The 243,793-nt window shown below is 44.0% G+C and overlaps 4 protein-coding genes across 7 annotated transcripts; all 4 read left to right on the top strand.

Annotated features, from left to right (window-relative positions):
* The first annotated feature begins 12,843 nt into the window (after positions 1–12,843).
* On the top strand, positions 12,844–176,989 carry TMEM131L (transmembrane 131 like). Of its 4 annotated transcripts, none has more exons than XM_074993152.1 (35): positions 12,844–13,155; positions 13,862–13,932; positions 29,425–29,468; positions 83,134–83,202; positions 84,470–84,593; positions 85,711–85,827; positions 87,970–88,080; positions 97,988–98,065; positions 99,580–99,733; positions 102,518–102,576; positions 102,936–103,044; positions 104,615–104,720; positions 111,381–111,534; positions 112,074–112,244; positions 112,775–112,844; positions 114,283–114,400; positions 115,178–115,316; positions 117,024–117,133; positions 118,829–118,901; positions 127,486–127,628; positions 128,869–129,011; positions 129,498–129,684; positions 137,124–137,309; positions 140,513–140,662; positions 141,934–142,556; positions 150,155–150,309; positions 151,720–151,844; positions 153,843–154,000; positions 155,157–155,342; positions 165,748–165,826; positions 167,886–167,971; positions 169,721–169,841; positions 172,384–172,472; positions 174,108–174,250; positions 176,581–176,989. In XM_074993152.1, exons 1-35 carry the CDS (start codon positions 13,032–13,034, stop codon positions 176,857–176,859), a joined length of 4,854 nt encoding a protein of 1,617 aa, XP_074849253.1. In that variant the 5' UTR covers positions 12,844–13,031; the 3' UTR covers positions 176,860–176,989. The 4 variants fall into 4 exon arrangements, with proteins under 4 accessions (XP_074849253.1, XP_074849252.1, XP_074849254.1 ...); XM_074993151.1 differs by having other exon boundaries at positions 127,483–127,628; XM_074993153.1 differs by lacking the exon at positions 85,711–85,827 and having other exon boundaries at positions 127,483–127,628.
* On the top strand, positions 23,096–25,218 carry LOC142012606 (uncharacterized). Its single transcript, XM_074993165.1, has 3 exons — positions 23,096–23,286; positions 24,366–24,475; positions 24,645–25,218. The coding sequence occupies exons 1-3, from the start codon at positions 23,126–23,128 to the stop codon at positions 25,031–25,033; spliced, it is 660 nt and encodes a 219-aa protein (XP_074849266.1). The 5' UTR covers positions 23,096–23,125; the 3' UTR covers positions 25,034–25,218.
* A 32,497-nt stretch (positions 176,990–209,486) lies between the features above and the next one.
* Positions 209,487–213,381, top strand: LOC142012089 (toll-like receptor 2 type-2). The gene has a single exon (XM_074991895.1). The coding sequence runs from the start codon at positions 209,682–209,684 to the stop codon at positions 212,034–212,036; it is 2,355 nt and encodes a 784-aa protein (XP_074847996.1). The 5' UTR covers positions 209,487–209,681; the 3' UTR covers positions 212,037–213,381.
* Positions 213,382–220,868: 7,487 nt separating this feature from the next.
* Positions 220,869–224,322, top strand: LOC142012088 (toll-like receptor 2 type-2). Its single transcript, XM_074991894.1, has one exon. The coding sequence runs from the start codon at positions 220,869–220,871 to the stop codon at positions 223,215–223,217; it is 2,349 nt and encodes a 782-aa protein (XP_074847995.1). The 3' UTR covers positions 223,218–224,322.
* Positions 224,323–243,793: the final 19,471 nt, after the last annotated feature.

The raw sequence follows: 243,793 nt of genomic DNA, 5'->3' as shown, positions 1-243,793 counted from the left end.
CTGAAGTCAATAGGAGCTGCATGTCTAATTTCTCCAAGCATTGTGCTGAAAATGTACCTCATTTTGTCCAGCTGTTCTTACTGTATTATTGAAAATAATACTGGTGAACAAACTGCTACAGTGCCCGAGCTGTTGGTATGGCAAAGCAGTGAGCGGGGGAAGGGCAGAGGAGCAATGAAGTAAAATAAAATGCATCAAAAATTATTTCTCATGAATTTGGGTGTCGTTAGCTGTTTTTAACAAAGCTATAGCAATGAAAATGTCATTTTAAAGGGATTTTTTATTACATTGATTTCCACAAAATTTCTAAAAAAAGGAGTACATTTCTGGGCAGTCAGGCCTTCAAAATACCATAATCATCAAAGTTCTGCTTAAGATCTACACATACTAGCCATGTCTACACATGTCCCTCCCTTTTGGAAGAGGCATGTTAATGAGGCACTTCAGAACAGGTTAGTGAGGCGCTGACATATATATTCAGTGCCTCATTAACATGATAGCAGCCAGTCACGCTTTGAAAGTGCTGCTTTTGAAACGCAGACTGGTTGTACATACGCGGGCACTTCGAAATAAGCGCCACACTTTGAAAATCCCTTATTCCCAAACCAAATTGGGAATAGGGGAATTTTGAAGTGTTGGGTTTACTTCAAAGCGCCTGCGTCTATACAGTCAGTCTGCGTTTTGAAAGCAGCACTTGCGAAGCGTGACTGGCTGCCAGTGTGTTAAAGAAGCACTGAATATACATGTCAGTGCCTCACTAACCTGTTCTGATCAGCCTCATTAACATGCCCCTTCTGAAAGGTAGGGACATGTGTAGACACGGCCACTGTGTGTACTATACATGTGTCTTTGGGAGGAGGTTAAAATGTCTCATTTTTCTATATTGATTCCCAGCTAGAGAGAATTGAGGATATCTGTGTTTCCTCAAGCATACACATTCTGAATGGCCATGACATAACTTTGGGTGTGCTATCCAATAAAAAGCAGAAGAAATTCATTAATGCCCATTAATGGTGCTCCATAATTAGATAGAGGCAACCTGTATTGAATAAAATTATACCATTTCACCACAGAAACTGAATTTGATGCTTTCACAGCTCTCTCACACCAGGGCATTAAAGGTAGATGTTTGTCTGTCTGTGTCCCCAACATTGCACTGGAGAGAGAATGAATTTCTTGCGTTGGAAATGGAAATTGCTAAAAGTTATGCACCGTTGGATACAAATATCTTACAAGGCATATTATCCATTGCATCTCCAGTACTTTGAAAATATGTGTGCCTCTCCTAACACTACTTTGGTGGTTTTTGGTCTTTTTAAAGAGCTAAAATATTTTCAGTGGATTACTACTGAGCTTTATAAGAGACTCTTTAGAAACAAGAAATTTAAAAATAACCAATTTTGTTGAAATCTAAAAATTATACTTAGCTTCACATTGGAGTCCACAAACAGAGCATCTTTGTCAAAAATTGTTGATATTGCTAAGAAGGGAGTACATATATTTAATTATTTTTTATACACTGAGTCCATTGCACCACCCATTAAGTTTAATATTAAATTCATTAATTTCAGTAAGAGTGGTACTGAACCCATTAAGGAGAATTTCAAAACTCGGTATTACACTGACTGCCATTAAATTGTCAACATTCACCAAGGATAATACTGTGGGATTTTGCATTCTAGACACGGAAAATATTACAGTAGAGAGAGATGCCGGTCCTGTGGGATGGGAAATGATGAATACGCAATAGTGGTCCATATACCTGTCAACAAAATTATCTCCAACTGATCATCTTAGTATTCATTTTTGTATTCTGGTTTTCCTACATATGAAAATCTTCCTGATGTCCCTTGAAGTTCAGAGCATGTGGAGAAAATATTTTAGACACATCTTACTCTAAGAATCCACAAGGAGAATCTTTCCCTGTGTCCGCTCCATCTTTGACTATGATCTTTTTAGGGCTCTCAAAGAAAGCAGGGTTGAATAGGTTCAGTACCAAAAGGGACAAGTCCAAGAAAAGTTGTAAGTGCTGGAAGTAGTTATGCTCATTTGGTAGATGGTACTTTCCATGTTGAGTGTATACATTACATAACCCACACCCCCAGTGTGGTGTGAGGGAGCACTTCACTGCTGAAAGTGCTGTTTTTAGATGGCATTAATGCAAGAGCCAGACCACCTTTAAAAATCCCGTGGTACTTTTCGTTATTGTCAGCCTATGGTTTTCTAAATTCCCTCTGCAGTTTCAGATGGATATGAAACTTCACTTTTTGTTCTCTCTGTATATTACAATGTTAAATGCTTGCCATGTTTTTTTCTAGAGGTGGCCATATTCAGCTGATTGGGAATAATTCCTGGGGTAGTCTTCTAGTCCATTTAAATTATTGCTATGTCAAGTTCAAATTCCAGTTTTCGGAGCTGTTCCTGTAACTGCTTACTAAATTAAACCACAAAAGAAATAAACATACTCAGCTTATATTGGGTATACTGAAACAAATGACAGCCAATAACCGCAAGTCCTGTTTTATGTTTTTGTTTTTTTAAAATTACTGTGATTCCAGTCCTGAATTGTTACTCAGGTATGAGTTACCTCAGAGCTTTGTGGTGGTGGTGTTATTATTAATGATCATCATGATTTTTCTCTGTTTCTATTGCTTGATTACTAAACAGAATTCAAGCCCCCTTGAATCGTGCAGGCTGCATAAGTAACATTAACACTGGCGTTTCCAATTTTCTGTTTATTTTGCGATCTCAGTTTTCTTTTAATATTGAGAGTTGCGAAGGAATGGGTTTGTATACTTACATTTGGAGCTGGTAGCACTGCCTATAGTTAGGGTTTCCTAACACTTTCATAAGTCTTTCTCTTTTCAGTGGCTTGTAACTTTGTCCAGCTTTAATCATTTGGGTCACAGTTTCCCAAGTCTGCTTCAGGATATTTTAGTTTTCTGAAAAAATCGTCCAGCTGTTTTCAAAAATGAGATGAGGGAAAATATATCTTGCTTATGCCATTGGTTTTTTTTTAACAACCATTTTAGCTGAGAACTAAAAACTGATAAATCCTAGTTTCTTTCATTGAGATAGGTGAGGTGTTCTCTCCTCTGTCCTGCTGTCTAAGCTTTTTAACCTGAAGCAGACTCCAAATGAAACATGGGTGTTGATGGGGGATGGGATGTCATCCATAAGAGATGACCAACTGTGGCTTGTACTTCCTCAATCAAAAACCCCAATGTTGATCAATATGATTTTTAATCTGGGCTTTTCAGCTCCTTGTCTGCATCTAAATTCCCTGAGAGCAGTGCAGCCAGAATTTTTTTTTTTTACCTTTCCTCGGCAATGAATTTGCAGTATTTCATCATAGATGCAGGCCTTGGCAGAGTTGGGCAGAGCTTTGTTTCTTTCAAGTGGGAATACTCCAATGTGTTCAGCATGTTGACTCAGCAACATAAGTGGTGCTTCTCACAGTGACAGTATTACACCAGTTCTCTCGAGATTGCGCTGCCTTCTGATTTGTTTCTGGGTACAGTTCAAGGAGTTGATTTTGTTTTATAAAGCGCTACCTGAATTGGGCCCTTGGCTATCCTAGCAATAGCCTTTTTCTTGATCTTCCGTCCTGGCAGCTGAATTCGGCTGGGACGACACTGCCCACATTTCAATAAACAGGGCCTGAAGCAGAGACTTTTATGAGCAGAGTGACGAAATTCAGCTCCTTGGTTGGTCCAACAGAATTAAACTGTGTTGATCTTCATAGCCTGAGTGGCAAAGCCTGCCTATTAACACAGTCTTGAAGGCAGTGGCTTTAGTAGGTGTTTTCTTCTTGTCTTGAAATGTTACCAGTTTGTGTTTAATTTATTTGCTTACATAAAAGGTGTGTACATGCCTAGAAGGTGTAGCAAATACATGTGTGAATTTAAAAAAAATAATTTTAAAGAAAATATAACATTTAGCAACCCCTCTATCAAGGTTATGGGTTGATTTCTTCAATTTAGAAGACTGTACAGTTGTTTGGCAAGTGGGAGGGTTAACAATGAATGAATTAGTTTTGGACATGCTCATGAAGTAATGTGTCCAAACAACAACAACAAAAATAGAGCAACAGAAATTTATTAGTAACAAGACTCCTAAACTCAAACACCATTTTCAGATGTTCTAGACCGGGGTGGCCAACCGGCGGCTCTCGAACTACATGCGGCTCTTTGAGCAATGGCATGTGGCTCCTGCTTGGACCCACACACCGGGAGTGCTGTCCACCACTCTGTGCATGCACCCCGCCCCAATGTTTGGAGGGAGAAGAGCGTAGCAGTGGCAGCTCCAGTGGGTCACCTTGACTGGGTTAAAGCTGGAGGGAGGAGGCTGAGCGGTGTGGGGGCGGGTGCCTAGCTCTGGAGAAGGGGAGGGAGATTGGGTTAAAGCAGGGGCTGGAGATGTCTGGCTCTGGGGGAGGGGGGAGGGATTGTGTTAGAGCAGGGGGCTGGGGGTGTCTGGTTGGTGGGGGGAGGGCATTGAGCCATGTATTATATATTTAATCTCTCTTTGTGTATAGATAGATATATAGCTATATAGAAGGGATGCTGACTGGGGCTGCTGAGGTGCAGGTAGAGCATACTGGCATGAAAAAAGCACTGGATAGATACATAGTTATATAAAAATAAATATACCGTGCATGGCTCTTTGCACTCTATCTACAGCTATTTTGGCTCTTAGTCTCAAAGGCTGTGTCTACACTTGCATTCCTCTTTTGAAAGAGTCACACAAATGAGGGAAACTGAAAATGCAAATGAGGTGAATATTTACGTAGCTGGCACCTCATTTGCATATTCTTTTGAAAGAGCTTCTTTCGAAAGAAGAAAAGCAGTGTAGATGTGGCTCTTTCGAAAGTGAACCCCATCTTCAAAAGAACCCTTCTTCCCATAAAAAAAGGGGAAGAAGGATTCTTTCGAAGACGGGGTTTACTTTTGAAAGAGCCACATCTACACTGCTTTCCTTCTTTTGAAAGAACATGCAAATGAGGTGCTAGATATGTAAATCTGTGCCTCATTTGCATTTTTGATTTCCCTCATTCATATGCCTCTTTTGAATGAGGAATGCAAGTGTAGACACAGCCAAACTAGTTGGCCACCCCTTTTCTAGATCCACAGCCCAGAGTGTAATTTTTTACATCCTTTGGTGTTTTTAAAACAGGGTAATTTTTTCTTCATATTAGGCTTTAAAATGACACATAATAATAAGTGTCCTAATAATCTGTTCAACAAGAGAGAATAAATATGTGAACAAGATCCGGTAGAGGGGAAAATTCCAATTTAAGTATGCTTTCCTCTGTGCACGTGCAGGATTCAGAAATATAAAATCAAAGTCAGTAACTGTGCCTAATCTGCTGTTAATTCTCCCTTTTGTGTCCATGTATTGCAGGGTTCTGAGATCAGCAAGTAACGTTTTCTACATGGTGCCATCACTTCAACAGCTGACGAGGAACTCATGGGTTTAGGTCCAGCGTCGCTGGCTCTGAAACTTTGATAGCTTCACATTAGTTTTAAATGCCTCTTTAAGCACAGACAATGCTCCAAGAGGCTTTCTGAAACTCAATGAAGCTTGTAAAGCTTTGAACGCTATCGCAACATGGTGTGTCCTGCAGAATTCTGCACCGTGCTATCCAGAGGAAGCATTGTACATACTACAGAATGAGGGGAAAGGAGGAAGAGAAAAGGGGCCTGTCCATATGTTAACTCTTGAGTTTTGTGGTATATGATTTATAACTTTTAAAATTAAATACTTTAAAACCACTTTAAAAATATAGAGGTTGTACCTCTCTAGTCCAGCTCTCCCTTGTCTGGTAACATCCATCATCTGGCAAGATTTTAGTTAGTCGGATGACCACTTATCATGGGTGTGTCCAAGTTCCCATGGTCCCATAAAGTTTGTTTACAGCCACGAGTCCTAGCTGTCAGTGTTCTGTGTTGTTATTTAGCTAAATGTCTTCTAAGAATCTAGTAAGCAGTGGAAGTATTGGTAATGCTGCTAGACAATATTGACCTCCTGTCATTGGGCAAATTCTCTTATTCAGCACCAGTCAGTTCCCAAAGGTACTGAACAAGGGAGGTTCAAACTGTATTTAAAAATAGGCAGAGAATTTAGGCTATATATTTTTTTCTTAATGGGAATTTCAAAAATTAATACTTGCTTATGTTTTGTTTAATGACAAGAATAATAGTCATTTTCTTAATACTATGCGAGCTATTGCATCTGAGTAGTTCAAACTTGTCTTATATTCTTCAAATCTTCAATGTGACCACATAAATAGATACTGGGCAAGAGGTTTGTTTCACCATGCGAAAAAAACATGAGAGAAGGCAAAAGGTAGGCCAGGTGACTATGCTGCATAAATTTAACAGAAGTGTTGTTGGGGGAAAAAAAGGTCCAAGGGAATTGGCAAAAGACAATCTGCATATAAAAGTGCAGTATTTGTCATTTGCAGTAATGAGCCACAGCATCATTAATAGTTTATTCGTGTAGCACAGATTTGCTTGTTTACTTTCCCTTTCTTAAACAGATGATTGGTTGCTGACCCATTTAGCATTTGTAAGATAAGAGCAATTTCTCTCATGCAAGCCCCAACAATGACAACTGTTCATTAATTGTAAAAATTCTGCCAGCATGAGGCTTTAGAAACAATTTGTACTTCTCTAATTACACTGCAAGAGCTGGGTTTGTCTCATGCTGTCTTATCAGTCTGAATTAGTGCTCAAAAGAATTAGCACCAGCCCATCACAAATGACATTTCCCAAGTTGTCTAAGAAATTATCCTTTTTTTTTTTTTTATTAACTTGTTTTTTGGCGTGTGGGGCAGATGGCAAGGAGGAACAATGATCATGTTGGGGCGGGAAGCGCACAGGGAAGAGAGACCTTTCCTTTTGTATTATTTTATTGTTACAGTAATGTAGAGAGACCCAAGGGAGCTCAGGAATCCCCTTGTACAAACATATTGTAAGAGAGCACCTCTGACCCAAAAAGCTTAGTCTGCATAGACAAGATTGGAAAGGGAATGTTACAGCCATTAACACACGGGGAACCGAGCCCAGAGAATTTTATGGCTTGGGTCCTAGTCCATCAAAGCCCTACAGCACATGCTTCACTTCAAGCATGGGATTAGTCTCACTGACGTCAGTGACAAATAAGTGTAATGGAATGATGAGGCACATAATTAAAATTAAGCTTTGCTAGATCAGGGCTGGTGTGCTCAGAACCTTGCAGAATCAAGCCCTCAGTGATTTGTTCAAGGTTCCACAGAAAGTCTGAGAAAGTGCTAGTAAGTGAACTAGGTCTTCCAACTCCTACTGAAGTGCTTTAACCACAAGCCCATCCTTCCTTCTTAGATGGAAGACCAGAAATCGTATACAACCGCTTTTTTGCAAAAATGTCATTTTTTACTGAATATGGGTTAGATTGGGGTATGATCAAATAATGGCTCTTTTCGCCTATGTTTTTTTTTGCTTTCCATTTTGGATACTACACTTGCATTCTGTACTTAGGAAAAGCTCCCACTGAAGTGCGTTGGCCTGTGTTTTTAGGGACATATATTATGTTCCACAACTAGCTTCTAGCAGGACTTACTAAGAAGTGGATCAGTGTATTTTCAACCAATAATCATGCCAGGTGTAATACACTTATACAAATGAATGATTTCTCTGCTTCCTATAAACCATAGTGTGGAGAAGTCTTTTAATATCTAGGTTTCTCCAATATTTTTAATATAGCTCTCATTTATCTTGTTGAAATGTAGGTGGTCATCCTACGTTCAAGCTCATGGGAATTTGACTTGAACAAGAATTGCAGGAGTGGGTTCATTGCTATGTTTTATAAATGGCAATATTTTACAAAAGAATCTTCAGAATAGCCTAAGTAAAATGCAGCATAGTTTCAATGTAGTTCATGGAGAAGAGAAGCAACAATATAAACTAGTATCTCTACAGTGCATTGTATTGTGATGAAAAATCATTGTAGATGGTCTTAAATTATGCCATCTGGGAATTTACTTCAGATAAACAATAAATACAGGCCTAGTCTCAAAATACATTCTTCCTTGTAGACAGTGTAAGATTGTGAATAGATCTCTGAATACAGGAGCTCTGACTGCAAGTTAACACAGTTAATACCCTGGAGAAGTTCCGTGGACCCCTTCATATTGTAATTTTCTTCGAAAATTTTTCTATCGCTTAACCAGTTCCACATCTTAATGTTCAATAGTATTTGTTTTTTCTCAAGATGAGTAAAGTGAATCTATTTGCTGCAGTTTAGGAACTAATTTCTCTGACTCAGAACCACTTTCTTAGTGAGATGGCCCATTGAAAAAGGCTACTAGGGTCAGGCCAACGGCTTTTCTTTTCCATCTTTCTGCACTCAGCACACTCTCCAGCCACCTCTGACTCATCAAAGGCAATTGTGTGCTTTTAACATTTGCCATGCTGTAGCTATAGGGAGCGACTTGGAAGCAGCAGAAACTGTGATCATTTTTTTGCAAGCAGCTGACAAGACAATATTTACAAGGGAGACAAGCATACTGAGTTGTGTAACTGGCTGCAACTAGGCCACTGGACTGAGTGTGTTCAAAATAAAATAATGCAACTTGAGGGAGAGAGGGAGCTTAAGTAGGTCAGATTTAGCAGGAGAGCTGGCTGTGAAATTGCTGCAGATGTAGCCAGAACACTGCAGTATAACACGTACATATGAATGTTAAACTAATGGATAATTGCATTCTATTTTATACACTTGCCCTTGAAATTTCGTGCCACTTCCAAAACCTAACTCTTGAGGAAGACTTCTAAATGCACTAGGAAAACCCTGAAAATGGAGAACAATGGGCAGTGACCCACATAGCTCAACAGGGTGAGGAGTGAGACTGGGAGATGCCAGATATGTTGCCAGGAGTTGTGATGAAGGGAGGGTTAGGGTGGGCAAACAAGATGGAAGAAGTGGATCCAGGGCTGAACTGTTTCAGGAGGGAGGAGGAGAGGAGGAACCTGGGACAAAGAGCTTCTTGGGTAGTGGTGTACATTTTTTTGGATTGGCCAATAGGAGCTAGTCTGGGGTGTTACTGGATTTCCAACATTTTATGATGCTGCTACTAGTGTAAGACTGATACAGACGCACATGCAAGAATAACTGATAACATCCACTCTCACCCAGCCCTGGTCCCCTTGCTGTCATTCTTTCACCATCCCTCTGTTTCCACAGCAGAGGTGGCTGTGTCATGCTCCTCCCGAGATTGCCTGATTTGGTTGTCCCATTATTCTTCAGGATCAGCATCCCCTTTTAGCCTACGTAAACTGCTGCTCCCTCTTGCTGCAGAAGTGCCTGGCTCAGAAGGCACAGTGGCTGGCAGTACCATGCTACCAAAAATGGACTCTGAATGGCAGACAGTTGGACAGGGGTTGGAATCAGTAACATTGCTGTCAGAACTAGAAAATAAAAGCTTAGTGTTGCAGTAAGTTACAGATTGGGCACTATAGCTAAAACCTTGTACTGATTGGCTCACATGCTGGACCATAGCATTTAATTAGTATATTGCTCTTATTTAGCTGCAATCACACTTCATTCTATTTTACTGTTAGTGCATGAAAAGCAGTCCTCAATATTTTTACTGGCAATGTGATGCACAGATGACACAGGCAGGAGAGAAGAAGAAAATAAGTACATTGCCTATTTGCTGTTGCTATCTGTGTGTCGTGCAATATAGTTCTCGACATCCAGAAATGGTATCTACTTATCTTACCCCTTACTTCTTTCTCTCTGGTCCTCCTCAGTCACATTTAAGGCTTGGAACAAGACGTAACCTTTATGGCTGCAGCAGATGTTCATATAACCACTCCATCGACAGACTGGGTTCATGAAAACAGTCTTACACTCCACTTGCCACTTCTTCCCTTCACTCTCTTAGGAATTATTTTTGATAGTCATGAACAATGTTCCAATTTTTTCCATCCCCTCAGTGCTTGCCTACCAGAGCCGCCAGCCTCCAAATCGGTCCTTGTAAATGCAAAGAAATGCCTTGTAAGCTGAAGTAGGGGTATTAAATTAAACTCCTTGTAAAGTCGAATTCTCATAACTCGAATGGGTGTATCTCGGGGTATGACTGTGTAAGTTGCTTGCCACCTTGTACTGGAATAAACGTTGTCAGCTCTAGCCCTCCCTTTTTCTGGGACCCCACGCTTTAAACACCCCTCTGAAACCGTCACCCGCACTCATGCATCTGATAAAGCGGGTCTTTGCCCACTAAAGCTTGTGCTCCAAAATATCTGTTAGTCTATAAGGTGCCACAACATTTCTTGTTGTTCTCGAAGCTACGGACTAACAGGGCTACCTCTCTGCTCCATTGAACAGTTGTTCTTGTACAGCCCCTATTGTGTACGTAGTTACACTATTACAGGAGACCAGCACAGTCTTCCCCCGCCTTATGAGGGTAATTCGTTCCTGAAAAACCCCTCTTAGCATGAATTCTCATAAGTCGAAAATGTAATTACCATTAATTTCAATGGGAAAAAATGTTATATGTTCCTGAGCCCCAAAATTTACACCCATTTATGCTAAAACACCAAATCCCATTAAATCTGGTGCGAGGGGGCGGGCAGGGCACAGGGAAGCAGCCTGGCCGGAGAGCAGCTTAGGTTAAGCGGGGAGGGGGCGCTGCCAGGGGCTGGCTGCGCAGGGAGCTAGGCAGGCACAGGGGGCCCCTGGCTGGCGAGGGGTGATGCCTCTCTCATGTGGGGCTGTGCGGTGGAGAGGCCCCACCGGCGGCAGCTGAGGCAGCAGTGGCAGGTGAGCCAGGCGCTAAATGGGAGGGAGTGCCGCAGACGGCGAGCGGCGCCCTAGGCACAGTTGCACAGGGTGGGCAGCGGTGGCCCCCTAGCCACCCAGGGGGTGAGCAGCAGCAGCAGGGCCGGGGTGGGCTGCGCGCCTAGCATCCACGTCTCGCAGAGTGGCATAATCTACTGCCAGGACTCGGACAAGTCTACCTTCCCACACCAGACTGCCGCCCTCTCGCAGGGCACCGCCGCCCCCCCTGCACGGCCTCTTCGTCAAGACCAAAGCTGTATTCTGCAGAACACTGGTGTTCCATGAACAACTCCGTGTGCCACAAGCTTTTGAAAAAATACACCAAGGGTATATATTGTTATAAAAACCCAATACAGTGTTACTACTTCACTGCTGTGATACCTGATTAAATCACTTCATTTTGTTTTTGCTGTGTATGTTGCTGTGTCTTTTTTTTTATCTGACAAATTGCTGAAGAAAACTTTCATAGGTATTCCACATTAAAAATATTTTAGTGTGGTGTTCTGTGGACTCAAAAAGTTTAAGCAGGGGGCTAAACCACACTTTCCCTGCTTCTCCTCAGAGCTCTGTTCTCCCTCTACAGGCTCTCCCTGTGGTTTTAGCTCTGTCAGATCCACTTTTTTAGCTCTGATCCATTTTTCAAACATTAGTTCAGATTTTGATCCTCCAAAATCTTCAAGAGGGTAATAAAGCTGAAGTGCTCACCTTCTACCCTAGTTTTAAAAATTAATGTTGCTTGACAGGTGTGCAGTTGCATCACTCCTGTCTTCTGACTTTCAAACATCCTCCATGTCTGACAGCACCAGGATCAGAAGTTTAGGTATTGAGAAGTAGTTCTAGACCACATAAACAAACTGTAGAGCAGGCCAGAATTTATTATATAGTTAAGAAATGGTTGGCTTCCATATAAAAATACCACCAGGATTTGTTTTCTCTGAATTATTTAACAGGAAATGAGGTAAGTTAATGTAGTTTGACTTTGAAGGAAGGTGTTTCCCATGGCTTGTGGATGGGACAGTGAAGTTGTCCACATTCCACAGGAGCTCTGCATTAGTCTATTTTTGTCAACAGCTGTTATAAGCTGAAGCCTTACCCTGAGGTCTCCTCCTTTTAATATTACATTGAGGTCAGACTGCTGTGCTCTCTAAAAGCAGTCAGTGTCTTGTCATGCCCAATGACAGCTTGTCAAATTCACCGGATATCCTCACTGCAACAATTGGCAGGAGGCCATGCAGAAATATTTCCTTTTCCCTTTCTAAATCCGTGTTTTAGCCACCATTCTATTAGCTCTTTTTATGCAGCCTGTGCTTTTTGTGGGCCATAAATATTTGCTGTTGCAGGGGTATGCATGCACACCCACACAGGCACGCAAAATTAAACACTCCTCTGCTCTCAGCTACTTCCTGGGGACTGGACTTGGGAGGAACGTGTGCTGCATAATTCAGTGCTGAACGGCTGGCAGCAGCTCTCGGCATGGAACAGGCAGCACTGCAGCGCACCAGGCCAGGGCAAGGCTGCTTGCCTTGCAGGTGGCCTACTGACCCGGAGGACAAATTACCCAGTGCGTGGCACAGCCCCACGCGTGCACTCATTTGCTCATCTAGGCCACTCGCCGCAATGCCAGTGCGGTAGGGATGTGCTGAGCTTCAGCGGCCGAGCTGGGGGAGGCTGCAGCTTTGTTGAAAACAAGCAGTCCTGTGGCACCTTACAGAGAACCACACGTCTTTCATGGGCAATGAGCTTTGGGGTAAGACCCACTTCTTCACCTACCCTATACACACACACGCCTCCCTACAGCAGCACCCTGCCCACCCCCCCCCGCCAGCCTATGCAGCGGTGTAGTGACTAACCCCCCACGCGCGAAGCGGGGGGACTGGATGTCTCTCAGGCGGAGACAATAGGCCGCACGCCGCTCTCCGGCGCGGCTCCGCCCGAGTTCAGCGAGCCGAGGGAACGCTGGCTTCGGTCTGCTCAGCGCTGGCTGAAGATTTACCGCCCCCCACCCCCCCTGCGACTGGCCTCCCGGCCACGTGCGCGGCCAGAGCGGCGGCCGGGCGGGGCCCGCGTGCAGGCTGCCTTCGCATTGTCCCTGTTCCGCCCAGCCGCGCCGCGCCCTCCCTATCTCTGTGCACACAGGCGCAGAGCCGAGCCAGGCGGCGGCGGCGGCGGCAGCCCACACGCTCTTCGAGAAGCCGCGGCAGCGCACCAGCATGGCGGGGCTGCGCTACCCGCAGCAAGGCGGCTACTGCCGCGCCGCCACGGCCATGAATCTCTTACTGGGCGTCTTCCAGGTCCTCCTGCCCTGCTTTCGGCCGGCGGGAGCGCAGGGCCAAGGTAAGCGCCAGAGAGCGGGGGCTGGCGGCGGAAGGGGGCGGCTTGCAACTGAGGGCAGAGCACGCTCGGAAGCCCCGCCGGAGCAGCCCGGGCATGCTGGGGTCCGGCCTCCCCCGCCGTCCCTTTGTGCCTGCGATCCGAGCACAGCCCCGCGTCGCGCTGCTGCAATGGTGCCCGGCCCCGCGCCCGGGGGAGAAGAATGGGGGGGGGACTCCGCTTCCTGCAGCATTGTTCCCGGGGCTGCAGCCCTCGGGGTTGGCCCGTCTCCTCGTGCTGGGGGGCAGTTGCGACCTTGTAACAAACCGCCCTCTAACCTTCGAGTCCAATCAACCGGGCTTCCCCTGCCTCCCCCCGCAGCCGCGTGGGCTGCGCCCCCGTTATTCCACGCTGACATTGCAGCGGAACGCGACCCTCCTTTCTTGTCGGCAAAGGGGCCTCAGAGGAGGCACTGGCCTCCCCTGGGGTTTGAGGGAGGCACATGCTTATCTTTTCCCGCTGCTGCAAACTGGCTCGGGAAGCACCTTGCTGGGCCAGGTTGGCCTACCCGCATTAGTGTCCCCACCAGCCTGTGCTGGTTTTGATACGGAGGGCTTTTTCCAGCGGGGGGTGGGGGAAGAGAAACCTGAAATGCTGCTGGAAGCGCTTTCTGGGGCATGTGAAATGGGATCGGTTGTCTAGCCTGTCTTGTTTTGTTTGGCTTGTTTAGCTATTGACCCAGTCCCCAGCGTGGTGGAGCTGTGGCAAGCTGAAGAGGGGGAGCTGCTGATGCCTGCTCAGGTGAGGAGATCTGGTGACAGCGCTGAGAGGTCTCCAGAGGGAGGAGGAGAAACAGCTTGGATAGTCAGGCCCTAGCATCAGTGACCACCACTTGTGTCAATTTTCCTTTCAAACAAACTGTGTGGCCAGCACACCTGGCAACACAAGTCCCCCGTGTGTTACCATGAGTCACAGTGGCTTGGCATTCAGGGAAAGGGTGTGTTTATGGGGTTGGGATTGCACCTTGCCAGGGTTGCAAATTACACTGTAATATCAAGCAGCTTGTGATCATTTGGGGAAAGGAGAGTCAAATTCAGTGTTGTTCTGCTCTGTCTGACTTTCTCAACAAAGACTGAGCTCAGATACTGCAGTGTTGCGGTACCCATGGAAGATAAGCAGTAGAAGGCCAGGGTTTTATGTATTTGTTTATTACTATAAGCAGTTTGTATTGCTACCATGATTTAGAAGTACTAAGCTGGAGATGTAATTTAACTGTTTTGTTTATTGTTCCTGTCACACTTACTCCCCAGTTTCTCTGCGCCTCTCAATGTCTTCAGCATGATAGATGTGATTTTTCAAGGAAATATACTTGTGTGTGCTTGTTGCTATACATTTGTATGCATGTATGTATTTAATACCTGTGTAATGCATGCATGTATGTATGTATATAATAGCCAAAAGCTTGATTTTTTTTTTGTCTTTTTTTTTTTTAATGATTTTTGTGATGTTACCATTTTGGTGTGCTATTTTTAGTTTTAAATTAAATTTAAAATGTATCTGTTGTGAATAAGTTTTTTTCATGAGGAGAAGAAATGTATAGTGTAAAATATGGTTGGTATAGTTAAAGTGGAAGAGTGCTAAAGACAAGGATGTAGACTTTATGGCATTTGAGGCTTTTTATTTAATGTCTATTGATGGATTACGTGCATAGTGTTGAGTTGTGCTTTTCTAGACTTCAAGGCACCAGACCTACAAATGGGAAGGATCAGTCTTTGGGGATGTTGCCTTCTTGTCTAGAACGATGATGGAATAACTTTGCTCTCTTAAGGCCATTATGCCATAATTTATTGTTGAATATTGAGGGCAGGAAAACAAACAGGAGCATTGTTTTTCTCATAGGTTTGCTAGTAGTAGCTAGTAGGTTTGCTGTGGCCACTGGCTTAGAAGAGAACAGATGTCAGGGCTCTCTCTTTTGCATGTTAGGATTATAACAGTATTATCTGTATGTATTTGCAAGTAATTAATTGTTGTCTCATGCTTTGCAATACTTGTCTTGAGTAATGTGCAGAAGTTAGATATGATACTAATTACCAGAAGACAGAAAATCTGTATGGCCGAAGATATTTAAGCGGAAAAGATCATGGCTTTATTTTCAAAGCCCTAGGCTGAATTTGCAGGGCAGACCGCTAAACTAAGTAGTCTTGTTCTGGTCACGCTTTTAGAGATGAAACCCTAGTAAGTCTTTTATAGTTCATCTTTCGTAGTAAAGCTGCATGATGCTGTAAGGTTCAATTGGAAGGAGTAGGGCCACTGGAAAAAAAGACCGTTTGAAGTTGATTTGTTTGGAGAGTCCTCTTAAAAATGTTTTCAGTCTTGGACGGATCTTCTCTTTAAAAGAATGTAAGTTAAAATCATTCAGGGATGTCACTTGACATTGAGCATTAGTCAGCTTGTTCCTGCTGAATTCATGGAGCAGAGAAGTTTAAGGTCAGGCCAATGTTTTTATTTTCAACGTATTCTGCGTTACATGTGGAAAATAAAAACAGCCTTCAAATTTGAGCTATGCTGGTACAACAAGTGTAGTCTTCATAGAAGCATGAAAATAACCAATAGCACTAATTTGGGAAACACTTTTTGCATTAACTCCCCTTCAGAGGTTTAAAATACTGGATACCTAGCTCTTGGGCACACCTGCGGATGTTAGGGTACTACTAGTTAAAAGCCTAATCTTGTTCCTCAGCTTGATTTCCCGCCATGGTGAAGAACCCAGACCTTGCTTGAGTACCTTTTGTTTCAGGTTCCTTTGGCTGGCAGGAGTCTGATCCCTTTGCAGCCAGGAAGTGGGGAATAGATCTTTCTCTGTTGTATTCTTTCACATCACAAAGCCTCATGGAAGCTATCAGGGATGCAGGGCTTCTTTTCTGCTCACTTTGTTTGTTGGTTCCTTTTTCACTGCCAGTAGCTCCATTGCCATGGCAGACTGGTGCTGCACAAAGCTCTTCCAAGAAAGATCAGAATGAACATGACATGATTTGTGACAGTTTTGCAGCTAATTTACAGGCCTCGGAAATGGCAGCCACGAAACAGACCAGTCTTTTGACGGTGTCATAGAATCACAGGGTTGGAAGGGACCTCAAGAGGTAATAGAGTCCAGCCCCCTGCTTCAAGCAGGATGAGCCCCAACTAAATCATCCCAGCTGTGACTATGTCAATCCAGGACATAAAAGCCTCTAGGGATGAAGATTCCACCACCTCTCTACGTAAAGCAGTCGGGTGCTTCACCACCCTCCTGGTGAAGTAGTTTTTCCTAATATCCACCTTACTCCTCTCCTTCTGTAACTTCAGACCCGTTAATCCTTGTTCTGCCATTTGTCACCACTGAGAACAGTTTCTCTCCATTGTCTTTAGAGCACCCCTTCATCTACATCATTAATAAAGATGTTGAACAACACTGGCCCCAGAGCCAAGCCTTGGGGCACTCGAAATCAGCCACCATACAGATATTGAGCCATTGACCACTACTCGTTGGGCCCAACCATTAAGCCAGCTTTCTATCCACCTTACAGTCCATGTATCCAATCCATACTTCCGTAACTTATGGGCAAGAATGTTGTGGGAGACTGTTTTCAGAAGCTTTGCTGAAGTCAAGGTATATCACATCCACTGACTTCCCCATGTCCACAGAGCCTGCTACCTCATCATAGAAGATAATCAGATTGGTCAGGCATGACTTGCCCTTGGTGAATCCATGTTGACTACTTTTGATCACTCTCCCCTCTTCCAAGTGCTCCAAAATGTATTCTTTGAGGATCCTTTCTTAGGGTTACGTAATCCGCAGTGCTCTCATCAGGGTTGCTCTTGGCTGTATCATTACTCCTACGTGGAGAAGTAGGAAGGAGTAATAGTCTGCGGGTTTGATGATTTTTGAAAGAGATTCTGTAACATCCCAGATTGTGTAACTTGCTGGGATTCTAAGTCCTGATGGCAGATGGATGACTCCGTCCCTCTTAGGAGGGAGTCCTTGACCACCACGACCCATCTTTTTCTCTGAGGAGTGGTAGTTATAGAACTCCCCCCTCCCTAGGACTGGGCATACTATGCCTTACATTCCGTAGGGTCGTCTTCTGATTTATTCCCTGTGAGGTATCTGCCCCATCTATCTCCATCGTATCACCAGTGCAGAGAGGCTGAAAGTGGTTACTTATCTGCACTGGAGTTGGAGAGACCCTGAATTGGTTTTCTTCTCCTGGAGGTAACACGCTTCCAGTTCACTTCCTTATTTTGAACAGCCTGCTGTTTCTACAGTACTAAATGGTGCCTTCTGTCCAGAAACTGTCCTCCTCTGGTGGACCTGAGGGTTGATACTGCGCCTCAGGTCTTCTAACCGTCTCTTCCAAAATGGCAACCAGCTTGCACTTGGGACATACAAAATTCTACCTCTCGTCCAGGAGAAAGACAAACATGGCACATGCCATACAGCTCACAACAGTGGACTTCTCATTAGCCGTGTCATCATCCATTATCCCCCTTTCTTCAGAGAGTTCCCCTGGATGTTTCTAGTGCTGCCTTGAAGGGCACAAAAGAAATAAACGTATAAGACAGGGACAGCTGGTATGGGGCTCCCCCTCAAGGTGAACTCCCAGGCAAACTCCCCGTTAGTTGCTGCTATTTGCTGCTCACAGTGTTCGCTCTGGCTACCTTCTTACAAGGCTGATGGCTGGCTAGGCCCTGCTCAGAATCTTGCCTCCAGTCTAATCAGCCCCTGAAGGCATACCTGGAACAAAGCACTCCCAATTCACACCTTCCAAACTTGTTAAATGTTCTTCATGAAACAGGAAAGGAAGAACTTATCAAACATGCTTTCAAACTGCCCCTCTCTTTCACACTGTTTTGGCTTCGGAGAAGTAGGAACAGCAACAGAGGCACTGATGCTAGCTGTCTGTAGGTTCAGAAGAGCGATGACATATCAGTTCACGTTTGTATATGGATTCTTTTTTCGAAGGAAGCCTAAATTCCACAGAACTATATTGTTCAAAGATCCCCTTGTTCACCAGGGAAAGTTATACTTGTCAGTGGATTTTTCATGTGCTTTCCTTATTCAAGGATTCTTTTGACAGGCATGGGTTATTTTTGAAGAAGTCGCAAGCCTGAACAATGCCAACATGCCGTTGAGAAGCCAGTGCCCCCTGCTTAGTGCTTCTTCCCCATTTTTGTTGTTAGATATAATTGTCATTAGTAATGAACTATTCAAATATTGTCTTTATTATGTAATACAAAACTTGGTGCATTTAAAAGAAAAATCTAATGAAGACTTTAAAGAGAGGAAACATCCTGGCCCTTATATCCTTTGCTCCTTTTTTGGTAGTTTTCATGCAGTCTATGTCATGCTCCCCATAAGCACCTGCCCCAGGCCGAGGAAGCTAATGATTCAAGCAGGGAACCTGATTTGGTGAGAAATCCTGGTCAAACACAATGTTCCCTCTAATCTTTTTCCATCTATGTGCAGAATAAATTTGTTTGTGTGCACTGAGACACACAAATGTGCACCACCAGTAGAAACAGAACAGCTAGCTATGGGTACTCTGCTAATCAACTGAGGGGCATTTGGATTTCTCCTGAGCAGCCTCACAAGTGCACAGCTGACAAGGAACGGTGGTGATGTGCCATGTGAGGCACGTTTCACTTTCAGTAGCCCCGTTTGCGATAGAGAAATGATGGAACCCAAGACAAAGCAGTGGAGGTTCTCCTCCCAAACTGCCTCTGTTCTGTTTTGGTGTGACCAGCTCTAAGAGTGAGGGAAGAGGTTAGTCTACCATGTGTATTCAGTCCTTTGATTTTTTTTTTTTTTTTTTTTTTCCTGAGATATTCAAACAGTGTTGCTGATTATGGTGGTGGTTTCCTGATGTGGATTGTGGCTTGGCACAATCATCATATTTTACATATTCCCCCAAACATCCATCAAGTGTCAGCTTTAAACATCTGCTGAAGTGAGAAGGATTTGAGTTGGAGTATTAAAGGTTAAAAAGCTCAGTATCCCAGTTAGTAATTAAGGCCTGCCTTGACTTAGGCCAGGTCTGTACTAGACCTGAAAGTAGATCCAAATATGCACTTCCAGCTACAACAATTGTGTAGCTGGAATCGATGTATCTATGATTGACTTATCTGGCCATCTTCACAGAGGGAGATCCGTGGAAGGAACTTTCCCGTTGACCTCCTTTACTCCTCACAATAATGGGGAGTGCTGGGGTTGACTATTGAGCCCTGATAGTTCAATTTTGCACGTCTCCACAGGCGGTGAAATTAACACCCAGAAGATTGACCTTGACCAGATTGATCTTCCAGTAAGTATAGACCTACCCCAGAGCCATGAGACTCAACAGAAGGAAATCAGATGTTCTCATCTTAGCATCATCTTAGCCTACCTGAGCTGTATCAATTTAAAAATTCCAAGCGTTTCCTCCTGCTTTTCCCTCCCCTTGTTGTTGCTCCTGGTGATCTCCCAATTTTCCCCACCTTTTTTTCTATGCTGCCTCCTATACTTGTACTCTCTTCTTTCCATTCAACTTTTAAAAACATTTCACCCACTAAACCCATCACTGGTGAGCCCTCCTCATGCACAGTGTACACAGGATTTGAGACTGGACCATACTTTGTGTGTGAAGCATAATGTCTGCCTGCTTCATGTTGGTTCAGTATCCAGCGTGCTGATAGCCCTCTGTAAATAACAACTTGTATCAGTCTTCAATACTGACATCTCACCTTTGATTTGTTTTTTGTTTTGAAATAATTTACTTTCTGAATGTGGCTTGGGCGGCACTGCTCTGTTGGTTTCTTTAGTTACTTTCTATTGTTGGTGACCTGAGAGTGTACAGAAGGAACGGGATGGGAGAACTGGACTCATGCTCTTGCTTTCGGGTGTTCTTTATACACCACAATAGAACAAGGTGGCTTTTTGTTTTTGTTTGTTTGTTTTGTTTTTAATGATACTTGTTTATAACATTACAAATGTAGGTCCTGTTTATCCTGAAAGACTATCGATGAATGGAATACTAGAGGGATGTTTACGCCGCTGGTATAGTAAACTTGATTAGAGTAGATGTGGCTTTTATTTAGACTTTTTATAATTCTGTGGTTGGTTTGTTTGTTTGTAGTTTGTTAATGTGTATTTACAGAATCACAGGGCTGGAAGGGACCTCAGGAGGTCATCTAGTCCAGCCCCCTGCCTAAACCAGGATTAACCCCTACTAAGTCATCCCAGCCAGGACCTTGTCCAGCCGGGACTTAAAAACCTCAAGGGATGGATAATCCACCACCTCTCTAGGCAATGCATTCCAATGCTTCACCACCCACCTGGTGAAGAAGTTTTTCCTAATATCTAACCTACACCTTTCCCTCTTCAACTTCTGACCATTACTCCTTGTTCTGCCATCTGACACCACTGAGAACAATTTCTCACCCTCCTCTTTAGAGCTCCCCTTCAGGAAGTTGAAGGCTGCTATTAAATCACCTCTAAGTCTTCTCTTCTATAAACTAAACAAGCCCAAATTCCTCAGCCTATCCTCATAGGTCTTGTGCTCCAGACCCTTAATCATTTTTGTTGCACTTCGCTGAACCTGCTCTAGCAAATTCACAACTCAAACACTTGAGAGAAAAGATTCTTGTGTAAAGGACTCACCGCTCACGTCCCTTCAGTTGAGGACTGCAAAAGTTCCAGATATGCACACAGGCTCTTGAGTCCTTCAAAGAAAAAAAAAATATGGTTCTGATTTTTTTTCCAAAGTAAAAAACAAGCACGTGGGTTTTTTTGGGGCTGGAGAGGAGCAACCTGACTTTCTTTATGTCTCTATGCAAAAAAATGGGTCAGAGATGCTAACATGACTTGTTTTTGTTGACACATCCCCTTTGAAAAAGTGTCAGCACATCACTGTTGTAGTGGCGTTTAAGGTCAAAGTATATATGGCTCATTACGGCCAGAATCCAAAAAGCAATGGCAAGGTAATTATCAATTTGCGCTCTATAAGGCAGAGTCAGTACATTGTTACTAAAGGGAATATTGTGATGGGAAAAGTGAGTTGGAAATTCCCGGCTCAGGAATGACTCTCTTAGCCACCACAGATTCAGGGAAGGAGTTAATGGTGATTTTTTTTGTCTAATTTTAAAAAATAAATCCTGGATAGAAACATTGAAGATGCCAATAATTAAGTCATCCAACACAGTTAGTTTGTTCTGAATTTTTCTTTTGTGATGTCTGTGGAATGTATATCTGAAATTACTTGAAAATTGTGGGGCAGTTAAAATTCTGTCACATTTGTGGACATAAGTATAATAAGCCAGCGGCTGTTCTATAAAAGATGTTCCTAGTGTGGATTTGGTTCTCGTCACTCCCATTAGCTGTGAATGGCAATCTGTGGCCAATGTGTGCTGTGATCCTGATACCAGTGGAGGAACATATGAATACAGAGGTGATGGCCTGCCACGGATTAACTCTGGTGAATGGGATCTGGCCCATCGGCTGCTATTTGCCCATTCGCTGGTGGAAGGTCTCCCTTCTTTAAAGTTGGATTCAACTTGGATTACGTCTACATTGTTAACAATCAAAATTGCAGCAGCAGCTCTGGCCCCGGGTCAACTCATGCTGGTTTACAGGACTTGGAGCGATGTTAGAGGTTCCCACCTGAGCGGGAACTGGCTTTGAGACCCTAGCCAGGATTCAAAGCCAAAGCTCGTACCTGAGTGAGAGAATCTACACTGCTATTTTTAACCCTGTACAGTGAGTCTGAGTGAGCTGACCCTGGCTCTGAGATGCGCTGCTGTGGGATTTTATTTTTTTTAATTTGCAGTGTAGGTACACCCGAAGAGAGCTCAGTATGAGTCAGAGTCTGAGACAGAGGGGTTGTTTGCACGCACCAGCTACTGTTGAAGTCTTGGGTTGCATTACGGTGGAACTCTAGAATTACAAACACCTTAAGACTGGGGTAGTTGTAATTCTGAACAAAATCTTATCACTGTTGTTTTAAAAGTTTATAAGCGAACATTGACTTAATACAGCTTTGACACTTTACTATGCAGAAGACAAAATGCTGCTTTTAACTTAATCTTAACTTTTAATCTTAATTTAAGGCTGCATCTATGCTACGAGATAAAATTGAATTTCAAGGCAGTAGCTTGATACTAAAACATGCCTCTCTTTACCCGTAACACTGTTAAATCGATTTATTGATCCGTAATACCGATTACAAAAATGGATATTACCAGACAGGTATAAAGGTTTAAAATCTCAAATCAAGGCAAGTGTGGGAGCACCATATCCTTAATTCGAATTTGTTAGCCTCCGGAAGTGTCCCGTAAGTATCCCACAAAGCTACGCGGTGACCCTCCAAGTATGGCTGCTTCATTGTATGCTGCTCTCCAGGTGTGCAGGAGGAAGGTCAAAGTAATCTGTGAAGTTTTGATTGAATTTGAATGGGAATTTAGCAGCCCAGCCCTGCAAATAAAAAGGGCATCCATTATGGAAAAAATCCTTTGCCCGTCGTGTCACTTCACATTGGTAGCCATCACACAGCACAGGGAGCAATTTTTGGTAGCCCTGTACAACAACCATGAGCACTCAGGATAGTGATCTGCCTAGCATGTCTCAGGCTTGCAAGAAAGCCCCAACTTGGGCCCACCACGAGATTCTGGATCTCATTTCCATTTGGGGTGACCAATCGGTGGCCAAGAGAAACATGACAGTCTATGATCAGGTGTTGCCTGAGATGACCGCCTGAGGTTACTCCTGGGACTCCATGCAATTCTGAGTGAAGGTTAAAGAACTCCGGCAGGCCTATAAAACGTCCAGGAAGCCAACCAGCGGTCAGGGCAGCTCCGCAGACCTGCTGCTATTATCAACAGCTGCACGTGCTTATGGGGACCGACCCCACCAAGGAGCTCGTACTGAATCACAACACTTGTGGAGGCCCTGGTATGGAGTTTGGGGTGAGCCCAGAGGAGCAGGATGGCCATGGAGGAAGAGGACAACGGAGAGGAGCAACAAGCAGGGGACAGAGGAAGTTGTTCCAGACAGCCCAAAGCTCTTCAGCGTCCACTTGGAACTGTTCCCCTCCACGCTGGTCACTTCCACCCCAGTCCCCTAGCCCTCTGGAGCAAGTGGTTCATGTGAGTATTTATTCTGCATGCTAGAAGTGGGTTGGAGGTGGGTATAGCTGTTGGGTTGTGTATGGGTACAGGTTTGCTAGCTCTTCTTCTGTGCCCCTCAGAACAGGCTGTTAATGTTTCCTGGGATGGAGTACTTCTCCTTTTTGGAGATCTCCTTGAAGGCCTCATTCAGGCACTTTTATATTTTTTTCGTGAGGTTTTTGGGCAGGCCTGACTTGTTCCGGCTTACACCGTAGCACACCTTGTCACTCCTGACAACCAGATAGTGATCTAGTGTCATGGCACCACACAGCTGTTTAGCAAATTTTCCAGGCTTTTGGCCACACAGCAGGAGTAGCTGTTCTTTCTCCATATCTGTTGGTTTTAGGAGAGTAATTCTTCTTTGGCAACCTTCAGAAGCATGGGAATTTGCATCTGTTTTTTTTTTAAAACATGCTTCCTGCCCCTTTACATTGTCCTGCAGCAGCCAATGGGTGCTCCATTCCCCACCCCACAGTGTGATTTGCAGCCTTTGGGGGGGTGTTTCCTACCATGTCCCTTTCCAACCAGCATTTCTTTTCATTTTTATGACCCCCCCTGTGTTATGCTGATGCTGGGTTCTGCTGGGCTTTTCCCATCCCATGTCTCCTTCCCCCAGCATTTCTTTTTGTTTTTCAGGACTCCCCCACTGCTGGCCTCTGCTGTGCTTTTCCCATGCAATGTCTCCTTCCTTCAGCATTTCTTTGCATTTTCCTGGGCTCCCACGGTGCCCCACAGCTATCAGGCTCTGCTGGACATTTCCCCTCACAACCCCGTTTCCCCCAGCATTGCTTTTGACTTTTTTTTTTTTTTGCAGGACTCCCTGGTGCCAAATGGCTGCCAGGCTCTGCTGGGCATTTCCCCTACCATGTCCCTTTCCAAGCACCATTTGTTTTCAGTTCTCAGGAATACCCTGAGCCACATGGGGAGTTCCTCTGCTGTTTTTTTCCCGTCCCATGATCCTTTACATTCAGCCCACCTTTGGATATTTTTTTTTCCTTTACATTATTTTTATTGTGTATTGAAGCCGCATCCTAGCCATCTTTTTTTCATTGCTACAGGCCACCTGCCCATGACACCTGTCGGCGGCTCCTGCTTTGCAGACCTTCCCATTCCCACCCAAAGAGGACGATTGCTGATAACTTGCCATGTTCACAAAGCAATGTGCTGGGTAAGTGATGGCAAGTGAGGTATTGTGAAATGCACATTTACCGTCCCATCCTTAATAACCCGTGTGTCCTTCAAAAGTATACTTTCAGTGATAGTACACTGAAAGATGCATTCGTTGCACTTCAAAGCAGATTGTGAATTGTATCTTAATTTTGACCTTCATTTTCCAGGTACAGTGCCCAATGTTCCAGAGAAAACCAGGAGATGTGAGAAATGCAAACAAGATCTGATCCTGCAGCACATGGAAAACATTGAGGCAGAGCACAAAAACCTGACAAGGGACAGTGGTCAATGGCGTCCCAATACAGCTGAGTGGTGTCAGAGTCAAGTAAACTTCAGTGTGAGAATGCTTGACCTGCAGCAGCAGCAATTGTCAAATATGAATGAGGTTGTGGCAAAGTTCATAAAAGCCATTACTGAGCAGATGGAGGTCCTGCGCTCCCCGCTGCAGCTGCAGGGGGACTCCCAACCCAGCGGGGTATCAGCTGATACCTGCTGGTTGGGGTCCCCTGAGGAGAGGATGTCCACCCCCGTCGTCACAGTCCCCTCACATGAGTAGAGAGGGGAGGTCTACCCTGCTGCTCGAGCCCCAGTGGCCACTGCAAGAAGCTCTTCAAGAATACTTGAGAAGGCTTCTTTTCCCAGCCACTTAAATCTCCCCCGCCCCCCGGGCAAAATAAAATCATTCTTTTGAGCTGGGTGTGATTTCTTGTCCTGCAGGAGTGGAGGGGAATACAAATCCAGCCGAGTGGGTGGGGGAAGGGTGAGTGCTCCGAAGGCACGGCTGCCCAGCAGTACTTCCTTGTCTGCAGCAGACGCGCAGCTGAAGGAACCAAGTCGGTGAGGAGGAAGCGGGGACACTGAAGGCACAGCTGCCTGCCACATGCATTCTATTTACTGCAACTTAACCCCCTCCCATCAAGCAAGAGCATTCATTCATTATGGCACAGTGTGATTTATTGGCATTATGGCAGAGAAATATGTTGATAGCATGTGCACTACAAATCAATCATAAAGGTGTTTCTTAAAGCATCCCTTACTGCTGCAGCCTGAGCGTACCTACTGGTGGATGGCTGTGTAAGCGGCTGCGAGTAAGCCCTGCCTATTGCCTCCACTTCAGAATTCTAGACAGACGGGAAAGTCTCCCACCTGAATTCACATATGTTGTTCAAAATAGCGCACACTGTAATAACGGTGGGGACATCAGCTTCAGAAACGTCCAAATGGCTCAATAAACATTGGAACCTCTCTTTCAAATGTCTTTCCATGATCATTTTGCACCTGCTTGGTCTGTGATTAAAGTTTTCCTTGTTGGGGTCCGGGGCTCCTGTGTAGGGTTTCATCAGGCAGGGAAGCAGAGGGGTAAGCAGGGTTGCCCAATATAACAATCAGCACCTCCACGTCGCCAATCTTGATTTTCTGATCAGGGGAAGACATCCCACCCAGGAGCTTTTGGTACAGTCCCGAATTTCAGAATATGTGCATGTCGTGAACCCTCCTGGACCAGCCAGCGTTGATTTTGGTAAAACGACCGTTGAGCTTCCAACCCCTCCATGACCATGGAGAAGTACCCCTTTCGATTTATGTACTCTGAGGCCAAGTGGGCCGGGGCCATGATGGGGATGTGCATGCCATCTATTGCCCCACCGCAGTTAGGGAAGCCCTGGGCAGTAAAGCCATCCACTATGGCCTGTACACTTCCCAGGGTTACAGTCTTCAGGAGGAGAAACCAATACATTGCATGGGCCACCTCCATCGCTACAGGCCCCACTATAGAGCTACCCACCCGGAACTGATTTGCCACTGACCAATAAATGTCGGGTTGCAAACTTCCACAGTGCAGTTACCACTTGCTTCTGAACCATTAAAGCCTGCCTCATTTTGATGTTGTTGTGCTTTGGGGGGGCGCCAACACATGACAAAGTTCCATAAAGGTGGACTTGCACATGCAAAAGTTCTGCATCCACTGCTGGTCATCCTGGGACTCCAAAGGATGTGATCCCACCAGTGTGCGTTGGTCTCTTGAGTCCAACACCGCCGTTCCACTGTGGGCAGTGCAGTCATGGCAGCCACCAGCTCTGAGTTCTTGGACTGCAGTTGGGATAAGTGGTGTTCTAAACCACCATCCTCGTCGTCAGCAGCAGCAGCAGCACCAGTAGGTTAGCCAAACGTCATTGAGTTTTGGAATACAAGGACAAATTGTGTGACAGTCGCTTTGGTTGCTGAAACAATCTGTGCTGTGAGTTGGAGAGTTCGTGGATCCATGCTTCCGCTGGAATGCTGCAACAGGAAACAGCACTATCTCCAGTTCTTTTTTCGTGCGGTTAGTGATATAGTGAATTCTGGGACAGTGCTTGAAATTCTGGGATGCCAGCATGAAACATGAAATACCCTCAAGAAACCGGGGCTAAGGCACTGTGGGATAGGTACTCACAATGCAGTGCTCATGCTGTCAAACTTGCACAGGGCAATGGGGATGAGGAGATTCAACATGGGAAAAAGGTGAGTCGAATTTCAAGAAGCTTTGTGAACGCTTTATTCAAGTTCGTAGTATCGAGGTTAAGTATTCAAATTTATTATATATTGAATTTTTCTTGTCGTGTAGATGCAGCCTAAGTGAAGCAAGCACAGACACGGCTTCCTTACCTTGTCAAATCTCTTTTTAAACTTCCCCTTAGTAGTTGACGTATACCACAGCACTGTATTGCATTTGCTCTTTTTTAGTCTCTGCTGCTGCCTGATTGCATACTTCCTGTTTCAAATGAGATGTTTGCCTGATCCATCAGTTTGTAATTCTGGTGTTCCTAATGCTGAGGTTCTACTTTACTACATTTCTCCTAATGCAGTGTTGGGGTGATTGTGGTCCAGGGTACATACAGATAATACAGACAATTGTCCAGTGTTAGCTCGTGGCTGCCCTGCCAAATATGGGACTCCACCACATGCTTTCTAGCCCAATACACACAGCTGTCCACGTGCTGGATCTTGATTTTGAATAAGTTTTGGAGGGAAGAGGTTGGTTGTCATGGAAAACTTCATTGCCAGCTATGTTGTGAGGTCAGGACACTTTGGTCTACCTCCAGAACAGGTTAGATTTTGGATGGCTGAGGTTCAGGCTGGCAACTGCCTAGATAACATTGTTCTACTAAGCTGTCGTTCTATCCTGAAGAGTCAATGAAGTGATGCTTAATTACACTCGCTGCCTGCTTGTTCCTCACAGATAATGATGACAGATTGGTAGCCTTTGACAGCTAGAAGAAGGAAAATACTGCTAGAGTGAGAAGGCACGTTCTAAGTCAAGAATGCCTGAAGTGTTACATCACAGCTGTGTGACAGATACAGGGCATCTTTGCTATTATCACCTGAGAATGTGAAGTTCTGATCAGTAGAACCATTTAAGAATGGTGAAGAACCTGGTGATACAGAATAAGGCAAAACAGGATCAGATTTGAAGTTTCATGCTTGGAGAACATGAAAGGCTGTGGAGAGCATCACTCAGAATCAGAGTAGTCTTTGTGATCTAGCTGTTTTGGAGGGATTCAAATTTGAAGCCTCATAGAGGTTGTGAGTCATAGGGAACAATGGGAAACTGGATTTAGCTTGCTCCTAGGTGGCAAAGTCTAGTGAAGGAAGATGATTGCCAACTCCACCCTTCAGGTACTAACATCTGTAATTAAGCTGATGCTGAAGTGAGGTGAGTGAAGTGCGGGTAGATTTCTAACATCCATTTTTAAAAAAAGTTTATTAAAAAAAAAGTTTTTAAGTTCTCAGTTTTTTTTAATTCCTGGCAGTTACAAGCCTGGGTATGGAATGAAAATTGTGTTTGTCTCTTCGGTTGATGATCTGCTTCTGGCAATGGATAAAGATAAGCTTTTTGTGTCCTTTTATTTAAAAAAAAATCTATCAGATGCTTTTAATGCCATTAACCAATGATGTATTGATGTGTTTGCTGACCCTGGCAAAGGTAGACATAATTGTATCTGAGTGAACCTTGTGGGACTTTCAGCTTGTGCATCAGTAACTGACAAAATTTATTGTTTGTACTTGGCAAGGTGACTGACTGACCATTTCATAAAAATGCTAATCTGACTAAAGTTGTCCTTTACTTTGTCATCGCAAATTGGATTGGTGAACCCTAGTTCGTATTATATCTGAAGATCGCTGGTGGGTTTCAGCTAGTTCAGAACACAGCTATTTGCCTGTTTTTAAAGGGGTTTCCTGCAACAAGCATATTAAATCAAAGCTCTATTTCACTTTGGCATGCAATTCAAAAGGTTTTGAGCTACAAGTTGTCGTGCTTAGTGTCTTCTATATTTTGGAGACCTTTTGTTATTTCTGCAGTTGGGAGCAGCTGTGATGCTTGAACTCATAGGCCATAGAAATGTGTGTGATCTTCTGTGTTCATTGGAGTCCTACATTTAGGAGCTTGTCTGGCCACAGGAAGGGAAGCAAATGCCAGAGCTTAGACTTTCAAGGTGTTTTGGGATCTGTTTTCTCAGACTTTGGATAATGAATGCCTTGAATGAGCATATGTGCTTTTACAGGGGAACCGATTGATCTTTATGATTTGGGAGTGTTTAATGTTGGTATTAGTTTATCTTTAATTCTTGCTGTATGCTTTTAATTGTTTTAATTGTACAAGTGCATCAAATTCTGATTTGGTGCTTTTGTACAATTGGAAATAAATAAATTAGATCAAAGTTTGGAAAAAATAATGGATTAACCATATTAAGTGACAAAAAAATCCTAAATCTTGGCTAGATGATATCTGATTACTTAAGCGTGTAGAATTTCTTTGTACTGAATGGAGCTACATAATTATTATTACTGGCTTTTTACTAGTGAATTATGGTTATGTCAATTTCAGTGGGCTTAGAAGCACGGTGCATTTCCATTGTACACTGTTATGATATTTAAATCCTTACATATTACTTCTTTTCTGTTCGTTAGGCTGATTCTGAGGAGGATGTGGAAGAGCATCCACAAGAGCAAAGGTAAGCAAAACCCAAATTAAACCATGGAGATCAGCATTCATCTCAGCCTATAAAACCGCATTGTACGCTTAAAAACACATGCAGTTGTCACTGAACAGGGATTAGTTAGAACGAGAAGTATTCTCACATATCACATGTTATTTTATAATAAACTTGCAATAGCTATGACATTAAAGCTGGAGTGCTTATATCATTAGCCATTATTTGTAGTACTAACTGACTGTTGCTGTGAAGCTGGATTTAAGTATTGTTCTTTATTATGATCAGAAAATTGATCTTGCCTTTTTTCTTCCTAATTTTTAACTGTCGTATTTGATTTATATGGTTTTTGCATATAAAGATTTTAAAATTTGCAAATGGACTTTATATATCTTTCATAACATACATAGTTGTAGTGGATCTTAAATTCCATTTGTAAATTGTAATAGTCTTATACTGTTGCTGATGTGTTATCCTTTGGGTAGTACAATGATAAATGTAGTAGAATAACTGGGAGGGAGGGAGGATCATTTGCACTTCACTATTATAGGTTTCATGAGCTTTCAGTTTCTTGAAGTTAAACAATACAGATCTGAAGAAATGTAGCTCTTAACTGTTTCTGTTAAAGTTAGTCCTTTAATTTTGAAGGGTTGGGTAGTATGGAGGGCTGCAGATGTGTCATAGCATACTTTAAGTCACAGAAAAGGCATAGTAAATTAAGTTAGTCATGGGTTTAGGGAAGGTGGTATGTATGTAAAGCCCTCGGTATAAAAATTCAGCTGTCTCTGCCTCCAAGTGCAATACACACGAATACTTATGCATTTGTCAACAAACGCAGAAAAAAACCACCGAGGAAACAAACTCTAGGGAGGTGACCAGTATGCCAGTGTTCTTCTCCACTCCTGTTTTCTCCTCCCCCTGCTAGGGATATAAAATCCCATTTACTTAGTTAACCCGTTAAATTTTTAGCGGGTTAACTGATTAAGTGGGTGGTGGGGGTACCAGATTAGGCTGGAGAGGCCTCCCTGCCCTGCCGCAGATGGGCTACACTGGCCAGGCTGGCTGCCATGGACCAGAGCTGCTGCGGCTGGGCTGGAATGCCCCCCTGCCCACAGCAGGCCCCTCAGGACTGGAGTGGCCCACAACAGATGAGGTGCTGCTCCAGCCTGTACCAGTTAACCCTAACTGGTAGGCCTCATCCGTTTAGGGTGAAGCCTGCTGGTTAGCCATTAATATCCCTACTCCCTACCGATGGTACATCGACCACCTGCAGCAGCAATCTCTCCACCCTGGGCACTGGTACTCTGTTTCCAAGCTGATGAGGAGGTGGTTTCTGGGAAGTGGGGGATGAGGGGAATGAAAATAAGTCTACCCCAGCCCAGCGAATAGGGCAGGCCCTTGGTGGGGGCAGATGGAAATGTGAGCCCGTCTCGTACTCCAGCCCACAGTAACAGAAAGGTAGCTGTGTTGGTCTGTATTCTAACAAAACAAAACACCAGCCATGCAGCACTTTAAAGGCTAACAAAATGATTTATTAGGTGATGAGCAGATCAATAGCATTTGCAGCACAGACTGATATACATATGATACAGCGGTCGAAAAAAAAAAAAAAGCCCAAAAAAACCCCAACCTGCATTAAAAAGTGACAAGTCAAGTACATAAGACTGGAGGGGGATTGAAGGGTATGGGATATTAAGTGTCGTGCCTGAGATCATTATGGACATCAAAGGAAAGGAAGCAGTGCTTGTAATATCAGAACCAAAAAGCTGTCCAGTAGCACATTGAAGACTAACAAACTAACAGTACTTGTAATGTGTGAGGTAATTTCTGTCTTTCTTCATACCAAGTGTTCACAAATCTCCCTGTGCAATCTGTTTTTGAAGTCACTTTGTTGCAGGAAGGATATTTTCAGCTCTTTAACAGAATGGCCTACTTTATTGAAATGCTCACTGTTGAGATTCCTGATGTCTGCTCTGTGTCCATTTATTCTTTGATGAAGTGTTTGCCTGGCTTGTCCAATGTACATAGTAGAGGGATATTGCTGGCACATAATGGCACATATATAACATTGGTCGAGGTGCACAAGAATGAGCCCTTGATCTTGTAATGATTATGTCCAGTGATGTGAATAAATATGTGGACAACTTTGACAATGGGGTGTGTTGCAAGGAAAAGTTCCAGGATTAATATTACTGTTGTGTACCCTGTGATTGCTAGGGAGAATCTTTCTTAGGTTAGGAGGTTGTCTGAAGAAGAGAACAGGCCTGTTATCTAGGGCATTCTGGAGTGTAGTGTCATGATCTAGAGTAGGTTGTAGGTTTTTAATGATGTGTTGCAGGGGATTGAGGTGTGGGCTATAGGTGATGACAAGTGGTGTTTTGTTATTGATCTTCTTGGGCCTATCTTGAAGTAGCTGGTTTCTGAATATTGGTCTGGCCCTGTCAATCTGTTGTTTTTTGTTTTTTTTTTTACTTCTCCCAGTGGGTAATTAAGTTTCATGAATGATTGGAAGAGTTCTTGAAGATTTTGGTCTCTGTCGGTAGGATCAGAGCAGATGCGATTGTATCTAAGGGCTTGACTATAAATGATGGATCATGTGGTGTGTGCTGGGTGGAAGCTGGAGGCATGTAGGTAAATGTAGCAGTCAGTGGGCTTCTGGTAGAGAGTGGTGTTGATGTGGCCATCAGTGATTTGTACTGTCGTGTCCAGGAATGTGTATCTCATGTGGAATAGTCAAGGCCAGAGTCTCTTCACCATGTGTCCAAATGATAAAGATGTCATTGATGTAGCATAAGTAAAGGAGGGGTAATAGGAGGGGTTGGGATTCAGATGGTATGTTTGAGTGAATTTGGTGTTCCTTAAGTAGATGATGTAGTTTCCTCTGATGTTACTTTAGAATTCCAAAAGGAAGGGGTCTGTAAAATGTGGTGTTGGAGAGTTGTCTAGCTGCCTCCTGTTCATAGTCTGATTTATTTGTGATGACAACAGCACCCCCTTTGTCAGCTGGCTTGATTGTAATGTCTGAGTTATTTTTGAGACTGGACAGCATTAGAGTTCAGCACAGTTGAGACTGTTTTTCATTTGGTGGCATTTGCATATAATGTCAGTCATTTTGTTAGTCCTTAAAATGCACGACTGCTGTTTTGTTTCATCTCATAGTGGTGGTTCCTGTCCCGCAGGTTTGGGCTCAGCTCCCTGCTCCAGGTGCTCTGATGTCATTCACAGAGTCTTGGGCCCACTCAGATCTCGTTTAGCCATCCTCTCTGTCATTATGAAAACTTAAGTCAGTGGTACTGTGATCCCAGGCTCCACGACTGAGGAGCCAGGCCCAGCTGTGGAGGACAGGAGCCATTGCTAGGAGGTGAGGGCAGGGTGGACTCACTTTCCTGGACCTCACCCCCCATCACTCCTCTCCTCACTGGACTGGTGTGGAGTTGCTTTTCATAGGTACGGGTCCGCTGTTATCAGGGAAATGCTGCTTAAAGTAATGTAAACAAAAAAAAGTCAGGGTGTCCATGACAAACCCACAACCCTAGTAAATATCATCACACTCCCCCCCCCCCCACATATTTTGTTTTCTCTTAAGTGTCTGGATTAAAGTATTTGAAAAACTATTAATGAAACAGTTTAGTGTTTGGGACTTGTTAGTGTGGGCATGCCTTTCAGTGCCACGCAAGTCATACAGATCACAAGATTTAAAATACATAAATGCTTTAGATGTAATGCAACAATGTATTAATAACTGGGGTTATGGGGGAAAAAGCTTGTTTCAGTCAGCCAATTTCTTTGCTTTTAGCTAAAGTAATTAAATGTGTACAAACACAGGATTTCATTACCTTGTTAATTATTGGTAAAGGACAGCTGTTGGGTGATCTGGACCGCACTGCAGCCCTCCCCCAGCTAAACTTTCTTGCATCAGGAACCATGCTGAGGTCAGGGACATGCTTAGCCCAGGACAGAATCAAAGCTGTTACTTCTGTTGTCTCTAAAGTTCTACAGAATGGTAAAGATGGTATTAGAATGGAATAGCACAGTTGCTAGTACCTCAGTCAGTTTCTGGTTTACCGTTCCTGCCCATGTACTGCATGTGATTCCTGCCCAAGATATTTAGTGTACTAAATATTTAGATATTTAGGATTCTATGATGGTACTAGGTATAATTTGTTCCTTGTTTTTCCCTTCAAAGAAAGGTCAGATTCATTAGGCAGTGTTACTTGGGCAAAACTTACATTGCCTGAGTAAGGACTAGGTGTCTTGTCCTGCTGTTAGTGCCTGTGACCTGTAAGATTTTCCAGGCAAGGTTTTTAATGCATCTCTAAGCTTTGTTGAGATGAAGTCAAGACTAACTGAAGATGGTGTTTGTGCTTTTGATTATCTGCCAGAAACATGAGCCTTGAGTTGAAATATCCTTTGATGTTTGCTTTTCCCCATGTGACTGGCTCAAAGGGCAATACTAATAAGAATATTGGTAAAACATTAAAATAGTTCCTAAGATTGTGATAGGTCCTGTGACCAATTTTTAACTAATCAGATTGTTTTAAAATATACTTTAATGGCTAATATATCTCAAATATAGAACTTAGTTCTGAAAGTAAAGTTTCAGATGCACTGCACGCTTAAATTATTTTCATACTTGAGTGCTCTGGGAAATTTATCTATGTAGCTCACAATTTGCATGAAGCTGTTCTTTTTGTATTTCTAGTGTATGCACCAATTATTTGGACATTGAGACTAGGGACTAGAAGTGATAGCTGAGAAGAGCACTAATAAGAATAGGATTTCACTCTCTGTTTTTCTTTTCAGTTTCTGTTTCATTCACTTGGTTCATGTTGTGGGCTGAAATGCTGGAAACACATTTCTTTTTCCTAAAGCTGTGAAGAAGCTACTTGGTAGCATACCGTATCATGTAGTTGAGAATGTACGTATATCAGTCAGAGCTAGGAGACTCCCAAGGCATGGGAAGGAAATTAGTGCACACTGTTGATATTGCTAAAAGAAGCAGGTGTAAAAGGAGCCAATGGTGAAAGTGTATCAAAGTGGTCTCCAGTGCTGATGAAGGCAGACGGAGTTCTGGGTCTTGGGACTTACAGGGAAAAAAAAATTCTCAAAGCATTACACTGTCTGTGCTGTCTAATGCTAGGTTAACAAGTTCTTTTGGGAGCTTGTTAATCTAATTTTAGAGAAATGATCACTAAGGCAGTAAAAGTCTATGAACTGATTTCCTGTTCATGTGCATCTCAGAAACACCCTTTTGAGGTGTGCTTTGTATTGTGTTATTTTTGTACCCAAGTTTCTACATAGGCTTATGCTAAAGTGATTTTAAAAACAAAAATATGGAAAGGATTGCCAAAACCGTTTTGGTCATAAATTTTGGAAAGAAACTTTCACCAATAAGTCAGAAATGCTTTGTTTGGAGTTCTGTGGGTTGGCAGATGTCTGACGTGAGTGGGGGGAGGAAGGAGAGTTAGATGATGCTAGTTACCTAGCATGTGTGGGTGACTGCTTGGATTCTCCTGGGTAGCCTGCCTGTCTTCTGGCTATCTGGACCAAAATCAGTGTTGCATAGTCAGATGATTGGATGTACTTTTTTGAAATACATTCTTAAACCAAATTAAAAGCTTCACTTAGTTCGAATAACCTTTTAAATTATTTCGAGTTTGTTAAAAAGTACATCTTCTCCTGCAGAGGTGAGAGGAAAGGTCTCTTTTTAAAAAAAAAAAAAAAAAAAAAGTTTGGCAAAAGGCTGTTAGCAAAAGAAAATCAATGACGTGTGCTGACACTTACTTCTTCAAACTGTTGAAACTTCAGAGTTTGAACTGCTGAATGTGAAGATGCAAATACTGCTTTTCTGGACTGAGGGAAGATAATGTCTGTAATGCTGCCCAATTTGCAAAAAGGGGGAAAGAGAGAGTACGGTAAGCTACAACAGGTCTTGTGGCCAGAGTTAATTTAGCTGAGGGTAAAAATTAAAAACCAGAAAGTGAAGTTGAAACCATTGAAAGAGGGTACGTGATACACCAAGCTACGATAAAGACTTTCTATTCCAAATTCCTATTATTTGGAAGAGAAAGACTTCAGCTTCTAGGACCAGAGCCTTTTTAGAATGGTCTGCTTCTGAGGATTTAAATGCATTAATTTTTATCATCCAGTTCTTTCACATTAGAACATGTGCATAGAGTACCCAAAGATATTGTTAAGTCAAGTGATCAACAGAGGCCCTTACCACTGAAATTTCTAATTATCCTTTATAAAGTCTTTATCATGTCTATTGGGGAAAAATGAAATTTTTCATTTGATTTATTTCAAAAACAGATCCTTTGGAGAAGAGTCTTGTTACAGTTTTTCAGGGGGAATTTTATAGGAAAGCTTACCCTAAAACTGTTTCTCACGTTGATTAATGTATGTAGAAGGAATGTTGCTCTGCACTTCTATATCATAAAGGCACACACAATGGTACTTAATGAGAAAGGGAAGGACTGACGACAGCTTTTTACAGTGCCATCTCCTTCCTCCCCCCCCACCGCAGTATTGTAGTAATAACAAATAGGATAGATGGTATTCTACCCACTTCAACAGATTAGACTGTGTTGTGCATAGACAACATATCTCAGTCAAACAGTTTTGATATGTTTGAATTTTCCTCTTGGCTAATTGAGAGGGCATTTGACCTGGCAGAATGGGACTACTTACCGTACTTGTAGATATAGACATGGAGTTGTTTCCAAATTCCCAAAGACTCAGTGGCTCGAGTGAGAGTTGGTGGTTAGAATTCTCATTTCTTGTCAAGGAAAATTAGTCTTGTTCATACCGGTGTTTTCTTTATTTGTGTAATAACTACCTCAGACTTGGCAAAGGCAACGGGGATAAATATAGTAGAGAATAACAAAGTAGCATTGAGTATTGCATTTGGCTAATTTTTCTTAGAGTTGGTCATTGAGATTTAGTTGACATTAGTGAGTATAATGAGTGTGTTATTCTTGCAAGGTTTTAAATGAATTTTGAAAAAGAGATGATTTTTCAGTTGCCATCCTGAGGGACAGAAAGGTGCAGGTTAAATGCTCAATACTTCATATGGAGTGAGACTTCAGTGAAGAGTTTGTGGATTACTATAGTCACAAGTACTACTGCAATTAAGCTATAATTACGTACTGAAAAGATATGTAAAATTGGCACATTTCACATTACTTGATCTGGGTATTAATATGCTAGCCTATAAATGAATGTGTGTCCAAAGGCAAGTGATCTGTTCCATAATCACAAGTTTATAGTGCTAGAGAACGGTTCTGAGTATCTGCAGATAGATTCAGAAGGGTAATAAGCTTAGAGTAGCTAGTAATGTATTTTTTAAGAGAGAAGTACTCCTGACCTTGGTGTTTTAATTCCTAAATGCCAAGTTTTGGGTGGGAGATGGCATGACATCTGTGTGGTATACTGTTAAGCATTGGAGATATATTGAGCACGCTACAAATCTTCAAAACAGCCTGGTGGAACTAATTTTCTTTCTTTTATCAGTGGTGGGCAAACTGCAGCCCACAGGTCATGTGCAGCCCACTGGGGTGCCAGCTGTGGTCCACAGACCCCCAGGCTGCCCTTCTCCACGTGCGTGGTTTGTGCTCCATACCCCTCCTTCCCAGAGCTGGAATGCCACAAATCAGCCCTTCATGGAGCTCCAGCTCTTGGAAGGAAGGGGAGGAGCAGTGGTGGAGGGGAAATCAGGCAATTCACGTGCTCCAGAAGTTCTGAGAGGGAGCTGGAGGAGCAGGTAAGTGTAGGGTTCTGTTTCCCCAGTGTGTGAGAGGGGCATCAGGTGTGGGGGCCAACAGAGTCCTCAGGGCTGCAGATGGAACAGCTGCTGCGGCCCACTGAGGTGAAGGTGAGCCACTCATGCAGCCCACACGCCATTAGTGGTGGCCCATCCCTGCTTTATATGGAGTATTGAGAAAATAGACCTGCCTTTATGTTGTTAAAAATAATCAGCCATTCATTTCTTTTTTTTTTTTAAAGCTTAAGTGGTTTCTTACTTCAAATTAGCTGAAGTTGCAACAAATTGAAAATTGCCTCCAGCATATACTGACTGAATCTGGCTTTTGTAGCATAACATGGGAGCAGCAAAAAATGATCTCTTCAGTTACTTTTTTTTTTTCCTTTTTAAAGTAAGTAATATATCACTGCAATTGCATACTTTTTATGGCCTCACCAATCTGTCCAATAGTTGGTAATTTCAGTTCTACCGCCATCAGAGTGCGGGGGGCTGTTTCAGAGTTAAATTTTGTTTTACAAAAACAAGTAGTAGTCCTGTGGCACCTTGTTGACTAACAGATATTTTGGCGCATAAGCTTTCAGGGGCAAAGATCTTTGCCTCCGAAAGCTTATGCTCCAGAATATGTATTAGTCTTTAAGGTGCCACAGGACTTCTTGCTGTTTTTGAAGATACAGACTAACACGGCTACCTCTCTGATATTTTGTTTTATAGCATTTCTAAAAGAACTACAATGTGTGTGCTTGTTTTCTCTGAACAGAAAGATCTAAATAGGTGCCTGGAGGCAGTGTGGAGGAAAATGGGAGTTTATCTACATTTGGGGGAGTTGCTCAGCAAGAGTAAGCTAAACTGAAATGCTACTTTGGATATAACTTGTAAAATTACGCAAGAACTTCATCTGGAGGTGTCTTAATTTTGCTGTTTATTTCTTTGGGCTAGTAGAGCAGAAAAGCTCACTGGGCTTGATTGACAGAAAGATTGTCTTTTTCTGTTCCCAGGAGAAAGCTGCCAAAGTGGTTTGCAAAAGTATAGCATGCCTTAATAAGGGAAAAACAGATGGCTGTGAAGGGCAACTGCATTTCTAGAACACCCACATACCTTTCTGGCTTTCTAAATTGGGGGTAGTGATGATAAGACAGCTGGCTTCTCCTCAAGCCTTTCTTTTATAGGGCTTACTTGTCTTTCATATGTTTTAATTCAGTCACTGATGAACATTACCTTGGATTGTACTGCTCTGGTATCAAAACCAGTCCTGTTCTCTATTCAGTCCTTTCAAACTATTTATCCTATTGTAATCGTTTTAGAGAACCATATGGACAATAAACAAGCAGTGCTGTAGCACCTTAATTTTACTTATTAGTAAGTTAGTTTGTGATTATGGAATAGATAACTTGTCTTCGGATAAGACCCAAAGCTCATTACCGAATAAATAAATTAGTTAGTCTATAAGGTGCTACAGGGCGGCTTGTTTTTTTGTGAAGCTACAGACTAACACGGCTACCTCTCTGAGACTGTGTCTGGACTAGAGGGATTAATTAGATCACGGCCAGACTGCAGGGCGGATCGAAAGAGTCATCAGCTCTGTCGACAGAGTGCAGCTGGACTGCCTGACTGCTCTTTCGGCAAAACAGCCAAATGAAAGCACAGCAGACAGGGTTGCCTGGGGTCCTGGAAGGCCTGTCTGTTGACAGGAGGCCCCCCTCCTCCATCCCTACACCATCCAGACCGACTTTCTGTCAACAGATCTCTCTCGACAGCGGCATTCTTCTTCGTGGCGAGTGAGATACAGCTGTCAACAGAACAACCTTGGGAATCTGGATGCTCCTAAGGTTTTGTCAGAAAAATGGCTGTTTTGCCAACAAAATCCTCTAATTTAGACAACCTGAGATGATTTACCATATGGACAATGTGCTTCAGACTTTCACTGTTTTATTTGTGTTTGTATTAGCCACACAATAAACTGTTCTGTTTTGATTGTATGTTAAATGAATAAAAATCTCCTCTACTCCCCACCTCTGCTCCAAAATATCTTGGAGCTGTTATTCCTGCTAAGGCATATAGAGGGACCAAGGCTGCATCTGCACTACAAAATAAATGCGAATTATGGCAGTTAGCTCGGTTGTACCAAGCGACGGTCTTCACTGTAAATACAATTAGCTTGATTTAGGGAGCCCTAATGTCAGTATAATACCTATATTGCAATATCGTTGCAACTAGGTGGGTGTAGCGCCATGTTCAAATTTGCAATCTGAAATAAATGCCAGTGTGGAAGTGCCATATCGTTAAATTGAATTTATTAGCCTCCAGAAGTGTCCTGTGTGTATACCAAAAAGTAAGGTGCTTACCCGCCAAGTATGGCTGCTTCCTTCTCTGCTGCTCTCCATCCAGGTGTGCAGGAAGAAGGTCACAGGAAGTCTGCAAATTTTTTATTTAAATTTTAATTTGAATTCGTCGGCACCCAGGCGTGCAAATATAAAGAGCGCCCACAATGAAAAAAAATCTTTTACCCGTTTACATCACATCACACTAGTAGCAATCGCATTGTTGGCAGTCTTCTGCAATCATGAGCACTCAGGGTAGCGTTCTGCCTAGTAGTTCTCAGGCTCATAAGAGAGCTCCAGCATAGACCCATCAGGAGATTCTGGATCTTCTTGCGGTTGGGGGAAAGGAATCAGTGGTGAGGAGACTCTGGGTGGCTAAGAAAAATGTGGACCTCTATGATTACATGTCACATGAGATGACTGCCAGAGGTCATTCCTGGGATTCTACGCAAAGCCAGGTGAAGGTGAAAGAACTCGGGCAGGCCTATACTGAAGTCCAGGAAGCCCACCAGTGGTCAGGGTCATCTCCACAGACCTGCTGCTGTTATAAACAGCTGCATGTGCTTATTGGGGCTGGCCCCACCAAGGAGCCCAGTCTTAATTATGATACTTGCGGAGGCCCTGGTCTGGAATTAGAGGTGAGCCAAGAGGAGCTGGAGGCCCAGGAGGGAGAGGTCAATGGATGGGAGGAAGGAGGCAGTGAGTAGGGGCCCGAGGAAATTATTCCTGACAGCCTGGACCTCATTGCCCTAGATTTGGAACCGATCACCCTGTGCCAGTCCCCTCTACACTGGACCCCAAGCCCCCGGGACCAAGTTGTTTTGGTGAATATTTTTTCTGAATGCTATAAGTGGGTTGCTGGTGTGTATAGGAATAGGTCTGGGTACAGGTTTTCTCTGTGCTCCGCAGAACAGCGTGTTAATATTTTTGGGGATGGAGCGCTCCTCCTTGAAGGCCTCATCCAGTCACTGTTATTTTTTGCACAAGGTTTTTGGGCAGGCCTGACTTACTGCGGCTTCCACATTAGCACGCCCTGCCACGCCAGGGATCCAGATAGTGATGTGGTGTTATGGCACCACACAGCAGTTTGGCAAATTTTCCAGGCTTGTGGTCGCACAGGATGAAAAGCTGTTCTTTGTCAATTTCTGTTAGTTTTAGGATGGTGACATTGTCTTTGGCAACCTAAAGAAGCATGGCAATTTGGATCAGAATTTTTTCCCCCGTTTCCTGCCCTTTTACATTTCTCTTTGTGCTTTGTAATAGAAAGCAAAATTGTGACAGTTCGGGATATTGCCATGGTAGTGTGTGCAATGACTTGTAATAATTGGGGTCCATGCTTGTGCTAGCACTGTGCTGGAGAAAATGGCGTGGTCTCCAGTTTGTTTTCGCATGGTTACTGGGTGCTCCGAATTCTAGGACAGTGCTTTGCACTCTGGGATTCTGACATGAAACAAGCACAAGCAGCTGGTGCTAAGACACTGTGAGATAGGCACCGACAGTGCATTGCTCATGCAGTTGAACTTGAATAAGGCAATGGGGACATGGAAACTGGACACGGAGAAACAGTAACTCAAATTTCCAGAATGTTTGTAGACACTTAAATTCAAATGCATAAGAACAAGGTTAAAAATTCAAATTTAGTAAATGTTAAATTTATCTCGTAGTGTACACATAGCCCTATATGGTGTTTATGGAAGAAAAACAGTCTATTAATAATAGGTGTTTTAAATATTACACAACTTCCTTGGGGGAAAACTTGCTTGGGGTGACTTGATGGTTCTTTCATCCCTTGATACAAGCAGGTCCAGAGAGCTTGGTATCATTTTTATTCATTACGGCTACGTCTACACGTGAAGCCAACATCGAAATAGGCTATTTCGATGAATAACGTCTACACGTCCTCCAGGGCTGGCAACGTCGATGTTCAACTTCGACGTTGCGCGGCACCACATCGAAATAGGCGCTGCGAGGGAACATCTACACGCCAAAGTAGCACACATCGAAATAAGGGTGCCAGGCACAGCTGCAGACAGGGTCACAGGGCGGACTCAACAGCAAGCCACTCCCTTAAAGGGCCCCTCCCAGACACAGTTGCACTAACCAACACAAGATACACAGAGCCGACAACTGGTTGCAGACCCTGTGCCTGCAGCATGGATCCCCAGCTGCCGCAGCAGCAGCCAGAAGCCCTGGGCTAAGGGCTGCTGCCCACGGTGACCATAGAGCCCCGCAGGGGCTGGAGAGAGAGCATCTCTCAACCCCTCAGCTGATGGCCGCCATGGCGGACCCCGCTATTTCGAAGTTGCGGGATGCGCAACGACTACACGGTCCCTACTTCGACGTTGAACGTTGAAGTAGGGCGCTATTCCTATCCCCTCATGGGGTTAGCGACTTCGACGTCTTGCCGCCTAACGTCGAAGTTAACTTCGAAATAGCGCCCGGCGCGTGTAGCCGTGACGGGCGCTATTTCGAAGTTAGCGCTGCTATTTCGAAGTAGCGTGCACGTGTAGACACGGCTTACTTGTGCTCTGTGTGTGTACAGATGCACCTTTATAGACTTCTATGTAACTTATTTCCAAGAGAGGGCTCATCTGCTAAAAACAGGGTACATCTGCTGACTTGTATGTGTAACAAGAGACCTGAGGTTCTCCCATAGTGTATTGCCTGGCAGTGCTGTGTGCTAACAAATGAGTCATCTGGCCAAACCATTTTTAACAGACTTTTAATCAAAATCAGAAATTATAACTTTGGGGAAGGCCATTCGTATCATGTTGTATGCCAGATTGTACAGCTAAGTTCCATGCCTTTCTAGGAAGCTACTGTTAATGGAATGAGTTCATCCACCATAGTCTGAAAATATTTGTCTTCTGTTTGATATTTTGGCAGAACGTTTTGCAGGTGATGAGTCATCTAAATAAATCTCACTGATGCATTTTAGCTTTTGTAGTAGTGTAAGAAAAATGCAGAATCAGTACTTGAGTTGGAAAGAATGAATGTTAGTGCCTGTCTTGCCACAGTGAACTTTAATTAGCTGGAGGACGCAGGCTGTCATCTTCGGGGACTTGCTTTCTCATAAGCTTATAATGGACACCCTCAACCCCTGTCTCTAGGAGCAAACACATGGTCAGAAGTGTTACGCCCCTGAGCCCTAATCCTGCTTCTGTCAGGCATGGCTTTGAGCCAGTTCCCTCCTTCCTTGCCTCTGTTTTCCTGTTAGTAGCATGAAGATAGGACTCATCTGGGTAGGGGTGGTGTGGGGCTGTTGTTTGTATAATGCTTTGAATATGTCGAGAGCTATCCTGCTGTATAAGTGCTAAACAGCGTAACTCTACTCTCTTCTGGCAGTATGAAATAGGTTTTAAATGTATGCATAAATATTTGTTTTTTTACTTAATCTTGGTGTTCTTGCTTTTTGTTCAGTTCGTTGGTTGTCTCATCTTTCTCTCACTCATCCTATTTTCTGTTTTTTCTCTGATTTTTCCTTTCCTCTTTTTTCCCCCCGAGTTCTTTCATTCCTCTCCTCCTTGAGTCAATTTGTCGGTGTCTCTCTGGCCCTCATTATAAATCTCATTTCTCACTTCCTGTTTAGGTGGCCTGCCTTGTTGGGACCCTCACTTCCTCTCCTCTCCCTGGTTAGCAAAGGGAAAAATGCAGGTCTCCTTCCAAGAGAAGTGATTGGCTGGGGAGCTGGAAGCCTAAGGCTATGTCTGCACTACAAGATAAATTCAGATGTATTAATATCAATTTTGTAATGCTGAATTTTATAAATTCAAATTTGACTGTCCTCACCTCCCCACGTGTTCCTCACAAAGTCAACTTATTGCTGCCACACTCAATTGGCAAACATCGACTGTTGCAGTAGTGCATTGTGGGAACCTTTCTCACAGTTCCTTCATCCCTGTAGCTTTCTGGGTATTTTTGCTGGTATTTGATGATATCTTCCCACATTGCATTGCCCTCATTCCCCTCCAGTAGTAAGCAAACATCCATTTTTCCAGGTGGAAGGAAGGAAAACTAGTGGATCAACAAAGATCTCCAAATGCACAGAAATCTTTCTTCTACAACTGAATTGCTTTTTAAAACTGTAGCTGTAAGTGATTATGAAAGATATCATACAAATCATCAGGTGTGTGTCTTCTCGACTGGCCCTCCACTGACTGTCCTCCATCCTTCGATTACATGTGATCCCTGAAAATAATGCAGGGACAATGAAAAGCATGAAGGAAGAGTAGATAGCAAAATTTGGAAAAAAGTGAGTTGTTGAGGGGAGGGTGTTTGGCTTCCCAGTTCATTATACAGCTTCTGTGCACAGTGTATACTCTCAATTGTCCCTCCACCCACTCTTCCCTGTGTGAAGGTGTTCAAAGTGAGGAGGATAGAAAAGGCTAGGAAAAAAAATCCTGCTAATACCAGGATTGTGAGCTCAGCTCTTGAGAAGGCCATTTAGGGATCTGGGGCAAAATAGATTTAAAAAAAAAAATCTGTCAGGGATGGTGCTTGGTCCTGCCAAGAGGGCAGGGGACTGGATATGATGGCCTCCTGAGGTTCCTTCCAGTTCTGTGAGACGTGTATCTCCATATATTATATTACACAGGCATTGCCAAAATGAGGAATGGGGATGGATGGGGCTTACCAAATTCCATTGCCATTGTGGGACGGTTTGGTGTTTGGGAGGTTGAATAGCCAGTTGACATGGTCCCCAAAAATCTATTTTGGCTGTGGGGTATGGGATCCATGGCTCGAGGGCCACTTGTACTGTCCCTCTGCTCACCCACCCCCGCCAGTCGGCAGACAGGCCCTGAAAATCTTAGTCACCCGAGGGGATTTCAGTTGGGGGCCAGTTGAGGTAGTCTTCCTGGGTGGCTACAAACCCCTGCAGTTCGTAGCTGGTGGGGGAGACTCCCCCGCCTGGTTGCAGAAAGACCTCGAAAATTTTTGCCACTTGGGGAGACTTCCACCCCCCTCCCCAGTGTCATCTACCCCCCCCCCCGGGTCCTTGTTGGGTTGAGGGAGGTGGTGGTGGGGTTTAGTTGGGGGCCTGTTGAAGTAGTTCCCCCTGGCAGCTGCAAGCCCCTGAAGTTTTTTGTGCACGGTTAGGGGTCCAAGAGCAGGAATCTATGACGTGGTGCTGCCTGGCAACATGGTCAGCCCCAAATGGCAGGCACATCCTTTTATTAAGTGGGGGGCTGCTCAGGTGATGCGACAGAGTGTGGGAAATACCCTGACTGTGTGGTGCTTGCGGGGGCAGAGGAGCGCATCCAAATGTAAATTGCTGAGAAGAATTTTCACAGCCTCTTATGCAAGCATGACTCCCACAACGGCCTTGTTGCCACGTGGGGCGGCGGCTGGTGCTAGGCAGCACAGAAGAAAATAACAAGTATAGAGAGAGAACCACGAACTCCATGCTGTGTCTGTTTGTAAAGGGTAGGTGCGCTCACAGTGTTAATTGCAAAGAAAGACGTTTCTCAGGCTCTCTCTCAAACGAACCTGCCCCACAGCCGCAGGCTTCCTGGTCCTGCTTTGAAATGGCTGGATAGAGGCCTATTGATTTCTGTGCTGCAATTTCACTCAGTGATGCCTGCCCCCGGTCTCTGCCTCCCTGTAGCCAGTTGCCAGAGGGGGGCTTCTTGGGGCTAGCTGAGACGGTCTTTTTCTCTTCTCACTCCCTTCACTCGTTGCCCTGCTGTCTTGTCAGAGAGAGTTGAGGAGTCACCCTGGGGCAAGAGAGTGCTTAGCAAGGGGTTGGGGAAAAGGAACAGCACCCTTGCCAGCGCTTGCTGTTACTGTGAGAGTGGCTTAGCTGCAGGACTATGGGATGTGGTGGTGAGGAAGGACAACGTGATATGTGGAGAGATTGGGACGAGAGAACTGATGGAACAAGAGGATAGATGTTTTGTTTATAGAAAATTGCTATCGGGAAGGAGGGTGAATGTTTTTGGGTAAATGTAATTAGAGCATTTGGGAGAGGTTCAGTGCTGGGCCATGCAATTTGTTGTCATATGTAAATGTGTGTGTGTGTGTGTGTGTGTGTGTGTGTGTGTGTGTAGCTTTTGCTCAGACTTCTGAACCCACATAGATCCCTCTCAGCCGATTTTCATGGTCTTGTTAAATAAATATATGGAGATACACATCTCATAGAGCTGGAAGGGATCTCTGGAGATCGTCAAGTCCAGTCTCCTGCCCTCTTGGCAGGGCCAAACACCATCTTTTTTTTTTAAACTTAACCGATTTCCCCCAGATCTCTATAATGGCCCCCTCAAGGACTGAGCTCACAAGCCTGGGTTTAGCAGGCTAATGCTCAAACCACTGAGCTATCCGTCCCACTCCTCAGAGTCAGGAAAGTCCTCCTCGGTGCACACGGGACAGGGGCATCCTGGCTCTGTTTCTGAGTTGCATTTGGTCTGGCCCCAAAGCCAGGGCGTAGAGAGCCCTCTGGGTGTACAGGCACTTAGTGTCACTCTACGGCAGTATGGTAAGTCGACAGGTGTCTGTCAGGTGTACCATGTAACTGCATACTGTCCCACTTTGAACGCTCTGCAGGACCACCTCGTATGTGTTGAAATCTGTGATCCTTGAAACAAAAAAGTATCTTGTTCAATCATGCATGGAACAATAATGATGATAGAATTGGCATACAGTAAACTCTTTCATATCTGACTGCCTCAGGACTGGGAGGCTGCTGGATAATCAAATATTCTGGATAATAGAGAAATATACCTAGCAATGCATAACACTAAAGAAAAGCAAAATTAGGTATTAAGAAACAAACAAGTGTATGCAGAGTACTCGATTTGCCAACAACAGTCATATTGTACACTCTAAACTTATCCTATATTTACTGTATTTATTTGTGTTTACTTTCAGTATACTGTACTTATGGAAAACTTAGTTAAAGTGTACTTATGGTTAAGATGCCTGTTGTTTGAGAATTCTGGATGATAGGATGCCGGATATGAAATAGTTTATTATACTATTGTGTAGTACTAGTATTATTAAACAAAGGACGCATCATTGGTTGTGTAGAGTGATAGCAAGGGATAGATTATATTTGAAAACAAACATACAGAAGAACTGTTTCTAAATGGCAAGTCTATCATCTCTCTGATCATTTTTGGGTTATTATAAGAACTCTTTTACATACTTTAATGTTTTATCTAACTCTTAACTTCTCCACCCCACACTCACCATCCCTCTGCTCTTCTAATTTGCTAACATTGATAACAATTTTTCTGATTTGTCAACCTTGATAAGAATTTTTGGACCTCTTTGCTTTATATGTGGAGTCTGTTCTGGTAAGGTTATGATCTGAAAAAGTGGGTCTGTCCCACAAAAGCTCATCACCTAATAAATTATTTTGTTAGTCTTTAAAATGCTACATGACTGCTTTTTTTTGTTCTGATAAAATACAGGCAAACATGGCTAGCTATCTGTCACTAAAACCAGAATGTTAATTTGATTTTTTTTTTATTAGTTAAAATAAAATTATCTAAAAACTCTTGACTTACATAATAAAATTAGCATACAAGAGGAAGCTTGCATTTCCTGCTTTCCCCTTTCTCAGTTAGCTTATTGACTAACTTAATCTAAATGAAGAAAATACTATTCTTTACCTTCAGGAAACTAAAGCGAAAACTGAACCTACTTTCCCTTTTTCACAAAATGCTTCTAAGTGGCTATCAACGGCTTCTTCCAGCCAAATTATTCTTTCTTGTTTCCTTCTTTTATCGAACATGTACTTCTGGAAAACTGAGTTCCAGCCCTGTAATTGGTTATGGTTGATAGGAAATTAGAATGTGTGTTTATCTTATATATGCGGTCACCCCAGACTGATGTTTAGACTTTGTAGCCTGGAGGTGGTCTCTGTACCAAGAGTGGCTAAGTGTAGAAGGTGTATGTCATGAATAAATGCCTGTAAAGAGTTAACATGGGCCTCTGTGGAGGGCTGCCAGGTAAGCCAATGAGAGAGAGAGAAATTCTTTTGAACTGATAAAAGTTGCAGTCTGAGGGGTCTGTGTGGCTGATGCAAAGGAAACAGACAAAAGTGATCCTAAACAGCTTGAATGAATCCAGTAAATATCCTGACCATCTCATAATCACCGCAGAGATATGTAAATAGAAAGGAAATGTTTAGTTAGATGCAATCAGTTTACTTTTATTTTTGGAGTTGGTGAAGGACTTCTTGGGCAGGCTAACCATTTTTTCTTTCCACTGTACTCTGTAACTTCTAATATGAATCCCAGGGAAGTAATTCTCTGTGCTCTAATAGTAATAATCTGTAATTGCTTTAATTACATTCAGTAACTAAGTATGCATGTTTGCTTTCTTGGAATTTTTCCCTCTCTTTTTGTGAATATATTAGTTTTTGAAGGCAATGATTTTGATTTCTGTTTGCTAGAGAGTGCCCGTGTGAATGCCTGCCTAAAGGAAGGTCAGATATCAGATTACAGCTCTTTGTTTCCAAGATATCTCCTAAAGAAAGGGTGAAGCTTGGGCCCACAGGAAGATCTCCAAGTGTGTTTTCCTTGGTTTAAGGGGGACGTTTTCCACTTAGTGGTGGCAGCACTATTTATCAAGGCCAGGGAGCATAAAAAATCTCCCCCAATTTGACCTTGGGGAGCTTTTTTATGCAAAGCCTATAACATCAAGGTACTTCTACGATTTTTTGCGAGCCCCCACTTTCTGCACTTGCTGTGTCACACTGTTAGGGTTGCCTCCCTACTCTATCAACCTCAGCCGCTTCATAAATATGTATTCGCCTTGCTAGTCTGAGTATAGAATGTAATCAAAAAATGAAGTGAAGCTCTTGTTTCATCTGTTTGTTACTACTTTCAGTTTAGCCTTAACTATAATCAAGCCTGAGTTCTTTACATACCTAGTTAAACTGGGATAAAGTTCTTCTTCTGTGCCAGTAAATTGCCACCGAGTGGTCAGTTTATTATTCTGGTCAAGGCATTTCCATCTGACTTGGACAATGGCAAAAGGATATTAAGAAACACTGTGCTTGCTCTGTTTTCCTGTTTAATTCAGTGAAACCTTTAAACTTCACTGTCTTACCTTACCTACATTTTACTCTTACCATAGGAAGTTTGTTGCAGAATATAGAGCAGTCACTGTAGGGTATTTGAAGTTCTTGATTATACATATGCTATAAACGCAAGCAGAACTGCAGTCTTGTCAGAGTATTTTTTTAGGAAGTCTGATGGACGTATAATTGGGAGAGGGAGAAATTGGGGATTATTTTGTGTACAAAGTAACATTTTTTTCTCCATTTTTATGAGTAATTGGTGTGAACACCCTATGTTTTGAACACAGGAATTTCCAGACTAGAACCGGCCACTGTAAGCCCAGCCTTGCTCTCAAAAAAAAAAAAAAAAAAAAAAAAAAAGGTTGTGTGTGGGATAGGTAAAGAAGCTGTTTCATGGAGGAGTAGTACAGCATCCTAGACTTGTCTTCTATTTTGTGGAGTGTCTCCTTTGCAGTAGTCCCTTGTGTGGCCCAGGGGTTCTGCTGCAGTTCTTGATTAACATTTTTCAGTTGTTTACTGTTTCATCTGCCCCCACGGAAAAGTCAGGTCCACAGCTATAAAATTTCACAGCACACGTTGGGGAGTTCTAATGAATTGAAAGAAAGTTGGAGCAGTGATAATGTGACTTGTGCTGTTATAAGACCCTTGGAATATGTTGGATGCGGCCTGATTCACACTTTTCCTGTGATTTTATAATAGGAGATGTCATGAGATTTTTTTAACATGAAAAAAAGTTTTATTAAAATCCTGTACACAATATACTGTTTAAGGGAACATACAGAAAATAGCTTGACTTTTTTAAAGCCTAGAGTGACTGAGGAACTGATTATGACAGTTGTGATAATGTAGCCAAACCTCACATAAATGACTTCAGTAGATTTGCAGGTTTAAGGACTAAAAGTGGTCTAGTCTCTGGGAGTTAATAATTCAATGTAATGTTAATTTGATACATTTTAAAATGTCTGGGAAGACTTCCTGAAACATGATCAATTCCAGTGTAGGAGGAAATTCTAGTGTAAGGGACCCAAAGTATTAAAGAAGATCTTGGATGCAATTTTTTAGTATTTCTCCTAAGTTTAACTTTTCATTTGCAGTTCTTTATCATTCTTTTTCTTTTGTTTCCCTTGACTCGATTGTTTTCTATACAAGGCCAAGGGATAATAGTATGTCTGTACTGTATAACTATGCAATGCACCACTTCTGTTTCACCTCCAGCTTTGAATTATGGTTGTAGATAGCAGGGCTCAGCATTGTGAACTGTAAAATGCATGGCAATGAGCAATTAAGTCATTCTGCACCCCAATTATACTCTATTCATTAGTTCCTATTCTCCGTCTCACCTACCTTCCACCCTCACCCACGTGTTCTTCTCAGGAATATGCAGTGGGAATTTCCCAGGTATATGTTATGGCTGAATAGGAGTATTGACATTTAATCACACACATCACTAGCAATGCTGATATTTACTATAGTTGTCATCTTCCAAACTCCTGAGAGCTTCACTTCCTCTTCTGGTGTAAATGTCTTTATTTTGGGTTAAGTTGGGGAGAGTGTAATTTAACTGCCTTTTGAAATAATTTTCATGCATGAACCTCATGCTTTCAAAATCAACATCTCCTGGTGGACTTAGTTATTTTGGGCCTGTGAAGGCACTGAGGCCTTTCATCTGCTACATACTTCATAGTGAAGGATGCTCAGCGGATTGCAAGATTGAGCTCTAAAAGTTTTAACAGTGTGTGTATGTGGTTTTTTTTTTAAACGTTCATATTTGGCAAGTAATGCATAACACTGTTCCCTTAGGTAAACTGTGGTTGTAAAGCACCTTCCCTGAAAATAAAGGCACCTGACATTCTGCCGCTTACCCAACAGGCTGTGTCTCATTGGTATCGGTAAATTACTTTCTTGTTTAATTTGCTCATGTGTTTGCAGCGTTCCAGCAAACTCTGAGTTTTTCTGTCTCTTTGGTATTGTGTGAACTTTTAGATGCTCATTTCCTATAAGCATGACTAGAAACTGTTTCAAGACTCGTGAGTCAAGCTGAATGAAACCCCATGTACTACTGAATTGGCTGCAATATCTGTCATTTTGAATCCTGGGCCAGGGTAGCAGGTGTAATACGATGCATTCCTTTGCCACTGGGAAGACACCTGGCGTGAAGAGGGACTGTGGGATTCCTATAACCCTGAGCCAGCAGTGTCAGTTTGATGTGTTGGGCTCTGGGGAGAATGAAACAGATGGTTTGTGTTTGTTTTTCTTTTTTTCAGGAGAGCCCTGTTCATCCCTTTCTGTGTCTAAAGGCTACACAACGTTTTACAACACTTCACCTCTCCACTTTTGTAATTCTTAAGCAGAGCATGCAGGTTCCCTGGGAGGATGGACGCAAGCAGATGCAAAAGATACTTACTAACAGCACCTCTGATATCCTCTATGATGGTAGTTCTCAATCTTGGATTCAGGGCTACAAGCAGGTTCAGGGGGTTTTCAAGCAGGGTTGATGTTAGACTGACTAGGGCCCCAGTCAGATATCCACAACCCTGTCGCAAAGAGCCACAGCTCATGTACCTGAGCTCCCCACTCAGAGCTGAAACTGAAACCTGAGCAACTCAGATGTGTGGTACCCCCCAGGAAGTTTCCCTGCATGCTACTCCTGGCATGCGTCCTGGCTTTTATATGTAGAAAAACAATTGTGCTGCAGGTGGGCTATGGAGTTTTTATAGAATGGAGGGGAGGGGCTCAGAAAGAGATGTTGAGAAGCCCTGCTCTAAGGGAAACTTATGAATTTTCATAATGACCTCTGCCAGAAAGATCCGTGTTCAAATGTGGGACTTTACCTGTCTTCAGCATTCTGTAACGAAGCATGCATACTTTTCAAGATTCTTCTCAACAGTAACGTGGAAATTGTCACTCGCCCACTGCCTTCCAGGCTGAGTCTTTTCTGAGCAGTCAACTGTATTTGCCAGTCAACGTGCAAACCATCACTATGTATTTTGGCTTATCAACAGTTGTGTTTACGTTTATTGAAAATCCAGGGTTGATGCTGAGATAAAATCAGTGTTGCTGAGATCTGCACTCTTGAATTAAACTGTTGTGTTCTCTCACATAATTTGTTCAGGGTTAAATTTTGCATAGTCTGTCTGAAAGCCATTGATCTTATTCTCTAACTAATTGCTCACACTATTAGCTCACACGCATTTTTGCTGATTATTTTTAATACACTGCTATGAAAATGACAGCGTAATTTAAATTGAAAATATACAGAGGGTATTAAGGTGGGATGATGTTTTAAAAGATGTTCTCTAGCTCAGTCAGAAGTTTAGTCTAATGCAGGAATTATTGGGATAACATGGGCAATTTAAGTTATCAAGTAGATGAGACTATAATGGACACTTAGGTGGATATGGAATATAGGCTGTGTTTACACTATGAGATAAGATCAAATTTATTATCGATTTTGTAAATCTGGAATTTATAAATTTGATTTTGATTATCCTCACCTCCCTATATGCTCCTCATAAACTTGACTTATTGCTGCCACACTCACCTGGCAAACATCGACTGTTGCAGTAGTGTATTGGGGGGAACATATCCCAACAGTTCCCTCATCTCTGTAGCATTCTGAGTGTGCTTGCTGGTCTTCGACATCATCTTGCCACATTGCACTTTCCTCATTCCCCTCCTGTGTCCATTTTTCCCATCAGAAGGAAGGAAAAGTAGGGCATCCACACAGATGGCAAAGTTAACAGAAATGTCTTTCTTCTGTAACTGAATTTGTCAAGGGTTTCATAAAAATCAGCAAGTGTGTTTTCTCAGATGGCCATCTACTGCCTGTCCCCATGCCCATGATTTCATCCAGTCCCTGAAAATAACACAGGGACCTTGAAAAGCTGTGGTGAAGTTAGAAGAAAGAAGATAGAAAAGGCTAGGAAAAAAGATTCTTGTCTTCCCTCTTCACGACACAGATATTGCCAATAGAGGGGATGTCAGTGAAATCTCATAACACTGAACTTACAGTGCAAACAGGAATCTCAGCTGGCCCCTCCACCTGTGTTTTGGGGGTGGGGGTGGGGTCAAAGCATGAAGAAACAGGATAGGAAAGGTTAGGAAAAAGATTTCACAAATGAAATATCAAAGATTTTGCAAAAAGCAGCAGGTGTGTGTAATGGGCAGCAAGCTCTTGAAAATATTTTTTGCGGGGTGTGGGGGGTGTCTGTGGTCTGCAGCTGCAGAGAGCCAGTTGAAAAGTTCCACTGCCCCAAGACTTCCTCCCGGAAGCATGAAGACCCCCCCCCCCCCCCCCCCGGGTCCATTGCTAGGGCATGGGGGGGATTTCAGTAGGGGGCCAGTTGAAGTAATCCCACCAATATCTTAGCCTCTGGAGCAGACCCCTGCCCCTCCAGTGGCAGCAAGCCCACAAATATCTTAGCCTCTGGGAGTGACTCCCCCCCCGGTGGCAGAAAGGTCCTGAAAATATTTTTGGTGGGGACCAGTTGAAGTAGCCCCCCTCCGAATGTTCACTACCATGGGAGAGTACCCCCCAGTGGTTGCAAGCCCCCAACTATATTAGCAGCTGAGGGACACTTCCCCCACTGGCAGCACCAAGACTCGTGGTTCCTTGAGAGGGCCTGGGGGGGTTTCAGTGAGGAGCCAGTTGTTGTCCCCTGAATATCTTAGCTGCTGGAGGAAGGCTGCCTCCCTCAATGGCTGCAAGCCCTCAAATATGTTAACCACCAGGGGAGACATCCTTCCAGTGGCAGAAGGGCCCCAAAATTGTTTCTCGCCCTTGGAGCCCTAACCGTGCGCGAGTCAGGACATGGTGCTGCCCGGCAGCATGGTCAGCACCGAACGGCAGGCATGTGCTTTCTTGCATCGAGGGCTAGTCAGGTGATGTTACTGAGTGTGGGAAAGACCCCAATTGTGTGGTGCCTGTGGGGGAGGGAAGAGAGTTCACACACAAATGTATACGCCGAGAAGAAGTTTCTCGGCCTCTTATGCAAGCACGACCCCCCACAACAGCCTTGTTCCCACGTGGTGCAGTGGATGGCGCCAGGCAGTGCAATAAAAATACCAAGTGTAGAGAGAACCACAAGTTCTGAGCTGGGGCTATATGTCATGGGTAGATGTGCTCACTGTGTTAACTGCAAGGAAAGAGAGACATTTCTCAGGCTCTCATACAAACCTGACCCCACAGCCACAGGCTTCCTGGTCCCAATTTGAAATTCTCAGACTTCCTGTTACTTAATTCCTGCGTACCTGTGGAGCAGAGCGGAGCACTGAGGGGCCTTGTGGGTTAAATGCAGGACACCTCTCGAGGCTAAGAAATTTGATTTTAAGATGTGGTGCTTCCACCGTGGCCTTTAATTGAACTTCTGGATTTGAGCTTGATGCTATATCCAGCAGGTTCCGGTGATGATATGATATCAATATTAGTGCTCCCTAAATCAAGCTAATGGTGTTTACAGTGAAGACAGTCATGTGGTAATATTGAGCTAACTGCCTTACTTTTGAATTTATCTGGTAGTGTAGATGCTGCCATAGAAACAGGTTAGCGATCAGAAACGATTTCAGTGAAATCTTGATTCTGTTGAAGTTGATGGTAGAATTGCCGTCGACTTCTACAGAGCTGGGATTTCATCCCTTAAATTCAATCCAGGCATCATTTAGCAGCCTGTGCAGCTCAGAACAGCACAGGCGTTTTGTGGTGTCTGAAGGAAGTATTGCTTGATAAACTAGCCACCACATTCTGGCCTACCTACAAGTTCTGTATGGTTTGAAGGTACTGCTCACTTTAGTGATAAAACTGCCTTGACTGTGAGAAAACAACATATTTAAAAAAAAAAAAAGCAACAAAAGTAGAATGTAACTATCAGACAATATTTGTACATCTTAATATTTTACCTTATTGTTGTAAATGCTGTCTCTACTCTCCCAGTTTCATTTTTATTGTAATTGTAAGGTCTTTTAAGGTATTGTATCCTGTAAACTTACACTGTCTTTATTTGTGTTCACTTTCACAATACTGTACTTATGGAAAACATAGCTAGAATTTGCTTAGGGTTAAAATGCTGGTTATTTGAGAGATCCAGATGGTAGAATGCTGGATATGAAAGAGTTTATGCTGAAATCAAAAGTGTTCTGCAAAAATTGCACTGTCTTGTGTTAGGAAGTGTATATCATGGATTAGCAAAGTGAGGTTCTAGTGCATATGATAGGGAAGAGCTTTTATTAAATACATAAAGAGTTACTTTATATGAGCCCATTACACACATACAGTGATCTTACACTAACATTCACTATCATAATTATTCTTTTTGTCATAAAACACAAAATAAGCATTGCATCCAGAAAGCTTGAGAAGGAGGTTGCCTGTTAGGAAGGAATGTTATTGCTGCTTATACTAGAGTGAATCTACACTAAGTAAAGTTACTGTAAGGTTTTATTCAAGAAGAGAATGTGAGGGGTGGCATTCCTGGATGCCAGAAGCAGAACAAGCGGAAAGAAACAACTCTCTAGTTTATAGTTGATGAGAGTTTCGTTGACCCACAGTATTTCTTGGGAGGGTAGCCAACTGTCAAGGTAGACTATCTTTTCTTCTGTGTGTCGTGTTACTAATGTATGTGTATTTTTAATATTTTTGCTGGTCAGATTTGTTCAGGGAACGTGCATTCAACAGCTGATCAGCAAAACCATTAACAACGAATACACATTAACAATGGAATAGCTACATACAGACTCTTTAGTCTTTCCTGGAGAGGAACAAAGCAGCTGTTTTGAGAAGGGAAGGAGGACGTGAAGCTGAGTCCTAAGTAGTATGTACTGTATATCTCTGTTTCTTTCTCCTCTCCCACAAAGCAGGAAAGTACAACATAAGCGTTATGTCAAACCGGACAACTTATTTCAAGGAAAAGAACGTCTCATGCCATTGACGCCTTTGAGCCCTTTCCTTGCACTTGACTCTACCTATGTCACTGGTTTCAAGAACTACATCAGGAACACTCCGCTTCAGGTCTGCCCATTCCTAGAATTCAACCAGGGCACAGTACCAAAAGGTGTCCAACAGACTTATCTTGCCCCATGGGATTTGGTGAAGCAGACAGCCTTTTCTCCATTTACAGCTTCCTATGCTACAACCTGTCACTTCAGCTATCATAGTTCGAAGTGGGAGAAACTCTCCAGGAAAACAGCAGAGCAGACATAAGAAAATGGGTGCCAGACACATTTTATCTATCTGCTACACTGGTATGGGACTGAGGAAGGTGGATACCTGAACTTCAGTTGATCCTGATGAATCAAGATTCATCAACAACAGCCTGTGACCTCATCAGTGCACATTCCTATATAGCTCACATCATAGACACTTTCTTGGATGACACCACGAACCTTGGCCTGGCCCACCCTATCCCCCTGATTACTTGAAGTATCACATATGCACATAGCTGCACTCATCTTCTCAAGTAGCAAATCTTAAAAGAGCTGGTTCAGGTACAATGAGTACATTCAGATTCGTTCATTTAACAGTAGAAGCTAGAGCCAAAGCTAATCTTGATTTTTATGCTCCTTTACAGAAAACAGAAGAAGAAAAAGGCTCTAAAAATAATTTGCTGATCTCTTGCCAGTGATGGTGGCGAAATGCTCAGATTGGAGATTGATGTTTAGGCTTCAGGTGCAAGCATCTTCCCTCCTTACACCCAAGACATTCTTTGTTGGATTCCCTAGGATGCTGGCTAGTCATCTGTGGCCCAGCCTTCCTATCCAGGCCATACCCTGGACCTGGTCTCAGATTGAATTGTGATGCTCAAAATAACATCTGGCCACTGTCTTGGCCAGACCACCATCTCTCATTAAGGCATTGGTCAGAGCTCCCCCAGTTCCCAGGCAGCAAGATGCATGAATCGTGGTTGGATCTGGAGGACACTTAGTCTCCGTAAAATTCTAAAGCATGCTGACAGCAGTACTCCACCAAGAGGAAAAGGAGTCAAGGACATGGTGAATCATTGCCATTATATGCTAGTCTCACACACTGACACCCTGGCCCCCAGTGGTCTCTTCTCCATATTGCCTATGCCGTCACCTGTCCAGCACATTATCAGTGATGTACAGCCCATCCTGGACAATGTTCCCTCACTCTCACAGACCTTGGGAAGCAGGCCAGACCTCACCTACAGACAGCCCTCCAATCTGAAATCAATTCTCACTATCCGTTATACACCACACCACAGTAACTCTTAATTCAGGAACCAGTCCCTTCAGCAAACCTCGGTGCCGACTCTGTCCACCAGTGACACCATCACAGGACCTAACCACATCGCCCACGCCATCAGGGGCTCATTCACTTGTACATCTACTAATGTAATATATGTCATCGTGTGCCAGCAATGTCCTTCTGCTATATACATTGGCCAAACTGGACAGTCTCCACGTAAAAGAATAAATGGACACAAATCCATTACCAGGAACGGTAACATACAAGAACTTATAAGTGAACACTTCAGTCTCACTGAACACTCAGCAGTAGATTTAAAAGTAGCCATCCTGCAACAAAAAGACTTCAAAAACAGACTCTAAAGAGAAACTGTGCAGTTACAATTCATTTGGACATTTGATGCGCTCAATCAAGGTTTGAAGAAAGACTGGGTGTAGCTGGCCAACTACAAAAACAGTTTCTTCTCTCTTGGTGTTCACACCTCCACAGCAGCTGCTGCAAGAGGGTCACATCTTCCCTGACTGAATTGACCTTGTCAACTCTGGCCTTCCTCTTGATTGGTATTCCCTTCTTTTTATGAGCCTGTATAATTAGACCTGCCTCTGGAATCTCCAGTCCAGTTCATCTGATGAAGAGGGTCTTTTGGCCACAGAAGCTTATGGTCCAAAAAATCTAGGCGTCTATAAGGTGCCACAGGACTTCTCATTGTTTTTGTCATCACCTTGATTTTCTAATGCTCTGCAGCAGGTGAAGAAAGAAGGTTGCAAATGCAAGAGCCAATGATGGAAAAAGAGATGCTCAAACAGGAGGGTTTATACATGAATACAACATTGGTGGCCCTGATTTTTGATCTCCTACTGTGAATGGATTGTAGACAGATATTGTCATCGTTTGGGACCTGTCTGGAGCATTCAGTGCTGTTGATGATGAGATACCACTGTTCTACCGGGGGGGGGGGGGGGGGGGGCGTGTAGAAAAGGTCCATGGGAATGTACTGAAGAATGTAAAGGTCTTCCTGGAGGGATGCCTCCAAAGGCACCACTAGATCATTTAGCTGTGGAGTTGCCAAAACAGATCACTTCTCTCTCTTGTTCTGTTCCATGTCTACATGAAGACATTAAGTGAACTGGTCAGATGACATGCAGTCAAGTCCCAAGCGATAATCCATATGACGTACCAAGGTCTACCTATTCCTCATAACGTTTGACCACACCACTACCAGCAAGAATGCCTGGCGTTTCAACCAGATTGGTTCATGGTTGAAAAACAGCTGATCGAAGCTAAATCCAAACAAGGTGGAGGTAATATTGGTGGGCACAGGAAACAGGTAGAGTGTGCCGTTGCAGTGGATGTATTTAGGGGTGCTTGTGGATTCCTTGTTGACACTAAGCTCCCACATGGAAGCCTCTGGAAGTAACTCTTTCTACCATCTGTATTCCTATGGCAGTGGATGATGATGGCTGTACTTGCCTTTGTAACCTCACAGCTGGACTATACCAATTCAGTATGTCTGGCCATGAAAGTCAACAGTCATTAGGAAACACCAGCTAACACAGAACTCTGCAGCACTTTTTCCTCAGCAGCATAGGTTGCCACAAGCACATCTAGACTGTCCTCCAACCACTATGTTGGTTTCCCTGAGAGTATCCAGTCAAGTTCAAGGTCTCAGCTCTTCTCTTCATGATACTCAAAAGCCTGGCTCAGGATATCCAGCAGGTTCCATACAGCATTTGGATGAAGACTGTGATTAATAGCTGTGCTCTCCAGGCACTTTATACAGGTAAAGTTTTTTTTTTGTGCAAGAGATGGAATTTTCCTGGAATTTAGTCTGAAATTGTGTACTAAGGTCCTTCATTCTCATGGCAACCTCACCATCTTCTGGTCTGAGCACATGGTACACTTCTTCAACATGTCTTCTTTCACATAAACACATAGTGGTATTTATGTTCTGAACAAAACTCCACCAAAATAAAACGTTATAGTTTTCCTGGGGGTGGGTGGAGGGGAAAATGCATCATGTGACAGATGATAGTGACACTGCTTACTAGCACAATTGAAGCTGCTGAAATACTGTATTGATAGAATTGATCTAAGAACCAGTCTGGAATGGAATGGAATTTTGAATGGGAAAAGGACATAAGGCAGAAGTTAATAGCCCAGAGAGGGAAAACAAGGAAGGAGTGAAGAGAACCAAACATAATTAAAATTATGGAAATACAGAAATAAGAAAGAAGAGGGAACAAAAACCTGAGAAAGGAAAGAGAAATGAAAGAAATAGGTCAGAAAAGAAATAGCATTTATGATTACTTAAAACACTGCAAAAATGAGTGTATGGAAAATACAGATTGTGGTGTAAAAATGAGGAAGAGGTGCCGAAGAGTAAAACAGTCAAAGAGAACATGGCAGTCTTGGGGTGGCTGATTCTTGACAGTTTTGCACTTTGTGTAGTTCTTTGTCTCTGTACTGGTGTGGGCAGAATCAACCCTGGTGGCTGGATCCGGCCCACCAAGTGTTTGCCTCCAGCCTACCCCACTGATTAGCGGAGCCCGCATGCTTAAAGCCAGCAGCATGTGTTCAGCTGTCCCTCCCCCACCCTGTTCCATCTGCAGCCCAGCTGCTTCTAGGATTCTCCTGCTGGCTGTGCAGCGGGGAAGGGGGTGGAGAGGAGAGGGCAGTGCTGAAGTCAGAGTGTTCCACTGCCCTTGCGCCTCATCTCTGCACACCAGGGCTTGGGGAGAGGGAGACACACAGCGGAGCTGCTCCAGTCTGCAGCATGGATGGCAAATGACTCCCACAGGCGTGCAGAGCAGGGAAGCTGGGAGACAAGAGAGCAGGACAGACTTCCCTTAAAGAGACAAGGGATATACCCAGTCTGTGCCACACCCATGTAGTCACTGTCACATATACACTGCAGCACCCAATCTGTGTCACAAAGTCCATCTCTCACCCAGTGTTCCTCTTTCACACTCATGCTCTTGGTCTCTCTCTATAGCCCCCGGCCCCACCCCTTCTGCCCAAGGCTCTGCCTCTTTTGGGAGTGCTCAGAGCTGGACCAGGACCAGTATCAAAATTGGTGAAGTGGCCCCCCTTTGCAAAAATTATTGCCCTCCCTGCTCTATACAACGGGGGTATAAAATGCTACAGACTAAAAAGTCTTCACTCGTACCTTTTGTAATATTTTACATCCACCTTGGAGTCATTTTACGCTGTTGTTAATTACTACACAAGATACAAGGCAGTGGAGAATATCACCTGGCAAGTTTAGTTCTGTTTTAGAACATTTCTTATGTAATTAAAAATATCTTTTCTTGTGTACATTTGATATATTGAGTCAGATTGGTAACATCATGAATTGTATTCTAGCATTTTATTGTGCGCTCTTTTTATATTGAATTTACAGTTCCTCTCGGTTTTTGTTTCATCACGATAATAAAGATTGTGTGGCACTTTGAAAGAAAATATTTTTGATATTTTGTGGTTCCTTGCATTAAATTTACAAAACATCTCTGTTTTATTTGCCTACTTTCTTGCTGCTGGAGAGACATGAATTGTGAGTCAGTTTGGCATCTATAAATGCTGATTCTTGGCAGCTGGAGGAGGAACAAGCCTATGCCTGACCAACTTCTTGACCCATGATTTACATTCTTTGTAATGTTAACGGCTTTTCCTCAACAGCTTTTGTTTGATTTCTGTTTTGGTGTGTGTGTCATTTGACTTTTGTGCTGCAAGTTTGTTGTGCGGAATGCAGGAGGCTGCTGCCCACAGTTATTTTTTTTTTCTGGCCTGTTACAGACCTCTTAATTTCTGCAGCATTTTAAACTGCCATTTGAAAAAAAGGCCTTTCTCCCTCTTGTGTCCGGGAATGTGACTTTCTGAAAGTGACCCAGATTGGTTGGATCTACACTATAGAGTTTTGCCAACAGAAATTACTGTTGGGACATATTTCCTGTCACAGACTCTGTCAACGGAATGTGTCCACTCCAGATACAGGTGCCCCCCATCGATGCCCTCTGTTGGCAGAGAGCGGCCAGACTGCCCAGCCCTCTGGCAACAGAACAGCCAAACGGAAGCTCTGCAGACATAGCAGCCCAGTGACCTGGAAGCCCTTTCTGTCGACAGAGGGCCCCCCAGAGTGTCCACACTATTTTTTCGTTGACAGAATCTGTTGACAGAGGTGCTATGCTTTGTATGGGAGTGACTTAATGCTCCCTAGAAAGCTGCTGTGTTCTGTCGACAGTTTCTTGACAGAGCTCATTTGTAGTGTGGACGCTCTGTGAGTTGAATTGTAGAACAGTAGAGCTGGAAGAGACCTAAAAAAGCCATTGAGTCCAGCCCCCTGCTCTAAGCAGGACCAAACCCATCAGATCAGTCCCGCCAGTGCTTTGTCGAGGCAAGACTTAAACACCTCCAGGGATGGAGACTCCACTACTTCCCTGGGTAGACCATTCCAATGCTTCACCACCCTCCTAGTGAAAAAGTTTTTCGTAATGTTCAACCTGGACCTTTCCAACCACAACTTGAGACCATTGTTCTGTGTTCTGCCATCCGTGACCACTGTGAACAGCCTATCTCCAGCCTCTTTGCAGCCTCCCTTCAGTAAGTTGAAGGCTGTTATCAAGTCCCTGGTCAGTCTTCTCTTCTGCAGACTAAACAGTCCCAATTCCCTCAACCTTTCTTCATAAGTCATGTGCTCCAGCTCCCTAATTATTTTGGTCACCCTCCACTGGACCCCCTCCAGTGCATCCACATCCTTCCTATAAATGGGGGCCCAGAACTGGACACTGTACTCCAGATGCGGCCTCACCAAAGCCGAATAAAGAGGAATAACCACTTCTCTGGATCTACTGGCAACGCTCCTTTTGGTATAACCTAATATGCCATTAACTTTCTTGGCTGCAACAGCACACTGTTGACTCATGTCCAGCTTCTCGTCCACTACAACTCACAGATCATTTTCTGCAAAACTACTACTGAGCCAGTCAGACCCCAGCCTGTAACAATGCTTGGGATTCTTCTGGCCCAAGTGCAGGACTCTGCACTTGCCCTTACTGAACCTCAGCAGATTTCTTGCAGCCCAGTCTTCCAATTTGTCTAAGTCAATCTGGACCCTATCCCTACCCTCCAGCATATCTACCTCTCCCCCTAGCTTAGTGTCATCCGCAAACTTGCTGAGGGTGCAATCCAGTCCCTCATCCAGGTCACTGATAAACATGTTGAACAGAACAGGACCCAGAACCGAACCTTGGGGCACTCCACTGGAAACCAGCTGCTGTCCCGACATCGAGCGTTGATCACTACCCACTGGGCCCAACCTTCTAGCCAGCTTTCTATCTATCTTACCCTCCATTTATCCAATACACATTCCTTTAACTTGCTTACAAGAATACTGTGGGAGACCGTATCAAAAGCTTTGCTAAAGTCCAGATAAATCACATCCATTGATTTTCCACTATCCACAGAGCCAGTTATCTCATCGTAGATACTAATCAGATTGGTCAGGCATGACTTGCCCTTCATGAATCCATGCTGACTATTCCTGATCACTCTCCCCTCCTCCAAGTGCCTCAAAATGACTTCCTTGAGGAGCCCCTCCATGATTTTTCCAGGGACTGATGTAAGACTGACCGGCCTATAGTTCCCTGGATCATCCTTCTTCCCTTTTTTAAAGATGGGCACTACATTTGCCTTTTTCCAATCATCTGGGATCTCTCCCAGTCTCCACAACTTTTCAAAGATAACATCCAAGGGCTCGTCAACAACATACACCAACTCCCTCCGAACCCTAGGATGAATTAGGTCCGGGCCCATCGATTTATGTACATTTAGCTTTTTTAGATAGCCCCAAACCTGTTCTTTCCCCACCAGAGGCTGTCCGCCTTCATCCCACTATGCATCACTTATCGCATTAGTCCGGGAGCTGTCTTTGTCCATGAAGACAGAGGCAAAGAAAGCATTAAGTACTTCAGCTTTCCCTACATCATCTGTCACTGGGTTACCTCCTTCATCCAGTAGGGGCCCCACGCCCTCTCTGATCACCTTCTTCATGTTAACATGCCTGTAGAAACTTTTCTTGTTATCCTTCACATTCCTCGCCAGTGGTAATTCCGGTTGTGCTTTCGCCTTCCGGATAACTGCCCTACATTCTCAAGCCATACTTTTATACCCCTCCCTAGACATCTGTCCCAGTTTCCACTTTTTGTGCCTGTTTTCCAAGGATTTCCCCATTAAGCCAGTCTGGTTTCCTACCATATTTACTTCTCTTGCTGCGCATCGGGACAGTTTCTTTCTGCGCCTTCAGTAGGGCTTCCTTAAAATACTGCCAGTTTTCCTGGACTCCTTTTCCCTTCATGGTAGCATCCCAGGGGATTCTGCCCATCAGGTTCCTGAAGGAGTCAAAGTCTGCTTTTCTGAAGTTCAGGTTATGTAATTTGCTGCTCTCTTTCCTTCCTTTGGTCAGAATCCTGAAGTCTACCACCTCATGATCACTGCTTCCCAGGTTGTCCCCCACCTCTACCTTCCCTGTTAGTTCCTCCCTGTTTGTAAGCAGCAGGTCGAGCTGCGCATGACCTCTGATCGGGTCCTTCAGCGCTTGTACCAAGAGGTGATCCCCAACATTCTCTAGAAATTTCCTGGACTGCTTGTGTACCGCTGAGTTGTGTCGACAAAACTGTAGTGCAGACACTGCCATTGTGTGGTTAATTTTGCAGATACATAGTTGTGATTAGCAAAGTTTTGTCCTTATTCAGCTGATCTGGTCTGTATAGATCTGTAGTCCGACTTGATTCTTTTTCCCCAGTTTTTGCCCATAACTGCTATGGTGCAGTAAATGTTCTGTTCCTAAATTTAGAGTAGAATATACTTCTGTATTGCAATTGTAATGCAGGGACAAATATCTCAGCTTACAAAACAGAAATCTGTACTGGGGCAGGAATACAGGAAAGTGGTGGTGTGGAGCCAGGGTGAAGAAGTGGCAGCAAACGACAAGGCGGGGTGTTCTGGGCCCAGGACTCTCCTAGGGTTGGCCCTGGTTGATTGCATTGCCAGTCTGCGGCAAACACAGGGCATGCATGTAGCAGTGCACAAAATGCACTCTTGTACATTTTAATAATGTTAATAATTTAGACTAGTGCTCAGCAACCTTTATCACCTCATGGAACACTTGAGCACTAATTATAATTTCACAGCACACCCAATATATAACCCAGTCTCCCTCCAGAATCCGGGACCTCAAGCTCCCCACTATAACCCAATCCTTCCACCCCTTCCTCGGAGCCAGGCATCCCTAGAATCCCCCCTCACCCCCCCCCCCCCCCCCCGTCCAGTTCTAACTCAATTCTGATGACTTCCCAAAGCTGCTGCCACCACAGCCACCACCCCTGAGCTGCTGCCACCACCACCCCCGCACATTTCTCCCACCAAGCAGCGGGGCACGTACGCAGAGTGGTAGATGGCACACCTGGCACGCAGCTCTGAGGCACACGGAGCACTGTTTTTCTGCACGCTAGTTGAGGATGCTGGTTTAGACTACAGTTAGGCTAGCATGGATTCCGATCTTTATCCAGGGTTCTGTTATTTCAATGAGATTTGCATGGTTAGAGGTAAATGCTCCTGGAGTCTGATGTAGGATCGTGGCCTCTCTGGGTTGATATTTAAAATATAAAATAAAATAAACGGTGTGGAAGAAAAAGGATGAAAGCCCAAATTTTGTATTTAGCTCTATGTTGCCCATGGGAAAATTCAGCTAATTTTGCTTTCTTTGTTTCGGAACAGAGTTGGAATTACTAGATTCTAAAGAAGGTGAGGTCTTGATGCATTACCCTCCTGTGGTATTTTCACTGAACTAACCTCAAGGTATCCAAAGCTGACTTCTGGGAGAAGCAGTAATTTTTATATATTAGCATGAAGTTATTCTATACAAGTATAAACTTATTAACTCTTCAGATCAGAATGTCTGAGTCTGGAAGCTAAACTCTGGGGGTTGGCATCTCAGCCACGGTATAGATGAGTTTTTGAAGCAAAAGTAATGGAAGACATTTTGTTCGCAAGTCTGTGGAAGAGAGTTTGTTTGATACGGCTCTGCTTTATTTCATAGCAGTGGATTGCAATATTCAGTGCCTTACAAGAATTGGTTCTGTGAACTATTACCCACAATGTATACTCTATGCTGATTTCAAAAGAACCCAGGTATATCTGTAAGGATTTGGTGAATTTCTGCACTGACCATTGTAACTTGACTAATCGTGATAATGTAATCACTTAATTTTTTGCCAAATATTTTTGATTTGTGCTGGTGTAAATTTTTTCATACTGTGTATTTGTATTTTTTAACAGTGGAATTTATAAATCGTAACAAATGCAGTGGCGCTTAGAGGAGGTCAAGAATATACTAGAAAAGGGCTTCTTCCTATTATGAACAGAAGTGCCGAGTGATGTGAAGCAGGCTTGTAAGCGACATATTAAAAAAGACGGATCTAGAAAAGTTCTCCCAGTCCCTTATCTCTGTAGTGCCCTGATATTAAAGTGGTTGACTTACTTTGGGTCAGGATGTGGAAATGATAATAGCATGCAGCATTCAGGATTTCCTCTTTCTGTGAATAGAAAAAAAAGGGGGTGTACTTGGGAGTATAATAGGGAGCGGTAAGCTGTATGTGTTACATATAAAGAATAAAAACTTGATTTAAAGGTAGCTATTACTTTTATATTGGAATATATACTAGATGTAAACACATACAGTCAGGAAACAGTTAATATGTATCAAGAAATAATATTGCATTTTGTAATGGATCAAAACAGTGTAATATTATTATGCTCCCTGGTGCACTATTTACTGTAAAATGCTATATATCAAGGCCTGTATGAGGAAAGCTCTTTGAATTTCTGTAGAAGATCACAACTGCAAAGAAAGTCTTAGTAGGATTACAGATATAAATTAATGTATTTGTAGTATGATAGTCCAATGGGTTATTGTACAAAAATAAAAATAAGCTTGATTAAGCCACTTTAAACTTTGCTAGAGGAGCAAAGATGACATAACTGCATTTGAAAAAATATGTCAATGAAGTGCTGGGTGTGGGGGAGAAGATTTTGGACCAGGGCTGCAGGGAGCATCGCTACTACTATTTTTTTTTCATATATATATTTGTGATTTTATCTCCTTTTTCGTCTTTCTGTCATTCCCCTTCCTCAGCACCCCCCCCACCCTTAAGATTCCACAGAGACTCTTGCAGAGAAAGAATATCACTGTGTTCATGCATAATAGCACTTTCTGCTGACTCCTGTTAAGACTAAATTTGAGCAGGGTTATGTAACCATAGTCAATTTCAACTCTGCAGCAGTGCTGCAGGTAAAGTAAAAATAGGCAAAAGTGTACTGCTATTCTTTCTCTGTAGATTTTTATTTTAAATTCTGCAATTACAGAAATACTATGTAATGATATGAAGGGTGGAGTGCTGTTAGAAACCTTATGTTTTTTACATGGAGTAGTCTGCACATACCTCCAAATTTTGTATATAGTTTCCTCTATTGGAGAAGAGAATTAGTTTTAATAATCAAAGAAAGCTATAGCAGCTATACATTTTTTCTAATAAAAATGCTGTTTCCGTAGCATTAAGAAAATTGGAATTGTGGTGGTCATTTTTTTCTCTAGCGTATATTTTTGTGAAATGAATTTTGGAAAAAGACAGCTGTATATTTGCTTAAGCTTTCACTAGAGACAATCTGTTCCCACTGTTCTTTAGGACTGTGAAATGCTTCTCTGCTTGGGTCTATCTGCATAACATATTGCAGTGTTTGCTTTCATGTAGTTTACATAACTTTAGACTCTGCTCATCCTGATATGATATAAATAGCTGTGTGTAGTTTTGCATACCTGTTTTCATTCTGTGTTTTCACGTTGTTCTTTAAAACAAAAACAGATGTAGAGATATACTTGGCATTCTTTATTAGCTAATGCATCAATGTAATTAAAACAGTGGTTTTTAAGGTCTGAGTGAAACACACAAAAAGGCAGGAAATGCAAAGTCCAGGCTGAAGCTCACCACTTCTGTGTCAAACAGCTGTGGCTGGGTGTTGCATCTCATATGACATGTGAAATCACCCAGTGTTCTGTGGGCCTGGACGGTATCCAGCTGTCTGAATACTGTATACCCTCGAGATACACAGAACCAGTTTGTGCATGTCTCAGGTTAACATGACTGCTGCCCCTGACAGGAGCTGGAAACCGCTTCTGTTAGTGGTGGCAGCCACGAGTCAGGCTGCTGTCCCTGACTGGAGTGAGGAAACCTGACTGTTGCCACCCCTGACAGGAGTGGTTTCCACTAGCTGGAGCCAGGAAACTGACCAATGCTGCTGCCCTGGTCAGTTTCCCCTCTCTGCAAGCACAAGGGAGCCCTGAGCCAGGCTGCTGCATGGTTCCCAGCTCCCTGCCACTTGGGAACCCAGGAAACTGACCAGCTGGTCAGTTTCCCAGGTCCCCCAAGAGGCAGGGAGAGGGGAAGCAGGCTGCCCACTGGTTCTCAGGTCCCTGCACTCTGGGAGCCAGGAAACTGACCAGCCCTGGTGGGCTGGACACTTTCCCAGCTTCTGCAACCCTGGGGGAGCAGGGAACCAGACTGCAGCCTGGTTCCCATCTCCCCTTGACTTGCATGAAAATTGAAGTTATGTGGTGGTTACAGAAATACAACCCCCATGTAACTCAAGTGTTTACTGTATAGTCTTGGGGGAATAAGCTAGTCAGTGTTTGAGTCTGTAAGTCTTGGCTCTAGATTTTCTGTCATTTGTTTAGTTTCCCTTTTTTAGCTAGTGTCCCTTTTTATGTTAATTTCAGAGAAGGAGGGAAAAGAGAGAGGGGAGTGAACTTTGTGAGGACTTTAATGTTTCCCAGATATATTTATAAAGTATTCTCATGATCCATTGAGGTGTATAATAAAGACCTGCACATGGGTGTTTTCCTGGGTCTGTACCCTTTCATGGTAAAAAAAAAAAGAAATTGAAAGGCCTGGATTATCATAAAGCAACAGCAAAAATCATCTGCAGGAAGATTATAAGTGTTAATAATTAAATAAGTTAGGCTTATCACCTGGTTATAGAACTTTTAAGTCCTTTTTTGCTGACTTGTTCTGAGTTAGCTTAGCATGACTTGTGTGAAGATGGAAATTTTGGTTGCAGCTGAAGAAAGAAAAAGGAAATGGTTGGGTGTAATGATAGTTAACAAGAATGTAACTTCCTATTACTGAGTTTAGCAGGCCCATTGTATTTCCTGTCAATAACCTCCCCCATTCTTTCAAGAGAGGAGCTTGTTTGCTATACTTAAGAAGAATATTAAAATGCACTTATACATGGAAGTGAAATGTTTGAAGTAGAGCTGCCCCAAAAGAGCTGTTCTATATTTTACGTGGAAAAAGTTTTACATAAACTGTGCTGGTGAAAGACAGCTGGTCAACCCTACTTATGTCTTTAGGAAAACTGTGGCAGAACTTTGTAATGTAATGACTAGATGTTTAAACTTTCCCTGTTTTTCCTGTACACTTGTGTTTGTTGTATTGTTCAAGAGAGCAGCATGAACAAAATCAGTGGTTATTTTGTCATTATTCTTTGGCTCTTTTTACACTAGAGGTCAAAGCATGTTGGCAGAACTGGGTTTAATAACAGCGGTTATCTGAAACAGAAAGATGGCTAAATAATGTTGAAATGTGTTAGATTTTGGTTTACAAAAACGTATGTAGACCCTGACTAAGTACAGTCTGGTCAGTGATTTGATTACTAATTCTGTTTCATTAAGAATATATTTTCCTGTGTATTTCACAAGGATGTTGTGCACTTTGGCTAATTTTTGTGAATTTTGGATAAAGAGGTAATACCAAAATTCAAAGTATTAAGATCCACAAGCAGAATGTCTTGCACAGATTTTTAACCTGAGAAGGGTGAATGCTAACACAGTAGAAGTATATTTTGTGAACAGTACGTACTTCACTGCAGAAGAGGCCCTCCACCAGTTGTCTGACATTTTCAGTTATCCTACTATTGGTTGGTCCCAATTATGTCAGACAATTGAGATTTTTCTGTGGTACGAAATTCTGCAGAACTGGGCCAGCATTTTCAAAGTTCATGAATAGACTGACTTGTCATGGCACGGAGCATTGGGAAGCTGTCAGTGGAACCCATGGGAGTAGGGAGTGCTCAGCATTTTTCAGAATTGGATCAAGTTAGTTGTTTGTTTTTACATGTACCCAGGTTTAAGTATTTTGATGTGAAACACTTTCTACGTGAATAACTATCCCGACTTAACTTTTCAGAATTAACATTGGTTTTGGGAGGCACAGCCTGAGTCACTAAGGTGTCAGAGTGCTGAAACCTCAGCTGTTCAAAACTCATGAATTGAACCCCTTTCACTCTCAAATCAGGCCAATTGTTTTAAAACACTTTTTTTTTTTTTTTTTTTGTCTTCTGGTTTCTGAGCCACAGCCACGAGGCCTGGAAACTTTTTAAAGTGAAAGTTAAGATTCTCCCAACAATCTCATTACTACTGCAGTAAGTGTAGGAGAAAATGCTAAATATTGCAAAACTCCTGATAAAATTACAAGTATTGGTTAAATTGAATGGATTTGTTTTACCCTGATAAGAAAATAAACATGCTTAAAAAAATAAGATGGCCAATACTTTAAATAATTAAATAAATAAAATTATTAAATTATTATTTATTAGTAGTATTAATTTTTTATTTTTCAATTTTTTAAAAAATAATAAAACGTTAAATAAATAAAAAGAAATTTAGAAAATATTCCAACTTTATCGCATGAAAGTTCCTATTTTATGAGCACTTGCTTTTTCCTCCTTAATGCTATAGATTAAGTTACAAAAACGACTTAACCCTGTGTAGACAAAAATGAAGTCAGGCTTCCAGCGTTGCATTTGCGTGAAGGCCTGCTGGCAGCGAGATGATGATGTTGCAGAGGAAATTGTTAGATGGGTGTTCTAAATTAATGGGTCCAATTTAAGCCCCAGAGATGACTAAGTATCCAATTTCCTAAAGTATTCTTTTATTTGAGTATCAAAACTGACCTTACTTTTGCCAACAATTATTTGTGTCCAATGAATAGTTCACGTTAAAAAATAGTAGGTTTTGAAAATCTACTAAACTATTTGAAGAACGATAAATAAACATTTTTTGGATGTTGGAAACTTTTTTAGAAACTCTATTTCTTTGCCTAAGTAGTCTGTCTATTCAAACCCTTAAATTACTTATTTTCATTCTAATTTGTTACAATTTTCTTATATTTTAGGGTCCAGTTGTTAGAAGCGAAGTTGACAAAAATCAGTGATTTAAAAACACATTTTTAAATTTGAAATTGACAATGTATTTTAAGGCACCTACACTTAGTATAATTTATCAGTATAATATTAGGGGGCTGTATCCCCTGTTCTCTATGCTCACCAATCTCCCTCTCTTCCTAGATGGTCAGGGAGCTGTGTGATAGACACATTTATGTGATGAGGTTATTCTGTTGCCTGGGAGGAAATTTAAAAAAAAATAGAGAGATAATTTAAATGTAAAACAAATATCCAAGCAATACATGTTTTCTGCCAAAGTTTTTGAGAGTGACAACAGTGTTTCTCAATCTTCCTTATAAAGTTCCCTTAAAAAAATTGTTCCCCCAGGACCCACAATTTTCAGACATCTATATAATATATAACTTATAAATTTGTTTTTATATATCTATATAGATATAAACTCAGATTAAAAATAAATATATAATATGTGGTTCAGTGTCCTCCCCTTCCCCCAGGAGCAGCCAGGTACCCCCAGCCCACTGCTCTAATCCAATCCCCTTCCCCTCCTCCAGAGCCAGACACCCTCAGCCCCCATCTTACCCCATCCTCCTCTCCCTCCTCCCCCAACCCACACTCACTTCCTTTTGCAGGAGGCAGCTAGTTCTATGTGGTTCTTTGCTGGCTACCTGTTTCTTCTAGTGGCTGCGCCAGGTTGCCCATGCAAAGTGGCGGGGCTGAGAGCTGGAAGCAAAGGGTGATTCTTTCTTGGAGTGGTGCGAATACTGGGAATGGGCGGGGGGCCACACACCCCTCAGTGTGGGAAACCATGGTGTAGGCACTTCTGACATCAGTGGAGGGTGTTTTTTTGTGAACATAATTAATCCACATCTCTGAGAAGCAGTAGCTAGTTTTCTGGGAGAATTTTTCGTTGACTTGGCTGTGTCTATGCTGTGGGTTGATTTGACCTGACCACAGCACTCGGGGCGTGAAGTTTCTCACAGCCTTGATCTATAAAGGTAGGTTGGTTTACACTTCCAAGTGCGATCGGACCTGAGAGCCCTTGTTCTGAAGACATTATAGCAGGAGCAGGCAAAATACTGCCCATGGGCCAGATCCGGCCTGTCCAATATTTCTGTCCAGCCCCCTGTGACTGACAGCAGTTTACAGGAGCTGTCAGTCTTTGGCTCTGGAGCTGCATATGGCTCTTTGGCTGCCCCCTTGTGATCTTCAGGCTGCTAAGAGTCCCACAGCACAGCTGGACTCTTCCTAGACTGCCTGCATGCCATTGCCCCACTCTGCTCACAAAAGTGGCTGGCTGCTGCTGGCACATCTCTTGTGTGTTCCCCTGGTTGAGGGAGGTGGCTTTCTCAGCACCATCCCCACTGCTCCCATTGGCTGAAAATCAGCTACTGGTAGCCCTGGGGGAGGGGTGTTTACATTTTCAGGCTGTGCACAGAGACCCGCTACCCTTGTCTCCCAAGAGGTGCACAGAGACATGCCGGGAACAGCCAGCTGTTTGTAGGAGCAGTGTGGGGCAGTGACGCATGCAGGCAGTCTTCCTGAGCCCTCCTGCACTGCTGGCTGGGAGCCACCTGTGGTAAGTGCCTCCCAGCCAGAGCCTGCACTTCTCACACCTCAACCTCTGCCCCAGGTCAGAACCCCCTCTGACCCAAACTTCCTCCCAGAGCCACCAGCCCACCCTATTCCTGCATCCCAGTACCCTGCTCCAGCTTGGAGTTCTTTCCTGCACCTGGACTCTGTGCACGTCCTCCCTTTGTGTGGTAGAAATGCGCAGCCTGGAATGACTTACCAGCATTTGTGGAGTGGACCTCCTGCAAAAATTACTGCCAATCCTGCATTGCAGTCTTGTGCAAAGTATAGAAGTGAGTTTGTGTTATAGTATTAACAATCCTAAGAATTCAGAAGTCAGGGGTTTACCCCCTCCCCCTCCAAAAAAGAATCATGAGATGTTAAGAGGGATGCTCTAACAAATTCTATGGTGGGGTGCTGAGAGCCATTGACCCACACTGTGCACCCTGTATGGAAACCACCTCAAGCCACCTATGGATGTTAAAAATAACTCAGACATTAGCTAAGTTCTTTTCATTTCCTTTCTTGCATTTGAGTTTTTAGAACTCACATTTTCAAGCTTGTCCTGTTTTTCTCTGCCCTCATATCTCCCAATGCCAGGGGCTCTGTGTGCCTCCCTGTAACCTATCAGTTACCCCGTCTACTGCATGTTGGGTCTCTGCAGGACTCCCTTCCCCATACTATTGTCCCACATTCATCACTTCTATGCAAGGGGCTTTGAGCATCCTGTATTCACCAAAATCAGCAGGGTTCTGCCCACTGATGCTCACACGTTCCCTGAAAAGCTGGAACTCATTGGATCCAAGGTGCAAAAGCTAGTGTGTTGCAGAAAGACCAAAAGAAAAAAACAAAAAACTTCAGGTTGAAAGTAAGGCCTCATTACATTCATCCACTTACTTAATGCATTGACACTCACCAATTTTATAAAACAACAAGAAGTCCTGTGGCACCTTATAGACTAAGAGATATTTTGGAGCATAAGCTTTCGTGGGCAAAGAAGGAATTTGAGATCTTAAAATAGCTGGAAACATGGTTTGTTTTTATTTTTAACAAGGCTTTATTCCCCCTTTGATGTTTCAGTGTTTCCAGTATTATTTTTCATGGAAGCCTCATGTGCTTTTTGAGGCATGTGATTTTTGTCCAGAAGAGAAATTGGCATAATTTGAGATGAATCCATTACTGAGGCTAAGTTCTTTTTAAAAAGAGGATAACATTAAAAAAAAAAGAGTTTTGTTAACAGTGTCATATTCCAAAAACTGCCAGAGGTGAAACTTATTGGAATCATAGAAATGCAGGACTGGAAGGGACCTTAATAGGCCACCTTGTCCAGTGTCCTGCGTATAGGCTGAACTAATTATTATGGACCATCCCTGTCATATGTTTTTAGAGGATTTTAAAAACAGATCAGACAGAAGTTATCACCCTAGATAATTTTGTCTAGCGCTTAACTACCCTTATGGTTTGGAAGTTTTTCTTAATGTCTAAGCTAAATCTCCCTTTCTGCACTGAAAGTCCATTTCTTCTTGTAGTGTTCTCAGGGGATAAGGAGAAAAATGTATTGTCCTCTTCTTTTATGTACTTGAAGACTGTTATCATGTCTTCCCTCAGGCTTTTCTTTTCCAGACTAAATAAACGCAATTGTGACAATCTTTTCATAGTAAGTCATGTAATATAGATCTTTACTTTTTTTGGTGCTGTCATCAACAATTCTGCAGTTTATCCACACCTTTGTGGAAGTGTGGTGCCCAGAATTGGACATAATACTCCAGTTGAGGTCCTGTGTGTGACTTACAATTCTCCCATAACAGAATGGTATTTGCTTTTGTTTCGCCTCAACCATATTACATTGTTGGCTCATATTCCTCGGCAGTCATGTCCCGTTTTGAATTGGTATTTCTCAATTGATTAGTTCTTCTTCAGTGTAGTACTTTGCATTTGTCCGTCTTGGATTTTTATCCTATTTATTTTCGATCATTTCTTCAGTGCGCCCAAGTCATTCTGAATTCTGATCCCATCCTCCAAAGCACTTGCAACCCTCCCAGCTTGATATCACCCACAACTGCAAGTGTACATTCTGTGCCACTATCCAAATAATTTAAAAAGCTATTGAGTAGAATAAGACACAGGGCAGATCCCTGTGAAACCCTACGTCGCGTGTCCTTTCAGCTTGATTTTGATAACTACTCTCTGTGTCCAGTTTTCCAACCAGTTCTGCACTCGCCTTGTAGTACATTCATTTGGCCACATTTCCTAATTTGGTTATGAGAAGGTCACATGAGACAGTATCAGAAGTCTTACTAACGTTGAAATATGTCATTTGCTATTTCTCTTCTATCCACAATGCTTGTTACCGTATCAGAGAAGGATATTAAGTTGGTTTGTCATGGTTTATTCTTGACAAATCCATGTTCACTTTTCATCACTACAGGTGGAACCTCTGTAATTTGACACTCTCTTGTCTGGCATCATCTGTAATCCAGTTTGATTCTAGTTAGCTGGACAGCCACTTGTGGGTGCGGCCAAGTTTCCCCTGGTCCCGTAAAGTTGATTTCCAGCTGCCAGTCCTAGTTCTAGCTGTAATTTACCCCTGTGCACAGGATAAGAATTTGTAACTTGAGGTTTGTTGAGGGAAGATGAGGAGAAGCTAGTGGAAACGGTGCAGGTGCAAATGAGGAAAGGAAGCGGTACGGACTGATTATGAACATTGTTAAAAACAAAAACAATGGTATTTGGAGATAAGGAATTAGGAAGGAAGATCAGTTTAGATGGGATTGACCTAGAGAACATAGGGAAGTTCAGTATCTGGGGAGCAACATAACATGTAATCTAGACTGTAAGAAGGAAATAGCTGCTAGACAAGTGAAAGTAAGAGCAAGTTTGAAGGAGATGGATAAGATCTGGAAAAGCAAAGTGATTAGCTTAGGAATGAAGCTGAGCATCTTGAAAACTTGAGTGTTCAGCAGCATGTTGTACTGATGTGAGACATGGGTGGTAATGAAAGATTAGAAGAGAAGAATATTGGCATTCAAGAGGAGTTGTTATAGAAAGATCCTGAGAATAGGATGAGTGCAGAAAGTCACCAGTAGGGAATTCTATAGGAAGGTACAGCCGAAAGAGAACCTGCTGCAGAAGGTTATACAACAGAAGTTACAGCTATTCGGGCATATATGCAGAATGAACGATGAATGAAAAATCAAGACCCTGGTATTCGGCATAATGAATGGTTTGAACAGGAGAGTCAGACCCCACAGAAGATGGGTAGATGATGTAGTAGATTGGTGCGAGTCTAAAGAAACTAAGCCACCCTGCACTGGACAGGGAAAGATGGAAGGAAGTAGTGAGAGAGGCATGAGACACCAATGGGCACAGATCCCATGGTTATTGATGACGATGATGTCTTTTAAGAGCCCAGTAAGCAGTGGAAGAGTTGGTAATGCTGATAGACAATATTGACCTCCCATGGTCCGGCAAATTCTCTTATGGGGCACTGGTCAGGTCCTGAGGGTGCCAAACTAGAGAGGTTCTCCAAGTACTTATTTCTCATTGCTTGCCAAATGATTGTGTGCATGTTTCCTCTGTCATCTTTCTGAAATGAAGCTTGTGGGTCCATAATTACCCAGGTTGTTGTTTATTTCCCTTTTTATATGTAGGTATTCTGTTTCCCCTTTTCCAGTCCTTTGGAAACACTTCTGTCATCTACAAGTTCTCTAAGATACAGGGGTCCTTGTTATAAGACCCTTCACTATAGGTCATTTCACATATAAGTTGCTAATTTAGGAAAGCAGATTCATTATAAGTCGCACTGATCTGTACTTAAGTTGTTTAGGGGCCAAGAGACCAAAAGCCAGGAATGTAGCAGAGCTTTGTGATTGCTGGATGGCAGGCATGATAGTGCAGGGGCCCTGGAAGTGAGTCATGGGGGACTGGTGGGGGGCTGGCAGGGAGCCAGGGGAGTTGTGGGGACAGGCGGGAAGCTGCAAGTGTTATGCTTATAAGAAGCATACAGGATATTTTCAGAGGGATAAGGCAGAATGCTATGTTTATTGCAAACACAGCATCGTGATATTATATGCATATAGTATACTTAGTTTACTTACAGGCATACCCATACATACACATACGCACACTGTCTTTTGGTTGCTTATAGTTGCCCAAAGTTGCTCACTTTAATCCATTGGCCAGATGGATTAGATGTGTTCAGCCAGGTTCTTTTTATCCGGATCAATGCTCCAATGTTGACAAGATGAGAATAATGCAATCTTGTAGTGGTGCACACATCTTTTGTAGCGTTTAGTCAATAGTCCTGGTTCTGTCCCACTGCCCCAGGCACGATGAATCACCAATCCAATGGCAGATGGGATTGATCCTTTTCCACTGCCCCAGGTTTCTGTGTGACTCATCATCTACGGATGGGACTTAATCTTCCTCCTTGGGTGGGTCACTGCTATAGAGTTCCGTTCTCATTGTCCTTCAGCCACCAAGTCTTTGTTGTCCAGACAGGTCGGCTTGAGAGGGTAGCTTGGTAAGCATCCACATTCACACTTCCAGATGGATCTCTCACACACCTATCTTCACACAGAGACAGAACAAGGTTTAAAAGCTAATACATCAGAGCATATTTCTCAAAATGGAGTTTTAGACACAAAGTGTCTTATGAATATAAAAGAACAAATATAAAGGATAATACAAAGGTACAAAGTAGCATAAAATAACAAATCTGAAGAGTAACACAAAACTATGTGGCCTATTACAAAGACACAGGGTGGTACAGAGATGCATAGTAATACAAAGTTTCCAGTAAAAGATACAATACGGTCTAGTGTTGCTACACAGGGAGCTAGCAGGGAGCAGTGGGGACTGGCAGGCAGCTGTTTTATCCTTTTGTATTTATTTATGGGTGTATCTTATTTATATTTATTTATGTATGTATTCTATTTATTTATTTCTATTCTATTTCTATTTATTTTTTGTGAGTTATAGGTAAATTATATTCAGTTATGAAATCAGTCTTTCAAAAGCTGCAATGCATGTGAATAGGAGACATTCTTTAATAAATAACATCAAACTGTGCTTTTTCTCACACCTGTTTTAAGAACAGTGCACACAATGATTTGTACCAGTTAGAAAGTTGTTACCCCCCATGTCCAGGCTTTACCTGCCTCAGCCCCCAAACCTTACCCCCATCCCCAGGACTAACCTCCCTGAATCCCAACCTCCCTCCCCTGCCCCCAGGCTTAACCCCTCTGAACCCCAACCTCCCCACCACTCCACAGGCTTAACTTGCCTCAGAGCGTGCAGTTCTCCATCAGCCATGGCCAGCACCTGCCCCCCACCCCCCACTGCTGCCTGCCATTTCCTCCTCCTCCTCAGCACGGCTGCACAGCTCTGGCAGGGACAGGCTAGGGCAAGCTCCCCACATCTCAACTGCTGGCTTAGACTTCCACCCACATGGGGTGGCTCCCTGCCCAACTGACTTTCTCTGCCAGGCTCCCTACCACAGTTGACTGCTGAGAGGCTCTGGCTGCTGCTGCTTAAAAAACAAAACTAAATTCAGTTGGTTTAATGGCAGACAACTAAATTTAGATTTTTGTTTAAGTGGTGGCAGCCTCCAGAGCCTCATGGGGAGTCAGTGGAAGCAGCTCTCAGACGCAAATGGCTCCTTAAAGAGTCACATGCAGCTCCAGAGCTGCAGGCTGCCAAACCCTGGTGAAATGTATGTCATTCAGGGTTTGGACTGTTAACACTGCTGAGTGACATAAGTGGTAATGTCAGTATGTCCTTAATCATCTAATGATTGCTAACCTTGCTGCATTTTCCATTCAGTTCTCATGGAGGAATGGACCTACCCTTTATTTTGTGGTCATCTTGCGTCCAGTATATTTATAAAATGTTTCTTTGTTGGCCTTTATGTCTCTAGTGAGTTTAATCTCATTTTGTGCCTTAGCTTTTATCATTTTGTGTGTGTGTGTGTGTGTGTGTTCGTTCACCCTTTTTGTAATTTGACCTAGTTACCTAGTTTCCACATTTTTTTAATATCTTTTGTGAGTTTCAGGAATTTGAAAATCTCCTGGTTAAGCCAGGGAGTGATATCTTGCCGTATTTCCTATTTTGATACCTATTGGGATAGTTTGCTGTTGTGTGTTTATTAACGTCTGTTTAAAAAATTGTCAGCTCTCCTGAATTATTTTTCCTTATACTTGCTTCCCACAGAATTTTACCTTCTAATGCACTTTATGCCAATTTCTACCTTCTTGAAGTCCATCGTTTTTATTTTGTTGTTTTCCTTCCTGTAGCTCCTTAGAATTATGAACTTGCATTTCATGAACAGTTTCACTCAAGTTGCCTTCCGCCTTCATATCTCAACTAGTCTGTCCTTATTTGTCAGAACCAAATCCACAGTAGTCTCTCCCTTAGTTGTTCTCCCCAGATTTGTAATAAATAAATGAAGTTGTCTCTAAGGCATTCCAAGAACGTATTGAATAATCTGTACCCTGCTATGATGTTTTCCTAAGAGATGTCTGAGTAGTTGAGTCCCTCATCACTGGCAAGCCTTGTGCTTGGAATTATTTTGTTAGTTGTTTAATAAAAGCTTCATCCAGTTCTTCTTTCTGGTTAAATGGTCTATAGTAGACCCCTTACTATGATGTCAATTTTTTTTTGTTTAATTTTTGTTTTTATCCCTTTTAAATCTTATCCAGAGACTTTTAGCAAGTCAGCTTCCAAATTTCATCTTGACCTCTGTCCGAGAGTATGCATCTTTTGATGTACAAAACACCACCTCCCCTTTTTCCCCCCTGTTGATTTTGAACAAGCCATACTATGCTACATTAAAATTCCAATCATATGAATTATCCCACCAAATGTATGTGATGCCAGTTATGTCTTAATTTGATTATTCGCTGGTATGTCCAGTTCTTTCTGTTTATACTTTTGCATGAGCAGACAGATATCTGAGACAGTGGTTTTCAACCTGTTGCCCATGGACCCTGCAGATTATGTCTAAGGGGTCTGTGAGAGGTAATTATGAAAATAAAGTTTCAAATTCCAGAAAACACGTTCCATTTGACCAATCAAAAATACGTGAATATCCCACAAATCACAGAAGTGTTGATATTACCAGCACCTGCCCTCCATTTAGCGTCATTTCTTACACTGCATCAAATGTAAGGTGTAACTGTATCGTGAATGTAAATGTAAGGTGTCACTTCCTACCTCGAGCTGCCATCAAAGTGATGAAGTTCAGAAAGGTATCTGGACTAGATGGAATCCCTGTCAGAGTCTTCAAAGAAGGTGGGCCAGAGCTCCACAAACAACTCCACCCCCTGATTCTCAAGATCTGGGATAGGGAGCAGATGCTGCGAGATTTCAGAGACACGCTGATTGTCAGCCTCTTCAAGGAGGGTGACAAATAAGACTGGAAACTATTGTGGCGTCTCTGTCCTGGCAACAGCAGAGAAAATCTTAGCTCGAATCCTTGGAAACTGATTCCTGTCACTCTCATCAGAAATTCTGCCATGACCTCAGTGTGTTTTCCAGCCATTCTGAGGAACAGCAGACATGGTCTTCACCACCCAGCGACTGCAAGAAAAATGTGAACAAAAAGCCAGATCTGATACATGAGTTTAATTGACCTGACTAAATCATTCAACTCAGTCAATCGTAGTGCTCTGTGGACCATCCTCTCAAAGTTTGGCTGCCCCCAAAAAATTAATTAGCATCTTGAGGCTGCTTCACGACAGCATGACTGCCACAGTATTGAGCAACAATATTGAGGTCAAAATGGGAGTCAAACAAGGCTGCGTCATTGCCCTATCACTGTTGGGCATCTTCACCACTATGGCCCTTCACCTCATTGATGGCTAGCTTCCAGATGGTGTGAAGATTGTCTATAGAATGAACAGGAAGCTTTTCAAGCTCAAGAGGCTGAAGGCTAAAAGCAAGACCTCCACAACCTCCATCATGGAGCTCCATTAAGCTGATGACAATATGGTTGCTGCTCTTTCTCTTTCAGCCCTTCAGACCATCCTAAGTGCCTTTGCTGAAGCATAAAGGGTCTCAGGTTCACACTGATTATGAAAAACACCAAGGTGCTCCACCAACCCCTGCTGAAGGGACGATTTCATGTACTTTATATTAAAGTCAATGGAGAACTGCTTGAAAATGTGGAGCACTTCCCAGACCTTGGGAGTCATCTTTCCACTAAAGTTGACATTGATGTGGAAATCCAGCATTGTCTGAGCCGTGCAAGTTCAGAAACTGGGACATCTATCGCAAGACAAAGCCCCTTTTTTTACCATGCGGTGGTGGGTCCAGTGCTACTATACGCATGTGAAACCTGGCAACATACAAGCATCATTTGAGGGCACTTGAACAATATCATCAACACTGCCTCAGGAGAATCCTAATATCTCTTGGGAGGATAAGCGCATGAACACCAGCATCCTGGAAGAGTTGAAGATAACCAGCATTGAAGCCATTATCGGTCATCAGTAACTGCTTTGGACTGGTCATGTGTTTCCGATGTCTGATCAATGGCTCTCAAAACAGATTCTGTTTTCTGAGTTGGAGGAAGGACACAGGAGCATTGGGGGGCCAGTGCAAGCGATATGAGGACATGCTAAGGCACACATCAAAAAGTGCAGCATTAGTGTCCACACTTGGAAGAACCTTGCCCAAGGCCGTCCCCCATGGAGAAAGGTAATCTGTGAGGGGCTGGCCCAGTTTTAGAAGTCCTGCTGCAGTGCAGATGAGGAGAGGCAGAGAAGAAAAGAACATCAAAAAGTGCTCCACACCCCTCGAACAGCCCCTTCTGTGATATGTTCTGTGGCTTCAGAATGGGGCTGATCAGCCATCAGTGAACTCATAAATAGGAGGGTGACATGAAGACTGAGTGACTGCTAAACAGCATTAAATGCCGTGCTGTGCATGTGGAAATTTAGAAAATTATTGAAGAATAACATTACAGAAGTTGGTCTGAAGAAGTGGGTCTGTCCCACGAAAACTCACCTAATAAACTATTTAGCTAGTCTTTAAAGTGCTACTTGACTGCTTTTTGTTTTGATAGTGTATAGACTAGCACGGCTTCCTCTCTTACTATTACAGAAGTGAATTTTGGAATGGCTGGACAATTCATTGTTCGTCTATGTACCAATGAATCTATTTATTTAGCTAAGAAAGGTCACCATCCTCTCTTCCACATTGCTGACAATGATGATTGTAGGTGGTAACAGCTAGATTGATGATTGTAGCAGCTAGGTTATTTATATTAAAAGTCCCAAACCATGAAGGTGTGGACCTAGCAAAAGTAACAATGGTATTGTTATCAATACCACCATCCTTCTGCTTCCTTCTCTGCCCCCTTTGATACTCACTTGGTGTATTTTGTCTGGAATCTGGTAGTGCTTTGTTGCACAGACTGTCTGTCTCTTTGTACAGGTTGTGACATGCGATGACCTCGTGTGCTCTAGTGGTACAGTAAGAACTATTGATTCTGATGGTAATGGTATTTGCAGATTTCCATCTCTGAGCCCAATCTATTTAAAAGCTGCAACAGTTAAAATCACCTAATTCCCAGTACCGTTTCAGGTATTTGAGTGCCTCAGGATGGTGTTACTTTTTCTCTAGCTGCACTTTCTGATGAGTACCTCTCTTCTGCCCTGTGTGTATGAGCGTGGTCACAGACTGTGACAAAGGCCTTGTCTACATTGGCTGTGGTGTTTGTTTAGGGTGTGTATAGCCACTGAAGAGAAAAGCAAGGTGTTGCTACAGTGTAGTGTGTAAGCTAAGTGCAGCAAACAATGTCTCTTCCTTTCCCAGCCCAGGGACCTGCTGAAACCTTCCTGTCTGCCTTCCACCGTCAGAGCTTTTCCGTGCTGCCGGAGTCTTTCCCTGTGGCGTTGATCACATTGGATACTGCAGAGGAAAAAAAGCAGCGTAGGCATGAGAGGCGCTGCTTGGGCATATGCAGAGTGCATACCCTAAAGCAGGGTCGGGAACCTGCGGCTCCAGGTTGCATGCAGTTTGCTTTGAGAGCTGCCACCACTGACTCCATGTGCAGCTCCAGAGGCTGCTGCCGCTTAAAGCCCACTGTTAAAACCACATCTAGGTTTTTTGTTGCATGGTGGCAGCCTTCAGTGCCTCTGAGCAGTCACCTATGGCAAAGGGGAAGCCAGCAGGGCCGGGAGCCGCTCGCATGCTCCAAGTGGGCAGAAGTCAGCCTGCAGGAGAGCTGGGAGGGAGGGGCAGCCGAGCCTGCCCTGCCAGAGCTGCGTAGCCGCGTGCAGAAGGAGGCGGCAGGGAAGAGCCATTGGGGGGAAGGTGAGGGCTGTGGAAGAGCAGTGGTAGTGCATGGAATTTACCTGCTGAGGCAGGTAAGTCCTGGGGCTGACAGGGTTAAACCTGGGGTTGGGTCTGAAGAGGTTAAACGGGGGTAGGAGATGGGTTTGTGGGATGCGGAGCAAAGCTTGGGGGCAGGGGGTGGATTTGGGGGCTGAGGCGAGTTAAGCCTGGAGATGGAGGTAACTTAACTTTCTAACTGGTACAAATCATTGTGTGTGCACTGTGCTCAAAATAGGGGAGACAGAGGGTCCGGTTTGGTGTTGTTTATTAAGCACTGTCTCGTATTCACGTGCATCACGGCTCTTGAAGGATTGATTTTGCAACTGTATTTGGAAACATGGCTCTTCTCGCTGTTTGGGTTGCAGACCTCTGCCCTAAAGTTTTTACTTGCCTAACCATCACCAGCTGCACTGCTATTTATACCTCGCTTTGGAGGACTGGACGAAAGGGCTTGCAGTGTCTGTACTGTGCATGTTGCTGTAACTTTAGAACTAGTTGAAAGCATTATCAACAGTAAGGAACATTTCTAAGGCCTGTTTAATGCTGTGCACATAGCTATTGTAGACGAAGCCCCAGGGCCACTACCTGCTTTCATTACCATATTTAAACCTGTTAAAAAGCCTAAACAGTGATGAAAATGGGTCCAGACCCGGCATCCTTGTCTCTGCTGGACCTGTAACTGGCAGCTTACGATATGTGAGAACTGGTGAGAATTTTTGTTTGCAAACTTCCCTAGTGTAGAAAAGAGTAAACTAACATCTGTGGCAGGCGTTATTTGGTTATTTCGTCAATGTGCCTTTGGGGAAGAGATGTTAATGCAATATCTGTTAACCCAAGATTTGCAACTGGAACTGATTATGGATATTGTAAACATGGTGTTACAGTCCTTGTGGTGATTTCATCCACATTCTCTTCTGAACAAAAGCAGTATTTTAGCCTGAGCAATCCTTTCACCTGCAGCGATCCCTTAGCTTAGAAATCTTGTACAAGTGTGGCTAGTGCTGCTCTCCACAGGGATTTGTGAAAAGCCATGGAACAGTGTGTTCAGGAGGTAAAATTAGGAGAGCATGTCAGTATTAGCACACTAGTAAGACGAGTGTCATGTTGTGTGTGTTAGGTAGCAGGCTGCCTCATTTTCAAAATAGCATGTCAACAATTATTCATCATTCTTTTTTCTTTTTCAGCTTCTCAGCGGAGATACCTGATGGGAAGGCCTTACATTTTCATCCTTCAGTTCTGCATTTTGGAATGCAGTGAGTATCTTAGATTATTTCTCTTTAATTAATAATGTGAGGTGCTATCATATGGGGGCAAGTTTGGAATGAAAGAGCATTAGCCCAAATCATTCCTTGCTATGGGAGAACTTACAAGAACTTACAAAGTTAGGAAATCATCAGAGTGAGCTCCCTAGAAATACTCTAAGCACGTGGTCCTCCTGACAGCTGCCTAGCAGTGTTACACCAAACAAGTCCTGGTGAAAATACAGACACCCTTGTATGCTAGCCATTTGACTGTTCCTGTCCCATTGGTGTAGCCAGGGCAGTGTTAACTAAGAGATTTATTTTTTTTCCAGAAAAAAAGAGTGGTGTAGACAAGGTGTGTAGGTACTCTGCTCTTTTTGCTCCTACATCACAAAAAATATGACTCAACCCTGTGACTGCAAATTAAACTGTAAATTTCTTGGGTGTGAGGAACATTGAGTATGGGGGGGTGGGTTTAGTTGTAAATGGTAGCTTTGAGATTTGGAATGAGAACATGTGACATTAAAAGGAGGATGGGCCACTGAGACAGAAAACCTGGAGTAATCAGTATTTGTAGGTGATTCCTATAGGTGTACTAAATGCTTTCCTGTCTTTGGATGGTCTCTTAATGAGGTAAGTTGCCTTTATAGCTCTGAGCATGGACTCGTTACAGGACAAGATGAACACTTAAAATAAATGAACTCTCATTAAACCAGATACATTGGTAGCATCTGTAAGGGTTTCTTTACAACTTCAGTTTTGGCTAGAGGAAAACTTTTACAGAGTGATTAGCAGCTTTATCCCATCAATTACCAGCAAGCACAATTCCCTTGTGAGGTCAAGGAATGTTCCCGAAGAAGCACAGACTGTCTGCATCGGAAACAGCTTTCAAACTTATTACCAAAAATATATGGCGTAAGAAATCATTTTGTCAACAGACCAAGCAAGGCTTTGCTTCTCTTACTCATAATTTATTAGTTTCCTCAAAAATCTCTACCCAGTAAGTTTAAAAAAAAAACAAAACCCAATCACAAATTGTTAGTGACACTAGGTGGTTTTTGCTACATGTAACTGATTGATTATGTTTCAATGTTGTTTATTTTTTCTTTATATTTCTAATGGGTCAACTTGTGGGTTGTGTAAGCTTAAAATATGTTAAGTCGGTACATGGTTCCATGTCAAAATGTTTTAATAACACGAGAATTTGTTCTTATTTTTTCTTACAAATTACCAGTGTTTATAAAATCAGTAAAGCTTTCTGTTTTTTTCCCCCCATTAGGTCACTTGGACTTCCCAGATCTAAAATGCTGTATGCTTACAACCCTAGTAGGGATAGAGAAGTTGTAGTGAATTCAGTGTTTACAGCTAATAGACATTTTCATGTGTCTCCTGTTCATAGCAGGGTGAGTGTCAATGTACTCTTGGAAACTATGCAGTGGCGGCATGCCAAACCTTCATGTTTATTTTGGCCTAATGTTTCTGTTCTGTGCTCCTTTTCCACGCTTTTTCTCACTCCCCCCAACTCATTCTTTCTCTGTATTTGTTAGCTTGTGCTTTTGTTTCGCTGATACCTGAACAGGTAAGGAGAAGAATCCAAACTCCTACAGTTCAGGAGGCTCACTTTATGATAGCTCAGAAAGGAAAGATTTTGTCGTTAAGATGTTTTTAAATCTCTCTATATTATGTGTACCATGGTGCTTCTCTAGTGTTTAGAAGTTCACAGGCCTGGATCTTTTTATAGCTTTGTATTCTCACTCTCATGAGTATAGTCCTGGAGGTTCTTTGTAAGGGCAATTTACAATAAACTGCTTTTTAATGATTTTTGGATTGCAGTTACAAAACTAAGAAGCTTCAGAACAATTGTTTAACTAAAACTCTGTGAAGCTTAAGAACACTTAAAATTTGTAAAAAATATACTTCAGAGATCACAATTGGACAAAACCTGGATTTCACCCTCTTCTGGTATGCTGATATTTCTTCCCATTTGTTTATATCCAGTCAACGTTTTGTCTAGGGCTGGATGATGAACAGTTCAGAAAACAAGCTTGAATTTGCTCACATAAATGGGGAAGAGTTAGGATATACTAGACATAAACTTTGTCCTGTTTTTATGATTTAGGCCCAGATTTGATTGCCAAACTCTATGCCCGATGTTAACTCTGACTCAGTTCACTAAGCATTATATAGCTCATGCATTCAGTTCACTGTTCACTTTATAGCTTCTGCTTAACTCCAGAGGATCGATTGTTGGGCTAACAAGGCTTCGGACATTGGTACTATGGACTGCTAAGTGTCCTCTTGACTATTTGATATCCTAAAAATTCTGGGCTCAACATTGCACATTGCTGAGTGCTCTCAGCACTTTTATTGGGAGTGTAGCACCTGGCAGGATGGAGCCCTGCATTTGTGAGGTTCATACATCTGGATTCATATGTAGAAAGATCAGAAGATAAGCAATGTCAAAGGAAACGGGCTGCAATTCACTTTATTGAGCAGCAGGCTTTTATGTTGTCTCTGTAGGTGATTCCAGCAATGGGAAAAATTTCTTTCAGAGTCCTCTTTCTGCCAACAGAGGAAGGCAATATTGAAAGTTCATTATTTATAAATACCTCATCTCATGGATTACTTTCATATCAGGTAACTTTTTGATTGACTTGTGCTTTAAAAATTACCTCCAAAAACCAGTAACTTAAAAAAGTCAACTTTGAAAATATGTTGAATTCCTAGCATAACGAGGATACAAAGAGCAAAGTTTGTTGTAGATTAAGGCACTGATCCTACAAACACTTAGGTATGTGTTTGTGTCATGACTGGGACTACTCTTGCTAATCCAATTAAGCACATGTATGTATGTAGGGTCTGTGACCAGATGGGGGTCTATGTCCAGCTGCCATAAATAGCAGCTTTTACACTGTGTGTGGCAGAATGGCATGTACTGTGCTGGGATGCACATGTATTAGAAGTGTTTAGGAAACAGACTGAGTCCCATGTAAGTGGTATTTGAGTTGGACTGAGGTTCTGTTATGTATAGATGCAGTATAGTCACACAGAGTGGAAGGGGTAAGTTGTAGTAGTTTTAAGCTTCTTGGGTGCTCCTACACTAGGAATTAACTTCAATGTTAACTTTGAAGTTAGACACTACCTGGAAGTAGCCAGCAGAGAGTCTACACATGTTTTCCTTCACTTCAAAGTTACCTTAGAAATAGGAGCCCAACTTCGAAGTCCTTATTCCATTCTTGGGAATGGAGTAGTGCCCTACTTTGAAGTTTAACTTCGAAGTAGGGTGTGTGTAGACATTCTACTTTGAAGTTGTATTTCCATGTTACTTTTGTAGTATAGACATAGCCCTTGAAAAATGAAAGGATAAGTGATGTTTGGTGACTTGAAGACACCTCTTAATCTGGTTACCCGAAGATTCACAGTATATTTCTTAAGTTATTGGACATTAAAACATTTTTGAAGCGGTTATTACTCATTTGCTCTTTTTTCTGCTTTTTTATATTGAGTTAAATTATTAAATTTAATTATTACATGTTTAAATTTAAATTTTCTTTCATTATTTTAAAAAGGCCACCAACTTGAATCACATGTTCACTCTGTCATCCTGAGCCTGCTGTAGGGAAAAAAAAAAATCTCAAAATGAGATACAGATCAACTACATTGATCTACATTCCTGTAGATATATGGGACTGGTAGAGTCTCCAAAATGTGGTTGGGATTGTTTTAGGGAAGCTATAAGAACAATATATTGATCTATGATCTCGCTTTTATGTCCATCTTCTCTTCCCATTCACTCAGCTTATTGCTATTCATACATCTCATTTCACCTTGTCCTTTTATGGATCAGTTGTAGGAAGACGTTTTATAAAATGACCAGTCATTTCACTCGCCACTTTTGCCTTCTGTGGTCCATGAAGGTTTTGGTGTCACTGCTATACAGGTTAGATGACACTGTAAATACCTTATTGAAAAATAATCAGCAGAATCTTCCTTAAAAAGCAGTCCTTGATAATAGTGCATAGGGTTTTGCTAGGTAGAGAAAAAATTCAACTCTTACAGTTTTATGGACCTCTCCCATGTGTGTTTGTTCCATTCTTAGTTTCTCTGCAGATTTTAAGATTGTTTTAAAAGGTCTTAATCTGTTGTGAAGATGCAGATATATATTGCATGTGGATTACTACTGCTCTGTTAATACAGTTTTGCGGAAAACAGTACTCAACCATAGAACAGTAGTAAAAGTATGAATTCACTCATTCTACATGCTGTTCTTCTCAATGGTCTATGAACAACAAAGATTACACAATATATTTTACAGATGATGTTGAATTTTTAAAACACATTTCGTTTTTTGCTTCTGTCTATGTAAAGAAGGCGTGAAATGTGTGTTCTCCAAATGTTCTTTTTGTCAGAAGCGCTGTTAGCTGGAGGTGTCTGATATCATGGCCCAGTTCATAGGATTCAGCCACATATATGATGTATCTACTACCATTGACGGAAAGAGAGTTTGCTATTTTTTAATTGTTTGGAGACACTCAGGTATTACATTGATGGGTACCTTTCATTAGGGATATATAACACTGACTGAATGCACAAAGGAAAATGTAATTACTTTTTAGAATGGATCTCTCTGTACTTAAATGCTGAGTTAACTTTTGTTTTCAAATTGTAATTTTAAAAACTATTTCATTTTCTTGGAGTCTTACTAAAATATTGAAGTCTCATTGTGTGTAACAATTACCTAAATATAAAATTCTGGAATAATGTACTGTTTTACAACAGGTATTTGGAATGGGATCCATGGGAACCTCTCCAGAAAATTCTAACAAACAGCTAATGAATATTTGTTTACTGCTTCCACGTATCCAGAACATCCAGATTTCCCAAACACTGGTACGGTATTAATTTTTTGAGGGGGAAAAAATAATAATCTTAAATGCATGAGTGTACATTTTATTTTCAGGTATGCAAATGAAAATGTAAAATAAAAGTGTTTACTTGTGTTGCTAACAAATGAATTATTTTTCAAATTTGTTTTCAATTTGCACCACTTGAGAGAGTGTGTTTTTTGTTTTTATTTTTAAAATTTTTGCACTTTGTTTGAAGGTTAATCTCACTTTGTATTAGTACAGTTTAAACCTTTCTCGTCCGGCACCCTCAGGATCTGCCCAGTGCCGGAAGAGAGAATTTGCTGGACCACGGGAGGTCATATTGTCTAGCAGCATTACCAACACTTCCACTGCTTACTGAGCTCTTAAAAAACATTTGTGGTTAAATTACAGCTAAATAACAGCACAGAACACTGACCAGGACTGGTGGCTGGAAACAAACTTTATGGGACCACGGGAAACTTGACAACACCATGATAAGTGGTTGCCTGGCTACAGACTTTGCTGGCCTATAGAGTTTCGGATTAGAGAGTTTCAACCTGTAGTATCGTTGTCTGGTTTCTCTGCAGTGGCTCAGTAATGTTCTGGTAGGAATTACAACACAAGGGGTAAAGTTTAAATTAAAAAAAAGACATGAACTGTTGTTCATGCAATTACCCTTGTATATATTTGTTTACCGCTTCATCAAACTTTTTAAATTATGGTGCCTACAAGTGGAGGGAAGGCTTCCCCAAATCCCTGTTAGAGTTCAAAAACTTACCTTTGTCACCTTTTCTGCGTTTTTATAGTATAAAATAAACCCATAGAGTTTTTTTTCCCTAAAGTTACTGGCCTATTTGCCACTGTCTTGAACCTTATCTAATCATATGTGTGTATACAAAGTGGGAATAAAATGCTGTCATATCAGAATGGTGGCCATTTACACACATACACACAGTGCGCTTGCTTTGAAAGAGCTGACAATATTGGAGAGTCAGACTCATTCTCTCTGACTTTGGAGCTTGTATATTGTGTCAGTTATTCCAGAATAAAACGGCGTGAATTTAAAGCAGAATATCTATTCCAGAATAACTAACATGCCGAGATACACTTAATCTGCAGTAAACAGAGCAAGGCAATTCCAATGAGGGTGGTTTGGGTTGGATGTTAGGAAAAACTGCCTAGCTGTTTCTACACTACAAGAAAAATTCAAATTTAAGGCAGTTAGCTCGATATTACCACATGACTGTCTTCACTGTAAAGACTATTAGCTTGATATTGGGTGCACTAATCTCAAGATTACGAAATTGCAGTTACCAGATGGGTATAGTGTCAAGCTCGAATTCAGAAGTTTGATTAAATGTAAGTGTGGAAGTGCCATTTCTTAGAAGCGAATTTATTAGCCTCCAGAGATGTCCCGTATGTAACACATAATGCTCCTCTCAGTGCTCTGCTCTGGTCACTGCTCTCCAGCAGCAGGAAGACCGTGAATTTCGATGCAGGAGCTGTGAGCCTTTAGCTGTGGGCTCATGTTTTTATGACAGCCTGAGAAATGTCTTTGCCCATACCAGGGCTTGCTGCCACTGGGGAAAAGTCTACCCGTTGGCTAAGAAACATGTGCACCTTTGCTGCCTCTGGCGGGGGGAGGCCATAACGGGGCTTGCTGTCGCCGGGGGGAAGTCTCAGGAGCTAGGTGGGGGCTGATTCCCTATGAGGGGACCATGTCAGCTGGGCCCTCAGCACTTGGCTTGCTTCTTTTTTCATACACTTTTGTATCTTCTTTCTTCTCACTTTCAAATATAGTCAGGGCCCCTGCATTATTTTCACAGATCACATGCATGCAATGATGGGAGGTGGGATACTCAGTGAATGGCCAGTGAGAGCACAGTCCTTGCATCCTGGCTGGCAATATCTGTATAGTGAGTTGAGAAACTAAAAATTCCTTCCGTCCTACACTTTTCTATCCTCTTTCTTCTGTCTTTCAAATACAGTCCATGCGCTTGTATTATTTTCAGGGATCACATGCAATGATGGGAGGTTGTTAGCCGATAGCCGGGTAATGAGTGGTCTGTGAGCCTTATTACATCCAAGTCTTTAACTGTTAGCACCGACAGTCCCTTCGCAGCAGGCAGCCAGGGTGGCTGACGGATGCCCCCAAAGGTTGGTGCAGAGAGCTTATTCCACCCAAGTCTTTAACTGCTAGGACAAACAGTCATTTCGCAGCAGTCAGCCAGGGTGGCTGATGGGTGCCCCAGGAGTCTGTCCTGTGGAGGCGACATGACTCAGCGCTCAGCTCTCACTGCGCCTTACCACTGACCATGCTAATATAGCCAAACCGGCTAACGTTCTTTTTTGTGTTCAGCCGAATTACAGTAACTGGAAAGAGTCAGGCTGAAGCTTAAATGGTTACTATTTATTAAAAGCAGAAATAAGAATCTTAGTGGTTACAAGGTTATTGCTCTATCTTCTGAACTACTAATAGAATGATACGTATGGTATACCAATGAGATTACAAATTAAAGTCACACATGTAAGGACAAAACACCTTAGCCGACAGAGCTCTTACTATTAAATGTGCACAAAAGTACATTGCAGGTATAATTCTCACCCCTGCATTCTCCGATTCCAGTGTAGCCGACATCGTTTACTCAATCCCTTGGGAAGAAGAGTACGAGGAGGGTGTCCCCATGGTCCTTGGGAGGCAATAACCTTACCTGACCGGCGGGTATAGGTAATTGGAGCTCAGTTAGAGTGGGCTGCCGAACCCTTCTTTATACCCCTTGGGTCAAGTACACTCTTCCTGATCTAAAGATGCCAGTTGTACTGGTTCGCCTTTGTGATGCCAGTTCTTACAAGGGAGTTGCAACTTAATTTACACTTGTAAGACACAGATAACTAAATCATTAAGACAGAACGTTATTTTCGTATGGGCGCGAGATTCCTCTCCTGGGACGATGTGTAGTCTTACCAATTATCAGTACCAGCCAAGGGCAATTTGAGGCCCTGTGGTCATCGGCTGGCTTGTTAGCCCTGTTATCTGTGTTCTTCTGTTTTCCAGGGTGGTGATGAAGCAACCAACACATCTGTGCCCTGAGGCATCAAAGACTGTGCTTGCTATTAGCATATCTGTGCTCCCAGGCATCAAAGACTGTGCTGTTTCCTTTTGTCCTTTGTGCTCTGAGGCACCTAAGAGGGGCAAGATAGAGTAGAGCAGGGGGATTCTGTCTGGCTACAGAGGTGGAATACTCAGTGATTGACTAGTTGAGAACACAGTCAGTGTGGGGAAGCCTTATAGAACAATGGAAAGCCAAAGACTCTTTTCTACACTTTCCTGTCCTCTTTCTTCTCACTTTAAAAAACAGTCATGGCCCCTGCATTATTTTTAGGGATCACATGCAGGCAATGATGGGAGGTGAGATACTCAATGGATGGCCAGTTGAGAATACAGTCACTTCACCCATGTTGGCAATGTAATGTGGGGGGAGACCAAAAATTCTTTGTTCCTAGACTTTTCTATCCTCTTTCTTCTCACTTCGAGGGTCCCTTCATTATTTCCAGGGATTGGCATATTTTAGGGATCGGGAGGGGAATGAGGAAAATGCAATGTGGGAAGATGTCAAAAACCAGTGAGCATACCGAGAATGCTATGGGAATGAGGGAACTGTGGGATAGCTTCCCACAATGCACTACTGCAACAGTTGATTTTAGCCACTTTGTGTGTGGCAGCAATGACTCAACTTTGTGAGGAGCACCTGGGAAGTGAATATCGTCAAAATTGAACTTATACATCCCAGAATTAGAAAATCAATATAAATAAATCGATTTTTCTCATAGTGTACGTGCAGCCCCTGTCAGGGTAGTTAAGCACGAGAGCAAATTGCCTAGGTCAGTTGTGGAATCTCCATCATCTAATTAGCTCTTATAAATCTCCAATTTCCTGTCAGGCATGGTCTAGATCAGAGGTCCCCAATCTGTGGGAGAGTGGAGGAGCATTTGGAGTCAGGGTGGGGGAGGAGGCATGGCTGGGATCTGATCCCGGTCCTGGCCTTATGGTGAGCAAAGGAGGAGTGCCTCACAATTCAACTTCTGGACCTGGCAGTGGTCCACACTTTCAGAGTCCCAGACACCAGCTCCCTCCTCTGGGATCCACTCTACCTGCTGGTCCTGTGCCTGGATCTCCATGCTTGTCTGTGGCTGCTGGCCTCAGTCCTTCCATCTGAGGCTGTTCTCCTGCCAGTGCCCTCTCCTGTGACCTGCTTTGGCCCTCTTGCCTCACCCCTTCTCTCCCTCCTGGAGGCTCTTCTCTCAGCTTGATGTGGGAAACACGGAGAGGGATAAGAGGAAGGGTGCAGCAAACATTTAGAGACCTCTGGTCTGGATAATACTTAGTGCAGGGCAGTGGACTAGAAAACCTCTTGATGTCCCTTTGAGTGCTACAGTTCTGTGATTCTATGTGCAGATACGGAAATAGGTGCTATGACCCAATGATTAAGCAAACAAGTGTGCAGGTCACAGGAGACCGTGTCATTTGAAGGTGATGGTTGGGAGACCTGATTAGGAAAGATGAGGCTATTGTTTCTGTACATAGAGGATGATGGTAGCTCTATTAGTAGGGAAAAGGGCACCTGTATGGTTCAATAGTAAGTAAATTGCTGATTTTTCTTGCAATGTTGAAAAACAGCATAGAGCGATGGTGAGATTCAGTGGATAGAATAGAGGACTGAGTCTCAGGTTCTGTTCCTTGCTCTGCTACTAGCCTTTTCAGTGACCTTGAAAAAGTCACTTTGCTTATCTTAACCTTCATATTTATTTGCATCTGTAAAATGAGGGTAATGAAACAGCCCTCTTTTATAAAGCTCTGAAATTTACTGATGATATCACACTATGGCCATGTCTACACTAGCCAAAAACTTCGAAATGGCCATGCAAATGGCCATTTTGAAGTTTACTAATGAAGCGCTGACATACGTATTCAGTGCCTCAGTAGCACACGGGTGGCCGCGGCACTTCGAAATTGAGGCGGCTTGTCCAGACGGGGCTCCTTTTCGAAAGGACCCTGCCTCCTTTGAAGTCCCCTTAGTCCCATCTGTTCATAAGAATAAGGGGACTTCGAAGTAGCTGGGGTCCTTTCGAAAAGGAGCCGCACGGCGGCGAGCCGCGTCAATTTCGAAGTGCAGCGGCCGCTGGCATGCTAATGAGGCACTGAATATGTATTTCAGCGCTTCATTAGTAAACTTCGAAATGGCCATTTGCATGGCCATTTCGAAGTTTTGGGATAGTGTAGACATAGCCTATAAGAGTTAAGTGTTATTGATGATGATGAAGTTGTTTTATGAATTTCTGATTGGAAATAAGTGGGCAAATTTCTTCCTCTCTGGTGCTGGTAGTCTGTATAAGGTGGTTCTAAATGGAAGGTAAATTGCCTCAGGCAAGTTTGTTCTAATGTTTTAGTCCATGTAAACAGCAGGCAGGCTTAAAGCAGGGAATTGTTTAAAAAAATTGGGCCAGAGTGAGCTTCTTTGTCACGGTTTTGTTTTTGAATGCTTTTTAACAGTGTTCAGCATCACCTTGTCTGAACTGAGGAGGGCAATCTTGTTCTTTCCTCCTCCTCCTCATTATTATCTGTATTCCCATGCAGAGGTGTTTTGCGTGTAATAAGCATCCTCCTTCCTCTGTAATGGGTAAAATTCTCTTCTTTTTACCCCAGAAAGGGAGTTTGTGACTGGTACTGTATCATTACTCTGTCCACAAAGTAGTGCAGATCATTGCTTTTGTGTCACCAAGCATTCTGGGGTCTGTCTTGTCTGCATACAGAGTAACAGTTGCATGTCTTTTGTTCTATATAGTTTAAGTTTTGCTAACTAAGGCTGACCTCTGTGTACATATCCAGGAACATCCTATGTTCCTATCACTCTCCTGCTATAGACTATGAGCAAAATTAAATTCTGGAAGCCTTTATGGGCATGACAAGGTATACGCGTGTTGCTAAATTGCCAACAAGCCAACCAGCCCACCCACCCACCTACCAACCAACCAACACCCCCCCAAATTAAAAACAAAAAAAAAACCTGACCCCCCATACCTATGTGTCAGAGGTAAGTAGACATGATCTGCCAACAACAGGGACACATTCTTTAGGATTTTATTGAATATAAAATAATTGTCCCAGCAGATTTTTCTCTCTCCAGAGGCATATACAGCCCTCTTTTCAATCTCCCCAATTTAGACATGATCCAGAGCCAGCTGAAGGGATGGGAGTCTTCCCATTGCCTGCACAATTTAGATATACAGTAATCACCAGTGAAAGAAGGGGAAATAAAATCCCATTGACAAGTCAATACTAGGACCAAAAATCTGGGAAAATAATCAATTAATACCCTCTTATTAAGCATAACATTTTCTTAAAGCACATATGGCTTTCAGGACACTTGGTTCATCACCTAATCCCTGATTTAAGGTGTTAGGATGAACTTCATTCTGTAGAAGATGTTAAATCACCTTTGACACACGATATGGAAAAGGCATGAGAAAGGGAACAAGACAGAAGAAGCCTCCAAAATGGCAGAGGGGACCAAACTGAGAAGCAGAGGTATAATACTGAGAGACAGAAGAGTAGATTTCGCTCCAAGCAGAGGGAAGCGGTTCAAAGAAAATTATAGAAAAATGACCCAGAGTTTTACATTTAGTTCACCTTTATCTGGAGAAAATCTGAAGGCATCTTAACTGCCAAGAGCTGTGAGCAAAGGAAGAGAGTGCCTACAGCAGTAGGGTAGAAACTAGTGAAAAAAATAGAATTATCTATAGGAAGGTTCAGAAGGAACTCTAAGTTGGATAAGGTTTATCAGATCAATTAGCTTTCTTTGTCCTCTCACATAAACCCACTATCTTGTTAAGGCCCTTATGCCACTAATACGTTGGTCCCCAGCCAAGATCAATTTTTGAATGTAATTGCAATTAAAGATCCTACCTCAAAGAAAATATGAAAGTCATAGTTTATCTGAAGCTGGGATCAAGTGCATACATACATAATATACCTTTTTCCATACTTACCGAGTATAAGTGCAACACTTGTGACTGGACATTATCCGCCAGTGTCTTGAAATTTAGGTTGTAATTTGAAATAACTAGTCCGATAAAGTCCTGAACATCTGTGGGTTGGATGTAATACTTGGATTTCATGATCTCCATTTGTGAGAGGGTCCTCTCATGCAGGAAGGTGGAATCTGAGTATGGTTTTATTTTTAAAGCACAGGACAAGAGAAGTGGGGAGTACTTTTCTCAGTTTGAGTCCCCCCCACCGCCCCCAACTGCTGTTTTGTGATCCGGCCCTGAGCTCAGTGTCACTTTGCATGGTAATTGGGATTGAGAAATAAGGGTTGCAGCTTCAGTTTGGGGTAGGGGTTTGGTGTGCAGGGGTGGGATTCAAGGTACAGGTTTTGTTGGGGGGCTGTGGGGAGGGGTTTGATTGCACAATGGTGCCTAGGACCTGGGTAGGAGCTTAGGATTCAGAAGGGAGTGCGGGGTGCTGGCTCCCATTTGGGGCCCAGAGCTTGGACAGTGAGTTTGGATTCAAGTTTCAGACTCCAGGAGGGTGTGCAGCAGTTAGGCTCTTGGTGTGAGCGTAGCAGAAGATTGGGTTGCAGAAACAGGTTCAGGGCTGGCCGGGTCTTTCATGGTGGTGCAGAAGGGGCTTGGGCTGTGGGGTCTGGCCTGGGCATCACTTACTTCAGGTGCTCCTGTGGTGCTCCATGAAGAGTCTGGCACGTCTTGCAGGAGTGCCTGGAGGGACGGTGTTTGGGGGGAGAAGGACATACAGCTCTGTACGCTAACCCCATCCACAGATGACGTGCCCAAAGCTCCGTATGGCTGCAGTTCCCCTTTCCCAGCCAATGGGAGCTCCAGGGGCAGTGTTTGCAGGTGAGGGCAGTGCACAGAGACCCCCTGTCTCCCCGCCCCCACCAAAGGCCTCATGGGCATGCTTGTCACTTCTGGAAATGGCACAGGGCCAGGACAGGGAAGGGGCCTGCCTTAGCCCTGCTGTGCTTCCAGACTGTTAGCAGCAATATCCCCCTTAGGCTACCGGAGCCTCTGGGAGATCAAGCCCAGTTCCATGGGTCTCTTAGCCACCCTGAGAGAGACAATTGGCTAGTCCATCACGATCTCTCACTGATGACCACTGTAGTAATAGTTATGGAAGGTTAATTAATGATGCACATCTTGGATTTTGGTGCTAGATCTACTTGCATAATTTGATTAGGATTTAAAAAAAAAAGTGAAATAAAAGAAAAAGTGAATAGATTGAGGCTGCCATTTCTCGAGGGAGCTGTGCTAGCAATGGAGCTTCCAAAAATTGTTTAAAATTATGTGATTAACCTTTGGAGGTGTTAGAACTCCCCCTTGTGATATTTTGCAGTATTTGCTTTATTAACTGAGTTCATGCCAAAGAAATCATGTTGACTTTTTTCTTTTATTGTGCTCGTATGCAGTCACACATCACATTATAAAAGCAGCATTGTGCTTACAGCGAATTTACTGTGTGATAAAACACCCACACCATCTTATCTGTAGAAGAAGGTTTCAAAGCATCTCCTGGTTGTGTTTCTTTGAGGATTTTAAATGTACATCTTTTCCTGAGCATATAATGGAATAGATTTCCTGTGAGGTTTCTTTATACAAAAATTTATCAGGGATAAAAATATGCATTACATTATAACATCTTTTAACATTTGCTTCTCAGTACTCTCTCTTTTAATTTCAAATTATTTCACTTTTTAAAGGAAGTGGTTTGCGGATTACATTGTCTCTTTGTACCTTTGGAAACATTGATTCGGTTTTAAGTGAGGTCACAAATGAACAGTTGATTGTGGTCTTAAATTAGTCTCCAAACCATCATGTAATCTGGCATAATTGACAATCACTGAATAAGGAGAAGCAGAGAATTATTGTGGATTGTTGGTAAGACAAACTCTGTATCCCAGCCTTTCACATAGTTTATGTACATTACATCTGGATTGAGACAGTGGTACTCTGTAAACGTTTTACAAGCTGGCAAAATAAACATATTCATTTTTTTCTTTCAAATCGATAAAAAGGTGAAGCAACAGAAAATAATGTCTTTGTTTGTTGTGTTGTTTTATTACTTTGTTTTGGTGTGAGTTCTGAATATCAGGGCTGCATCCATGAAATCTAATCACAAATTTGACCTATCAGCAGTTTTTCGTTGTATTAACAGCAAAGAAAATATACAGGAAAACAAGGAAGGAAGGCTTTGTTATTTATAAAAGGTCATTATAGAAGAAAATAGTAGAAGCATAAGATTTGTAAGTGTAGTTTGTATGTTGCTGCTGTATGAAATGTTTCATAGTGAGGAATAATAGTTTGACATGTGAGTAGTGGAAATAATAAAAGTTCGTCATTGAGCCGTGAATGTTAGCTGCCATATTACCCTAAAGTCACAGTTACTTTTTTTTAAAATTTATCTGCACGGTGATGTTGTTGTTGGGGATTACATTTTATTGAAATGGAAATAATTGACTACTCTGCCATTTATTTTTTCCTGTATTGTTTGTTTGCCTTTGCATTTCCTTCAGCTACTGTAACGAAAATAATGAAGTCAACTTCATATTCATTTATAGTCAGATTCTCAATGGAGCAGTTTTTGGGTGGGATAGATGCAAAAATGCATTACCTAAAACTAGTCATTTAGGTTTGTGGTCTTTAAAAACAAATGTAAATTTTGGGTTTTGCTTAAAAGCTTGGTTTACGGAGGCCTACTTTTTGGAGAAAAAACAGTCTTTTGGAATCTCAGTAGAAATAGAAATGGTGAATAGTTTTATTGGCCTTACAAAATGGAAACTTTTGGGCCAAATTTGACTGGCTAGAATCTGTTAAATCACACTTTGACCTGTAGTCTTTATTTTTTACTTTTCTAGGCAGAAACTATGAATGCCAGTCTCTTAAAAGTTCATCTTGAATGCAGTTTACATAACAATGTGTGCCAACAGCTTAAGGTATGACATGTGCATTTTATTTTAATGGAACATTGACTGGATTTTAGATACAAAAATGTGTCTACCTTCACATCAATCCCATGTAAAATAATTTATTTTAAAGAAAAACTCTAATATAAAGTATATTCTGATGAGTATTTTAAATACGCTGAAGAGAAAATCTGAGAAAAATGGGTTTTGAGCATGTTAAGTAGAATCAATTGAGCTGTTCAAATTTTTGAACTAATCAAATTTCCAGTGATTTCTACCCTGCTCCCAAGTTATTTTCACAATTTTTGATTGGCTTGCATAACAAAAGAACAGGTAAATAAGTCACTACTGTCTAGACAGCCCAGCCCCTGTCCTTAAAGGGCTTTGAGTCATGCCCTTACTCCACAGTAGGACTCAGGGATGTCCATTGCTTAAGAAACAAGTTCTGTTGCTTAGGAACTGTCTTTTGTTGGGGAATCTCATTAAAATCACATCTTCCACGTGAGATCTTTTGCAGATATGAAGCTAGTGAAAGTCTCAGGTCTGTTATTAAATTCTATTTTATTATATATGTTTCTGTAGTAAATAAGGATTGGTTCACGGTTGTGATATCTTAGCAGATCCATTGATTCTTCTGGACTCGCAGTGGTTATTGGTTGTCAGTGATACCTTTCATCAGCTATGGCTGGCCAAGAGGCTGCAGCCATTTCTCTTTATTACAGACCTTCCAGTGGTCACCACCTTCATTCTCATCTCCACTATTGTACTGTAATGCATTCCAATGAGGGCTGCCCAGGAAGTGCACCTGGAAGTGACAGATGGTGCAGAATGCAGCTGGGATGCTAGCAACACATAACACTTGTGCTTAGGTCTCCGCACTGGCTTCCTGTGTGCCTCTGGGTGCAACTCCAAATATGGTGATCCACAGAGCTGTGAGAAGTCTGGGATCCCGATTTGCTTCTCTTCTCTTATACCTTGCCGTGCTATTTAAGATCAGCTGGACGCTCTTTCTTCCAGTCTCTGATACTAACCATCTGAAGGTTTCACCCCTGGTTCAGAGTGAAGAGTTTTACAGACAAAAATGTTTTACAATCCTTGTCCCATTGGGATTCGTTTAAAGCTGAGCCTTTAATGTCATTTTAATACATGTTATTATTTGTCACTTGTATTACTGTAGTACCTTGGAATCAAAGTCATGGGCCAAAATCACTTTGTGCCATGCTTTGGTTTTATTTTTTGTGTGGATGCATGTGAACTGAGAGCTTACAGAATACCCCCTTGGAGACTGCAGTTTGTAGCATGTCCAGAAGGCAGCGCAAAGTTCAACAGTGCACCCCAAAATGCTTGTTTGAGTGGAATTTTCTCTATGTACCTGTACAGTCCTGAGAACGCCCTCAAAAATTCTCATTACTGTCCTGTGATGGAGACTTTTGTCCATCAGAAATTGGCTGAGACCAGCAATTCAGTGTGTTTTATTCTAGTTAGATGATTTTATGAAATTTCCCCTCCTTTTTTCCGCCCTTTCCCCATTTATGTCACTCTAGAGTTGCTGTTTTATATCTGATGATCCAGTGCTGCTAGAAATGAGCTTAGTACTAAGAATGGAAAACTCCCACCAAGAATTTGTGGATCACAGACAGTACTTACTGGAGAATCTTTTTGTAGTTTATGTAGCAGTGGACAAAACTGAGACCTCAGGTAAGTCCAAGACGTGACTGTTCATTTAAATAGAAATTGCTTTTTTACACACTTCAGAATCTGATATGGAAAAATATATTGATCTCAGTGACACACTCTTTATTGTGCTGTTTAATGAGAAGTCCGGGTGAGTCAAGTGACACATTTGGCATTTTGTGTTTAATGCACAATTACTGTGGTGGTGGTTCTTAATGAAAGAAGGAGCAACCATCTGCAGTTGTAAACGACATCTGTTACATTCTTTTCTGTTAATATTTGTGTGAGGACTGAAACAGCCTTGTTTTAGGTGTCTGTTTAAATAGTCCAAAATGTGTGATGTTTGATGATAGCTTTTGTTTCTGCCTTTCAGGAAATGTGTAATTGATGAAAATTATAGTATTCTAATTTCTGAGGAACTAGATTAACAGAACTAGGTCTGCAAAGAAATTGGGACCTAGAAAGAGCAGACTGTGGTAATTATCTCCAAATCGTCATTTTTGGAGACTAGAATTCCACAGGCGAAATAACCACCTACTTATGTTTTTTTCATCATACGTGTATTGGGTATATTAGTTTTTCTCCAAATCCAAGGGAGTTGATAGTCTTGATTGTTAATCATTTATAGTGTCCCATTATTTTTATAATTGTTTCGGTTTTTTTTTGAACATTAGAAAAAATATACTTTTCTGCCAATTGTACTGCTTGGTAGAAGGGAAGAAAACGTCATTTGAAAGATAAATGATGCAATTATCATTTTTACCATGTGGAATTTCCATCTTAAAGGTCTTGATGACCTTTCTGGCTTTCGAGAATGCCATTTCAAGGTCTGGGTGCAAAACACATTTATCATTCTTCTAGAGCCTGCTGTGAGTTTGGAAGGGTTGATAGAGCTGTCTGGAGCATTATCTACAGTCATCTGATGGAGCTGGTATATCCATGGGAAATCTATTTCTCCTCCCACCGGATATCAGTGTTTTGTTGCATAGAGTTGTGGAACTGTGCTTATTCTTCTTACACTTGTGGATAAATGTTAACATCTGTCCTGGGTGTGACTACAGCATCCTTTTTAATGATTCAGGTGACAGAAGAACATTTAAAAAAAATCTTCCTCAATATAATGCAAATCAGAAACCCCTATATAGTATAGTAAAGGCCTGTCATAACTCATTTATGACTCTGGCAGTGAGATGCTTTAGATCTTTTGTACTGATGATCCTGCAGGCAACTTTGTAACTTTAGATAATGTTTGTTTTCTTTTTGTGCTTAAGTGAGACTTAGCATCTGAGTCTCTTCCCACTACACCAATGTGAATTGAGAAGTCAAACTGGATCAAGTGTTCTGTGGCCTACAGATTTGGGGCTGAGGGGAGGTGTGCGTGCGTGCGTGCATGCGTGCAGTGAGGCTATGTAGCACATTTTTGACTCCCTGATCTTGGCCCTTACAGTAACTTTGTGCCTTTTTAGCAACACCCCTCTCCTTTCGCCATGTTCTCCTTTTGTTTGATGATCTATTGATTGTGTATTAATCTTTTGATTACTTAAGGATGCACAGTTAACACTCTGATACTTGGTAGTTCCTTGTCCCGAGATTTTGCTCATTATTTATTAAAATTACTGTTTAGTTGGGAACCCTGGTGTGCCTGTTTGCAACACCTTAAACATAGGACAAACCTGTGTTTGTAATAGTTTTAACATGGCAAGAAAAGTTACAAACCCTCCTGCCCAGCTAGGTGGATAGAGGTAATATGGAATGTCTCTCTGAGCATCCATGTACTCTGAATATCCCTTGCAAAAGGGTGCAAAATGTTCATCATTCTCATCATCAGTAGTAACCAGCTTGGGGTCTCCCAAGAGCTGCATTTCCCACACAGGCCAGGATGTAATTTTTGCGTGTCACTGATGCTGTTATGACTAATGTGGATTCAGTAGAGGTTTCTTTATTTGTATTTTCTTACCCTATTATCGTTGGGGTTCCTTTCTCCCAAAGTCTGCGTACCTCAGGTTTGTTAGTTACACCCGTACACACATCTCAGAGAGCCGGAAGGAAACTTGGGAGGTCATCGAGTCTACTCCCCTGCCTTCTTGGCAGGACCAAGCAGCATTCTTTTTTTCCCCCTATTTTGCCCTACATCCCTAAATGGCCCCCTCAATGAATGCACTCGCAACCCTGGGTTTAGCAGGCCAATGGTCAAACCACTGAGCTATCCCTCCCCACTCCCATGATACTCTTGTGCTCAGAGCTCTGCTGATGTACCTAACTTAAAATGTCCCAGACTGGTGTCCTGTGGCTAAGTGTCTGCAGTTTAGTTCTTACAACATTTTGTCTTGTGTTTCTTATAATCTAGAGTTATTCTTGGTTAACTGACTGTGCTAAGTCTTTTGGGGCATATGCTATACTATTGTTTTACAGGCCTTGTAGTCGTTCTGCTCTAACTTATACCACAGTCTTACTTATCAAATACCTATGAGCTGCACTATACCATACTGGACAAAGGGAGGCTATGCTCGCTGTGTGGGAAGGCTGTATGGCAGCTGGGGCTTTAGGAGCTGCTAATAGTGCCAGCTTTCAGGCTGATTTTTGCCATCAGAATTGTGCCAAAGATTTGGCACCGTGAATTTACACCTACATAAAATGGTGTGAGAGAAGAGTCAAGCTTGATGTGTGATTGATTAACTACAAGACACTTATTTGCACAGAGATTTATTCAAACACCTAATTTTAATTTAAATATGTTAGATATTGTTTCTCATGTTAATGTCTGACAAAGCAGAGGTATTTATCTGGATTTCTCTCTTTTTTTGACAGATGATTCCACAGTAAATATGTATGTTTTGCATTCAGGGAACAGCGTTTTACGTGTTCAGGTACTTATGTTCTTCATGAAATCATATATTCAGAGATGATGAATTTTATTAGACTATTAACTAGCCTAACTACTTACTATTTGCTGTTACTGAAGTTGAGCACTTCTTTACTTTTAGTTGAATTTAACACAAGTAAATTTGTACATATGCCTAGCAGAATGTGTAGATTGTAAACTACAGGTCAACTAATGATTTTTAAGGAAGGCAGTAACCCTAAATAAAAGTCACAAAACTATTTATTACATATGAAAAATAACAGTTCCTTCTAAGTATGACATGAGAATGAACTAAACATACTAAAATTACAATAGTAATGGTAATAGTGCTACAGGGATTAGTAATATATCATTTTAATGCAGGACATACAGCGTTTCTCACAAAAAGATACATCATCTGTGAGGTTTGAGCCAATACTACTTCCTTCTTCAACCACAAATTTTACAAAAGTTGCTTCCATTATTTCTAAAGGTACAGTATGTGTATTTTGTGTATACAGTAGATTACTTGAGGTACCTATTTACCTTTTTGTTGACAGCATAAGCTACTCTGTTTTCTGTGCACAATTCTTTGTGCTTATTTTGTTTCCATCCTATTTTCTGTACAAATTCTCATTTACCCACACCCACCCACCCACCCACACACACGCTTGCACCACCGCACCTGGATCTTAGAGTCAGTACGGGCCATATTAATAGTTCGGAAAAGTGCATGATGAATAAGCTTGTCAGCTGGTTTGAAGACAAGTGCATTTAATAAATGTACCTTTTAGGTTCCCTTTTAGTCATTTGGATGATTCTCGTATCTGAACTCTACTGAATAGTACAGTTTTGTGCTTGCATGATAAATTTTTATGGTCTATTTTGTAAGGGTCATTTGAGAGAATTACCTAAGGCAACAAAACATATTTCTGGAAGAGCTAGGGTTAATATTCAGAAATTGCTTTCTGTGCTCACACCACTAGGGTAGGGGTGAGCAGCCTTTTTGAGGCAGAGAGCGGACATTAGATCTTTTAACCTCTATATAAGGTTTGAATGCCGGTGATACTTTTTAAAGTCGCTCATAGTTAGAACATAAGAACGGCCGTACAGGGTCAGTACAAAGGTCCATCTAGCCCAGTATAGTGTCTGCTGACAGTGGCCAATGCCTGATGCCCCAGACGGTTCTTACAACAACTTTGTTAATAAATATGTTAAGATGGAGAGCTTGAACATTTAGGTGGTGGTTGGCAGCATTAGCTGATCTTTTGTGAAGCCACAGGTAGCATGGCTTTGAGCAAGTTCCTGACCGCATGGGGGAGGAGGCTGAGGCTCAGCTCCCACTTCACGTGGTGGCAATGAAAATCGGCTCACGTGCCACTCTTGGCACACTTGCCAGTGGTTGCTGACCCTTTCACTAGACCATGTCGATGATGTACTGCATTGTTACTGAAATTCTTATTATTTTTTCCAGCTCAGATCTTTGCTGTCATGCAGACTTTCATTTATATGCTCTGTTGTGCCCTGCACATTTTTGTTGTGCTTTCGCACTCCTGATTTGCTCTTCCAAATGCTTTCTTCTGCTTATTATAAAAGCATATGTTTTGGTTTGGTTTGTTTCTTAGTTGGGAGTGTTGGCAGGGACAAAAAATACATTTTCTGAGAGTGTTTACTTCCTAATGGGTTCTGAGCTTGTCTTTTTTAGAAAGAGAAAGCAAAGGAGTCAGTAAAGTGAATTGTTTTATTGTCCCTGGCATTGCTTTTATTTATTGAGGGAGCAGCTTGGTTCAGTAGCTGGGGTAGCAGACTGGGAGTCAGGAGGCGAGTCAGTTTTATGGTGTGGTTTTCCTGAAGTGCTGAGCATAAATCACATGTAAGTCGATATTCAGCACATCTGAAAGTCAGAATATTAATGTTCACAACCCTTGATTTTTGCCCTCTATAAAATGGAGCTGTTGATCCTGGCTTTCCTTCATCTGGCTCTTTGAAATCGTCCTGTGAAAAGCATTTTTATTACAAAGATTTTATTCAAACATTTATGTGTTTACTTTTCCTTAATACAGCTGCATCATGTGACAATGAAAGACATTATGCTACTGATGTGAAGATGAATCCATTTGAAGGCACCACAACACTAAAAGCATGTCTTTCCCATCCTGTCACAGAAGGGTAGGTTAATGATGGGAATTGTTTAAACAGTCACTGGCATTGTAAGGAAACTAAAAGCTGCTCAAACGTGCTGTAGAGTCAAAGCAAGTTAACTTCTTCTTCGAGTGTTCCCCGTGGGTGCTCCACAGTAGAGTAGGTGTCGGGCTCGCCCGGCACCGCAGATCGGAATTCTTCTAGCAGTTTCCACTGGATCGCACATGCGCCGATGCGCGCTGCTCCCTTGCGCGCCCTCGGTCATGTGCGCTATCTGGTCCCCTCCAGTTCCTTCTCAACCACCAATGGCTGCAGACGGAATCCACTCCGGCTCTAAAGCCTGAGACAGATAAGATAGTTGTTTTACTTGTTAGTTCGTTGTTTTCACTATTATACAAAAAAAAAAAAAAAAAAAAGAGGAACGGAGGAGAGAGGGGTGGACAAAGAAGGCTGTTAAGCTGTCTGCTACCCTGAAGGCCATGAATGTTATTTGGGTTGTAGAACGCACTGATTAGCGTCTAAGTACCCTATTAACAGTAAAGACGCACCGTGATGGCTTCCTCGGGATTTAAGAAGTATGAGTCATGCCGCAAGGCTATGCCGGCCTCTGATGGGCATAGTGAATGCATTCGCAGCCTGGGAGAGTCGCACGTTACCCAGAAGCGTTCCCACTGCCCTAAGCTTACAGCCAGGGCCCGGAAAGACAGAGAGATGAGGCTCAAAATGATCTTGTTTGATAAGGCCCTCCAGTCTGAGCCGCTGGAGAAGCCTCACACAGAGGGGCCCTCTGGGTCACATAAAAGGAAGGCGGCGTCTTTGACCCCCTCTGTGCAAAAGAAAAAGAAACTCTCCCCGGCTCGATCCTTGCCGGCGGTTCCAGCGAGCAGGACGAGTGAAACGCAGAGCCCTCAGCCGCAGGCTGATGAAAGCGGCAGCGCGATTGCGCACGTGGCCGGGGCCAGGCCTCCGACTTTGCAGCAGTTGGCACGGAGGACGCTGCAGGTGCCAGCGCGGCAAGCGCCGGAATCGGCAGCGGCGCCTCACGCAACACCGGCTATCATGGTGCCGATGGCACAGGGGCACCCAGCACGGGGCCCAGCGGTGCCGAAGGAAGCTACCCACGCAGCACCACTTGTGACGGTACTGAGCGCGGCGCTGACAGCGGGGCCGAGATCCCCGGCACGGGGGGGCGCCCACCCTGCAGGGGCAGGGCAAAGCTAGAGCCAAAACCCGGCACCTCAGTCCGTCTCCAGACAGGGCTGCGATGCCCTTATCTCCCAGCCGGCCCCCCCCCCACCCCCCCGAGATACACACGCCGCATCGCTGGGCATCAACTCCACCAGCTTATTTCGGACCTCCCTCTCCATTCCTCCAGCCACCTTCGCCTTGGCTCAGGCCACCTTCACCCTTTTTGGGCATGGATCCCTATGAGTACTATCACAAACCAGCTTCACCATTATCAATGTCGTCACAGAGATCCCGCTCTCCTAGACATCACGGGTACACACTCTGATCGTGGTCCAGGTCTCCATCACCGGGCTCTTGTCCATGTTGTTATGGCCGTCCTCATCATACCGAACACCGACATCGGAGGTCTAGATCCAGGGCAGATCCCCTCCCACTCCTCGCCAGTACTCCCGCGTCCACTCTCGCTCTGGGAGAGGAATGCAGCTGTCCCAGGGAGAGTTAGGTCCAGAGTCCCGAGACTTTCCTTCACAGCCCACGAAGGAGCAAGCATACCAGCGAACTCGGGAGCCAGAGGACTTGGGGGAGGGTTATCCCAGCGGTTCCTCCTCACCTTCCCCAGATGAGGCAATTGTCCCTGGGGATGTCTCCCCTCCGGATGACCTTAAACAATTCCAAGAGCTGTTCAAAAGAGCAGCATACACACAGGATATTCAAATAGCAGAGGTACAGGAGAAGCATCATAAACTCCTGAAAAATTTGAGACCCCCGGCTTCATCTAAAATCGTTATCCCACTGGACGAAGCCATTATGGAGTCAGCCACTAACATGTGTCAGACTCCGGCCTCTATTCCGCCCACGAATAAAAGGGCAAACAAGAAATACTTCGTCCCAGCCAAGGGCATGGAATTCCTGTTTAGTCACCCACAGCCCAATTCTTTGGTGGTCCAATCGTCCCAGCAGAGGTCGAAGACGCCTCAGTACAAATCGGGGGGCCAGATAAAGATGCTAAGAAATTAGAGCTGTTCGGCAGGGAGGTCTACTCCTCCTCTACCTTATTATTGAGAATGGCAAACTACGCGGCATATTTATCAAACCATAACTTTGACAATTACTCTAGACTCACTTCTCTCCTGGATTCCCTCCCGGAGGACAAGAAGCCAGTGTTTAAAGGCGATCGTCCAGGAGGGCTACGCAGCCTCGCGAACGGGAGTTCAGATTGCCCTGGACGTGGCAGACACAGCGGCACGCTCAACAGTCGCAGCAGTGGTAATGCGTAGGGAATCCTGGCTCAAGACGTCTGTATCCCTAGAGATCGTGGATCTTCCCTTTGACAAGCAAAAGCTGTTTGCAGAATCAATGGACTTGGTCCTCCACTTTAGCAAAGATTCGAGGGCCACACTTAAGACCTTGGGTATATACACTCCTCCATACAAGAAAAAGGAATTCTATCCTCAGCAAAGGTGCTACGCTTACCGACCACAACGCGCACAATATCAGCGAGGCTATGACCAAAGGCGCCATCAACAGCAGCAACAGTACAGGGCCCCCAGGCGACGTTCTCAACAAAGTCGTACAACCTTGGGGCAAGCCCAGAGGCAGCAAGTTTGACGGGTATGTCGAGGACTGTGCTATCAACACCATTGCTCAATGCCACTCTCACCACATGTTCCATCATCGCCTCAAACCGTTCCACTCCCAATGGCAAAAGATCACAACAGACAAATGGGTGCTGGAAATCAGAGCCACGGGTTACACGATCCCCTTCCAGTCACTACCACCGACGAAACCTCCCACCCGGCCTATTCTCAGGGACCCCTCTCACGAGGCGCGGCTGAAGCAGGAGGTAGATCACCTCATGTTCATAGGGGCGGTGGAAGGAGTGCCGGAACAATTCCAAGGGAAAGGTTTCCACTTACTCTACTTTCTAACAGAGAAGAAAACAGGAGGCTGGAGGCCAATTTTGGACCTACGGGGCCTCAGCTGATACTTGCTCAAGCAGCGCTTCCAGATGATTACAGTTGCTTCCATACTTACGGCACTGGACGATGGAGACTGGTTTGCAGCCCTCGACTTACGAGATGCTTACTTTCATATAACAATCCACCCGGCACACAGACGCTTCCTCCGCTTCACGGTCGGCGGGGAACATTTCCAATACAGGGTTCTTCCGTTTGGCCTATCATCGGCACTCAGAGTCTTTACCAAAACCCTGGCAGTGGTATCAGCTTACCTGCACAGGCAGGGCATGTTTATTTTTCCTATATCTGGACGACTGCCTACTGAAAGTGGCCTCAAAGGCAGAGGTCTTATTCATGATACGCATCACCGCGAACACGTTCACTTTGCTGGGCCTAGTTATCAACCTTGCAAAGTCAAAGACCGAACCCACACAAGATATAGAGTTCATAGGGGCGTGCATAAACTCTATCGCATCGAGAGTGTACCTGCCCGACGCCGGCTTCCGCACCATCAAATCCTTGGTGCAAGTCATGATGTACAGCCCCGCGGTGCCGATCCTAACATGCCTGCAACTGTTGGGGCACATGGTGGCCGCCACGTTTGTGGTACAGAATGCCAGGTTACACATGCGAAGCCTGCAGCATTGGCTGGCGAGTGTTTACAAATCTGCAGCCCATACCGTCCACAGGGTAGTATCACTCACGATGGAGGTACGGAAGTCGCTAGCATGGTGGGCAGATCCCAAGAACTTGCTAGTGCGAGTGCTCTTCCACCAACCACAAATTTCCATTTTTCTTACAACCGACGCCTCCCACATACGATGGGGAGCGGACATTGGCAACAAGGTGACGCAAGGGCTATGGTCCCCCGCGGAACAGACACTGCACATAAACATATGGGAGCTCAGAGCAGTGTTCATTGCGTGCAGACATTTTTGGGAATACCTGCACGGCAAAGTAGTTGGGATCAGTACTGACAATACCTCCACCATGTTCTACATCAGTTGACAAGGAGGGGCACAGTCCTGTGCGCTATGTGCAGAAGCAGTCCGATTGTGGAATTGGTGCATTGCCAACAACATAACGTTGAAAGCCTCGTACTTGCCGGGCGCCCACAACGTGAAGGCAGATCAACTGAGCAAGCTCTTTGCACTCACGTACGAATGGCAGATCCGCTCCGACCTGCTACGACGCATATTTCGCACCTGGGGGGTTTTCCCAAGTCGATTTGTTTGCCACCCAGCGCAACAAGAAGTGCCCCTCAGTACTGCTCCAGAGCAGGAATAGGGCGGGGGTCCCTGGGGGATACCTTCATGATCTCCTGGAAGGGCCCTCTACTCTACGCGTTTCCCCCCACAACACTTATCCACAAGGTTCTGCAGAAAGCCAGAAGGGAGAGAGCTCGCATGATACTCGTAGTTCCAACTTGGGACCGACAATAATGGTTTCCCCTGCTTCTGCGCATGTCGGATCATCCACAACTCCCCCTACCGGTAGCGCCGGACTTACTCACGCAGGCTCAGGGGTCCATAGTGCACCCGCACCCTCGGACTCCGCCTACAAGCATGGCTAATCCATGGCTCAGCGCCTTAGAGAGCACGTGTACGGAGGGAGTAAGACAAGTCCTAGAGTGTAGCCGAAGGACCTCCACCAGGAGGACTTACGAAGAGAAATGGACACACTTCACTGCCTGGTGCTCTGCCAAACAGTTAGCTCCTCTTGACGTTCCTATAACTGTAATTCTAGAATACCTGCTGGACCTCAAACGAGACGGGCTCTCTCTATCCTCGCTAAAGGTGCACCTTGCACCTATATTGGCTTTTTGGCACAAAGACGAAGGGCCCACCGTATTCGCCCATCCTGTCGTCGCAAGGTTCTTGAAGGGGCTGGTAAACCTGTACCCTCCTCGAAAACTGCTACCACCGTCGTGGAGTTTGGACTTGGTACTCCACACGGTATCGGGACCACCCTTCGCACCATTAGCCATGGTACCCCTCCGACTACTTACCATGAAAACGACCTTCCTTCTTGCGATTACGTCAGCCCGCAGGGTAAGTGAGCTCGCAGCAGTGATGGCAACGCTGCCCTGCACAGTATTCTCAAAGGAGGTGGTGATCTTACGGTTACACCCAGTCTTCGTTCCGAAAGTTTCCTCGGAGTTCCACATTAACGAACCAATAGTATTACCCTCATTTTACCCGAAGCCTCACAGCTCCGGCAAGGAGGCGCGCCTGCATCTCCTAGATGTGAGGAGGGCGTTGGCCTTTTACATAGACAGAACTAAGTCCTTCTGGAAAACGGACAGGCTCCTAGTGTCTCTCACTCCCGGGTCAAAAGGGGAAGGCCTCTCTTCCCAGAGAATTTCAAAGCACACTGTGTCCTGTATAAAACTGTGCTACGAGCTTCGAAAGACCCCTTTGCTAGCCCCGCCCAGGGCTCACTCCACCAGAGCGGTGGTGGCATCAACAGCCTTCTTCAAGGGAGTCGCGCTGAAGGACATTTGTAGAGCGGTGACTTGGTCATCCTACGACACCTTCGCCAAGCATTATGCCCTGCATCGGGTGTTCGATGAGGATACCCGTCTATCGACAGCAGTCCTCTCGGGGGCAAGCTGCATATGAATCGAGTACCCACCTCCTTACTTGGGGTTAGTGCTGGGTAGTCACCTACTGTGGAGCACCCACAGGGACCACTCAAAGAAGAAAGAGAAGTTACTCATTTGTAGTAACGATAGTTCTTCGAGATGTGTCCCCGTGGGTGCTCCACTATCCGCCCATCCTCCCCACTTCGGATCTCTGTCCGGTGTTTTTCAGGAGCATCTGGGGCGGTTGGTCAAGGAACTGGCAGGGACCGGATCGTGCACATGACCGAGGGCGCGCAACAGAGCGGCGCGCATCGGCGGATGCGCGATCCAGTGGAAACTGCTAGAAGAATTCTGATCTGCGGCACTGGGCGAGCCCGACACCTACTGTACTGTGGAGCACCCACAGGGACACATCTCGAAGAACCATCGTTACTACAAGTGAGTGAGTTCTCTTTTCTCACTTCATGGTGCTAAGCGTGTGTACACAGACTGCCTGCATATTGTTAACTTTAAAAAAAATAAATCCCACAGTATTTCATGTAATTTTGTATTTCATATGTGCAAACCTTCATGATTCAGTAAAAACAATTAAACAATCAAGGCCACATTGGCCTTATTTAGAATCAGAGATAAATTTTTCCTCCTTCATGGAAATAGTAATGAAAGATAGGAAATTAAGCGCTTTTCCTAGTCTTAACTCAGCTATCACACTATAACAGGGAAAGTGCTAGGCAGCTTTTTACTCTATAAAATAGCGGTGCCGTATCTCAACTAGATATCCATTCCTCTTACAATCACACTTTTGCCCTCTGATTTTAACTTTTCTTTTAATAAAATAATTTGCTCTTTCTGCAGAGTCCTTAAAAACATTCACTCCTGTACACATAATACTTTGTCTGTGTGAATTGCTTTCAAGTGCAAAGGACCCTTGTGTTTTTCATCTGTGTTTTGCTACAGGTATTTTGGCGTTGACCCTTCTTCAGCATTATTTCACATGCAGCCACATCACAGTATTTCAGGATTTTGGTCTATATGGTTCACAAACAATTTTGACTTTAGCATTGAACTAAGTGATGTATTTGTAGCTAGAGAGACTAAGAACATTTTAAAGGTAAGTTTTATTTTAGAATTTTATGTCTTTTCCTTCTGTTAAAAGGATTCAGTCCTTCCAGAGGGCTGAGCAGGTCCTTCGTTGAACTGTGTTTTCAATTCGTGTTGCATTCTGGGGAAGAGAAGAGCAGATAGTACTTTGTACAATCAGGCCCCATAATACCAAGGTCTCAGTATCCATTGTTTGGCGTGATGTTTTTTTTAAATCTATGTTTGAGAAAATTCTGGCTGCAGATTCATCTGTGGAATCACAGTAGTCACAAAAGATAAGTTAGGTGTACAAATGCATGCACCCCATACTTCTGTAAATCAAATACAGTTGTATTTTAAAAGGTAATGCAAAGTGTTCTGATAATTTCCAGTATTTTTTGCATATGTGTGTATATAGGGGTTAAGTATTTCATGATAGAAGAAGGAAAACAATTTGGAGCACATATCACCTTAAGAGTATATAGTTCATATCAAAAAGTACAGTCAGTATTTCTTGTAATTTTGACTATAACAATTTTTGGCCAATCTAATGTGATTGTTTTCTTCTAGATTCTGAATTTCACTGAATCCTTGACTCTACCTCCAGGCTGTTGGAATGTATTTTCTTTGAAGCTTAGTGTCAAAGACACTGTAATAAATTTATTTTCCAGTGTATTTTTGGCCACAAATGTGGGAGTGATGTTTGCAATACCGCTGCGGATTTATTCAGCTCTGTCCAAGGTATTGTATTCTACTGACCTGTATTTATGTTACATACAAAAAATATTAGTGACATTTAGCTTGCAAAGCCAAACATTCAGCAGTGGGAAAATGACAGATTTTGCTATCTTAATACTTTGTTTGGTGCATCCATCCTATACACTGAATCTGGTAGGCACCCTTAGGCAAAGTGTAATTAAAGGTTGTATCATAATGCGTATGCACAAAAGAGCATAATGAAGCTTCTGGGTTTTTTTAGATTTTACTGTTCTAGAGCCTAGAATTGTCAATTGATAGGTATTAACCTTTTTGGAATAGTAAATCATAAAATGATCTACTAGAGCAAATTTTCAAAGGGAACTCAACCCAGCCCTCTATCCGTGCAGACTCATGGAGTAACATATCCACCCAGAACAAGGACTGCATCTCTTCCAGCTCACTGTTCTTCAATACCTTTGATTGATTAATTTGTAATGTTCATTGGTTAAATATATCTAAGTTTCTTTTGTGTGCATTATTTGTTTGTCAGCTATTGAATCCTTGATTTTCAGCAGGGGAATCTTCATTTTGAAGCTGTAGCACATTGTGATATACACTGTTACTTGGGAAAGTCTAATACAGGTATGTTTACTTTATTTTTAGCTTTCTAGTTGAAATTTGGTACTGTAGAAAAAAATTAGTATTTGTAGGTGAATTTGTAATACAAATATATATTTGTTACTACACATAACATCCTGCTTTCTTAAAATATTGCTCCTCTGCATAGATTTTTAGTAACCTCAAAAACCACAAGCAGTCCTGTGGTGCCTTAGAGACATTTATAAGGTCAGGTTTTTGTGGCTAAAACCTGCTTCATCAGATGGATAGCAAACACAATATTCTGGATGTCTTAACTTCTGCTCACAGACCTCCAGAATGCTTTGAAGCAGTTCTAACTTTTCAAATATATTTTGCCTTTAATGAAATTCTTTTGAGAAAATTATCAGCAACTGAAAAAGGGGGGCTAAATTGAAAGTGATCATTTGCTGGTAGTGGGTATTATAACATAACGTTGCACCATTTGGAGACTATTGAAATGCAGCAGAATCGCAGTGTCCAATACTGGACAGCATGTTGTGGCAAGCGGCTGATAGACCTGCACACCTGGAGCAGCCTCCTCCCCTCCATGCCCACACCTCACCTGTTGGTGGGACAAGCGCATGGCAGCAGCGGTGGAGGTGTTCCTCCAGCGGTGGGCTTGGTGTGGTTCACGGTGCTCTGATGCAGCCGTTTGGGTGCCAGCGCGGCACCTGAGGAGACACCGTGCAAACCCCCGAGCTGCTGCGCTGCTGCCCAAGTTGCTGCACTGACTCTTGGGGCTGCACGGCTGGGGGCTGCGGCGTCCCTGTCAGCGCGCCTCTGGCGGCAGCTCCTGCAAGTCTCCGGGTGCATGGGGGTAGGGTGCCTGGCTGTGTGGAGGAAAGGTAGGGGGGGAAAGGGGGCTGTGCCTGGCTCGGGTGGGGGGCATGTGGCGTTGGGGTGTCTTCCTTTTAGACACCACTGCAGTAGAAGGTTGGTTATCCAGCAGTCTTGGGGAATGGGTTGCTGGATAATCAAACTTTCCAGATAGTCAAGCAGGGCTCCTGGCCCTGCTCTGCCAGCCCCAGCCAGGCTGCTGCCAGCCTACCCTGCATTGCAGCCATCCTCACTCTCCCAGCATCTGCTCCGCTGGTGGCCTCAGCTGGCAGCAGAGCAGATGTTAGTTAGTGGAGAATGTCGGTTATCCAAACATCTGGTAACATGGCTGTTACTGTATGTTTATGTTATCGGTTGCGAGTTCTGCTTAAAATATGTGGTGGAAAATGGCCCTTAAATTCCAAATGTAAGATATGACAATAAAGATTTACTTAAGCTTACACAACCCTTCACTATTCGTTGTAAAAGTATCCAGTTCATATTCGTGTACTTACTATTTTAAAAGCCCTTCCATATTGATGTCAGTGCTTCAAGTTATTGGCCAGAGGGATAGAGGTGGTAGTGAATGTTACTGAAGTAAAATATCAGATATATGTTATTTTAGCAAATCTGCTTTGGAAGAGGAGCTTGTCTCTGGACTGTTCTACGTGGAACGTGGATTCTAAGCTTGCAGACGAGCTTTACGAAAGATGGCTGAAAATAAAACATGGGGAGGCATCCAGGTTTGTATAAAGACTCTTCATGTTCTGATTTCCAGTAGCTGTGGGCAAGCTTCATATTGCTTTATAAGAAAGAAACCTTGTCGTGCTATAGTCATGTTCTTCAAAACAAGAGCAAAAGCTTTCAGACTTTGCGTTGTAAACTTAGGCATCTTATTAATTGTCCTGAGTTTCAGAGCACCGAAGCACCTCAGTTCCCATTTTAGCTGAGGTGCAGTAATTGTTTTAAATACCTAAACACTGAATGTCAACCACATTTTGATTGTAGTAACCTCACCACTGCTATTTCACTCTGAAAGAGGACAAAACATCCTTCACAGGATCGGTTATGGTAGCTGTACAAATCCTCTCTCTCACCAGGTTGCATAGTAGTCTCTTCAGGGCCAGGGGTTTTCAATAGATTTTAAACTCTTTATTCCTTTGCCTAACAAATGTGACACATTGAGGACACGCGAGGGGAAAAACATGTGTCTGTGCATGAGATGGTCTTGTCGAGCTGGTAAGTCACTGACATCAGCCTCTTTCCAGCATGAGAAAGAGGAACTGTATGAGCAGAGGGTCATCATGTTACAGGTTAAGAAAGCAGAGGTGTGAAGGATAAATGGAAGATTAAATGGATAATTAATGCAGGGTCACAATCGTAAAGGCATTATTTTGTTGAAGACTTTTTCAGGGAAAGATTATCTATGCTAAAAACTGCTACTAGAAAATTGATGTCAAGAGATTAAGACCAATTTCTTGTAGTTTTAACAAAGCTTTCTGTGTTCATCAATTAAACAGGAGCAATTTTCTGGGTCTGACTAGCATTGCTCACCGGAAGAAGCTTGAAGAGGAGTCATTTGCTCTCTTTTTGCCACGTTTGGTTACAGAGCCTGGCCTGACCTTAAACTTCAGTGCCACTGCACTTAAGAGTAGTATGGTAAGGAGAACTATTTTCCAACTTTATCTAAGCTTGTACATTTTTAGAGCTAGTATAATGGAAGATTTTGTTCAGTGGTGTGAATAGGGTGTTTTTATATTGTTTTCAAGCTGGTTTTGGAAAAGGCTTTTGGAAAACTCCATACCAGTGCATCTCAAGACACCAGTTTTTAATAATCTGATTGGCTTCAGGACAATTTTAATTGCTGAAGCATCTAGTTTAATAACATAAATTGAGGGTGAAAAATATATAAACCTACATCTCACCTTTTGAAACAGTTATTTAAAGCTTTCATCAGCTAGAGTAGTTTATTATAGTAGTAGCAGAGGAGTAGCCTATTATAATAAGGGACATTGTTTGGATAGTCCAGGGTCAGGGCCAGGTCTAGGGGCTGGCAAACAGGGCAGTCACCCTGGCCACCAGCTTTCCGGGGTGCTGAGCTGTTGTGCGTCTTTCTTTTTGCCTTCCCTCCCACTTAGCTGTCTGTTTTACTTGACCACACAGGGGCCTGAAAACATTTTCCCTGCTTGCTAGCAAAGTCTAAAGAACTGCTCCCAGCTGCTATGATCTTTACCGTTAATGATGTTTAGAATTCCTTGTTGATCTTTGTCACATCATGCAAACACCTTTTAAGTATGAGTATTGTGCTTGTGAAAAATCCCAGGTTGGGACTGTTAGGTTACATATGTCTTCCGGGAACAAGACTGGTCCCAGCAACTAAGTTCTCATCAGCCAACTTTTAGTCACTACTAATCTGGCCTGGGCTAGAACACGTCATACGGCAATGAAAGTCTCTGTATGTAAATATTATTTATCATCTTAATATTCAATGTAGGCCTGTTAAATTATCAGTCAGTAATGTAAACCAACTGTTCCCCTACGTTCATATTTCTGAGTGAGGAAGAATAGTATTTTTACCTGTTTCTTTGGGAAATTTTTATTCCTGTGTACCTGTGAAACTTGATACTAAGTCAAATCCAAATAAAAGGAATGTATCTTGAGAACAGAGCCTCTCTTTGTGCGTGCATAGTTCTTCAAGCACGGTCGTTGGCTTTTGCATATAGAAACTTTGTACGCGCAGGATCTACCTCTCTTAACTGGAATTCTGTTATCTGACAACGTCCCTTTTCTGGCAGCCTGCAGGTCCCAGTAGCTTCCGCCTGCTGTCAGCCACTGGCCTGGGCTCCCTGCCACCTGCGGGTTCCAGCCGCCAGCAGCCGGGACCTACAGCTGATGGGGAGCTGTGGCTGGTGGCTGCAAACAGGCGCAGATGGCAGGGCCGGTGGCTGTGAACAGGCACGGGCGGCAGGGAGCCGGAGCTGGCAACTGCAAACAGGTGTAGGCTTCCGGGACCTGTGAGCGGCAGGGAGCCAAGGTGGTTGGTGTCTGCGAGGATCCAAAGGCAGCCAGAAGCTGGGACCTGGCTGCCAGGACCTGTGGTCAGTGAGGAGCTAGCTGGGGCATAAGATGACTTTCCCTCATTCATAAAATTCTTTGAGCTGGCTCGAGTCAGGTCCTGAAGGTGCCAGCTGAAAGAGGTTCAGCCTGAAGTTTTGTCAAAATCTAACGTGCAAAAAAAGAAGTCAGGTTGAGACTCCTTTGAAAGTGAGGCTGATGTTACCAGTGCTGAATTATTTTGTCGTATATTACAATTCTAGGACACAAGTTTGTAAATTTAACTTTTTTTCCCCTCTCTAAACTGTTTAGGTAAAATATTTTACACTAAGAAACCCCTCATCCTTCCCAGTTATGCTACAACTTCTGCCTTTGTCTTACTATCCTGATCCCCAAGCATCACTTTACCTTCTCAGCAAATGGTAATGAATATAAGTTTATTTCAGAATACAATACTGTTATACCTTTTAATGATCTGTTTCTGTCCCTTAGCATTTTAATCAACATTTGCTTTTTAAAAAAATCCCAAGTTACCTGGGAGCCTGGTTCCCCTCAATTGTAAATCCTGTTTTGGATGGTGTGTAATCATCACATCCAGTCTACGATGGTTGTATGTTACATGAATGTCTTTGTGGGTACACCAATTATGATAAACCCAAAGTCATAGATTGAACAAGCAGATGTCTATCATGAGCTTAGCTGACCTTTTCTGGGGGGATGAGATACAGCCTCACCTCCTAAGGTAAAGATAGTAAGTCAAGGGGTTGGTGATGCTGGACCCGTTACTAAGAATTAGGCCTGGGAGAAATGAAAGGGCAGCCTGAATTCAGTAAGGGAGAGTTTAGGGACACTCAAAGGAGTAGGAGAGCTAGGGGAACTGCACTGCACTGCACTGAAAGACTCTGTGGGTTAGTCTGCTCTGCACTGTGGAGGATTTGCTACTGCAGTTGTATTGACAAAGCCCCCCAAGTGAAGATGCTACATACATCAGCAAAAGAAGTTTTTAAGGAGCTCCTCTCAGGATAGTTCAGCAAGCTCCCTGAATGACATATGATTTCTTTGGCTGGTCTGAGCTATGTGGAGAGAGAGGAAAAGAGATGGGAGAAAGTGACTGACTTTCAATCAGTTTAACTGCTTGTTCATATTCTTATAATCGTTAGGGTTATTCACATGCTTCATGTTGGGCTGAGTCACGGCTCAGATCCTTACGTAGTTGCTACCTCAACCTCCTCTTTCTTTTAAATATACTCAACTAATAATTATTTGTGAGAATTCAAGTAAAGAATGTCCACAAATATTCAGTTCAGTATTTTAACATTCTTTGCATTAGCACCCTTCTGTATTTACTTTCTACAAATTTTCTATGAAGTGCTAGAAGTAATGTTACTGAAGTGATTTAAGTAAATATTGCATAAGTTTATTGAAAGCAAATTTTGAGTTAATATTTATGAATATTCAATATGAGATGCTTATTTCTCAGATCAGCGTTTTCTGTATCTGAAATCTGTTTGGTAACTTATGTGTTCTTTCCAAACAGTGCAAGTGACACATACCAAATATTTGCAACAGCATTGCTCACAGATAGGTCAAATCTTAATAGATTTTTTCCTCCAGTTCACAAAAAAATTAGAGAAAACCAGACTATTCCAGAGCAATTCATTAATAGAAAGAGGGACATATATTGAATGAATTATTACTTTAGACCTTTTCACTGAACATGTAATACACGTAATTTTGTAAAGATTGTATGGCTGTCCAAGGGTGTTTTGCTTTTGTGTTTATGTGCTGTTTAGGAAATCTAATTGTTTATTCTTGTATAATCTCTTCATATAATACTTTCACTGGGGCATGAGGGAACAAAAATCTGACCTTACCATAATAGCACCCAATTCTGTGAGTGAACAGCACATTCATGAAACTTAGTTGTAAAGTAGTCTATTACTGTGCAGATCTTTGTTTCCATAATAGTCCATATCTGTCAAAATGCAATGGTGGAAATACTTTTGCCCTAAAATAAGAGCCAACATATAGCAGTAGTGTAATTTGTCATAAGTGTATGCAATGATGTTTCAACAAACTAGGTTCAGATGCTTAAATCCTTGTCTTGGTTTATTTAGGTTTGGCACAAATGTTCAAGCTATTAATTTCACCACCACTGAATTTAGGCTTATGGAGGAATATGCACACAGGGTAAGATGTCTTAATTTTGTTTAAAAAAAAATCAACAAAAAAGCATGTATTCTTATCTGCATTATATTTAAATTGCTGCTGTGTGTCAGTCAGATGGTGTTTTCATTTCCTTTTGCATTAGCTTCTATGCTTAACATTCTACCTGTTCCACCCCTCCTCACATTTAGATACTTGGAACTTTCAAAAAGGCTGTGGGTTCAAATCCTACGCAAAGAAAATGTGATTAGCTGTAATAATGATCGTGCACTTGTGGGATCTTGCCTTTTAGAGACAACTGATAATACTATAATAAAATAAAATTGAATCCGTCTAGTAGTTAAAACAGGGGACTGGAAACCTAGATTTCTGATTCCTCACTTAGCCTGTGTCTAGATTGCCAAGAACTGTCGGCGGAAGATACACAAATACATTGTGCAATTTGTCTATCTTTTGCCAACAGTTTTGTTGGGAAAGGGTTTTCTGACATTTGGTCTGTCCCCATGGGACCAAATGTCGAAAAACACCCTCTGCTGAGGCATCCCTTCTTCCTCATGTAACAAGGTGTACAGGGATGCCGCTCCCAACCGGCAGATCTCTGCTGACAGACGTGCAGTTGATGGAAATTTTATCAACAGAAGCCTGCAGTCTAGACCCAGCTTTAGCTAGGCCCCTACCTTGCTAAGAGGTCTTGGAGAAATCATTGATCTTCTTTGTCTTAATTTCCAGTTAGGAGTTGATTTTCCCCATTTACTTGAGAAGTAATTATCAAAAGGATGGAGAGAGCATTTCTCACATCCTAGTCATTGTAAAACTCACATTGACTTTGCAGCATGGCCAGGACTTCACCTAGAGATTTTAAGTTCAGAAGAGTGATCTACAGCCTGACATAAGCCAGATAATTTTGCCCAGCAGTTCTTAATACAAGTCTAGGGGACAGATATTAATTCGTCTTTTTCCAGTCATTACTTGTGTGCACACATATTTTGAAGGTGTTATGTGCCTAATTAGTGTGTTTGTGTAACCAGTTGTGATCAGAGCTGAGTACACACACACACAGTTATGTATATAGCCTTACAGGCTGTGTTTACAAATGTGCCCTGTATGTGTTGCATCTCATAAAGTTAGCTGTTAACTATATGTCTTGTGGTTTGTGATTTTATCTTTTGGTTTGTAAACTCATAGAACACTTTCCAAACAAACAAACAAACAAAACTAAAAAGTTGTGATCTTTCTTTCATACACCAGTTTCCTTACTGTTGTTCCTATATATATATATATTGGTTGTAAAGGTGGCTAAATGTTCTCTTCCTCAGAGGAGAGGCCTGGTTCTGGGATAGAAATCTGAGGCTGGTTTTTGTTGTTGTTGTTGTTTTTGTTATAAATAGAGAGAGAGGATAAATAACCCTATCAAAATAAACTGAATTTGATAGTATTTCCAACCTTACTGCTTTTTTTTTTTTTTTTGGATGCTGTTCTTCGGTTAAAATATGAAGGTGTTCTCTGTGGTTTACTTCCAATGACAAATATGTTTGTTCCAATTGCCAACAACCACTCCATCTATTAAATCAAGTTCTGGTGTTCCATGGTTACTACATTTACCCATCGACTCAGTACACTCTTCCTGTTTTGTAAAGTGGGCTGGGGTTTCTTTAATATGAAAGCCACCGAATAAAAATAAATACTGCTTTGAGTTGTGTCCCTATGGGTGCTCCGTTCTGAGTGTCAGTGCATCCTTGTGCCAGCGCTTGGAGATTATTCCATTGCTGTGGTTTCCTGTGCAGCGCAGGCTCCTCAGTTCCTTCTCTATCATCCTCGGCTGCAGACAGTCTCACTAGTCTCTGCAGAAGAGTTTGAAAGGTTGTTAGTCTTTAGCCGTTCCCTCGTGCAACTTATCTACCCTTGTTATACGTTCTACCATCTTGTTGGCACTGATCGTCACCAATGCTGCCACCGCCACCACTGTGCTATTCCCACTGTTCGGCATCAGCTTCCATCTCTGACAACAGAACTCCAAAGCTGGGCGCCAGATCTAATGGCTCCACCGTATTTTCTTCTCAACACTGCAGCCCTGTACACCCCTGGCAGGATGTCCCATCGGTACTGGTTGCCACGCAATACTATCCACCCCCTCCACTATGGTTTGCCCACCTCTACTCCCAGCTGGAACAAGAGTGGCCCTCGTGGCACCACTGTACATAGTTGGCACAGTCATCCACATTGGAACCACACCCACTTTCATGGCCATCCATACCGCAGTTTCCTCATCAGTGCACCCCAGGACTGAGGGTCTTTCTCTGAGGGGGAAGGAGCCTCTTCTCTGCAGCCATCTTCCTCATCACCAGGCGATGCGGTGCTCACCTTGTCATCTCCCTCAACTAGCAATGTCAGGTCATTGCAGGACCTTTTCCTCTGGTGGCACAATCCTTAAATAGGGACGCTTAGGAAGTTCCAGTTAAGCAGTACTGCTCCTCTGCACAGTACAGACTCCGTCATCTTCCAGGGTGGCACTGCGCATGGATGAGGCCATCATGGACCTATGACAGTACTGCGGCAAATTGCGGATTCCATTGCCCCTGCCAGCAAATGTGGCATCCAAGGGAGCTAAGTTTTTGTTCACTCACCCACTTCCTAACTCGTTAGTAGTAGATGCAGTCTGTAATAAAACAGTCTTTTCACGCCATGCCTCAGGACAAGAATAGCAAAAAATGGGACATTATGGGTCAGGAATTGTACTCTTCTGTCACCCTTCTACTTCAGACTGCTCATTATACTGCCATGCAGGTAGACTAAGACTTCCAAAATTACTCTAAGCCTGCGTTTACACTATGAGATAAAACTGATTTTAAGTCAGTTAGCCCGATTTTTCCAAATGCCTGTCCTCACTATAAATTCCATTCGCTCAATTTATGGACCACTAACATCAATGTGATACCGAAATCCTAAAATCGTAGTAAGCTGACAGATGTAGTGTTCAATTTGAATTTAAAATTCAGAATGAAGGGTAGTGAGAATGTGGCATGTCTTTAAATCGAATTCATTAGCCTCCACAGATGTCCTGTATGTGCCCCACAATGCACCACACTTCTCCGCTCTGGCCTCTTCCATCTCCCCTGCTCTCAAGTGCATAGCAATTAGACAACAGGACCATTACAATTTGGCACCTGCAAGCCTGTGGATTTAGGGACATGAGAGGCTGAAAAATCTTCTTTCTTTGTCTTTACTAGGAGCGCAGCTGTAGGGTCTGTGCGTCTGTGTATACCCCTACTAGCTGCCTTTTTTGATGTGCTGCCCGGTGCCAGCCGGCCTCGCCCCGACTCCCTCCTCCCCACCATACCCTGTGTCAGCTAGGCTGTGGGTGGGGGTCATGCTTGTCTGGTAGTATGAGAAACTTCTTTTCAGCTGTTTACATGTTGTCCTGACCCCCCCCATCCCTTCTCTTCCCTCCCCCCCCGAGGCACTACACAATCTGAAACATTCCCACGCCCACCCACATCATGTGGCTTGACCCTGAACCAATAAAAGGATGTGCTGCACAGGGTGCCAGGCAACTTGCACATGGTGAGAGTCATGATTTTCGGGGGCTGGCTGTAGTTGGAGGTGGGGGTCTTGTAGCCATCCAGGGGACGTCTACCTCAGCGATCACAATTTTTGGGGGCTGGCTGTAGTCAGGGGTCTTGTGGCCGCATGGGGGATGTCTCCCTTGGCGATCACAATTTTTGAGGGCTGGCTGTAACCGGAGGTGTTGTAGCTGCATGGGGGATGTCTCCCTTGGCAGTCGTGATTTTTGGGGGCTGGCTGTAGCCAGGGCTCTTTTAGCCACTCGGGGTAAGTCTCCCTCAACGGTCACGATTTTCGGAGCTGGCTGTGGCTGGGAGTCTTGCAGCTGCCCTGAGTCATACATGTCTCAGCGAAGACAGTGTATTAGCTATGCGCTTACCACAGTTGTTGAAGTAAGGCTTGCAGCAGGGACTGTTCTTATCCTAAGGGTCTTCTGTTCCAGGTGCAAACCTGGCTGTAGTCTGGGGTCTTTTAGCCTGATGAATCATTTGAGTTTTAGTGTAGCAACTGTCTCTTTTTTGGTAGGAGGCCTAAATCCAGATTCAAGTTCCAGAAAGGGCCTCCGTGGGTGGTAACAATTTTCGTGTTTGTCAAAAACGTACTCTCTCTTAGCTGCCCTGGCCCATTACTGATGATTCATTCGAGTTTCAGTGTAGCACCCATGTCTACTTAAACATACTTAACATGGCAGGGAAAAGAGGGGAATGAAATGTGGAAAGATGGTGCCATATACCCATATCTACTTGTGGGGTCAGAAAGCAGCAGGGCTCAGGGAACTGTGGGATAGGTTCCCACAATACACTGCAGCAGCACTCGATTTAAGCTACTCGTGTGGCAGCAGCAAGTTGATTTTTTGGGGAGAACATGGGAAGGTGAAGATGCTCATAACTGAATGGATAAAACCCAGCGGTAAGAAATCGATTTTAATAAAATCAATTTTAGCTCATAGTGTAGACAAAGCTTTAGCTTCACGAACTGGTCCTGGCGCTACCTGAACATCAGCACCAAATTCTTTCTAATATCATTTAAGAGGGCCATACTATTGCCAATATTGCCATACAGTTGGCTATGGACTCGGCCGACACGGTGGCACATGTCACTGCCTCAGCAGTCGTGCACCACACCTCATGGCTCATCACCTTGGGGGTACCAAAAAGAGCTTCAGCATAAGGTTGAAAACCTCCCATTCGACCACCGTTATCTCTTTGTGGAAAAGACCGACATCCTCCATTCAATTGAAGACATTATGCAACCTTGGAATAGTATACACCCCTGGCTAAATGGACTCAGTATTCCCCATTCCCATGCCCTCAAGACACAGTCCCAGCAACAACCTCAATTCCAACAATATCAGAGGCACAGACCGCAATTTCGACATTCTGGCAGACAGCATCAAAGCCAACAGTCCTCCGTGTCCCACTCTCAACCCTCCAAGCAACAGTTTTGAGGGAGTGGTCAAGAGTGGACCCAGTGTTCTCAACAGGGTACCATGTAACTCTTCTGCCACCATCTCTGCCCTTTCTTGCATGAGTAGGAAGCCATCACCACAGGTAAATGGGTTCTGGAGCTGGTAGCACAAAGATACTCCATCCCCTTCATCTGAATGCCCCCTACCTGCTGCCCCTACCCCATCCCTCTTCAGGGACATTTCTCATGATATTCTCCTTAATCAGGATGTCCAACGCCACCTCAGTATGGGGGCGGTCGAGCCTGTTCCAAAGGAATTCCAGGGTAGGGGTTCTACTCCACTTACTACTTCACTCAGAAGACCTATTTTGGACCTCAGATGATGCAACAAATGTGTCTTCTACAAACATTTCCAGATGATGACCTTCACTAAGACTATTCCAGTCCTGGACAAGAATGATTGGCTCTCAGCTCTCAACCTACAGGATGCATATTTCCCTGTCACCATCCATCTTGCTCACAGATGTGTCCTCCATTTCATGGTAGGGCGCTCCCACTGTCAATACCAGGTCCTCCTGTTTGGCCTTTCCACAGCGCCATGAGTGGTTTCCAAAACCTTGGTGGTGGTGTCTGCTCATCTTCGCCGGCAAAGAGTCACTATCTTCCCTTATCTGGATGATTTCCTCTCAAAGGAACCATCGCTCCCCAGAGCACGACACATGGTGCAAGTCACCATGTGCCTCTCACTCAGTTTGGGCTTCCACATCAACTACATGAAGTCCACGATCCACCCTACTTAGACTTTGGAGTTTATAAGCGTGCACATTGACATTGCCATGGCTACCATGCCTATTCGGAGATTTCACACTCTATGCAACCTCATTCAGGCAGCACGTCTGTCCTCTACCACCATGGTATGTGCCTTCCTAGCACAACTGGGCCATACGGCTGCCACCACTCAGGTGGTCACGCTAGCCCAGCTTCACATGCGCTGTCTTCTGTCACGGCTGGCCTCAAGTTGGTAACTATCCCTCCATGGGTTTTCACTTCTCTTCAGTGGTAGAAGTGTCTGGGGAGTCTTCTCACCAGCATGCCATTTCACCAACTGCCACCATCAGTTGCTCTTGCCACAGATGCCTCTCTCCTCAGCTGGGGACTGTACCTTGGTCATCACACGGTACAGGGCAGATGGTTGTTCACCAAACGAATGCTCTTCATCAACATGTTGGAACTCTGAGTGGTCCACTACACCAGCAGATGCTTCCAATGGTTTCTGGCTGGCAAGTTGGTCAGCATTCTTAGCGACAAAACCACTTGCATGTATAACATCAACCATCCAGGGGGAGTTCGCTCACCATCTCTCAATGTGCAAGCCATAAGACTGTGGACATGGTGCATTCAACACCAGATCAATCCAGTGGCTATGTGTCTCCCAACAGTTCTCAATGTGACAGCCAGTGCCCTCAGTCGTACATTCACCGACCATCATGAATGGGAAATTGACAGTTTTCCTCAACCAGGTGTTTCACCTGTGGGGCTACCCTCATATAGATCTGTTCACCAGCAGAACCAACAGACAATGCCACCAGTGCTGTTCCAGAGCGGGGCTTGGGAAACAGTCCTTCAGGGATGCCTTTATCATTGCATGGGGCATGCCTCTCCTGTACGTTTTCTCCCCATTCCACTTATCCACAGGGTGCTACTCAAGGTCAGACAAGACCAGGACTTCATCGTCCTAGTAGCCCTGGCCTGGCTCAGACAAACTTGATACCCTACCTTTCTTGGATATCAGTAGTGGTTCCTTATCCGTTTCCTCCTCAGTGCGACCTTCTGTCTCCGGACTTCGGCCGCACTCTGCATCCTGATCCCTCAAACTGCACCTCCATGTGTGGCTCCTTCATGGCTCCAAAATACGGAAACCACATGCTCTGAGGGAGTGGGCAGAATCCTTGTCAACAGTAGAGAGGAATCAACATGCAAATCTTATCTTTATAAGTGGTAGCGGTTTTCCCACTGGAGGGACTCCCGTCACTCTGTGCCTCACCATACGTTGCCCTTGCCTGTTCTTCTGGAGTATCTCCTGCACCTCCTTGAGTCAAGCTGCAGCCTCAGCACGGTTAGGGTGCACACCACAGCCATAGTGGCTTTTCACCAGTCCGAAGAGGAGCATTCGTTCCTGGTCCATCCTATCACCAAGTGTTTCCTAACGGGCTTTCAGAACACGTTCCTGTCAGTCCACCCCCCAGGTCCCCATGTGGGACCTGGATTGTGTGCTTCACTGCCTTATGAATCCACCTTTGAGCCCCTGGCAACGTGCTTCTGGCTTTACCTCTCTATGAGGCCTCGTTCCTTGTGGCAATCACATTGACCAGACATATCAAGGAGTTTGCCACCCTAGTGGCAGAGCCTCCCTACACTGTCTTTACCTTGCGTCCTCAATCTAAGTTCTTACCCAAGGTTCCCTTGCCATTTCACATCAATGAACCAATCTACTTACCTGCGTTTTTCCTGAAGCCGCATTCTGAACCATCACACATGGCATGGCATATGTTGGATGTCCACTGGGCATTAGCTTTCTATATTGACCCTACGAAGCCATGACTCAAATCTCCCCGGCTTTTCCTATCCTTCGCAAAATGTTCCAAAGGCGGCATGCCCATCTCATTCCAAACACTTTCAAAGTGGGTTTCCTCCTGTATCCACACTTGTTACATACTTCATCGGCGAGAGTTGCCAGGTACTGTCACAGCCCACTTAAGCCGCCACGTCTTCCACTACCACTTTCCTCAAGAATGTACCTCTGACAGCTATTTGTAAGGCAGCCATGGGGTCTTCCAGTAACATGTTTGCCTGACACTATGCTCTCTCATCTAACATTGCTTCTTCGTTCCAAGTGGGCCAAGCTGTGTTGTCTGCTGTGGTAGTGGCTGAGCTCCAAACCCACCTCCATTCTTTGACTACTGCTGTGTAGTCACCCAGAATGGAGCGCCCAGGGGGACTCTATTAGAAGCAGAAGAGGGAGTTACTCACCTTGTGCAGTGACAATGGTTCTTTGAGATGTGTCCCCGTGGGTGTTCCACTTTCCTCCCTCCTTCCTCTGCTTTGGAGGAAGCAGAATTTATTTATTTATTAATTTATTTAATTTAATTTATTTAATTTATCTAATTGTCAGATAGAGAAGGAATGGAGTGGCCCATGCCATGCGTGCACCAGAGAGCACAAGGAGGCGCTTCTGCACATGCATGACATGGGAAACCACAGCTATGGCAGTATCTCTGAGCGCTGATGCGAGGATGCACCGACACCCAGAGTGGAGCACCCATGGGGACAGACATCTTGAAGAACCGTCGTCCCTGCTCGTGTTGAGTAACTTCCTCTTTCCCATCTTAGTAAAATGTGATTAAAAATAAAGTTGTACATTTCTTCTAATAAAAGAAATGCTGTAATGTGAAATTTTTATCAAATAAACAGCTTTATCTGATAGATTCTATGCTTTCAGATTTGAAATAGTTTTCATAACACAGACAAGCTAAATGGCGGTAATTGTACCTTAACCAGAGATGTTTTTACAGTGCTACTTTTTTGGGGTGGAAGTTTTAATATGTTGTGCTAAATAAATACATGCATGTTTGTATAGCAGGATACACATCAGGAGGATCTTACTAACACAAAATCCAGTTCAGAGGTACTTCGGTTACATTTACAACCATTGGAAACCCGAAGGGTCGGCGTAATTTTTACACCCATTGACTACAAAAGAGTAGCCTCCCTTATATTAATCAGGTAGGCCAGCTTCTGAATTTAATCGAGTTTTGTTAGCAATAAGCAAACATTGCTTTGAGGAAGGAGTTTTGCTGAATACTATCTCAGAGACGTGTATAGCGCATTTCCATTTGAAATTCCCTCCATTTCACTTTAGAATATTTTCAAAATCTGATCTGTGCTTTGCATTTGTGACACTGTAATAAGTAGAGTTCTAATGGAAGTGATGTGTTGTACATGATAAGCGTATTCAAACACACACACAAACTTACTGTTCTAGTGGTCAACGCTGCAGAGGAATACCTTCAGTTTCCCCATCAGTTTCATTCCCATGCATATAGGAGAAGTTTATTAATTAGACTCTTCTCACTAAAATATAATTTTCATCTAATTCTTTGGGTGCGTCTACACTTGCATTCCTCTTTTGAAAGAGGTATGCAAATGAGGCAAATTGAAAATGCTAATGAAATGTGTATTTGCATATTTGTCACCTCATTTGCATATTCTAATTTCAAAAGAGTTTCTTTCGAAAGAAGAAAGCCAGTGTAGACGCTGCTCTTTTGAATGTGAACCCCATCTTTGAAAGAATCCTTCTTCCCTTTATTTAATGGGTTATTTATTTAATTTTGAAGATGGGCTTACTTTCAAAAGAGCAGCATCTACACTGGCTTTCTTCTTTCGAAACGCTTTTGAAATTATAATATGCAAATGAGGTATAAATATGCAGATTTATCTCATTTGCATTTAGATTTACCTCATTTGCATCCCTCTTTCGAAAGAGGAATGCAAGTGTAGACACACCTTTGTTAGGAATTCAGTGACTATAATGTAATCTATTAGCCTATGTTGGCTCTTGTGGAACCAAATGCAGAGAGCCAGATCTTTGACTAAATAGATCTAGAATCATTCTCACTAACTGAGGCTGCTGCCATCTAGTTGCAGATTCTGGCTCCCAGCTACTCCCTGCTTCCTCAGTTGAGAAAAGTCTTTATGGAATTTGGCTCTGCAATGCACAGGGGTTAATATTCACCTCTGCTCTGAAAGCTTAAATGGAACTTCAGTGGGCTTGTCCTGACTTTTTGTACGGCAGGTGAATATGATCCACAATTTGCAACCTGATTCAACTGCTGCCTTACCTTTGCAGCTGTGTAGGTGAGAACTGTGATACACTGGCACCAAGATGGTGATAGGAGTGGGACGGTTTTGCTGAGTTATCTTTTCTGTATGAAAAGCTGATTGTGTGGTTCTCATGTTATGACAGAAATAACTTGACTATTCTGGATGTGGTCAATGTAGAAGGCTTTGGAGCCAGAGAATTATTAAAAGTAGGTGGAAGACTACCAGGTGCTGGAGGGTCACTTAGATTTAAGGTGCCAGAAGCTACGCTCATGGACTGCAGACGACGTGAGTAACAATACCCAAGTCTCTGAGCCTGTAGCAAAACATAACTGTGCTCCCAGTAGTTTGTGACTCTTAGTCATACTGGTGTTAAACAAAAGTAGCATGAAGTGGGTGGGGGACATCATAACCTCGATCAGCTGTGCTGGCTGAAAAGGATTCTGTACATTGTATGTATTGATATTAGCAGCAACAACAAAAAGAAAACAAAACAAAACAGCAGATGTTCAGGGAATCATCTTAAAAAATTGTTCAAAGAACAACCAGGTAGTCCAATCGGAAAACTTGTGGATTCTGTTATGTCATAACACGAGGCTGATGATTTAACAAGATCTGTAGTGGTACTCCAAAATCCAGTTTATCATGAGAAAAAAAAATTAACACCTTTTTTTTTTTTAAATGGAACTATAAACAGTAACTTCTAAAATATTAAAAGTAAAAGAAGAGTATCTGTGTTGTGTAATTACTGAACACTAATTTTGTTTCCTTTAGAACTGAAAGACAGCAAGCAAATTTTATCTATCACAAAGAATTTCAAAGTGGAGAATATTGGACATCTTCCGATCACTGTGTCATCTATGAAGATTAATGGGTACAGTTGCCAAGGATATGGGTTTGAAGTGTTAGATTGTCAAGAATTTTTCCTGGCTGAGAATTCTTCGCGGGAGATTAGCATCGTGTAAGCTCTGATGGTTAACTGAGAACTTTGTATATCTTAAGTGTGAATTTGAAATAACAGAAGTTCTTCCTCGAGTGTCCCCGTGGGTGCTCCACAATAGGTGTTGGGCTCGCCTTGGCACCGCAGGTCAGATCTTTCCAGTAGTTTCTGCCACCCCCCCCTCGCACGCTCCCGGCCACGTGCGCAATCCGGTCCCCGCCAGTTCCTCTTTAACCGCCATCGGCTGCAGACGGAATCCGCTCAGGCTACGGCCAGAGTTAGTGTATTTAATGTTTTTAAAGTGTTTAGAGTTTCTTTTTCAGTCTTTTAGCTTAAGTTAGCTTGTTATTGTTTTCAAAAAAAAAAAAAAAAAAAAGAGAGAGTAAAAAGTAAAGTTTACAGCCTTAGTAGCAAGCGGAGCAGTGGAGGCCTGGGGACGTAAGGCCATTAGGCCTCCTGCCACGGCAGGCTGAGTCCGAGAGGGGAACAGGCACAGAGAAGGTGCTAAGTACCCTATTAACAACTCAAAGACTCACCACAATGTCCTCTTCAGGATTCAAAAAGTGTGAATCGTCGCGAAGCGATGCTGGCCTCTGATGGGCACAGTCAGTGCATTAGGTGCCTCGGGGAATCTCATGTCACCCAGAAATGCTCCTTCTGCGCAAAGCTCACAGCCAGAGCAAGGAAGGACAGAGAGATGCAGCTGAAAATGCTGCTCTTTGACAAGGCCCTCCAGCCAGACGCGCCAGAGCGGCCTCAGCAGGAGGGACCTGCAGGGGCCCATAAAAGGAAAGCTGCTTCCCTAACCTCATCAGCGCAAAAACGGAGGAAGCTTTCACCAACCCGATCCCTGCCGGCAGCCACAGCGAGCGGGACGGGTGGAGCGCATAGCCCCCAGCTGCAGTCACAGCTGAGCGGCGGCGGCGCGGAGACGCACGTGGCAGAGGCTGAGCCTCCGATAATCAAACAGCCACCCTGCACCACGGGCAGGGCGGCGGCCAGGCAAGCGCCAGAACTGGCAGCACCGCAGCTAGTGGCACCGACCCCCGGGGAACCGGCAGTGCAGAGCTCGCAGGCACCGGGGGAGACCACCCGCGCGGCACTGCAGCGGAGCGTGCCAAGCGCGGCGCAGACAGCGGGGCTGAGATCCCCGACGCGGAAAGGGGCGGAGCCAGCCCCACAGGGGAGGGGAAAGGCAGCACAGAAAACCCAGCACCGCAGCCCTTCTCCAGACAGGGCTGCAGGGCTACTCGCTCTAAGCCCTCCACTTACGCTGCGGACTCCAACGAGGCGGCAGGGGTCACCTCCAGTATACCCTGAGCCCCCATCCCCCTTCCTACAGCCAGCATCACCATGGCTCGGACCACCATCGCCCTTCCTGGGCTTTGAACCCCTGGAGTACTACCACAAATCAGTCTCTCCATTATCTCAATCACCCAGACGATCTCGCTCCCCCAGACGCAGGGGATATGCGCCTCAAGAGTGGTCCAGGTCTCCATCTCAGGAACAGTGCCCGTTTTGCCATGGTCACCCCTATCACGTGGGGCATAGACACCATAGGCATACTCCCAGGGACAGATCCCCCCAGACGGTTCAATATCCCCGAGGGCAATCGCGGACGGGGACGGAAACGCAGATATCTCAGGGGGAGTTGATTCTGCAACCCCGAGATTTTCCCTCGCAAGCATCTAGCGAGAGGATGTATCACCGTCAACAGGACCCAGAGGGGTCCAGAGAGGCTTACCCTAGTGGTTCCTTGCTATCTTCCCCTGACGAGGCCACGGCCCCAGGGGACGTCCATCCTCCAGACGATCTCAAACAGTTCCAAGAGCTGTTTAAAAGGGTGGCCTTCACGCAAGGCATCCAAACAGCAGAGGTGCAGGAGAAACACCATAAGCTCCTTAAATACCTGAGACCTCTGGCCTCTTCCAAAATAGCTATTCCGCTTGATGAAGCAATCATGGAGTCCGCCACCACAATATGGCAGACCCCTGCGTCCACTCCGTCTATAAACAAGAGAGCAGATAAGAAGTACTTCGTCCTGGCGAAGGGCATGGAGTTCCTGTTCAGCCACCCGCAACCAAATTCTCTGGTGGTGGAATCGTCTCAACAGAGGTCGAAAACTTCTCAGTACAAGACAGGGGGAACGGACAAAGATGCCAAGAAACTAGAGTTGTTTGGCAGAAAGGTCTACTCCTCCTCTACCCTACTGTTGAGAATGGCGAATTACGCAGCGCATCTAACGAACCATAATTTCGACAACTACTCCAGGCTGAGTTCCCTCATGGACTTGCTTCCAGAGGACAAGAAGCTGGTGCTCAAGGCCATCATGCAGGAAGGCTACGCAGCCTCGAGGACAGGAGTTCAGATCGCCCTAGACATAGTGGATACGGCAGCATGCTCAACAGCTATGGCAGTGGTCATGCGCAGGGAGTCCTGACTCCAGACATCGGGTATCCCGAGGGATCTGCAGGCGAAGATCATTGATCTCCCCTTTGACACGCAGAAGCTTTTTGCTGAATCAACCGACTCGGTCCTTCATTCCAGTAAAGACTCAAGAGCTACTCTCAGGACCTTGGGGATTTACACCCCTCCGTACAGAAAGAAAAAGTATTACCCCCAACAAAGACAATACCAGTGTCAACCACAGCGTCCCCAGTACCACAGGGGCTACGAGCAAGGGCGACATCAACAGCACCAACAATACAGAACTCCCAGGCGACGTTCCCAACAGAGCCGTGCGTCCTCAGGGCAGGGCCAAAGGCCACAAGTTTGACACACAGATTGAGGGCTGCACTATCACTACCATCGCGCAATGTCATCCGAAGGTACTATTCCACCATCGCCTTCGACCATTCTACGACTAGTGGCAAAAGATCACCACAGACAAATGGGTACTGGAGATCATAGCCACGGGTTATGCGATTCCCTTCCAGTCACTCCCACCGCCACGACCTCCACCCACACCCCACCTAAAGGTCGCCTCCCACGAAGCGAGACTCAAGCAGGAGGTAGGCCATCTTATGCTTATAGGGGCAGTGGAAAGAGTGCCGGAGCAACTCCAAGGGAAAGGGTTCTACTCAAGATACTTCCTCACAGAGAAAAAGACAGGAGGCTGGAGGCCCATCCTAGATCTTCGAGGCCTCAACCGGTACTTGCGCAAGCAATGCTTTCGGATGATCACAGTCGCCTCTATACTTACGGCACTGGACGATGGAGATTGGTTCGCAGCCCTCGACTTACAAGACGCATATTTCCACATAACTATTCACCCGGCTCAGAGGCGTTTTCTCCAGGTTATGGTAGGCAAAGAACATTTTCAGTACAAGGTTCTGCCATTCGGCCTCTCCTCAGCCCCCAGAGTCTTCACCAAGACCTTGGCAGTGGTGTCAGCCTACCTGCACAGACAGGGGGTGTTTATATTCCCATATCTGGACGACTGCCTACTGAAAGGGACCTCGAAGGAGGAGGTACTTCGCATGATACGCATCACAGCAGACACGTTCTCTTCACTGGGCCTGGTCATCAATCTGGCAAAATCAAAGATAGACCCTGCACAGGACATAGAGTTCATAGGGGCACGTATAAATCCCATCACAGCAAGGGTTTCTCTATCAGATGCCCGCTTTCGTGCCATTGGTTCCCTCGTGCAAGTCATCACCTTCAGCCCTACGGTGCCGGTTCTGACGTGCTTACAGCTTCTGGGCCACATGGCGGCAGCAGCAATGTTTGTGGTACAGAACGCCCGATTGCATATGCGCAGCATGCAGCACTGGCTGGCGAGCGTCTACAAACCGGCAGCACATACCGTCCACAGGGCGGTGTCGCCCACGACAGAGGTGCGCAGATCCCTGCAATGGTGGGTAAACCCCAAGAACATGCTAACAGGGGTGCCCTTTCACCAACCACAAATATCTGTTTTTTCTCACTACTGACACCTCCCACATAGGGTGGGGAGCACACATGGGCGAAAAGGTGACGCAAGGACTGTGGTCCTCCACGGAACAGTCACTGCACATAAATATACTGGAGCTCAGAGCAGTGTTCAACGTCTGCAAACACTTTTGAGACCATATACAAGGCAAAGTAGTCGGGATCAGTACAGACAATACCTCCACCATGTTTTATATAAATCGGCAAGGAGGAGCTCGGTCCCGTGCCTTATGTGCGGAAGCAGTCCGATTGTGGAACTGGTGCATCGCCAACAATATAACCTTGAAAGCCTTGTATTTACCAGGCGCTCACAATGTGAAGGCAGACCAGCTGAGCAGGCGCTTCGCACTCACACACGAGTGGCAGATCCGTTCCGATCTGCTACGACTGATTTTTCATGCATGGGGATTTCCCCAGATAGACCTGTTTGCCACTCAACGCAACCAGAAGTGCCCGCAATACTGCTCCAGAGCAGGACTGGGACGGGGGTCCCTGGGGGACGCATTCGCGATCTCGTGGAGGGGCCCCCTGCTCTACGCATTTCCTCCCCCAGTGCTTATCCACAAAGTCTTGTAGAAAGCCAGGAGAGAGAGAGCCCAAATGATCCTAGTAGTCCCAACGTGGGATCGACAGCAATGGTTCCCCTTACTCCTGCGCATGTCGGACTGTCCACCGATACCCCTCCTGGTGGCGCCGGATCTGCTCACGCAAGCCCAAGGGTCCATAGTGCATCCACACCCCCGAGGCCTGCGACTGCAAGCATGGCTAATCCTTGGCTCAGCTCCCTAGAGAGCACGTGTATGGAGGGAGTGCAACAAGTCCTAGAAAGTAGCAGGAGGACTTCCACCAGGCAGCCCTATAAGCAAAAATGGACTCGATTCACTGCATGGTGTTCTACCAAGCAATTAGCCCCCCTTACTGTGCCTATACCCGTAATACTAGAGTATTTACTGGACCTCAAGAGAGGCGGACTCTCCCTATCCTCGTTGAAGGTCCACCTTGCCGCTATATCGGCTTTCAGACATGAAGAGGAAGGGCACACGGTGTTTGCCCATCCCATGGTTACCAGGTTCCTCAAAGGGCTGGTAAACCTGTACCCCCCTCGGAAACCTCTTCCACCTTCGTGGAGCTTGGACCTGGTGCTTAATGCGCTAACGGGACCACGGTTTCCCTTCGCCTCCTTACGATAAAGACAAGCTTCCTTCTTGCAATCACGTCAGCTCGCAGGGTGAGCGAGCTTGCGGCAGTTATGGCAACGCCACCCTGCATAGTATTTTCCAAGGAGGTGGTAACCTTACGGCTGCATCCAGCCTTTGTTCCCAAAGTTTCTTCAGAGTTTCATATTAACGAACATATAGTTTTACCTTCGTTCTATCCAAAGCCTCATAACTCCAACAAAGAGGCGCGCCTACACCTCCTGGACGTGACGAGGGCGCTGGCTTTCTATATAGACAGGACTAAGTCCTTCCGGAAAACGGATAGAATCCTAGTCTCTCTCGCTCCCAAATCGAAAGGAGAAGGTCTCTCTTTGCAGAGAATCTCGAAGCACATCGTATCCTGCATAAAAATTTGCTATGAACTTAAAAAGACTCCTTTACTGGCCCCGCCTAGGGCTCACTCCACTAGGGCGGTGGCGGCATCAACAGCCTTTTTCAAGGGCATTGCGCTAAAAGACATTTGCAGAGCGGCGACCTGGTCATCCTGTGACACCTTCGCCAAACATTATGCCCTTCACAGGGTATTCCAAGAGGATACCCGTCTGTCGACAGCGGTCCTCTCGGGGACAAGCTGCACATAAACCAATTACCCACCTCCTATCTTGGGTTGCTGCTGGGTAGTCGCCTATCGTGGAGCACCCACGGGGACACTCGAGGAAGAAAGAGAAGTTACTCACCGTAGTAACTATGGTTCTTTGAGATGTGTCCCCGTGGGTGCTCCACCACCCGCCCATCCTCCCCGCTTCGGATCTCTGTTTAGTGTTTTTCAGGAGCATCCGCGGCAGTTGGTCAAGGAACTGGCGGGGACCGGATCGCGCACGTGGCCGGGAGTGTGGAGGGGGGGGCGGCACTGTGTCTATATTACATTCCCCTTTCAGAGGAATGCAAATAAGGGAGATGAAAAAGGCAAATGATGCACTGATTTACAAATCTCATGCTTCATTTGCATAATCTTGCACAATCATGTTTACAGAAGAGACTTTTCCGTAAGCAAAAACAGTCATGTAGATGGGGCTGCTTCGGGGGGGAGAAAAACATTTTCAAAAGACCCCTTTTTCCTATTTTTTTTTCCTCCAGGAAAAAGCGTTCTTTCGAAGCGTAAATTTTTTTTTCAAAGGAAGCGCCTCTACATTGCGGTTTTTACTTTTGGAAAAGTCTCTTCTGGAAGTGTAATTAGAAGAGATTATATAAATAAGGCACAAGATTTGAAGATCAGTGCTTCATGTGCATTTTCCATTTCCCTCATTTGCATTGCTTCTCCAGGAAGGGAAATGTAGTGTAGTCACAGCCATAGAGAATGCGGATGTCATTACGGATGTGAAGCAGGCACATATGTGCTTCTCTTAGGTAGATAGTAACATCAATACACAAAGTCTGTGTCTACACTTGCATTCCTCTTTTGAAAGAGGCAGGCAAAGAGGGAATTTGAAAATGTAAATGAGGTACAGATTTGCGTATCAGGCACCTCATTTGCATATTCTTATTTGGAAAAAAGTTTATTTTGAAAAAAGAAAACCAGTGTAGACATTGCTCTTTCCAAAGTAAACCCTGGGTGTGTCTACGCTTGCATTCCTCTTTTGAAAAAGGCATTCAAATTAGGTACATTGAAAATGCAAAAAGGCATACATTTGCATAATTGACACCTACTTTGCATATTCTAATTTCAAAAGGGCTTTTTTCAAAAGAAGAAAGTCAGTGTGGATGCTGCTCTTTCATTGAATTCATTAAATAAAGGGAAGAAGAATTCTTTTGTAGATGGGTTTACTTTGGAAAGAGCAGTGTCTATGCTTGCTTTCTTCTTTTGAAAGAAGCTGGTTTGAAATTAGAATATGTAAATTAGGCTCTGAATATGCAGATGTACACCATGTGCATTTTAGATTTCTCATTTACATACCTCTTTCGAAAGAGGAATGCAAGTGTAGACGCACCCCCCCAATCTTCGAAAGAATCCTTCTGTAAAAAAAGGGAAGGAGGATTCTTTTCAAGAGGTAGTTCACTTTTGAAAGAGCAGTGTCTACACTGGTTTTCTTCTTTGGAAATAAGAATATGCAAATGAGGTGCCTGGTATGCAAATCTGAATCATTTGCATTTTAATTTCCCTCATTTGCATGCTTGTTTCGAAAGAGGAATGTGAGTGTAGACACAGCCAAACTGGTCAGCTGGAGGCAATATTGAAGCAAGTAGGTGTTGCCTGTCTTTTTCATATTATTAAATTAGAAGTTGTTTACTATTTGGAAATCAATACTGTCTTGATAAAACCAAATCTTACCTTTAGACAAGTAACACTGGCTGCATTTATTTTGCTGGCAGGTTTACGCCTGATTTTACCTCTTCATGGGTTATCCGTGAGCTTACTTTGGTGACTGCTGCTGGTGTGGAATTCCACTTCACGCTCAACGTTACCCTTCCTCACCATTTGTTACCTTTGTGTGCAGATGTGGTGCCAGGGCCTAGCTGGGAAGAGTCTTTCTGGAGGCTCACAGTTCTCTTTGTTAGGTAAGATACTTGCTTCTTGGGCCGGGCACCCCTCGCTCAGATAATAAAATGAAACAAAGATTTATTGTTGCTTTTGGCTCTTTGAGTTACATTTGAGTAGCTGCCAGCGTTATATAAAATGTCAGTTTTATGAACATATGTAATTTCATGGTCTGTGATTAAGGACTGACCCTTCAGAGGGTTAGATGCTGAATATAGAGGATGCATAACACTTTGCAGGATTGGACTTTATAGAACTTAGAAGTTTGGGGAAAGAACATCTTTTCTCCTATGTGGAAGAAGTCGTATGCTCCCACGGCGCGGTTTAATTAGATAACTATTGGTTGTTAGCATAGGTGCAAATGAAAGCTGTTTAAGCTACTAATAATCATACATTTTATGTCCAGATTCTCTGTCTTATCCAAGTCTTCTAAAGTGCAGTTCTCTGCTGCATCCAAGTGTTCTAACCAGCCAAGTTGAGTATGAACCCTATGAAAAGATACATCAGCTAGAGATAGTAACAGAGAGGGAGCCATGCTAGTCTATATACTGTCAAAACAAAAAGCAGTCAAGGAGCACTTTAAAGACTAGCAAAATAATTTATTAGGTGAGCTTTCGTGGGACAGACCCACTTCTTCGGACCATAGCCTGTTCTCTCCTACAGACAACCTTCCAACCTTATGAGGATCACAAACAGCCGCAGTCTATACCCCAGGAATACTGGTCCTTGAACCTTTCCTTGCAACAAAGCCCGCTGCCAGCTTTGTCCACATATCTTCTCTGGAAATACCGTCACTGGACCTAACCAGGTTATTCACAGAATCACAGGCACATTCTCATGCTCCTCTACTGACATCATATATGCCATCATGTGCCAACAATGCCCAGGTGCTTTGTATATTGGACAGACTTCTAACTCCTTTAGACAAAGGGTTAATGGGCACAAAACAGGCATCAAAAGACTCCAGATCCACAAACCACTTAGTCAACATTTTAATGGCATGGGCCATTCTGTTAATGACTTGAGTATGCATGTTACTGAAAAAAATTTTTTCTCACTCCTATTCAAAGGGAAACAGCTGAGCTGTCTTTTATATTCAAATTCGGCACATTAACGTGTGGTTTGAACCAGCATGGGAATTTTCTGAGTCGCTATAGGGGCTCATCTGCATACTTGGCTTAATCTTATTCTTGACCCTCCCCCCCACCCCTCTGCTCTTTGATTTGCTTACCTTGATCATTTTTTTCTGATTTGTCCTCCTTGATTACTATTTTTGGTTCTCTGTGCCTTAAATATTGAGTCTGTTCTGGTCTGGCTATGGTCTGAAGAAGTGGGTCTGTCCCACGAAAGCTCACCTAATAAACTATTTTGCTAGTCTTTAAAGTGCTACTTGACTGCTTTTTTTTTTTCGACTAGAGAGAGTTTTTGAGCAGAGTTGCCATATTCCCTTCCTGCTTCGTTTATGCCCAGGCATGGGTGACAGATTTGGGGATGCTCCCACTGGCTTGAAGTGGTTTCTCTCAGATACAGGATATACAATTTGGTTCAGTGTCTCACTATACAAATTGTTTCAGCCCCACTGGTCCCAGGAGTCACTTTATCCTATCTAGCACCCCTCCATCCCAAGGAGATCCCTGGCAATAGATATGGGTGGGTGCAGTAGTAACTGCCCGAGCAGCCCAGAAAGAGCTGAATGAACATATAATCTAAGCACGTTTGGTGTAGTTAAATATGTTTTAATGGTGTTTAAACATACTCTTGTTTAATGCGGATTTTTCTTAAGTAATTCTGTTGAAGAAACTGTGGTAGAAAGGTGGTTTAACACTGTGGTTCTCAATTTTTTTTTTTTTTAATAAAGTACCCTTTTTCAAAGAAAAAAATAAGGACCTACACAATTTTTTTCTACTGTTATATTTGTTTAAACAACTTAATCATAACTGCTTGGTTGGAAGCAATTGCTCATAAGTAATAAACATGCCATTGTACTTACAGTTGTGCAAAAAGAAAAAATTAAAAAAAAATTAGATTAACATAAAAAATAAGTCTGACTTTTTTATTCTTAAAAAACGTTGAGAAACACTGAATTAATGTACCCTCTGAAAGTGCTCTGCATACCCCTCAGCAGTCCAAATACCCCTAGTTGAGAACCACTGATTTAGCAGACGTGCTTTAGCTAATTTTATGTATCAGACACTGCACAGTCAGCAGGTCGGAGACACTTTATAACAGATGAGGTTCTGGCTCCATAATTTTTATGTGTGTGCCTGTGTTATTTTTCTTTTTATATTGTATAATATAATTATATTGTATAATGTATATTGTACAATATAATTATATTGTATAATAAATAATGTAATTGAGATACTGTTCTCAATGTACGTGATTTCTGGTACCATTTTCGTGCAAAACTTTAAATCCTAATAATTTCACTCTTATTTTTCAGAATTGATAGGATGTGATTGTAAAAGTCATGTTGTTTTTATGATAACACCTCAATGCATGCTTATTCTGTGACCTGGAAGTCCAGAATCATACTGTTTTATGCTATACAAACTAAAATACTTATAGTGAATGAGACCGATTAATAGATGCTACAAACACATAGGAATAGAACCATTTTGATTAGTTCAGATATTTTGCTTCCTGATAATAGAATGTGCTGACTGCTTCCAGAGGTAGCAAAGATTACCCATAATTCACTCAGATAATTGTATTTTAATATACCGTGCAAAAAAAAATCCTTTGACTTCAGACACTGACCCCAGTAGAGTGATGATTTATATTTCTAGTAAATTTGATTTTAGGTTCCTCTTTAGAAAGCCATGAGAATATTTATCTTAAAAAAAGAGAAGTTTTTCCTCCTCTGGGTCTCCTAGTGCAATTTGTCTTTTATGAGTTTGTAGTTTAGCTTTTTAGCTGCTTGGGGGAGTGACTGACTTTATTTGTATCTTGTATAGCAGTGAGTACATCATTAGTGCTTTAAAAATAACATGATCACAGGATCATAGAAGTTTTGAGTCAGAGAGAACTGATCACCCAGTCTGTCTTTCTGAAAAGACATATGCACATCCCGTATATGCAAAGCAGTACATAGTTTAGTACAGTATGCTCTTTAGTGCTTGCATTGTTTTGAGATCCATTTTATATCTAAATAAAATGAGTTATGCCTTTGGTTTTTCTCTAGAGGCATGTTCCTAGCAAAAACTATTGCTTTCTTTTACAGTTTCTCCCTGCTTGGTGTGATTCTAATAGCCTTCCAGCAAGCACAATACATTTTATCAGAATTTATGAAATCAAGACAGAGACCAAATCCCAGTTCTTCGTCACAGCAAAACAGCAATCCTGTGGATATAATCAGCTCCGATTCCTACAAGTAAAAAATCTTCTTCTGAACTGCTCTCATTTGTAGTCTGTCCTTTTCTAATTTTTGTACTATGATATTATAAACTCCTTTAGGGAAATACTGTTCCAGGAAATGTTTTTTCATTCACTGAGCTTTCAGCATTCTGATACAATCATGTGCACCCTAGTGCTTTAATCTCTACAGATGAGAGATTAACAAACTCAGAGTAACTAGCCTTGCATATTACTACCAGTACCTAGATAATGTAATGTATGATGGGTAATATGAACACACTGCATAACTGCTGTGTTATTAGTACTGTATGATGGGAATTACATGTATGTATTTAACACTCAGAAATTAGTAAGAGAAAGTATTTTCAAGGCCATTAAATCTTAACCTCTGAATTTAGGTCCTGATTCACTTGAGCATGAATTGGAGATGGCAGTACTTAAGCTTATACTGGAATCAGAGTGAAATTGTAACATTTAATTAAATGTCAGGATGCCCAGAGTCTTTGTGTAGGGATCATTGGTGCTGTTGAAATCTTGATGTAAATAAAAATGCAAAACCCTATGTGACCAAGCAAGGTGCACTTATCTAGGGCTGACTCTGCTTGGAAACACATTTGTGACTATCTTTGCAGTCAGGGGCAGCCACAAATCAGCTTTGATGATAATTTAACCCACAGCCCCTAAGTGAAGTCTTTAGACTGTTAGCACTAGTTTCTGTAAGAACAGATGATAGTTTCAGGTAAATTGCTCCTTTCTGAGTTTTATGCAGAAAGAAGGTAGCAATCCAGCTACATATCTCACATCTCATAGAACTGGAAGGGATCTCAGGAGGTCATGGAGTCTAGTCCCCTGCCCTCTTGGCAGGACCGAGCACCATCCCTCTCAGATTTTTTTTAATCTGTTTTACCCCAGACCCCTAAATAGCCTCCTCAGGAGCTGAGCTCAGAACCCTGGGTTTAGCAGACCAATGAGAAGACAAACATCTTTTTTCCTAGCCTTTTCTGTCCTCTTTCTTCTGACTTTGAACTCCTGCACTCAGGGAAGAGTGCGTGGAGGGACAGTTGAGAGTATACACTGTGTACAGAAGCTCTATAATGAACTGGGAAGTCAAATACCCTCCCCCTCAGCAACTCTCTTTTCCAAATTTTACTGTCTACCTCTTCCAGTTCCTTATAGTTCATTAATGTTGCTCTCTGCCTCTCATTGAAGACTGTTTAAAAATGTGATTTAAAGATGGCTTTACATATATTTTTAAAACACCTTAATAATTATTTATTTCATTTCCAGGGGCAGCTGCAAGACCTTTATGGATTCCTGTAGCACCTCTGATAAAGGCAAAGGCAAAGGTTTCCTTTCTGTAGGTGCTGCATCCAGCCGAAGCCAGAATGCTGCAAAGAGAAGTCCAGCAACCTATAGCCATGCTCAGAAGAAACACAAATGTTCAGTTTACTATAGTAAACAAAAAACAAACACAATAACTGGCAGTGCTGTTGCAACTACTGATGAAAAGCAGAATCAGACTATAGAGAACCAAACCTCAGCACCCAAAGAGGACATTTGCACTGATATTGTTAATGAGAACTGGCTAAACCTAAAATATGCAAATGGCATAAATGTAAACATGCAAAAGAATTTAACTCTTCCAGGAAACTTTCTGGATAAAGATGAAAGTGCACTAAAAAATGCAGTTCTCATGCAAAGTACTTCTTCAGAGTGTGATTTGAAGGAGGATCTGCAAACATGTATGTTTCCTAAGGAAACTAACCTAAAAACGTCAGAAAATATAACTGAACTCAAAGAACAGGAGTTCTGTTCTCTGAAGGTATCTAAGAAGCTACCTGAAAGTCACTTGTCAAGAAATTCACCTCAGCAACAGCCAGAATTGCAAGACATTTCCAGGAAAAATAATGGTGATCTTTCTATTTATATAAATCATTTTGAAATTAGTAGACTTTTTGGGTGAAAATCTTGGCCCCGTTGAAGTCAGTGGGAAAACATTCCTTTGCTTCAGTGCGGCTGGGTCTTCACCCTTTGTGCGCATAGAGGAGATTTGACTCATGCTTCTTGCTTTTGATATCAAAACAAAAAGCAGTCAAGTAGCACTTTAAAGACTAGCAAAATAGTTTATTAGGTGAGCTTTCGTGGGACAGACCCACTTCTTCAGACCATAGCCAGACCAGAACAGACTCAATATTTAAGGCACAGAGAACCAAAAACAGTAAGCAAGGAGGACAAATCAGAAAAAGATAATCAAGGTGAGCAAATCAGAGAGTGGAGGGGTGGGGGGTAAGGTCAAGAATTAGATTGAGCCAAGTATGCAGACGAGCCCCTATAGTGACTCAGAAAGTTCCCATCACGATTTAAACCATGTGTTAATGTGCCAAATTTGAATATAATGATTTTGATATGTGTTTGCAGATTTGCAAGCAAGAGGATCTGACCAGAAAAAATTCCTTTGTGTTGTAAATCACAGCTGAGGCTAAGATGCAACTTCAAGGGTATTTCTGAAAGATTGCAGCTGAAAGCAAGTTTCATATCATATAGATATGATAAAGTTTTAGGACTTCACACTTGCTTCAGTGCATAAACTCACACTGTGATATTTGTAAAAGTTAAAGTTTAGAGGTGAATACATTTCCACCATAGACAGAATTAAAATACAGTTTGCCTTTGGTCATATATTCCAATTTAAATCTTAAGAAAAGTTTTAAACTCTTTGGGGAGCACAGCTATGACTATTTAGGCCCACTGAAAATCAGGGGTCTTATTGTTGAATTGCTAGGGATCCCACTGACTTTGGAGTTGTGATGCTTAGCACTTCCAAAAGTCAAGCATTTGGCTTTTGTAATACATGTTGTACCTCAGATCAGGCAACCTCTAGACCTGACCCTCAATGAACAAGGGAATTTGTTGGGCCAGGGGAGGCTCGCTGCCTCCAGGCCCCAGCCTGCTGCCCCTCCATGTCACCAGCTCCACTTCACCCTGGCTGCCCTCCCTGCCTCTGCCAGCCCCCCACCGCCCCCCCGGCCACTCGAGCCCTCCTCCCTCCTAGTCTAGTGGTCCCCTACTCAGTTGACTCCAGCCCCTGGTTGGCTGACGCTGGCCTCAGCCCTAGCTGGGCTGTGGCCCCAGCTGCCAGCCCTGTGGATTCCAGCCCCATCCGGGCTGCCACGCGCTGCGATGGCCTGGGAACACAAGAATCGCTAGGCTCCTGTGTTACTTGGCTCCCACACAGCAGTGCTCCCAGGTGCAAGCCTTCCTGTTAGCCTCCCTTCTGAGTCTCTCTGCTCCAGGGAAGTTTGTGGTCCTGTCAGACCCAGATTTTGGGAGGTGCAACCTGTGTTACTGTAACCTATTAAGGTCAAAAGCTGCCACCAGAATATTTGGATGTTCTCATATTATTAGGAATCGCAAGTTGCCACTCTTATCAGAGACTTGAGAGATGTTTAGCTGATGTCTTTAAATCAAGAGACTAGGCCTTCCTGGAGGAGAGGTGCTCAGGAGGAGTGTTAGGCTGTCAAAGGAATATTTCTCGTGACTATGTGTTTTTACCGAGAACATGGAAAAAGCAAATCTGTTGAATCCCAGATATTCAGGTCACAAAATCTGGGTGTTTTTTGATGTCCTGATAATGCTGTGCTGCCGGTTGGTGAGATGTTCCTATCTCTGCCACAAACTCACTATTTGACCCTAAATTAGTCAGTTACCCTGTGTGGTCCCTCCTCTGTTAAATAAATTTACAGTACTAATATTTACACATCTCAAGTATGTAGACAAACTAATTTAACACTTATGAAGTCCTTTGAAAATGTTCAGATGCTCTAGAAATAGTGTTGTTAACCTACTTGTATATTTTGAAAGCAACTAAATAAATTTTATAAATACTTACACTTTTAAACATAACCAAATACATGGGAAATCAGTTACACTTCAGAGAAATCCTTCTTTCTACCTAAACCAAGCCATTTCATATGGTAAACGCTGCTGTATTCGTAACAAAAGTAAATCTGTGTTTACCAAGTCATTTTTATTATCATAAAATACAGACTTTCAGGGCTGGAAGGGATCTCTAGAGGTAATCTAATCTGGCCTTCCTGCCTTGGGGCAGAACCAACACCACCTGGACTGTCACTGATAGATGTTTGTCCAACCTTCTCTTAAAATTCTCCGGTGATGTGGATTCCATAGCTTTCCGTGGAAGGATTTTCCTAATATCTAACCTGAGTCTCCCATACTCACTTGTCCTGTCTTCACTGGACATGAAGAACAACTGATCACAGTCCTTTTCTCTAATAGCCCCTAAGTTACTTGAAGACTGTCATCGGGTCCCCTCTTAGTCTTCTTTTCTCAAGACTGAGCATGCTCAGTTTTGTTTGGTTTTTTTTAACCTTTCTTTATGGGTCTGGTTGTTTAAATCTTTTGTTGTTTTTCATGCTGTTCTCTGGACTCTGTCCAATTTGTCCACACTTTACTTAAAGTGTGGTGCCCAGAACTGGCCACAGTATTCCAGGTAAGATTTCACCAGTGCCAAGTAGAACAAGACAATTACTTTCATAAATCTTGCATATTTAACTTGGATAAATACACCCCAGGTGCTAGTCTTTTTTACACCATCATCATCATCATATTGTTGACTCCTGTTCAGTCTGTGGTCCACTATAACAACTGTTGTAGTTGTATATTCAGTTTGCCTTCCTAAGGAAGTACTTTGTGCCTGTCTGTCACGAATTGCATCTTGTTGAGTTGACCAATTCTTCAAAGCTATTTTGAATGCTAATCCTGTCCTCCAGATTATTAGAAGCTCCATCTTGGTGTTGTCCATAGATTTTTATAAGCATTCGCTCTAGTCTGTTATCCGAGTCATTAATAAAAATATTTAATAGTTTTACATTGACCCTATGAGGAGTCCACAGATAGTTCTCCTCCAGTTTAACAGTTTAGCATTGATAATTACTCTTTAAATATGGTCTTTGAACCAGTTGTGCATCCACCTTATGGTACATTCATCTAGCCCACATTTCTCTAGTTTGCTTGTGAGACTGGTTCAAAACCCTTACTGTGATCAAGCTATATCATGTCTACTCTCTGTGTCGAAGAAGGAAATTAGGTTGGTTTGGCATGACTTGTTCTTCGAAATCCATGTTGGCTATTACTTAGAGCAAATGGTTTCCAACCTTTTCAGTCACAGGGCACACTTCAATGAGACAAAACGAATCCACAGCACACCCACGTTTTTCAGCTGAATCGGTTGTTCATAAATGTCACTTACATTTACTATGATTATGGTCTTACTAGAGAGGTTTGCACCACAGCAGTGCATCCAACAAGCTGAACAGGGATCAAATGGGATGTTGACTAATTGAGTGACCACTGAAATTACTTGCAGGGATTGGCCGGGGTATGGGTTTGTGTGTGTGCTCCAAAGAGCAGTCTCCTACTCACTGCCTCCTGCCTGGCCACATCAGGGAGGGGACATGGGCACTCCACCAGCCCGTTTGGGCTGAGAAGCAGCATTTCAGCTGCCTCTTGGTGTGAATTCTGAGGGAGCGGCATTTTCCTGCCTGGAGCTCTGCAAAGATGAACTTCAAGGGGAAATTGACAACCCCTGCAGCTTGTTGCTAGAGCTCGGGCCTGTGTGGTGGCTCTTTGCAGAGCCATAACGAGAGGAAATTGACAAAATTTCAGAGCACACTTGGACAGTTCTCACGGTGCACTAGTGTGTGTTGGCACACTGGTTGAAAACCACTGAACTGGTAGCCCTGTTATCCCTAGATGCTTACAAATTGTTTGATAAGTTTTCCAGTATCTTTCCAAATACCAGCGTTAGGCTGACTGATCTGTAATTTCCCCAGTCCTCCTTGTTTTCCTTTATAAAGATGGGTACTATATTTGTCCTTGCCTAGTCCTCTGGGACTATACCCATCCTTCAGGAGTTCTCAGAGTTACCTGTTATTGCTTCACTGAGTTCTTTAAATTCCCTGTGATGAATTTCATCAGGTCTTGCTGACTTAAATACATCTAACTTATCTAATACTCTGTAGATGGTTCTTTCCTTATTTTGGTTTCCATTCCTTCCCCTCGTTTTTAATACTGACCGTGTTGAGTGTCTGGTCACAGTTTTCTTTTTTAGTGACTCATGAAGCAAAATAGACATTAAACACCCCTGTCGTCTTAAGGTTGTCTGTTATTAGCTCTCCTGCTCTGCTAAGGTGTGGGACTACATTTCCCTGTCTTTCTCTTGACCCTGATACATTTATACAAATTCTTACTTTCTTTTATGTCCCTTGCTAGAAGTCACTTTGTCCCTACATCCTTGTGCTATTGCTTTGTACTCATCCTTTGCAATTTGTATTTTTATAGAAGTCCCTTTTGCTTTTCAGATCATGAAAGAGCTCCTAATGGAGCCACAGTGGCTCTTAAGATTGTGCACATCTTCACATTAGGATAGTCAGCTGTAGCACTGTTAATATTTTTTTTTAAATGCTCTTCTAAATTCCTTTTTTCACTTAGATTTTCTTCGGGGATTTTCTTTCTTACTTATCAGCTCTCTGAGATTTTAACGTTTGCTGTTTTGAATTGGGTTGCGTGGTGTCAAATGTTAAAGAACTAAAAGAATTGTTTCAATGATTTCTCGATTCCTGGCATACTTGGGGTTTGCTGGCTGTCCAAAGCTCTGTGGTTTAATTGTAGATGGTTTGGGACTATAAGTTAAATCTTATACTTTCATGACTGTTAATTAGAGACTGTCTTTGTGACACAAAGAAGCCTTCAGAAAATAATTAATGTATTACATCGTGGAAGCCAATTGACACATTTTTAGAAGATAAGCAACTTGTTTGTTTTCCAGCCCCACTCTGCGATCTTGCTTATTGCTTGCTGACAAGTATCAGAGGGTAGCCATGTTAGTCTGTTTCCACAAAAACAAAGAGAAGTCCTGTGGCACCTTATAGAGTAACAGATTATCAGAGCATAAGCTTTTGTGGGCAAAGACCCACTTCACCAGATGTGAGTGACATGTATCGGATAAAGTGGATATTTGCCCACAAAAGCTTGTGTTCCAATAAATCTGTTAGGCTACATCTACACTTAGAGAGTTTTGTCAACAAGACTCATGGAGCGCGCGCACGCACGCACACACACAAAAAAAAATACATTTTGTCAAGAGAAACTGTCGACCAAAAAATCCATGTAGATGCTCTGGGGTCCGTTTGTCAGAGTGTAGACATGATCTGTTGACAGAAGTTTTGTCAAAACATCTCTTCTGACAGCATCTTCTGTAAACAGATGCTTCTAGTGTAGATGTAGCCTTAGTCTATAAGGTTCCACAGGACTCCTCGTTGGTTTTGCTCATTGCTTTGTTTTGTGATGCCTCTTTGCTCCTCCCCATCTCCTCCATGCTCATCCGTGCCCCTCTCATAGTAATGCTCCTGTTCACACAGGAGGGAGGTTTGACTTCCTCAGAGGCTGCGAGCATTGCCAGTAAACTGCCCAAAAAGGAGCACTGAAGAATGAGATTGGGATAGGTGTTCTCTTCTCCCCACCCCTGTTCAATCTGTGGGGTAGTCCTGGCCTTCTTATGTTCCTTATGCATGTCATGTGCAGGGTAGCCTAGAACCTTGCCATTAGGTCACTGGGGAATCACAAATGTCTGTATTTCTGAGTATTTTGAAGCAGAAGAATTCAGTAAATATTATACAATTATACCAGTGGAGAACATTGAGAGATCCAACCAGTCTGAAAATGGGGCAAATCCTTATAGCCTGACATGGCCTCCCACCAGACAAAAGCGAACATTTCTCAATTAACACAAAGACTAAGCAAGAATAAAGAAGCCTACAAAAATAAATGAATCTGAAGTCATCTAAAAGCAGCCACTGAGGGAAACTCGGCTGACTTCCTCTAGGGGAGCATTTCACAACCAGAGATCCTCTTCCATGACATCCTTGTTACTGTTTTTATTATTTGCTATTTGTGTTGCCGTCTCACTCAGTCATGGCCCAGAATCCCAAAGTGCTAGCTGCTGTATCAACAGGGAACAAAAGAGGATCCCTGTCTCAAAGAGCTAGTGATCTAAGTGTGAAACAGCATATGGATACAGACAAATAGCTGGGGTGCATAAGGAAGCAACAGCAATTTTGGGCAACATGATGACTGTGGTCTCAGCATACTGGCAGCCCAACCACACACAAGTGTTTGTGGGCATCACAGCACATGGTTTTGAAGGAAGATAATGAATTGGCCTATATAGGAAGATTAATCTGAAGTAAGACAATGTAAATTTACTATAGCTTGAACCTCTCTAATCCAGCATTCTCTTGTCCAGCAGCATCCATAATCTGGCATGATTTTAGTTAGCTGGACTGCCACTCATCATGGGTATGGCCAAGTTTCCCATGAGCCCATAAAGTTTGTTTACAGCCACCAGTCTGTACAGCTCTCAGTGCTCTGTGCTCTTATTTAGCTGTAATTTACCCCAGATGCTTCTAAGAGCCCAGTCAGCAGTGAAAGTGTTGGTAATGTGCTAGACAATATTCATCTCCTGTGGTCCAGCAGATTCTCTCGTTCTGCACAGATCAGATTGGGAGGCTGCCAGATGAGACGTTCAACCTGTGTGTGATTTCTTATTCCTGATTAACTACCTGTGTGGACTCTCTTGTTCCAGAATGAGTGCATCATTCTGAATGATTTTCATCCACTCACTTAATCCATGTTAGAAGAGGGTTAAGAGAATTTGAAATAAGGCATTCTCGTTCTTGAATAAGAGCATCCACAAATGGAGCTAATCAGGCATTAGTCTTTTCAGGAGAACCCCTCATGTAGACAAGACTTTAGCTTTGTGGATGGTTGTGGGGAAGGGCAGGTTGGGAGAAGGCAGCAAAGTGCTTGTTTGAAAATTTAAACCAGTTGTCTTTGGAGACTGGCGTAATGGGGGCCAATGGGTGGTAGAAGCTGACATGTTGGTAGAGAAGGAAAAATGGCAAGTAGTGCAGGAATAGGCCATGAAGAATATTGACAGAACAACCAAGTAGCCTACGTGTGATGTGATAGATAGAGAAATGGGAGCAGTAGAGGGGTGTAAAAAGAGGGCAAAGAGAATGATGTTTGCTGAAGCAGGTTGAATAAATGTGAATTGCTACATTTCATTTAAGGAAAGAGAAAAGGGATATTCGGCAATCAAGATTTAAGATGATGAGAATCTGGTTGAGAGTTGCCGCTGAGTGTGCCCCCAGTGTTGCCCTAACAGTACAGGGGTTAAAGATGCACCGACAGGGTGATTACATAGGCGAAGTGTATATTAATACTGCTGTATATAAAACTTCTTGCAACATGACTATTAACTTTTCAGGCCGGGGTGGTAAACAACAAAGCAAAAATGATTAATCATCTTAATGTTTTGGGAAGCATCCCCATTTAAAAATGTTGGCCAATGTGGAGCAGGAGTGACTGGGGAAGTGAATGGGAGCCTCGTGCTCTTCCCAAGATTTACACTGTTTGTATTTCATTCTAGGGAATCACCAACAAGTGCCTCTCAGGAATGAAACAGAAAACTGTGAGACATTGAAAAAACAAATTAACACAAACCCTTCCAATGAGAAAAAGATGAGTAAAGGACCTAAGGAGGATGCACCATGCTATGGAAAACAGGAAGTTGTTTCAGTTGAGGTTGGTATTAAATAATCCTACTTGTTTTCCAATTTACAATGCCTACAATAAAAAAGAGAAACATTCACTAAAGAATAAATCCTAAAATCTTCTTACTGACGATCTGATGAATGACTAGAACCACTAGGTTGTGATTGTCCACGTATCCTAGTTATGTGCATTAACCCTGGATTAAAAATGATTTAAAAAAAAAAACACGTTTTGGTGGAGTTCACAAGTAGGTGGTATGTGCAATGTGGGCTGTATTGCAAACGTGTTTCCATTCAACTAAGCAGAAGCATACAGACTCACACAGTCTGACTTAAATGTAGCACCAAGTGTCAGCAACAATACTGTTGTGTGGGGAGCTCCCACCTTGTTAGAGGCCCTGTTAGAGAGGTATCTTGCAAACAAGGATCATCCGTCCCCTTTCCACTCTGTTGGGTTTTTTATTTTTGGGGTGTGTGCGGGGGGCAGGGGAGTAGTTTTATAGCCTGTATTATTGTGATCTAGTCTGACCTATGTGTTCCCTTCTGGCCTTAGAATCTGTGACGCCAATCTCTATGCCAGAAACTGAATTTGAGCTTGTAAAAAGATGAATTAATTTCCACAAAATGTTAAATAGTAATAACCACAGGAAACCTGCAAGATAGCATCTTTTGATCCAAGATTTCAGGAGCTTTACAAACACTGAATATTGAATTTACAGAGTGTTTTTGTAGCTTTCTAGGGTTACTGATAGAGCAGGGAGCAGAATCAGACTGGGGCTCTGTCTAATCCTTCATGGAAAGCATTAATAATAAATTACACGCTGTACTTCCAGATTGAAAACATATAGAATGCATTTTCTATGTCCTAATCTTGTCTTCAGAAAATGTTAGTGCAGTTTTAAATGGCTTTTTGTCATATTCTGCTGCTTCTCGTGTGTTGCTGGTGGTAGTCTGTTGAGTCCAGTATAAATTAAAACTTACACTTACTAATATATTTTCTGTTTTACTTATCCTCATTATTACTTTAGTAATAATTCAGACAAAACAGCGGGGACGCCACCAATACATGAGGGAAGAGAGAGTGTATTGCTGCTGAGCTCCCCCCAAAACTGATCACAAATCAGGCAGCTGTTTCTAATTTTTAGTCCATTAAGAGTAGTATAGTCTTGGTCGTCCGTGCACATCCTACTTCAGTCAAGGATAGGGAAAGAACCAGGAGAACCAAAACATTTATCTCATTTACTGGTGATAAGAAGGTCTGAATCTTGGCTGGGTAGCTTTAATTGGTGATCTTGGAACGTGGCACTAAATACTGCAATAATTGTAAAACAATCATTTTGTGAATATGCTTTGCTTAGACAAAACCACTGATGTAAATTTATCAAAGTTACTTCATTGATAATAGATGTGTCGTCTCACTAGTTCATGTCTGTCTTTTCAGCAGGAAGATGTGTGTCGGAAGAAGAAATCTCAGGAGAAAAGGGAAGGGAATTTATTGAATATAAGTTGGAATAGAAGTAGGACATCTAGAAAAAACAAGAAAAAGAATGTTAATGTATCTCCAAGGTGTGTGTTTCATCCTCAGATGATCATAAGTTTTATTACCCTGCGTTGAAACTGGGCATGCTTTCATTTCTACATTTTCAGTCTCTTTAGATTTTGTATGCAGTGTGCTAGTTATGTTATTGATAACATAATACAATCCATTGGCAGAACTGTCATATTAATACTTAATACGGGAAGCATGTGTTTGCCCACTTGTCTTTATACCAACACAAAGATGTGTACACCCCACTCTGCAAACAATCTAAAAGGAATTCTTTTAATTTTAGTGGAACTGCTGGGTCTCTTTGCAGAATAAGGATCACATTTAAGGTTCAGATGGGATGGTTTTAAAAGGGAAGTTAAGTGTCTTTGGAAATTGCTACTTTGAGTCTTCTGTTTATTTTTCAACTGTAAATTGTTTCTTGCTGAGGAATTCAGATTAAAGGAAAAAATATCAATTTATATGCCTGACAACAAATGAAATAATGCTAATTATGCAATTGGAAAATATGTTATACCAGCACTTTTGTAAACACCTATTTCCTGTCTTTGAGCTAGCAAGCAGAGGAGAAATGTGAGGGTTTGAATTTATATACTGGTCAGTATTAAATTGCCTCTCCCTTACAGACTGGAAGTTTGCTTGCTTTGAAACTGAGATGGTTAGTTTCCTTTCCAGTCTGTTCTGAATGGATGAAATCCATTGTCTCTAGCAAACGAGTATCTTTTGAAATGATTCCAAGTTCATGTGAATCAGATCATCTCTTTGCTAGTTTGAAGTAATTTTATTTTCTAATATAGTGTAAAGATGAAGAGAGGGATTTTTATTTTAATAAAGAAGCCTGTGAAGTGTAGTGACTTAGAAATTAACTTTTAAAAGAATGTCTTGGTGACCTCTAGACATACTGACAAAATGACTTCTCTGTGGCTCGTAGCCAAGTGTTAATGGTAAGTTAAAGCAGTGTCAGATAGGAATATTAGACGAGAATGTGTAAAGATCCTTAAAGATTTTAAACTTTTTTGAAGTTTATTTCAGTCACTTTTAAGAATCAGTTAATTATAAGCTTTTCCTATTATTTTATGTTGCCATCTGCCATTATTAGAGTATCTGTATTACAGTAACCTCTAGGGATGCCACCTGGAACTAGGGCCCCGTCGTGCCAGGCACACAGTAAGAGAAAGTTCCTCCCCTGGACATCTTAGATTTAAAGTCACAATCCTGAAAAGATCTATGAGTTAACACATACTAAGTAGTGTGTCTAGATTAATAGTTTGTAAAGTCGTGGACCCTTTTGATAATCCTGCAGTCTACTCACAACAATATGTAGAATTCAACGCTTGGGTAAGTCTTTGTCGGATCAAGGTGTGTGAAGTCAAGATAAACAAAAATGGAAGGGAAATGCTTATGTCTAGTGTTATTTCTTTTACCACTTCATTTAGTTATCTTCCAACAATCATTGCTTTCTGGGAGTTAAAATGTGACCATCTACTCTACATAGAAATAATGACAACTCAGATTCTTATTTCCAGTATTAGTTAAGCTCGTCCTCAAATACGTAATACTAAACAATGCTTTGTGTTTCCACGGTGTAATTGTATTTTGCATTTAGCCCTACCATCTGATTCGCTACAGGCTTCCCTTAACATGGATCCAGCTGATAATGTGTTAGATCAAGAAATATTGGATTCTGTGAGCTAAGAATTTAGTGAAAACCAATATGTATATGCATGAAATATGTAAATCAGTGCCTCATTTGCATTTGCATTTTCCCTCATTTGCATTCCTCTTTTGAAAGAGGAATGCAAGTGTAGATGTAGTCGTAGTATTGGAGAGAGGGATGTAATGAAAAATACAAAATTTTTACATTTTAAAGAAGCGTGACAGTACTTCTGTCTCACAGTCTCTGCTATTCTGAGGCATAAAACTCTTGCTCTTGGATTGACCAAGCTGCTAATTCAGTAATTGGAAGGTGAAAAATGGTAGTTAAATTGTAAACCCATTTTGTTTTGTTGTTATTTTAGGGTTCCTGAACAGAATGAGTTGAAGCGTATGTGCAATGAGTTTGAAAGGCCTGATCTGAGAACAAACATTGGCATAAGAAACTGGTGTGCTCAGAGAAACGGGGAAACTTGTAAACCAGACCAAAAAGTTGGGAATTTGTCTACACAGGGAGAAACAGGTATGTAAGCATTGTTGGGATTGCAGTAGGAAAAGGTAATACGTAGTTTTATGACACCAGAACATTTTGATTCATTCCCTTGGGGATTTTTTATTTTCCTTGCTCTTAGTCTGACCATCCTGACCAACGAGGGCTGTATGTAGCTATTCTGGGGGCTAGCCACTGAGATTGCTGAGATTCCAAGAAATGTGAAACGTATCCCTTCTCTGAGGGGCTGAGTGCATTTTATTCACAATACTCCCTAGTCAAAGTCAGAAGAAGTGTCAGGGCATGCAGCTGTATGGCCTGAAACTTTTGGGTGAACAAAATGGATGAGGTAACATTTTATAAGAGCAGCTTTTATAGGTGAGAGGGAGAGAAGCTTTTGGGTTTAGAAAGCTGCTTTTTTAGGTCGGCTCTGTGTAAGCTGAAAAACTTCTCTCTCTCACCAACAGAATTAGGTCCAATAAAATGTTACTTCACCCACCTTGTGTCTCATATCCAGGGGACAACACTGCCTTAAAGTGTTTGGGGCATGCCTACCTATCAACTACCTCTGTGTGTGTGATAGAATCCCTGTTGAGATCAGCTGATGTGACAACCCAGAGAATACCTACGTACAGCAGAGTGTGGGATGGGAAATTTTCAGTGGATAACCGCTGAAGCCAGGACCTGTTCATCTTTCCTCAGTCTGTCTGCTTTTCTCAGCTTTTAGAAGGGGTGTGTTAGAAAGTTAAATAAAAAATTTGTAAGGTAGCAGTTTTTATTCTTGATAAGAGGAAGAGAAGGAATGTCCATAATTCATTAACTGTTTGTTTATTAGATTTAATTTGGTTTTTCATGTGCATGCTTCCAGGATCTTTATGTAATCTCACTGTGTACGGTAAAATCTATGCTGCTTAAAGAGCGCTGAGCACTTACCATTTCTTTCTTCTGTCTCAGCCCCTGTGCATCATGATTTGTTGTTACATTTTGTTGTGTCATAGGTGTAATTTAGATAGTAAGCACCTTGGTGCAGGATCCTTGTCATCTTGTATGCCCATAAAATGTCAAACATGTCAGAGAAGCCATCTGTAAAAAATGTTTTCTGCTCCGAGGGTTGAAAGGATGGCTATAAATTCACATTTCAATTTTTATTTAAGTTTAACAGTTTTTCACTTTTTCCCAAATTTTTCAGAAAACTTTTGTCAACAGTCTAAGAAGAGCTGTTTGGAAAAGTTTTGCTCTGATTCAAGCTCAGACTGCGGAAGTTCCTCAGGAAGTGTCCGTGCCAGTCGTGGTAGCTGGGGCAGCTGGAGTAGTACCAGTAGCTCTGATGGAGATAAAAAGCCCATGATTACTACCAGGCATTTTCTTCCGTCAAGTAAGTATTGGAGTAGAATACGCACAGGTACATCGGAGTTTGTCTTCACTTTGACTAGCTTAAGGCAATGGAGCCCTTATTGATAATGAGACTGTGTAGCCTGTGCAGTGTGCCAAGCAACCATGGCTTAATAGAACCAGGCCTTCATGGTAGTGTTCTACAAAGTGAGGGGCCAGCTGATAATTTATTTACAGTTGGCATTCAGTTCTGAAAGTGCACATCCTGTTTAATACAATGTACGTCATGTGTACATCTAACAGAAAAGCGGGGTTTGCATTCATCCACTCATGGTTCACTGGGCGTAGCCAAGCAATCTAAAAATAAAATTTCTACAGTCAAAAACTCCAAGATGCGGAAATGCTGTATTTGTTGTTCCATCATCATTACAGTAGTATAAGTTTGAAATGAACCAGGGATGATATATCTGACCTGCACACATGCTGAGATCTTTCCTGTGTCTAAAACTGTACTACTTGAGTGTGTCAACATGAAAACTTATTGCTTGGAGAATTCCTTATAAACATTAGAAAAGTTCAGAATTCATTCATTGCTCCCCAGTGCTCTAGTCCAGGCATCTAGTGGCCTCCAGTAATATGTACACCTTTTGTGCTCCTTCACTGGGAAGAGGGAAACGGATGGGGGGGAGGGGAAATGGTCTCTTACTTTTATGTGGCTAAAACATGTAATCATTTTGCAAGTTCTCTAATGGTGAATACACCAGTGATTTCAGGTTGCCATGATACTATCTCCAACTGCTTTCTTTGACCTGTAGTAGTTCCTGTGCATTGGCGGTAATTCTAATGTGGGGATCCTTGAACTTAAAGATGTTCTCATGTTCACAGATGTGCTGCTGCTTAGGAACGTGGAAAGCAGAAAGACCCCTGGCAAACAAGGACTCTTATAGGCAGTGAACTAGGCAGTATTATATGTATTTTTTAAAGTTCATGAACTAGCATTATACAGTTACATTATGTGGGGTAATAATCTGTCTAAGGTTATTGAACATAGAATTTTCACATAAAATCACAAGTTGTTTCTGCCTGATCCGCAACATGATACTCATTCTCCAAACTTGGTTAGTGTACTACATAGGTGGCAAAGTAAGATTTTCATAAATGCTTCAGATAGATTTTAAGAAGAACATGTGGGACCACATTTTGGAGGCAAAGCCCAGTTTTGAGCCTAGAAGTCTACTACGGAGAAGCAACTCTTCACCATCTTTGAATCCTTCCAAATTGATTTGACCCTTTTGCAGTCTAATCATAGTTATTTAGTTCAGTTGTGTACTAACAAAGAGAGGCAGGGCCTTTTAGTTCTTCTTCGAGTGTCCCTGTGGGTGCTCCACATTAGGTGTTGGGCTCGCCCGGCGCCGCAGATTGGATCTTCCAAGCAGTTTCTGCCGGACCGCGCCGCTCCCTTGCGCGCTCCTGGCCACGTGCGCGATCCGGTCCCCGCCAGTTGCTCTTAACCGCCGTCGGCTGCAGACGGAATCCGACTAGGCTACGGCCAAGTTAGCATATTCAATGGTTTTAACTGTTTTTCTTTAAAGTTTTCAAGTTCTTAGGCTACTGTTAAGTTAGCCAGTTGTTATTTTCAAAAAAAAAAAAAAGAAAGAAAGAAAAAGAAACAAGCGGGACGGCATTCAGTCCAGTCCTAGTAACAAGCGGAGCACCGGAGGCCAGGAGCCTAGGGCCATTAGCCCTCCTGCTGTGGCAGGCTATTAGAGAGGGGGAAAACAGCACAGAGAAGGTGCTAAGTACCCCATTAACAACTGAAAGACTCACCAACAATGTCCTCTTCAGGATTCAAGAAATGTGAGTCTTGCCGAGAGGCAATGCCAGCGTTTGATGGGCACAGTCACTGCATAAGGTGCCTGGGGGAGTCCCATGTCACGCAGAAATGCTCCTTCTGTGCAAAATTAACAGCCAGAGCAAGGAAGGACAGGGAGATGCGGCTTAAAATGCTGCTCTTCGACAAGGCCCTCCAGCCAGACGTGCCGGAGCGGCCGCAGCAGGAGGGACCCTCCGGGGCCCATAAAAGGAAAGCCGCCTCCCTCACCCCATCAGCGCAAAAACGGAGGAAAGTCTCCCCAGCCCGATCCCTGCCGGCAGCAACAGCGAGCAGGACGGGAGGAGCTCACAGCCCCCAGCCACAGCAACAGCTGATCGGCGGTGGCACGGAGAGCCACGTGATGGCGGCTCAGCCTCCGATAATCAAACAGCTGCCCCGCACCGCAGGCAGGGCGGCGGCTAAACAAGCGCTGGTACCGGCGGCACCGCAAGCAGCGGCACTGACCCCCGGGGAACCGGTGATGCAGAGCGTGCAGGCTCGCAGCCTGCAGGCACCGGAGGACACCGCCCGTGAGGCACCGCCCATAAGCGTGCCGAGCACGGCGCGGATGGGGCCGAGATCCCCTACACGTCAGGGGGCGGAGCTACCCCCTCAAGGGAGGGGGAAGGCTGCACACAAAACAAGGCACCGCAGCCCCTCTCCAGACAGGGCTGCAGAGTTGCTTTCAGCCCTCTGCTCATGCTGCAGACTCCAACTAGAAGGCAGGGGTCCCCCCTAGCCTACCCGGAGCCCCCGTCTCCATTTTTACAACCAGCCTCACCCTGGCTGGGACCACCTTCACCCTTCCTGGGGTTTGAGCCGCTGGAGTACTATCACAAATCACTCTCTCCAGTGTCCCAGGTCTCTCGATGATCTCGCTCCCCCAGACGCAGAGGGTATGCACCAAGGGAGTGGTCTAGGTCACCTTCCCAAGAACAGTGCCCATGCTGCCATGGTCGCCCCTATCACGCGGGGCATAGACACCACCAGCAATCTACCAGGGAAAGATCCCCACAGACGGTCCCGTATCCCCGAGGGCAATCGCGAACGGGGACAGAGACTCAAGTAACTCAGGGGGAACTGGTTATGGAACCCCGAGATTTTCCCTTGCAAGCTTCCAGCGAGCGGATGTACCATCACCAACAGGAACCGGAAGGGTCCAGAGAGGCGTACCCTAGTGGTTCCTCGCTCTCCTCCCCAGACGAGGCTACGGCCCCAGGGGACGTCCATCCTCCGGACGATCTCAAACAGTTTCAAGAGCTGTTTAAGAGGGTGGCCTTCACGCAAGGCATCCAGACAGCAGAGGTGCAAGAGAAACACCATAAGCGCCTCAAAAATCTGAGACCTCCGGCCTCCTCCAAAATAGCAATACCGCTTGATGAAGCAATCTTGGAGTCCGCCACTATGATATGGCAGACCCCTGCGACTATTCCGCCTGTCCACAAGAGAGCGGATAAGAAATACTTCGTGCCGGCGAAGGGCATGGAGTTCCTGTTCAGCCACCCATAACCAAATTCCTTGGTGGTGGAGTCGTCGCAACAAAGATCAAAGACATCTCAATTTAAGACAGGGGGAACAGACAAAGATGCCAAGAAGCTAGAGCTGTTCGGCAGAAAGGTCTACTCCTCCTGCAGTCTACTGTTGCGAATGGCAAATTACGCAGCGCATCTAGCGAACCATAATTTCGACAACTACACTAGGCTAACCTCCCTCATGGACTCACTTCTAGAGGACAAGAAACCGGTGCTCAAGGCCATGGTGCAAGAAGGCTACGCGGCCTCGAGGATGGGAATTCAGATCGCCCTGGATGTTGCGGACACAGCAGCATGCTCCACAGCTACGGCAGTGGTGATGCGAAGGGAGTCCTGGCTCCAGACTTCGGGTATACCGAGGGATCTGCAGGCAAAGATAGTCAATCTTCCCTTCGACTCGCAGAAGCTGTTTGCTGAATCAACTGACTCGGTCCTTCATTCCAGTAAAGATTCAAGAGCCACACTTAGGACCCTGGGGATTTACACTCCTCCATACAGAAAGAAAAAGTACTACCCTCAACAGAGACGGTACCAGTACCAGCAACAGCGTCCCCAGTACCACAGGGGTTAAGAGCAAGGGCGACATCAACAGCACCAGCAGTACAGAACTCCCAGGCGACGTTCCCAACAGAGCCGTGCGTCCTCGGGGCAGGGCCAAAGGCCACAAGTTTGACACACAGATCCAGGGCTGCGCCATCACTACCATCGCACAAGGTCATCCGAAGCGGTTATTCCACCATCGCCTCCGACCATTCTACGACCAGTGGCAAAGGATCACCACAGACAAATGGGTGCTGGAGATCATAGCCACGGGGTACGCAATCCCCTTCCAGTCGCTCCCACCGCCACGACCTCCACCCAGGCCCCACCTCCAGGAGGCCTCCCACGTAGCGAGGCTCAAGCAGGAGGTAGACCATCTCATGCTCATAGGGGCAGTGGAAAGAGTGCCAGAGCAACTGCAAGGGAAAGGGTTCTACTCGAGGTACTTCCTCACGGAGAAAAAGGCAGGAGGCTGGAGGCCCATCTTAGATCTTCGAGGCCTCAACCGCTACCTGCGCAAGCAACGCTTTCGGATGATCACAATCGCCTCCATCCTTATGGCACTAGACGATGGAGATTGGTTCGCAGCCCTCGACTTACAAGACGCGTATTTTCACATAACTATCCATCCGGCTCACCGACGATTCCTCCGGTTCATGGTAGGCAAAGAACATTTTCAATACAAGGTCCTACCGTTTGGCCTCTCCTCGGCCCCCAGAGTCTTCACCAAGACCTTGGCAGTGGTGTCAGCCTACCTGCACAGACAGGGGGTATTTATATTCCTGTATCTGGATGACTGCCTACTGAAAGGGGCCTCGAAGGAGGAGGTACTACGCATGATACGCGTCACAGCAGGCACGTTCTCTTCGCTGGGCCTGGTCATCAATCTGGCAAAATCAAAGATAGACCCCACACAGGACATAGAGTTCATAGGGGCACGCATAAATTCTATTACAGCGAGAGTGTATCTACCAGAGACTCGCTTTCGGGCCATCGGCTCCCTCGTGCAAGTCATCACCTTCAGCCCTATGGTGCCAGTCCTGACGTGCTTACAACTGCTGGGCCACATGGCAGCAGCGACGTTCGTAGTACAGAACGCCAGGTTACACATGCGAAGCATGCAGCATTGGCTGGCGAGCGTATACAAACCGGCAGCACACACTGTTCACAGGGTGGTGTCACCCACAGCAGAGGTGCGCAAATCCCTGCAATGGTGGGTAAACACCAAGAACATGCTAACAGGGGTACCCTTCCACCAACCACAAATATCGGTTTTTCTTACTATAGATGCCTCCCTCATAGGGTGGGGAGCACACATGGGCGAAGAGGTGACTCAAGGGCTGTGGTCCTCCACGGAGCAGTCACTGCACATAAATATACTGGAGCTCAGAGCAGTGTTCAACGCCTGCAGACACTTTCGAGACCATATACAAGGCAAAGTTGTCGGGATCAGTACAGACAATACCTCCACCATGTTTTATATAAACCGGCAAGGAGGAGCTCGGTCCCGTGCCTTATGTGCGGAAGCAGTCCGGTTATGGAACTGGTGCATCGCCAACAATATAACCTTGAAAGCCTCGTACTTACCAGGCGCTCACAATGTGAAGGCAGGCCAGCTGAGCAGCCGTTTCGCACTCACGCACGAGTGGCAGATCCGTCCCGATCTGCTACGACCGATTTTTCACGCATGGGGTTTTCCCCAGAGAGACCTGTTTGCCACTCAACACAACAAGAAGTGCCCACGATTTTGCTCCAGGGCAGGACTGGGACAGGGGTCCCTGGGGGACGCATTCGTGTTCTCCTGGAGGGGCCCCCTGCTTTACGCTTTTCCTCCCACAGTGCTGATCCACAAAGTCTTGCAGAAAGCCAGGAGGGAAGGAGCCCGAATGATCCCGATAGTCCCAACGTGGGATCGACAGCAATGGTTCCCCCTACTCCTGTGCATGTCGGACCGTCCACTGATGCTCCTTCCGGTGGCGCCAGATCTGCTCACGCAAGCCCAGGGGTCCATAGTGCATCCGCATCCCCAAGGCCTGCGACTACAAGCGTGGTTAATCCATGGCTCAGCTCCCTAGAGAGCACATGTACGGAGGGAGTGCAACAAGTCCTAGAAAGTAGCAGGAGGACTTCCACCAGGAAGACCTAGAAGCAGAAATGGACTCGCTTCACGGCATGGTGTTCTACCAAACAGCTGGCCCCCCTTTCGGTGCCTATACCTGTAATATTAGAGTATTTATTGGACCTCAAGAGAGGAGGACTCTCGCTATCCTCGTTCAAGGTCCACCTTGCCACCATTTCGGCGTTCAGACACGAAGAGGAAGGGCACACGGTGTTCGCCCATCCCATGGTTACCAGGTTCCTCAAAGGGTTGGTAAACCTATACCCCCCTCGGAAACCACTTCCACCTTCGTGGAGCTTGGACCTGGTGCTTAATGTGCTAACGGGACCACCGTTCGAGCCTTTGGCCACGGTTTCCCTCTGCCTCCTTACGATAAAGACAACCTTTCTTCTCGCAATCACGTCAGCTCGCAGGGTGAGGGAGCTTGCGGCAGTTATGGCAACGCCACCCTGCACTGTTTTTTCCAAGGGGGCGGTAACCATACGGCTGCATCCAGACTTTGTTCCTAAAGTTTCTTCTGAGTTTCACATTAACGAACCTATCGTTTTACCCTCGTTTTATCCAAAGCCTCATAACTCTAACAAAGAGGCGCGCCTACACCTCTTGGACGTGAGGAGGGCGCTAGCCTTCTATATAGACAGGACCAAGTCTTTCCGGAAAACGGATAGACTCCTAGTCTTTCTCGCTCCCAAATCGAAAGGAGAAGGTCTCTCTTCGCAGAGAATCTCGAAGCACATCGTATCCTGCATAAAAATGTGCTACGAACTCAAAAAGACTCCTTTACTGGCCACGCCCATTCCACTAGGGCTCATTCCACTAGGGCGGTGGTGGCATCAACAGCCTTTTTCAAGGGCGTTGCGCTAAAAGACATTTGCAGAGTGGCGACCTGGTCATCCTATGACACCTTCGCCAAACATTACGCCCTTCACAGGGTATTCCAAGAGGATACCCGTCTCTCGACAGCGGTCCTCTCGGGGACAAGCTGCACATAATCCGATTACCCACCTCCTATCTTGGGTTACTGCTGGGTAGTCACCTAATGTGGAGCACCCACGGGGACACTCGAAGAAGAAAGAAAGGTTACTCACCGTAGTAACGGTGGTTCTTTGAGATGTGTCCCCGTGGGTGCTCCACTACCCGCCCATCCTCCCCGCTTCGGATCTCTGTTTAGTGTTTTGCAGGAGCATCCGAGGCGGTTGGTCAAGGAACTGGCAGGGACCGGATTGTGCACGTGGCCAGGAGTGCGCAAGGGAGCGGCGCGCACTGGTGCATGCGCGGTCCGTCAGAAACTGCTTGGAAGATCCGATCTGCGGCGCCGGGCGAGCCCGACACCTAATGTGGAGCACCCACGGGGGCACATCTCGAAGAACCACCGTTACTACGGTGAGTAACCTTTCTTTATTAGATCAAGGAACTGGATGTTAGCACTCCTGTCTTCTTCCTAGTTCTGCCACTGATTCACTGTGTGATCATGGCCAGCGTGGACCTCAGTATTTGCCTCTGTAATATGTATCAAACGACACTTGCCTGGTGAACCTTCAGGAGTGTTGTTCGGTTTCATTTGTTTATGTTAGCAAATCACTTCCAGGTGGCTGGGTGAAGTATAATAGTATTTTGTACATCTATAGCCAGTGATTGAAAATATCTTACGAGGTTGTCAGTGTATTATCATCTTAATTTCACAAATAGAGACACTGAAGCAAACAGAGGCTGTTCCTTGCTGGATGGAACCCATCAGCAGGTGGCAGTGAGGAAAAAAGCATAAGTCTTCTACCGTCTCACCCTAAATTGCTATAGAAGTTCTAATTGCCATGAGTGAATAAAGATACAAGAAAATAACATGCCCAGGGTTTCTCCTTGTGATGCAACTCTCTTCTGTGTTATGGGGGGCATTGAAGAGCCACGTTGCTGAAGTGAGTGTTCAGGCTTTTGGAATTTTGTATTCCACCATGTTGAGTGATTTGGTTTCCCACAAAGAAAAGTCCCTGAGATTTGAAACAAATTGTACAATAAAAACAAGAAGTCCTGTGGCACTTTATAGACTAACAGATTTATTGGAGCATAAGCTTTTGTGGGCAAAGACCCACTTCATCAGCTGCATGTTATGCTCCAATAAATCTGTTAGTCTATAGGGTGCCACAGCGCTTCTCGTTGTTTTTGCCAACACAGAGTAACACAGCTACTCCTCTGATACAAATTACACAATGAGAGCATCACAGAATTACATTAGAAGTGGATGTTTACAGACACTGGTGACCTTGTCCTGGGGGGAGCAGGGGAGGAGTGAATGCAAGCGAAAGGGCTACGGAAAGGATGCTTAGGCTCTGCGTAAAGGAAGGGGGCGTGTCGGAGAGAAACACTTCTTAAACAAAAGCTGAGGTAAAAGAGTGAGAAGGTAAAGTGGAGGGGGAGCAAAGTGAGTCTTTGGTGTAGCTATGACCAAGCCTGCTACTGTTTGCACATAGCATGAACTCTTTCAGAGCATTACAGTGTCTTCATAGAAACTTCCCATAGCCCTCCTCCACACATGACAGTGCCTGGTAACTAACTATTGTTCTCTCCATGGGACAGTGGTGTTAGGAGTGTACTGAAGTTGCTTACACTCAAGAATTAGGTCTGTTCTGAAATGTGCATTTGTATCGTCTGTGTTGTTCTTTCATTTCTGTTCTGCTCTCTGCTTGCTCATGTACACTCTTTACTTCCCCAGAACTTCCAAACTTTTTCCCTGAGCAGCTTTTTGTGCTGCCCAGCACTGTCTTTCTTATCCCTGGTTCCCAGACACTTCATTCCCTTCTCCTCCAGATATTCCTCTTGATCTGAACCTCCACCTTCACTGGTGGCTCTGATTGCTGAGGAGAGGTCCTGTTTCCCGTCCTCTTCTTTAGCAGCAGTCCCCTAGTTAGAAGCAGTTTGTCTGCCAATTCATCCCTTCCTTCCTCTTTTGTTTCTAGCTTCTTCTGCAAATCTCTAGACTCTTCTTTATGTTGAAGGGCTTGGGCACTTGCATAAGCAGCCTGAAACTGGGAAGAGAGTATATACCATGTGGTCAGCCCTTTCTGTGCCAATTACCTGCAAGTGCTTCACAGACCATAGAGGAACTGCTGCATTATTTGAAGCATGATCACTTCTAACACCAGGCAGGGGCAATAAAAATCCAAATGCGAACTAAAACATGGGAGAATAAAAGCACCAGAGAAAGTAGAGAAAGAGCCATCAACACAGAACACACAAGGGGGAAGAGAAACTGTGGACAAGAAAGTGAACTGAAAAAGCTCCGGTCTAGGAATTAAGGAAGCTGTAGTAGTCAGTTTGGGAAGACTGCAGAACTGAGAGCTCCTAACACCGCCCACATATTAATTCAGTTCTTACCTTTAGAGTATTGTTACATGTGGAATATATATGTTGTGGTGTTTGAAATCAATCTATCTATCAAGACCTTTGTTTATGGGTATTTAAGAAAGAGCACAGATGGACAACTTGTCAAAAAATTACAGAAATACCTCAGAATCATGTGCTTGTACATGGCAATACAGCAGATGTATATGACAAAAAAGCCCAAAACACATCACAAACACCACAAGATGCAACTATGGAAAATGGCGAAAATCCTTAGCAACAATAATATTAAGAGTTAGCTTGTTGCAGCATTAAGCATTTTAAAATATACTGAATGTTCTCTAGTGACATGGAATAATAAGTGTCTTATCTCTTAAATACTATATTGAATAATATGAATATGGTATCTGCACAAAAATAAACCCAGCTTCAGAGTCAGGAAAAATTCTGCACTTCCGTGCTGTTGAGATGAATTGTCTCTCAATTTTCTGTGTTTTTATAGTGTGGTGTAACTCTCTTCAAACACAGAGGAAAGCATAATTTAACATTATATTTTAGCAATAACCATTTTTAAGGTAACAGAGAGAAAGCCGTGCTAGTCTATATACTATCAAAGCAAAAAAGCAGTTAAGTAGCACTTCAAAGACTAAATAATTTATTAGGTGAGCATTTTTTAAGGTGAACATTTCCTAGAAGACTGTGCATAAATATATTTTTTCCATGAAGTCTGACACCACAGAACAACTCATTCTTTTGTTAGAATAGTGTTTGTCAAACTTTTCCACATCCAGGGTCCAGAATGTAACAGGGGAACATGTCAGGCCCTCCTCTTAGCTAGCTGTAAAGAGGGACTGTGCTTTTAATATGTGACGACTGTATAGATGTAGTTTACAAATAAATATATTTGATAAATATATTCTGAAATGGTAAGTGCTGGTATTAATGTTCCGTACTGAGAAGTAAGTTCATACACACCACTATTAAGTATATTGTATATATGTTTCTGTTTTCGAAATCTTTTGATTCACACAATCATTGTTTTATTTAGGGGAGAATATTTCACAAAATGATTTTCCAACTGAAACTCCCATCACTTTAAATCTGTCTCATAACATCTGCAATACAAGGTAAATTTTTGTTAAGTCTACCCCAGTAACATATTAAAGAAACTCCATCAACTTGAAATATTGTCAGTTTTTAGAAAGCTCACTTTAGGTCCTGCATCTACTTACGATTTTCTATGCTAATTTTTGTAGTGGCACACTCCTGTTTTCTGAGCATTGAAAATGTTTTTATCATCCCTGTAGCTGTATGAAAAGACCCACACAAATGGTAGGGAAACATTGCCTATTATGCAGTGGAAAGATGGGACGCATAAGAAAAAATAAGGAAGTTATTTTTTCTGTATTACCTTTCCATTTTAGTAGTTCTTGGTGCAAATTTAAAGGTAAGAAAAAGTAAGACAAACATGCATCTTTTAAGTTGATGGGGTTCTTTTATGAGAATCAAGCTCTCCTGAAATAACTTGAAAGTGGTTTCTTTTCTTTCTCTTATGTATCCTCCCCCTTTCTGTAATACTTGCAGGCTCTAGTTTTAGCTACCTGGTCCTTCAGTTCACTCCCAGTTTGAGACAAATGGGATTTAGCTGCCAGAATCGATTCCACCTTAAGAACAGAGTATTTCGGTGCATCTCCAGAAATACGCACCTCGTATAGCAGTATCAAGGGGCATGGTAGAAACCCCATAGCTCCAACAATAAACTGGAAATAGTCTGATATTTACAGCAAGAGAGGTACAGCCCTAAATCTCACAGACCGTAAGAGATGTCATGCCCAAAAAGGAAAAGTTGATCTCTCAATGAGTAGAGCTTTTTATTCCTCTTAATGTCTGCAGGTGACATTAATCTAACAAGTAAATTTCTGTAGTAAAGTATTTGGAAAGCTGACCTATTGTTTTTAAAAATGTGGGTGAACCTCTTATGTTTAGCAATCAGTAATAGATAAAGCTCATCCCAGTTTAATCTCAGCCTGAAACTAGGAACAACGCTCTTATTCAGCCTCGATACAGGATGGCTACGTCTACGTTACGTTCCTCTTTCAAAAGAGGAATGCAAATGAGGGATATGGAAAATGCAAATGAAGCACTGATTTACAAATCTTGTGCATTGTTTGCATAATCTCATCTGATTGCTTTTTCAGAAGAGATTTTTTTGAAAAAAGAATATAAAAAGAAAGCAGTGTTGATAGGGTTCATTCAGAAGCCCCCACCCTTTTGCGAAAGAACTCTGTAAACCTTATTGTTTCAGGCATACGGCTTCTTTTGAAAAGGGGGTGGTGTTTTTTTGTTTGATTTAACACCATCTACACAGCTTTTTTCCCCCAAAAAGAAACTCTTTTGAAAAAAGTGATCAGATGAGATTATGCAAATGAAGCATGAGCTTTGTAAATCAGCACTTCATTTGCATTTTCAATTTCTCTCATTTGCATTCCTCTTTTGAAAGAGGACTATAGTGTAGATGCAGCATATGTGTTCCTGTGAAATTAGATATATATGGAATATCTGAATACATGCACATTAAAATATGGAATATGTTAGAGAGAGAGCCCTATGTAGGTTTAAAATTGTGTGCATAAATGATATGTATATGTAAAGCAAATAACTGCAGATTTGCAGGGTACAAGATACAAAATGTGAATCTACATTCATATCCAGAAAAAATGAGCTGTGGCTATTCACAGCCCCATCAGCAGATGTAGATACCCATGGTTATAAAACAGATATCTGCAGATTGGCAGGGTTCTAGTTTTTCAGATGATCAAAATGTTTGACAAATAAAATTTGGCTGCTATATGAGTTTGAAATAATTAGTATTTACTTGTTTGCCACTTATAATAATTGCTGAAATATTGTGAATGAGAGGTATTTGATAGCTCAGAGTAAGGAGAATAGGCAAAGGAAAAGCTTAATTTGTGGAGCAAAAAGACACAATGTCGAGAATCACCAGTTGTGTGTGTCCCGCCATGCCATTCAGTAGCTTGCATTCTGGAGACGTCCATCAGTAAAACTTCATCAAAAAAAAAAAGCCCTATAAAACTCACTGAATTTTCTTTTCTAGGAGAAGAATCACTAAGGCATTTTTAATGTTGATAATTGAAAATTTTAAAAAGTCCTTTTGTCTTCATTCAGGAGCAACATAAATAATGTCTCCCAGTATCCAGAAACTGTATGTCCCAACTTCACTGATGTAACTGGAGATCCTGACAAAAATAAAGGTTAGTTACTTTTTCAGTAGCAGACTTGATGCCATTGTTTGTGCAGTAGAACACACGTATTACACAACGTATCTTAGCTTACATGGACTTTACTGTCATACTGCTCTGTTCTGTTGCTGAGTATTTGAATTTTTTAAAACTTCCTGATGTCTGAAAGGACACAGAGAAGATTTTCTTTGTTATCTCTACCTGCCCAGACTTTGCTCATGGTATTCTCACTGAATAAAGGCAGGATTCGGCTGTCATTTCCCACTTCCACAATTCTTTCCTTACTGTTATCTTGCTTTGCATAAGCTAAACACCCAAACATTTAAAGAGTAACATCTAAACAGTATCAGCATGACTGGGAGGACAAAAGAACTGACTTCTTACCTCAAGTGGAGTTGGGACATGGTTTATGCCATCAGATACACCTTTCCTAATTTCCACAGTCATGACTGATACAAAGTCCCCAGGCTTTTTGACCTTACTCCCTCCAAAATGAACAATGAATGATGTGATTGTTTGGGACCCTAAATATGTGCTTGTTTTCATTTGTCTGCATTTCAAGGGGAAGTAATGTACATTTGGGTGGTGGGATTAATATCAATTGTGAATTAAAAGATTGTGAATAAAATTAGGGCTTGTAGACTTAGAATTATAGATCAGAGAGGAAATGTGAAGTTTGCTCTCATGTCCTTTTTCACATCTTTTTCTGTTTAAGAAATATGTGCACTTATAGTTCTAGTTTTCATTGCTTCTAGCAGCATGAGTTCTGTTCAAACTAAAACCTCCTCCTGAGGAGACGTTCTAATGCAAAAACATGTACTCCGTTTCACATTCAGCTGTGAAAAGAATCTTGGGAGGGGACTCTTTTTTCATGTAATACATCCTCCCATGATGAAAGGTACACATACCAGGTCTGATCACTGATGGAATTGCAACAGCACATGCAGTTTTCGTAGGAATCATTGCTTTCGCTATCTTGAATTTCAGAATCCACTTCAGTCTGTTTTTTTGAAACCAATAGAAACGTGTCTGATTTTGTTTTCATCTGCACAGCAAGTTCCATCAAAAGCGAGCATTTGTCAGTGCATTCTTCCATACGGTTTTTCATCTAGAAACATACAATGCCATCCTGAGTCTGATGCTCAGCTGGTATAAATTGGCCTAGGTCCATTGAGTAAATTTATTTCAGCTGTAATAGTTTATCTGTCTTGGACTTTTTAGTGAGGTTTTCCCTCCCCCCCTCCTTTTGGGGCGCCCTTCTTTTTGGTTTCAAATACACTTGAACTCCTTAATCTCTAATTTGGACCCCATGTAGCTAAAATGCCAGCATTGGCTCCCCGAGCCTCATGGACCAGATCCAGGCAAGGTGCAGGCTCTGCCTTGCAGTGGGAGGAGGCAGTTGCTCTCTCCACTCTTGATCCCTGTGCTGCCATCGTCTCGCACCCCCCGCAGCTGGGGAAATGACTGCACAGTGAAGCAATGGGAGCCATGAGCACCCCCAAGAACAGGGTGATAAGTAAGTACCTCGTTGCTGGATTAAAGAGGTTCAGGTGTCGTACTATAGGAGGAGGGAGGGATAGGTACAAAACTGAAATGAAAATTGTAAGGCGAGGTCTCTGGCTGGATTATTTCTATTTATATGCAATGTTTTACTCTGGATCTGAGAATCAGGTGTCACCACAGTATTACGTTTTGATAAATCACCTATTTCTGTTCTGTTGCATTTTATATACTGCACTCAAGATCTGTTTGCCTTTCTAGGTCTTTATCCTACGGGAGATTTGTGGCCTGCTCAACCAGTCTGTCTGACAAATAGCTTAAATTATAACCTTGAGAATAAGGTACCATGCATGATCCAGGAAGCCCCTTCTGTTCACAATAGGCAAGTTATTTTTTCCCTGGGGGGTTAGGTTCTTTTGTTTGTTTCTTTGTTTTTGTTTCTTTTTGGTAATGCATTGTTCAGCCTACAATCTTAAGAGCATGAATGCACCTGAGCTTATTGTGCAATATTTCTTAAACTTGCAGTTTAAACAGTTTCCGTGGTATAGCTGCATGTTCAGACCTACCAAGCAAGACTCTTATTGTAGACCTGTTATTTATAGCTGTTTGTTAACTTTCAGAACATGGTATTAATATTGTAACTACAAATTGATCAACTTCCTTATTTGTATGTAGCTATTTCAAAATTTCATATTTCTCTCAAATATAAGCAAATAGTTATTGGAAAGTTTTTAATTTCTCTTTTGTGTATTCATGTATGTTTTCCTGTTGCTATAGTTACAAATTCTGTCCTGGGAGGGTGTATTCTGTAGTATATATTATCTTTACACATATTAAATGGCGTGACAAATAAATAAAAAGGATTCATGAATGACCGGATCAGATATTCACAGGCTGGAAAAAGAAAAAAGTTTGGTCTGGGTTGCCTTATTCAGATGTTCACATAACTTGAGGGTATTGAGTTTCCTGCAGCTGTAAACTTCAGGCAGGAAAGATAATTTCTGTCACAAATGTATCTCCAACTTGTAAAGTGCAAGAAAAAATTGTGTACTTTGTGGTGCCAGTTGTCTGAAGGCTAGGGATAAAGATACTGCATCTTACTGCATCATCTTCAAGATGCAGAATACCATTGGCTCTTCCCTTCAACAAAAATGGTCAAATGCAATATCAGAAGACTTCTGTGTCCCCAACCAATGCACTTTTGAATTAAAGCTGCACAGTAATGTGATTTTAAACCTGCTATGTCAGCAAACTACAGCCCTGATGAGAAACAGTAGTAATTAGTATCGGTTGGACCTCCTGGCTCTGGCACCTGTGGGAATTTGACATACATTGGGAAATCAGTTTTGGCCCTCTACTGATGGACTCTGGACCCATGGATGTTGCTGGCTCAATCTGTATTTTGATGCTATAATCCTTAGGCAGAGCAAGGGGCAGCTGTCATCCTGAATTGCATTGTTTTGAAAGGCCCTTGTCATAATTTTGGTTATTTAATCAATTATACATGGGAAACATGTAAAATTATTCGCTTTTAAGTATCTCATGGGAGCTTATTACATAGATGTTGTAACAATTACATATATGTGTATTACAGCCTGGATGTTATAACACTCATTGTCATGTATGCATATTGGCAGCTTCAAAGTAAAATTGTTTTACCTGCCTTAACCTATCTTGAGCCCATGTGGCTCTTCATATTTGTATCTAGAAGTGTTTGCATACTTTTTGCTATATCTTTAAGAGCTGCTCTTGGAAAACCTCTTGAAAGACTTAAAATTTTTTTTGAATATTAATACAATAATAGTTTCAAGTAAGTATTTTTATGAAAGGACAACTTGTGATTTGAAGGAAACAAGGCTGAAATCCCTATTTTTTTAATCAGTCATGAATGGAAACATTGAGATATCCTTGACTATAACGACTTGGCAGACACACTATTAACCACTTAATGGTCTGTGTTTTAAAACAAAGATTTTAACACCAGATTACAAAGGGAGATATCTAAATAGATATGAAACTGGAAAATGACTTCCAATCACCATGGGCTCATCAAAGAGCTCAACTGTCTTATATATTACAAGGACAATTTCTCCACCTTTGATATTTGCAGTAATGACAGACAACCCACTTCCAGAAGCTTGCAGAGTTTTTTTTTCTCTCCCCTCATCTAGCCTGTTCCTCGGTTTTGTTTGTTTGTTTGTTTGTTTCCTACCAGTTCTTTTTCTCTCTGTTATCATTTATTCTCCAGATCTGAAGAAGTAGCTTTTCCCATGAAAGCTCATCACCTAATAAATAATACTGTTAGTCTTTTTAAGGTGCTACAGAACTGCTTTTTGTTTTTGTTTTGGGAAGATACAGACTAACACGGCTACCTCTCTGAGACTATAACACCAGTGTAAGGATTCAGAAAAACTTTAACTAAACAAAATAAAATGCTGTTCCACGTTAAGTGTGTCGTTTCTGTAGCACTTTAAATAAAAAAGAAAACTTGGATTGCTTTGTATCAGTATTTCTTAATAAAGCCTCTCGACATTTATATGGTAGGAACATAATTTCTTTTTTTTCACTGGTGGCAAAACTGAGTCTTGCTTAATTAGGACAGGAAGTGTGGGGTAGATGTAGAAACAATCTTGGATAGCTTACCTACCAGCCCTGTATTTTAGCCGCTGGTCTGTTCTTCCATCTCATGAGGGAAAAAGATTAAAACATGTTCACTGTAAGAATTAGCCAGATTTTAACACTGTGCTATTGCTGGTAATAACCATTTTGTATTAATATGTAGTTACTGTGTTTGAAGTGCAGTCACTTATTACAGGCAGTTGACCTCTAATAGCTTTACAGGACCTTGAAAGTGTGTTTCAACTGTGATATTTTCAAAAACTTGGGACAGTATTTTGATTTGTTGTTTGATTTTATTGTATTAGCTTCATTGACTGGAATGTGTCATGTGATACCCAGTTGCCCAGCATGTACTGCCCATTGGAGATGAATGAATACAGTGCTTTCCCAGAAGGTAAGAGTGGTACAAAACTCTCATTTCTTTGAAAAGCCAGGTCATTAATGAATTTTTTCCCTTGATTGTTAAAGAGCTGAGCATTCTCTTCTTTTTTTGGGGGGGATGGGGGGCGGGGCGTAAAATGGACTAGAAGGGATTTGTTATTGTCATGGGCGTGTATTACACAGTGCCTAGAGACCCCAAGGGATGTCAGGCACCTGTTGGGCGAGGTACAGATAAAAGAGAGTCCCTGCCCCCGAAAAATTCATAATGTAAATGTACAAGACAGACGAAGGATGAGAGGAGGAAAGTGCTGTTACATCTGTTTCCCAGTGGGGGACCTGAAGCACTGAGGTGTTTAAATAATTTATTTTTTGGCAGCTCTAGGAACACAAACCAGATCTCTCTTTTAGTGCCACATGCCACATCCTCATTCCTCTCGAGGTTAGGGGTTTTCAGACTCTCTTTCTCCTCCCCTGCTACCCCTAGTTAAGATCCTGATTTGGAGCCACTTGAATGAGTTTTAACCAGCTCTTCCAGCTCAGCTCTGGTTTACAGAGTTTCCTAAAGACCTGATTTTGATCTTGCATCAGTTTTCTGCTATTGTGACTAATCAGGTCCAGAATGCTCTTTTTACCGTTCCTTCTCTGCACCCCACTCACAGCTCTCTGTTGCCTTTAAATAAATCTCAGACCTCAACTGTGCTGGTACTTATTGGCGAACAACAAGGGAGCTGAAGCAAATCTATTAATATCCTGAAATGTATTTGTATGTAAACTTTTGAGCAATTGTTTACTCAACTGTAAATTTTCTAGACGCATTACTGCACAGTGATATATGCTAAGGCTGCCATAGTTGAACTTATAACTTGTGATATAGTATATGTAGTACATTAATACAATGTGAGTTGGTAGATACTGATACACATATACTCCCTCTCAGGTATGCCCTCTTTTTTTGAAAGTTCAAATATAGTAACCCTACATATGTTGTATGTGCATGTGAGAAATGACGAGACAACTTACAAAAGCGTTGCAGAGACCAGGTTTCTCGAAGTAGAAATCCCAACAGATTGTGTACCCTAGGACAGAACACCATACACTAGGATATGCAGCAGAATGTCTCTTGGGGCCAGTTTTTTTCCCCAGGGCATGAGTAATTTTGAATATGACGCCCATTCAGTTACCTGGGATATTGTACTGCTTGCCAGGGTACATTTAAAACTGAACCTGCAAGAGTGCAGGATTCTGAATCACAGTTGTCTCTTGGGATTTTAGGCCTGAGGCATATGGGTAGGGAAGGATGAGGAAGCTTTTCTTAAAGTTGTCCATGCTCTTTTTGTATTGTGGCTAAAGGAGGATTTTATGTAGCCTTCTCCCATGCCCTTTGCCAGCAATTGGCTAATGGCCCCCATAGTAGCAAATAATAAGAAATGGTCCTGTTTAGATTGTAGGTTTGAGAAATGCACAGAAATAGGTCAGTGTTACCAAGAGGTAAGTGCTGTTTTGCTGGGAAGCCACCTTGGATTAATAAAAACCAACTAGCGGTTTTAATGTCTCTCTTTCTGGGACAATACAGCCTCTCATGCAGGAAGTTTAATATCATTTATAATGCAAAAGTTTAATTTTGTTCTCCATCTCTCCTCCATTGCAGAAAACCTGAATTACCCCAATGGGTTCCCATGTCCTGCAGAAGTGCAAACTACCGCCTTCATCAATCACAATTGTCAGTCTACCTGGAGCGCTCCACCCAACATGCCTCCAACTTGGGAACCAGCGAGTTATGTCAACTCTTCAGTGAGTATTTCTGTCGCTAGGTGTTGGCCTTCTGTGCTCCTGAAGTACCTGCCAGCTACCTTTCTGTTTCACTTCTTCCTCTTCCTCATTAATATGTGTGTTTTCTCTCCTCCTTTCTTTGCAGTATGTTGTGGTGTTTGATACTGATTTTGTTAGTGTTATTCATAGTAGGTCACTGAAATTTAGCCAAGTTTCTGTTGGGTTATTGTACTGAAAAATTGTATTGAGGCCCTTGAGAATGAAAATGTGCCTGTTGGATTTAAGTAATCGGTTTACCCCTCTCCTTTCATTTCTTTCTTTCTACCTCCCTCTACAAAAAACAGGTTTCTGTGGGGGATAGAACCAAGACGTGCTCATAACAAAAACAAATGTGAAGTTAAAAACTCAAAAAGGAAGTCAGAAATTGTACAGTAGCTTGCGCAGTGGCCCTGGTGCTCTGGTGATGACATCCACAAACTGTGCTGTGAGATACAGGCATGCCGCTCAAACTGACTTCAGCTAGATTTGTGCATGAATCTCTGAGCACTTGCTTTGGCCCTTCTGTGCTTGTCTCCAAAGAGAAAAATGTAGCAGGTAAATGGCAAGAGATGGAACAAGTTAATTTCAGTCCCATAGTTCGGTGCATTGTAGTGTTGTCTTTAGACATGATCACCTTCCTCTGTGCTAGGAGGGAAACCTGACACTTGGAAAATATTTTGTGTGTGTTTACAAAGGGAATGAGAGTTAAACAGACAAATCTTATCAGTGAAAGCAAGAGATGATATCAACAGTACATGTTCATACTGGATACAGTGGGGCAGGGGATGGAAGAATGGAAGAAATGATAGAAATTTGGAGGGGGGAAGAGAGGGACATTAATTCTGTATGTTATCTAAATATATTCTGGACTCACAGAAGGTTGAGACTGGAAAAACCGATCAGGTAACTGTCTATTTTCCTGGCAGAACAGGATTTTCCCTACAATACGTTTCTTAGTGTTGATGTTCAAGCTGGTTTGAACAGTTCTAAGGCTTCTATCACTGCTGTTGGCATAGTGCTCCAAAGCTAATACATCTCATTAGCTGTGTCTACACGTGCACGCTACTTCGAAGTAGCGGCACTAACTTCGAAATAGCGCCCGTCGCGGCTACACGCGTCGGGTGCTATTTCGAAGTTAACTTTGACGTTAGGCAGCGAGACGTCGAAGTCGCTAACCTCATGAGGGGATCGGAATAGCGCCCTACTTCGACGTTCAACGTCGAAGTAGGGACTGTGTAGACGATCCGTGTCCCGCAACGTCGAAATTGTGGGGTCCTCCATGGCAGCCATCAGCTGGGGGCTTGAGAGACGCTGCCTCTCCAGCCTGTGCGGGGCTCTATGGTCACCGTGTGCAGCAGCCCGTAGCCCAGGGCTTCTGGCTGCTGCTGCTGCAGCGGGGGATTCATGCTGCATGCACAGGGTCTGCAACTCGTTGTCGGCTCTGTGTATCTTGTGCTGTTTAGTGCAAGTGTGTCTGGGAGGGGCCCTTTAAGGGAGCGGCTGGCTGTTGAGTCCGCCCTGTGACCCTGTCTGCAGCTGTGCCTGGCACCCTTATTTCGATGTGTGCTACTGTGGCGTGTAGACGTTCCCTCACTGCGCCTATTTCGATGTTGAACATCGACGTTGCCAGCCCTGGAGGACGTGTAGACGTTATTCATCGAAATAGCCTATTTCGATGTCGCCACATCGAAATAGGCTACTTCGATGTAGGCTTCACGTGTAGACGTAGCCACTGTCAGGTTTTTCTGATAGTCTTTCTAAAAATTCTCTTTATTTTCATCCCATGACCCCTAGTTACAGTATTGTATTCCACTTTAAGTATTTCTTCTCTGTCCTGAGTGATTTCAGCCTTCCAGTAGTGTTATATAGCATGATACCATAGCCCTCCATTAACCGTCTCTTAGCCAAGCTTGCACATTGTCTTTCTGTCTTGCCTCTTAAATCAGTCTCTCGTCTCCCTTATATTTCTTTATTAGTCTTCTCTAACTTTTCTTCATCTCTGTGTGTTTTTTTCTGGAATGGTAAGCCTAATCAGAACTGAATATAGTACTCCAGTTGTGGTCACCTCAGAGCCATACAGATGAAGGCTAATACCAACCAGTTTAGTGAAATGCCTTTGCACTTCCCACCCAAAACTACATGGATCTTTTTTTGCAGCCATGTCATCTGTAAACGCCTTTCTGATTTTCTGGCTGTATGATCCCCTGCTTCTGAGGCTTCTTTTTCCCATGTAGTTATGTATTTTCAGATTCATGTTTCCCCAGACTTAACTACCTTGCACTTTGGCCCTGATGTGTTTTCTTGTCCTGCAGCCCTACCTCTCAAGTGCCAGAAGCTTGTCGCCAATGTCTGGACTTTTTGGTTCCATCTGGGCACCTCAGAGTGATGTCTATGAAAACTGCTGCCCAGTGAGTGCCCCTGGTCAACACTCAGCTCATGTTGAGAACCAGGCAGTTATGTGTAAGCAGGAGTATTACCCAAGGTTTAATCCATTCCGTGCCTATATGAACTTGGACATATGGACTACAGCAGCCAACCGGAATGCAAATTTCCCACTTTCTAGGGACTCGGGTTACTGTGGAAACATGTGACAGGAATTCAGTTTTAAAAATGTGAATAAAGATGCTTGCAATTTTGATTACTAGATTAAGCTGGTTGTTGAACTAGATTACAGTGTTGGTGGATATTTTGGCACTTTTATATGGACAATAAATTTTTTTACAGAAATCTGTGTACTAAGTACTTTTTAAAAATTAATAAATATTATATACAAAACATGTTTACATATAAAACAATTGCCGAAAGATGGAAAAAATTCAGGTTTTCAAAGTATTAAATTCACCCTCATTATACATATCTCATATAAAATGTACATTTTAGGCCTGATTTTCAGCAATGGCCTCTAAATGTTCAAGCACAAAATTGCACTCACACATAATTGCAAGCACAGCAAATGGTAACGCTTGGCCACCCACAACATTAGAGGTTGAAACTGTAGCCTGCTTATAAACCACTCTCGTCTGGCTCCCTCAGGACCTGACCAGCGGCAGACGAGAGAATTTGCCCGACCATGGGAGGTCAATATTGCCCAACACATTAGAAACTTCCACTGCTTACTGGGCTCTTAGAAGACATTTAGGGGCAAATTACAGATAAATAACATCACAGAACACTGAGAGCCAGGACTGGTAGCTATAAACAAAGGTTATGGGACCACACCTATGTAAGTGGTCATCTGGCTAACTAAAATCATGCTGGATTATGGATATTGCCAGATGAGAGAGTTCCAGATTCAATTTAAATTGCGGCACACTTTTCACTGATGGTTGAGTTTATGCTTTTCTGTAAAGCCGGATTAACAGAACAGCGATGCCTTCATTTCTTTTATGAAGGCTGAATCTTCATAGTTGAAAAGATAACCAAGAAAGGAACCAGCCCCGTTCTGATTGTATCCTTCAAGAATGCTGCATCAGCAGCTCATCCCTGACAAGCCATCTCCTCAGGATAATGTGTATAATGGATAATGTGTAGTCTCCATGCCCCCTTCATATGTCACAAAGTGGGCACAATTTGTTTAGGCTCGGCAAAATCTACAGTGATATCTAGAGCCCACCCTCTCTGTCTTCCGATGTTTGTTTTTCCCCAGTCAGTAATAAAATTCACATTGATTTTTAACGGGACCAGAGCTAGGCCAATAATGAGTGCTTTTGAAAATTCCACGTTTTATGTGTAATGGTTTTACTGTACTGGTAACCCACCCTGAGATGCTGTGGTGTTCTGCATGGTGTATGTCATTGCTGTCACAGAGAATGTGGACATAGAAGTGTAATAACTTATAGGACTCTATCTAAATTCAGTTTTGTTGGTATACTATAGTTTAGTTCTAGGCCTATAGAGCTAGTGTCACATTAACATTTCCTTCTGTGCCTTTGTAGCCTATGACAGCATGTTAAGACAGGAGATTTTTAAACATGTATACTGTGTGCGCACAAGGGCTACGTCTACGCTACAGAGATCTGTTGACAGAAGTTACTGTCGGAAGAGATCTTCGGGCAAAACTTCTTGAGGAGCAAATATGCTGTGCTCCAAGTCCTAGATAAGGGTGGAGGTGAGTGAACTGTTCAACTGGGGAAAAAAGGAGGGCTGCTTCTCGGTGGTGACCCGCACCACTGAGATTGATTTTGCTATTATGAAACTGGTGTAGTTATAACCATGGCTTACACCACACTACTAACGGGAGGAATAGGATTGCACCCCCCAGAAAGAGAAGCACCCCCGGGGGTTTTTCTAACTCCCAGTAGTTATCTAAAACAGCCCATGGGTTGGTGGAATTCATGGGCTGTTATCTATCCCAATTTCTAAGAGCTGTTATCTATCCCAATTCCTAACAAGTCTTTCTCCAAGAAGTGTGAGTTTCGAGTTTCAGGGGTAGGACTACTTAAGGGTTAATAGGAGGGTGTGACATACAGACACAAACAATGCTCTGTCCTGTAGAACACAGAGGTTCAGTGGATCACGCTTCCCAGCTGAGGCAGCTTGCTTTCAGAACTTCCCGGTCATTGGGTCAAAGCCCTTTTGGGGGTTCTGGGGTGTCTTTGCCTCAGCCTTACACGTGACCCTTACAGGCTCATGAAAGTAAAACATAAACACATCAACATATAGACAGACTTCCCACAGGGCAGGATACAAACAGAATTAACGAGAGCATTTACTTACATAGTTAAGCAGATATAGGAGTAAGACACACTGTTGCATCATGTTGTTTGAGCTAGCTATACAGCTAATACAGATTTTCACAGTACTGATAGGTATTCGCGCCCTACTCTATCTAACTTGTGAGCAGGCGGGAGGAGCGGTGGAGGGTGACCAAGCCTTGTCGCAGAGAGCGTCCAGGATTCGGGAGTTCCTCCTCCTCCTTACATTGTTGCCCCCTTTTATGGTCCTGCCGTTTGCTGGCTCCACCCAAGGCCTGACACATCACATCCTGGTTGCTTCTGCTTCTCTTCGCCTGCAGCCCCTCTCAGCCCCCCTCCCCATTTTACACAACAATACATCTCATACTTATTTTTTTCCTTTTAAGGTACGCAGCTGGTGCCATGGGTCTTTCCTGTATAGGTTTTTCCTGTTTGTCAGTTTTAGACTGGGGCGATGTGGCTGCTGAAGCCCCATACTGCTGATAATACAGGCTGTAAGCAATTCAGTAAATTCCGGTGCTAACTGGTTTAGATTTGCCCAATTCACGTGGTTCCTCAGTTCTTGCCCTGGGGTTAGTGTTTTAGCCCTTTTGTACTGAGGCATATTTCTCTATAACATTTTAAAAGGGTCTCTGGATGCTGCCTCCATCCCATGTACCTCACCACATTGTTCAAGTGCTCATGCAATTCACCCTAACATGCCTGAGCATGGCCATTCACTTAGGAGTCACCATGTAATTTCACACACTTCTGTTGACAGATCACATCCACACACACAAGTGGATAGAAAGAGCAATCCACTCTGTTGACAGAGAGCAGCCAAACTGCCCGGCCACACTCGACAGATTGACCCACTGGAAGCTCAGCAAACATGGCTGCCCAGTGAACTGGAAGCCCTGTCTGTTGACACAGGACCCCTCAAGCATCTACATGGCTTTTCTGTTGACGAGAACTGTTGACAAAGGTATTATTCCTTATCGTGGAGAGGCAGAACGCTGTTGGTAGAAGTGCTAAGTTTTGTCAACTGACCGTTCACAAAACACATGTTGTGAGTAGATGTTCCATGGGTTTTGTCAATAAAATTTTCTAGTGGTTTGATTGGAGAAGTCCCTTATCTCCCAGATAACACAGTTTAATTTGTACCTTGTTCATTCCTTGCTGAATCACAAAGAAATACAGCAAGCAGAGGTAGGTAGCAAAAACATAGTCAACACTCTCTTGCTATACCAGCTGTTTCGAACCTCTTCAAGATGGGGACCTGTTTCGACAATTCAGTAAGACTTTCTGACCCAAGGCAATTCAAAATGGGGGAGGGAGGAAGGTGAAACCTTCCTGGGAAAAATACACGCCCCCCCATCTTAAACCCCTCTCAGCCTCAAACTGCCCCCCCACCTCACACAAGCTCCATGCCGTGCCACAGTTGCTCCTTCACCAGGCTACCACGCCTCCTCTGTGCAAGCTCCCCCCAGCCCTCCTGCTCCCTTCCCCCCACCTGCAACGCCAGCGGTTCCCAGCCCTGCCACGCTTAAATAGGACTCAATTTAATTGGTTTAATGTCTTGATCCCTACTGTTGTCCATTAAAACACTTACATAGAGTTCCATTTCAGCGCAGCAGAGCAGGGACTAGGAGTTGGAGTGAGCAGGCACAGCGAGAGGAGTGCAAATGGCTCCTTAAAGAGCTACATGTAGCTTAGAGCTGCTTAGCCGGTGACCCTTAGAAAATCTAATGGTGACATATGTTTGGATCCCAGCCCATAGGCTGGGAGTCCCTGCACTATATTTAACCAGGTCTGTTAACCTAACGGTGTTCATGGGATTGAGGAGGCCTGATTGTATGTCTTTGGGCATCACTATAATAGGCACTGTAGTGCAGTTTTTGCTCAGTTAGCATAGGCACTGATGTTTCGCTCCCTGCTTTAGGTAAATAGCCTTCTTGCACTCACATTGCACTGCATTTAGAAACCTCACCGATGATTTGGTCTCTCTGCTTAGCCCCATACGTGCTAGTTGGAGTTACATATTCTGCCTCACACTGCATATCTATCTGTTTGTATCTTTTTTTTAAAAAAGGGGTTCAGGAGGCAGCAGCAAAAATTGAGTGTTTGGGAAAACAAGACCTCCAGGGAAGGGATAACAAGAACTGGCCAAGTCTTAGCTAAAGACAAGACGTCCTATAATGCTACAAATGTATACAAGAATGTTATTAAAACAGGGAACACGCCCCTGTCAAACCAAAGCTGAAAAAGTAGCAGTTCCTTTGGGAAGTGGGTGATAATCATCTCCTAGCCATGGTTATGCATCTTTAGTCTTTTTAATTTTGGCTTCTAAACCAGTTCCTCATTGTCTAGATATTTTTAGTTATGCATCTTTTGTTTCCATTTGTTTGTATTTCAGCTGGCAAGCCTGCTCAGAACTGAATATAATATTCCAGTTGCAGTCACATCAGAGCCATGTAGAAGAAGTCTAATACTGCCCTGCTTTGTTAAATAGCACTGGTCTGTTCCCGCACCCCTTGTGAATTGTCCTGTCTCTGTGAATACTGGGCTTCTCTAAAGCTTCTTCCTCCCAACCAGTGTATCTGTGTTCAGATCCTATTTCCCAAAATGTACTTTCACTTTTTCCCTGTCCTGCAGCCATCCCTCTCAAGCACCAGAAGCTTGTCTCAAATGTTCGAACTTCCTGTTTCCATATGGCACCTCAAGAGTGATGATTGTGAAAGCTGCTGCCCAATCAGTGCCATCAGTCAACATGCAGCTCAGGTTGAGATCTTTTCACTAAAAGGCTAGAAGAGGAGGGGGTGGGTAGTATCACCCACCTTACCGCTTTTAGCCTAACGAAAAGGGAGAGAGCTGGCACTGACCTCCGTGCATACAAAGTGAAGCACTCTTTAAACCTCTAATTGTCTTTTACATGGAGAGAGACGAGCAGCTCTGCTGGGGTTCAGAACTGCTTCATTCTTCCACTTGGGGTGTTCTCTTAATTCATTTTCTTCCTAATACTATGTGGGGGAAGAGGGTGATCACTCGGTGCATATGGTACTTGCAATAGCTGGCTCTGATGTACTCAACCTGTACAATAGATTTCAGTTAACTCAGGCTGAGGAGACCAACTGTGTAACGGTTGTGCAGAAATCTGATGAGTACCATGCTCCACATAAAAATATTGTCACCTTTTTAACAATGTGGGCCACATCCATTCTGACTAAATCAACCTCATTAGCACCAATGTGACACTTCCACCTCTGTATGTCTGTATAAATCCCTGCCGAACTGAAGCTTCCGTTTCATGCATCCGAGAAAGTGAGCTGCAGCCCGGGAAACCTTATGTCCTAATAAATATATTAGTTGTTAAGGTGCCACAGGACTCTCTGTTGTTTTTTCTGAACCAGATTGTCATAGCTACCCCTCAAAGTCTGAGAGAGAGGTGATTATAAACAGAGAATAAAATGAAGGTGAAACCAAAAAGAGTTTGGATCGTCCACCTTTGATCAGTCACAATCTTGAAATTTTGGGGATCTGAGTTTCTGATAAAAGACCTGAGTAGCATTGAGATCTGAAACTTCAGAAACAGAGGAATTCATCTGTGACAACACAGTAAGAATTTGACAAGACAATCCCTCCCCCCCCAGTCCCAGTTCAGCGTGATGCTTATCAGCGGTGGATGTGGACATGACAGAATCCAAACACCACAAGAAAAGGGAACAAAGACAGAAAAGCATGTGATGCTGGTCTCTGTCTCTGACCTTTTGTTGAACAGAAAACAAATGCCTGCCTGCTCTGTTGGAAACTGGTATCAGAGCCCCTGGGGACTTGCAGACAGTAAAGGGGCAGATAAAGGAAAACACAAACTCCCTGTTATTTGGGGGCCTGGGAGCAACCACCTCTTCATGAACATGACACACTGAGTGCATACCTATGATGGGAAACATTGAAAACAGAAGTAACATCACAAGAAGTTGACCCATGTCACCCCAAATGGTCTCAAAGCACACAGGAATAGTCCCAGCAGGGAGGGACCTAAGCAGGGCACTGAGTGTGCCATTTTGCCCAGGAGGGTCTCGGACAGGCACTAAAAACAAAATAAAAACAAGTGGATTTGCTGCCTCCTGAAAGTAGTAGCGTTGCTTTTCCAGGGGAGGCCCCAGGTTCTGGTAACAGTGCAGGCACGTTGAAGACTGATTGAGCTTTGTTAATGATTGTGTGTGGTGTTAATATGGAGTTTGTAAATGTTTCCATTGCTTAGTTTTGTTTTCACAGGGACAATGTGGTGGTGGGAACTGGGTCTGTAGGGACTGGATGAGATACACAGAATCTGAAGGGGCTCTGTGGAAGCTCTTGCCATAGCCTCACCAGTTAGAACAGGATAGAGAACAAACGGGAGCTCTTCCAAGCACCGAGTGACCACTGAACAGCATTAGGAGTCTTCCTACTTCCCTCCAGTAGTGTGATGCAGCTTTGGAGATTCTGTGTGTCTCCACAGCTTAGTATTGAATGCAGACACTTCTGCTTTGGCAGAAAAGTTCCCCACCATCCACATGACACAAATTACCCTTTTGCTGCAATGGGGACGTAAAGCTGGGGAAATGCATTCCCCTTTGACGCCAGTCTCAAAATACTTCCTTCTGCTTCTTTAAGAAAACACCATCCTTCTGAATTTCTTTGTGACCACTTCTGCCTTCCTTCCTCATTGTCATCTCTCTGCATTTGTTTAGCTATGGGCTGTAAAAATCTATGCTGGGAACAGCACAGTTAATACATGAGATTTCAAACATTAGGTAAATAGCATGCTCTTTTCTTGTTTTTCACAGGGAATATGTTTGTGTGTGCTCCATATATTGGTTCCTAGAATTTATTCTAATTGCTATAAGAAAAAATGGAAGTGTTTTTAATAGCTATATATATTCTAAAAAATCAAGGTAGAAAAGTGGCTGATTTTGGTTTAACGAAACCCTATTTCTAGCTGACAAGCTTACATTGTAAACAACCACTCTTAAAGCAAAATAAGAGTGTCAATATCAGGGTTTGCGCTGGTTTAACTTCCAGCAGCCTTTCTTTTCTTTCTGCTGCCATTTCAGGTTCCAAACCCTCCAAAAATATTACCTCCACCCTCCCAAATTTTCTGGAACATGCAAGCACCTAGTTGGGCAAGACCTTTTTTCTCAAACCAGTTGGGGAAAAATTTGCATTTGCTATGGTTTTTTTTTATTTTATTTTTATTGAGTTTACAGTTTTTGAAAAGAAGTGGTTGGTTTCCCACTTCTGTGTGGTCACAGATGTGCAGGAAGCTGTCTCGTTCTACTTCTCTGACTTTCAGAACTGCGTGATTCAAGGCGATAGACATTCAATAGATGTCTCTTCCCCAAACCATCTCCAAGTAATTGAAATACAGGTTGTGCCTCCCCGGTCCAGCACCCTCAGGACTGCAGTGGTCCCGAATGAGGGATTTTGCTGGACTAGGGAAAGTTAATGACCCTCTCCCTGAGCATCCCACCTCGCGCCCTCCAGATGTCACTCCCTGGTTCTCCGGCTGCAGCTTGCTACTGCAGCTGGTCCCTGCTGCAGCCCCGTGAGGCTGCTGGGGAAGCCAGCGCTCCAGCCCTGGTCTTCCGCAATGGGCTGCCAGTGCAAGCTGGTGCTTCAGTCTTGGTGTCCTGCCTGCAGCTGCTGGGGGAAGCCAGTACTTCAGCCCTGGTCTCCTGCAGAGGGGATTGCCACGGGATGCCACCTCCTATCTGGGCTCGCTGCCCCTCCCCACCCTGCGGCTGCCAGCCAATTGCCCTTCTGCCCCAGTTCTTTGGTCCAGGAACATCCCCTGTCCGGTAGGATAAGGGAGGTTGCTGGAAGAGAGTGTGCCAGTTTTTGAAGGTGCAACCTGTATATCGTTCACTTGTCCCTGAATGTAACAACTTGGGGTGCAGTTGTGAAACAGTTGGCGTTACGCATGGGTTTGTTCAGGTGTCTGGCCATTATTTACTGAAATAAATGGTTTCACTTAATTTGCTTAGCTTGTTAAGTGAAGGTGTTTTTCTGTGCAGAGAAGGAAATGACAAAGAATAGAACCAGATGTTGAAATTGGCAAGGGAACCTTTCAGGAGTGAAATAAAAGTCAAGTCTGATGAAGAAAAATGGCTTCTCTTTCAAAATGGTATCCCTGGTAGCTGGTGCGGTGACATGGTCAGTGGGGCTGAATTCTTCCTTTCATCACGGCTCAAACCAGAGATGGGCCTATTGCAATATTCCTCCCACCAACTTCTTATTTGCACACAGGGTGATCTACTCTTCATTCAGCTGGGCTCTCAACTGCACATGTAGACTGCAGGGAGGAGTACATTGTGTGTGTGAGTTGCAGAATGACAACTTCACTGCCCAATGGCTCCTGCAGTGCCATTAGTTACTTATGCGTCTGTCACCTGGTTTAGGGACACAGTCCATTTTTTTTCCCCCAACAAATTGCTGTTTAAACATTCGAGGTTGTAGGCTGCCTCATGGTAGGGCTGGAGTGGTCGTTATCTATGGGAAATGGCTCCCAGTTGGGTCTCACCAACTCAGATGCCCCGCAGCAGGTGTGTCCCTCTCTGGTATGTTGGATCATTACTCTTCTCCATCTGCATTACATAGCATGGATCTCCTAACAATCCTTTAATCAAGCAAATAGCCCATTAAAAGGGCTTTCAGCTGAGTGGGGAAGCAAACGACGTTTTCATGGTTCCATACCCAGCCGATGTAGTTGCTCTTTGCTAATCATTGTCCAGGGCTCTCCCTATCTCTGTGATTTTAGTTGCCCTCCTTGTGGCTGTCCCACACTGCTGTTAGTGTGCTAGCCAGCACAGCCCTGCGCCACTCAGGTTTTGTTGTTTCACCTTCACTATCTGCCCCTTACTGCATCCTGGAGCTTCTCCACTCCATCACATCCCCCGTTGCTCCAACGGACCTGCCACTGCTCCAGTACTTGCTAAAGCTTCACCATCCCCCACCTAGCATAACAGTTAGGAGCCTCACATTACGGGCCTTGTGACTGGTATGAAACAAGCCACTGCCTTGAATCCCTGCTGCATGGCTGGTGAGGCTGAAGTGATCGGTGCACTTTCACAGCCAGCCCAAGCACACCTTCCACGTCACCTAAGGCTCGGGATAGCTCCAATCTCCAGCAGGCCTTCTGAAGAGAAAGTGTGTAGCTCCTAGGTGCTATAATAATCATTAGTAGGACAATGTCCGATGAGGTCTCTTTGGCTGTGTCTAGATGGTGCCCAAGCCTCAAAATAATCTACGGACTTAGCGCTGTGCAAATTGCATAGCTTATTTCAAGTAGATTTTGAAATAGGCTATTTCAGCACATGGCACTGTCTCAACGGCGCCATGTGCCAAAATCAAGCCCTATTTCGAGGCGTCCCTGGGCTCCGCATGCAATGGGAGGTACATAGATGCCCAAATAGAGCCCCTGTTATCTCAAAAACTGTTTTACGACAACGGGCGCGTTGCATAAATGCAGGCAGCTCTTTCGGGATACGTTTGCATCCTGCAGTAGTGCCAGCAGCATAGACGTAGTCTTACAGTCCCAACCAACCAGACAATACAGCAGAGGGTTTGTCTGTGAGAGTGAACCCATATCTGCCTTTGCTCTTTCTCATTGTTCTTCATATTAAGGGTTAAAATTTTCTTGCTGCCAAGACTTGAATTCAGGGTTCTTTGTTTCTTTTGTGCCAGTTTAACACCTAATACCCAACATAGAACAGGCGGTGCATTGCTTTTCCTTTTTTTAGGTGACCTCACTGTTTGCAGGAGAACATACAACACTTCACTCAGGTTTTTTGGCAGCTAAGTATAGAAGGAAATAATTTTGAAATATATTCATCTGCAGCTTTTAAGCGTAGTTTTGAGCTCTTTAGAAACAAAACAAAAACCTGTTCTGTTGACCCTGGATATATTTTAATGATTCATACCAAGCAAATGTAACACAGAGGGAGTAATATTTTCCTCACAAGGCTGTTGAGGCCCACGTAATTGTAAAAGAACTTAGGGGGCTTTAAATGAAAGTTACTAAATGTGTGAACTATCTCTAGTTATAATTGATTCTTGTTGATTAAATGCAGTCCTGGGAAATATACACTACAAAAGAACCTCCCTTACCGTGCAGTCCAGTCTCAGTGAGAAACTGGTCTTATTTCTCATTTACACAGAACTACCTTTACATGGCCAGAAAGGAGTAGATGAAAATCAGTCAATCAGCGCTGGTCAGTTTCCTAGCTCCCACAAGCAGATGGGAGATGTTCACTCAGTCTTTAAGATGTGGACATACTGTGGATTTACAAAGAGACAATATATTTTCTATCTTATTATCTTGCCTTTTTCTAATGATTCCCAACCTTCTATTAGCCTTTTTGACGGCAACTGAATACTGCACACTGAGTGGATATTTTCAGAGAACTCACCACCATGACTTCAACATCTCTTTCTTGAGGGGTAACTTAGACTCACCATTTTAAATATATAGTTGGGATTATGTTTCCCAATGTGCAATTTTTCCAATGGCTCTTCCTGCCAAATGATCTCCATAAAATACCTGATACAGTGAGTGAGTAGTGACAGAGTGAAAGAAAAATTTTAAATTCTCAGGGCTACTCGGTGGGTATATGATGTATATTAATTAGATGGCCTTCCTTGTATTTTCACCAGGGGCTTTGGAAAATACAATGACCCTGCATGGGCAACATGGGCCTGCCTGTGAGGACTGTGGCCTAAATGAATAATACAGACTATGTGGAGAGGAGCTGGGGCAGGGATGAAGGGATGTGACATACCAGCAGTGGGTGATGTCTGGCAAGAATCATGATAGTTTTGTATTTGTGGGGTGAGATTTTTATTTTAACATGTATTATGGGATGGGATTGCATGGAGGGAGTGAAAGAGCAGGACAGACAAAGGAAATGATAGGCCTCCACTACCATATAGCGGTGTCAACTGTGCGTTAAAGGGAAAGGAGAAAGGGTCATCCAAAACCTGGGGATTTTTTCATGGCACTTTTTTCGCTGTTCAGTGTTATGCCGTTTATTACTGGTTTTAGTGTTTGGTTTATTACTGTTGTTGAGGTGTTCTAATGACAGCTGGGCTGCCTGGCGATACTTAATATTGGGTTGGGGGTTTTGGAATACAGCCATGTTCACAAATTGGACGGCTTTGATTTTATTAGGAAAGTTTATTGCCATCACTACAGCACTACATATAATATATGTTTAAAATTCTAAAACTGCGCACATTATAAAGCACAACTGGTGAGTTTTATCTGTACTGTATCCAATTTCTCAATAGATCTATAGTTGGAACCCACCAAGCATAGGCTACGTTCCCTGCATTTCACAAGTGCTCAGCACGTCCACAATGACAATCCTTGACAATCAATCTCTCCCTCCCTCTTCTGTAGACAGTGATAGTACCCCCCCTCCACATTTAGTGATTTGATGTGACAGTACCGTATTTACTGCAAACATTGTATGAACATATTCATAACCATACTATTCTCCCTTTTCCATATGCCTCTGTGCAGGGACTTTTGGTTCCAGCTATGATACATGCCCTTTGTGAGTGAGGGTAGCAGTTCAGCAATCTGTTATTATCATAGGTCAGTTCAGGACAAATGGCTCGTCTTTGGCTTCAGAAAGGTTTGAAGTGCACAGCAAAGCACAATACTGTAATGCAGACACCACAATGACACTGGAATCCATATGGATATATAGACAGTAACAGCAGGATTTTGCTCTGCCACCAATGTTCTCCATCTGCTGAGTGTGTAACTAGATCTTCTTTGGCTTTCTGAGATTGGGTTATAGTTTCACAAGCCAAGGCAGAAGAAGGGGCTACATGGGGTCCACCAGAATAACCCCAGGGGCCCTAACTCTGTTTGACAGTGTCAATGGTGGGAATAGCTTCCCATCCTTTTCATGAATATAGATTCCTGATGCTCCAAAAATCCTGGCATCACTAACTTTCCCATTGCATCTCTTGCTGGCTTGCCTAGCTCAGCCTCTGTGCTCCACAAGAGCCTGCCTTTGTGCTGTATGTACTCATTTGCTGTCTGAAGAGGACAACTGTGGACATGTAAGTCCCATCAGTGGCCACAGCCCAGTTTTTACACCTCATTTGCTCACAGCTAGCAGTTATTTTGGGAATATTGTTTATCCACCACCTTAAGGTAAGTCATACGCACAATTGTCTCCATCATCATGTTAACCACGATTGACTTCCTACCACCAATCTAGTTAGAAACAGAGCTGCAGCAGTCCAGGGTAGCCAGCTTCCAGATGGTAACCGCAAACCTGTGAACCAGTACAGCCACACGCATGTACACATCATGACTGGAGCTCCATATCTGTCACAGAGAGTGCAGAAGTTGCAGATTCCCCGACTTTTTGCAATTTTCTGACTTCTGCAGGGGCCAGTGTTGCTGACCCCAGGGCAGCCTGAGAAACTGGTTCCAGATCCAGCTGCTCAGATGGCCCCCAGGACAGCCGCACTAGCCACTGCTGGAGTGGCCCCAGGGACACACACAAAATTTCTGGACCAACTGCTGTTCCTCCCAGGTCTGCATGATGATATCATTCCTTCCCTGCCCCCCACCCCCACAACACCCAATCTGTGCATCTGGGCCTGCTCCACTGGTCTAGGCAAAGGGCCTTGGTGGCTCTCCTGACAACAATGAGCAACATCAACTAGTTTGAATCAGCCATGTCTGTATTCTCCTCCTCTGTCAGATGCATCCAGGAACTTCAGAAGAAGCTGCTGAAGTACCCACAAGAGCCTTGCAGAAGTGCTGCTCTTTTTCTGAAACAGGTATCCAAGCCAAAAGACACGTTCTCCAGATGGTGATTCTGTCGTGCTGCTCTCTGGTTGCCAAGAACACACAGAGCCAAAAGCCAGCTTGGCAGGGTGCGTTGGAGGGCTCTGACCCCTTCCGGAGACATCAGGGTTGGATGATCACGTTTGCCCACCATGCCTACACACACCTACCAACACTGAGCGAGAGCTTTCACATTTCAGATGAGTCGGAGGAAGCCTGAGCTATGGTAGTTTTGACCCAGGTCTGTGTACTTGCAAGCATGGCCACTGTCACCTGTGTGTGAGGTCTGGGATCAAAATTTTGTAAGCTAGAATCACTAGAGAATCTGGATGCCCAAGCTGAGCTCCATGTTGCTTCCCTGCATAAAAGTCTGATGGAGCAATGCTTGAGGATCTAGTGCTATGGGGGTCAGTGCATCCTATTCCTTTTTCCTTACAGAAGCAGAAGTATTAAGGCAATAGAGCTCCAGTGCTAACCTGCCTGAGGGGAGGATTCCTTCCCCAGTTCCACCATCTTGAGGAGTTAGGCCAGATGCAGGGCTGAAGTTAGCATAGACCTTGTTTAAGATTGATCTAGTTTCATTTCTGTCAGTGTCTTGTTTATGGCAGGTGCCGAGTCCAGCGTCACTACATACAAACCTTTGTGCACAACAAATCTCTGTACCCTCAACTTTATTCCATGGACAATAAAAATCAAAATTGCACTAGCTACATTCTAAAACGTGAAAAGCGGCTATAGTGTTTAAAAAAATCCGAACTGTAAACCACAAGAGCATCGTCTTCTCATAATACAGAAGGTGTTGGGGCAATGTTTTCATGCATAACAACACTTTGCTCTGTTTAAGTAACGGGGTGTAGAAGACTGACTGGTAATTATGCAATCTGAGGTGTTACTGAATGGAGAAGTCAGATAGTAGAAAGATGGCACAGTTGTAAATAGTGAAACAATTCCCTGATTATTGGGCTTCTGTTGGATTTCACTGCTCACCAATGTGCTTTACCAAATACAGTTCTCTAAAGGTGTTTGGCTTGTGTGAAAACTGTCAGCTCTAGTCTATCTAAGCCAGTGACTGAGGGAAAGAGAAATTTACTGTGTGCAAGAGCTTGTTTTCGCATTTCCTAATTTCAGTGATTAGATATTTGACCTGGTGCAGCCAGCCAAAGTAAACTAAATTGAGCAATGCCAAGCCACACAAGTCAGTAGCGTGCACAGACATGGCCTTTTGTTTCAATGCATTAACCGTAGGCAATAGTGACATAAGAACCGGCTCCTAACTCCTCTAAGCTATTCAAGCTTCCTTAACTTTTATTAAACTAAATGGGCAGGAAGTGCCAGAATACTTCTGAGGATCTTGGCTGTAGGTGATTTCCCACCACTGTCGTGTATATATCTACAAGGAAGCTGGGCATTCATGTATGCAAAAATTCATACATGCCCAGTCTTGTATCTAGCCATCATCCAAAATCTGAAATGGTGGTGGGGAAGGGCTTTGTAATGGGCGACTGCCATGATATTACCTTTGGGAATATTTACATAGCTTCTTGTGCCAGCGAAACTATTGGAACAGAATTCAATGAGACTCTGTTCATCGTTGCAGGCACACGTGATCCTTTTGTCCTGCTTCCTGGCACGACTAGGAGCTGGAGCACTGTGTGCACTGCAGTAGAGAATCTGGTCACACCTGTCATGCAAGGTTGTATTAACACCAGTATGACCTGGAGGATTACCACAGCAACCACAATGGCTTGCATTTTAAGTGAACATTCAGATTCCTCAAATACAGAGGAGAAGGGAGACTCACAAACGCTGCTTCTCCTCCAGACCTGTGATTGGTCTCATTTTACATGACATCATCATGAAGAGTTTGCAAAAGGATGAAAAGAACACGTCAAAGGCATTTGCAGATTATGATAAACAGGGATGTGGTTTGTACATTGAGGACAGAGAAAGAGTGCAAGCTGGGAGCCAGAGTCAGTGGGAATATGCAAATGAAAATTGTTCTTGTAAATCTAGGATAATCTGTCTGACTATTTTCCATTTAAAACACAGGGGTGTTTCTGGAACTAAAATTGACTAGTCTCCCTTTACTGTACTACTACCCAGTGGGAAATTAAACGCTTTCATATCCACTGTTCTATCATCTGGAACGTTCAAATAACCAGCATTTTAACCATAAGTACATTTTAGTTACGTTTTCCAAAAGAACAGTATAGTGAAAGTAAATATGGCAACTGTGATATAAGTTGACAGGGTACAATACTACTGTTGTTGGTAAGTAAAGTGCTTGCTCTGCATACACTTGGTACTAAAATCTCCAGATAATTAGAGATAACAGAGGATCTGAATACTACTGGGAAAGTTATCCAAAGACATTTTATTTTTTAAACAGGCAATAAAATCTGATAATATAAGATGGAGCTTTATACATAGGTAATGAGGCCAAATCAAAAATCATATAAAACAAAGAAAATTTATTAGGGGACAATGATGTGAGTCCTAAAAATAGAATATCAATCCTCTTGCCTTCCAGAAGAGATTCATGAAGAATTCTGAGCAATAATGGGCCCTGTATAGTGGATGGTTTTTTTTTTTTAGTTCTTTCAAAAATCATACCAGGAAGGCAATGAGTTCATCTCCTTGGCCACTGGTCACAATGTCTCACATACACCTACGATCTCAATCCCCATGGCACAGAGTGTAAGCCAAGCAGCAAAACTAGTTTATTATGCCTCTTTGTTATCATCAATCTGATCCACAAGGGGCTGACCATCACCAGTGCTCTCCCCTTTGCTATAGCCTGATTTGCACAGTGCTTGTGGGTGAAGAAGCAGGAGAGGCAAAGTCCATAGGGGATTACATGGAGCCGCTGGCTCAACTCATTTATGGAGAGAGAACTCCGCTTGGGGTCGGGCGTTTGTTGTTGTTAGGGTGTTGGGAACGTAATAGCTTTTGTACCATTTCCCAGGATGGCCAGACTCTAGGTTCACCTGATATTCTCCAGAAGGTGGGCAGGAGCATTGTGTACCAGCTGGAGCCTGTGCACTTGGCATTTAGCATCAGACACAATGGCTGAGTCTACACATGCCATTTCTTCCGGAAGTGGCTTGGTAATGAACCATCCGGAAGATGCTAATGAGGCGCAGATGTAAATCTCCTGTGCCTCATTAGCATATGGGCACATGATTTGGAGTCCAGAAGAAGATTTTCCGAACCCCAAACTACACATGCAGACATGTGGCTCTCTGGGATCTTCCAGAAGGAAAGCCTCCTTCCGGAAGCCCCTTCTTCCTCAAAGTTTTGGGGAAGAAGGGGCTTCAGGAAGGAGGGTTTTCTTCTGCAAGATCCCTGCCTGCCGCGCATCTGCATGTGTAGTTTGGAGTCCGGAAGAGCTTCTTCTGGATTCCAAACCATGTGCCCATATGCTAATAAGGCACAGGGAATTTACATCTGTGCCTCATTAGCATCTTCCGGGCAGCTCATTACCATGCCACTTCTGGAAGACGTGGCATGAGTAGACACAGCCAATGAGTTGCAATAACCCAGCATGGAGATGACAAACACATGGATCACTGTGTCCTGGACCTTGTCCAGGAAGAAGAGATGAAGTTTCCTAGAGAGTTAGAGGTGAAAGAAGGCTTGTTTTTTTTTTTAATACTAATTGGTCATCCAAGCTTAGTGAAGCGTCAAACAGGACCCCAGGATGCCACACTTCATGGCTGAATGGGGTCTGCAGGCATTTCATAGAAGGTTGTAATGATTTCTTGACCAGCTCTTTGAAACATTTCTCCTTTGTGACCAGCCTCAGGTTTCATCTTGAGCCAGCTGCTATTCATCCAACAGCCATTTTTCTGTGGGAATTCTGACATGTTAGCAGGGGCGGTGGTTGCATCACTGAAGAATGAGAGACAGTGGAACAACATGAGCATAGTACTGGCGGCCAAACCCATGGCATTCTACTGTCTCTCCCAATATTTCATGTAGCTATTGAAGGGGAAGGGATAGTATCAATCTCTGTAGGACCCTGACAGAGGAGAGGAGGAGGAGCAGTTCTCTGTTGCCACGCTCTAAGTTGTGCAAAAGGGGAACAACTGGAACCATTGTAGTGCTGGACCCTCTACTCCTGCTAAGTCATTTTTCGTAGTAGGTGGTCTACCACGGCAAAGTCTGCAGATAGACTCTAGTAAGCATAAGCACAGAAATGTTACCTGTGTCGGTGAACATGAGAAGCTCACCTTGTGGTGTCACCATAGCAATCTCTGCACTATGCCCTGCTCCACATTCTGACTGAGATCTGTCTAATGTGTTGGCTGATGTAATTCATTGTTGGATCTTGCTGGTTACTATTTTCTCAGTTATTGTGCACAGGTCTCTCCCACTTACTTCAATGGGCATATACCCACTAAAGGTAGGTTATAAAAACAGATCTCACCCAGGTAAGATGACAGTCTGGATCTCAGTTCAAAGGACGTGGTGTTGCATTGACTATAACAATTGTGTATGTTGTCTACAGAAAGAAGGACAAGTTGTGTTGGTATTTTTCATTCCTCTTTGCGTAGGGGGAAGAACGGTTGCTCTCTCCACTCTCCTATTAAAAAAAAGTGATGGCTTTTCCTCATGCAACAGAGTATTTGTCAGGTACTGACATACTCATTTACTGTAGTGAGTGGTGGGCAGTGATGTGAGTGCCTATGAAACAATCTGGAATTTTTGAAGTAGGTTGTTCCAATTTCCTAGTGTGATTTAATTTTAAGTCCATATGCATTTCTATGCATTTACCATTCTGCAGTGAAGTTCTATGCCATACTACATTAGAAAAAGGGCGCCAAGGTCTGCTCTTAGACTGGATTATTGGGAACTGTTATATAGATGCTTTAGCAAATCATAATTTCTAGCAGTTATATCACAAACAAACCAATTCCACCTGTCAGAATACACAATAGGAACAAAAAGAGAAGTTACTCAACGTAGTAACGGTGGTTCTTTGAGATGTGTCCCCGTGGGTGCTCCACAATAGGTGTCTGGCTCGCCCAGCGCCGCAGATCGGATATCTTCCAGCAGTTTCTCCTGGATCGCGCATGCGCTGGTGCACGCCGCTCCCCTGCGCGCCCCCGGCCACGTGTGCGATCCGGTCCCCGCCAGTTCCTTGACCAACCACCTCGAATGCTCCTGAAAAACACTAGACAGAGATCCGAAGCGGGGAGGATGGGCAGGTGGTGGAGCACCCACGGGGACGCATCTCGAAGAACCACCGTTGCTACGGTGAGTAACTTCTCTTTCTTCTTCGAGTGTCCCCGTGGGTGCTCCACAATAGGTGACTACCCAGCAGTAACCCAAGAAAGGAAGTGGGTAATCGGTTTATGTGCAGCTTGCCCCCGACAGTGCTGCTGTCGACAGACGGGTATCCTCTTGGAATACCCGATGTAGGGCATAATGCTTGGCGAAGGTGTCGTAGGATGACCAGGTCGCTGCTCTACAGATGTCTTTCAACGCGATGCCCTTGAAGAAGGCTGTTGATGCCACCACCGCCCTGGTGGAGTGAGCCCTGGGCAGGGCCAGCAAAGGGGTCTTTCGAAGCTCATAGCACATTTTTATACAGGACACAATGTGCTTTGAAATTCTCTGTGAAGAGAGGCCTTCCCCTTTTGACCTGGGAGCAAGAGACACTCGGAGCCTGTCCGTTTTCCGAAAGGACTTAGTTCTGTCTATGTAGAAGGCCAACACCCTCCTCACATCCAGCAGATGCAGGCGTGCCTCCTTGCTGGAACTGTGAGGCTTTGGGTAAAACAAGGGTAAAACTATTGGTTCGTTAAGATGGAACTCTGAAGAAACTTTTGGAACAAAGGCTGGGTGCAGCCTTAAGGTTACCGCCTCCTTTGAGAATACTGTGCAGGGCGGCGTTGCCATCACTGCTGCGAGCTCACTCACCCTGCGAGCTGATGTAATTGCAAGGAGGAAGGTTGTTTTTATCATAAGGAGACGTAGGGGAACTGTGGCTAATGGTTCAAAAGGTGGACCCGTTAGCATGCTGAGCACCAAGTCCAAGTTCCATGATGGTGGAAGCAGTTTCTGAGGGGGGTACAGGTTTACCAGCCCCTTCAAGAACCTGGTAATGATAGGATGGGCGAATACCATGGGCCCTTCCTCTGTATGCCGAAAGGCTGATATAGCGGCAAGGTGGACTTTTAGCGAGGATAAAGAAAGCCTGCCCCTCTTGAGGTCCAATAAGTATTCTAGTATTATCGGTATAGGAACGTCAAGGGGAGCTAACTGCTTGGCGGAACACCAGGCTGTGAATCGAGTCCATTTCTGCTTGTGTGTCTTCCTGGTGGAGGTCCTTCGGCTACATTCCAGGACTTGTTGTACTCCCTCCGTACATGCGCTCTCTAAGGAGCTGAGACATGGATTAGCCATGCTTGTAGGCGCAGACCCTGAGGGTGCGGGTGCACTATGGACCCCTGAGCCTGCATGAGTAGGTCCGGCACCACCGGTAGAGGGAGCGGTGGGCGGTCCGACATGCGCAGAATCAAGGGAAACCATTGCTGCCGATCCCACATTGGGACGATGAGTATCATGCGAGCTCTCTCCCTTCTGGCTTTCTGCAAGACCTTGTGGATAAGCACTGTGTGTGGGGGGAACGCGTAAAGTAGGGGGCCCCTCCATGAAATCATGAATGCGTCCCCCAGGGACCCCCGCCCCACTCCTGCCCTGGAGCAGTACTGGAGACACTTCTTGTTGTGCTGGGTGGCAAACAGATCGATCTGGGGAAACCCCCATGTATAAAAAATGGGCCGTAGGAGATCGGAGCGGATCTGCCATCCGTGCATGAGTGCGACGCGCCTGCTCAGCTGATCTGCTTTCATATTGTGAGCGCCCGGCAAGTATGAGGCTTTCAACGTTATGTTGTTGGCGATGCACCAATTCCACAGTCGGACTGCTTCCGCACATAGGGCATGGGATTGGGCTCCTCCTTGTCGATTGATGTAAAACATAGTGGAGGTATTGTCGGTATTGATCCTGACTACTTTGCCATGTAGGTAGTCTCGAAAATGTTTGCAGACGTTGAACACTGCTCTGAGCTCCAGTATGTTTATGTGCAGTGTCTGTTCTGCAGGGGACCATAGCCCTTGCGTCACCTTGTCGCCGATGTGCGCTCCCCATCCTATGTGGGAGGCGTCGGTAGTAAGGAAAATAGAAATTTTTGGTTGGTGAAAGGGCACCCCTACTAGCAGATTCTTGGGGTTTTCCCACCACACCAGGGATCTGCGCACCTCTGTCGTGGGTGACACCACCCTGAGGACAGTGTGGGATGCCAGTTTGTAAACGCTCGCCAGCCAATGCTGCAGGCTTCGCATGTGCAATCTGGCGTTCTGTACCACAAACGTCACTGCCGCCATGTGGCCCAGCAGCTGTAAGCACGTTAAGACCGGCACCATGGGGCTGTATGTGATGACTTGCACCAGCGAACTGATGGTGCGGAAGCGGGCGTCGGGTAGGTACATCCTTGCTATGATAGAGTTTATGCGTGCCCCTATGAACTCTATGTCTTGTGTGGGTTCGGTCTTTGACTTCGCAAGGTTGATGACTAGGCCCAGCGAAGAAAACGTGTCTGCTGTGACGCGTATCATGCATAGGACCTCTGCCTTCAAGGCCCCTTTCAGCAGGCAGTCGTCCAGGTATGGGAAGATAAACATCCCCTCTCTGTGCAGGTAGGCTGACACCACTGCCAGGGTTTTGGTAAAGACTCTGGGGGCCGAGGAGAGGCCGAACGGAAGAACCCTGTACTAGAAGTGTTCCTTGCCGACCACGAAGCAGAGGAAGTGCCTGTGTGCCAGGTGGATTGTTATATGAAAGTAAGCATCTTGTAAGTCGAGGGCTGCAAACCAATCTCCATCGTCCAGTGCCGTGAGTATGGCGGCGACTGTGATCATCCGAAAACGTTGCTTGCGCAAGCAGCGGTTGAGGCCCCAAAGATCTAGGATGGGCCTCCAGCCTCCTGTTTTCTTCTCTGTTAAGAAGTAGCATGAATAAAACCTTTCCCCTGGAATTGTTCCGGCACTCTTTCCACCGCCCCTACGAACATAAGTTGGTCCACCTCCTGCTTGAGCCTCGCCTCGTGGGCAGCATCCCAGAGGTGAGGCCTGGAGGGAGGCTTCATTGGTGGGAGCGACTGGAAAGGGATCGCGTAACCCGTGGGTATGATCTCCAGCACCCATTTGCCTGTGGTGATCTTTTGCCATTGGGGGTGGAACAGTCTGAGGCGGTGATGGAACATGAGATGAGAGTGGCATTGAGCAATGGTCGTGATATTGCAGCCCCCGACATACCCATCAAACTTGTTGCCTTTGGGCCTGTCCCGCGGGCATACGGCTTTGTTGAGAACGTCACCTGGGAGTTCTGTACTGTTGCTGCTGTTGATGGCGCCCTTGGTCATAGCCCCGTTGATACTGAGCGCGCTGTGGTTGGTACGGGTAGCGTCTTTGCTGAGGATAATATTTTTTCTTCCTGTATGGAGGAGTATAAATACCCAAGGTTTTATGTGTAGCTCTTGAGTCCTTACTGGAGTGGAGGACCGAGTTGGTTGAGTCTGCAAACAGCTTTTGTGTGTCAAAGGGAAGGTCCACGATCTTCGCCTGCAGATTCCTCGGGATACCCGATGTCTGGAGCCAGGATTCTCTACGCATGACCACTGCTGTAGCCGTTGAACGTGCCACTGTATCCGCCACATCCAGGGCAATCTGGACTCCTGTCCGCAATGCTGCATAGCCCTCTTGCACTATTGCCTTTAACACCAGCTTCTTATCTTCCGGAAGTGAATCCATGAGAGGAGTAAGCCCAAAGTAATTATCAAAATTATGGTTCGCTAGGTGTGCCGCATAATTTGCCATTCTCAATAGCAGGGTAGAAGAGGAATATACTTTCCTGCCAAACAGCTCTAGCTTCTTAGCATCTTTGTCCGATCCCCCCAATTTGTACTGAGAAGTCTTTGACCGCTGCTGGGACGATTTGACCACTAACGAATTTGGTTGTGGGTGACTGAAGAGGAACTCCATGCCCTTTGCCGGGACGAAGTACTTCTTATCCTCTCTCTTGTTTGTAGGTGGAACGGAGGCCGGAGTCTGCCGTATGGTGGTGGCTGACTCCATAATGGCTTCGTCCAGCAGAATAGCAATTTTGGATGAAGCCGGGGGTCTCAAATTTTTCAGGAGTTTGTGATGTTTCTCCTGCACCTCTGCCATTTGAATGCCTTGTGTGAAAGCCACCCTTTTAAACAGCTCCTGAAACTGTTTGAGGTCATCCGGGGGACAGACATCCCCGGGGGCCATGGCCTCATCTGGGGAGGATGAGGAGGAACCACTAGGATAAACCTCCCTCGAACCCTCAGGCTCCTGCGGTCAATGATACACTTGCTCGCTGGAGGATTGTGAAGGAAAATGTCGAGGTTCTAAAATTAACTCCCTTTGAGATAACTGTGTTTCCGTCCCCGATCGGGAGTGTCCACGGGGGTATTGAACGGCCGGGGGGGACCTGCCCCTGGGTGTAGGCCTGGGGTGTCTGTGTCCAGCATGATAAGGACGACCATGGCAGCACGGGCAAGGGTTTGGGGATGGAGACCTAGACCACTCGCGGGGTGTATACCCCCGACGTCTGGGAGAGCGAGACCTCCACGACAACACAGATAGAGGTGAAACTGGTTTGTGATAGTACTCCAGGGGATCCAACCCAGAAAAGGTGAAGGTGGCCCAAGCCACGGTGACATTGGTTGGAGGAACGGAGAAGGATGTTCGGGATAGGCCAGTGGAGACCCAGGCCTTCTGGGCGGCGTGTGTATCACAGGGGGAGGGCTTGTTTCTAGTAGCAGCGCAGCCCTGTCCGGAGATGGGCTGCGGTGCCGGGCTTTTGATTTTGCCTTGCCCCTCCCCTGCAGGGCTGGCACCACCCCCTCCCGCACTGGGGTTCTCAGTCCCACTGTCGGTGCCGCGCTCGGCACGCTCAGCTGCGGTGCCGCACGGGTAACTTCCTCCGGTGCCTGCAGGCTCCGTGCCTGGAGGCCCTGCACTGTTGGTACCGCGGGGGCTGGTGCCACCTGTGGCTGTGCCGCCGGTTCCGGCGCTTGCCGGCTGTTGTGTAACCGGAGGCTCAGCCTCTGCCATGTGCGCTGCCGCTTGCCTGAGTATGCGGCTGGGGGCTGTGCGCTCCGCTTGTCCCGCTTGCTGAAACCGCCGGCAAGGATCGAGCTGGGGAGAGTTTCCTCCGTTTTTGCACCGAGGGGGTCAGAGAAGCCGCCTTCCTCTTATACAACCCTGAGGGCCCTTCTGGGTGAGGCTTCTCCAGCAAGTCCGGCTGGAGGGCCTTATCGAACAAGAGCATTTTAAGACGCATTTCTCTGTCTTTCCTGGCCCTGGCTGTGAGCTTAGCACAGTGAGAACACTTCTGGGTAACATGTGATTCCCCCAGGCAGTGGATGTATTCGCTATGCCCATCGGAGGCCGGCATAGCTTCACGGCAGGACTCACACTTTTTAAAACCTGAAGAGGCCATTGCGGTGAGCCCTTTACTGTTAATAGGATACTTAGCACTTAATCTGTGCCTTTTTACCCAAATCGCGGTCACTGGCCTGCGGGGCAGCGGGCGGCCTAAATGGCCTTCACGTCCACTCTTCTTCTCTGCTCCTCCTTCTATCTTTTTATTATATATTTTTCTTTTTTTTTTTTACTGAAAAAAACAACAGTTTACATGTAGAAACACTATCTAATCTGACTCTGGCCTTAGCCTGAGCGGATTCCGTCTGCAGCCGATGGCGGCTGAGAAGGAACTGGCGGGCACCGGATCGCACACGTGGCCGGGGGTGTGCAGGGGAGCGGCGCGCGCTGGCGCATGCGCGATCCAGGAGAAACTGCTGGAAGATTTCCGATCTGCGGCGCTGGGTGAGCCCAACACCTATTGTGGAGCACCCACGGGGACACTCGAAGAAGAACTGAATTTAACTTACTTTTGACTGGAGCCTTAGAGTATTTATTTTTAATCAATTAACTTTTCCACAGGACTTAAAATTACAAGTTCCACTGTTTTGAATTCCCCTGAGAGAACGGTGGAATGAGGTGAATTTTCCCAGAAGCTATCAATGGCGGTTGCTATTGTGAGAAAATTGTAGCATGCAAAACACTTAAGTAATCGTTCCTGGGTAAAGGCAGCTGTTGAGCTGCCTGTCCTTTCAGATGGACTGGTTCACTACATGGCTGGAAAAAGTTTTGCTGGTTCATGGCAGAGACAGCAAGAATAGCTGACTGGTGAGTGTACTGCTGCTTGTGAGGCTTTGTGTGCTATTCTGAGGTGGGGCGGGGGGCTCATCCAGGAACCCCAAGGAGAGGAATTGTGACATCTGTGCTGCCAGATTTAAAATTTCAGCTATGCCTATGAAAGCCTGAGGAATGTTTAACTGGTGACAAATGAGTTCTGAGTCAGAGTGGGGACTGTGAAAGAAAAACAAATGGAAAAATGAATTATTTTTGTTACACTTGTTCCACGTATTGTAATTAAGACTTAATACCTGCAGCCACGCAGGCAGGGTAAAAGCATTGCACCTAAATGCCACAGGCATAGGGGCTGGGCCCAGCTCCTGGAGGCTTACGGTAATGCCAGTTCTCAGGTTTCATTTAAACCAGTGTGACGTTTCTAGATCCATGGGCTTGCAGAAAAGCACAGGAATGCGATACAGTTGGAGTGGTGTTAGCAGAGACCCTGAAACAATAGCTCTGAGCTGCGTGAATTGTTGATTCTGAAAACCACTTTACTGGAGAGAAGTGCGCAGTGTTCCCTGGCCTAGAATGCTACTGCTGCTCCTTGATCCCAGGCAGATACATCCAGATTGGCAGGGTAAGTACAGCTGCCAATGCCTGTTGCTTCTAAAGGATGGGATTATTTCCTGCTGCTGTTCCCTGCTTTCCACAGGTTGGAAAGTGACCCAGGCCATTCTTGCCTCTCATTTGGGAATGATCATGCTTGGTCTCCTCTCCACCACTTACTCTCATGGTTCACCCATTCAGTCTCTCAGTCACTTCGGTGGAAGTAATGAGTGCAGAGTATAGAAAGGAGAAGGAGGAATGAAGGAGAGGGAATAATGAAGGGACAGATGAAAGGAAGGAGGGGGGAAGAGAGAGAGAGAGACAAAAGAAATGCCTTGCTGCTACCATTCCATCCAGACTAACGTCTGGTGGTACTGGGGAGCCCAGCTCACAGGACCCTCTGCTAGGATGGAGATGGTTGGCACCTCTGCCCTAAGAAAATTCATAGTCCAGCAGATGGCTTGGGTGGTCCCTATCACCACTTTGGACGGATGGTGGCAGAGCCTAAGTGTTCAGGGCAGTGCCTAGAGTTCTAAATTGCTTTTCTCTGGCCCCCGGCCCAGGATTGCCAGCTGTGGCTGGATGTATTCCTGCAGGTTTCTTCATGTGACATAATCTTTAATTCCTGGAGTCTCCAAGACAACCCTATGGCAACCACATGGTTCTAGTGTAATTACTACCTATGGACAAAGTTGCAATGCTTTATATCAAGGCACCTCAGCACTGTGTCAATGACAATTTCTCCAGCAGACAGAAAATTCCAGAGGGGCCTAGAAAACTGAGCAGGATATGGTGCTGGAAATATGAAAGACAGAAGCAGTCCAGCGTCAATTTACAGTCAGCACACTGCTCAGACCAGGTTCAGAGAGGGATAATGGCACACCCTGGGATTCCATGCTGTTTCCCTAGTGACATATAGTATTCAAAAGGAACAACAGGTGAGGATAAGGGAGTGAGGGAGAGAAAAACAGAGGAAATAAGTCTGAGGCTCTGGCTATGCTCAGAGAGCTGCAGCCACAGCACTTTGCTGTGTAGACACTCATGACAGCAATGGGTGGGGTTCTCCTGTATCTATAGTGAGTCCCTGAGAGGCAGTGGCTAGGCCAACAGAAGAATTCTAACCAGGGCTTGTTTTCTGGCGGAACGCACCAGAACAGAGTTCCAGCACCTTCTTTCTATTAGAACACCAGAAAAATTTTCACTGCTGCTTCTGCAGCAGCACAGGGACTGGGGCAGGAGCCTCTGCCAGTCCCGCAGTAGTGTGCGGACCAGGGCAGGGGCCCCTGCTGGTCCCGCAGCATTGCGGGGACTGGGGCAGGAGTTCCCACTGGCCCACAGCAGCATGGGGACCAGGGCATTAAAACTGAACACCCTAATCCCTATGAGGAATCATCAGACTTGAGTTCCAGCACCCCCCCTTTTTTTCCCCCCTAGAAAAAAGCACCGATTCTAACACTGTGAATTTCAGGACCTAGGTCATCTCAACTGCATTCCTCAGGGATGTCATTTTGTCACTTGCCTGAATGATGAAGCTGGGTCAGCCCAAGTTTTTAGTGTAGTTCTGACCTAAAATAGTGAAGGGCAGCAGCAGAATGCAAAGGCAGCGGAGACCTAAGTGCTGGAGCAGCCAATTAACTGTGGTTGGCAAACCAATTTAGACTAGATAACCAAACAGCACTGTTTGTATTTTCTTTTTTTTTAAATATTCATGTCTGTTTCTTTGGAGTCGTGTCCTGCACAGAAGCATAGATATAGCCAAACCAGATCAGACCCCTGGGGTCCATTTAATTCAGTATCCTGTCTCCCCAAACCAAGAGATTGTCTGTCTTAAAAATAATGAGGTTTTTGAAATCTAATAAATATCAGATACTTTGAGTTTGGCTTCTGTCTTTTGAAACTTTAGGGATAATGGTTTTGTTTTGTTTTGAAACAATGAAGAAGCCTAGACATGTATTCCTTAAGAGAGAGCTGAGCTGCCTGGGTATTCAAATGATTCCAGGAGCTGGAGCTTTAAGAAAACGCTTCACTGTCACAAATCTCATGGTAGAATGGTGGGAGTGGGTGCTAGTGCCCATGTTGTGCAGCACTTACGTGACTGGTCTCTAGGGCTGCAGTGAGCTAATTTAAGAATAAATGCTACTGTCTGTGACAGGGTGGTAGACCAGGGCCCACAGTGGGTGAGAGAGAAAGTTGGGCACCCACTTATGTGAGATATAAAACACATAAAGTCCCCACAGATTTACACTAAGGGCACATCTTCCAAAGGGCATTTTCATACATTTGGCAGAGAATGGAAGTCAAGAGTCCTGGCTCCCAGTCCCCTGCTCTAACAACAAGGCTAGACTCCCCCCACCCCTGGTGTGTGTGTGTGTGTAATAAGGAGTAATAATATTGTGAGGAGTAAGGGAGGTTGGCAGGAGAAATGCTCCCATCGACCTCCCTCAGTGAAGAGGGTGAGGTGAGTCAATTTCAGATATGTTCATTCTAGCTACACAATTGCCATAGTTCGAGTTGTGTAACTGACTTATTTTAAAAGTTCTCTCCCCTTAAGTCTTTTATTTCTTAATTGATAATTGCCTCAAGCCAGGTCCACACTAGGGAAATAAAATAGTGTCACATACTTGGCTATGTTACATTTCTGTAGTTCAGCTCATTCTCACTGAAAATAATTGCCATATATATATATATATATATATATATATACACACACACAATCATTTGTCGCTTTAATGTGAATGCTTGAAAGGCTATGGTTTCACAAGCAGAGGCTCAATTTATTTTTGTCTTCTTAGTCTGGAAGGAAGAAATACAACATACCACTCCCTTTTTTTGTAAGCTCAGAGGAAGGAAAAAGCATTACTTCAGACTCAAGGGCACACACTTACCGGACATACTGGCATATCTGTTTAGATAAATGTTAAACAACAGAGGAAGTATTTTGTTCCCTTTCAAAAATAGACATTGAGTGATACAGGTTTTTCTACTGAGGGTAAATGGTTCCAAAAGATGTCATTTGGGCCAGGGCTCAAGAACAAGCTCTAAACACTGACAATCTGCCTAACCAATTGAGAAGGATTCACTCTCTGACATTAGGAAAAGTTAGCAAGGAGGTTGTGGCCAGGCAGTTGTGGCTTTTGTCTGAGTCCCCAAGATTTCCTTGACACCTGTTGATTTGGCTATAGGAATGAAATAGAAACTATACTGCTTGTGTTAGCTTATGATTTGTACCTACCCATGAATGAAAAGGAAGTGTCTGTGTTCAGCTGCCAGGTCTGGTAGAAGCTTCCTGAATTTAACTGATCTGTTTATGGAACCTACAAAGGATGAATGGAGCGGTTCTTGAGTGACTCCCTTCTGATCTCTTAGGCTGTGTCTACACTACGAGTTAAAAATCAATTTTACTGAAATCGATTTATTAACACTTTGACTTTGATTTGCAGCATCCTCACCTCCCACATGCTCCCCACAAAATCGACGTATTGCGGCCATACACAAGTCGCCAAAATTACCTGTTGCAGCAGTGTATTGTGGGAATCTAGCCCACACTGGTGCAGCATGGGAAAAAAAATGTCCCGCAAGTGGTTGTGGGTATCTGATGACATCTTCCCACATTTCATTTCTGCATCTCATTTCCCTCATTCCCCCGTCATGTTAAGCAAATGTCCCTTTTTCCAGGCAGGATCTGGCTTGCCTCTACAAGAGATGTGCTTTTTATAATTGACAGGAGGGAAGAGGTAGCACTTCGGAAAGATTAGAAAAAAAACTTGGGGTTTCCCAACTGACAGGTTTTCAAAATGGGATGCAAAAGCAGTCGGTGTTTGGAGGCTTGGATCTGGATTTAGATCTCCTGTCAAAGAAGATCCTCAAATAAATAATTGTCTCAAAGGCCCAAGAGCCAGCCTGGGTCACCAAGAGATGGGTCCCTCCTGGACCTGTGGGGCGAGGAGGAGCTACTCCAAGACCCCAAGGTGAAGCGCTCTAATGCCCAAGCCGATGCCAGATGGCCACCACCCTGGGAGAATAAGGCCATGGGCTTCCAGGTGCTAAATTGAAACTGTCTTCCTGTTGTCTAATTCCTCTGCACTTGAGAGCAGTGGACATGGCAGAGGCCAGAGCAGAGAACTGTGGGGCACATATGGGACATCTCTGGAGGCCAATGAATTTGATTTAAAGACATGGCACTTCCTCACTACCCTTCATTTGCAATTTTAAATTCGAGCTGAACACTACACCGGTCAGGTTAGTACAATATTATGATATCGATATTGCATTGATTTTAGTGCACCATAAATTGAGCTAATGGAATTTACAGTGAAGACAAGCACTTGGTAAATTCAGGCTAAATGACTTAAAATCAATATTATCTTATAATGTAGACATAGCCTTAGAGAGAACCCAAAAGAAAATAGTTCTTACGCCCCAATAGTACTGTCTTGCATGGAACTGTAGTATCGGTATGAGCAACCTTTTTGTTCAACTTGTATATGAGTTTGAAGAGACAGTTAATGAGGAAACAGACTGCAAGGCATTTCGTATGCTAATGACATCCCACCATACATCATCATCTCTGACTCAGCTGGAACTATGGAACCAACATCCCATTTTCTGTTTTGAATCTAGGGTTTGGGAGAAGGCTAGCTGGCTGCCACTGAAGTCAGACAACATTGAGATAATGTTGGTGGGCTGGAGAAGCAGTCAGAAGCACTTCTATTACTGATTTTGGCCCTGCTGATTGAGGGAGTAAGAGTGCTGTGTGCAACACAGATACGCTGTTAGAATGTAGGCTGTGCCTGGATATCAGGAGAGAGTCAATATTTCATTAAATGTCCCAATATATATCTCACCAATTCTAGATTTTACATAAACGTATGTTCTGGTTGAACCTTTCTAGTCTGCCACAGACTTGTTCGGCAACATCCGTAATCTGGCATGATTTTAGTTACCACTTACCATGGGTGTGGCCAAGTTTCACATGATCCCATAAAGTTTGTTTACAGCCACCAGTCCTGACTCTCAGTGTTCTGTGCTGTTATTTAGCTGTAATTTACCCCTAAATGTCTTCTAAGAGCCCAATAAACAGTGGAAGTATTGGTAATGTGATAAATAATATTGATCTCTCGTGCTCTGGCAAATTCTTTCCTTCAGCACCTGTCAGGTCCTGAGGGGGCTGGATAGGTTCAACCTGTATTGGAAGAGCAGTGGATAACCTGAAAAACAAATCAGCAAAAGTATTAAGTAGTAAATTCAATGTTTATTCTCACACTTTTTCATTTTCAAAGTGAATTTCCAAAGTTAATTTTAGCTTTGCTAAGCTTTTTTTTATCTTGGTAACCCTTAATAGTTTATTTATTTAGGTTAAAAGAAATCCTAGAAATTCTGCATTGTTCTTCTTTGCTTGTCTAAAGATATTTTAGCTAACTGTGTCACAGTTGAAAGGAGTTGAAAGGAAAAGTTGCTGTTTTTCTAGCTTGTTTGCTGTATGCATTGTATAGAACTTCATAAAAAGCCAGCCTCCCTGTTTCTCCTGCATAGTAAGTTTCACACAGCAAAAACGCTTTAAGAATAAACAAAACATGATCATTTGGGACTTCTGCTACTGTGCACATGGAGGTGATAGGAATTTAAGTGGGTGAACATCATTTTTTTCCAAATACGTAAATATGATCAAATATACTTATAGGTAGCGTACAGAAAAAAGGCAAAACATATTTTAAAAGTTGTGTGCTTAGAAACTGAAAGATTCTCCTTTTAGGTCTGGTCAAAAATCAAACAAACAAACACTGCTTCCTGTTACATTTATGCAGGTGTGTAACAAATTTTTGGTCTGGAAGTATGGGGAGGCACAAGCATATTTAGTCCATCTTCTCCATTAGAAGTGACATGAATGCAAAATTTATAATTACCTTTTTCTGAGTACAAATCCCATGCTGACTTTTAATTAGATGTGCCTTTTTCGGTGAGAACTTTAAATTCATTTTCATTAAAATTCTCTGTCTTGGATACAAGGTCTTGAGCCAATTTTCAGAACTGTTGCTTATTAGCTTAATCTTCATTCATAATAAAAGTCCATTTCAGATAATGTCTTTGAATACAGTGTCTTAGGAAATTTAAAAAAAAATCAAAAGAACATTTCTCTGTTTTTTCAGGCTTAAACAACTTGATGCAATAAAATAGTCTGTATTTAAACAGTAATTTATAGAGCAGAACACCTTCAACTCAGGAAGCCCTACATAAAAATACCTCATGTGAGATGCTCCATTCCAATGTTCCTTAAATTTTTTGAGACCACAGAACACCAAACAAAAACTTTTTTATGCGGAACACGTATGAAAGTTTTCTTCATAAAAATGTGTTGCCAGACTGAAAAATAAAATAAAATAAAACCAAAAACCCAACAAACAGCAACATATACAGCAAAACCAAAATGAAATAATTTGATCAGGTGTTACAGCAACGAAGAAGGAACATTATATCTAGTTTTAATAGTCGAAAATATATACCATCAGTGTATGATATAAAAAAAAAAAAAAGAGTCAGATGCCTGCGAGTTGTTCATGGAACACCAGTGTTCTGTGAAACATAGTTTAAGAAACACTGCTCCATTCCCACTAGCGTAAACTAAGACAAAAATTATCCAACTCCTAATGCCAAAAATATTAAATGGAATTTTAAATGTAAGAAATGGGACTAGAAAAGCACTGAAACTACTATTTCTGTTCAAGCTGCAGTCACAGATTGTGACAGAGAGAATTGCACAAAAACATTGCATCAGTGGTTCTATGACAGCTGACCAAGCAAAAAAAGAGAGAGACCTACCGCTGAATTCCAGTATATAGAGGAAATATTTCAAGAATAAACAGTAACTTTCATATCTGTTTTCTGTTACAAAAATAAAGGGTGTGGTAGAAGTTGGAGTGGGATTAAAGGGTGGGATAACGCTTAGTAGCTGTGCAGTGGTGATATTGAACAATCCTACACACTTGCAAAGCAATGACTTAAGTGAGTGCACAGTTACTTGAGCTCATTGCCCTGCAGTTTACAGGACACACAGATAAAGAACATTTGGAAATCACATCGAAGTGCCTGAGACCTAGCACGGCACCAGACCTGTGTCTTTCATTCTCCGTCAGCCAAAAGAGCTCCAGCTTATCTTGCCATATGGCAAATATGAGAAGACTCCATGGATCCTAATGCATGAGATCAATACAAAACACTAGCATTGGAGCTGTAAATCTCAGTAAGAAAGATAAGTATTTCATCTCTGGCTAGCCAGGATTCCTATAAGATATTTTGTGAACTTGAATGACTGTGAGCTTTTTCTTTCTTTTGTTGAAATCAGGAGCAAATGATTTCAATGGTAGCAGGATCACATCCTGTGTGAATTAAAGCCATCGCTGTTCTGGCAGCGGAGTGTAATGGATAACTTTGCAATGTATTACTTGAACCTATATTGTATCTATGTAGAATGCAAAAAAGACTTGTTTGTCTATCAGACTTTAATATCAAAATATAAACTAAATTGCCTTTCTCAAAATGTATAGAAAGTGACAGATTTCATATTATTTCCTTTATTGTTTATGCTCTTGCACTAGATATTCTGACTAACATCAGGGTTCCATCGTGTTTGATATACATAAAAGCATTTTTTTTCTTTTTGTAATTGAATGTTATTGTTAATGAAGGGCGGCTTGAGAACTCTGGGCATATACCATTAGCATAATTTGATAATGTTAAAACTTTTAACAATATTAAAGGCTATTAAAATCCCACCCTGCCTTAAACCAGAATTTTCAAATATCCAGAGGGTGTCCTTGTAAAATTGGACGAGTTCTGTCACCAGTGAATTTTATGAATATTATATTTATTATGAATTTACATCAGAGATTTCTCATATTTTCAAAATAATCCTACAGGAAATCACTACAAGAAAAAAAATCAGACTTTGAATTCCTTCATAATTAAATGTATACTGGGTTTCAATTTCCTTGTATTGCTGTGTCTCTATCTCTTTTTCACTAGATGAAAATCAAAGAAAACCAAACACGATGACTAAGCAGATCTGCCGAGTATGGATCTTCTGCGTGGTCTTAACTACAAATCCTTCTGATGAAAAAGTTACAAACCAGCTGTGTCCTTCATGTGATGCCACTCATTTTTGTGATTGTTCTTCAAGAAATTTAAGCACCATTCCTTCTGGGCTAACAATTGATGTCATTAGGCTAAATCTGTCCTACAATAGTATAAAACATGTCAGAGAAAATGATTTCAAACGGAGTGTGAATCTCAGAGTGCTACTGCTGCAATTCAATCAAATCTGGACAATAGATAATGGTTCTTTCATTTTCCTTAGAAAATTGGAACATTTGGATTTATCAAATAATAAGTTGACTAACTTGTCACCCAGTTGGTTTGGACATCTTTTTTCCTTGAGGCACCTAAATATACAGGGGAATTTATATAGCACACTTGGGGACAATCCCTTGTTTTCTAATCTCAAAACTCTGAGATCTCTGCACTTAGGAAATAACAATTCTTTCTCTGCTATTCGGAAGCAAGACTTTGATGGAATTACAGTTCTTGAACAGCTTGAAATTCATGGTCAAAGGCTCAGACAATACGAATCAGGGAGTTTGACAACAGTTAACAACATAAGTCATATCATCTTAAACCTAAATGATGTTCAGGTGTTATCACTGATGTTAGAAGATCTTATAAATTCTGCAATATGTTTAGAGCTAAGAAAGGTAGCCTTCAGGACACCTGATGAATCTTCAATGTTAGAGCCAATGAGTCGTTCTATCATGGAGAAACTTGTGTTAAAAAATGTTCTCTTTACTGATGCAAGTATTGCCAGAGTTTTAAACATCTTAGGGCAAGCTAAACATTTTTTGGAGCTGGAGATGGACAACTCCGTCCTGCAGGGGACTGGACTATGGAATGAGCAAATAGAAATAAACAGAGAAAGCTCCTTTGAAGTCCTCACGATACGGAGCTTATTTATAGAAAAATTTTACTTGTTTTCAGATCTTAGTGGTATGGAAAATCTTATAGTTAATATTATCAAAATCACAGTTGTAAATACCAATGTCTTCTTGGTGCCTTGCAACATTGCAAGACATTTTTCCTCTCTCCTTTATCTTGATCTCAGTGAAAATTTGCTCGCAGATCCAAATTTGAAACATTCATCCTGTGAGGGTGCGTGGCCCTTGCTGCAAACTTTCAATTTAAGTCAAAATTCTTTGGGTGATTTAGGAATGACAGGGCAAAGTCTATCTCATCTAAAACACCTTACTCACCTAGATATTAGCCGAAACAATTTTGGGCAGATTCCAGAATCATGTCAATGGCCAGAAAACCTGAAATATTTCAATATCTCAGGCAGTCAAATAACCACATTAACACCCTGTGTTCCTCAAACTCTTGAAATTTTGGATGTTAGTAGTAATAACCTCAATGATTTTAGATTAAAGCTACCGTTTCTCAAAGAGCTCTACATTTCAAAGAACAATTTAAAAACTTTGCCAGCCACTGTATATATTCCTGACTTAGTGGCCCTGAGAATCAACAGAAACAAACTAACCAGTTTCTCAAAGGAAGAATTCGATTCATTCAGGAAAATGGAGACACTGGATGCTGGTAACAATAATTTTATCTGCTCTTGTGAATTTCTTGCTTTGATTCAGTATCAGGAGGCAATAACTACTGTGTTGGCTAACTGGCCAGAAAACTACATCTGTGACTCTCCATCTTCTGTGAGAGGACAGCAGGTGAAAACTGCTCGGCTTTCAGTGTTTGAATGTCACACAGTTTTGGCTGTGTCCTCTGTTTGCACTGTGGTTCTCTTGGTAATCCTGCTTATTGTGATCCTGGGCTACAAATTCCACATGCTGTGGTACATGAGAATGACCTGGGCTTGGCTTCAAGCCAAAAGGAAACCCAAGAAATCGCACAACCAGGACTTCTCTTATGATGCGTTTGTTTCCTACAGTGAAAGAGACACTGAGTGGGTGGAAAACTTACTGGTGCAAGAGCTCGAGTATTCGGCCCCCCCATTTAAACTGTGCCTTCATAAACGGGACTTTTTGCCTGGGAAGTGGATCATTGACAACATCATTGACTCCATTGAAAAAAGTCGCAAAACTCTGTTTGTCCTGTCCGAGCACTTTGTGCAGAGCGAGTGGTGCAAGTACGAGCTGGACTTCTCACATTTCCGTCTCTTTGATGAGAATAATGATGCAGCAGTTTTGATCCTTTTGGAGCCCATTAAGGAGCAAACAATTCCCAAAAGATTCTGTAAACTGCGGAAAATAATGAACACAAAGACCTACCTTGAATGGCCTCTTGATGAAAATCAGCAGCAAATATTTTGGAATAGTTTGAAAGCAGCATTAAAATCCTAGCATGACTCATTTAAGACTGACCCATTAACTCATCCACACTATGTTTCCAGGGAGAACATTTACTGAACCTTTTTCTTGTTAAGAAATGTTTTGTTATGCTGACTGTTATAGAGACTTGACTGCTTATTAAGCTAACTATAACTTTGTTAAATGAAAGAGGATACCTACTGAAAACATTCAAATGTTTTAGAAATTCTTTGGCTTTCTGATCGTTCTGTTGATAAGTACCCAAGACATTCCTGTCTTTCAAAACGCACTTGGGAAGAAATCTGCTAAATCTGGTGCACTTTTGTAATCCTTTTTTTGTTTATCATTCCAAAACAAATACATTTACAGTGCTCTCTCCTAAAAATACAGCCAGGATGCTGAAATATACCAGAAGGTCTGTTGCCCAGGTAGATAAAAATAAGATTTCTGAGGCCAGATCCTCCCACTGGTTATACCTTTCAAAGATAATGAACTAAATATGTAACTCCAGGGGAATCAGTGGCTTTACATTAGCATTGCAGGTGGCCCAGCAATTTAAGAATGAAGCAATCCAACAAATATGTGATATACTTGCTGTGAAAACTCTGTGACATGTCCAATCTAAAAGGTTAAAGGCTTGAGAAGGGTACATTTTAATGGTCTATATACGTCATTATTTCTATTCCTGTGTGCTTATTACTTCTATTATGACTGTGAAAACGCTAAAGTCACGGTCCCTGTCTCTGCTCGCTGATGTTTGTGGCTGATGTGGAGTACATGGTTTCCGCTCACTCTTCCCATATGCCCAGCCAATCTGTTCCACTATTGCTGTCCCCAGTGTTACTCTTCTTTCCTCCTACTTCTCTCTATAAGATATTGCGGTAATGTTGTACCCCCATATTTTATGCAAATGTGTTTCTGAATATAAATATGCCTAACAAAAATATGCTTTTTTCAAAATGGGGCATGTAACCCATCACTGCAGAGCTTGTAATCCCCGAATGTGTATATCCTACTAGTGTGCCTGTATCATTTATATATTTAAAGTTATGTATATGAACTATAAACCTGTTGATTAATTTGGGTGTGCTGATGTGATGAAGTGGGGCTTTTAGAGATTTTATTCCCCTTGTTATGGTGCATATGTTGCCTACTATCCTGTAGTAACTCCATGTGGGTGTGTCAGTTTCCCTAGGCATGGCATCAGTGTGTGGTTGTGATGGTGATTTTATGTAAACTGAAAAGAGGAAAGGTACTGGGTCATACCTTTCAGTCTGAGGGTTTCTGACATGTACCCAGTGGCCATCCATGGCCTTTGTAACCTAGGCAACCAGGTAACACCTGTTCCCTGGGAAATAGGGCAAAGGTGGGAGGAGGGGCCTGGCTGGTTTGAATTTGTATGGGGCAGCTGGGGAAGGGGCAGTCTTGGCTGACTTGAGAAGGAGGAAGGAGGGCCCAGGCCCCATCTGAGCCCTCCTCTCCCCAGGATGGGTTGTACTGATTTCTTCTGGTTTCTGTGCGGACAAGTCTGTTCTATGGTGTGTCTCTGTCACCTAATTAACCTTCTGTTCTGCCTGCTGAAGGAGAGATGCAGATGGGGTGTGGGGCCTGATGACCCCCCACACTCCATGGCAGCAAAAAGTAGTAATTAATGGGTCAGTGCTCAAGGCAATGATCTGTGAAGCCTGGACTGGGTTTGGTCCTACTAAGAGATGTGGCCAGATCATGCCCTGATGCCGGAAACCAATCCAAATATACACTCTTCCCTCGTTAAATGAGGACTTTATTTATGAGTAGTCGCTTGAATGAGGGACACACATACCTCCCTTAGTTCATTCTGAGTGAACTGCCCCTCGCTAATATGAGCCTTACCCCCCGCCACAGCTCTGACCTCCCTAGTCAGACCTCCCTCCGCCAGCCCCGCAGCCCCAACCCGCTGCAGCCAGACCCCCTGCTGGCCCTGCAGCCTGAACCCCCCCACGGCCCCAAACTGTGGCAGCCTGATACCCCTACTGGTCCTGTGGCCAGAACCCACCCTGCCGCTTGACACCGCCCGCCCCCCCCGCAGCCCTAAACCGTGGCAGCCAGACCCCCTTACTGACCCCCACAGACTGAACCCCCTGTGGGCCCCAGTACCTCCCATGGCCCTGCAGCCCAACACTGCTGCTGGTTGTAACCCACGTGGCCAGACCCCCTGCCCATGGCCCCGCAGCCTGACCCTCCCCCCCCCAAGGCCCCGCAGCCCAACACCCTTGCCGGCCCCAAGGTCCCAGACCCCCCTGCTGCCTGTAACCCCTGCAGCCGGACCCTCCCCCCCGTGGCCCCACAGTCCGACACCCCTGCTGCCTGTACCCCTCTGTGACCTGACCCACCCCCATGGAAAGAAAAACATAACGGACAAACAGAAAGTCACATTACCAAGATGCCATTGTTAGAGCCTTGTGGGGCCTAGTAAAGGTCAGCTGAGAGTTCCCATATATGAATGCAAATTTAAGATAACATTCAGGGTTTAATGGTGCAGAAAAACTGCATTAACTAAATCAAGGACTGAGTACCACTGTGCTCCACTAAAGATAGCTGGCATTATGTCTCAGTACTTACCCACCACAGGTGCCAATTTTGGTGTTACTTCATTTAATTCGCTATAGTTGATCGTTAGGTGCCAAGACATTTTGTCTGCTTTCTGAAGAAGTGGGTCTGTCCCATGAAAGCTCACCCCCTAAGAAATTATTTTGTTAGTCTCTGAGTGCTACTGGACTGCTTTTTTGTTTTGATAGTATATAGATTAACATGGCTATCTCTGTTACTATTCAGTTGTGTTCCCATAAAGTATTAAATGTTTTTAAAGCCTCTGGCCCAGATATTGTCCCCTCTTTCCATGGATTTCTAGATTTCCCCAATAAATCTACTGCAAAATCAAAGACTTGGTCTCCTGTCCTTTCAGTGAGAATGCACACTCCATCATGGAATAAGATCACCTAAGGACCTTACCTCTACCCTCCATAAAACAAAAATACCTTACCAAAAATAACAACAAGCTCCCAGCTCCACTAGTCTCTGCCACCTGCAGACAAGCAGCCTCCGCTGCCAGGGAGCCATAGACACTTCCGGCGTGACAAGAGCCATCCCTGAGCCAGTCTCCCCACAAGACTGCTTTTAAAATTTAATTGGGGCACCATGCACTGTTCCAAGCAGATCTCCCCACGAGACTGCTTTAAAAAAATCTTGCGGGGTGATAAGTGCAATCCCCACTTAAAATTTTCCTCTGTGAAAACCAAAAATGGGATGAAAGGGTTAACGGGATTTTCCTACTTGTCCTAGCAACGCATACAGCTTTTCTGCCTTAGGACTATGCCATACCTATGCTTTTGCCTGCAGTCAGGGACAAAGCCCATAAAGGTCCAACTTCAGAATTTAAACATGTTGTTAATGCTGTCTTTTATGTAATTTGTGAGTATATCAAGATAGATCTTTGTGCTTTATGGGCTGGAATTGAGAGTTGACTGGTGGCACTGCACTTTAAGAATACAAGACAGGAAAACTAAATCAACACCTACCGTGTTTGGTTAACTAATCTAAAAGAAAGGCTCTTCAAGTTACTATGCTACTGATTAGGTCATTAGATAGAAGCTCTGTGTCTGCATAAACCTCGAATGTAATAAAAGCAGCACTTCCTTTTACGTGCTTCACACTTGCATAACCCTGACCACAGCTAATATCTGATGTCATGAGACCAATTTGTTAGAGGATTTATGATTGAGAGTTGGAGATTTCCAATTAATATAGGAGAAACATTGTATTCTTCGTAGAAGGAGAATCAGACCCTGGGTTAAGAATTAATTTACTGGGAGAAACTGCAGTTAAACCACTCTAAGGTAGGGGACTACTCAGATCTTCATTTTTCTGTGTGAAGTAGTGGCTAATAAGACAGACAACTGAAGCTTAAAAATAGTTTATTCTATACTGGCTTTTCTATCACACTCATCACTACTCTGATCTTTGGTGAATTAAGGGACACAACTAATATCTGTTAACTTTGTTTCTCTTTTGTCTCTCCTTTCCCCGTGGGTATAATTGTGTGTGCAGTGGAATGTTTTGTTTTGGTAAGGGGGATTTTTTTTAATCCTTAATTGAAAAAAATATATAGGGTTGCTTCCATACCTTGGGTTCGAAGCATATCTTTGTCAGACCTTGAGACGTCTTGCTGAGGTTCCATCTTCTTACCCTGGAAATCTTTTAGGGAATTTCCTCACATAATTTCCACTGTAGATATGAGAATTATAAAGCAGACCGGAAATAGAAAGAAATAGGCTCTCACCTCCATTTCAGAGACCTGGACTTGAAGGGACCTCCACCTCACATAACCTTTCTAGAAGTAAAACCAGATATTTTGTATATGCAGCTAAAACAGATTAGTCTTTTTGAGGGAGTACTAGGAAAACAGCATTCTAAAAATAGGCTTGAAGAGTTAGAATGATTTGGGGTTTTTATAAGAAATCAACTTGCTTCGTGGAGTATCCCAGCAACTTTGTCTGTACTGTTCTTGGATTATAGGTCACATTCTGTACAGGACTGGGTAGTTCAGAGGAATTTGTTGGATGGTTTTTAAGTCTACCAGATTGTTTCTACTGACACATGCAGTAGTCTTGGGCCAGGTCTAAACCAAATTTGATCTTGCTTTCATGTGTTTTTGAACAACAGTGTTCACGGACATAACATTGAACATGACTAATCAGTCACTGTACACTAGGATAAATCATGTCACCATCATACCAGCTAATCCTGATAAGTCCTTAAACTGAGCAAGGCTCTGTGGAAACATACTGCATAATTTCAGCTGATGAACTTGTGCTCTGAGGTAGTGTGTAACTGGTGTACTGCTGATGCTTATCTCATGCACTTGGGTTGATCCCTTCTGGAAAATCTGCATCAATTATACCTTTGGGTGATGAATTAGAAAAATTAATTATCTAATGCTTAAAAAGGTATTTGCTTTGCAAGGAAAATGTATTCAGCAGCATTTTGTATGGATGTGAGACATGGGTGATAACGAAAGATTCGAAAAGAATAATATTGGTGTTTGAAAAGAGTTGTTGTAGAAAGATTCTGAGAATAGGATGGATGCAGAAGGTCTCCAATGAGGAATTATATAGAAAGATACAGCTGAAAGAGAACCTGCTGCAGAAGGTTGTAAAATGAAAGCTAAACTATTTGGGCATATTTGCAGAATGAATGATGAACGAAAAATCAAGACCCTGGTATTCGGCAAAATGGACGGTTCAAATAGGAGAGGCAGACCTCACTGTGAATGGATAGATGATATAGTGGATTGGTGCAGAGCTAGTCTACAGAAACTAAGCTACTCTGCACTAGACAGGGAAAGATGGAAGGAAATAGGGAGAGAGGCATCAGACACCAATGGGTGCTGAGCCCACAGTTATTGATGATGATGACTTGCAAGGAAGAAAAGTGGTAAGAAAAAAGAAGCCAGAAGCAGGTGCAAGTGGTAAGGTTAAACGTGACTCATAGTAGCATCTGGGAGGTTCACTCCCCCCCATATGCTCCCACCAAAACGTTAATTGCTTAAATGGGATGCTTCCATATGCTCTCTCCCTGCAAATCTCCCCCCACCTCCTGTCTCTGCCCCAGTCATCTTGGGTATGGGAACACTGGCCATATTGGGTCAGATCAATGGTCCACCTATCCTGGGGGTCATCAGCAACCTTTCTGAGGCAGAGTGCTGAAACTTAATCTTTTGACCTTGAGGTATGGGCCAAGTGCCAGTGGTACTTCCTAAAATAACTAATAACCTTGCTTACAGCAGCTTCATTAATAAATAAATTAAGAGGTGGAGCTTTACCGCTTGGGTGGTGATTGGCAGCATTAGCTGGTCTTTTGCTAAGCTGCAGGCACCAGGGCTTTGAGCAAGCTCCCAGCCGCATGGGAGGAAGGGCGGGGCTGAGCTCCTGCTATTGAAAATTGGCTCTTGTGCCGCTCTTGGCACGCGTGCCCAGGGGTGCAGCTCCCTGCTGTGGCCTGATCCAAGTCCCGGGGCCAAGCAGGGCCGGGTGCTGCTCCTTAGAGTCGGCCGCAGAAGCGGGACTTGGCCGCGGGGAGGACCCCCAGTGAATTTGCCGGCAGAAGGAAAGGGGCTAGAGCGGGGGACGGGCCTTTCGCCTCTGCCCCCCGCCCCCCGCTGCCCGCCTCCGAGCCAGCCCACGTGCCGCTGGGCCCAGCGCTTCTTTGCGCGGGCGGGGACTTCCCGGGCGGCCCCGCTGCCCCTGCTTCCCGCGGGGACGAGCCCGAGCAGGTGGGCGCGGCTGGGATGCGCTGCGGCCGCAGGGGGCTCCAGGCCGGTGCACCCCCGACAGGAGGAGCGTGTCGCTGCATGGCCGGCGTAAGGCAGGACCGCGCTGCCCGCCGGGGCACTGCCGCAGCCTGCGTCCGGCCCCGGCGCCCTGCCCTGCTGGCGGCGAGGCCAGGCAGGTCCCGCGGGAGCTCCGAGGCCAGAGCGCAGGGGGCTGGGGCGGGGGCGTGGTCTGCGGGGTGCGCTGTGTCTGCTGCGGGTGGTGATTTACTCCACTCGGAGCAGCCCGGAGCTGAAGGCTGGCGCCGCTTGCTTCGCAGCTCGAACCCGGTAGGGTACTTAACCATCTCTCCTCGGGGCTGGGCCCTGGGACGGAGCGGGGCTGGTCCCCAGGGCGCCCATCCTGCTGCGATCCCACTGGTTCAGGACTTTTTAGCTGATGAGTGTAAGGCTACTGTGTGGCTTAGCAGCGAGCCGTCCTACAGCTGCAGTGGAGTGGCTTGCTGAATAGCAACGCCTACATTAGCCTGTTTAGGACACGGTCTTGTGTCCACCAAATCAGTGTCAACATTTCCATTGATCTCAGTGGTTCAGAGTCAACAGAACTGGGAGCATTTATTTGTAAGCCTTTAGCTTAAGTTTCCTGTGCTGTATCTAGTTTGCAGACCAGCCGTTTATTTCATTTTTATTGCAATGGCTATTGATTTCTATTAGCAATGGAGGGTACATGATGAATTAGGATTATGAACCAGTCCTGAAACAGACAGTGTATTGATGCAGCTGACAAAACCTGGATGGCAAGCGGAGATTATGACTAACAGACAAGGTGTAGAGGCAGTAGAAGATCTAAGTTATTTGAGATCTTATCTATCCAACAAATAAGATTGTGCCAAAAACTAGAAGAAAAATATTGGCATTGTGCTTAGTTATGACGCTCTTAGAAAGACTGGAATAACTATGGCATCTTGAAATGTTGCAAATGGTGACAAGCCTATTTTTTCCTGTAGCCATTTATAGCTGTGACATTAATGTTACAAGAAGAAAACGGAAGCTTTTGAAATGTGGGCACTGGTGTGGGTCAAGACTCACATATGTCCTGGATGAAAAAAAAAGATGCGCGTGTTAGAATGCACGCATGTGTTAGAACTGTTAGTGGAGAGAAGCACTCCCTCGTGCTGGAAATCAGCAAATGCAAATATTAGGACATTGAATGTCACGTAGGTAGGACAGCTATCTGGGCTCGGGAAGGAAAAACAGATGACTGTGCCAGCGGGAAAAGAATATACCAGCATTTGTTTTCTCTGCTCTGACTGGGCCCACAGTGGGCTGGATTAGTAGTGCATTTGCTCCACGCCATCCCAGACCCACAAATCCTTCCATTTCCCATTGCTGGTCATTGCCTGTAAACAAGGTAAAAAATGAAAGGCTGAATGGGACAGAGGAGCAGCTGTGAGAGATGCTAACCAGAACATCTACTGGAGGAAGAGGTTGTGCCAGCATAAAACTGCTGCCAGACTCCTTTCTGCTGAGGGTCTGTAGGACCCCTGTATGGTGCTGCCTCAGTGCTGAACCTTCCGCCAGGCGAACCCGCTTGTCTTCGCTATCCATATGCAATATGATAGTGATGGCCACACAGAGACCTGGGAAAAGGCAGTCCCTAAGCTCAAGACTTCAGTCTAAAAAACTTAAAAGCCAGTTGAAAGAATTACAAGATACACAATGTGTTTATTTCATTTTTTTGAAGAAACACTGTGGAGAAAAGCGTCAGAGAGGTAGCCGAGTTAGTCTGTATCTTCAAAACCAACAAGAAGTCCTGTGGCACCTTATACTAACGGATATTTTGGAGCGTAAGCTTTCGTGGGCATGCTCCAAAATACCTGTTAGTCTATAAGATGCCACAGGACTTGTTGTTTGTGGAGAAAAGGTGTCAGGGCTTGACAGCAATTTTAGTACTGGATAAACTACGTTTACGGGATATTGATTGTCCCTGGCTCTCAATGACTTCAGTGGGTTTTGGAATGCACAGGAAGTGCAAGCACCCAGCAGCTCAAAATTTTTTACACAAAATTAAATTTCCTGGTGTGTGCATGTGTGTGTGTATGAGGGTGGGGGCAAATTAGAAGGTATTTTTTAAAAAAAATTGTTGGAACTATTTACTGATAATAAAAAGGACTAAGTCAGCACATTTATTATTATTTATTATTCTTTTGATGAATGTTTCCCTAAAGTATTCACTGATCGGTGAAACACAGAGGCAGACGGTAATTAATTTGATGTGTTTTGTGATGAAGTTAAAGACAGCAGGAATAGCAAAGAGGAACTTAAAGCCAAGCAAGAAATCATTTGAGCATATTTATATAGATATAAGCTGATTTTCTTGATGTTATATTTTAAACATTTTATATATTGTTTCATGTTCACAGGACTTTACAAACAATAAATATTAATGTCTTACTGAAGATAGGTCAGCAGGGACCACTTTTCAAGTATGGCTGTTTTAACACTAATCATTCATGTTATGCTTATTCTGCCCCTCTTTTACATTTTAGGTAAAAGTCATGCCTAACCAGCTCTGGAAAGGGTGGTTCATCTCTATGGTCATAACAGCAAATTCTTCTGAAGGAAAAGCCACAAAGCTGCTGTGTCCTTCATGTGATGCCACTCATTTTTGTGACTGTTCTTCAATGAATTTAAGCACCATTCCTTCAGGGCTAACAACTGACATCACGGGGCTAAATCTGTCCTACAACAGAATAAAATATGTAAGAGAAACTGATCTGCAGCTGGGTGTGAATCTCAGAGTGCTACTGCTCCAATACAATCAAATTTGGACAATAGATAAGAATTCATTTATTTTTCTTGGAAAATTGGAACATTTGGATTTATCAAATAATAAGTTGATTAACTTGGCATCCATTTGGTTTAGACATCTTTTTTCCTTGCAGCACCTAAACATACAGGGGAATTTATATACCACACTGGGGGACGAGCCCTTGTTTTCTAATCTGAAAACTTTGAGAACTCTGCACCTAGGAAATAACAGTTCTTTCTCTGCTATACAGAAGCAAGACTTCGATGGAATCACTGTTCTTGAGCGGCTTGAGATAGATGGTCAAAGGCTCAGACAATATGAGTCAGGGAGTTTGATAAAAGTTAATGTAAGTCATATCATTATAAATATCAATGATGTTCAGGTGTTATCAGTGATGCTAGGAGATATTATACATTCAGTAATCTGTTTAGAACTGAGACAGATAGCCTTTAAAACAGCTAATGAATCTTCGTCACTGGAGCCAATGAGTCATTCTCTCATAGAGAAGTTATTCTTTAAAAATGTTTTGTTTACAGATGCAAGTATTGTCAGAATATTAAACATCTTGGTGCATGCTGAGCAATTGTTGGAGCTACAGCTGGACAACTGTATACTTCAGGGAACAGGACACTTCCGAGAAACAATTAAAATAAATAGAAGTCCTGTAGAAGTAGTGACAATAACGAGCCTATCTATAGAAAAATTTTACTTATTTTCAGATCTTGGAAGTCTGAAAAATCTTATCACTAACATCACCAAAATAACAGTTGTAAACACCAAGGTTTTCTTGGTGCCTTGCATGATTTCTAAACATTTTTCCTCTCTCCTTTATCTTGATCTCAGTGAAAATTTGCTCGCAGATCCAAATTTGAAACATTCATCCTGTGAGGGTGCGTGGCCCTTGTTGCAAACTTTCAATTTAAGCGAAAATTCTTTGGGTGATTTAGAAATGACAGGAAGAAGCCTCTCTCATCTAAAACACCTTACTCACCTAGATATTAGCCGAAACAATTTTGGGGAGATTCCAGAATCATGTCAATGGCCAGAAAACCTGAAATATTTCAATATCTCAGGCAGTCAAATAACCAAATTAACACCCTGTGTTCCTCAAACTCTTGAAGTTTTGGATGTTAGTAGTAATAACCTCAATGATTTTAGATTAAAGCTACCGTTTCTCAAAGAGCTCTACATTTCAAAGAACAATTTAAAAACTTTGCCAGATGCTGTATTTATTCCAAACTTAGTAGCCCTGAGAATCAACAGAAACAAATTAACCGGTTTCTCGAAGGAAGAGTTTGATTCATTCAGAAAAATGGAGACACTGGATGCTGGTAACAATAATTTTATCTGCTCTTGTGAATTTCTTGCTTTGATTCAGTATCAGGAGGCAATAACTAATATTTTGGTTAACTGGCCAGAAAACTACATCTGTGACTCTCCATCTTCTGTGAGAGGACAGCAGGTGAAAGCTGCTTGGCTTTCAGTGCTTGAATGTCACACAGTTTTGGCTGTGTCCTCAATTTGCACTGTGGTTTTCTTGGTAATCCTGCTTATTGTGATCCTGGGCTACAAATTCCATGTGCTGTGGTACATGAGAATGACCTGGGCTTGGCTTCAAGCCAAAAGGAAACCCAAGAAATCACACAACCAGGACTTCTCTTATGATGCGTTTGTTTCCTACAGTGAAAGAGACACTGAGTGGGTGGAAAACTTACTGGTGCAGGAGCTCGAGTATTCGGCCCCCCCATTTAAACTGTGCCTTCATAAACGGGACTTTTTGCCTGGGAAGTGGATCATTGACAACATCATTGACTCCATTGAAAAAAGTCGCAAAACTCTGTTTGTCCTGTCCGAGCACTTTGTGCAGAGCGAGTGGTGCAAGTACGAGCTGGACTTCTCACATTTCCGTCTCTTTGATGAGAATAACGATGCAGCAATTTTGATCCTTTTGGAGCCCATTAAGGAGCAAACAATTCCCAAAAGATTCTGTAAACTGCGGAAAATAATGAACACAAAGACCTACCTTGAATGGCCTCTTGATGAAAATCAGCAGCACATATTCTGGTTTAATTTGAAAACTGCGTTAAGATCCTAGAATAGGTCTGGTCCACTGTAAGATCTGTTAGAGTTTGAGCACTCACCTCTGTGGCGACTCCTGCTGGTCACTCCAGGAATCAGCACATGCCCTCAGCAGGATGCCCTCTTCTGGCTGGTGCCTTAGCTGTGGTTGCTCCGCTCTCTCTACTCCTGAGTCGTTCTCAGGGATGTGGAGTGATCTCTTCAGGAAACTGTGCTCTGGCAGTGCCCACTGCTCCAGTCTCTCGCTCCTTTCCAGGCATATCATTAGTTCTCAGTCTCACGCTTGGCCCCATGGCCAACTACAGCCAATCTCTGGCCCCCTGACCTGAGGGGCAGACAGCAGCCTGTACTGGACATTCCCCAAGATGGCAAGGTGCAGTCCAAGTGGGAAGGCCCATTCACTACTCTGGGTGCTGATCCAGGGACTCTCTGGGGGCATCTTTGTCTTGCCCTCCTTCACTCCCCTCTATTTCCTCCAGTTCCAAGGCCTGGTCCCCTATGACTCCTTGCACCTTCTTGGCCCTTGGATCAAGGCTACAACCTGTAAGGTGTCAGGCAAAAGCCTCTCTCTGTCTAGCTCCCCTAAGCCTGCCTAGCTCTGCTCTATCCAAGGTACTTTCTGTCAGGGAACCAGTCCAGCAATCTCCCTCATCAGGACCCAAATGCACACTGCTCTGTTGAGCTGCTCCCTATAAACAGGGCTGCCCCAGCAAGCTGCCCTTTGATTGGCTCCCTAAGAGCATTTTCCTCATTGGCTTGGGCTCTGCATGGGGCCCCACCAGCCTGCTTTAATTCCTGCTGGTTGGCAGCCACCCCACTACAGAGTCTGATCCCGTTACATTTGAAGGATTAGGCTTTTAAATTTCCCAGAAAGGTGAAAACTGGAATTTTTGTGTGGTGCTGTGAAGATGGTCTTTAATCTTTGTTTTGTTTTGGCCATTTGTTGTTTCCATATTTCAATCTACAGTAATGAAATTTGTGTTAAAGACATACTAACTGAAGACCAAAAATTGTTCAGAGATTTGTCTGTGTATTCTGTGCATATGTGTCTGTAGAAAGGCTGTAGTGCGAGAACATGCAAAATTTGGTGCTCTTCTGTATTCTTTATAAAAGCCTTTTAAAATCAATTGTTCTCATCCTGTTTGTTTATGTACTCAAGAATATTTTTACTAGCACCCATTCCATCTAAGGCCCAGCTCCTCAAAGGCATTAAGACACCTAACTCCTTTGACATCAATTAGAATTGGGCACCTGGATATCTTTGACAACCTGGGCCTAAGTGCTTGTTCTGTTAGACTTTGATAGACTCTGTAATGTCTTCTGCTCTTCACTGTTCCCTGGTTATAGGACTTGGTCTTAGGTATATGTTCTTTTTGGGGTTGAGGGAGGAAGGCAGCTTGAAAACAGTAGTCTGATTATGGCATTTTCAGAGTGTTAAAGCTAGTTCTATAGTTTGTAAAGTGAAATAATTTGAAGAAAATTAAATCCAGAGCTATAAAATATGTAACTCAAGGAAACATTTGGCTATTGCTCATATTTATTAATTTTTTTAAGGCCTGATCCAGCTCCCACTAAATCAACTGGGAAACTTCCTGTTTGATTTCCATTGGAATTGGACTAAACCCAGGATAAAAATTTCAGAAGGCCCTAGCGTTATGTTTATATTGCAAATACAGCATACAACTGCAGCTTCTTTACACACATTCAATTTTAATCTAGCTAGATCCTGGAAGCCAAAGCCACACAAGTGTGCATTTCAGTGCAGCCTTTTCAAACTTGCCTGAAATTTTGGATAACTGTTCCCAGGAGTATCTCATGTGGCAGCACTTCACAGGACTATCCCATGTGGAAGTGCATGCTCCCAGGATTCGGGTTAACTATATTTAAGCTAGCTCCAGTCTCTGTGCCTAAACTGCAGTCGTATCTGGACTTATACATGTGTCAGAGCTTGGGTATTATAGAAGCATACCCCAAAGTAACTTTGGAGCCTCAATCCTATTTTCAAAAGTGATTTAGAAACTTAGATCCCAAGTCCTTACTCCTGAATGAAATAAAATCTGTGCTGGGGAAAAAAAAAAAGAAACCCCGCTACCTTACTTCTCTCTTGAAGTATGAGATCTCTGCGTTACCATCTTCTTAAAGTTACAGCCTACATGCCACTGCCTTGTAGGCTCATAAATCACTTCTGAACATGGGAGTCGGGCTCTGAGGTACTTAAGTACCCAAATCCCACTCCAGCCACAGCCAGTTGAACTCTGGCAGTTTAGTTCAGTGGCAGCAGGATAGGGCCCATTCTTACGGTTCTTTTTAGAATTATGGATCTTGCACATTTTTGTAAGATGTTTTGTTGAATCGCTGTTACATAGTTATACTGGGAGTGAGGAAGCCCTTGCATACCTCTCAGTAACTCTTTTGCATGCTTAAGCACATTGGTTTTCCTAACACACCCCCCCCCCCAATTAAGCAAGTCTCAGACAATGCAACATAAAAACGAATATTTATTTACACTCATGTGCACAAGTGAACGTAGCCATAAAAATATTATGCAGTTCAAGAATAGTGCACACGACGCAGACATTTATGCTAATGAGCACAATGCCTTGTTGAGCAGCTCTTTGTTTTGGAACTGCTTCATGAAAGAAGAGCTGCCCTGAGGAATTTCACAGCACTGCGTGATCACTAATTTCACTTTGCTTTCTTAAAGGCAAAATTTCTACCTTCTCTGCTCCTCCTATCTGCTGAAGTTATGTTGTTTATTCTTCTTCCTTTTCTATATATCTAAACCATAAAGTTGTCCTTAGTTGGCTTGATGTAAGTTTAAATTTAGCCTACAATATGAGCCACTTGAGTGAAACTCCATTATATTTTTCATTCATGACCTCAGTATGAATACTTTTAAAGAACAGGTGATTTGTGGTCTGATGAGGAACTCTTATGTATATACCCTGGAGAAATTACTCTTTCGGGGCAGCTTCACTGAGAAGCAGAATGCACTCTCACATACACAGTCTGTGTTCTAGTCCCTGCTTTATGGGCTCAGAGTCTGGTACTGCTGAGACAGTACTTCAGGCAGTCCCTGAGGAGGTAGAATCTCACACACTTTTTGAATCATGCCTCTTTTTTCAGCTAACACATGGAACACATGCTAGGGGAAGGGCCAGTGGCTGGGAGCCCTGCCTCATGGGCGCCCAGTGACAGGAGAGCTGACTGCCCTGTCGAGGGAGACGAGGGGCTTGTGTCCCTGGTGATGGCTCCCCTACAATGGCTGGAGCGAGCTCCCCTATTGGGGCTTGTGCCAGGAGGCCAGCCAGGGTTGGATTTGACCGCCCAGTTCCCTGATAGTGGCTCCCTGGTGGGGACTGGAGCCATCAACCTGGCAGGGGCTGGAGCCAGCCTCTGATGGGCCAACGAGGCCAGGACCAGATGCGGATATGGGTGCTGGTAGGGCTGGAGGTGGGGGTCAGGGCGAGGCTGAGGACCTCGCTTTGTTTGGCAAATTCCCTTGTTGGGGATGGATCAGGTTTTGAGGGTGCTGGACGAGGGAGGTGCAACCTGGAGTAGTCTTCTGTGATATGTTTGCATATTTTCCTAAGTAAGTAGTTTTTGAATGAGGTGTAACTTGGTGCTATGCAAAACAAATCTGACTGCTGCAAAGGGCACAGTAATCTGGAGAGGTCAAAGGGCACTTGTTTCAAGACCTCGGATTACTTTAGGACCATGTTTCTCAACCAGTGGCATGAGTACCCTTGGGGTACACAGGAGAACACAAGAGAAGTTTTTATTTTTTTTAAGGGATACTTTATTTAAAAAAGGTTGAGAAACACTGTAATAGGACACACAATGTTAATTTCACAAAAGTATGACCTAAACCAGGAATGGGCAAATACAGGCCCTTGTGCCAGATCCAGTTCCTCAGGGTTATGCCCTGACTGCTGCATTTATGTGCACCTCCACAGGTACAAGTGATTGCAGGTCCCATTGGCTGGGAACAGTGATCCGCACCAAATGGCAATTGCCCATACCTGTGAAGGCAGAGGTAAATATAGCAGCAGCCTGACAGGGGCTAACCCTGGCAAACTGCTGCTATTTTATTGCCCCACCTGCTCTAAACAGTCTCTTACCTTCATAGACACTTAATTCTATCTGAATGAGGTTTTAGAAAGTACAACTGGCACTTTTCCAAGAGAAAGATCCTTCAAATACCTATGAAACAGGCCAGGCATTTAACGGTGTTAAGGAAGCAACAGAAGTGCTCAATGTTTACTGAAAATGTAAGATGCCTCTCAGATAAATGCTGAATTACCTTAACTGAATGAACTCTCCTTATCCTGGCAAAAGTGTTCAACAGTGAAGTTTGTTACACTATAGTAAGGTGGAAGCATTATGCAAAATGACAAGAATTGTGAAAATACTGTGACCAAAGTCAAAAATGTTAATTATGATGTTAATAAGCTTATTGTTAAGTCACCTTCTAAGCAGTTTACTTTATATAGCATTAATTATAGCATTAAAAAGTATATTACGTACTTTATAGATCAGGGCCCTGTCCTGCTAAGTTGACAAACAAATCATACATGCACACAAATAAAGGAACAACAGATATTATATAAAACACTGCACAATTAATTTGCTTTTTTGGCAGACTCCTGAGGTTGTTCTTTGCTTCATCTCTAGTGCTCCTGCAGCTCCAAAGTAATGGTGTGTCTAAACATTAAATGGGCACAAACCATGCCCGGGGGCTGAACTCAGGCAAGGCGAAGTCTGAGGGGGCCAAGCTGGATGGGCCCGAGGGGATGTCAATGACAAGGGCTCCCTCACTCGAGCCCTCGTCATTGCTGGTGTCTGGGAGGTGGTTGAGTTTACAGGGTAGGCGCTGCCCCTGATTGCCCAGACGTGTCCTGAGCCCAGCAGTAGCCCTGCTGGAGCTCCTTGACCTTGGACCTCACCTGGTCCGGGGTCCGGTTGGGGTGACCCCAGATGGTGAGGCCTTTGGCCAGGTGCTCGAATGCTGTGGCGTACCAGCACCATCTGGTGCAGGACCTCCTCGTCTGCCCACAGGGCAAGGAGGTCCTGCAGCTGTGCATCAGTCCAGGAGGGGGCCCAGCACTTGGGGGGACTGGCTCCCCTCCTGGGAGAACTCCCCCGGGTCCCTGGATGGCCCCTGGGGTGGGCGGGAGTCCTGGCTGCTGGCCGTGGTGCCAGAGGTGGTGCAGCTCCCCCAACCCTGGGGCGTCGCGGCTGGCAGCAGGCTGAGCAGCAGTGTGGGCTCCCTGCTGTCTGCACACTCAGCTTCCTGCCTGTGGCCTTCTGGGAGCCTGCGTCCTGAAACGTGGCCAGACGTTGGAGCCGTAGAGCTCCGCTTGTGCTGGGAGCGGCGCAGCGGCCTTCCAGCTGATCACGGCTGTGGAGGACTCCCTCTTTTGGAAGAGAGGGCCGTGGAGCATCTACACTTGCTCTCATTCGAAATAATCTTTCAAAGGAGGGTGCTTTTCCCATCCTGGGAAGGGAGGACTGACTTCGAAAGAACGGGGGGGGGGAGTTCTTTTGAAGTTAACTTCGAAAGAGCGCCGCGTCAGTGTAGACGCTCCGCGGGTTCTTTCAAAAGAACTCGGTCTTTTGTGCTGAATTTTGAATGTACTTGCTAGTGTAGACACAACCACTTAAAGCCTGTCAACAGAGTCTCAACAGGACTGTGCACTTGACTCAACAGAATTATCCCTCAAAAACTTGAGGCATAACGTTCCCTTGACAGAGAGGGCTTCCGGTTGCAAGGCAGCCCTCTTTGCAGAGCTGTCATTCCGCTTTCTGGCACCGGAGGGTGGTGTAGTCTGGCAGTTCTCTGTCGACAGATCGCATCTACACACAACTTGCTCTGTCGACAGAGGTTCCGTCGAGATTTCCCTCTCGACAGTAACGTCTGTCGCCAGATGCTTCTAGTGTAGATGTAGCGTAAGAGAATCCATCCTCTTTAGAGCCAGGAAGTTGAAGCCTGTTACTTCTGCAGTGCCTGCAGAGCTGAGCAGCAGATGAACATTGGTTATAATTTTGGCTGGTATTCAGTTCGGAAGAAAGCACCCCCCCTGCAGCAGTGCAGAAGAAAAAGGGTGGCACTACCATAAACATGTCACGCTTACTTCTGTACTACTGCTTTCAGAGCTGGGGAGGCCAGAGAATTGTGGCCGCTGACTCTACACACAGCAGCAAAGAAGTGAGGGTGGCTGAACCATATCATACCATGTCATCCTACCTTCTGTGCGCTGCTGGTGGGAGCTCTGCCTTTAGAGCTGGATTCCTGGCCAGCAATAGCTGCTCTCCAGCTGTGCAGCTCTGAAGGAAAAGCTGCTGCTGGGGGTGTGTGCAGAAATAAAGGTAGCAATTTCACAACTGCCATACTATAACCTTGCAACCCCCCCACAACTTCTATCTGTGTCAGAACCCCAACAATTAAAATACTATGACAGTTCAAAATTAAATACCTGAAATGATGGAATTTACCATTTTTAAACCCAATGACCATGAAACTGACCAAAATGTTGGCCAGATTTGACTGACAAATGTGGCTCCTCCCATCACATACATTACCAGTTACCTCTAGTGGGTAATTTCAGTTACTCCTCTTAAGCAACAAGCTAGGGTTTCTGACCCACAACTGCTCCATGCTAGAGTAGAAATGACCAGAACCAGGCAAAAGTTAGCCTGCATCTGTCCAGTCTCATGATCTGATACACAGTAGTTGCATTTTGCCCGAGATGGGTCTGCCTTAATTTTTTAAACACGAGAACTTTAAACATATGTATTAAAATTACACCTTTTATCCTACCTGAGGCAAGTTCTCTGAATCTTCTCTTGGGGTGGTGCTGGCAGCTCCTCTAACGCAGCAGATTTCAGACTAGCAACCCATTCAGATGGATGGAACAGCAGAGCAGCGCACCCAGAGTTCTTTTATCAGGCTCCCTGAAGACTCAGACAAAACTATTGCCTCTGTTTATCCTGGTTATGCTTTCAGGGTTCCCCATCTAACCACAAGAAAGCACACACCCACTTAAAGAGAGTTTTTTTTTTAATAAGGAAAGAGGAGCCAGTATGTAATTGGCTTCCCCCCTCACCCCCCTGCAGGGGTTCCTGTGGCTGGGGCTGGTGGGATCCGCCCCCTGTCTCCTGATCAATCCCTGGGGCTGGAGCTGCCGGCGGGGCTCTGCACCCCAACTGCAGGGCTGGCAGGGTACCCTGGCAGGGGACCCCTAGGCTGGGGCTGTGGAGGTGGTGGTACTCTGCACTGGTACGTACCAGCACAAAAACAGCCTTGCACTTAAATGAAAGCGGGAATTCTGTCATTGCTTTGCTTCAGGAACCGGGCCCATAGACAAGTGGCTTTAGTGCCCATTCCTAGCCCTTTGCACGAGTGTATTGTGTGGAGCCTTCTACAGGTCTGGAGCCTCTGGTCTGTTCTGCCTGCATTTTTGGTGCTTCTGTGAACGCCAGTCAGGATAAATGCAACCTCTGCATTATCAATAATGTAGTATAGAATTGGCATGTCAATACCCGCTACTTTAAAGGCAAAAGGATGACAAAATGCTTCCCTAAGTGCAGGGCAAGGGAGCACACCCACAGTTACATGTACTCCTTTGTGGGGCTCAGAGCCATCTCCTCAGTGACTGGCATGGGAGAAGGCAGAGCTATGTCTCTGTGTTCTACCCACGCTTCTGCCCAAACCCTGCGTTGGACCGTTCACCTCCTGAGAGTAGAGGGCTCAGTCCATTACGTTCTTTGACTGCAAGGATTAGAATTCTGACTGGTCCTCACCTAAGCCGTGTCAGTTGCATGAGGTTTTTTAGTGTTGCTGTCTCCCCTTCCCACTGTGTACCTGTGTAAGTGCCAGGAAGAATATAACCCTAAAGTTCTACCATGGCCACGTTAGTTTTGACTGCTGAAAGTGGGACTAAAATTACAGATCAGCCTCTTAAATGATGAGACCCTCCACTACAGAGGAGCACAGACTTTCACAGATTTGTAACTGCCGTTACTTCTGCTCTAGCGAGTTCTGTCGACAAAACTCGCAGCGTCCACATTACAAATGCATCCTCTCGACAGCAAAGAGCCAGAATGCGGCACTTTTGTTGCCAGCGTTCTGCCGTTCACCCAGGAGGCAGACACCTTTCTTGAGAGAACCTGTCAACAGAAAGCTGATGTGAACACAGCATGGGGCCTTCTGTTGACGGAAAAGTCATCCATAAGGCTGGCCAGCTGATCCAGGGGGAACGCTATGTCCACAGCAATCACAGCTCTATGCTCCCTGCCTCTGACCGTTTTTAAAGCCACAGGGAGCCCTGGAAACCCCACAGCAGGATGCTGAGAGTGGGGAAGCAGCCCAGCAGCATGTTGCCTGCTCCGCACGCCACAGCCACTCCTTCCCGCTAATCCGAGCTATGACAAGCCAACCAGTGAGCTAGCCAGCATGTGACTCCCCCAGGGCCTTCCAGGGAGCTGCTGGAGGGATCCCAGGAGCCCTCCAGGTCACAGCATGCTACACCCAATCCTCTCCTGGGCCTGTGGGCTGAAGAGGAGACTCCACTGGACCCCTCTGCCAAGAGGTGCAATGCCCCTGCATATGGCTGGCTCACCGCCACCCTAGTGGCATGGGGCACCCGGCCACACAATGGAGCAGGTGGGGACCAAAGGTAAGAGCTCTGGCAGGAGTACGCCCAGGCCTGGGATGCGGGCCAGAGGTCGGGGCAGGACCCATCACCTGTCCCTATTGTAGGGAGCTGGATCACCTCTTGAGATGTGATGACACCTCTCCTCTGCCCATCCTTGTGGACACCACTGAGGAGCTCCCCACCTCCCCACAGATATAGCCATGGTAGGAGGAGGAGCACCCTGGGCTGGGCTCAGCTGGAGTTGGAGGTGGACACAGGGTCCAAGGCCAATGAGAGCATCCTGGTGATCACCCTGAACTCAGGCCTCTCCAGCCAGGCCACATCCAAGGCATCCCTGGATTTGTCTGAGGGACCCTCTGGTGAGCACTCCGTGTGTCACACGCCACAGGGCGTGGGAGGTGGGCACAGATGGCGCTGCAGTCCCCGTACATGGAACCACGTGGGAGGCAGCATGTCCCATCCGGACCTACCAGACTGTCCCTGGGCATGGGGCAGTCCCCTTCCAGCCTCACGGGAGGTGGGATGGGTCCTTGGTCCTGGAGGAAGAGGGGCCTTCCAGCCCTTGCCATGGCTGGAAGCAGGCAAACCAGACGAGCGCCAGCCTGACCCCAGACACATCAAGGAGTTCAGCTTCCAACATGCAGGCATGCCTTGCAAGCTGCACGTTTGGAGGGGGGGCACTGGGGAGACCCAGGCTGTGCCCAGATCTCCTGACACACGTGGGGACCCCTGTGTGGTTGGACAGCTCCCTTGGCTGTTTGTCCATTCCCTGGGGTGTGGGCCACAGCATTCAGCCCTGTCTCTGAGGCACTGCAGACTCCCTGTGTGGCAAGACCTGCCATACAGGCCACACATGTCTGTTCTCCTGGGATAGCCCAGTCCTTTGGCCTGGGGGGGGGGGTGGAGGCTGCTGCTCTTGGTAGGGGGCAGGGCCTTAGGGACTGGGTTGCATGAATGACTCACCATTCCTCCTTCTTGTTGCTGCACCACCCGAGGGCTGGGCCAGCCCCACCCCAGCACTAGAGTGGGCAGCCCAGACCCAGCCCCAGGGCAAGCCAGCACCCCATCACCATGAGGGTGGGTCTGCAGCTGGAGAGGTCGTCACTGGCCACATGAGGACCTCCAGAGGGCCCACACTGCCACTTTCTGGAGGCTAGTTGACCTCCTGGAATGGTGGCTGCAGGATGACCAGGAGCGGTGGGCATGGGAACGGGAGTCCGTTTTGACACCACCACTAGTGTCTAGCAGGACCTGTTGGCCCAGCCACCCATGGCTGCCACTCCTGTTCCCCCTGCTGCCCCCACGTCTCCAACCATCTCTCCCCTGCTTCTACCCCTGCTGGCCACCCTGCAGGGCATGGTGGACTTGGTGTGGTGGGTAATGGCCATAGCTGCCCTCCAGCCCTCCCTGCTGAGCCTGAGCCCATTGCAGGCCCCCTGCCTCTGTATCTTCCTGAGCTTCTGGCCCCAACCTTGCCCTGACAGGGACTCTGAACCTGTGGTGGTGGTGGGGCATCCTGGGGCGGATGCTAGTTGGTGTCCCATTCCCCCACTCCATCCTTGGACTAATGCCTCTCCTCCCCCTTTCCCATATCCTCCCTATATAGTTGCTTGGTATTGCTGTACATAAATAGTTTTTTTTATTACAGTGTTGATTTTTAAAACTTTTATCTATGTTCAAGTAAAAAATTGTATTCCCCACCCCATGTCCCTTGTTATTGGAGAGAAGTCAGGGAGAAGGTGATGGGGTAGGGCTGTGGGCCTGAGGCCCCTGCCAGGGGTGCCCTGGGGAGGTTCACTGGGGGGGCCATGGGAGAAGCTGTCCCTCAGGGGCTCCCACATCCACAGCCCGTCCCGAGGGCTTGGTGGACTGGAACTGCTCCTGGCTGCTAGTAGCCACAGATGGCATCCAACCCTGACCCCAGGAGGAAGGTCTCCCACTTCCCTTCACAATGTTGTCCAGGGTCCAGCATGCCACCACTACCTGGGGGACGTTGTCCTCCCCCCATGGTGAGTGGGTGAGGAGGCACCTAAAGCATGCCTTGAGTTGGCTGAAGGCACACACAGCCTGCAGCCATGCCCGGTTGATTTGGACATTAAACAGTTCCTGGTTGGAGTCTAGCTGTCCAGTGTAGGGATTCATGAGGGGTAGGTGGCATCCCTCACGATGCAGAGTGGCATGTTCATGTCTCCTATGGCCAGCTCCTGGCAGAGGACAAAAGTGCCCATCTCCATCTTTCGATCTGCTTTGCAGTCTGGTCACACAACCTGTTGACAGAAGTCTGATCAGACGATATCTTCCGATGGTAGTTTCTGTTGACAGATCACTCTAGTGTAGACATAGCCTGATGTTCAATGCTAATCACTGTTACCTTGCTGATTAGTGATAAATATTCATGTCTTAACCAATTTTAAAATTGCACCTTTAGATTTTCTTTGCTAATTCTACAGGGAGATTGAAGAAAAATTCTTCAAGAAAATTCAGCCTAAAAGAAACTCATATATTCAAAGCTATTAAAGATACTCTTCCTTGTGTTCTACACTAATCAAATTGCTAATTTTAATAGTAACTGCCACATATGAAATGCGGGAAAGTTCTATCAAGTAAATAGGAGTATAAAATATGAAATTATGTCATAATGACACAAAGCCTAGTATCTGCAATATATTAAAAATGCTGGAGGGTCACCATCTGGACAACGTCATGTAATAACACATATGCGTTGTTGGTAAATGGCACTCTAGCATCTGGATCATATTATTCCAAATTTTCCTCATCCACATATCAGAGCAAGAGGAATTTCCTGACAAGTCAGACAGCAGCCAAAAAGGAAAATGTTTTTCTCATTATTGTGCTTTAAATGATCTCAAAAAGACCTGGAAGTGAAGTCAGCATTGGTGTCATAGATAGCATTCCAATTTTCTAATTATGCAGATGGAACAACAACTCACACAAACGCACAATGATTTTTTTTTTTTTTAAGATTACATTTGTCCTCTGCCTTGGTCTCAATTTATCATTTTTTCTGTTATAAACAAGAACTTATATCACAAACAAATCCAATCCAAAAAAGGTCTAGTGTACTATTTTTTCTGTCTTAAAGCAAGTGGTTTAAAAGTGCATATATATATAATAACTGTGTAATAATTATATTTACTGTGACAAAATGACCTCATCGTAACTTGTTAATTTGACAACAGAAGCCAACAGGCTTTCTAAATGTCTAGTTCCTTTAGATGTAGACATATTCAAATACTTAAAACATGTGCATGAAAGTAGTAATAAATCAGTTACATTTAAAGTTAATTTAAATGGCATTTAAATTTTAATGCAATATGCTTGTATTCTATTGTAGGCCAGAAACTGGCAAAGATTTCTACATTAACCAAACCAAAATGATGATATTTTTCAAGTTGAGACTCATTCCTTATTCACAGAAATCAGTTTTTTATTAAACATGCTACTTCATTTGTCAATTGTATTTGAAAGTACTCATTAGATGGCAATCCTACAGCAGAAGATTTATGACTAGTAGAACAAATAACTTATATAGGCAGATATGATCAGCAGCATCTCAACAATTTGAAGATAAATATTCCTTTTTTGTGCTACATATTTTAAAACTTTGTATTATGCCAGAAGAAGACTATTTTCTCTACCCGGATCACAAATATTAAATATTAATCAGTGGATAGCTTCCAAAAATAAGCAAACATGATGATAAGAAGCAGCTAAGGGTCAGACTTTCCCTCAGGAAAAGGCATAGGATCAAAACATTGACAAAGCTTCCTTCTTAATATAGTCTTTTCTTCAGTTGAAGATACTAGACCTGTCTCTCCATTCTGTTACATCAGATTTAAATTGACTTCAGGTCAATGTAAAACTAGTGTAATGGAATGGAGAAACTGGTTTGCTACTTGCAGGTTGAACTGAGCACTTTCTCAAAATGAAGCTGTTAAGATCTGAAGGGGGTTGAAAAAGAAAAAAACCAAAACCAGTGGGATCAAGAATCATCACTCAACTTTAAAAATCTTGGAATCTGCATTCCATGAATTCTTATGGTTTCCTTCCATCTGCACCCTGTCATCTGGGAGCTAATTCTTACTGGCTAAGTAGCAACTCCAAGAAGTGCTGCAGTCACCAGAGAGGCCTACGAAGATTTATTCCAACATCAGCAAAACCACAATTCTTTTTTCCCGGCTAACACCCAACCTATTTTACATCTGATCATCTGGTGGCTGGCAAATTCTTCCCTCAAGCTAGAATTATCCACAGCTGAATTTTGGCTGATTTGTTACAACAAAAGCTCTCACTTTTAACACAGGAGCCTTTCCCAGCATGCTCCTCTTTCAGTTGGTAGCCTCCAAGATTCTGAATAAATCTACATAGCCCTTTTTAGAAGTGGCAGACTGATACTACCTTCCTTGCATTCAGTATGAATGTGAGTATTTTTAGACACGTCATTGCCATTTCCTTCTAGGTTTGATTTTTATTCTTCCTTTAGTATCTTTCTCTCCCGCCCCACCCAGTTTGGTTGTAAGCCCCTGCTCACCCTGCACATACACAATCTTTGTCTGACTCCCCCCTGCTACGATCATGCAAAGATCTCATTAATGAGTCAGTCAAGCAGGAACCCTGGTGAGGACACACATAACCAGCTCAAAATAAAGAAGATAGAACCCATCTGCAGTAACCGTGGAGGGAATAAACAGAGAGCCACTGATGCCAAAAGATTATGCCAAACCCTTCTGCAGCCAGTGATGGTAATCTGGTTCCCTAATCTCTCCGGGAAAGGGAACACAGAAGAAGGCAGTTTCTCCTTCACCCTACTCCCCTTGATTACAACCATCTGCATGTGCTTTCAGTCAGCAGACTAAAATTCCAACTTCAGTTCAGCTATCCAGTTATTCTACTGGGGAGGGTTGGGTGGCCCCTTCCCATCTCCCTTCCTCCCTACGAGGTTAGTATTTTGTCTCAAGCCTCAGAAACAAGAATGTTCAATTCTCTTACATCTGCGCTTAGAATCTGACAAGCGCAAAAGATGAGTAAACAACTCAGATACAAGCCGGATGATAAAAAGCTGGATAGCCAGCAAGCGAAATACAAGAGCAACAAAAGCAGAGGGTGGGTTTCTCTTTTTTGGTTTGGTGGTTGTTTGCGTTTTAAACAAAGTCTTTGTTATATTTCTCTGATTTGGTGAGATTGCAGTGACATTAGTGTGTGCACACCATAAAACTGTAATAACTCCCACCTGAAAGTATTTATAGGTAGTGATGCAAAGGCCTAAACCTGCCTGTATTTAGTTTTGCTTTACCTCCAAGCGTGCAGTCCCCTGTACGTGTTAATCTGGTTCATTAAATAATTTATTCAAGTTCATTCACAGCCTCTGCTTCTAAAGGAAAGTTTTCTGATCTGCTAAACCAGTGTGGTATTGATTGGGTTCAGATGCTACATTCGTATTCTTTGGTGTAAGTATCTAGCTAGTCAGTAAGCTCTTTGGTTCTGAATATTGTGCTTTATGAAGTGGCTCAGATTTTGTTACTCATTACACTGGTATAAACTTTGAGTGACTGTGTTGATTTCAATATTCTTGCAAAGTTGCAGTGAAAGAGGAAGTGAATTCTTTAAGGTGACAAGATTAAAAGGATTTACTAGTGGTGTGACTGAAGTCTCCTGTTTCTTCCTCTAGTTGTCTGATACAGAGGCATTTGAAAATGTTGTGATCAAGTTAGCTCACAGATTCTCAGAGCCTTAAAAGGGTGTTTACGAGGCCAGTGATGAAGCCAATTTAAAAGTTAGGCAATACGTGCCTGAACTTGCCATATGGGTGTAGAGCTATTCTTTTTCACAACCTACAACTATGATGTATTAATGAAAAATCCTCTGAAGTTATCTGATGTCACCTCAATGTTACTTGTACTGAGTCTCAATGGATAATGTAGAACATTACAGGCGTCTAAAAATAGAGGCGCATTGGTTTGAAACTAAATTATTCTGTCAGCTAAGCAGTGCGTAAAGCAGCACTGCCACAAACAAGTCCAAAATTAGCTTCAACTTCTGGTGTGACTGTTTTTTGTGGCAGTTCTGCTGCTTTTCACTGCATTTCTGTTATTGCTGGGTTTCTTCCGTTACAAGACTATGCTTCTTCACTTAATTTTTTTGCTAAAACAGAGAGTAATGTTGTAGTGTATTTTAAAAAACACTCTTACTTAAAGAAGGTCTTCTATGAAGTGAATATAAGCTATATCACATGAATGAGTATTAGGCCCAATGGCATGAACACTTACCAACCAAATATAATTTTAAATGTGCTTAACTGTTGGTTGAGGCTAAAGCTTCGACGAGCAGACCCAAGTAAGCAACATAAGATGTGGAATGGGGCTAATATACTACTAGCCTTTTTGGACACTGAGGCTATATCTACACAGCAGCCTCATTTTGAAATAAGCTGTAATGGAATAACTATTCTGAAATCAAGGCACTCTTTCGTAAGAGAGTGTCCACACAGGAACGGGCACCCTTCTGAAAGAACAAGCCAGGAAATGCCACAGACGGGGTTGCATGGCGGACAAGCCACTCCAGGCCCTGCAACCAGCTGCTCCCTCAAAGGATCCCTCCCAAACACCCCCACCTTGCACACACCGAGGGCGGCTCTGCAAGACCCTGTGCCTGGAGCAAAGCCAGGATCCCGCAGACCCCCATGGATTCCCTGCTGCTCCCCAACAGGGATGCCACTGGCAACCGGGTCAGACTGCTGGCCATGATCATCCTCACCACCCTTTACCTCCTCCGGTGGCCAACCCTTCCCACCCTGGTCCTGCAGGCCCTTGCCATGGGGCACCATCCGCGCCCCATCCCCATGCCATTTGGCGCTTGTGGTGCGACCCCACCAAAGCCAAGTAGTGGGACCAGGTGTGCTTGAGTGGGACAATCCAGAATCTCCAGATGAGGAAGGAGACATTCCTGGAGCTATGCCACTGGCTGGCCCCCTGCCCTTCAGCAGCAGGACACATGGATGCAGCTTGCGCTCCCTCTTGAGAAAAGGGTTGTGATTGCTACATGGAAGCTGGCCACCAGTCTGGAGTGGGCAAGGACACTGTTGGGGCCATCATCCTGGAGGTGAGTGATGGGTCACACACCCATCATGGCAGGGGGGAAGGGGGCTTGTGGACAAAGGGGAGCAGCAAGGACTGGGGGCAGGGGCCCTGGAGGGGGCTAGGAGGGGAAAGGAGAGGAGGCAAGGGACTGGGGGCTCCAGGGCACTCTGCCATGCACTCACAGGTGTGAATGCCCCCCATCCTATGCAGATTGTTCAGGTGATCAACACCATCCTCCTGTGGAGGGTCATCCAAGTCAGGGACCTCGACGACACCATTAAGGGATTTGCCGGCCTGGGCTTCCCCAACTGCTTCAGGGCCCTGGATGGGACCCATGCCCCCATCTGGGCCCTGGACCACAGCACAGGGCAACACATCAGTAGAAAGGGGGTACCACTCCCTGGTACTTCAGGCCCTTGTGGACACCAAGGGGCAGTTCATGGATGTCTGCTTGAGCTGGTCCAGGCGAATCCTTGACACCCAGGTTTTCTGGAGTTTCTGGCTCAGCTGCAGTCTGCAGGAAGGGACCTGTATCCCGCCACAGGAGCTCCCCCTCGGGGACACCACCATGCCCACCCCCACATTGTGGCTGATGCTGCATACGCATAGCACCCATGGCTCAAGCAGCCCTACATGGAACAAATTGACCCCACCCAGGAGTAGTTCAGTGAACGGCCACTTGATTGGGCTCTTTCAGAACCTCCACATGCGGCTGGAGGTCAGCCCCTGGAACGTGCCCTGGTGATGGGGGCATGTTGCGCTCTCAGCAATATTATGGAGAGCAAGCGTGAACAATTTGTGCAGGGATGGGCCACTGAGGCTGTGGCTGGATATGAGCAGGCGGCCCGTGCCCCATGCCGTCAGGTGCACTGAGACAAGGTGGGGGTCAGGGAGGTCCTCAGGGCAGCCTTGACCTGGGGGCCCCAATGACCCTCCCCAAGGCGCCCGCCACCATGACCCCCTCACACTTGTCCCACCACTGCCCCCCCACATGACCCCCCAAACCCACCCCCCACCCACCTATCGTATGGGACACAGGAGTAGTTGTAAATAAACTTGTTAACACTCACAACAAAATGTCTGTGAACAACTACATGAATTGGGGGGCTATATACAGTGGTGAATGGGGGGAACGATGTGCAGTGCTGTGGGAGGGGGTAGGGGCACCTGAAACTGGAGGTGGGAGGGGTGGGGGCCGTGACCCATGATGGCTGCAGGATCCCTTACCTCCCTAGGTCTGGGGACCCCAGTGGGGCCGGGAACATGGGGAAGTAGGGGAGTGGCAGGGGTGCTGCAGCCATGGGCTCCGCGGGAGGAGTGGGGAGAGCATGGTTCAGTATGGTCCCCCCTGGATGGCCGTGAGCAGCTGGGCCAGTTCTAGCAGGGCAGCTTGGGGGAGTTTGGGAGGGATCAGGGCAGCGAGGTTAGGGGTGGGAGAGCAGGTGGTGGCGAGGGCAGCAGGTGGTGGGGACGGGCACTGGACAACAGCCAGTGATCTGGTCCCACATGGCCACGATCTGCAAGGCTTCCTCCCGTTCTGCCTCTTCCGTGTGACAACAGCGGTGCAGCCTTTGGCCACAGGCCCTTCCTGGGCAGCAGGGATTGTGGTGCCTTGGCCCCCTTGGCACTTGGTGGAGGGGGGCTCCCCTAGCCCTGGGCAGGGCTCTCCTGGCCCTCGGACACAGGAGCTCTGGAGATAGAAGAGGAGAGTGGGCAACTCATCAGTCCTGTGACCTGGCCCTGGGGGGGCTGTACCCTCCACCCCCTGTGGCCAGCGTCCCCCCCCCCGTGTCCCAGGAGTCCTGGGGAATTCTGGGCACCTGGGGGTCCCCCCATGGGTGCTGCACATGTGTGCAGTCCATTCCCCTTCCAGGGCTTGGAGGTTGTGGAGCTGTCCACGGAAGGGGGTGCTGAGTGCCACACTTGGGCCACTCTGTGGTGTGGAGGCCCTAGCCTGCTGGGATGTGTTGGGATGGGGCAGGCAGCCATGTGGCTGGCCCATTGCTGGCTGCGCCGGGGTGGCTCCCTGTGGCCCAGGGTGTTCGAATCACTGGTTACCTACCTGAGGGTCCCTTGAGAACTTCAGGGGGGCCCAGGTGGAGGGGGCCTGGCTTGAGGAGCCACAGGGGATGGCGATCACCAGGCCCCCACTCCTTATCCAAGGATCTCTCTGGCTCCTGCTCATGTGTCCTGGCTGTGGCTCCCTATCGGTCATTGGGCACCAGCTTGGGCTGTGCCTCAGGTGCCACAGTTTCCAACACTGTGGCCTCCTGCTCAGCCACATCCTTGGCCCCAGTAGCCAATCGAGTGCCTTGTAGTTGGAGGGCAGCCAGTGGGCGCTGCCCCGAGCGGTTGGCCGTGTCCTGGGCCTGTGTGTATGCCGGCCTTCACATTTGACCTTACTTGGTCTGTGTGGGGCTGGTGGCCTGGGTGGTGAATCCCACCTACAGCTGGATGAAAACCAGCCACCAGCCACCAGGGTGGAGGAGCACCTCCTTGTCCCCCCACAGTCCCAGGAGGTCTTTTATCTCCCTCTCGCTCCAGGAGGGGGGTCCTCTTCTTCACCCCCTGGCTGGCCTCCTATGATCCATCTGGTAAGTTGGTGAGGGACTCTTGGGGCTGGTAGGGGGCCCCTGTGTTCTGGCCATGGGGTCAGTGGGGCACCTTACTGTGCTTTGGTGTCACCTGATGAGCATGCTGCTGGAGGCTCACGGGGTTCCTGGAGCCAGCACACTTTTTCTTTCAAAAGAACGCAAACTATTTCAAAAGAACATGCTAGTGTAGACGCATCCACAGGAAATAACACTTATTTTGAAATAGCTATTTTGAAATAAATGCTATCCCATGTCTTAACAGCACCTATTTCAAAATAGTCTGTATTTCTCCTGCAATGAGATTTCCTACTTTTAAAACAACACATCTGCTATTTCAAATGTATTTTGAAATATCATGTGTGTAGTATAGACGACAGCAAAGCTCTTTTGAATTAAGAGCTGGTATCTCAAAATAACTTGGCTGTGTGGTTGTAGCCCAAGAGAGTGATCCAGGACCACGGAATAGCTGTAGTGTATTTCAGGGGATAGTAGTGACAGGACAGTGCAGTCTGTGTGTTCCTTAGAACTATCCGAGATTTGCACATGCCAGGAGGGGCCATTATAAAAGCTCAATGTGCAGTATATATTTAGTACTCAACTGTGTGTTTGTACTGGTGGGACAGCAGTTTTTGCACCTCTGAGAAACTGATTTCAATAGATAACATTGGTATGAATGTGCTCAGTGTTTTGGAGCATTTATTGACGGGAAGCCAAATTCATCACTGACTTACACACTTTGCAGTCCCATTGAAGGCTGTTCATTTTGACAGCCCCTTCCATTACTGAAAGTTTATTACAGGTCTTTATGGTGTAACAGGCACTTTCAGTGACCAATTCACCACTTCATGTATCCAAAGTTTGCCATTGTAATTCCACTGAACTCAACAGAATTAATTCAGCATGAGACTGAAATAGGGCAGTGCTGAACTGGCCCCTTTTTATATTTTTTTCTATCAAAACACAATAACAGTATATCATATTAAACTGTGATTCTCTCCTTCCTCAACCAATACAAGAAGAGAAGGGAAATCAGGGGATTTTCAATGTACTAAATTTAAAATTTCCTTGAAATGAGTAAGTTGTTGGACAGAGGTGACGTAAGATTTCGGAAGTGGTTACTGATGCCAGGGTGCCAAAACTCAAGACATCAGTAGAGAAAGTGATGAGAACTTTCGCCTGGATTGTTCATTTCCACGGACAAATACACAATGGAAAAGAGCGGCAGGTTGAACCTCTCAAGTCCAGCATCCTCAGGACCTGACCAGTGCCAAATGAGAGAATTTGCCAGACCACAAGAGGTCAATATTGTCTAGTGCATTACCAATATGTCCACACTAACTGGGCTCTTAGGAGACATTTACAGGTAAATTACAGCTAATAACAGCACAGAACACTGAGAGCCAGGATGATGTCTGTAAACAAACTTTATGGGACCACAGAAACTTGGCCACACCCATTAAAGCCGCCTCCACACAGCCCCTCCCTTTCAGAAGGGGCATGCAAATGCGGCTGATTGGAAATGCAAATGAGGTGTGGATTTCAAATATCTTTCACCTCATTTGCATATTCCCGCATGATCTAGCTTTCAGAAGAGCAATTTCTGGAAGCCAAAGCAGCCATGTGGACGGGGTTCCTTCAAAAGGAACCCTCCCATCTTTCAAAAGCATCCTTCTTCTTGAAAAAAATTAGGAAGACGGGTGCTTTTGAAGGGGGCATGAGGGGTCCTGTTGTCAGTGTGCTGCCTTGGGCTCTACAGTTTACCTGTGCAATGGCTGAGGGAGAAGAAATAGGATAATCAGTGTGTCACTTATGCACATCAGAGAGGGAAGAGGAATGGTACATGGGGGTCATAATGGGATAAAACTAAGAAATAGAAAACTTAGCATGAGTACCAGGAAAATCTTCATGACACTGATATCCATTAAACTCTTCCGAGGCAAATGGCAGAAGCCCCTGTGCTTGGGTAGTTTAGACCTACAGATTTACTAAAACTAGAGAAAAACACCCCGTACTGACATGGCCATAGATGAGCAGGTCCTTCTCTCTCATTTCTGTTGACTTCATATTTAACACAGAGCGGTTACGACTGAAGCTACAGAGGCAAATTTTCTTTCAATGTGTTTGCAAGACAGTAGAATTCCAGTCATCTGGTCTGAGCTCACCCTGGCATTTTGATTCCAGGTCTTAAACTCTCTGCCTCTGTTTCCCCATCTGCACATTGAGGATGAGCACAGGAATTTATCT

Source organism: Carettochelys insculpta, chromosome 4 (genome assembly GCF_033958435.1).
Source record: "Carettochelys insculpta isolate YL-2023 chromosome 4, ASM3395843v1, whole genome shotgun sequence".
NCBI lineage: Eukaryota > Metazoa > Chordata > Testudines > Carettochelyidae > Carettochelys > Carettochelys insculpta.
Note: the sequence above shows the minus strand (reverse complement) of the source record. Positions and strands in the feature narration are given on the sequence as shown.

Bases quoted from the DNA above. Each gene is read 5' to 3' on its own strand.
- TMEM131L (XM_074993151.1), top strand. From the start codon at position 13,032: ATGGCGGGGCTGCGCTACCCGCAGCAAGGCGGCTACTGCCGCGCCGCC. The intron at 99,734-102,517 runs GTAAGTCCAAGA...TTTTTTTGACAG, and splicing joins GGACAAAACTGAGACCTCAG to ATGATTCCACAGTAAATATG. The intron at 111,535-112,073 runs GTAAGTTTTATT...GTTTTCTTCTAG, and splicing joins AGACTAAGAACATTTTAAAG to ATTCTGAATTTCACTGAATC.
- LOC142012606 (XM_074993165.1), top strand. From the start codon at position 23,126: ATGGCCATGGAGGAAGAGGACAACGGAGAGGAGCAACAAGCAGGGGAC. The intron at 23,287-24,365 runs GTGAGTATTTAT...TCATTGCTACAG, and splicing joins CTCTGGAGCAAGTGGTTCAT to GCCACCTGCCCATGACACCT. The intron at 24,476-24,644 runs GTAAGTGATGGC...TTCATTTTCCAG, and splicing joins TTCACAAAGCAATGTGCTGG to GTACAGTGCCCAATGTTCCA.
- LOC142012089 (XM_074991895.1), top strand. From the start codon at position 209,682: ATGACTAAGCAGATCTGCCGAGTATGGATCTTCTGCGTGGTCTTAACT.
- LOC142012088 (XM_074991894.1), top strand. From the start codon at position 220,869: ATGCCTAACCAGCTCTGGAAAGGGTGGTTCATCTCTATGGTCATAACA.